This window comes from Panthera tigris, chromosome D4, assembly GCF_018350195.1.
Source record: "Panthera tigris isolate Pti1 chromosome D4, P.tigris_Pti1_mat1.1, whole genome shotgun sequence".
Taxonomy (NCBI): Eukaryota; Metazoa; Chordata; class Mammalia; order Carnivora; family Felidae; genus Panthera; species Panthera tigris.
The window spans coordinates 10,889,352-11,148,633 of NC_056672.1; the positions used below are offsets into that span (position 1 = coordinate 10,889,352).

At 44.6% G+C, this 259,282-nt stretch overlaps 2 protein-coding genes across 2 annotated transcripts; one reads left to right on the forward strand and one right to left on the reverse strand.

The window, feature by feature from the left end:
* The first annotated feature begins 24,347 nt into the window (after positions 1-24,347).
* PGM5 (phosphoglucomutase 5) lies at positions 24,348-207,453 on the forward strand. The gene is made up of 11 exons (XM_042964222.1): positions 24,348-24,675; positions 44,702-44,864; positions 51,080-51,226; positions 54,953-55,078; positions 58,868-59,058; positions 59,652-59,806; positions 135,363-135,478; positions 152,215-152,350; positions 156,347-156,530; positions 170,908-171,042; positions 205,970-207,453. Exons 1-11 carry the CDS (start codon positions 24,415-24,417, stop codon positions 206,057-206,059), a joined length of 1,704 nt encoding a protein of 567 aa, XP_042820156.1. The 5' UTR covers positions 24,348-24,414; the 3' UTR covers positions 206,060-207,453.
* A 4,966-nt stretch (positions 207,454-212,419) lies between these two features.
* On the reverse strand, positions 212,420-217,114 carry TMEM252 (transmembrane protein 252). The gene is made up of 2 exons (XM_007077521.3): positions 216,803-217,114; positions 212,420-213,025 (listed from the first exon to the last, which is right to left on the reverse strand). The coding sequence occupies exons 1-2, from the start codon at positions 217,078-217,080 to the stop codon at positions 212,800-212,802; spliced, it is 504 nt and encodes a 167-aa protein (XP_007077583.2). The 5' UTR covers positions 217,081-217,114; the 3' UTR covers positions 212,420-212,799.
* Between the last annotated feature and the right edge of the window lie 42,168 nt (positions 217,115-259,282).

Here is a 259,282-nt window from a genome sequence, read left to right on the forward strand (position 1 = left end):
GGACAGATCAAGGACAGATGCCTGAGGGGAGTGAGGCCACAGAGTTCAGGATCCAGATACCATAAGCACATCGAGCACCTCAGCGACTACTGTGCGTGGCCAGCAGGTATGGAGTGAGTTCAAGGCTCAAAGCCAGGCCACACTGGTTTTAAGTCTTGAGGCTGGTGTGTATGTGAGTGGAGTCCAAGCTTCAGGGAGATGGGGTTTGAGGGGAACCACCACACCCAGCTTACTCTAAGGATCAACTCTAGCAGCCTTTGGAGGACTCTGAAAAAGCTCTCAGTGGATTCGTTTTTGGTGAAAACTGTTTGGTAGAATTAAAGCAGGTTGGCTAGTTGGCTGCCTCTGCCCCAGAAGCCCTGTGCTAGGTAGCGAGCTGGTCTCCTTGACTCCCAGCAGTATGATTTTCTGGGGCATCCGACTGGTTGATTTGCAGTGACGTGTATCTCCATGTGGCCAAAGGGCCTCGCTTAGGTTTGAATCAAAAGATGTTAAAGCTGAAAGAAATCTAAAAAAATCTTCTAGTTGAGGGCTGGCTAACTGGATTCATTGTGAAGGTCGTCTCTGACAGTTGGTAGGGGCTGCTGAGAGCACGGGGTGGGGTAAGACCCTTGAGCCTCACCTAGATGAGAAAAGAACCATGGTCTAATTACTGGCGAATTAGATGCAAGAAACACGGCTTTGCCAGGAATGGAAGGAAGTTACGCTAAGGGTGTGGGGGGAAAAAAGATCAGACTGTCATAGACGTGGCAGGATGCAGGTGTCCCAGCAAAGTTGGTAGGAGAAGTGAACAAATAGGCAGATCTAGAAAAAGGATCCATAGCAATGTAAAATACCATAGCTTTCATCTGAGGGACCTATTTCCTGTTAGGTCTCCCCCCCCCCCCCGCCCCGCCCATGACCCTGCTCTCAGCTGGTCAACTCTCAACACAAAATCACCTGCTCGCTGGGGTTTGTGCTTGCCTCCTGCCTTAGTCGGTTTGAGCCACTGAAACAAATACAGTAGGTGGTGTAGCTTATCAGACGTGTATTTCTCACAGTTCTGGTGGCTGGGAATTCCAAGATCAAGGTGGATTCAATGTCTGGTGAGTGTTCTCTTGCTGGTTCATAGACCATCCATCCTCTTCTCGCCGCTTCATATGGCGGAGGGAGCTCTCGGGGGTCTCCTATAAGAACACTAATCCCGTGCATGACGGCTCGGCCCTCATGAGCTCCCCAAAGCCCCACTTCCTAATGCCATTTCGTTGGGGGTTAGGTTCCAACAAATGACCCTCCTGACCTTATGATGCAGAGTGGCAGGAAGTGCCCAGGTTTTACTCCCTGGCTCGGGGAAAGGGTGGAGGCGGGCCTGAGGGACAAGAGGGCAGTTCTTTGGGACAACTGGTGTATAATCTGTTGGACCATCTGTGAAGTTCAAGGCCATGCGACTCTTACTATTTATTGAGCTTTGCCCTTGTTTGCCAACAATGGTACGGGGATTCAACTTCCTCTGATCTTCCTGAGCCCCCTCCCCCACCATCTCCCCTGGGTTCCACCTGCCGCATTTCCTGTTACTGAGTGTCAGTTTGTTTTTAAATCTCATGCAGATTCAGTTTCCACGACCTGCCCTGCCCCCACCACACTGAGGGCCCTGAAGTTAATTTTCAGATAGACAATCTGGAACTACCTTTGCATTCATTCAAAAAGAGGACCAGGTCGGCTTCCAGTCCTTTGTAGAACTGTCACATTACTCCTTGTTTTCAGCCAGGTTGCTGTGCTGCAAGGATAGAAAAATAAATCCGGTAATAGAAATAGCAGTCTTTTTTAAAAAAATGTTTTTTATCTATTTTTGAGAGGGAGTGGGGGAGGAGCAGACAGAGGATCGTAAGCAGGCTCGGTGCTGACATGGGGCTTGAACTCACAAACCACGAGATCCTGACCTGAGCTGAAATCAAGAGTCGGATGCTGAACCGACTGAGCCACCCAGGCGCCCCTAAAAATAACAGTCTTAATAACTCACCCTTATTTATCATGTATCAGCTACTATCTAAACTTTTAAATATAATTTAAACATAACTTTCACTAAGATATATAATGTATATACTTGCATATATCATTTCATTCAATCTTTACGATAACCCTTTGGGGCCAGGACTATTGTTAACTCTAATCTACTGAGCCTTGGGCCCATTAAGTAGCCAAAGGTTGCATAGTTTGTAAGCAGTGGGGTTCAAAGTGGAGCCCTGTTCTAAGAATGTGCACGTTGGGGACGGTATGGTGAAGTCAGTGTGACCACAGGAGAAATGAGGAGAATTGACAGGAAGAAGCTTATACTTACAGGTCTTGGGGGGGGGGGGTCACTGCATGCCGCACAGAATCATGGGACAACCAGCAGGGTCATCTGGGGGCAGAAGACAGGAGCAAGGGGAGAATGTAGGGCATATCTTTTTTGTTTTTAATGTTTGTTTATTTGTGCAAAGGAGAGAGAGAGAGAGAGAGAGAATCCCAACCAAGCAGCGTATTGTCAAGTGCAGAGCCTCACATGGGGCTCGAACCCATAAACCATGATCATGACCTGAGCCGAAATCAAGAGTCGGACGCTTAACCGACTGAGCCACCCAGGTGCCACTAGGGCCCAGCCTTTACTGGGATTTCTGGTGGACGGGCAAGGCAGGGCATAGTAAGCAGTTTGGGCCTGGCTAATTTGAATAATTTGGGGGGGGTGTTGGGCTCTAGACTGGTCCCCAGGTGTCTGGTACCTGTCCCTGGGACGATTAAGGCAGAGGAATATTGTTTCCTGGGGTGTAAGAGCCACTTCAAGGAAGGACGGCTCTGGGCTGGTTAGTTTGCAGTCCAAAGGTTGGGCCCTTTGCTATCACTAAGAATTGATAGGACCTAGGACAGGCCCAGGCGCTCTCCTTAGTTAGTATGGCTTTTGATGAGGTCAAAACATCATAATATTCAGGAAGCAGAAAGTACACACGATACAGACCTCAGTTGTCTGGCTGCAGGTCTGGAGACTAATTTGCCTTCGGTGCGTCCCAGGAGGGTGGCCTGGGTGTGCACACGCTCATGGGGCGGGGGCCTGCTGCCCTATAGACCGTCACAAGCGCCCCGATGGGGCGCTCAGTTGCAGAACGAGGGGAAAGCTTTCTAACCGGGACTGAAGATTTTTGGAGCCGACCCGGAGCTCCAGCAGGCAGATGCTGGCAGGTAAAGGAAAGGCATTCTGGGCAGACTAGTGCCTCCGGGTCTGGGTCAGGCAAGGGCTGAGAGGCCTGGAGAGTGTTACAGGGGGTGAGGAGGCAGAGAGAAGCCTGTGGGCTGGGGTAGGGGTAGGGGGTAGGGGACTGTCACTGAATGCCAGGTTAAAGAGTTTTAGTTTGTTCTGCCTGTCAGGAGGAATAATGCAAGAATGGCACACCCGGAAGGGGCACGAGCGAGAAACCTGGTTCATGCTTCTGGTTTCATACAGGAGGAAACCGAGGCCCAGGGTCACACGGGTGACAAATGGCCACCGTTGCGAATCCGTGTACAGGACGGAGTTTGAGGACCAGGCGGGCCCCTGTGATGACCACTAGTGGGCAGGAACTGGGGACCCATGGGGGATCCAGACTGGGGCCAGGAGGCTCATGGGACACCATTTGGAACTAAGGAAAGAAACTGAGGCAGGAGCTGTGTCGTACCTGGTTGTATGAGGACAGCGAAGGCAAGGGCCCTGGCGGCGCAGCCGGGGAAGACGAGACAAGAGACGGAAGACACTGAGAGCATGTGGCCCCAGAGAAGCCAAGATTTAAAGGAAGGCTCGAGGAATTTCAGAGTTTGAGCTGGTGGCTCTCATTGCTGCAGAACACCTGACTGCCGGGGGTTGAGGGGAGGAGGGAGGAGACCACACAGGGTGGGGGGGCACAGAGATCTCCGGGTGTTGGCGAGAGCCCGAGAGGAGAGGGAGACCCTGGAGGGAGAGGCAAGTCCAGGACTGTATCTTCAGGAGGGAGAAGTGAGTCTTGTTCGGTTTGGGGGAATGAGCTCATCTTGCATAATGGGCTTAAAGTTTTCTTTTGCCTTCATCCCTGATTCTTCCTGTCTTTTATCTTTGAAACAGGGATCAGAAAGAATTTGTCGTAGGTTTATGAGGATTAATGGGAAAATGCACTGGGTAATGCTGAGTACGGTGCCTGAAACATTAGAAACACGTTAGTTAACACAGGGTAGTCATTTTTAATATTTTATTGCTACACATTCATGAAGGGCTCACTCCAGAATCTTGAGAAAAACACTGCTTACCTTTTAAATCCTGGTATCTTACGTTTATCACTTTACGGGGGTACGGTTGATAAATAAATAGGATTTCACATGTTTTGAAAGATTGGGCTGGAAAGAGGCCCCAAGAAGCATCCTTTTTATCGCTCCTGTACATGTGGAAATTATACATTTTAATAATTAAGTGCTATTGTATGAGCCAAATTCCCTCCTCATTGGTGTTGGTGGGAGTTTCCCTCTTGGGAGAGAGAATTTGGTTTTGGACTTAGTACTCACATCTGCAAAAGGAGTTGAGAGGAGCTGGGACAGGACATTTTCTGATAAGCAATTTGTTTTTGTTTCTGTTTTTTTTGTTTGTTTGTTTGTTTTGATCTGTAATCTGTAATCCAAGATTAGGGTAACTTTTATTTATTAAAAAAAAAAAAAAAAACTTGTCCATAGGCTGGAATGATCTTGTTCAAGCAAGGATAAATCAGAGATAACTGACTTTTCTATTGGAGTCGCCCTTCTCTGTGCTTTTTGGTGCAAACTCCATGTAAAAGGGCTGAAAAAAGGGGGTAGGAGTGAGGTATGGTCAGGAAACCAAAGGACAAACTCTTTTTCTTTTTAAGGAAGACACCTGTGATGCCAGCTAGTGAGCTCGGCCACATGGGGCGGAAAGGAATTAGTTACAGTCCTAAAAGAGGGATAAATGCATCTGGTGTCAGATTAACTCCAACAAACAGTCTTGCTTCGTCCCAAATGCTCTGACTTAAAAGCATGCTGATTTCAGCGCGAGAAACAGATGCGTGAAGACGACGTCTCCATAAGCAAAGTGTGGTCGTGCATCTTAGGTGAACATAAAGCAACATCAGTAGGGCTTAAAAACACGATGGGGAGTGCAAGGATAAGAAAAAAAAAGACTTATGATAGGGTGCTGTTATGTAATTTAAAGCCACACATGCACGTGCGATAGCCCTATTTTTTTTTTTTTAAGAAAAGGGATTACAAATTTTTTTTTTTAGTGTTTATTTTTGAGACAGAGAGAGACAGAGCATGAGCAGGGAAGGGGCAGACGCAGAATGTGAAGCAGGCTCCAAGCTCTGAGCTGTCAGCACAGAGCCCGATTCGGGGCTCGAACTCACGAACCGCGAGATCGTGACCTGAGCCGAAGTCAGACCCTTAACCAACTGAGCCACCCAGGCACCCCGCCCTACCTATTTCTACGGAGACACATCATTTAAGGACATCTGTGTAATGTGTGAGAGAGGTTGCCTACGAGGAAGGGGGGGAGGGGTGTGGGATCAGAAATAAAAGGAGAATAAAACAAGAGAGGGGCTTTGCACAGACCGATAATGATAACGTGCTGTGGATTCACTCTGGTTTTATTTTATTATTTTTTAAAACTGCGATTGTAAAAAAGACAACTCTTGTAGCCGGTGGTCTTCTCGTTGTGGCCGGAGAGTCAGTCTGATGCAAAGGCGAAGAAATTTCAAGCAGACGTGCTGTCCTAGTGGCAACGGGTTCCAGAGGTTCCTCAGAGCGCTTTGGGGCGGCTTCCAGAGGAGAAACGAAGGAACTTTGGTTTCGGCCAAACGTCAGAAGCAGGGCACCGCGTGCAGCGGAACTCCAGGGGGCGCTCGTCACAAAAGCTCCTGCTTTTTCGGGGGCTGTTCGGGAGATTTTTACCACTTCTGTTGAGACCTCGTTCTGGTGGAAAAGTTATTTTGTGAGGATGAAAACAAGCGAGGTGGGAACTACCTCATGGCGTTTTTTACATGGAGATATTTCACAGGTGAAACACCTTAAATATTTTGGAACTCAGTTTTTTTATTTTTCTATCCTTAAGATGCTGGCTTCAACCACAGCATGTATATTGGCCTAGGAAAGTTCTTCGAGTGAGTTTGAGCTTTGATCGCCTGTGGACCCTCTTGCTCCCAGGGATTCTCCACATGTGGTCCTTGGACCGGCAGTACCAATATGGAACTTGTTAGAAGTGCAAATTCTCAGGCCCCACAAGGACCTCTTGAACCACAAATTCTGGGGCAGCGGCCGGACCATCTGTGGTTTAGCAAGCCGTCCAACTGCTTCTGAGGCAGAGTTCTAGAACCACCGATCTAGACCCCTGTTTTATAAACTTGGCTGTACTGGCTTTCCTTGTTGTAACCCGCCAGCTTTCTTGTAAGCTGAGGAGTTTTTAAAAACTCCTGGGCCAGACCGTAGGCACTTACACCAGAATCTCTAGGAGGTAGGGTCCAGATAGCAGTATATTTTAAGTTTCCCCAGATGCTTCGAGTGTGCTGCCGAATCAGAGAACCATTGGTCTACACCTCTCAGGGCTTCTCAACCCTTAACGCTCACTTGGATCAGCTAAGATCGTGATAAAATGCAAGTTCTGATTGAGCAGGCCTGGGGTGGGGCCCAAGCTTGTGCATTTTTTACAAGCTTCCAGGGTATACGGGATGCTTCTGGATTGTCACCCAGGCTTGGAGAAACAAGGATCTAGGGAGCAGAGGAAAGGGCATTAACTGAGAGTTAGTAGATCCGGTGTTTGAAGGTGGAGGAGGGAGGACAGTCTTCCCACTGAGATGGCACTTTGAGACCAGAGGACAAAGCAGGCGACTCCATACGGCACACACGGGGTTTTGTTCCGGATAACTTACTCACAGGGGGGATGGGGCCGGTGACAACCCAGAGCTATACCACTGTTCTCCACAAAGACCGGACCTTGGTCCACAGATTTTGTAGGGCAAGGAGACCTGCAGAAGGGAGGGGTAGTGGGTGCACAGGGTTCACGTGCACCTAATTGTGAGCTGTGGCACCATCCCTGTGTCAGGAAGAGGCAAGACTGTGTTATTTTTCACAAATTTATGGAGGGCCAGAGGAAGACTCCCCCCATCCCGGCCTTGGTGGGTATTTCTAAGGTATGTACATTAATCCCCAGGCGGCCCAGAACAAATAGCCCCAAGAAAGGACATGACCAAGATGGAGGGCCAAAGATGGGGTTGGTATGGGGCGCCTGGGTGGCTCAGTCGGTTAAGCGTCTGACTCTTGATTTCGGCTCAGGTCGTGATCTCAGTTTGTGGGATCGAGTCTCACATCAGGCTCTGCTCTGGCAGCTAGGAGCCTGATTGGGATTCTCTGTAACCCTCTGTCTCTCTCTGCACCTCCTCCGCTCATGCTCATGAGTGTCTGCACTCTTTCCCTCTCTCTCTCTGAAAATAAATAAACTTAATAAAAAGATGGAGTTGATATTGTCAGCACTCCTGTACCTGGCTTCCCAGTCATGGTTCGCCTTTATCTGGCTGCCATCTTGCTTGGACTGCCACCTTGGTATTCTGGGTAGGTTCTTACCTACCTCAGAGGGATGTGGAGAACACTGAATGAGTAACGCAGAATTGTTTCCCAAAGTGAGTGCCTGTACCCTGTGAATTTAGAGAGACTGTGGATAAACCCTCAACATTTTAACTCGTTATTATGAGTACCTAGAGCACATGATCCTGGCCTTCGTTGTATAGTAGCAAGAAAGCTACCTTATAAAAGACACGTCTCTGCACTTAGAAATTGAGACCATTTAAGTAGATAATAGTAGGGGTCATTGACAGCAAAATTATTGAAGGTACGGAATGACTCAAGTTTGGGAAAATGCTGAGAAAGCAGATACAGAAAGAGCAAAGAAGGCTAAAAGAGAGAGAGAGAGAGAGCCCTTGATATTGATGGGTGAAATGAGATTACGTGTTAGATCATTTATGGGGTATGGATTCTGCAACACTCATGTTGCACTCGGGGGTGATAGGCTCAGTATTCAAAAAATATTTATTGAGTGTTTGCTCTGCACTGGATACTCTTGTGGTCACTGGGGAGAGAGACAGAAACTAATCATTCATGGTCCACAAGGAAACTATAGGAGGATAAGAGGTCATGAAATAAACCAATATGTACTTTTGAATTTAACATTTCATTATAAAATATGAAAAAAAAAAAAAGGTCTCGCTCACTAACAGCGAGGAAAGCTGTCCCAACACAATACTTCGTTCATGCACAAATCAGAATCAGGGAAAGTCAAAAGTCTCAATTCTGGCCACTTCTAGTGCATTGGCCACGTTTACCAGACATAGGGAGAGGAGCCAGGCTCCCATACGTGGGCTAATTTCTTGAACTCACTAAATGGTCTTTGTGTAGTTTAGTTATAAGGATGCTTTGTGACACTCCCTGAGGACAGATGCTCAATGAACCTGGAACAGAAAAGCACTGACTCTGACTCAAAACAAGAATTTCTAAGATTCCTAGAGGAAGAGGCAGGAATGGAGCGTAATTCAACCATACCTTATGGCCCTCGGCCTCTGCCCCTGAACATGGGTGGGAATTATTACGTGGCCATTTCCTGTTTTATTTATTTAAGACTTTGGGAACAAATGACTTAACTCCGTCTGGGCTTCAACGTCCTCACCCAGGAAATTAGAGGACCGGGCAGTCGCCAGATGCTCTTTAGATGTGACATCTTTGTATCTGTGATATTAAATTTTGGGGGGGGGGTTGTCTAATGGAGAATATAGGGGGTGGGAGGAAGGGCACACGGGGGGAAGAGCTTATTAAAAGTCTCGTTAGACACTGAATTCTAAGAATGGCATTTTGTAATAATATATGTGGGCAAAGTTTAGGATCTTACCTGACTATAACACCTGGTGGAATGGGTGTTTTAAAAATAAAAATGAGATCGGGGCGCCTGGGTGGCTCAGTCGGTTAAGCGTCCGACTTCGGCTCAGGTCACGATCTCACAGTTTGTGAGTTCGAGCCCCACACTGGGCTCTGTGCTGACAGCTCAGGCAGAGCCTAGAGCCTGCAGCCTGCTTCGGATTCTGTGTCTCCCTCTCTCTTTCTGCCCCTTCCCCACTCACGCTCTGTCTCTCTTTCTCTCTCAAAAAGAAATAAACATTAAAAAATTCTTTTAATTAAAAGAAATGAGACCAAACAAGACTTTATTTGAACTTATTCATGATGCCGATTCTTCTCTTCAATTTGAGCGTGTTAAAGCCGTTGAAAATGTGCCCTGAATTGGGTCTGTCTAGGCAAAGTGGAGGTGGAGGCCGTGTCTGATGAATTTAAATAATGTAGCTAATTCAAAGAGTGACTTCCTTCACCAATGCACATATAGGAATGGACAAAGACAAATTCTCCAATTTTACATCGCAGGGTTTGGGAAGTTGAAGTGCAGCCACATTTGCTTACACTTCTCCTCTCTGGCTTTGCTGTGATACAGAGGCATGGGGAGGACTTTTCCAGGCTAACCTCCCTCGCCAAGCCTCCCTCGCCTGTAGCCTGCCATCTGGAGACAGAGGTCTAAGATTTATCTTCCTTTAACCAAGAAGGAGCCAAAGGGAGGATGCAAGTCCGATGGCTTTGTTCCTCCACGTGGAAAAGAAGCAGACTGGGTGAATGTGTGCATGATCCCTGAGGGGAAAGTGATTTCTTTTTGACCTGGAAACCCTGCACGCTAGTCAGTTACAAGTTGGAAGAGGCAGTTCGTAAGGTCTGGATTTGTTTGGGTGTTGGGGAGAGCCTTGATTAGAAAGGAAGAAACACTTTAATTGTATACACCCGATGGAATGCAGGGTTCCCTGGTCTGTCTTTCCAGGCACCACGAGCCTCCGGATGAAAATCAGTTGTCTCAATTAGGAGTCATTCCTTGTTCCGCAAAACTTGATATTAACATTTCCTCCCCAGGATTTGCTGGCATCTGTGCGTTCCCTTCAAGTGATGACAGACTAATTGCACTGGCTTCCTGTCACTAGCACAGTCTTCCTGCAGAGACGGTGTGGTGGGTGGGGCTGGGGCTCCGGGAGGGGGAGGGGCGGGGAGGTCAGTCTTCCGGGTGAGCCAGGTTCCCAGCTGGCTTTTCTTTGCTGACAGGGACGGACTCCGCTGCACTTAACAGCTCTTTACTGTGAGTGGTGCTGTTGGACCATTTTCCTCGTGTGCCCTTGCAGTCGGTACCTTCCGAGGCTGATCTGGTATCGAAGGACTGTTCCTTTTCACTGCTCAAATAAACTGATTTCCTATGATACTCCCTTCCTCCTGAGACTACGTGGACGCAGCTCAGACTCCTTCTAGTTTGCAATCCGGGGTTTTCTCATAGATGTGATAAAAGGTGAAGGCAGTGTAGATGATGTATGTAGTGATGCCTTCTGCACATGCCTGTCTGTTTAAACCCGAGAGGGGAGCTGAGGGTCTTGAGGATTGCCCGGCGGCCGTGGCAGCCAGCGTGTAAATAGCTAGTATAGGAAAAATGGGGGAATTGCAGAAAGTGGATTATCATTTATATATAAAACAAGTAAAAACGAAAAAAAAAAAAGGCGGGGAGGGAGCCCAGAAAGGTGCAAGAGAAGGAGAAAAGAAGACTTGCCTTGATGATTAGCTGGAAAGATCATTATGGGCTGGTTAGCTGTGTAAAAGCCATACTTTAGAAAAATTTTTGTATGTATGTACATATTAAAAAAAATTTTTTTACGTTTATTCATTTTTTGATAGAGACAGAGCATGCGTGGGGGAGGGGCAGAGAGAGAGGGAGACACAGAATCCGAAGGAGGCTGCAAGCTCTGAACTGACAGCCCAGAGCCCGATGCGGGGCTCGAACCCACCGACCGTGAGATCATGACCCGAGCCGAGGTCGGGCGCTCCACCGACTGAGCCACCCAGGTGCCTCTGTATGTACATATTTTAGTACAGCTGCATGTAAGTGTGTATTACTTTTTTTTTAAGTTCATTTAAAAATTTTTTAAAAATATTTATTATTTATTTTTGAGAGAGACAGAGAGTGCAAGTGGGAGGAGGGGCAGAGAGAGAAGGAGATACAGAATCCAAAGCAGGCTTCCAGCTCTGAGCTGTCAGCACAGAGCCTGATGCGGGGCTCAAACTCACGAACCGTGAGATCATGACCTGAGCCGAAGCTTAACTGACTGAGCCACCCAGGCCCCCCAAAGTTTATTTATTTATTTTGAGAGAGAGAGAGAGAGCGAGTGAGTGCGCTCAAGAGCAGGGGAGGAGCAGAGAGAGAGGGAGAAAAAAAGTGAGAGAATCCCCAGCAGGCTCTGAGCAGAGCCTGACTCAGGGCTCAGACTCACAAACTGTGAGATCATGACCGGAGCCGAAACCAAGAATTGAACACTTAACCAACTGAGCCACCCAGGCGCCCCCTGTGTGAATTACTTTTATAATCAGCAAATAGATTTACTTCCTTTTCTCTCAGGGGCTCCTTCCCTAAGTTACTGACCCCTGGCAGTCCCATTTACCTTCTCCCTCTTCCCGGGAGGGACTGCAGGATAGACTGCTGAGGTTCATGATCTTCGTCCGGGAGGGTTATGCTGTGTAAACGTTGGATCTCTAAGTAGCTTTCTCTTAGAGAACGTGTGTCACATTTTTAAACTTTGTATTCTATAGTGCTTATTTCATAAGAATATGAAATAAAAACAAGACATCGGACTTGTTAGTATTGTTTCTTTTCTCTGGAGGAGTGAGCCTAGTGGTGGACGTAATGGATAAACTTGTTTTCCTCCAGAGCCATCAGTCAAGGTTCTGTGGCCTGAGTATCAGGATGGATGACCAGTGTGGACCAGCATCCCCTGCATAACATACCTGGATCATAAAATCCATACCTGGATTTATTATTTTTTTTTTTTTGCAACAGCTTTGGTCTGGCAGGAGAGGCCTGGCTACTCCGTTTCCTTCTGTCACACTTTCGGTGAAATGAATTAGACTTTTAAATCAGGAAATTCGGTGAGATGAGCTACATCTTTGCACAAGAGCAGTGGAGGATTGCCAGCCGGTTGGGGGTATGCTATGAAAATGTCTTGCTAAATCGGGGTCTGCTGGAACGTCGCTCTCCTGGCAGGCTCTGTTTCTTGCAGGCAGGCTGTGGGCTGCATACAGAATGAAGCGAGCACAGAGCTTAAGCGATGTCTTGCTTGTGGGAAAACCTGGGAATTCAGATGGTTTTCATTAGGAACTGGTTGTGGGCTTTTTCAAGTTAGACTAAAGCGGCATTTTTTTTTTCTTTTTCTTTTTTTTTTTAGTAGGAAAAACCTCCTCGTTCTGTGCCTTTTGTTTCTGGATACTCTTCATCAGGGAGGCAGGCTTTTAGCAGAAAGGGTTGTTAATGGTGGGCTTTGTGCAGCCAAAACCCTACATGGGAAAGGTGGTTCAGCCGTGGACTTTAGCACTTTTTACTTAGAAGCTGTTGGTTTTACAATAAGCGGCCAAGACAAAGGCCTTCACTCTGCCTGAAAATGTTGCCTTCCCTCCCAATTACGGATAATTCAGTGCTGAGACTCACACAGCAATATATATATACATATATATATATATATATGTATATGTATATACGTATATGTGTATATATATGTGTATATATATATGTATATATATATATGTATATATATATATATATATTTTTTTTTCCTAACTGATGACTGCTTTTCCTGGTTGTACAAACAATACCCAAATTATCAGGCAAATATTTATCTCAGAAGCAAATATTTTAGGCCATATTGAGACAATCACCTGCGCTCTCCACCCTAAGGCCTGACTTCTTTTTTCCCTCCGTTTGTAATTTCTGTTGGTTCCGTGGATTGGCCCTGATATAACCTGAATGAAGCTCTTAACAGCCTTTTTAGACAAAAAACACAATTTGGCTCATTGTTTCTGAGTTCACATATGGCTTTTCTTGCCTACGGATCCCAGGGACTTTCTTGGATGTGGCTGCGGTAAGAGCTTTGCCATATCAAGGGCTTGAGGCACGGGCAGGGGGGTGAGGCAGGACGGCCCGGGACTCAGGGTGCAGGCTGGCAGGGGTTAACACGGGTGATCCTGGTTAACTCGAACCCTTCAGATTCCCACGTGGGAGAATTAACTGCCCGGCGGTGACTGCTCTAGGATGAGAGCAGACCATACTGAGATCCTAAGTAAAAATCTGAAATGCTGGAATTTCGTATGACAAGGGGAGACAGTTTTGGGTAACAACTTTCCAAGCGAGCCTGAGGTGGGAATGCCTGCTTCCTCAGATCCTCAAATACGCCCTCAATTTAGTAGATTAATTCCTCTTCCACTTTTCCCAGTATTTGGGACAGTACACGTCGGGGTTAGAATTGCATCCGAGTTTCGCCATTTACCAGCTGTGTGACCTTGAGCGAGCCACGGAGTCTCTCTCCAAACCTCAATTTCATCCTGTGAAATACGAGTGATAATGGTATCTTTTCAAAGAGGCTTTGAAGGAGTTTCTGTGAGCTTCAAACGGGGCAACACACACACAATGTCTTTGTTCTCATGCATATAGCATATTTTTAGGGATATTAAAAAATCTGGAAACAGTTGTTTGCCTCTAGGGAGTTAAGCCGGGGCAGAGATGGAAAACTCCTCATCGCATACCTTTCTTGACTTTCGGCATTTTGAACCATGTGAATGTGCAAAATATTAAAACATCCCTAAATAAGTTACCAGGAAGTTGATTAAAATAAAGAAAAATGGCACCTTGCTGGTGGCTCTCTTACTTAGTGTAAGCCGCTGATGATCGCTTCCTAGAATTTAATGACTTAATCCTCACGGAGCACTGGGTGAGGAAGATGCCCTTGAGGGATTCATGGTTTGGTAGCTATCTTATGTAGATGGGAGTAACTTTAAAAGTGTTTTTGTTATACAGTACTTCAAACAAAAGGGAAAATAGAAGTCTTCTTCTATAATTATTTAAAATGTTCTCAAGTTGGGGGCACCTGGGTGGCTCAGCAGGTTGAGCGTCCGACTTCGGCTCAGGTCATGATCTCGAGGTTCGTGAGTTCGAGCCCCGCGTCGGGCTCTGTGCTGACAGCTCTGAGCCTGGAGCCTGCTTCGGTTTCTGTGTCTCCCTCTCTCTCTGTTCCAACCCCGCCCACGAGATCTCTGTCTCTCTCAAAAATAAATAAACATCAAAAAAAAAAAAAAATGTTCTTGAGGGGTGGCCATGGAACTTCGCATCCACACTGGGGTTGTTGTGAGAGAGAATTGAAGATCAGACCAGGGTAAACAAATGTAAACTCAATGGCCTCCGGCCAACTGGGTCTTGACTGTCCCTTGGAAATCAAGCTTTTCCATAGCTGCTCAAGTCCCCACCTGTGCCTCCTCTTGGCCCATGTTTCCCTGCCCCCCCACGGCAGCCATGATCTTGATGTAGATAAACATGCTGTTCAGGGTCTGTGCACGTACTACATAGGTGCATGTCATAAACTGTACAGACTATTCCTTTGTGTTTCGAAATCTACATAAATGGCATCCTGTGTTGTCTCTTTCTTTTTTAAACCAATAAGGCATCTTTCCTCCTGTTCCTGGAAAATGAAAGGAACTGGACCGGGGCATAATAATATATTAGCTAAGGGTCTTTTGATTCAAAACAACGGAAACTAGTTCTGGCTTGCTTAAACCATGGGAGGATTTATTTTTTTACTTTTATTTAAAAAAAAATTTTTTTTTTACGTTTATTTATTTTTGAGACAGAGAGAGACAGAGCATGAACGGGGGAGGGTCAGAGAGAGAGGGAGACACAGAATCTGAAACAGGCTGCAGGCTCTGAGCACAGAGCCCAATGCGGGGCTCGAACTCACGGACTGCGAGATCATGACCTGAGCCGAAGTCGGATGCCCAACCGACTGAGCCACCCAGGGGCCCCATCCATGGGAGGATTTAATGAAGGATATTGATGCATCTTAAGTATCTATCCTGCGACTAGAAAAGGGGAGGTTTAGGCCAGCTCCTGGGACACGAGGGACGGGTAGCTATGAGTGTAATCCCACCCTTGCACGTTATCAACATGGCCAAGCCACAGTGACCCCCAGTCTCTCTATGTCTGGATTCCAATATTCAAATTCCAGAGACAGAGAATCCAGCTGGGCCAGACATCCTTTCCTGGGCCAAGAATGCAGAATTCTGTAGTAAGTTCGTAACCACTGAGAGCCCATTTCACAGTCCTGGGGCTATTCCCAGAGGAGGGGAAATTTTGAGCTGGGCCCCTGAACCATCAGCGAGCAGGGGAAATGTGGAGATGAGAAGGAGAGCTCTGTGTTTATTGATCATTGCTTCTGAAAGGAACAAAGGGAAAGGGTTCCCATGTGGGAATTCCCATCTGGCGTTTCCTGGGCATTTATATGGACTCCCAAATTCTGGATTCTGAGAAAAATCAGCTGAGAAATCAGGAAAATTGGGAGAAGTGTTATGATTCTCCCGTGAGAATTAAAGCTCAGTGTCCATGTAGAGACCTTACTGGTTTGAAGAAATCCACCGATTCAAGTTGAAAGCAAGAGCAGGACGATGCATTGACGCATGGAGTCGAGGGTCCAGGTTGACGTTTCTGGGACCCAGGACGGGAGCCATGGGGCTTTTTGTATTTGCTGCTGTAAGTGGGCATTCAGGGCCCTGTTGATACGAGTCAGTCTTGCTAAGAAGCGTTAAAAAGTTTATAGGCACAATACTTTTTTTAAAGCTTATTTATTTATTTTGAGAGAGAGAGAGAGGGAGAGAGAGAATCCCAGGCAGGCTCTATGCCGTCAGCGCGGAACCCAGCGTGGGGCTCAATCTCATGAACTGTGAGATCGTGACCTGAGCAGAAACCAAGAGTCAGATGCTTAACCGACTGAGCCACCCAGGCCCTCCTAGTCACAATACTTTTTACATGTATGGTATTCTAAGAAATGTCAGCTTTTGGAAGCAAAATATGTCCTCAAATCACCCATTCTAACATTTGCCTCTCTGTCATACTCTTAACCTTGCCAGGAGATCCGAGTATTATATTATTGGAATTCTATAGGAGAGAACAGATGATGCTTTGTGGGGCTAAAATTTTCATTTAAAGAAACGTACCATTGCACTATTTTGGTACGATCTTCTATTTTTTTAATGATTTTTATTTACCATTTATTTTGTGTGTTTTTTTAAAAATGTTTACTTTTGAGACAGAGAGAGAGAGACACACACAGTGCGAGTGGGGGAGAGGCAGAGAGAGAGGGAGACACAGAATCCAAAGCAGGCTCCAGGCTCTGAGCTGTCAGCGCAGAACCTGACGCAGGGCTCGAACTCACGATCTGTGAGATCATGACCTGAGCCGAAGTCGGATGCTTAACTGACTGAGCCACCCAGGTGCCCCAACATTTATTTTGTATTAATGTTCATTTCTTTTGAATGTTTTCTATTACCCTGCACTTGTATTAGGTAGAGATCATTTTTATGTTACTGGGTTTTATAATCTTGCCACGATGTATTGGCTCATAGTAATAATAAGCATGTACTTGTCATTATATGTTTTTTAAAAAGGAAGACCATAGAAGCCTTTCATATAATCCTGTTCTAGAAACATCCTGCTATGGAAATAACAGATTCTCTGCTTATTATTATGGCTACTTATTTTTCAAAAGCATCTAAGAAACGTGTTATGAAACTTACGGAATAACAAGGATTCTGGAATCCCCAAGGGTTCCTAGAACTTCCGTTTCCTCATTCTTGAATCCCAATAATTAACATCTGTCAAAAGTTTGGATGCAGTGGAGGTGCGTAGCATCCTGTGTTGGACGCCTGGTGGGGTGAATGGTAGGAGGTTATCGTTTAGCTCTGAGCGACTCTCTCTAATGATGTCCCCACGTACGTCAGCATCTCACGGAGCAGCGTCTCAGATACACGCAGACAACTGCTGGTGAGTAAGTACCTTCTGGTTCGTTTCAGCTCCTGCTAAAAACTGGACACATCAATTCCATGAGAAATGAGAAGTGGCCATTTTCTGGCTTCCAAAGAAACATCAGAAACAAGGGAGGAAAAAAATGCCCAAACAATGACGGTGCCCGTGGACTTCCCTTTGAAGCTGACAGTCCTGTTTTAATCCATGAGACCCCGATCCTCGGCCTCTCTCTCTGGGGGGTTAAAACATCGCGTCCAGAAAACCCCAGGTTAGAATGCAATTGTTGTGTGCACTATTTCTCTGCTTGAGTTACTTTTCAGATTAGTGTGCCCTCAGTAGGTGCGCCGCGAGGGAATGAACAAAAGATCGGAAGAATCTCATGGAGAAAACAGATCTCCGTGGCCACGGCACATAGAATTGTTGGGTCAGTGGTTGCTGACCCATGGGGGAGTGAAACCTGAGCTGGGCCTGGGCTGGCCTACAAGGGCCTGAGAATGGCATCTGCTCACAACCCCAAAACGGACTGGTCCTCATGACACCCTGTTTCTTTTAATTGACATGTAATTGACCAATATCGTGATTCAACAATTCTGCACATTCCTCAGCATTGTTTTCATTCCCTTTATCTATTTCATCCATCCCTCACTCAACTCCCCTCTGGGGACCATCAGTTTGTTCTCCGTGTTTAAGAGTCTGATTTTGGTTTGTTTTTTGTCTTTTTTTTTTTTTCTTCCACAGATGGGAGAATTAATATGGTATTTGTCTTTCTCTGACTTAGTTCACTTAGCATTATAGCTTCTAGATGCATCCATGTTGTTACAAATGGCAAGATCTTTCTTTCTATATCTATCTATCTATCTATATCTGTATCTATATCTATATCTATATCTATATCTATCTATCTATATCTATATCTATCTATATCTATATAGATATATAGATATATCTATATCTATAGATATAGATATAGATAGATAGATATGCCACATCTTCTTTATCCATTCATCCATTGATGGACACTTGGGTTGTTTCCATAGTTTGGCTATTGTAATACAGTATTTCACTATTAGTTGTGCAAATTCACCCAGACTACCTGGCTAAAAAATCCATTCATAAGACAGGACTACTGGCTTACATGACTTACTTGATATTTAGCCCTATGATGTATATGGATAAAATAGCTTAAAAAAACACTTTACATAAGAATGCTAAATATTTATTCAGAGATTGGCCATACATTGGTGGTGGGGGGTGGGGTCTCCTATAACCCAAAACATAAAAAGCACCCAAGAAAAATTCCATGTAGGCTATGACTGCAAATAACCATTAGAATGTAATTTTAGTGAAATATGGAACATACATTTCCTTTATAATAAAGACCTAAATTGTGTTTCTTTTTGAAGCCTTAACAACAAAATCCAGCCATTGAAAAAGGACAGAGATAGCTTTAGAAAACTTTTTGCTTTTTATAAAGTAAAGGACTTTGATAAGATTTTTTTTTAAGTTTATTTATTTATTTATTTTGAGAGACAGAGTATGAGTGGGGGAGGGGTTGAGAGAGAAAATCCCAAGCAGGCTCCATGCTGTCAGTGCAGAGCCCAAGGTGGGGTTGGAACTCATGAACTGGGAGATCATGACCTGAGCTGAAATCAGGAGTCGGCCACTTAACTGACTGAGCCACCCAGGCGCCCCAGGACGTTAATAAGATTATTTACAAACTTGTTGATCATCTGTTACCGTATATGATTAATACTTCTAGATACTGTGGGAGGGATCCCTGCAAATGGAATATTCATTTTTGGCAGATCAGTGGCCTATTAGTTTTAGATAAAACTGAATTAAAATGAAACCTTTTGCTTCCCAAACCCACAATTTTTACAAGTTGGTCAATTAACATTAAATGCTTTTCAGAGTTGGGGCCAGACCTCTCTCGAATCAGGAAACCACACCTGCGTGAGTTTTCGGTCAACTTCTTGTGCTGGCCTCAGATTTATAACCTCACTTAAGTATTCCTAGGTGGCCTGTGACTACCTTTAAAAACAAACTCCAGAGGAACTGGAGTTTGCATGCATTAGGCTGATCGCCCTGCTTGCACAGGTAGTTACAAATCATTTAAGGGTCAGTAAAAATAATTCTTTTTAGTTTTTAAAAAGTTTTAATGTTTAGTTATTTTTGAAGGAGATAGAAAGAGAGAGAGAGAGAGAGAGAGAGAGCAGGGGAGGGAAGGGGCAGAGAGAGAGAGAGACACAGAATCCGAAGCAGGCTCCAGGCTCAGAGCTGTCAGCACAGAGCCCGAGGCGGGGCTCGAACTCACGAACGGTGAGATTAGGACCTGAACCAAAGTCGGACACTTACCCGCCTGAGCCACCCAGGCACCCCAATAAATTCTTTCATCCTTAATACTAGTTCGCTAATTTGCATGTGATGTCGTGTTGGATGTTGTGCTGAAAAGGTTAATTAGACATCTGTTCCTGCCTTCAGAGACAGCACTGTCTGAAACAAGATTAAGAATCAGTATTATAGTAGTTATGATAATATTATTTTACTAATTATTATGATAGCAATAACTGTTTTAGTGATAGAAATAATAATCACCTAATAATGCCAATAAGCTCTTAAGTTCCAGGCACCGTGCTAACCAATTTGCACACATTAGCTCTTTGAATATGATCATCATCCGCGGGAGGTAGGTAGCCTTATGTCCATTTTACAGATGCAGAAACTGAGCTTTAGAGAGGGTAAGCAACTTGTGCAAGGCCACACAGGCTGTCGCCTTGTTGAAGGTGGGAAACTGAGTTTTGAAGCTTGAGATGTAAGAAGAGAGAGATAAGATACACCTGAGTAAAAAAGACACGTCCCTTTCTGTCACTTTGACATCCCACTTGATGGCCTTCTAGTGAAGGCAGTAGAGAAGAAGGTTCTGTGGGAATTATTCTGTGTTATTTCATTTGTTGGGGAGCAGAAAGCTTAGTGGAAGGTCGTGCATCTCAGGAGAAATCTATAATTGGCTTTCCCCGTGGCCAGAAGCTGTTTGGGCAGATTCACGAGGGAACTGGTGCTTCCTTGGACGTCCACCCATGATGTTTTCTACCTGCTTTTCAGCCTCTTCTCCTGTAGTTTTTGTACTTTTTTCTGCTCTTAGAGTCAGTGAGTCCAGAGCATGTTTTTCATACTCCCTGTGTACACAGAAGTGAACCCCGGCTAAACAGGAATGTGCAACCATCACGGGCCAAATATGGGTGCCAATCTTTCCTGTTAGCAGGGGGTCGGGGTGGGGGCTGGGGTGTATGGAAGAGTAGAACGTATAAAATAAAATTATATATAAATATATATAATTCATTTTAAGTCTCAAGATCACTCAAGGGTATTTTCTTTTAATTGGGCAATTTTACCTGTTCCCTTTTGCACGTTCTGATAAGGTCAAATGGAAGAGACTGATAGAAATTAATCTTTTAAGGCCTCACAAGTAAAAGGAAATTATAGAATGATGTAGCTGGAAGGGACCCCAGAGATCTAAAGTGTTTCATGGAATATTCATGTCCTTGATCCGTTAATAGGTGTTTTTCAGAAGGGCCCCAGGGTCAAGTGAAATTTGGAAATGCTAGGTTAAAGTTAAATAGGTTTCTTTCTTGTGGAACTTCACAGTCTTTTTTATTTAAAAACTTTTTTTGTTTCATGTTTATTTTATTTTTGAAAGAGAGAGAGGGGGAGGAGGGGCAGAGAGCGAGGGAGACACAGAATCCAAAGCAGGCTCCAGGCTTTGAGCTGTCAGTACAGAGCCTGACGAGGGGCTCGAACTCGTGATACCGCATGAGATCATGACCTGAGCTGAAGTCAGACGCTTAACCCACTGAGCCACAGAGGTGCCCCCTGGAACTTCACAGTCTTTAATATGCTAATGTGCTTTGTGAATCTACAAGATAAAGTGTAAAGTGTTTCAACACTTGCTGGACTTGCAAATTCTTTTTTGGGGGGGGGGGCGGAGGGGGGCGGGGGGGGGCAAAGGCAAAGGCGGGTCTAGCTGAGGCAGCTTGGGTAGTTGCTATATGAAGATGGCAGCTGACACCTTTTTGAGAGCAAGGTAGTCCCAAGGGGAAGGAAGGAGAGATCAGTTGTTCCTGTTACATGCCTGGGATTCTCAGGGACATGCCTTTCCCCGGAGGCTCAGAGAAGTCTGAAAGGCGCCTCTAGGCAAATAGGGCTCCCCTTCCTACAAAGCAGAGAAGCTCTGAACTCAGCCCAGCGTGGTGACAAGCCCCTTAAAATCAGGGAAGTGTCTTTATCCCTGACCTAGCCCACTGGGGACAGAGGAAGGGGATGTGGGGGCTGTCACCAGGCAATGGTCACAAAGCTAGTCTGAGCCTCTCCCCAGACAAACTGGGCCTGGGAGCTTAGGTCAAGAAGCACCCGCCGAAAAGCTCTCAGAGGTTTTAATGTGAAAATGTGCCTTGTGACGCTGCAAGAATGAGGCCGAGCGTGCAGGAGTCTTAGGTAGCCTGACCATGCAGCTCTGCGTGGCATGCCGGAGGCCCTGGTGTTCGGAGGAAAGCCCTTTGGGAAGCGCTGATCTTATCCACACTGTAACACATTTATTGGAACCAACTTGCCCGACTCTGAGGACACCTTTGAAGAGATTTCTTTAGTTCCTAGACCCTTTGTGTAGGTTTCAAGGGCAAATTACTCTCTGTATCTTGTATTTCCACTGTCAAAAACCACAGGACAATTCAACCAACACGTATAGAGTATCGCCTATGTCCCAAGACCCTTTACGTTCTGTGGTGGTCTACGAAGAAATACACTAGCTCTTGCTCTACGGGACGTGAATAATAATAGGCAATGGGATGCTGATGGCGATACTGGGAACATCTGACATGGATCGAATGCCTTTCTGTTTGTCAGGCGCTGTACTAAGTACTTTAATCTTCCCAACAGTTAGTGAGGTGAGGATTATAATAGTTCTTGTTTCACAGTGAGGCCAGGGAGGCCAGGAGAGGTTAAGGAATTATTCTAAGGTCGCGTACGGCTGAAGGAGAGAAGGCGTCCACGAGAAAGGTGTAGCAGCACATGAAACAAACATTCCTTATAAGTGATGCCAAGAGTCGTATGCATTCAGTGAAAAGAAAAACAAGTTTTCAATGACTTAATCAGTGAAAGTGTCCGTTTTGTGGTGGACAGTTATGGTTGGTCACCCGTCTCTTGTCCCTCTGGGGAAAAACACCCCCTTACTTTGGAGGCACTGTTTTCATTTTCACTCGGGTCTGGTTATGTGGTTGTACACGTTGCCTTGAGCTGGACCGGTCAGCGTCTTTGGGAACCTGGAGCTTAGAACCAAGGGAAGAGGGTTTCCTCTTGGCTGGTAAAACTGAGGCTTGTCGGAGATGCCCGTGCCTTGTCCTCAGCCCTTGGAAGGAGCTGGACTTTGGTAGAAGAAACAATGCTGACCATGGAGACAGGGAGCCTTGTAGATCTTCTGGTCGACTCTGAGGCTTGGAGGCTGAGTCCTTCTCTTCTGTACTGGGGCGAAGGACTTACTCCTCACTCTTCTTCTGGGAATGATACAACCCTGCTTGCAAAATAAGCTGTTATTAGACAGTGATTTAAAAAAAAAACCCACACCATAGACATATACATAGATCCTTAAAGGGTTGACGTTCTGTCTGGTGCTACAGCAGAATGGACTCTTGGGGACCCAAAGAAAAAGTAGAGGTGGAAAAAAAAAACCCTCAAAACAAAAAACCCCAAACAGCAACCCAACTTTGGTATGTAAGGGGACAGCGGTAAAGTCCCAACGGATTCAGTTGATGGCTTCAGTGGTTTCCCCGTCAGACTTTAATGATATTCATAAAAATGGGAGGAGCCATAGAAGGACTATTGCAGATGCCATCTCAGCCACTCCCTGGATCTCGCAGAAAGCCTCCCTTTTCTCATCTGTAAATTGGGAATCATATGAATGCCATTCATTCCTCCTTTTGTTCTGAGCCTCCAAAGATGCAAAGCCTTTTACCAACTGCAAAACAGCGTTAAGTGTGGGCTACTGTTCATAGTTTTCTCACTAGGATCAAACACTTTCTAACCCTGCAGCAAGTCAAGCTTAGCCCTGGCAAGTGGACAGTATTTGGGGGAGGACAAGACGCAAGCGATTTCAAGACAGTAGGTTTAGTGGGTGCAAAAGTGCTTGGAGGGTGAAAGGTGATAGAAGCAAAAATAACAATTGTTCTTCCCTCTTTGGGTTTTATCCTTTTTGTCCATTCTCCCTTCACTTCTATTTTCTATGGGGTGTTTCTTGGTTTTGGATTTCGGGTGGGCTTTACGGAGGCAAAGCAGACCATCCCTAGCCCCCACAGTATGAGAAGCATGGAAAGGACCCGGAACAGTTCCTGGTGCCACCTTCTGGTCCATTTGAGTCTATGCATTCATTCCTGTGGGATATTAAGGGCTTTCCCCTCCTCCTGTTGAAAGTGATGAATCAGGGTAGGAGCTCAGCTGTGTGGACAAATAGTGTGGGACAAGCCTGTTTCTAAGCAGGAGCGAGGCTCGGGAGGGTAAGAAGAGTAAGAAGAAAAAAGAAACACATGTCTGTGTTGCTGTCGTTGCAACCACCACAACAAACAAGAAAAAACCCAACACTTTCCACACTGCAGATTGTGCTGCCTCGAGAGAGCCCAGGGCAAACTGTGGATGGCTGGGTGGGTCCTGCCGGATTGAAGGGCCTGACAGTTTGTGATTCCCTGCAACAAATGGTAGTGGTGGGGTGTGCGCGCGCGCGCACACACACACACACACACACACACGCACACGCAAGCTCGCACGCAAGGCTCAGCCTCCAATTTCAGCGCTGGCAGAAGATAACAATTCTCAGTTCGCCTTTCCAGGGTTATTTTTGGCTGGGGCTGTTCGCTGGTGGCAAAAGGTTCAGCCCCCTCCCAGCTCCCTCCCTCGTCCTTGTTCAAAAGAGAAACTTGTGCTCCTAAACTGCCCACTTGCAGGGAGACCGGGAGACTGGGCTGCGGTGGGAGGGGAGAGAGGCTGGGGGGTCTCGGAGAGGTCCCCAAGTCCTGCTCAAGCTCTCACCGACCCCAGGCTGTTTTCTGGCGGAGGGTGTGATCCGGGGAGAAGCGATCGCCCTGGGGGCAGGCTTGGGCCGGGCGCGCGAGGAGGGTCGCCGGGGGCCGGGCTAGCCGGCCTCGGGAGCGGACTTGGGGACGCCCCGAAAGCGACTCCAGCTGGGGCACGACACTGCCAGCGCCTCCGGAGCTCCGGCCCAAGAGGGAGTGGGGCAGGAGCAAACTTTCTTGGGGGGGTGTGAGCCGGACTCTGCCGGGGCGGCGCGGGGAGGGACGGCTGTCGGTGTCGCCGGAGGGCGCAGGGCCGGCGGCGGAGGGGGGGCCGGGGCGCGAGGCGGAGCCCGGGCGCGCCGCCAGGCTGGTGGGGAGGGGGAGGGGGGGTCCGGCGGGCGGCAGATTCCCTCCGGCTCCCGGGAGCCGCGGCAGGACCGGCCAGGAGGCGCCATGGAGGGGAGCCCCATCCCGGTGCTGACGGTGCCCACGGTGCCCTACGAGGACCAGCGGCCGGCCGGCGGCGGGGGGCTGCGGCGGCCCACCGGCCTCTTCGAGGGCCAGCGCAACTACCTGCCCAACTTCATCCAGAGCGTGCTGTCGTCCATCGACCTGCGCGACCGCCAGGGCTGCACCATGGTGGTGGGCAGCGACGGCAGGTACTTCAGCAGGACGGCCACCGAGATCGTGGTGCAGATGGCCGCGGCCAACGGGGTGAGTGACCCGCCCCGGCCGAGCCTCGCTTCCCTCCCGCCGTCACCCCCCCCCCCCCCACACCCGCCCCCCATCCCGGGTCCTCTCCTCCAGCGGCCCGCCGCCGAGGCCCGCAGCCTCCCCACGTCCGGGACGCCCCACGGTGTCAGCGCCCACCGCCCCCAAGGCCTTCAGGGTTCCGCCTCCGGGGACCCCGCCGCGTCGCCCTGACCTCGCCAGGACTCGGCCCGCGTCCCGCACCTGCCCGCGGTCCGGTTGGGCCTTCTCCTCCCCAGCCCTTCACAACTATTTGTTCTGACCCGCGTCCACTGCCCTTCCAACCCGCGCTTCTTCCCTAGGCCAGGAACGCAGTGTTTCCCCCCTTTTTCCTTCTTTTTTTTTTTCCCCTCCCGTGTTCTATCTGCTGTCCCCTCCTTCCACCCTAAATTTTGGCTCCGCCAGAAATTGAACAGGAGTGTTGTCTCAAACACACCCGCGGGTACACACACACACACACACACACACACACACACACACACCAGCGTTGATCCCTGACGCATTTGGCAAGAGTGCACCCTAAAGGTTTTTTTTAATATAAGTGGTTTGTGAACCCAGGGGAATTACTTCACTGTTGATCTGATGAGGGTAGGGATGGGGTGGAGATCAGTTTGATGCTCTACAGCCTGGGCTCACAGTTGTGTCTGTCGGGGTAGCTCTGAATGATCGGAGATGAGGCTTACGATGCCTTCCTTGAAGCAATTCCTAACTCCTCTGCAAGATGCTCTTTGGCGTTTGACTGCGTTTTGTGTCTCTTCCCCCCATTCTGTTTCCCTCCTGATTTCCTCTCTGTTCTCCCACGACCTCTGCAGGCTTCTTTTGCCATCTGAGTTCTCAGACCTTAGGTTTTCCCTTCTTCTCCCTCCTCCCTTTCTGTCCTACAACTAGAAACACCTTCTGGCATCATCCCATACCCCAATTTCCTCCTTCTGCAACCAGGCAGGGCAGCTTTCCCACCATGTCTGCAAGAGGGACCCCTCACTGCAGGGGTCTCTGTGGGAAACATTGTCTAAAAGAGTAATTTCAGTCTTGGTAATACGGTTGGGTGCACGTACATAGCACATTTAAGTGAAATCTCTGCAGATGTGTATGGGAGTGTGAACATTAAAAAAAAGAAAGAAACTGAATGGGGTGCCTGGGTGGCTCAGTAGTTAAGTGTCTGACTTCAGCTCGGGTGATGATCTCGCGGTCTGTGAGTTCGAGCCCCACGTCATGCTCTGTGCTGACAGCTCAGAGCCTGGAGCCCGCTTCGGATTCTGTGTCTCCCTCTCTCTCCGCCCCTCCCCGCTTGTGCTCTCTCTCTCTCTCTCTCTCAAAAATAAACATTAAAAATTTTTTAAAAAAAGACACTAAATAATTATCTGGCATTTGGACTCCCTTTTGCCTTCCTGATCCCCTCTGTTTAGCTTTCTCACCTTCTTTCTTTTTTTAATCTTTAGGGCTGTCCATGCTTCATTTTGTCTACTGTAATTCCCCTCGCTCAGTGTTTTAGGGATGGCGGAAGTGGATTTTTTTTTTTAAGTAAAATAACCCAAAAGCAATTAGGAGAAAAGAGCCGAGGGGTGTGATGGGTGGTGGAGACGATGCTGCTGGAGATTCAAGACTTGTATTTCTCTCTGGTTCCGTACTTGGGATTGATGGAAGTTGGCTTGAATCGGGGAGTTGGAGACAGGTTGACGGACGGTCTTTTACTCTGTCGGACACAGCTGTTCCCGTGGAGTGACGGAGAATAATGGGCCTTGGGGGAGCTGTGGCAGCTTTCATATTCTTTCCCGGGCCACTTTTTCCGGGACATGAGAGAAATATCCGCTCATTTATCGCGGGTGAGATTTGAGAAGCTACAGTTGTTGATTTGCACGGGCAAATGATTATGAAGCTTTCTTATTTCTTGGCACGCTTGATGATCAGGACTCCACGACGTCTTCAACGGGTCTCCTCTGATAAATACATTTCATTTACGTTAAGGGTAGAGTTGATTGTAGGAGATAGTGTATGTTAATAAATGGTTAAGATAGAGTCACACTTACCCTGGTGGTTGTTCCGTGGGACAGAATGACAAGTTAAAATACACGTATAAGCACCATCTCTTAAAGTATCCGAAAGCATTATTTCTAAAATCGGTGGGTATGGGCGAAGGGAATGGTCCACATTTATCAGTGTTTCAGGCAGCCAGTTTTAGCCTATTTTTTTCCTCATTTTGTTCACCTTCTTGAGGGCTTTTGCTGAAGCGAATGAATGACCTGAAGGCTGGCTTCAGGAGAACGGGGGTTTACCAAAAGCCAGACTGGTCTTGAATGATGGGTAATTGATGAGAAGGTGCTTGCCCCCTGACTTGGCCTGCGGAGTTACACTCAGGAATGAGGAGTTTTGATTCTGAAAGCTTTTGATTCTTGCTTTTTTAAAAAGAGTTCGCGTTAGATATTCATAATAGGCTAGAAAGATTGTAGAAACATACAATGTATTCTCTTGGAACTGACTTGGATGTGACTGTGTGGGTTGCATTCTCTGTATCTGAAAAATCTTGGTTTTGATAGAAAAAGTTAATTTTACTATACAGTTTAATGTTAAAAAAACCCGGCAGTTGCTCTTTGATTATATAATTGCTGAAGGGGAACAGAAGTTTGGAATTTCCAAAATGGTGGATGGCACTACTTATGTTTTAATATACCATCGAGTTTGAAATAGCTTCTCAGACATATACCTATTCAATTTGGGATAAAATTTTTTTATTATAAAATTATGAAAATTTCAAACTTCTGGAAAAGTGGGGAGAATAGATAAATGACATCCGTATGCCCATACTCTAGATTGTTCACATTTTTTTTCTATATATGTTCCATCTTTTTTTGAGGGCTCATGTATTTTAAAGTATATTAAAGAAAATGACATTTTATCCCTAAATTCAGTGTGGATCTGTAAAAACTGAGAACCATTTTCTTGATAGTTACAATATCATTATCATCCCAAGTAAAATAAAACATGATTTCTTTATATCGTTTATTACCCAGTACACATTCAGATCTCCTCAATTATTCTGAAATGTCTTTCATAGCTATTTTTTCAGACTAGTTTCTTCTACTCAAGGAACACACAGTGGATTTGGTTATTTGTCTTAAGTCTCTTTTAATCTAGAAAATACCTCCCTCTTTATTTTTATTTCGTATTAATGAAACTGACTTGTTGAAGAGACTAGCTTGATTGGTTGTCCTGTAGAATGCTCCTCTCTGCCCCCGACCCTTACTTGAATTTTCTGATCTTTTTTTTTTATGGTGTCATTTAACTTTTCACTATATTTCCTGTGTGTGCGTGTGTGTGTGTGTGTGTGCGCGCACGCTAGAAATTAGTTCTAAAGGTTTCATTAGATTCAAGCTCAATATTTCTTTTCTTTTTCTTTTTTTCTTTTGCAAGACAATTTTATAGGCACTGATGTATATTCATGTTATATCTTGTTAGGAAACATTCTCTGGTTGACCCATTATTCATGATGCTGAGATGATTATAGGGCTATTGTGGTGATTGCCTCTATCTTCCAGTATTTTCCCCCTTGAAACTAGCCAGTAGCCTGCAGAGTGAACTTTGTACCATGTGAATATCCCTTTCCTATCAACTTTTATATGATGGTTTGAGCGTCTGTTAATGATCCTGGCTTGAGTGGTTTATTTCATTAGGGTTTGCAAAATGATTTTTGAATTCTCTAATTCCATCCACATGTGTTTAGCTGCATTTTCTTATGAACTGGGCATTTTCCTCACTATTGGGCTATTTGGTTATTCTGTAATACAGTTCCTTCTGGAACAGCAGAATACATGTTCATCTTTCTCTCTTTCAAAAATGTTTATTTTTGAGAGAGAGAGAGAGAGAGAGAGAGAGAATGGGGGAGGGCAGAGAGAGAGAGCGGGGGACAGAAGATCCAAAGTGGGCTCGCACTGACAGCAGGGAACCCTATGAGGGGCTCAAACTTGGCAACTGTGGGATCATCTGAGCTGAAGTCAGATGCTCAACCAACTGAGCCACCTCGGTGCCTCTCTTTCCCTTTTTAAATTACCACCTTTCAGAATAAGGATTTGGTGAAATAGCTACTTCTGCTGGTGACACGTGAATTTTGTTTTGCTCTTCCTCTTTTGAATATCACTATGGACTCTTGAATTTGTATACAATGAATTTGAATGGATTAGTAAATAAAGGAGAAGAGATTTTTTTAACCTGTTTTTGTAATTTTTATGTGGCTGTGTGAACTTATCTAAAAAGTCCCCAGAAGTATTTTAATTCTCTTTTAAAGATACAAACTGTGTCATACTATATAGAGCGAAAGAAAAATACTAAGTATGAAGAGTAAAGAGCATCATTTAAAAGAACTGGGAAACTTTATTGCTAATTTAAACTTAGTTTGTAACTGATCTTTTATCCTATTTCTTTTTCCATCTGCTTCAGGTACTCTGCAGGGGTTTAAATTCTCTAGGTGTCAATTTATTCTAATCTCATGAAGATTTCAAGAGCTAAATGCAAATAATGGCTACATTATGAATAAATGCCTTTGCCTTCCTCTGGGTGGATCCATGTGTGACTAAGGGCGTCTCTCTCTCTCTCCTCTTTGTTCTAATCTTTTTTTTTTTTTTTTTAAAGTCCTAAAATACCTTTAATACTGGACAGATGGCAGCGCTGTGTCTGCCTCAAGACATTTCTGACTTTAGAATTTCTAAAGTCTTCTGTCTCTGGAGATGACACTGTGTATCATTGCTGTCCGATAGAACTTTCTATGGTGGCGGAAAGGTTCTGTAATCTGTCCTAGGCACTAGTCACATGCGATTATCAAACACTTGAAATGCACCTGCTATGACTGAAGAACTGAATCTTACATGTGCCCTCCTCAGTGCCCATCACCCAGTTTCCCTCCCCGCCCCCCATCCCCAGCCCCACCATCTACCCTGTTTGTTCTCTGTATTTAAGAGTCTCTTACGGTTTGCCTCCCTCCCTATTTGTAACTATTTTTTCCCCTTCCCTTCCCCCATGGTCTTCTGTTCAGTTTCTCAAGATCCACATATGAGTGAAAATATATGATACCTATCCTTCTCTGACTGACTTATTTCACTCAGCGGAATACCTTCCAGTTCCATCCATGTTGCTGTAAATGGCAGGACTTCATTCTTTCTCGCTGCCATATAACTTAACATTTAAAATCTAGTATTTTTTTCAGCGGAGCCAGACCGTTACAACCAAAAGCAACTTGAAGTTAACTAAAGTAGGGCACCCAATGCTACCAAGGCATATTTGGCAAACCCAAACGAGATTTCGTCCTATGATAACCACACTCTCTTTTGGCTTTAGCCTGGGAGACAATGAGGTATGGTGGAAAAATCAGTGTGCCGGCAGCTGGAAGGCTCACTTTCTTTTCCTAGCTCTGTCGTACAAGTTGCAGACCAAATGCTTCAGCCCCTTGAAATACCTAGAAACCACTTGTTTCCTCATCTATAAATTGGGTATGACAGCATGGCTGAATTATCCTGGGAATCAAATGGAGAGCTGCCAGCAAAAGCATTTTGTAACATCCGTAGCTTTAAGAAGTGTCAGGGAATATTATTGCGGCCCGTGAATACATCTCATACAATAATGATTTGACTGCATGTATTGAACAGAACGGCATAGAGCTCTGTTGCACGTTTTAGCCGAGAGAAAATCCTTTTGTTGATCGGCCACACACCATACTGGCTATGGGATAATCACCAATGGTAATAGTAATGTTAGCACTACCGTTCAGCTTACAGAATTCAAGAACTCCTCGATGCCTTGTGAAGTCTTTTAGGGGTAGAAGTTGAAGGGCAGTGGTATGAAGAAGGCTGGGTCAGCAAGGGACTTGGGTGTGGCTTCGAGAAGGTTGCTTACACTGACTGTGTTTGATTCTAATGGGCCACGAAAAGGTGGTTGTTTCAAAGAATGGGAATGCACCTGCCTTGACATTTCTTAGAACTATCTGGGTTACGAATTTTGATGTGGCCCCAAAGAAAAAGGGAAATAGATTTGCAAGGGAGGCAGGGTGGGATGTGGCGGTGTGTGGGATGTCCAGAGGGAAGCAAGCCGGTGTCTCAACACCGAAACCTTCTTTCCTGGAATGGATCTGGAAACCTGGGCTGGGTCGGCTTCAGGTCTTGTCTCCAGAAGGGAAACAGAACCGGATGGTGACTGCTCTGCATTTTCCGGTGTTCACTACAGAATAGGTGAATGGAATGAGCTGCTGTGGCCCAGACATTAGGAAGAGCAGGTTTGGGATACACAAGAAAGCCCTCAAGAGACTGCTAGAACTTTATCTTGCTTCCCCTCCCAAATCCCCATCCCTGGGTTTTGGAAGTGGCAAGTCTATTATATGAGAAATAGCAAATTTTAGGGTGTCCTTGGCTCCATCCATCTTCCTGTTCAGTTAGTTCATCCTTGAATCTTTTAGCCTCAAGCCTTCATTCACTCTTTTTTTTAATGGGGAAGGAAAAGGAATGGGAGAGGTTTTGTGAACAGCTGGGCCCTCCCAGTTGCTGGGGTGGGTTATTTTAAGCTTTGTTGAATGTGTCCAGAGACCCAGATGACATTTTTAACTAAGCTACTTTATTAAATCTTGGGATAAAGCATAATGATGTTTATTGAACACACACACACACACACACACACACACACACACATACACACACACACACACACACACCAGCAACATTATGTGTGAAACTTGCCCTACGAATTTTCTATAAAACATCTGTTCTCTCTGAGCCCTTTGTGAACTATGCAAGTTTGATAGTTTCTGTTAAGACTTGAGGGACAGAAGTTGGAACCTAGTTTTGAGGAATCTAAGCATAGGTATTGGCTTCACTAACCTTAACCTCTATCTTTTGGGCCCTAGCCACTCTTGTGTTAGACAACAGTAAGGTAAGCGAATCCTGTAATAGGATTTGAACAGGATTATTTGAGAATAATAGGCAGGGGGATAAAAAGGTCTGGATTTCCCAGGGATTTTTAAATCGAAGGTAGAAAGCTCAGTGTCCTTTGTTAGCCTACAGCTTTGACAGTTAATTGCCAGCACTCATGATTTGGCCAATATGCCTTTAATGTTTACACTTGCATAGCCAAAGGAAAAGCTTTGGGTCCTTTTATCTGACTTGACTCTCACTGATTACGAATAAGAGGATATCTGGAATATATACAAGGCTTGTTAACATCCACATTTTCTTAAGCTTTAAATACCTTTCATCTCCTATATTTTTAGTGATGTCAAATTTTGGAGTGATGCTTGTATTCGTAGGAAGAGAAAATTTTCAGGAACGCTCAATCTCCAAAGAAATCCTTCCCTTGGCATAAAGTCACAGAAATTTTCTTTCCCTTTCCAAGTCTCTACCTATAGGTGTTTTGCATAAATATAATATTTAATTCTTGCCCTTCTATTATTTTCCTCTAAGAAGAGTCCTCTTTTGTGGCTAGGGGTATCTGGTTTTGTTTTTAGGGCTTTCTAATGGAAAGAGAAAAGTTGAAATCAGAAGACCAGAGTTTATTCTATTTGGCAAAAGATGCCACAGAATACTGGGAGGAGAGTTTTATAACAAATGGTTAATATACGTAGTGTATGAAAAGCTTTCCCAAGTTAGTAAAAAAAATTCAGAAAATTCAGAAGAACTATTGTCAACTACAACGACAAACACCTGAAAAGGACATCCTCATTAATAACTGAAGAAATAGAAACAAAAAAAAAAATCCATCAAGATGAAAAATTGAAAGCACTCAGGGTTGGCGTGAATGTTGGAAAATTGTCATGTTAAATCGACATGTTAAATTGTCATGTTAAATGGGAGTTAAATCGATAAACCTTTTGGCTGGGCATTTTGGCAGTGTGTGTCAAAAGTAATGGACTATTTATCCAATAATCCAAGAATCCCTTAATCTAAGAATCTATCCTGTAAATTTCCTGATACGAATGTGGAAGCGTCTACGTACAAGAATACTCACTGCCGCTTTTGCAAAAGAGAAACGTGTAAACATTTATATGTTTAACAGGAGAGAACAGGTACATAATTTATGGCACGGTCACACCATGGATGCATTAAAACGCATGAACAAAGGAGGTGGACCTATATGGACATGAAAAGGCTGTGAATGATCGTTTATATTCAGTGAAACAAAGCAATTAGTAGGGGATCATGGGTAGCATGATGCCACTGTTGGGTAGGCATAGAAAATAGGGTTGGAAGGACATACTCCAGCTAACAGGTAACAGTGAATACGTCTGGGGTATGTGGGTGCATAAGGCGGGGGAAGGAGAATCTTCTCCCTTACTACATCATATACTTCTCTTTACTAAATGATCATCCATGGATGTGCATTGCTTTGGTCATTCAACACATCAGTAAAGAATAACAAAGCAAAAAGGAGAAGCTCTGGGTTCGAATGATGACACTACCATTTGTAACTTATATGACCGTGGCGAAGTCACCTGGCCTTCTGGGATTTGCTTCCTCCTTTATCAAAATAGGGAAGGTAAAACCACTTTCTACACATCTTCCAGGGTGGATGGGACGATTGAAGACGGTAACGGATTATTAGGAGTAATTTATTCACGTAACACAATTATCACCAAACTCTTTCCCTCCGAATAGAATAAAAGGACATGTGCACGTGTGCATTTTCTTTTAGTCTCGGTAGCTTTACGGATCAGAAAATGCCCGTTGCTGTGGAGATCACAGTTCTTTGGTAAGGCTTCTACTGGACTTTTGGTACTCCTCCATGCTGCGGGCTAAGGCTTGGGCGGTGACTCCTGAAGTCACCATCCCGTCCCCGCTTCTCGTGTGTGCACACGCCACTCATGCCACACACACACACACACACACACACACACACACATGCACACACACACCCTGCTTCGGACATCGAGGTGGCAACAGCTGCTCTGGCATGGACTTGAACTCAAAGGATTGTTTTTCTTCGCAGGGTCTGTGCATTATTTCCTGTTACGAATTAGCCGAGTCCGGGCCAAGCTTTTCCACACCTTAAACCTTTCTGAGGCTCGCGCTGTGTTAAAGCAGAACACCCCTCTACCGAAGCCAGCTCTTAATCTGCTCGTTTCATGAGGATTTTCCAGCCTAATGGACTGGGCCACGTGAGAGATTACTGAGAGGAACAGACCAGGCAGAGGCTAAGAGACTCCACGCTAATCTGCCGAGGCGTCTGAAAATGCACAGCTGTGGGCACTAGAGATGCGTTCAAGTGTTCGGGCAGGATGTTTGTCAGGGGTGCCTGGTCCTGCAGCCTTGCTGAATGTTTGGTTAGGAGGCATAATCTTTTTTTGGATAGCATCTCCCAAACGTAAAGTGACAGATGCTAACGCAGAATATAATACAGAAGACCCAGCCCTGCTGTCATAAATAACAGTAAATTGTTGAATCTTGCTGAGTTGTAAATCTTTTATTGCCAGGGGTCTTTAGTTCACTGTAACAGAGTATAAGGAGTGGGGGCTCTTAGCAAATGGCCTGTGATTATTTCCCAACCAGACAGAAATGGGTCTGATGGAATTTATTTAACAAGCCACATAAATGCATTTTAATGGATTGTGACAACTTCTCTGAAAAAAAAAACCACATGGCTATAGAGACTGAGTTTTGAGGGGAACATATAGGCACATATACGTGTGTGTGTGTGTGTGTGTGTGTGTATCTTCATGTATATATGTGTGTGTGTGTATATATACATATATATAATTTTTTTCTGTCTACCTATAAATGTGCCAGATGGAAAGTATTCTTAAGCATTTAGAAAGTTTATCAAATAGCTGATGTGTGTGCACATGTGCACAGAACTCCCCCTCCTCCAAATATATGTCTTCTTCCCTGGATGTATTCAGGAGGAGAGTAGACCAGATTTCAGAAACATATGAAGCCTGCATAGACCCGAAGGAGGTGACTTAATGTTCCCAAATGATCTATGTTTCTATGATAATGAATAGAACTTGTGCTGGAGTCGGATGGGCTGAAAGTAAGAAATAAAAGTAATATAAATCATACTGTTCTAGGCAGGAATCTGTCTTGCAGGGACAGCTTTCTGCAGTGAGCTCAACACCACGGGTAAGTTAGGAGATCGGCATAGCACATAGCAGGAGACAGTACACGTCAGAGGCACAGACAGGGGCAAGGAAAGAAAAAGATGCAGGTCACGACAGGGGTACAGACATGGTCCTGTCACTCCTTACCACGGGCGTCAGCAGCTTCTCAGTCAGGAGGCCTGGTGGTCGAAGAAAAAAGACCTTGTACTTACATAGGCAGGTTACAACTAATTTGCTATTTCATTATTGGCAGGCTACATTCAGTTTACCTGATTTTGTAGCGTGGTTTTAGTCCTCAAACGCTTTTTAGTTTCACATCTAAAAACCTCGGGTGGAAGAACGCTTTTATATTAGTCTATGAAGGATGGTACATTTAAATAACGGAAGACTATATAGACGCTAAAATCGCGTTGTGGAAGAATAGTCAGTGACCTAGAGACACAGACAGCAGGGAAGGGCTGGGTATATTAAGTGAAAGATGTAGGTGACAGAAAATCCCTTCTGCAAAAATATGGAACTATGTAAATGAAAGAGACAGAGAGAGAAAGGGAAACGGAGATACCAAGATACAAACAGTACACACAGAAAGTTAACAGTGTTCATTTTTAGATTTACAGATCACTCTTATTTTCTTCTTGCTGATGTGTTCTTCCTAAATGTTCAAAAAAGGAATGTATATAATATATAAGTAATTATATATATTTACTGAATTATATATATTGCATATAATTATATACAATATATTATATATAGTATATAAGTATATATTATGTTGTATTATATTATATTATATTATATACAATATATATTATATATACTTACTTAATTATATATATTTACATAAATATATGTAATTATATATAAGTGTATATATAATATATATGTATATATATTATACACTTATATACACACATATAACACATATAACATATCTACACATATATGTTATATACAATGTATATTATATACATATAATATATACATGCACATGCACACATAACACACATAACATGTACACACATGTGTTATATATTACATATATACATGTTACATATGTATACATATACACACCTATGTAATATATAACATATGTTATGTGCATATGTATATGTATAATATGTATATATAATATACATTATATATAATGTATATATGTATATATATAGCATATGTGTTATATATATTTGTAATTAGAAAACCATTGTAGGTTAGCAAAACAACAAATTCATTCAATTGCTATGAATTACGGAATTCACACCTAAGAATTAAGAAATGGTACGAGGAAGAGGAAGGAAAGCAAGGGTAGGGCCCTGAGTATTTATTTGGTGCCAGACACTGAGCTGGAGCTTGCTTACATTACCTCCTCTCACCCTCCATCCGTTAGATAATAAAACCAAGAGACAGAATCACCTTGCCCGAAGCCACATAGCTAGCAGGTGGCGAGGCAGTTTGTATCTCCTTTCTTGTTGGATCCCTAAATCTCAGATCATCTCTGGGCACTCAACTCTGCCTTCTTGACCCAGGTAGATCCAGCGGTTCCTATCCTGGTCTTCGTTTGGATTGATCACTTCATAAAACAGCAGCAAATAGACCCTTTCTTATTTTATTTTTTAAACATTTATTTATTTTTAAGACAGAGAGAGACAGAGCATGAACGGGGGAGGGTCAGAGAGAGGGAGACACAGAATCCGAAACAGGCTCCAAGCTCCGAGCTGTCAGCACAGAGCCCGACGCGGGGCTCGAACTCACGGACCGCCAGATCATGACCTGAGCCGAAGTCGGCCACTTAACCGACTGAGCCACCCAGGCGCCCCGACCCTTTCTTATTTTAGTGAGCCAAGTTCTGTACCTTAACGTGAAGATTGCAGTATTTTCCAAGCACTGAATTACCTAAATACCAGAAGGGACAGAAGTTCTAATATCACCGCCCCCAGATTGCACCTGAGGAAGACTAGATGGCCTGATTCTCAATGACCTCTTGAGAAATAGGACTTGGGCCAAACTTCTGGATGCCTGCAACCTCTCCGCACCTGTCCGGAAGTTAGGGACTGAATGCGAAATCCATCTTGGTTCGATTCTAGTGGGCTCTCGTCTCCCCTTCCAGCCCCTAAGTGTGTGCATACAGACTTCCAGGGGGACGGGAAGCTGAGGATGGGCTGTTACTCCCATCTGGTCTCCATGTAACAAAGCCTGTAACTGCATAATTATCCATGTGCAAATGGAGAAGTCCCTTGATGTTTGGATAACCACATCCATGTCTTGAGTTTGTTATTTCTCAAAATTCCACTTAGCCGTCTCCTGCTTCCTCATGTACCGCACTGCACAAAGCCTGGCGGCCCTCCCTGGCAGCTGGGGCTGAAAGGCGGAAGGACGCCCTGCCATCATGGCAGCCTGGCTTTGGCCTTTCTTCATGGGTTTTGGTTTTTGTTTAGCCGAGAAGACAGGAAATATGTCTTTGTGTATCTGGCTTTCCATGCACTCTGGAGATGGCCGTGGCGGTGGCTGTGTGGTCCCGCACAGCACTCTCTCTGTGAACCATCAAGGAAGCTTCTGTTTATTGTTCTTTTTGTGCTCGGATTCACTTCGGGAATTGCAGGGCTGTGACACTGCGAGTGGAGAATATTGAGGAATGTCATGCTTACTTTTTCTTTTCTCGCTTTGGGACTCTTTTTAACAAATGACTTATTTAAGGCTAAAAGGAAATCATCCGGGGGGAGGCATAGTTAAGGGAGTTCGTTCACACATGAAAACAATCCCGTACTCATTAGTGTTCCGTGACCGGGGAAAACTCACGTGGCGTCAAAATTCTGCCCCTGCTCTGAGATCCTCGCCTGCGGCTTTCAGCTGCACAGCGCTGCTCTCTAGGACTTTGACTTAATTAGAAACTGTGAACTCGTGGCTAAATCTAATTTAGGAGAATCGTCGTCAGCGACGATGCTACGCCCATGCAGGGGTGCAGCAGTCCTGCCGCGGTCCAGGTGAGGTTTCAGAGCTGATGGGAGGTACTGACAGCAAGTTAGGAGAACGGACACAGCGAGATGGGTTAAGTACCCGCAGCCGGGAAATGTGGCTAATTGCATGCTGCCCCCTGCTCCGCCCGCTCTGTCCTAAGATTTTAGGAGTCCCGGCTCAGTAGGAACAAGCTCAGGCCGTGTCTGTCTGTGTCTCTGTGTGTCTGGAAAAGCGTGTGTCTCTCGTTTGCCCCTGTGACAGTGTTCACGTGGCTACCTGGGATCCGTACGTGTGTGCCACCTGTTGCGTGTGTACGTGACCGTGCACTCGGGTCCACTTTGCCCCTCTTTCCAAGCGGGAACAGAAGGACGTGTTCCTCGGTGGCAGGAAAGCCCACCCTGGTCCCCCCCTCCTCCAGCCAAAACCAGATCACGTGGAAACTGGAGAAAGCCCCATGAGGGGGGGGTCAGGAGGGAGCAGCAGAATGCCTTGACGTGGACCCCCCCCGGGCTGCGGTCTGGGTTTCACTCGGGAATACAAGTCAGATGCTGCCTCAATGCCGTAAACAAAGCCAACGCTACTTGTGTAAGTAGACTGACTCCTTGCACTGCAACGGTCTGCTACATTGGCCCGGGGGGGATGGGGAGCGTTCCTAGGGCTTCTGTTGGAAAGTGAAATGGTAGTTTAAGGGATAACCTGTTGTCTGGAAGTGAATTTGAAGTGTTGGAGGAGGGGGATGCAATTCGGGGGAGGCAGCAGCGTAATTTGTGTCACGGTTCGTTTCACGAAGGGTTTTTGTCTTTATGGAATCTCATCTCCAGTGAATTTTCACAACCCTGCCCCCTCTCGGCTTTGCAGACAAAAACATGGAGCATCAGAAAAGTGACGTGATTTTCCCTAGTCGGGGGTAGAGAGGCAGGACTCACATCTCCATCTTTTAACTTTGAAAGTGAGTGCTCTTTGCTTCAACAACAGGGCTTCCGAAGGCTCTATTTCTTTGATCAATTACTAGCTCTTGAAACCACATTTTCCCCAATGACGTTTGTCTTGGGATGACTGGTAGAGGCAGAGCTGACGGAAGACGAGGAAACAGCCACGCAGAGCAGAGGGTGAGGTGAAGAGGAAGGACAGAGATGGTGTGATGCGGCCACCAACCCGGGAATGCAGGGCGGCCACCAGAAGGTGGTAAAGGCCTGGATCAGATTCTCCCCTGAAGCCTTCAGAGGAAGGGGGCCCTGCTGGAGTTCAGACTTCTGGCCTCCAGAACTATGAGAGACTCACTCTGTCTGGTTTTTAAGCCACCACGTTTATGGCAATTTGCTACATCAGAGCCTCAGGAAATGAATATAGATTTTGCGTTTGTTTAGAGATTTTTGTTTTAGTTTCTCACGGCTGCTGTAACCAATTGCCATTAACACGGTGGCTTAAAACAACAGAAATTTCGTCTGTCACAGTTCTAGAGGCCAGAAGTCCGAAATCCAGCAGGGCCGTGCTGCCACTGGGGCCTCTAAGGGAGAATCATTCCGTGCCTCTTATGGCTTCCGGTGGCTCCCACATTCTTTGGCATTCCTTGGCTTGTGGCCACTTTCCTCTGATCTCTGCCTCTTCCTCTGGATGTTTCTTCTCTCCTGTGTCTCTCCTTCAGTGAGAACAAAGTTCCTTCCCCACCATTATGGAAGTGGTCCAAATGCAATCAACCTGCCACCAGCTGGTTAGCTGATCACCTCGGGAATGATGCCATATTGGGAACTCACTGTTGGTCTCTGCTCCTGGCAGATCACACACCCAGTGGTGGCCGTAGCCAGGTTGGCTTTGGCGAGAGGAAATCCATGTTGCTGAGCCCATGTATAACCTCCCTTCTTGCCACTGTGGCCGCTTTGTTCCTGAGCCCGTCGGTCAACGACGCGAGTGGCTGGGGTAAGAAGCTGACCGGTATTCACAGAATAGGTCATCCTACCCACTTGATTTGTAAAGTCACTCTCTGCTCAAGTCACTTTTTAGTGAGCATTCGCAGGGGATGCAAATATCGTCGTGATTTCCCGTGTCTTACCTTAGAAGAACTGTCACTTACTCTCATGTATCTTCTCCAGCCCTTATCATGCCTCAGATGCCCCCCAACTAGATTTATATTCAGCCTACAGCCCTACCCCATTTTTATGGTATCGGTGGTTTAATGAGCAGGGCTACCTGGGTAAAATTTCCAGATAATTCAAACTTAATCTTCTGCTAATCAGTGATAACCAGAATGTTAAAGGGTGAACTTTTATTCAAGTATTTTTTTTCTCACATTAACCTTCTTAAACAGAATATATAGTACCTTTTCAAAAAAGAAATCATTGAGATTCATTTCAGATATAAAGTTGGTCTATAATCTTGACTACTTAACAAATGAGTTGTACCTATTTATTTTTGTATTTCTTCCAAGTCCTGGTCACAAGGCATATAGAACTTTACATTGTGGTAATAGCGTAACACTTACTTTGTATTCGGCGTTTTTGATTTAGCATTAAAGCGTTGTCTGTGTTCCTTCTATACCATTTAAGAAAATGTCATTTGTTATAGCAAGTAAGCCTTTTTAACAGTAAACAACTTTTATTGCCTTTAAACACAGTGGAGAGTTATTTCTCACCCCTGTCAGAGGGTTTTGGCTGTTGAGCAAAGACTCTTGGCTTCCATCTTGTGGCTCTGTATCTCCTAGGGCCACAAGGGCCGCGTGTTCACCTGCACGGAGTCTGTGGAAGAGGAACTAGGCACACGAGGTACATCTGTTTCTCACCATCCTTAGCCCAGAAGGCACAGGCGTTACTTCTGTTCCGTTCTCTTGTTCACGTATCGTCTGCTGTGAGATTAGTCGTGTGGCCACACTAGATGCAAGGGTGGTCTGGGAAATGTAGCCCCTGGCTGGGGGCTGGAGGGGGGTGCTATTCAGTGACACGTCTGTCCTGTGGAAGCGGATCATAACGTTTTGTGGGCTGTGAACCAAGTCTACCGCAGCTGCACAACCTTGGTAATTATCCTTTAAAATGGCTGAGGAATATTCTATATGTTGGTGCATCACGCTTTACTTGATAGGTCCTTCATTATTTATTCTCTCTTATTTATAAAGATCGTTTTTAATTTTTCATTTCTAACGAATACCACTGTAAGAATTATCTACACACACATTCCTCTCCCCACCCCCCCTTAAAGATTGTTTCTTTACGAGCAATTCTAAAAGGTGGGAGAGACAGAAATTTGTGAACAAAGGTTACAGATGTTTTTCAGAGTCGTGAATCTACAGACTTATTCCTTGAGGGCGGTGACTAAACCGAATTCATTGCTTGTATCTGCAAGATCTTTGACGTCCCCTGTTTCATGGTAACACACAATAAAATGAGCTGAATGACTAAATAAATTTTAACGAGAGCATGTGGACCATAATTTATTATGACTCTGGATAACAGTATGGGTGTGATTATTGTCCCTGTGTCTTTCCCATCTTGATAAATGACACCATCACCGATTAAGTTATTGAAGGTAGAAATCTGGGAGTGGATTCTTTCCCTCACTGGCCCTTGTATTCGTTGTTCATTGCTGTGCAAGAAATTATGATGCAACTGATGGCCTAAAATGATCATGAATCTTTATTTGGCTCACTGCTAGATAGGTTGTTCTCACCTGGGGACTCTCATGAGGTCACAGTCACATACTCCTGGGGTCTTTGTCATATGAAGGTTTGACAGGGACCGGAGGATCCTTTGCAAGATGATCCACTCGCACAGCTGGCTAGTTGCCGCTGGCTGTCAGTTCCTCTCCCTATGGGTGCTTATGCAGGGCACCTTACGTGTCTTCATGACAGAATGGCTGGTCCCCTGTAGAGTGAGTCAACGATCCAAGAGAGCAAGACGGAAGCGACAGTGTCATGTATGGCCTCACCTTGGAAGCCACACACTCTCAGTTCTTCAGTGTTCTACTCACCACGCGGTTCTGCCCTGTTGGTGTGGGAGGGTCTGCACAAAGACCCCACTACCAGAAGACCAGGGTCATTGGGCGCCATCTTGAAGGCTGGCTACCAGAGTTCCAGTCTTCCGTACATGTTCTTTTCATTCTCCCTCTTCCAAAATCTCAAATAGAATCTCTTCATTTCATTTCTCCTGCCTCTTGCCTAGTCCAAGACTATCCATACTCAGCTCTGCTGTGATAGCCTTCCACCTGATCTTTCGGCTCATCATTCTAATGCATTCTTCACATAGCAGCCGTTCGTTTTTCCAGTGAATTAATTCAACATATTAGTTGTGTTCTTACTACATAATAGGTTTGTTCTAGATTGTCAGAATATAGCAGTGAAGAAAACAAAGACCTTAGAGCTTCTATAAAGCAGGGAAATAAATGAATAATAATGGGAAATATTAGGTGGTAATATACATACTACCGAAGATTAAAACAGGCTAAACGAAAGAGAGGGCACTAGGAAAATTAGGAATGTGTGGGTGCTGTATTATACAGGTCTGTCAAGGGTGCTGTCTCTGATTAGTTGACATTGGGAAAGAAACCCCAAAAGATAGCAGGCATGCAAATATCTGGGTAAGAGAATTCTAAGCAGAGGGAAGAGCAAAGACAAAGGCCCTGATCATGCTTGATGTGTCTGAGGAATGGGAAACCAGCCAGTATGGCTAGAGCAGAGGAAGGAGGACAGCGGAGGGCATCAAGTGTTGCAGGGCTTACAGAGGACGTTGACAACCTTGGCTTTACTTTGGGTTGATGCAAAAGTCATTGAAACGTTTTGCTGACATGATACGACTTGCTTTTTAAAAAGGTCGCTTGGACTGCTCATTCCGTGATCTCTTATTTATTTTTTAAAAAATGTTTATTTATTTGTTTTATCCCAAGCAGGCTCTGCATTCAGGCGTGGCGTCCATCGTGGGGCTCCATCTCGTGACTGTGAGATCATGACCTGAGCAAAATCAAGAGTCAGACGCTTAACCCACTGAGCCACCCTGGCGCCCCTCATCCTGTGACCTTTTAAAATGTAAATGATATCAGGTCACTTCCACTGCTTAAAGCCTTCTAGGAATTCCCATTGCGCGGCTATTATGATCGTCATGTTTATTGCTATTATTGAAATTGACACCCCACTATTCTCTATCACAGAACCCTGCTGATTTCCTTCCTAATACATATCTGACTAGCAAATATTATTATTAGGCTGTTTTGTTTATGGTCTGTCTCCTCCACTTGAAAATATGTACTCTGGGGATGTTGTGGGTCTTTCGATCCTAAATCGTCCCAGGACTCTGTTGTTCTTGGAGCTCTTGTGTTTGTTCTTTGCACATTTTTTTTCTGTATCTTCCCTCATTGTCATATTTGGTCGGTGACCTACTTCTAGCAATGCTAGAGTTTGTTCGCAGTTCTATCGAGCTCACAGGTGGTGCCCATGCTGCTGGTCCCTCGAGTAACAAGGGGGTTTGATCACCAGGCTCAACTGAACACTGAAATCACCTGTAGAGCTTTAAAGACTATGAAGCCTTGACCTACTCCTAGATAGGCCAGTATAATTAGTCTGAGATGCCGTCTGAATATTGGTAACTTGAAGGCTTCCTTAGGGATTCTGAATTGTAGTAACATTTGAGAACCACGGGATTAGATGACATTGGTCTCTATTTTAAGACAAAGCATACTGAGTAATACTCTGTAGGGCTATGTGGCTTTCTTTTTTAAAATTCAGCTTAGTAGCTACAGAAAGACTCTGGCCACACCCATGGATGACTTCCAGATCTCTGCCTAGCATGGCCAGATAGTTTCTCCAGTGTCCCAACACACACTGTCAGTGGCAGAAATAAAATTCTTGCCTTCATAAGAGTGGTTGTTCTGAGGGCATTCAAATACATCTGCTGACGACAAGGCTATAGGAAGCCAGGACTCTTCTGTATGAATTTGTGCTGAGGCAGAGAGAAGAAGGGGATGAAGCAGAGAAAACCTCCATTTCTTTTTTCTTGTAATTTCTAGCATGTTCATGTGCAGAGTTTCTAAGCCAGTAACAAACTAAAAACCTCTTGTGTAGAGGAAGCTTCAAGAAGGTTCTAAGGTTCTAAGAACCTTCATGCTAACCCTTTGGTCATCAGAACTGGAGGGGCACATGTACCCCAATGTTTATAGCAGCACTTTCAACAATAGCCAAATTATGGAAAGAGCCCAAATGTCCATCAAGTGATGAATGGATAAAGAGATGTGTGTGTGTGTGTGTGTGTGTGTATATATATATATATATATATATATATATATATATATATAGATATAGATATAGAATGGAATACTACTTGGCAATGAGAAAGAATGAAATTCTGCCATTTGCAACAATGTGAAGAAACTGGAAGGTATTATGCTAAGTGAAATAATTCAGAGAAAGGCAGATATCATGTTTTCACTCATATGTGGAACTTGAGAAGCTTAATGGAGGACCATGGGGGAAGAGAAGGGGAAAAAAACAGTTTCAAACAGAGAGGGAAGCAAACCATAAGAGACTCTTGAATGCAGAGAACAAACTAAGCACTGATGGTGAGGGCGGGAGAGGGGAAAATGGATGATGGGCACTGAGGAGGGCATTTGTTGGGATGAGCACTGGGTGTTGTATGTAAACGATGAACCATGGGAATCTACCCCCCCCCCCCAAACCAAGAGCACATTGTATACACTGTGTTAGCTGACTTGACAATAAATTGTATATAGATATAAAGTGGATGTTTCAAACTACTAAAAGTCAATGGGGCAGGTCCAATTTACAGCTTAATAGTTGGCTGCTACATGTGGGTGCCCCAACTGGTGTTGGAGATACTGGGCAGGAGGCAATGCCAGAGCTCTCCTTTACCCCTTAACCCAAAGCCCACTCTATGCCTTTTGCAAGTGATTTACTGTGTGTTAACAGAGCCTGGGGCACTTCCCATTGAAATGTCTTTGATCCCGTGTAACTGGATTGATTTTTTTCCTTGGCTGATCTAGATTGGACGACTGATTATTGGACAGAATGGCATCTTGTCGACACCTGCTGTTTCCTGCATTATCAGAAAGATCAAGGCCGCCGGTGGAATCATTTTAACAGCCAGCCACTGCCCTGGGGGACCAGCTGGAGAGTTTGGAGTGAAGTTCAATGTTGCCAATGGAGGTATGTAGTTTAGAGGATACCTTAATCTTCACGGTTTCTGTCCTCTTAGGTTATTGTAGTCTTACAATGACTCTGATGGTAGACGAGCAAGGTGGAGAGGAAGTGGCTCAGAAAGTTCCAGTGAGGGATCTGTCTTAGGGTTCTCCAGAGGAACAGAACCAGTAGGCTATAAAGAGATTTATTATAAGGAATTGGCTGGGTTTCCGTTCAACATGGCAACGTAGGAATATCTGGTACTCACCTTCTCCCATGGACACACCGAATCTACAGATACATGGAACGATTTCCTCTGAAAAACAAAAACCTAAAAACTAGCACAGCAACCCCTTTCCATAGGGCAAGTGAGAGGGAAACCACTTCAAAGTGGGTTGAAGAGGCTGGGACACAAACCCACCACCGGTGAAATGATCCACCCTCTGGAGAGAACAGAAAACCTAGAGAGTCTCCCCAAGAAAGGGAGGGTTCGTACTCTACATTGGGCACCCCACCTTTTAAGACTGGTACCTGAGAGATGCGCCCCTCCAAAACATCTGGCTTTGAAGACCAACTGGCTCGTGCCCTCAACCTGAAGTCTATGACAAACTGAGGGATGGCTCTTAAAGGGCCTACCCACAGCCACACCTGCCCCGGACCCAGCGAGGGAGTTAGCTCACATGATTATGGAGGCTGACAAGTCCAGAGACTGTAGACCCAGGAGAGCGATGGCAGAGTTCTAGTCTGAGTCCCAAGGCCTGAAAAACAGCACAACTGATGGTGGAAGTTCCAGTCCGAGACCAGGTTCAGGTTCAAAGGCAGGAGAGAACCACTGTCTCAGCTTGAAGCCAGACAGGGAGAGTGACTTCTCCCTTACTCAGCCTCTTGTTCTGTCCAGGCTCTCAGTGGGCTGGATGAGGCCACCGGTAGTGGGCACTTTACACAGTCTCCTGGATGCTAATCTCTTCCAGAAACCCCCTTACAGACACACCCGGGATAAGGTTTCACCAAATATCTGGGCACTGTGGGGCTCAGTCAGGTTGACATATAAAACTAACCTCACAACGCTTGAGGTGGCCTAATGAGATCTCGAACCTATTTGGTGTTTTGCACCTCTGCCCTTCTTAGCACAGTCAAATGGTTGAATAATTGATGCTTATCTGATGTGGAAGGGGTCTGGATTAAAAAAAGAATTTTTTTAATGTTTATTTATTTTTGAGAGAGACAGAGTGTGAGTGGGGGAGGGGAAGAGAGAAAGGGAGACAGAATCCGGAGCAGGCTCCAGGCTCTGAGCTGTCAGCACAGAGCCCAACGTGGGGCTCGAACCCAGAAGTCACGAGATCATGACCTGAGCCAAAGTCGGACGCTCAACCGACTGAGCCACCCACGTACCCCTAGAAGGGCTCTGGAGTTTAAAATAGGAACTTGCTCTAAGTCATTTAGACCATTCCTGTTATTTGGCAGATGAACAAATCAAATCCCCAAGAGGCTCTTGTTCAAGTTCACATGGCTGCTCAAAGCCAGACAAATGAGTTTTTAACATAACTCATAGACTTCCTCTTTCCTATAGCGTTGACTTTGTCTCACTGAAATGCTTATGATCATTCCACTTTTTTCTTATATTAACAGAAATTTATAGTTTGGAGGTCTTTGTGGGGTGGTTTATATATATAGGGGTGAATTAGAAGAACAATTTTAATTTTTTTGTAATGTTTATTTATTATTGAGAGACAGAGACACAGAGCATGATCAGGGGAGGGGCAGAGAGAGAGGGAGACACAGAATCCGAAGCAGGCTCCACGCTCCGAGCTGTCAGCACAGAGCCCGACGTGGGGCTCAAACCCGCGAACTGTGAGATCAGGACCTGAGCCAAAGTCGGTCGCCTAACCAACTGAGGCACCCAGGTGCCCCGAAACACAATTTTAAACACATATTAAGTTAAGGAGAATAATAAATGGGTAGCTTGTGTCCATTATTTGTTTTTCTATTTTGCGCTTTTTTTTCCCCTAAAAGATTTTAAGGTAAATTAGAGCATGAAGACATTTTACACCTAGATATTTCTGAATACATCTCTTCAAAAGAAAGACCTATTCCTACATAACTACATTATCAGGCCTAACAAAAATAACACTAATTCCCTAACATCCTCTAAAACCTAATCTATATTGAAAATTTTCCAGTTGCCTCCAAAATGTTATTTATAGCTGTTTCATCCCAGAACAGGATTCATCCCAGAACCATGCCTTTCATCTGCTCGTCAAGTCTCTAAATTTTAATCTTGAACCCTGAGTCTGCTTTTATAGGTGGGTAGGAGCTGATTTTTAACCAACAGCAGTTACTTTTATGAATCTGAAGGCAATATTTATTATTTCCCCCTCCTTACAGCCATTTGGGACATTATCCAAACAAAGGAATTTCACTCCCATCAAGTGTTAAAAAAAAAAAAAAAAAAAAAAAAAGACCCGCAAAACACCTTACAAAGTGTCCCGTGATGGGAGAAGCTCTCCTTCATTAAAAATCACACCTAGGACCACATCTAGTCTTGCAACAGGTACTGAGAATTTCAGGAAAAAACAGGCAGTATTCAGGTATTTTATATGCTGTTAACGCAAGAGATCGAATGGGCTCAGAAAATGGCAGTTTGCAGAGAAATATGATATGTAAGTTGACAAACTAAACAATGGATTTCAAGTAAGCATTTGGAATTTATGTTTGGTTTCATATCTTGTAAGAACAGCTCAGTCATCTCGATGACATCCTGTGCGGCATAAAGGGAGAAGATATTATTTAAATACCCATTTTGTAGACTGAATTACAGGAGGAAGTGAGACCTACTCAGCCATAGAGGGAGGGGATTGAGTTTATCATTTAGCCTTTGACTATATTGAAAGTCCCTCTCTTATGCTTAATTCTTCATGTTTCCATGCCTTGGCATCATTAACGAAGCTCACATTCCTGATGGCATAGAGAGATTCGGTTGGTTCTTCCCACTCAAAGTAGAATGAGTTTTACCATAAGTTCTTTTTCGGGAGAAGCATTCATCTCTTTTCATTGTGTGCCATATGGATACATTTTATGGAATTAGTAGGCACATTCAGGGAAATGGGACGCATCTGGAACTATGTTGTTTTTATTTTATTTTATTTTATTTTATTTTATTTTATTTTATTTTATTTTACTTTACTTTATTTTATTTTATCTTATTTTATCTTACTTTATTTTATCTTATTTTATCTTCTTATTTTATCTTATCTTATTTTGTGTTTATTTATTTATTTTGAGAGACAGAGCATAAGCAGCAGGAAGGGCGGAGAGAGAGAACCCCAAGGAGGCTCCATGCTCAGTGCAGAGCCCAACGCGGGGCTTGAACTCATGATGGGGAGGGAGATCATGACCTGAGCCGAAATCAAGAGTCTGACGCTTAACTAACTGAACCCCCCAGGCGTCCCTGGAACTATGTTGCTTTTAAAATGGATTTAGAGCACAGGACCATTGTGAGCATGTTTTTAAGTATAGGGGAAGGTGCTAGAGGGGAAATGGAATCAGTAATAAAAATACTGGATGTTTTTTGAATCTTACCATGTGCCGGGCACCATAGTCCGACCTTTACATGCATTGTCTCCCTTAATCCTCCTAACAGCCCGATGAAGTGACTGAGGAATAAAATGGTTTCAAAAACTTAACGGCATGTCACAGAATCAGTAAGCTGTGGCACTCAATCAGAGCCTAGATTCGGAGAAGAGGGCAGAACATTTGAATAAGAAGGCAAGGAAATGAGGAAGGAAGCAACTCTGAGGGGTGCAGAATGGAAGTCTGGGGAAATAGTTCCTAGATCTGTGCAAAAAGAAAGTAAGAAGAAAGGTTGCCTGCTCAGATCATGGGACAAGGATAAAGAAGGGACTTGGAACATATTTTGTAAAAGGTACTCTGGAAAATTTGTTGAGAATTCATAGGAAGTTGTGCAGTGAAGCAGCCTCATTCTTAGGGGCAAGCAGTCGGTGTTATTTTGTAACTGCCCCCAGCAATGTGTGGGAGTCTGGGAATGGCAGCAGTGGGGGAAGGTGATGGCAATGTCCCAGGGTTGGGGAATGGCAGCGTGGGCTTGGCACGGCCTCGGGGGGGGGCTTGTACTCATTACGGATGTCTGAGCTGCCATCGGACTATTAGGGTTCAAAATCCAGCCTCTGTTAATTACCAGTGATGGGACCTTGGTTAAGGGTCTCCCCCCTTCTTCAAATTTCAGTTTCCCCATTTGGAAAATGAGGATAATAAGAATTCTTCCTTCATCTGCTTTTTGTGAGTGCCCAATTCCATATAAAGTGTGAAATGCGGTGTATGTAAGTTTCAGTACAGGTTGGCTCATGTTATTATGCTAACAAAGGTATGGCTCAAATGGTGGACCAGAGGGTCTTGCCTGGGATAAGAGACCATGGAAACTAGAATGGACCACTGGCCTGTGATTAATCAGGTGATGACGAGCATTAGTATAGGAATGAGCAGGTTCAGCAGAGGTACAGAGTAGGGTGGTTGGCAGATAAGGAATTTATGGGCTGAGGACAACCCAATTTGATATTTTTGAAAGGATTTCAAGCGACAACAATACTTCAGGTATGACCCTGCCAGCCATTGGCTAAAAAGAGGAAAAGTCATCGGAGTAGATGACGTCAAGGAACTTGGAAGTTGTCAGCGGCTACAGAGGTTGCTGATGAACTGTGAGGGTAACAATGTGAGTGGCTGATAGGCATCATAGAAAACCAACATTCTAGAAGCTGTTTTCCTTTTGGAAACAGGTGTGCTTTGTCATTGAAATTCGGACTGTTTAAAAGTGAGGGACAGAGCTGGCTATTGTATTAGTGTAGCTCTAAGGATTAGGATAGAAAAGAAATTATTTCTAGATTTCTCGTCAGTTGAAAGTTACAATATAGTTGGGTAATTCATACACAACCCATCTATTGTCTATCGTTTATATTTTAGATCTCAGTGTACTCATTTGATTGAGTGTACTCATTTGATTTCCCAAACTTGTTGCAAAAAAATCTAAAGTGACTTGCATTAAGATGTAAAAATTAAAAAGAAAAGAAAAACAGAAAGAGGACGAATTGTTGATTTTCTATTCATTTAAAGTGTATCACAGCCTAATTGTCCTTTTGATCTTGTAAGGAAACGGATCAAATATTTTTTGTTTAAACCTCATTCCATTTATTTAAAAAAGTTTTTTTTTTAATTTTTTAAATGTTAAAAAAAATTTTTTTTAATGTTTTATTTATTTATTTATTTATTTATTTATTTATTTATTTTTGAAGGAGAGAGAGAGACAGAGCATGAGCAGGGGAGGGGCAGAGAGAGAGGGAGACACAGAATCCGAAGCAGGCTCCAGGCTCCGAGCTGTCAGCACAGAGCCCCGATGCGGGGCTCGAACCCACGAACTGTGAGATCATGACCTGAGCCGCAGTCGGACGCTTAACCGACTGAGCCACCCAGGCGCCCCTATTTAAAAAAGTTTTTAACTTTATTGATTTATTTTGAGAGAGGCAGAGTGAGTGGGGGAGGGGCAGAGAAAGAGGGAGACGGAGAATCCCAAGCACAGGCTGTGCTGCCAGTGCAGAGCCCGATTCGGGGCTCAAACCCACAAAACCATGAGATCGTGACCTGAGCCGAAACCAGGAGTCAGAAGCTTAACCGACTGAGCCACCCAGGCACCCGCTTTAACCTCCTTTTAAAAACTTGGAAGTCACTAGAGAGCACGAGTTGGGGGAAATAGTTGACCCTGGTAAGAGCTGCCTCAACAAGGCAGCAGACCTGGGAGTAGAAGCCATACTTTTTTTCTCTAGATGCACTTAGGAGGCTGCAGTTTAAATCTGGGATCCCTCACTTGTGTCAAGTGCATATCCCATTGATGTCTCATATCCTGAATAAAGCAGATTACATAACCGGGTCTCCCTAGCAGGTGTGAAACTATTTTTAGGCAAGATGTATCATTACTCAGAAGCGGATTCAGACAAACAAACGTGGGTTATTAGCCTACGTGGAACAGGTGAGGCTGACCAAATTTCGTCCATCATGGATGAATACAGCATAAGGAATACAGAGGCTAACCGAACTGTGAACTGTTTGTCCACTGTTTGGAGAACAAACGCACCTTTCTTTTGCTTGGCGGTGAAGGAGATGACATATCTCTGATCGAAACTGCAGACACCTTTTAAAAAATTTCTTTTGGGTGATGCGCTATTTTCACGTGTTAGGTCCTGCCCCAGATGTGGTCTCCGACAAAATCTATCAGATCAGCAAGACAATTGAGGAGTACGCCATATGTCCTGATCTTCGAATCGACCTATCTCGGCTTGGAAGACAAGAATTTGACCTGGAGAACAAATTCAAGCCATTCAGAGGTAATAGATTATATTTTGAAAAAGAATAGCTCCGTGAACGGGGGTGACTCTATCTTCTGCAGGGGAGGGCACACATTAAAGCGTTTGGATTGTCCATTTGGGGGTTGATGTTTGAGAAATAGATGTACCACGACTGTGGTGCACCGAGAAGTCAGAGCAGCCAAGATCTTCAGAACTGGCAACTTTCGAAAATGACTTTCTAAACCCAAGATCACTTTCAGTAGAGGAAAAATGTCATGGCTGACTCCGTTACAGCGTTCCAAGGATAGTCTGTCAATTGCCAAAACATGTCTTTGCTTTTCTAATCAATTAAGGCGAAGATGCTGGAATGCCTTAAACAGTTGAGGAGAGACTCAACAAGGTAGTGGGGTTCTTAAAATGGCCCATGGAAGGTAGGCATTTCTTTTCCAAGCCAGAACCATGCCATTCAACTTGATTCAATGCACAAGTAACCACCTATCCTATAGCAAGTACTGTGTGAGGAGATTTTACAAAGGAACTCAGTAAGTACTGAATGGAGTTAGGCAAAGAACAGAATGAAATTGCCCCAAATATCCTATACCGTAGAGTGACTAAAACTTCTGGAGCACTCAGATTATAACCTTTAAATTTGTGGGTTAATATTGAACCGTATAATACCATCAATATCATATATACGCATATTATTCCCCTCTCTTTTATCTTACTGCTTTTGCCTAGAAGGCATACAATTAGCGATAAAGCCAACTATTTACTCCTTTAGTGCCCTATAAGCTTGAATACAGTTTGTGTTAAGGTGTTGTCTTTAGTTGACTTAGCTAAAAGCATGAAATGCCTGGCTGACAGGCACATGGCATTTGTGGGACAGAGAAAACCTTGAAATGGACTGTTGCGGGGTCACACTGTTAAGCTAACACGACTGCCTTTTTTTTTAATTTTTTTAAATTTTTTAATTTTTTTAATTTTTTTAGCGTTTATTTATTTTTGAGAGAGAGAGAGACAGAGCATGAACGAGGGAGGGTCAGAGAGAGAGGGAGACACAGAATCTGAAACAGGCTCCAGGCTCTGAGCTGTCAGCACAGAGCCCAACGCGGGGCTCGAACTCATACCGCGAGATCGTGACCTGAGCCGAAGTCGGACGCTTAACCGACTGAGCCACCCAGGCGCCCCAGGACTGCCTTTTTCTTGAAGGATTTTGAGTCCACTGCTTGCTTAGCCAATCGGCAGACATTGACTGAAAGCCACGTGATACTGGAAGCCATGTGCCTCCTTTTGTAAATCTAGCTGGGAGCATGCACACGCACACACACGCGCACGCGATGTCTTGACAACTATCGACAAGAGATGGATTACGTGAAACAAAATGATTTAAACATGCTTGCGTACATACATTTGGGAAAACTGGACGAGGAAGTGACTGGGAAAAACCAGGCATTACCGTCAGGAAGAAGTTGTTATTGATTTATTGATTTTTGGTTCTTTCACGATTTTTATGGTTGTTCCAGAGACCCCCGTGTCTTTGGTGAGCTCAGAGTCAGGCAGTTGCTGCAGCCCCATTGCTAGTTTGCTGAGTTTTCTCCAATGCTCCGGATACCAGGAGGTGGGCAGAAGAATTCCTTGGCTTCCAAGAAGAATTTGGGGATGAGTGTTTGGGATGATCTATGTGCTGTGTTCTTGCTGCTTTAAATGTTGAGCAAGGCTTGAGTTAATTGGAAACACGTTCATTCCTTGGCATTTCCCCTTAAAGGGTCAAGAGCGTGAACTACTTGACGCGAACTTTCAGTTTTCACTGGATTCTACTTCCTTGTTTTTTACATTTCTGTTTACCATGTGTTATCTGCTATGAATACCAAGTATATCTGGGCAAGCGGTTCAAGAATTAAAGAACCAGAATGAAACTGCCAAAAATATTCTCATATCTTATAGAGTGAGTAAGACTTCTCACGTATTTAGGACATAACCTTTTGTTTTATAAATTATTTTTTTTTATTGTGGTAGAATATACATAACGTAAACTTTACCGTCTTAACCATTTTTAGGTCTACATTTCATATAAATCCTTGATTTATTGTACAAATTAATATCCCCCTCACGTCAAAAGATTAGTCGTTACTTAGTCATTATTGTACAGATTAATTAGTAATTACTTAGTCATTATTGTACAAATTAATATCCCCCTTATGTCAAAGGATTACTTAAAAAAATTTTTTTAATGTTTTTATTTATTTTTGAGACAGAGACAGAACATGAGCAGGGAGGGGCAGAGAGAGAGGGAGACACAGAATCCGAAGCAGGCTCCAGGCTCCGAGCTGTCAGCACAGAGCCTGACATGGGACTCGAACTCACGGAGCGTGAGATCATGACCTGAGCCGAAGTTGGATGCTTAACCTACTGAGCCACCCGGGCGCCCCAAAGGATTACTTTTTAGTGAACACAAACCATTTTGTGTTCATTAAAAACTAATTACAGTATATATGAAAGGGCACGCATACTACATTGATTTAACTGCAAGGAAAAATATTTTTAGATTTGTATTTGACGAGATGATGAGACAGTTTCATATAGAATATTAAAATTCCATCCATTAGGGGTGCCTGGGTGGCTCATTCAGTTGAGCATCTGACTTTGGCTCAGGCCACGATGTCACAGTTTGTGAGTTCGAGCCCCACGTTGGGCTTGCTGCTCTCAGCACAGAGCCCACTTCAGATCTTCTGTTCCCCTCTCTCTCTGTCCCTGCCCTGCACGCACTCTCTATCTCTCTCGAAAATAAATAAAACACTAAAAAATATTTTTAAATTCTATCCATTAAATGTTATGCCTGGATTTACTGAAAATTATTAAAGACGGATTGATAATATCTTACCAGGTTTAATATTTCAGAATTTGAAAAATTTGAAAGGCAACATCCATACATTTCAACATAAGTATGAGTTTAAAAGCAGGGCTTATGGACAAATTTTAGTGCCTAAAGAGTCAAATATTTACTATCCTAGGGAAAGTACTTTCTCAGTATTAATTACATGCTGATGGCCAAGTTTGAAAAATGTAATGTATTTTGGGTTTTGTGTATCTGCCAAATAACTGGAAAAGACTAGTTTTGGATTCCTGGTCATCGGGTGGTAACAGACATTGAGGAACATTCGTGTTTAACGAGAATTTCTAAGTATCTGGCATTCACCCCGAAATTGGGACTGGACTGGGCACACGAGAGACTTCACACAAACTCAAGAATATATCCTTCATCACCAATTCCAACCCTGGATTTGGTGGTCACAAAGGCATTTAGAAAATAGGGATCACTGAAGTCACTCCTTGATTTGTTCCAAGCCTGCTGAGTCATTGTTTGGCTAACCCCCACAGGAGAGGAACAGCGTGTGCCCAGGTGCCTCTTAGCATTGAGGTGTGTGCATTTTTGGGGGAGGAGGTGTTAGAAGGATGGTGGGATAAGAGGGCGTAGTTTTTATCCGAACGACTTTATTTTGTGGTTGATTTTTCATGTGCAAAGAAGGCCGTATAACTTGTACTATTTATACCCAATAATGGCCTGAAAAGTGTGTAGGATCTTGATTGTGCCTTAATTTGTGACTTAGCCTACAAATGGGCGCTTGGCTTCTCACATGATGTGTAGGGTTCTGATGGAACTGTGATCGGAACTTCATGCTTTTAGGGTAGAGATTCTTCTTTTCGTTCCCAGGTATACTTCATGGGTACGGTCATTGACGTTTCCTTTTGCTTTTCTATCCTTAGTGGAGATAGTGGACCCAGTAGATATCTATCTCAACCTCCTTCGGACCATCTTTGACTTTAATGCCATCAAGAGTTTGCTGACAGGGCCCGGCCAACTGAAGATCCGGGTTGATGCGATGCACGGAGGTAAGTTCGTGGTCTTCTCCCAATTGGTGGCCAAGAAATGTTGAAGAGGCCTTTACCCATGTTGGCTTTCTGAGATTATGAGGAAGATTGGGTTCAGGGATATTCACACAATGTGTGTGTGTTCAGATACACTAATTATATCATCATTTTGGTAAGATTGGCATCCAGTGTCTACACTATCATAACTCTTAATCCCCATACTCTCCCAGGATCTCTATCTTTTCACTTCATGTTCCTGGAGATCTCTGATGTGCTCCCCTCTGCACTGGTTGCTCTCTGAGTTGTTGTTGTCCTTATCATCATTCTAGTAATTCTCTTTACCCCTTTCTCGTGTTGACTCTCCTTATTTCCACTTCCTTTGTCTTCCATTTTTGTGATTTACCTCCTTGTTTTGGAGGAACAGATTCTTCAGGAGCTCGGAGAGAAACCTGATGGGAGCTGAATGTGTTGAGTCATTGCATATCTGAAAATACCTTTTTTTTCTTCTTGTTCTCACGGGATATTTATTTGTCTAGAAAAAGAAATTTAAGATGGATATTACTTTCCTTCAGAAGTTTGAGGGCATTGCTCCATTGCCTTATAGCCAATTGTATTGAATTTGAGAAATCTGATGCTATTCTGATTTTTAATCCAGGTATGAAATCTTTGCTTTTTCTTCTCTGGAGGCTTTTAGGGTCTTTGGCTCATCATTACTGTTCCTACCTTTTGTACTGATGAGTCTTAATGTGGGACTATTTTCTTCTATTGTGCTGGGTACTTGGGAGATCCTCTTAATCTGGAAACTTGTATCCTTTAATTCTGGAACATTTTCTTAAATTAATTCTTGAATGATTTCCTCTATTATTTTCTCTTTCCTTTCCTTCCAGAATGGTTATTGTTTAGGTATTAGACCTAAGGGACTGATTCTTTAGTTTTCCTAGTCTCTCCTCTACACCTCCCCCGCCACCCCTATTTTCCTTTTCTTTGTTTTGTGCTTTCTGGGAGATTTCCTCAACTTTTTTTCTAAGCCCTCCCATTAAGTTTTTCAGTTCCACTATCATATTTCTAATTTCCAAAAACTGTTTTTTCATTTCCAAATAATCTCTTTTAAAAAATAGTGGGCCTATTCATGTTTCATGAGTGCCATATTTTTTAAATGTCAGGTTTACTGATTTATACGTGGTAAAACTGACCTTTTAGGCATACAGTTTGATGAAGTTTGACAAAAATATATAGTCATGTGATGACTATGACAATCAAGATATAGAGAATTTCCCCCACTCTAGAAAATTACCTTGTGGTACTTTGTAATCATACCCCTTATCCTAACCCATAGCTCCTGGAAATCACTCATCTGCTTTTGCCCCTATAATTTTGCCTTTTACGGAAAGCCATGTAAACAGAAGCACAAAATATATACCCCTTTATTTTAGGCTTCTTTCACGCACGTAAAGTTTTGGAGACAGGTTCGTGGTGTTGTGTATATCAGGAGTGGTTCCTTGTTACCAATGAGTAGGATTCCATTGTATGGATGAACCACAGTTTGTTTATTTATTCACCAGTTGATATAGTTAGGGTTATTTCTAGGTTTTGGCTTCTACAAAGTTCCTATAAACATTTGTGAACACTTCTTTATGCGTTACTTGATTTCATTTGTCTTAGATCTGAGATTTCTGAGTCATAGGACAAGTGCATATTTTTCTTTATAAGAAACCGCCAAACTGTTACCCAAAGTGGCTGTGCCATTTGCACCACCATCAGTGTATGAGGGCTTCACTTTTTCCATGTCCTCACTTGGTATTCTCAGTCTTTTTAATTTTAGCCATTTTATCATATCTTATTAATCTCTGTTAAAATATTGCTGGTATATATTTAAAAATTTTTCTTCTCCTTATAGTTTCTGTTTCCTCCAGGTTGTTCTTTATGCTTTTTGTTTTGGTCTCATGTTAATTGCATTTTCCAAAAGTTTGGTGATCCTTGGCTGTCTGGCATGTTTAAGAATGAGGCACTAAAAATTTTATTGGGAGATCGGAGCTCATGTGTGGAGCTCGTCCTCCATGGGCTTTACTCTCAGGTCATTTGTGTGGGCTGTTTAGTTCTTTCTTATTGGGCCAATCATATTCCCCAGAAAAAGATCTTTCAGGTTCTTGCCCTAGCATTCATTATCTGGCCTAGAGGGAATACAGCTTCTCTTTCTAAATAGTTTGAATAATATAGCTGGTTTTGAGCCTCATTGCCTAGGTTGTACTATATGTCCATCTCTGAATCAATCACTGTGGATGGAGGGCATTGATTGGGCACATCTAGGTCACCTTCTCAGCCTTGGGGGAAATGGAATTTAGCCATGTCTGTATTATAAGAACTGAGATGGGAAAAGGATTGGTTCTCCAAAGGAAACCTAAAATGCAAAGTCAAAAGATGTTCACTATTTGACGTTTGCATCTTATCAGTGGAAAATAAATGGAAAGCAATGCTTTACATATATTTCAGCCAACAGGATTGCAGGCTGGTCCCCAGATGTGCTGTATGTGTGTGCTCTGGCTCTATTCCCTTGTTTATAATATTATTTCCATTTGGATGACATCCCCAGTCCCCATCTCTATATTCTTTCTTCAAGTCTTCTTGGAAATGCTACCTCCTTCTTGAAACCTTACCTGTGGTTGTTTCTTCTCCTAAGCCGTTAGATCTAATTATTTCATAAATATACATTGAATAGCATCAGTCTTACTATTGCATTCACTCGCCTGTCGATTTCACTCATCCCACCCCTGCTTTAAGAGCCCAGTAATGTAGGGACTGTGTGCTTTGCATCCCTTGAATATGTTGCCTTCCATTCTTTTTTTTTTTCTATTATAATTTTTTTTAAAGTTTCTTTATTTCTGAGAGAGAGAGAGAGAGAGAGAATGAGTGGGGGAGGAGCAGAGAGAGGGAGACACAGACTCCAAAGCAGGCTCCAGGCTCTGAGCTGTCAGCCCAGAGCCTGATGTGGGGCTCGAACTTGTGAACTGCGAGATCATGACCTGAGCCGAAGTCAGACGCTCAACCGACTGAGCCACCCAAGTGCCCCACTTTTTTTTTAAGTTTTTTTCATTTTTATTTTTGACAGAGGTACAGTGTGAGCATGAGTGGGGGAAGGGCAGAGAGAGAGGGAGACACAGAATCCAAACAGGCTCCAGGCTCCGAGCTGTCAGCACAGAGCCCGACGCGGGGCTCAAACTCATGAACCGTGAGATGATGAGATGGACTGAAGTCGGATGCTTAACTGACTGAGCCACCCAGGCGCCCCAATGATGCCTTCCTTTCTTAACATTGGGATTCCATGGTAGGCACTCCATAAATGTGTGTTGAACTGGAAAACACCATCCCTTAGCACTTTTTTGGTAAAATATGCTTCATTTTATATGCTACAGTGGTTTACAGTGTCTAATTATATACTTGACAGAGTCAAAGTGATTGCAGAGACAAAGAACATCGTTGGAGCCTTTTAGTGCTTTTGTATATATTTAGCTCAAGTTTTCAGTACATAAAAAGCTGCACACAATGGATCATTATTAAGCAGTTGATTTCTTTCTGGCAACATATTAGAAAAGTTTTGGAGAAAAATATTATGTAACTGCCCAGCATAGTCATTGGCACATATTAGGTGCTCAATGAATGTCAGCTGAAGTATTACTCTGTGTTGTGTCTTGAAAAAGCTTGGCGAATTTATTTATTCTGTGCTCTTAAATTGCCCTTCTTGTTTTACCCAGGATAGAAGACATTTGGGGGTTTCTTTAAAGCTTTCATATTGCTGCATGTATCTCTTTTCAGTTATGGGACCCTATGTGAGAAAAGTCCTGTGTGATGAGCTGGGAGCCCCAGCCAATTCTGCAATAAACTGTGTCCCCCTGGAAGATTTCGGGGGGCAGCATCCTGACCCAAACCTGACATACGCAACAACCCTTCTGGAAGCTATGAAAGGAGGAGAATATGGATTTGGAGCGGCATTTGATGCTGATGGGGTAAGTAGGAAAGTTCTCTGCCTGCTGACCCTTTTACCATGTAATAAGCCCGCCCCTGGAAGCCAGAGAATTCCTGGGGCCTGTTGACATATGGCGCATTTGAACCTTAACTGGGCTCTGCATCTATTCTTCTGTTTAACGCTCTTCCATATTGCAATTAAATAGCTTTTGCTTTTCTTAGTTCTAGGTTACCCTTATGCTGTGAAAAAAGGTTATGTCTTAAAAAAAAAATTCATGCAATAAATGTTTCTGTATGGTTGGTCTTGTTGAAAGCGCCGCATGAAGGCAACAGCTCTTTCAGCAATAACTCTCGTTCTCCATTGTGTTTTGGGGAAAGTGTACACGGGGGCTACGGAAGCTCAAGGTCGTCATCCACAGTTCACCAGGTTGAACACATTCCTAGCTGGCCAAGATCACGGGCCCTCCAGGACTCAGGAATTTAAAAGGTTTCTCATGCCCCCTGTAGCCTCATTCAAGTTGTTTGAGGTTGTTTAAATATAGGATGGCAGTAAAGAAGCTTGTGCTGCTGGTGGGAACGGGCTGCTAGCAGCAGATGGCTCTGTCTCATCGTTTTCACACATTCTTTCCGACAGGACCGTTATATGATCCTCGGCCAGAATGGCTTCTTTGTGAGCCCTTCTGACTCCCTGGCCATCATTGCTGCCAACCTCTCTTGCATTCCATATTTCCGGCAGATGGGGGTGCGAGGGTTTGGGAGGAGTATGCCCACCAGCACGGCCCTGGACAGGTAAGCAAGGATGTCACCGTGGAAAACGTTACGGTACGCTTCTGACGTCACTGTCCCCTTTGTGGGTAACTGTCCCTCATTCTCCCCTACTCCGGCGGGAACCGATGGAAGTGTGGGAACTTAGAGACGCGTGTAGTGTGCTTGATAGGGACGGGAAGCATCAGGTGGCCTGAACTGGATTCCCGGTTCTGCCGCTGCTTAGCTGCGGGAACTTGACGGATGTATCCGATCCCTGTGTCTCATTCTTTTTTGTCAGTCTCTTCTACTTTGGCAATTCCAGTGAGTGCAAAGTATCATTTCCTTTTTTTTTTTTTTTTTAATTGAAGTGTAATTAACATATAGTGGTATATTAGTTTCAGGTCCACAATGTGATTCAACAATTATATATGTTACTCAGTGCTCATCATAAATAAGTATACTCTCAATCCCCTTCACCCCTTTCACCCATCCCCCCACCTACCTGCCCTCTGGCAACCACCAGTTCGTTCTCTGTTTTTAAGAGTCTGGTTTTTTTTTGTTTGTTTGTCTCTCTTTCTCTCTCTCTTTTTTTTTTTTTTTTGTTTTGTTTCTTAAATTCCACCTATGAGTGAAATCCTACGGTATTTGTTTTTCTTCAATTGACTTATTTCACTTAGCATTATATCACATTGTATTTAACAGCTGAGGAATATTCCATTTACATATATGCCCTTTCTTCTTTATCCTTTCATCTCTGGAAGGACACTTGGGTTGTTTCTGTATCTTGGCTATCTATTATAAATAATGCTGCAGTAAATAAAGGGGTACAGATATCGTTTCAAGTTAGTGTTTTCATTTTCTATGAGTAAACACCCAGTAGTGGAATTACTGGATCATATGGTAATTGTATTTTTAATTTTTTGAGAGCCCTTCGTACCGTTTTCCACGGTATCTGTATTAATTGACCTTCCCACCAACAGTGTGCAAGGGTTCCTTTTTCTCCACATCCTCACCAACACTTATTTCATGTCTTTTTTATTCTAGCTATTCTCATAGATGTGAAGTGACATCTCATTGTGGTTTTGATTTACATTTCCACGATGATCCGTGATGTTGGGCATCTTTTCATGTGTCTGTGGCCATCTGTATGTCTTCTTTGGAAAAATGTCTGTTTAGGTCTTCTGCCCACTTTTGTTTTTTTTAATGTTTATTCATTTTTGAGAAGGAGAAACAGAGTTGAAGTCGGGGAGGGGCAGAGAGAGAGAAATAGACAGACAACAGACAGACAGAATCCCAAGCAGGCTCCAGGCTCTGAGCTGTCAGCCCAGAGCCCAATGTGGGGCTCGAACTCACCAACTGTGAGATCATGACCTGAGCCGAAGCCGGACACCTAACTGACTGAGCCACCGGGGTGCCCCTCCTGCCCACTTTTAATTAGATTATTTGTGGGTTTTTTTTGTGTGTTGAGTTGTGTAAGTTTTTTATATCTTTTGAATATTGACCCCTCATTGTATATATCGTTTGCAAATACCTTCTCCCATTCAGTCCATTGCCTTTTTATTCTGTTACCAGTTGCCTTTGCTGTGCAAGAGCTTTTCTTTGGATGTAGTCCCAACAGTGTAGTTTTGCTTTTGTTTCTCCTGCCTGAGCAGGTGTATGTAGGACACAGTTTAATCCCTATTTGGTTCAGTATCCTCTAGAGAAACCAGTCCTCTGTTGCTTCTATCCTAGGAATCTTTGTACCCTTTGACTCCAAGAGCAGTCCTTGTGTCAAGACCCTGGTTGAGTCAGCAGCTTGTTGAGAAGCAGATCTTTTAGCAGAGAGAAACCAAAAGCAAGATCTGCTGGGGTGGGGTGGACAGACATCTCTTGAACTGAAGTCACTCTGAGTCTCCAGTCTCCTTGAGTCTTTGCTGTCTGTTCCTACAAGTAGCTGGTTATTTGTGGTTTCATTCTGATGAAGGGTGAGGGGGAAAGCCCTTTGCACAGGCTTCAAGTCAGAAAGATACTGTAGTCCTTAAAACAAAAGCCCCCAATACACATTCATGTCCTGGGAGACTCCTGCCAAGGGGTCCTTCTGCGTTTTGAAATTTTCTCTTTTCTTTTGGTTTAGATTTGCATCATTGTAGTAACTAGTGATGTTGAGCTCATTTTCATATGCTAATTGTATCTGTTCATTTAAAAAATTAGGTTATCTTTTGTTATTGATTTATAGAAGTTCTTTATAGAGTCTGGATCATGTTTTTTTTTGTCAGATATATGTATTGCAAATATTTCCTCCCTGCCTGTTGCTTGGCTTTTCATATTTTAATGGTGCCTTTTGATGAGCTGAAGTTTTGATTTTTTTAAAGTTTATTTATTTAGATTCAAGTCAGTTAACATACAGTGTAGTATTTTTTTCCGGAGTAGGACCCAGAGATTTTTTGCTTACATACAACACCCAGGGCTCATCCCAACAGGGGCCCTTCTTAATGTCCATCCCCCATTTAGCTCAGAAGTTTTAAATGAAAAAAAAAATGTTTTTAATGTTTTTTTACTTTTGAGAAAGAGAGAGAGACAGAGTGCGAGCAGGGGAGGGTCAGAGAGAGGGAGACACAGAACCCGAAGCAGGTTTCAGGCTGTGAGCTGTCAGCACAGAGCCTGATTCGGGGCTTGAACTCACGAACCGTGAAATCATAACCTGGGCTGAAGTGGGATGCTTAACCAACTGAGCCACCCGGGCGCCCCTTAAATTTTGATGAAGTTTAGTTTATTAATACTTTCTTGTATAGTTAGTTTATACTTTTTGTCCTCTACAGGAAATATTTGCTTACCCGAAGGTCAGAAAGATGTCTTCCCTATGTCTTCTTCTAGAATCGTTGTAGTTTTAATCTTCACATTTCAGTCTACGATGATTTTGAATTAATTTTTGTGTGGGTTGAAGGCAGAGGTCAAGGCTAACTTCTCCCCTATGTCCTGTTGTGTCAGCCTTGCTCATTGAAAAACAATTTTCTTTCCCCTTGGTGCCTTGTTAAAAAAAAAAAGTTGACCATATCTGTTTGGGTCTGTTTCAGGATTCTCTATTTTGTCTCATTGATCTTTTTGCCTATTCTTATGCCAATATTACACTGTCTTGATTATTAAACTTTTAAAGTAGGTATTGAAATCAGGGGAATCCCCCCAGTATTTTTTCTTCTTGGCCAAGTTAGAAAGATGATATAGCCTTGGTCCTTTGCATTTCTGTACCCATTTTATTTTATTTATTTTTTTTAATGTTTTTATTTATTTTTGAGAAAGAGAGGGAGACAGAATATGAGTGGGGGAGGGGCAGAGAGAGAGGGAGGCACAGAATCTGAAGCAGGCTCCAGGCTCTGAGCCGTCAGCACAGAGCCTGACGTGGGGCTCAAACTCACGAACCGTGAGATCATGACCTGAGCTGAAGTCGGACGCTCAACTGACTGAGCCACCCAGGTGCCCCATCTATACTCATTTTAAAATCAGCTTGTCAATTTCTACCAAAGCCTCTTAGGGTTTGAGGAATGGGTAGAATCTATAGAATAATCTGAGAAGAATTGCATTTTACTAATATTGAAATTTCCAGTTCACAAATGTGGTTTATCTCTCTCTTTACTTAGTAGTCTTTAATTTCTCTTACATACTTTGTAGTTTAACTTCTGTTATGTATGTTTTATCCTTTACTGTAGAGGTCTCACACTATTTTTGTTAAATTCATTTCTGAGTAAAATTTTCTATGTTTTGATGCTATTATAAGTGGAAGAGGTTTGTAAGTTTAATTTTCCAGTTGTTTGCTGCTAGCAATTAGAAATACAACTGATTTTTTTGTCACTTGAGCTTGGATTCTTCCACCGGGAAGAGTCTCTTGGATGCCCCCCATTTTACTTCTCTCCCTCAGGGGATATTGATATCAAGCCCATGATGATAATCTCAACTCAGTGCCTAGCAGTACCAAAGAAGAGGGTGTATTATTCCACATTCTTTCCCATTTACCTTTGCTTATATCCTTCCTTAAAGGCGGGGGCGGGGGGGGGGAACAAAAGGATTCAATAAAACTGTAGAGAACAAGGCAAAATGGAGCCATCTTTAAACACTGAGGGCTCAGCGTGTAATTACAGGATCCTGATTGCTATGTAGGTTACTTAATACTATGGGAGTGTATTTGATAATATCACCTTGCACTTGTACATCATCTTATAATTTAGAAAGAACTTCCGTACATTTGATTTCACTTGATCTTTGCACAAATTTAGTGGGTAATTGGGTAGGCATTACTCTCGCCGTCTTAAAGATGGTGAACCAAGTATCAGAGAGGTGAAGTGACTTGTACACGGTTATACAGCTAATCAGAAAGCGACCCAGGATTTGAAACTAGGTCTTCTGGTTTGCGATTGCATCTGCCCAGTAACTACTCCTGGATCAAGATGGTCCCTGAGAAGCTAGTTCAGAATATTGCCCAACTCTCCTGGGGGATAGCCAGCAACTTCCCAAACCCTGGCCGGGAGAGGCAGGTTTTATTCTGGCAACAAAAACCATGTGTCCTCTTTTCTCCCGGATATTTCCCGGTGGTTCTTGATTTCACTTGCTCCCCTCCATCCCCATAAAACTCTGTTTCAGTCAGAAAGCAGAGGCCTTGCTTAGACATTTCACAAAGGGCCTGTTCTGATATGTAAGTGACCATTTAAAAGGATTATTCATGCTTGCTGGTTGGGATCCAGAATTCTGTGGGGCTCTGACGTGGTGATTTGTTTTGGGTATTTGATCTGCTGTGCAGTTCCCAGGTGGATTCTCATGATGGATACTTAATGAGCTCCTTTCTTCTTAGGTGAAATAAATACAGTTTCAAATTTTTGTCTTGGGCAAGGTTTGCCATATAGTTGTTTTTTTTTTTTAAATGAATAAAATCATTGGAATGTGCCCATAAGTGCCAGGACCAGGAAGAATGACAACTGAGTAGCTGAGACCTATTAAATGATGCACTTGCCTAAACTCTTGGCATTCCAGAATAAGGGGAAGGCCTGGACCCTCGAAACTGATGAATTATTCAGGCCAGATTTCATTGTTCACAGATAATTGTTGTTCCCTGAGGGAAGAGTTTCAATGTCTTTAATTTCTACTCTTCCAGTGTCACTAAAACAAGGATTCCATTGACCCCGGAATAATACGGTTTCAGCCTTGAAAATGGCATTCTTTTGGGGCGTTGTCATTCTGAATGTGTCTGATTTGTAGCCGCAGATGACTCTCTGTTGCTGAAATCGTTTTGGTTCCAATGATTCGAGAAGTAAAGCACATTCAAAGTATATTTGTGGCCCGAGACCTGTCTCCACCCTATGCAGAAGTATTAAATAAGCTTCAGTGTCATCATCCTTCACTAATATTTACGCAGAGCCCATCTGTGCTTGGGACGGTGCCGAATGCCGTGCAAAACAAGGCAAACACACGCAGACGTGAGCCCTTCTCATTAGAGATATTTACAGCCTCACACAAAGCCAGCATCCTTGAATACACTGCGAGGGATCCAGGACTGGAAAGTGTGTTTTGACTACAAGAGAGGCCATGTAGGGTCCACCACCCATAAATGTGGTGGTGCAGGGAATTCATCCTCCTCTACCTTCTGTTGGCTATTTGTGCCACCCTTGCTGTTCACCATTTACTCACTTAAACATTAATTGTTTTGAGAGAGAGAGAGAGAGAGAGGGAGAAAGTAGGGGAGGTACAGAGAGAGGGAGAGAAAATCTTAAGCAGGCTCCCAACTCAGTGCAGTGCCCGACGTGGGGCTTGATCTCACATCTGTGAGATCATGAGCTGAGCCAAAATCAAGAGTCAGACGCTTAACCGACTGAGCCACCCAGGCACCCCAAGAATTATTTATAAAGGGCCTTTTGTGTCCTAGACATGGTACCTTGCCGTGGGGGAGCTTCTAGCCTGACGGAGAAGACACGCCATAAGAAGTAAAGAAAAAATATAAATACAAATGGTAACACATGCTCATGGGAAACGCACTTGGCTCGGTAATAATTGGCGGGTAAGGAGAATGCCGTTTAGATGGGAGAGCCAGGCGAGAACTCTCCGAGGAGGTTATGGGTAGGGCCAAAATTAGAAACATGCAGCTTGACCCGGCTATGATGCTGGCATTAGAAATAGTCCATGATACACGTGAAAATGCTTATTTTTCAGAAGGTAGTCTACAGATATTTGTTGCCAGTCCCCGATCTGAAATATGTACTGTAGCTTTCTCTTGAACGTATTCAGCGGGTTGTTGCAATCCAGACAGTGTTAATCCTGTAAGTATGCAATTATCGCCTCATCTACAACGGTCTTGGTCTTTACTGCCTTCTTTAAATCTGTGCTCTTCTGTTTCTTAGATCAGTCATGATGCACCTCAGTAATGGGAGAGAGAGTGATCTGAGCTAATGCCTAATTATTCAGTCTTCCACACATTGTTTCTGATACGGAATGATGGGAATTATTTTGCTTCAGCAGATAAATATGTTCAAGTCTATCTTGTATTAAAATAAAAGAAAAAAAAAGGGGGGCGGAAATCCCTTTATCACAGGAGCTATTCCCCTGAAACTCTCGAAAACTGATTTCATCAGGGTCAAGGCAGAAAAGAGATGGCGTCCTTGAAAGGGGGATTACTAACGAGAATTTATTAATAGTAAGTTAATAACTTCATGCAGAAGTATGGACAAATTAAGAAAGCAAAAAAAAAAAAAAAAAAAAAACAAGAAGAGATGAGAGGCTCTCCATGATTCAGGATAGTAGAAAGTTGTTAGTTCTCCCAGGACTGAAGCATGAAAGGGAGGGATGAGGGTAACTATAGCCTCGTGAGGTCTGGGGTTATGCAAGGTGGGCTATCAGACAGGAACTGAACTTGTCAGAGGGGTAGAAATACCCCACCTTGTCTCTTTTTCCACCCTCCAGTCTCCTGCTAATGCCTTCTCTTGACCAAACTCACTGGAAGCAGGAGCACAATCTGTGGCGTTTAGCCTCCAAAGTAGGGCAGAGATGGCCATAGAATGAAATGGGTCCTCCATTGGACAAACGATGAAAAGATTGTTCAAGGATGAACATGATGAACCCCACCCTATGCCTGGGGTCCAAAAAGGAGGGAAGAGGATGAGCTGGGGAGTTAAGCAAGTAGAGATTACTACAAAGATTGGCCAGTTGGCTGGTTGTGCTGGTTACTCTTGCACCCAAAAGTCCAATTTCCCACTGCTATTTTCAGTTTTCACATCTCATATTACTAAGGGAGTTTGAGTGTTTCTTCATATGCTTCAGAGATTTGAGGATTTTCTTTTTATTAATTGCCTGTTCCTGCCCTTTGCTCATTTTTAGAATTTGAGTTCCTCTTTTTTATGGATTTATAGGGGGTCATTACATATTTTAGGTAGTAGATCCTTGTCAGTTTGAAACACTTCTAATTTTCACTTTTTTCTTCACACAAAATTTTACCGCTGAGTTCCATATCCAGTTTCTGTCAATAGATAGCTGTATTATAGGCAGCTCAAATTTAATGAGCATAAATAGCGGCTTTCCTGATTTTCCCTAAAAATTGTTCTTTTTTTTTTTTGTTTGTTTACTCTCTGTGTGAATCACCTATCACCCAAATTATAAATCTTGAAATAATTCTAGACTTATACTTCTTCCTTATTCCCAAAATACCATTAATCATTGAGTTCTGTCAGAAAAGCCACTTAAATGTTTGCTGAACCATTCTTCTCTGTCCCTACTTCTACCTTGCTAGTTCAGGGTTCTCATAATCTTCTGCTTGAACTATTGCAAAATCCAATGAACTGTTTTCCCCGCCTCCAGGCTTCCTTTCCTTCATTCACATTCTGGACCACCCCAATCACAAAGCCATGCGTCTCCTTCCCTGGCTTAAAATCTGTTGGTAGCCCCAAATGACTGCACAATGAGATCTCATCTCTGGATTCTAAAGCGTGCGTAATTTCCGGATTATGAACATCTCACTCCTGCCTATATTTTTTTTACCCCACCCCCTAGATGTGTTATGCTGCTTATAGTTCCCCAAATTCGATGACCTCTCACACTGCTATGCCTTTGCACATGCTGCTGTCTTTCCTTGAGATGTGTTCCCTTTGCTCCACCCCATCCCACTTGGTCCTTCCTTCCTTTTCAAGACTTGAGTCAGGTAACAGCTTAGTAAGTCCACCTTTGGTACTGTGTTCTCTCTACCCCAAAGCAGGGTATAGAACTTGTTCTTCACAGATGACTTTGTCACAGTTGTCACAGGCATTGAAAACCCATACTTGTCTGTTTTCTGATATCCAGTGAGCCTGCTGAAGGGCAAAAATGTTATCCAGTGCCTGGCACAGAATAGTTCTCAATAAACGCTTCTTAAATGAATGAGGTTCTTTTCCTTTTGGATCCCTTTTATTTGAGAGAAAAAAATAACAGAACTCCACAGATCTAATCACCCAGTTCTCAAAGTTAAGTACTGGAAACTGCCAACACACTTCTGACTTTCGTACAAGATAAATTCGTTGATGCTATCACCGGGTGGCACAGGGAAGTGTATCTGAACGATAAGAAGAAAATAAACGAAGTATAATTACACAGCCTTCTTCGGGTGCAATAGAACTGTGCCTGATTTATGGTTTTCATTTACATTTAGGTAAATTTGCAGTGAGCCAGATTTTTAGCAATGATATAAGGGTATCGATTACAACTTCATCAAGGTGAGATCGAAGGAAGCCACCACCTAGCAGTTATTTCCTACTCACTAATTAAAAACTCACCACAGCCTGAAATTAAGCTCAGGATTATTTATTTCTTGCCCGAGCAAGTAGGACGAGCAGTGAATTTTTTCCTAGGACGTTTAGAGGATGCCTCCTGTTACCTTCCTCTCTGCTTTCTGTGTTCACTTACCGGAAAGGAGGCTGACAATGATGGAAACCTGTTTTTCGGTGTTTCTATGAGTTGATGTCTGGTAAGCACATGATAAGCATGTCTACATTTAGTAGAGGGCGTTTATGAATTGGTTGGCTGAAGGGAGAGGAATACGTTGTTAATAGGTTAAGACCGGAAGCTGCCAGAGCTTCGGGGATGCCGGATAAACCATGTTTTGTTCAGTAGTTCAGAGCCATCTCTGGTTTCTGCTGTTTGAGTTGGTGAGAAAAACAATTTTAAACCCGAGTTCCAAAATACACGGTCCTCATCACCCTCCCCGGTGAACTCAAAGACAAGCTACTTTTAGGAGTCAGCTCTCTCTTGCTGTCCTTGCAAGGACTCTTGGCCATTCTTTGGCTTCATCTCTAGAAAGGCACAGTCATTGCCAAGGGTAGCCTGTGTTGCATCTTCAGCCCTTCCACCGGCTCGGTTCCCTGTGGCCTTTGGCAGGTCACTTTGACTACTGGTGGACTCAGCAAGTGTTGAAAGAAGCCCCCGTTAACCCCTGGCTCGGTGATTGGAGGCTTTAGTTAAAGATCACTTTAAGCAGGGATTTCACTGCCGTCTTGTCTGGACCATACAGCTAAATGCCATGCAGTTGCATTGCAAGGGGATTATGGAGTTCATGGCCTGCCTTCATCCATACTCTCGATTTTGGTTTTTGGAAGGTGTGTGTGGCCAAATAACCTCATTCCCTTTTTTCCCCCGTGGCTTAAAATATCGATACAATTTTAAAATCAGTCCCATGTATTTCTACAAAGAGGCATGAAGCAACTATATATCTTCATTACGGTAGTATATATACATCATTATACAGCTATATAAATACGTCAAGGCTCTCGGGACTTATAAATTAAAATCGATGAGTTTTATTTTATGTGAATTATACCTTGATAAAACTGATTAAAAAAATACTCAAGCCCTATTTATTTCAAAATGAAACAAAGCACTGCCCTTGGATCTTCCTTTACAATTGGGGTCAGAAGTCAACTGTACTTCGCGACATCGAAGCCCTTATTTGCCCTCCTGGCCGGGTTCACGTGACTCAGTGGCCTCGGGAATCTCTGTCCACTGCTTTTCTCTCTGTGGTGAGCCAGAATATCAATATGCTACCCGCAGTTCTTGTCTTCTTTGGAAAAGACTTAACTCACGTTTAGAGTTGGATGGAGGCTCTAAGATTTCCAGGTCATCGTTCAAATTTATTGGCATAAAATATATATAAGGAAGATGGGATAGCCCAGCATCATTCCGTGCCAAATGCTTTGCCAAAGCTGCCAAAGAAGCCTGACAGTCGGCAACGACTTTAAATGAACGGGGATAATGATACATCATCCTAGGCCTGAAGATTCTTGTGGAGTTCATGCGCACGTACTTTTTGTACGGGCTTTATATTTTGGAATGGATTTTGTAACGCTAACCAGAAAACGCAGCAAGTTTTAAAATGGGTTTTTAAACCTCAATCTCACAGGATAGCATTAAGCCTGGCCTGTCAGAATACTACTTAAGTGATGGTGAAATATCATCAGTTTTACTGTACCCGTCAGGCCAAAGGAACAATAGGATCCAAGAAAGCTGCCCAAAAGTTTTGTCAGCTCAGCAAAGGGTAAGGGGATAAATGCATTTTTATTCCCAGGGAAATCTATGATAGTATTTTATTCAGTTTTCACCAGACCCTCAGAAGTATTTCTCAGGCGCCATTATTGACATTTTACTTATAGGAAAAATAACATGTTGGGAGGTTAAGCTACTTGCCTAACGTCACCTATCAAGAAAGAAGCAGTGAAGACTGCTACCAGATTGTCTGGTTTCACATCTCATAATTTCTTTACTGATCCTTACTGTTGACAGCAAGAAGGTATTCTGATTGTATCTTGAGTGAAAGCCATTTGTGCGGGTTAGGGGGTGTGTTTGGGGGGGGGGTACCGACGTTGCCCAAAAAGTAGTAGGCGACATTGACAAGCATGATCAATTTCAACCCCCAACTGTCTTGTGATTTTGACCTTGAACATCCCTACCATTCAGTAAAGTTCTGGAAGAAGCAATCCCTGGCTTTAACTTAAGACTTCCAGGAAAATGTTGACAGGAGTTCAAGGTAAGGTTTGAATTTTATACTCTTGCCTCAGGATCTGCTGGAAGTAGTCAGATCAGCAGTGGCCACGCAAAAAAAACTTTTATCAGGTTTCAGCAGCTTTTCTCTGTTACATTCTCTACAAAGTGGGTTAAGTAGATACAGTTCCTTCTGCCTTTGAGTTTTTATCTCACACAGACAACACTGATGACCAGAAACATAAAATATACCCACTAGGGATACTGGGCTCTTTTAGTAAATAATGTGTCAGGAGTTGGGTGTAAGATGTCCGTGCTTAGAAAAAAAACAAGAAAAAAAATCTTGTTAGCCCCTATGTGCCCTATACAGGTGGGGGTGGAATCCAGATCTGCGTATCCATTGATCTCGCTTCTGATCAGGTTTCTGCCTGAGGTTTAGATTCGTCATTGGGAATTCTGAATTCTTTTAGAGTCCTCAATGGCGTCAGGGGTTTATATTCTAGCATGCAGGAAAACTCTTTGATGAGTTGGTGCTTGGATTTAAGAATGCAAGATCTCTACCCAGGACTCACAGAGAGATTGTTATCAGTCAGGATCTTTGTGCTGCAAATGAGAGAAAACTAGCCGAAATGGGGCCTAAATAAGACAGGGGATGTGTTGACCCACATAGCGAAATTAGAGGTGGCCGCAGGTGAACCTCGCTTCAGCAGCTCAAACGATACAACCACTTGACCTGGATATTGCTGTCAGCTCTGCCTGAGAAGGTATCACTCTCATCCCCGGGCTCCCTGCCTCTGGCTCACCAGGCTTTCCCTTTGGGGGAGCAAATATTTGCAGGATTGCCGGCCTCATGAACCTGACACACCTTGTCTATGAGGATGAAGGTTGTTTACTTCCTGTCTCTGAGACAAAGCTTTTCCGGAAAGAAACAACCGAAAACCTCCTCTTGAATCTTGACTTTGTCTGGGGTTTGTACCACCTCTGACCCTTTGACTCACCAAGGCCACGAGGGGTGGGATAGGATGAGAGTCTTAAAACCTGTCCCCTTGATGAGGTGGAGCCGGGAGGACCATCGTGCCTTCCCAAACCAAATGACCAAGAATGGACGCAGTTGTTCTCCAAAGCAAAATGTTTCTCTTCTTCCAGAAGGGAGTAGTAACTGCAGCAACTTGGGATCCGGTAGATGCAGAGAGGTGGAGAGTAGTGAGGGCATTGGAGTGTGGTTTTGGAAGAACTCAGTGCCTGGCCAAGAACTCAAGGTGCCCCTCTCGTTACCCCCTCGTACCCTGTCAATCCTTGGCTACTTACCAATAACTGACAATGGCTTTGGAACTGGAATGGCGGTGCTTGCCTATGATCCTTGCATAATATGCTCATAGATTCATGTGTCATTCTTTCTCATCCTCTCCTCTCCTCTCCCTTCCCTCCCTTCCTCCCCCTCCCTTCCCTTCCTTTCACTTCCCTCCCTCCTACCTTTCTCCTTCCTTCCTTCCTTCCTTCTCCTCTTCTTTCTCCCTCTCTCCCTCCCTCTCTCCCTCCCTCTCTCCATCTCTCTTTACCTCTCCCTCTTTCCTTCTTTTCTGACTTCATCTCTCAGTCCTTATTTTTTCTCCCTCCATCCCCTCCCTCTCTCTTTAAAAAAATTTTTTTTTCATGTTTATTTTTGAGAGAGAGAGAGAGAGACAGAGCATGAACGGGGGAGGGTCAGAGAGGGAGAGGGAGACACAGAATCCGAAGCAGGCTCCAGGCTCTGAGCTGTCAGCACAGAGCCTGACGCGGGGCTTGAATTCACGAACCGCGAGATCATGACCTGAGCCGAAGTCGGCCGCTCAACTGACTGAGCCACCCAGGCGCCCCATACCTCCCTCTCTCTTTACCTACCATTTACTCTGCCATTTTTCAAACTTTTTTTTTTTTTTTTAGTACCTGCCGCATGCCAGGCACCCTGCTGGGTTCTGGATATCACTGATAGAGTTCATCTTCTCTTTTACCTCCTTTCTTTCTCTGTCAAACTTCATTGTCAACAAAATTTGGAAATATTCTCTGTGTAAAGTGTTCTCCTGATTTTAAAGAAATTCATGGCTTTAATCTGATGTTAATGATAGATTTGGAGAGTTTTCAAATCATTGACGACGACATATCCTACAGATTGTCTTACACAGATTCTACTACCTATATTTAGGAGTAGGAAGGAGAGAAAGAACATAAGTTAAGAAATGCAAACATGTATGCCTGCCACTGTTTTCAAACGAGCTTATGCACAAAATGGGACATCCTACTTTCTGACTTTCATTGGCCTCTACATTCAGACTTATCCAAGTTTGAATTTGACTCCCCTACTCTGGCTGTGATGGCTCAGTCCATTAAACGTCTGACTTCAGCTTAGGTCGTGTTCTCATAGGTCATGGGTTCAAGCCCCGTATTGGGCTCTGTGCAGACAGCTTGGAGCCTGGAACCTGCTTCAGATTCTGTGTGTGTGTGTGTCTCTCTCCCCTCCTCTGCTCACGCTCTGTGTCTATCAAAAATAAATAAATGTTAAAAAAAAAATGAACAGTGAAGTCTAATGACTAGCCTCTAGTTCTTCCACTAAGGAAGTAGGACTAAACCTTGATCAGTGGCTCCATTTAACTCCTACATTTCTCGTGTAGGTGATAGTAATTGGGTTGTGCTCCTTGCTGTGGGTGCCTCACATTTCACAGTACAACAAAGCTTTTAGAAAAATGCTGTATGAATCTCAAGTTTCTGTAGTTGGTCGTTTTTCAGATTACTCTGTAAGTAATGATTGTTAATTTTCTTTCTTTTTTTTTAAGAGTTTATTTTAAGTGATCTCTGCACCCAGCATGGGGCTTGAACTCACAACCCCAAGATCAAGAGTCACATGCTTCACTGATTGAGCCAGCCACGTGCCCCTGGTGATTGTTAATTTTCACTAGGTCTTTTTAACATGTATATGGAATCTTTCAATTAGGGATCCAGGATTAGACCCGTTGCTTTTTGATCATCTGCCTTTTCATTAGTATCCTTTATTTCCTCTTTGATTCTTCATTGACCCATTGGCTGTTCAGCAGCATGTTATCTAGCCTCCACATGTTTGTGTCTTTTCCAGTTTTTTTTTTACGGTGATTGATTTCTAGTTTCATATTGTGGTGGTCAGAAAAGATGCATGATATGATTTCATTTTTATTAAACTTATCGAGACTTGTTTTGTGGCCTATCATGTGATCTATCCTGGAGAATTTTCCATGTGCACTTGAAAAAAATACATATTCTGTTGTTTCTGGATGGCATGTTCGGTATATGTCTGCTAAGTCCTTCCGGTCTAATGTGTCAAAGACACTGTTTTCTTATTGATTTTTTGCGTAGACGATATACCCATTGAGTAAATAGGGTGTTAAATTCTCCTACTATTATATTACTCTCAGTTTCTTCCCATATGTCTGTTGATGTTTGCTTTATGTATTTAGGTGCTCCAATGTTGAGTGCATAGGTATTTACAATTGTTATATCCTCTTGTTGGATTGACACCTTTATCATTATTCATTGCCCTTCTTTGTCTCTTCTGACGGTCTTTGTTTTAAAGTCTGTTTTGTCCGATACAAGTATTGTAACCTTGGCTTTTTTCTGCTTCTCTTTGCACAGAACATCTTTTTCTCACCCTTTCGCTTTCATTGTGTGTGTCTTCACGTCTGGTACATATGAAGGTCTCTTTCAGGAGGTTTATTACCATCCTTCAAAGTTGTTATAAAGTGGAAGATCTTTGTTCACTCTATCCAGTGCTCCTTTGGAACACGTATTGGACCCCAGTAATCTTATTTCTTTGGGAAAATTGTCTTTCTTGGAAAACAGGGTTTCTTTGTCTTCTTTTCTTTTCTTTCTTTGTTTCTTTTTTTGCTTGTTTCTTTATATTTATTTATTCATTCAGGGGCACCTGGGTGGCTCAGTTGTTTGAGCACAACTGAGGTCACGATCTTGTGGTTTGTGAATTTGAGCCCCGTGTTGGGCTGTGTACTGTCAGCTCAGAGCGTGGAGCCTGCTTCAGATTCTGTGTCTCCCTTTCTCTCTCTGCCCTTCCCCTGCTCATGCTCTGTCTCTCTCTCTCTCTCTCAAATAAATAAATAAATAAATAAATATCTTATTTATTTATTTATTTTTAAAGGTTATTTGTTTTGACAGAAAGACAGAGAACCAGTGGGAGGGGAGGTGGGGGGCAGGGAAGAGAGAGGGGAGGAGAGGACCTGAAGTGGGCTCCACGCTGACATTGGAGAACCTGGTATGGGGTCAAAATCCTAAACTGTGAGATCATGACCTGAACCGAAGTTGGATGCTTAACTGACTTAGCCACCCAGCACCCTATTTATTTTTAAGTAGGCTCCGTGCCCAAGCGTGGAGCCCAATGCAGAGCTTGAACTCATGACCCTGAAATTAAGGCCTGAGCTGAAATCAAGAGTCTGAAGCTTAACCCGCTAAGCCATCCAGGTGCCCCTCTTTCTCTTCGTTTAAAACGCACCTGTGTCTGTCTGTATCTTGGCCAAAACCATTAAACCCCCCTGCACGGCTCGAACTCTTTTCTTTATGTCTAATTCTGATGATAGCATTTTGACTTTGCATTGTATACACATCCCATTAAAACATGCAGTGTGATTTGTGTGCATATTGTAAGTGCTTGTCCATTTTATAATCTGTTCAGTAATTCAGTCGAAGGCTAAAAAGTTAAAATAAAAGAGACATCATGACCAAGCAAATTGCCCTATGATATACCCATGCATGGGGATGGGAGGGTAGAGGAGAGGTTCACAAAAATGGCTTTCTTTTTTTTTTATTAATGGAACACCAGTGATTTCCATTAAAAAATTTTTTTTAATGTTTATTTTTGGGAGAGAGAGCGAATGTGAGTGGGGGAAGGGCAGAGAAAGAGGGAGACATAGAATCTGAAGCAGGCTCCAGGCTCTGAGCTGTCAGCACAGAGCCTGATGTGGGGCTCAAACTCACAAACTGGGAGATCATGACCTGAGCTAAAGTCAGATGGCCAGCCAACTGAGCCACCCAGGTGCCCCCCCTCCCCCAGTGATTTCCTTTTTAAACAGCATTCAATCCCAATTTATATTTGTAATGGTCATTTCCTGCTTTTAGAGTGACTTTTTAAGTCACTGCTATTCTGTAGTCCTTTTATCTGCAAAGCCACTAACCTAATTCCTCTGGTGTGCCAGGGAGAGAGACTTGGGAGGTGAAAAGGCAGATGTTCGTCCCCAAATGGGGTTTGTTTACATGAATCTTACCAGAGCAGTAGGTGCCAGGAGAGATTTGAGAATGAGGGCTGATTTGGACAAGGCCATCGGATTTGTAGAGGAGACTTCCATCTGAGGGCCACCTTCAGAGACCAGAGGCTGGGTTGTGGTTCTGAGTGAGTACAACATTCAGTCAGGGTGGAGCTGACTAGAGAGAGAGAGAGAGAGAGAGCTCAGGGAGGCGTGGTAGAAAAAAACCAAGCAAAACAAAAACAGAAAAGGAGATGTCAGTATGTGAGCATCAGGTGCTACTCACTTTACCACTGATTCTCGTCACTCCTCAAAGCCTGGCTCTCCCCATCTAGAAAGGAAGTGGTCAGGACTGGTATAGACGCTCTTCCCCATAGAGCTTCCAGCTCATTGCTCTGCCTCCCTTGGGGGTAGCCCTTGCTCTCATGTTTTAGGGTAGTAGGGGCTCTGACCACCATGTTTGCAGGTTAGGCAGCTCCTGGAGCGAAGGATAAAGAAGACAGGTGACGGGAAGCGCAAAGATAGATACACTATCTGTCTTTCAAAGAGGTTCACAGAAGTGGGCGCTTGATACTTTTGCTTGTATCCTACTGGCCAGTACTTCAATTCTATGCCCGCCCCTACCTGCAAGGGAAGCTGGGAAATGGAGTCTTGATTCTGAATGGCCAAGGTGTGCGGCACACAATCAAGAGTTTTCTTATTAAGAAAGAGGAGAATGGTTGTTGAGGGACAACCGGCGGTCTCTGCCATAGGTTTAGATGATGTTTTAAACATTCTGTGTGGAATATTTGAGTCTGTGCAGATATAAAATATTTTCTCTAATCCTCGACCTGCTAAAGAATGCAGAAGATGACATAAGCTCTGGCGATGATCTTCATGATGAGGAGGAAGAAGAGGAGGATGAGCCACCAGAGAAAAGATAGAAGATCTGGCAACTCAGAGCCTAGTGTGAAAAGTATTATTTCCCCCATTTTATAACCAAGCAAATTGTTACTCGTAGTCAGAGAAACCCACTGACATAACACCAGTCTTTACCTATGGAGTTAGGAGCTGGCCACAAAGATTGGGATTGACGCAAGGTGACCTTTAGTTGCAAGTAACAGAAAACTATCCTCCCGATGGCATAAATCATGAGGGAAAAATGTATCTCACAGACATCTCTAGACATCTAGAAAGGGGTAATGCCAAGGTGGTCTGATTCATTGCCTGCACAGCATCAGCAAGGAACCAGGTCCTGTCCTCCTCAGAGCGTAGTCTTTATCCTTTTTTTTTTTTTTTTTTAATTTTTTTCTTTTTTACGTTTATTTATTTTTGAGACAGAGAGAGACAGAGCATGAACGGGGGAGGGGCAGAGAGAGAGGGAGACACAGAATCGGAAGCAGGCTCCGGGCTCCGAGCCATCAGCCCAGAGCCCGACGCGGGGCTCGAACTCACGGACCGTGAGATCGTGACCTGAGCCGAAGTCGGACGCTCAACCGACTGAGCCACCCAGGCGCCCCGCGTGGTCTTTATCCTAATGAGCTTTCCTCATGGAAAGACTCCAGGAATTCTAGCTATTTGCCTGACCTATGACCTAGTCTGATGGGAGAAGAGGGGCTGCGTTTTGTTTATGTGTCTTTTTAAAGTCAAAAAAAATCTTTTCCGTGAGGCTGTCCAGTCCAGTGTTGATTGTGTTCTACAGTAACTTCATCTTCACTGAGAATAAATGATAAGATTGTGGTTCTATTAAGGAGGAGATCAGTGTGAATGACTGGGTGGGCAATGTCAGTGCCTGCTAATTCATTTAAATTATTTGCCCCCCATTAAAGAACATTCTAGAATTATGGGTGTTTCCCTGAAGATGCCACTGACATCAAAGATGTCAGTTGCTTATTATAGTTTTTTTTTTTTACTTACTCATCAATAAGCATTTATGGAATACCTTTCCTGGGTCACTTATAGGTGAATATAATTCATGCCTACTCTCAGAAAATTTTATGATTTAGTGAGAAAGACTAAATATCCCAAGTAACACTTACAGTACAGTGTGAGGAATGACTTACTGTGGGCCCTGAGAATACTGAAAGGAAAACATTGACCTTGGTCTGGATTGGGATCAGTACTTGGGGCTGTAATAGAATTTTTATTGTCTTAGGTTCTAAGTGTTGCTCATCGGAAGCCCTTGCATGAGTTCGTTGAGAACAGAGACAGATTTTATTCTTTACCTCTGTTTTCCAACCTGAGTATAATCCTTTGACCACAGTAGTGCAGTGTAGTGAGCAGGCATGAGTCAGATCAGGAAAAGAGAAAACATTCTGGAGTAAACAATCCGCTGAGAGCAGACAGATGCTACAGCGCGGTGGGAAAGAGCATGAGGATTCACAGAGACCTGAGTTCAAGTGCGAGATCTGCCGCTACTTAGCTGTACAGACGTACGACAGTTATCTGACCTCTCTGTGCCTTTTTTCTCATCTGTTAAATGAAAACTGGATTACTTTAACTCATCAGGGCGTCATGCGAGTGAAATGGGAAAACACACGTCGAGCCGTCAGCCCAGAGTAAGCTTTCAATAAGCATTAGCTATTTTATTACGTAACAACCTAGTCTACCTAATTTTTCCCTCTCTCCTCTAAATCTTCAATTTCATGGAGTTGTTTGGTGAAGAAAATGCCTTCTCTGAATCACAAAGTCTCTGGCCACTGGAAGCGAACCTCACACAAACTGTGTGGCGTCTTGGTTGAGAGTCTTACAGCTAACAGACGTTTATAGTCTGATTCTGACTCTCTGAATACCACATACTAAGTGTTTCCTACATTCTGTTTACTGTGTTCTCTACTTCCTAAAATAGGAAAGGGTGCACTGTTGAAGCATTGCCAAACTTTCTTCGCAAGTGGCCGGCTGGGTTTTCCTTAATTGATGAGTCACCCTTTGTTGACGGGACCCAGTTCCATGGGAATTTCTGGATCTTCTCAGGGCTCACGTTCAGGGGTCTCCCCTCCGCAAGTGATGTCGGGTATACTTAAGCCAGGAGTGTCAGCTGGTCATGGCAGGCACATGTCAGAGCTTCTGTCTCCTCTAACTGGCCTCGGGGACCATTTTCTTAAGAGTTTCTTCCTTTTATAAAACTATGTGCCGCGTTCCATTTATGAGAAGAACACAATATCCCAGAGCACATCAAGTTACTTAGGGATAACTGACCTAACAAACGAAACAAAGAAGTCAGGGAGAAATCTAGTTGCGCAGAGGCCCCTGGTCTTGTGTGTGGCTTGAAGAGATTGAGGATGCTGATGTGTTGTTCTTTGGGGAGAGAGTCACAGTTTGACAGGAAACATCTGCTTTAATCTGCTCCAACATCAACACGATCGATGTGGTAGGAAGCCTGTTGTTACCGTGCGGGTTCCATTTCTCCAGCCAGGGCTGGGCCTGGGATCAGGGCCGTTTAGACAGGCAGCACGATATGGTCCCATTTGTCAAAAGACGGACACAACAGGCAGCTTTATTTGAGCGTATCCTGGGGCTCTTTCTCTAGTTAGACGGAAGTATTTTCCTTCCAAACCTGTTTGGTTCTCTTTTCATCTCTCTTTCTCTCTCTTCCTTTATGTCTTCTCTCTCTTGGCCCATTTCCATTCTGGGCTTCAATTTCGAGTGAACACTTTTCTGCCTTTATCCTACCACCACGATCTCGTCCACGAGTGAGATTGGCTTCCTGTGGAGGATGAGTCTCCTCGTGGGTATCAAAATATTCGGGAAGGAAGTGTACAAACATGTAACCTCTCGCACACTCACGCTCACAAAACCTTAGCAATTGTCATCCACCCCTCAAGGTATACCCTCTTCCTCGCCTCACCTGCAGAATCAGTACCTAGAATTAATGAAAGGTTCTGTTACATTAGCATGGGAGAATTGGTTTGTGGGGAAAACGGCCTCACTTTTCATTATTTGAAAGACTAAAGTTGGTATCTGACACTTAAAATTTGCTTCTGGAGAATTGAGGGAATTCAAAGTACACTTATTATATCAATGCATCTGTGATACTAATCACTCAAAAAATTATTACACTGCTAATAAAATGTGAACTGTAGATTCATAGTATTGAGCCCATGTTTTCTTCACAATCATTTAAAAAATTCTAGTGTCCATAATATCCTGGGCATTGCGAACAGCAAAGGGACACAGGTACTGATAATCTCGACCACAACCACAACCACAACAACAACAAAACCACAGTCACATCCAGATAAAATCAAGGTCCTTTTATACCCATTCTGGTGTTGATCAACCAAAAGATATTGAAGAAGCCATGTATTCTGTCACTGGCATCCACTCAGACCACCAGCTGAGATAAATCCAGGAGCTTCCAAGGTTTTTTTGTTGTTGCTGTTGACTATGGCAGTGGGCCCAGATGAGAGTCAACGAAAAGATCTGCAGTTGGTTACTTTCTCCCCTCTTCCTCCTATTTCCCACCTAACGACCTGAATGTATTTGTGTTCCAGATGTTGGCCCCGTCCCATGTGGACAAACTCATTTCCTTTCTCTTTCCCACGTCTTCTTCCCTGGTTCGGCTGGTGTCTGCCCTGCTCTGTTCCAGGTACTGCGTACAGAATGGAGGGGAGGTCCACAAGGAAACGATGAGATACATTCTCTGCCTCCAAGATTCTCAAAGCCTAATGGGAGGTACAGATGAGTCAACTAATGATTACAGACATACTTGGTACAAGGCACATTGGTGACACGAGTGAGGAATCAACTTCGCTTACGATTGGAGGATGCTGGACAGACAAGACTTCAGAGAGGAGGAGGCGTTTGGAGAGTGTGTTAAAGGTTGAATAGAAGGTTCAGAGAAAAGGAGCTTGTCTGGGGGACAGGAAGGAGAATTGGAAGGATATACAGGGCAGGGCACAGCAATCGGTAAAGGGTGTGAGGCATAAGTTGTCAAGACACATGCGAAAACTAGTAAGCTTGATGTTTCTGGAGCATTTGTTGTGGGACTCAGGAAGGTACACGGAAATAAACCAGTGGTAAGGAATGATGTTAGAAATGTAGCCAAATGCCGGGGTAAAGAAAGGCTACCGTATTATGTGCTGGGACCTCATCCTGTAATGAGGAGACAGTTGTCTGGACCTTTGCACATTCCCTGTGAAGTCTTTCTGGCTTCATGGCCACTTATGTGCTGCTCATTCAAGTCCTAGCACTGTCTAGTGTCCAATGGCTCCTTGCATGAAAAACCTAGGCCACGGATGGAAAACCCCGGGCCAAATCAAAGTCTGAAGGCCCAGGGACCCAGGCTGAGCTCTGAGCAGCGTGGGATGTGCTGACGGCCCCTCAGAGAGAGGAGCCAAGGTGTTTTGTTCCAAGAGGTAGTGTTCAGTGAGACCCCGAACCCAAAGACTGGCAGGTGGGTAGCTAACTGGGCAAAGACCTGCAAAGAATTCAGGTGGTTGAGGTAAGAGCTTTAGGATTGGAACTGAGCTCACTTGACTACAGTTGGGGGCATTCAGAGCATGGTCAAGAACCTGGAGGAATCCCCTGGGCCACAGGAATGTGGACAGCTAAAGCCATGGCCTTGACCACAGGCAGAGAGGTCACCGTTAGGCACAGGAACCAACTTGGCTTACAATTCGGATTCATTTTCCCACTAAGTTTCCTTCATTTCTATCCAGTTGGAATTAATTGCTCCCTCCTTGGTGGCATAGGGCATTCTATTTATGCTTTTAAGTGACGTTACCGTGCCTTGTTTCATAGAATTTCTATACATTTCTGTGTTGGCTCTTGATTATAAATTTCTTAACACACTTTTTTCAACTTTCTCTTTATTGTGCTTTAAATAATATTTTAGGCAGAGAATACATAAATACATAGATATGTTTCTATTGGATTAAACTTCATTGAATCAATCCCATCCTCTTTTAGAATAGAAATTGTGTTTTCTGGGACCTAGAAACTATTAACGGAAGAAGTCAGATTGTTGCTAAGATTTTCAAATAACTGGCTGCCTTAGTCCGTTCAGGCTGCTATAATAAAATACCACAGACATGGTGGTTTATGAACAACAGGCAGTTACTTCTCACAGTTCTGGAGGCCAGAAGTCCGAGATCAGGGCACCAGGAAGGTCAGGTGTGAGCCGTCCTCCCATGTGGAGACTTCTCACCCTGTCCTCATATAGTGAAAGGGGCTCCAGAGTTCACTGGGGTCTCTTTTATAAGAGCACTAATCCCATTTGTGAATAGACACAACACCCAAAGCCTCCACTTACTAATACCATCACTTTGGGCATGGAAATTTCAACATCTGAATTTGGAGCAGACACAAGCACTCAGACCATAGTATTGGCCAGTTGAGATGTGGGCTGGTGTGAACTGAGTATTGTCTAAATCCGAAGTGATTGGACCTGCTATCAGATCTGAAATGAATTGTCCATGCTTATTAGGAGATGGGGGAAGGAAGGAAGGAATTCCTTCCACGACCGCTCTGCCTGTTGATCGCTGGGTAGCCAATGGCGTCCTGCCGTCCCACATACAAAAGGACTGAAATAGGAAGGGAAAATTAAATATTAGGTGAAATGCTTAGAGTCCAGAGGAGTTAGGGTTGGCTCTGTTGGGATTCCCGCATGAGTGTTTGATGAGAGGTGGTGATGAGAGTTGGTGTATAAATACAACAGCTCCCTTGCCCCTCGGTGGAAGCCTGAGGCACGTGTTTTCACAGGCTCCCAGTGACTGTGCAGGATTAAGCTTCAGTCACCTCCAGTGGTAACTGGCTTGAGAGCTCGGCCTTTGTTAGCTTTCTTCCCTTCCTCGTCTTACCTCCCTCCTCCCTTACCTGGCCCCCTTCCACTTCCTCCCTCTCCGCACGGACCCAGCAGGTGTGCCCTTGACTCCTTGGTTCAGGATTCAGTCTGCTTCTGGGGAACCCAAACGAAGACATTAGGTACGTTTATTCTCTTTCTTCTCATTTGGCGAGGATGTATTTCAAGGCCCCAGCAGTTTCCGCTTGACACACAGATCCAATCATTTGTGCCTGGCTTATGTAAAGTAGGTAATAAGAAAACGAAGGCGCGCAGAGAAACTTTACGTGTGTGTCCAAAAATGTGTCCAGCTTCAGGGCGTTATCTCGGGCCCCTCTAGGCAGGAAATCTGAAAGGAGGTGTTTCTAGCTTTCATGATGATGTGCGATTTTGTTATTTTATGAAATCTACAACCTGTGCAACCCTGTTGAGGCGAGACACTTGATAAGGCTAAGTAAACATCTGCCACAAAGGGAATTTTATCTCAAAAATGCTATTTCCTTCTCAGCTCCGAATGCTGACAGATTCTTTCTGTCCTCATGGGGCTCGGCAGGTTGGCTGGAAAGCCGGGATCAAATACCAGCGAGAGGTGTAAAGACCAGGCGAGCTCAGGTCCGATGAGTGCACCATTCTTTGGCTGTTTTTCTTCTTGATAAGACAAGAATGGATACAGGTCTTCTGGGTATCTTTAGGCTGTGCATAGCAAAACTAGATGAAAAAAGTACAGCCTTAAATTAGGTTTAGCAGAAGGTCCCATCAGTAGGGTCTCCTTGGCAAGAATTAAAAAAAAAAACACAATAAAAAAAGGGATAAATAGTGACAAGTCTATTTGGAGGTCCCTTGATGGAAAGCGGGTTGTGCTTTTAGCTTTCAGACTAATCGTACTGAGAAGCACATGTGGTAAATCCCCATGAAGCTCCTCTTGCTCCCCTAGATCCCTGCCAAACCCAAGGGACCTTGGGAAAGCAGTGAGGAGAGTCAGAGAACAAGGGAGCCCCGGGGAAGGAGTGAAATGCTTGTGCTGTGTCTCCACTTGGGAAAAAATTGGATCTGGGTGATCCTTTTCGTGGAATGCTGAGTGACACATCCTCTCATCCGTCACTCATGGCCACACCCAAAATATATGCTAGATATCTTTGACCACGAAGTTGTATAAGGAAGAGATATTAATGTTGGGAAAAAAGTACATTTAATGCCTAATCAAGCAGGAAGAGGCCAGAAAGCATATAAATGCTGCTAAATTCTTTTTTTTCTTAAGTTTATTTATTTATTTTTGAGAGAGAGAGAGAGAGAGAGAGAGCAGGGGAGGGGCAGAGAGAGAGGGAAACAGAGAATCCCAAGCAGGCTCCACGCTGTCAGCACAGGGCCCAACATAGGGCTTGAACCCAACATGGGGCTTGAACCCACGAACCATGAGATCATGGCCTAAGTCAAAATCAAGAGTCGGATGCTTGACCCACTGAGCCACCCAGGCCCCATAAATTCTGCTAAATTCTGGGTCAACATCTCTTTTCAAACCCTATTTACCTCATCCTCTTTACTTAAGGCCGTATTCCTTTTTCTGGCCATCGGGAAAGGCTTTTTTTTTTTTTTTTTTAATTTATTTTTGGGACAGAGAGAGACAGAGCATGAACGGGGGCGGGGCAGAGAGAGAGGGAGACACAGAATCGGAAACAGGCTCCAGGCTCCGAGCCATCAGCCCAGAGCCCGACGCGGGGCTCGAACTCACGGACCGCGAGATCGTGACCTGGCTGAAGTCGGACGCTTAACCGACTGCGCCACCCAGGCGCCCCGGGAAAGGCTTTTTTACTGTGTGGCTGCCCACATCTTCCATGACCTGGGGGCATGTACCAGACCTTGGAGGAAGCGAAGAAAAGCCTCTTAGCTCTGCCTCAGTTGGACCACATCTCTTCCCTGTCACTACTTGGCTTCTTGGGTTCATTGAATTTCACTTTCGCTGTTATGGAAACCTCTGGCAGTAACTGTTCACTGTCTGGCTCACACTTGACTTGAGGCACACAGTTGCCAAAGCCTGTCTGATACCACCAGGGAGCAGGGAATTTAATTGTGCTGCCTTCGATCTCTCCATCTTGCTGTGTTTCTGTCCTGATAAGAGCCAGAGCCGTTCTTGGGGTCCCTGAGTGCCTTTCTGTCCACCTTGTCCTTCTGTCCCTCACATCCCTATATTACAGTCTTCTTACACTCACCTGCTTGCAGGATCCCGTGTTTTGTCTGCTGGGTTTGACCAAAGGCACCTCAAGCTCACGTGAACTACAGAGGTCATATCAGCCTGCCAACCCCAAGTGCCCCATTTCACTGGGCGAAAGGAACGGGGATGCTTTTTTATTTACCTCTGTGAACTCGGAGGAAGAAGTCCCCTGAGAATTTGCCTTATGGGGTCTCCGTCACCTCCCAGTCTGGCTTGGTCTCAGGTCGGGCACCCTGGGCTCTGCCCCTGTGCTCAGCTTTCCAGACAAGTGCTGTTATTTTTAGCTCACAGACCTTTTCGTTAACATGGCCCAGCTTTGAGGGTGTGAGAGAGAAGCTCTTTGGAAATCAGACCCTGTCACTGATAGCTTGTCCTAGACCGAAAGGTTGATAGGAGAAAGGATGCTTTGTATTCACTTTGTATTCAGGAAAGAAGAAAACCTCGGCCCCTGGGTTACCCACCCCCCCCCCCCACCACCAAGTAGCCTTCTGTTTTCCCACCTGCCTGCTGCTCTGTCCCAATGACTCCCTGCTCTTAATTCACCTGCTCTGGGAGCTGCTGTGCCCTGGATGCCTCCTCGCTAATCCTGGCTGGGCTCTGGGCGTCAGTTTGAGCCTCAGGCAGTGGTGGGAGGGGACAGGCACCCTCTGCGGGTCCTCCACTCCTCCCTCAGCACCCTCCCCCCATTCTATCACTCCCCCCCACCCCTCCTAAGGCCCCACAGCCTCCGGGCTTAGGTGTCAGTGTTGAAGGGAGGAAGGAGGTGTTGGGAGACAAAGTTCAGAGGGGGAACCGATACCATGGGAGGAACCAGGCTATGGGAGCTTTAGGGACCATTGAAAAATGAGAATGTGGTAAGGGGCAGGTGGACTGTTTTACTGTGGTTGTAACTTTCACTTTTAACACTTACGGGGTGCCCCCTTCCCAGTGCATATGTAGAAATAAACTTGTCCTGGGGGAGCCTGGGTGGCTCAGTCAGTTAAGCGTCCAAATCTTGATTTCGGCTTCAAGGGTTCGTGAGTTCAGGTTCTGTGTTGGGCTCTGCACTGAGAGCGGGGAGCCTGCTTGGGATTCTGTGTCTCCCTCTCTCTCTGCCCCTCCCCCCCAATAAATAAATAAACATTAAAAAAAAAAGAAACTGTGCTTTGATTTTGCCATAAAAATCAGCTGAAACATCCTTATGAAATCAATTTGATTTACTACAATGCAATCGATCTCAATTCCATAGCTTTTTATTATATTTGAATTAAGAGGGTGATATAGACACTATGGCATGTATGTTCAGTTGTCGGAGGGAGAAGAAGGTGAACAGAAGATAATATGTTTTGAGTTGCGTGTGTGTGTGTGTGTGTGTGTGTGTGTGTGTGTGTCTGTGTTTTAAGTTTTAAAGTTCTGTGGCTGCCAGTGGTTTCCAGTAAATATATGGAGTACCCATCGTCACACATTTTCTAGGCTAAACAGCAAAATACAGATAGGTGTAAAGATGACCAAGATCCGGTTTTGCTCCTTTTTCTCCCTTTCCACCAGCAGCCAGGTGTCTAGAAGAAAGGCGTCCTGGTTGGGAGGAGCTGGTGGGGGTAGAGATGATTCTGGGGGGGGCATGGCCATGGCCCGAGCGGGTGTCACTGCAGCCACAGCTGGGCGTTTTGCAGCTGAATTGAAAGAAGCAGCGTTTGACCGGGGCGGGTCCCCTGAGTTCTTCTGCACATCCTCCTCTCGGATACTTGGCTGTGTCTGGAAGCATTTCATGGGAACTAGTATGTATCGCTTTTCTAAATTACCATTTAAATGCTCCCAGTCTAGAAAGGTCTGTCACCCACGTGGAACCTTGCCCTCTGCATACTCTCAGAGCCAAAACAGAGCATTTTCATGGTAGAAATGAGAGAAGTCTTAGGGTCACTTCTAAGGGCGGGTTTTATGTCTCTTTGGAGATGGCCCTTTCCCCTCATGTGAGAATTCTGTGAACGCCTGGCATTGTTGAGCAATCGTGTTCATTCTGCTGAGGGCTAGTGTTGCTGGAAGACAGCTCCAGTAAAATTCCAGTTAGGCTGTGATGCTCCATGCTGACTGGTGTGGCTGCCTTTGATCTGGAGTCCCGCTTAAAGACACTTGCCAAACGCATGGAAAGTGCCTTGACCCCAGTATTTGGAGCTGTCACTGGTAACAGACCCAAAGAGTCACCATCAAGCTCTTTATGCAAATATACCCCCAGAGGAATCCCAGCCATTTAATAGGAATTGGCGGTTCCCGCTCTCCTGGGGGTAGGCATTGCTCAGCCCTGACACAGGGACTCTCGACACCCTGGAGATGTGTTACTCTCAGTGGCCAGCCTCTGAATTGTGGTGTGTTCCAAATACAGAATCAGAGCTACTTCGTGGTCTGTGGTTTTGTGATCGGGCAAATAGAAATAGGTCACATCTGAAGAGGAGTCCTCTAACTGTGATTGATCTTGGGGCGCCTGGGTGGCTCAGTCAGTTAAGCGGCCGACTTTGGCTCAGGTGGTGATCTCGTGGTCCGTAAGTTCGAGCCCCATGTCGGGCTCTGTGCTGACAGCTTGGAGCCTGGAGCCTGCTTCGGATTCTGTGTCTCCCTCTCTCTCTGCCCCTCCCCTGTTCATGCTCTGTCTCTGTCTGTCTCAAAAATAAACATTAAAAAAAAAAACCCAATGTAATTGTGATTGATCTTCAGCACAAATGAGGGAAATGGACTCCTTTGAAGTCACGTGGCAGGCCGCCGGGTCCATTTTATCTACGAGGAATAAAACAAGGGGCCCGGCTGACCTTGAACTTACGGTGCAGGCAGGTTAGATACATGGGAGTTATTATGATGTATTTCAGGAATATTATTAGATCAAATGGGGAAATAGGGAGGCACTTTGTAAGCTGTCATGCACTGCACACATTATTGCCGTGATGAATTTCTTTTTAAATGGGTAGCTTGAAGCCATAAAGTTGGTTGAGAGAGGCTGGCTATTGCCTGTGATTAATTTAGTATTGCCTCGTTTGTCAGTCTGTGGCCAGATGTAGTGACCGAAAGCCTAGAGATATTACTTTGCACACCTGTGACCTTCAGGCCTTCGCCAGTAGGCAGAACATAAAGCGTGTTGTCTTGATGCCTGAAGAGTCCCAGACTTTGAACCTGACTCTTTGACGCATCCGGTGGGTGCCTTAATCTTTCTGAATTTCCTCATTCGTTACATGGGAACGTTAATGCACGGATTCCCTCACGTGGTGGTTGGGAACACTGCCATAAAAATGCATGGCTGATTTTGAATGGGCCGTGAAACAGTTAAGTGTGATAAAAGTGTCAGGTCTTCCGAGGATCTTAGAAGTTCTGCAAGAAGTAAGAGGAACTTGGGATCCATGCTTTGGCCATGCATAGCTTCTTCTCTGGAAGGCAAGGCTAAGGAAGGGTAGATGAATGAACAATGTGATATGATATGTGTGTGTGTGTGTGTGTGTGTGTGTGTGTGTGTGCACGCGCACACACAGGTGGGAACACCTGCGTCCGTGTTGGGGTGCATAGTCTCACACGTATGATGTTAGATGTGTTACCGTCTTTTTCTTTTGCATTTAGACCTTCTCTGCCCTACCCTTGCTCTCCCCTATGTCTCAGAGAGCATCACTTCCTATGGCCCTGTCTACTTCCTCTCTTACCCTAGAGATTAGGAGCTAGTTCTTGTGAGACGGCAACAGAATCTGGGCTTCTCTTGTTCTTGTAGCCCTGGAGGTTCTGGCCATTTCTTGGTACTGCGTATCTCTGGGTGGTCTCATCTTTTCTGTCTGGCTGCTTACTCTTCAGTCTCCTGGGTAACTGATTCTCTCTATTAAATTTCTTCTGTTTGAAACACCTACAGTTGATCCTGCTTTCTTCACTGGACCCTGACTGGTACAAGATGTTTACCTCATAGATAGGTATTAGGTGCAGACATGCCTACCAGAAATTTGTAGAGAAGAAAGATGGTAGAAAGTTTTAAATGAATGTTGAGCGAACTTATAATTCTGTAAATTTGGTTACTTAACTTTATTTGACTTTTGAAAAAATTTTTAAATGTTTATTTATATTTGAGACAGAGAGAGAGAGACAGAGTGCGCAGGGGAGGGGCAGGGAGAGAGGGAGACAGAATCTGAAGCAGGCTCCAGCCTCAGAGCTGCAGCACAGAGCCTGACACGGGGCTCGAACTCACGGACCACGAGATCATGACCTGAGCCGAAGTTGGACGCTTAACTGACTGGGCCACCCAGAAGCCCCTGGTTACTTAATTTTAAAACAGAGAAACTGTATTTTGAGGATACCCTGAATCTCCTTGAGGTCTTAGAATAAGCAGTTCAACAAAGTGTGGGATCTAATATTCTGGAGGAAATTTTTTTTAAGTTGGCTTAACAAAAGTTTTTTTCTCCTTAAAATCCTTTTTTAAAACTTACAGTAACCAACCAGATGTTTTCTAGTGTCTGAGTCTGCCAGGTTCTGGCATATAAAGTGGGCTAAGATCATTATCATCATGCAATAAACATGAATGGAAGAAACTCAAGCTTGCTTTTACAGAAAGCACGTTGAGAGAGAATAGAATCTAAATCTGGGTTCGTTTATATTACCTGTCCATACAATTAATTCTGAGTTCTACTGCATGTGTTATTTGAACCATCGCTTGAATATAGCTTGATAAAATTAAGAGTAAGGTATAATTTCCTAAATTCTCACTCATGGAAGGTCGGGATGATTTTAAATGACTGCATTGTTCAGGCAGTTAAAGGGCTTTCTAGTTCCAAAAGGCGGTTGTAAATGTCTGTTAAGGATTCCTTGGATCTGAGGAAGGTAGTTAAAGGATTGGAGATGTCAGAAGTTCCACATTTGCCTTTCTGTCCCTCAGACCTTAACATTTCAGCTACATCTGTGGAAAGACTTAAAAACATCTGTACTCAGGTTCAGAACGAGTATGAGAGTGAGGTGGTGAGTTTTGACTTAGTTTACGACAATCTATATTGAGAATGGAAGTGAATAAAACACTGTTGATTAAATGATCAGAACACCAACCTTAAAATACTAGTGTCTAAGTAAAATTATTCTTAGCCTTGTATGAAGCCCTGCACTCTGATTATAACCCTTTTGAAGTTTAAAGCAGGTTGCCCAGTACCTACACATGCTCACTACTCAACAAATATGTGTCGAATGCATGGACCATAAATAGAATTAAGAATGGGATGTATTCGTGGCAAATCACTGAAGAAAACTAAAGCAATAAAACTGAGACTCTGTAGCAGTAGACAGAATTAGCAATGAAGTAGAAGGTACAGAGAAAGATGACAGGAGAAACCCTGATTTGTGTCCATGTATAATAAATAAACATAAATGAATTAAGATACCTTGGTAAAATCAAAAGTTCTCAGAACGGAGTTTAAATTTTTTTTAATGTTTATTTATTTTTGAGACAGAGAGAGACAGAGCATGAACGGGGGAGGGGCAGAGAGAGAGAGAGGGAGACAGAGAATCTAAAGCAGGCTCCAGGCTCTGAGCCATCAGCACAGAGCCCGAAGCAGGGCTCGAACCCACAGACCGTGAGATCATGATCTGAGCTGAAGTCAAACGCCCAACCGACTGAGCCACCCAGTTGCCCCCAGAATGGAGTTTAAGTGGTTAAAAGTAGAAAGTCAGGCAAAGATATATAAAAAATGATGAACAAAAATAAAAAAAGTACCAATCAGGGTAAGAAAATGTTAAAGAAAGCAGTGAAGATACTTGTTATTGATTTTTGTAAGTCACGAATATTTATGTATCACATAATAGCACCAAAATATATGAGAGAATAATTCTTAAATGTACATTTTTTGTTGAGAATCTCTATGGTAGTGAAGGAACTTAATGCAATTCTCCTGACTTTTGGCGGAACAAGTACTAGGAAAAATCTCCCACAACAATAAAATAATGATTTGATGATTTGACAAGCTATTTCGTACCATTCATTGACTCCAAAATGTCTACGTTGGGAGGTTTTCGGCATCGTAATCTTTTTGGAGGTGGTTTAGAGGAGTTGTCTTGAAACTCCATTTGACCAGCAAGGACTCAGTTTCTGTTCATGTTTGGCTAAGTTGTGGGGAGGGAGTGGAGCAGATTGTGGAGAAGGGCTAAAGCCCCTCACCTCCTCCCTCTTGGTGGCTTCACTGATTCACAGATCCTCTCGGTGCCCTGGTGCTCCCTCTTCTCCATTTAGGAGAGTTAAAAAACAAAACAAAACAAAACAAAAACGGAAACATGTAGATGAGATCATTAAAGGAGATAAAATAAATTGGCACACGCATAGGAAAATAAGGAATAGAATAAGAACATTCTGCAAAGGCAAGCATCTAAAAGACACACAGTAATCTGAATCATAAAGAGTGAAAGTTCGAGGCTGGCAGAGCCCCTCTGAAGGGGGGAGGCTGCAAGGAAGAGGACTGGGGGGCTCTGGATGGTACCAGTCTGTAGCAGGGGCACCAGGGGAGGTGACAGCGGTTTCAGGTCAAGCATTTCTCTCGCGCTCTCCTCTTTGGGGGGCTGAGGTCCTTACAGAGCCCTGAGCGTTCCACGAATAATAAGAGACAGCCTGTAGTACCACCTCGCAGTTTTGAGTGGGGAAAGGGCAAGTTCACATACATAACTCCTCCTCCTTCTCTTTCGTCTGTCGTACGTACATGGGTGGGACAGGGTCTGGCCAGGGAAACAGGACAGCCGTAGGGACACAGAGTCAGCCTAGCTGGGGAAGCCTGGCTGGATTTCAGGAGGCTGAGTTTTCCTTTCAGACCCATGCAGCTGTCATGTCCCTGGAGAAAATCAGAAGCAGACACAGTCTGTGGCCGTTTCTCTCCTAACCTCACTTGAGAACCCTTCTTCCGGCCGCTGCCCTCCCTTACTCTCACGTCAGGCACTCCTGATCTCGTGGTGAACAGGAATGGTGAAGTGCCTGGAAAGTTTTCCTCCGCAGAGCTGTTGACAAGAGCTGAGAGATTTAGAATAGAAAAGACTCGGCTGTGCCTGCCTCACAGGGTGTTTCTCAGGACAGCACTCATGAGAAATGTTAATGGTGTTCCAAAACACCGCAGAGGGGTTCCACAGACAAAATAAGTTTGAAGAGGCATGAAATAAAGGTAGCTCTCCTTTAAAACTTTTCACAGCCTCTAACTGGCTGCTGTGATTCTCCAAGAGAGGGCTACAGAATTCAGTCTTTCCCAAAACTTGTTTGAACAAAGAACCCCCGATCCAGTGTACCTGTTAACATCTCTTAGAGCACTAGGGTTCCTTGGGAACCAACTCTTAATCTGAGCCACCAAACAGAAAACAACGGGTTTATTCTGTATTTAATCAAAGGGAGGGTGTTGGTAGAAGTTTTAGAGGGAGGGAGGGAGGGAGGGAGAGAGAGAGAGAGAGAGAGAGAGAGAGAATTCAATTCCATGTAAGAGAAACTTTATTCATGCTTTTCTGCAAAGTAATTAAATGGACATCCTTGAAAAGGAAACTCAGAAACCTAGAGAAGCCAGCTGATTTCATTGGCATAGATTTTACAGAAGGGATTTTATATTAGGAGGGAGGTTGAGCTATTTGATTTTAAAGATCCCTTCCAAATCTGATACTATTTCAAGTTACCATCCCTGCTCAGACCTGTCTTCTGATGTTCAAAATTGACTTTCTTCCATCTTTACCCGAAACTAATGTAATTATGTGATGAAACACATTGCTAGCAAGGCAAATTTGCCGTCAGTCTCTAGCTATTCATTTGCTGTTCATTAAAAAAAAAATGGAAGTTTCTTATTCCGAATAAATAATTAATTCGAGACTTATAATGGATCTTTGCTGAGGATTTTTCTGTATGCTTTTTCCAGTCTAGGTAACCTCGTCCTTGTTTTCTGTCCTTTGGCAGGCAAAAGGGCAAGTTTAGTGACAAGCAGTGAGAAAAAAAGGAGAACAAGAGGAATGACATGGTAGAAACAGCCAAGTAGTAGAATTGTTTTCTTTCTTTCTTTTTTTTTTTTTAGAATTGTTTTCAAAAGATGGCCGGCAAGGCTGGTGGTGAAGGGGTCCCCTCTGGTTGGTCCAGTCCACCCTGAAAGGGGGAGAGAGAGAGGTGAAGTTGAGAGAAATGGAGATTTCCAAGTGTTACTGCTGATAATGGAGAGTTGAGGGGGGTTTCAGTGGTTTATCTTGGGGAAAGTCGACTTGGAATTTCGCAAATATACATTTGCTGTTGTATTTCTTAATATGCCTAGTGGAGAGAAAAAAATCAAGAGAGAACTCTCAGAGAATGTTGGGGTTGGATCAAGTACTCTCCTGAGCATGGTCCTATTTTGGAGTTAAGATACCTACATTTTAGCAAAACCTTTCATCCAGAATAGCTCAGTGCTGGCCGTTCAGATTAAGTGTTTATCTGTCTGGCACGTGGAAGGAAGACCATCTTGAAGCAATTGTGTTCAAACGTCCAAGAATAGGATAACACTTTATCAATTTTTATTTATTTATTTTTTAAATTTTGTTGAAGTTTATTCATTTTTGAGAGAGAGAGAGAGAGACAGAGTGTGAGTGGGGGAGGGGCAGAGAGAGAGAGCGAGAGCGAGAGCGAGAGAGAGAGAATGGGAGGCACAGAATCCGAAGCAGGCTCCAGGCTCTGAGCCCATCAGCACAGAGCCCGATGCAGGGCTCAAACTCATGAACTGTGAGCTCATGACCTGAGCCTAAGTTGGACGCCCAAGCATTGAGCCACCCAGGCGCCCCATCAATTTTTATTGATTAATAAAGGAAAACAAAGGTTTAACTTCCATTGCCAGTAAACTCAGGACACAAAAAGTGACAAGGAATGTCTCAAGCGGCTTTCTATAACAGGGATCAAAATGAATTTGTATTGAAAACAGACTAGGACTCCCATTTTCTTGATTTTCTGTTTTGGATAAACAACCAACCAAACAAAGCAAACAAAAGAACACCTGTTTTGCAGCAAAGATTATTGTAGTTTGCTGTGCTGTGTGTAACCCCTCTATCCTGCCTTAGCTATATTTTAAAAATTAGATTTGCTGCCAAAAGCATTTTAAATTATTTAAGGAAGTATATTGATGATTAAAAACTAGGAAAAGTTTCACCTGCACTAGCCCAAAACTCTTTTCATTCTTCTGAAGCAGAGTAGTATAATGGAAAGAAAGAATTTGAAATTAAATGTCTTTCTCGTGTTTGCATTTTGTACTCTGTCCTTGGACAAGTCACTTCCTTCTCCTGAATTTCCATTCTTCATGTGTAATAAACAAACAGGCCTTCATTGTCATGCTTATTTCCCAGGGTTGTTGTGAGTATCCAGTAAAAAAATATGTGAAAGAAACTTGTAACCTGCAGATTCCTTATACATACATACAATTATTTTTAGCTCCTTTCTGATCTCTGTTCATATATATATGTATGTACATATACATATACATACATATATATATAACATTATGGTTGTACTATAATTCACTAGCTTTCTCCCTGTTGATGGACATTTAAATGGTTTGCAGTTGGTCTCCATTATAATCATACATTGAAAAACGTCTTTGTACATGTAGGCTTTTTTTTTTTGGACCAATTTCTCTGGGACTAGTTCCAAAGGAGAGATTATGCAGTCAAAGTGAATGAGCATTTTTTTATCTGTCCTGTTTTTTTGAGCTTTCCCCCTTATCCCCAAACCCCTCCCTTTGCTATCTTTCCTAGAACGTCAGAGAATGCTTAAATGCCTTCTTGAAGGCATCCAGCAAGATTCAGAATCTGCATTTGGGGGCCATATTTCATGCTTCATGCTCTTATCAAGACCACTCAACTATGAGGCCTCCCCCTAGACTGCAGAGACCTCTGGGGGCAGGATCACACTAATCATCTTTGCATCCTAATGTGGCCTGGCCTGTCATAAGATCTCAGTGAGTGGTTGTTCAGTGCAAATAAACTGAGCGGATGGCTAGGGAAGGATAGGCTCCTTACAGTCACCTGACTTGCCAAAACCTTCATTCGTCAAAGAGTTATTAAAAATGACGGGCACTGGTCCTAGAAACTGGAGATCAAGAGGCACAGGCAGCATAGGTGGTCTCATCCCCCTAAGAGCCGAGTCCCCAGTGCGAGTGGAGACTTTGGTCTTCAATTTAGTCTTCAATCCAGAGTTAAAAGGTGGAACTGGCTTGACCCGTGTCATGTGATTTCAGGGAGGGCCCTCGCTCTGATCAAATATTTTAACCATCTACCCTGTCATATCTGTCATCCTGTAACGGGGATCACGTAACAGAGGCTGGTATGACGGAAGGGGCCTCTGCTATGTTGTTGGATAACCATCTCCTGTGTCAAAGAACTCCAGACTGTGCTGTAGGAGCCAGGATGTGAAAACAGAGTTCCTTGACACAGCAGGGCTAGGGAGGGTTTCCAAATCCCCTCTGGAGCAGAAAATCCCTGTTTGATCATATTGCGTATCATGAGGCCACCTGCTGTGGGCATGGATGCTGGGGGCCTCTGGCCAATTCAGGCAAGATCAGGGTTCTGAGGTTTTGACTTGTGTATGAATGAACCCATGTCGAGACCTTGGACGTATCCCCCCGGCCCCCTGCTGCACAACTTTGATAAGGAGAGCAGAAATTGAGCAAATAGTTCTGAAAAGTTTTCCTTGGCCTCACACTCTGGGTTGTTGTCCAGCTGATTCCTTGGGAGTCTATGTAATTTATTGAAGGCTGACTGAAGGCCAGTCTTGGGTCTACTATGAAATCTCTTGTAGTGTTGGCTTAGCTTGAAGTCTGAGGGCAGACGCTGTCAAAGAGGGCAGCTCCGACCCCAAATTCTAATTACCGTGGTTTTCTGTGGAGACAAGGTTTTCAGACTCCGGATTGTTTTCTCTTGGTCATTGTGCTAATTGAGCAATTACTTGGAGGTCACTTTCTGAGTTAGAACGCCGTGGCTTTCCTTTTATAATGCTTTGTTAAAGGGCTCCCCAAACTTGGCTAAGAAATCGTACACTCTTACGTGTGCATTGTCTGTACAGTTGAGTAAAAATAAATGCTCTTGAGCTTACAAACAGGTGAAACTCAATTTGTTAACATTTATTAATTGTTCTTATTTGATCACAACGATATTATCTGCTAGGGGTGCCTGGGTGGCTCAGTCGTTGAGTGCCTGGCTTTTGATTTCAGCTCAGGTCATCATCTTGTGGTTCGTGAGGTCAAGCCCCACATCGGGCTCTCTGCTGATGGTGCCGAGCCTGCTTGGGATTCTCTCGCGCGCGTGCTCTCTCTCTCTGCCCCTCCCATGCGTGTCTCACTCTCAAAAGAAATAAATATTTTAAAAATGTTAAATATTGTCTGCTCGAGATTGCCACTTAACCAGTGATCATCTCTGGGTCTAAGGAGTTTTCCCATGTTGCAGAGAGTGTCAATGATCTGCAAACTTTAAATGTCAACCGGGAGATGAATCTCACAGTTGTGTTACACGGGTTATTGGTTTCAATTTCATGTGCGCACATATAGTTAGAATTTTGGTAAGTGTTTGATTTATTTTTGGCCACCCATACGTGGTTTCATTATCCCATATTTATACTGATGAGCGCATTCTTTCAAACTTTTCCATTTCAGCTCCTCTTTAAAAAGTGCCTGTGTATAATTTTTTTCTTTGCCTCTATTGACCGGCTGTCAGGCAGGCATCCTAATTCCCAGTTTCCCCGAGCCAAGAGCATGTCTTCTGTTTCAGCTGCAAACTAATAACCTGTCAGGAGTATGGAAATGTATCTCTGGAGTTTGTGATTCTGCACAGAATTGGGATTTCCAAGGCGAGGAGACTCTGTTCTGTGCTTCTCGTTTTTTGATGTTGGCTCTTAATGTTAATTCAAGTCAACTGCAGGAGACCCTCTGAGAGTCGCTAGTCTGTCTCTTTCCCGTTCTTGAGCCTCACATGCACATACATCCAGTGAAACTGAGGGACTTCCTAGGAGTATTTGTGTTTCGGAGGGAGCTCTCCCTAAAGTCATTACCTCCTTTCTTGGGGAGGTGGCGTCCACGGAGCAGCGCTGGGTTTGAGTGCCACCTCTGTTCCGTACTGGTTGGGTGATCTTGGTCAAATCTAACCTTTCTGTCTTTTGCTTTCCTCATCTGCAAAACAAAGATGAAAATCGTCTTGGTTTCTGTCCTTTCAATGATCCAAAGGAGGGAATATTTCAGGGTCTGCTCCAGGAATTGTACGGTCATGAGGATTATGCCAGCCTTGTTATGTTTTATGTGAAGCAATACTTTAAAGCATTTAGAACATTCCTTGCCTGTCGTAAGCTTTCAAGATGCATCAATCCATTATGTCATTAAGGATCTCAAGAAAATATTAATTCTCCACCTCTGATACGAGACAGAGTTCTAAATAAACTAAATGCATACCCACTGTGTGAAGTTTAATTTTTCTTCATTTGTAGAGCAGTAAATACAAATTTTTTTTTTTTAAAGCCAACCAATCAACCAATCAGAATATCAATTCAGATTCTGTAGTGGTAGCGGGACACTTAATGGTACTTCTCACTAACACAAAATTCATAAAACACAAACTTGTATCAGGGAGTTAATCCAAATTTCCAGTTAATACTCTCCCTTCAGGAAATATCTGTCGCACTTATGTCCCACAAAAGACAAAACTCACTGCCTGACAGTGGTCTTTGTCAGTGTTTTTGAAAGTTAAAACAAGCAAGTGTATTTTAGAATGAATAGTATACCATGTGGTGAAAGGTGTCCCCCAGGCACAATTTTTCTTTAGCTCCTAAGAGTTACAGGGTCTTGGATTAAAGAGCACTCATGCCGTTGTTCCTACATCTGGAGAACAGGCGACAATGTTTCTCAAGCCTTCGTCCGAGAGTGTGATAGCCATCAGTGTTTGAAATCTTTCTTAGAGATAATCTGTGTTGTTGCAATTTAAGACAGTTTCTTTTTATCCCCTTTTCTACGCTCATCCTTTGAACAAGAGAGCCCAGTATGGGCGCGAACCTCATGATCCTGTTATGCAGAGAAGAACACGGGTGATCTAGCCCACCACTCAGTGTTTGTGTTTCTGGGAGGGGGAACAGTATCTGTGTTGGCTACTGTTGGCTTTATTCTCTTAACACCTTTGGGCTTTATTTGAAAGGCAAAATCCAGTTGAAAAACTTCTGGTGTTTTCTTGAGATACATCATTTGAAACACAGAAACACCCTGAAAAATAAGCATACGTTATTAAAATGACGCAAAAATTGATGCTTTTCTGGGGCACCTGGTGTCTCAGTCAGTTAAGCATCCGACTTCGGTTCAGGTCATGATCTCACGGTCCGTGGGTTCGAGCCCCGCGTCGGGCTTTGTGCTGAGAGCTCAGAGCCTGGAGCCTTCTTCAGTTTCTGTTTCTCTCTCTCTCTCTCTCTGCCCCTCCCCTGCTCACGTGCTCTCTCTCTCTCAAAAATAAATAAAAACATTAAAAAAATTGATACTTTTAGAAATATACAATTCACTTTGATCCTGTCTACAATTTCGAATTTTAACCATGAGATATTCATCTTCATTCTACAGATTGAATTTACATCTTAGTCTAGCATGGTTCTTTTATAACGTGATTCTTTGGGTTTTATATCCCAATTCTTATACCTCCTGTGGGGCCTGCACAGCTCCCTGTCTCGTGAATAACCAAATGAATGCATTTCATACTTCTCCTTTCCAGAGTGCTTAATCTATTAAAATAAACTCTACAGATGTTGTCATTGTTTGTAATCCATTCTAATATATCACTGATGTAAAATGTAAATGATTTAGGGCAAAACTAGGAGAGCATTTATGTAAAGCTTTGTACTTTTCTCCTTGACCTTCAAATATCCTTATTTCCTCAGTTAGTGCTGATTTCCTTGAAGCCCAAAGACATGAAATTCATCCACCAACTAACTTTTCTAGAATCAAATTTCCCTGGATGTTATTTTTAATTCGGAGACATATAGCCATTGTTTCCGATATAAAAATGACTTCAACTTTCTCATTTTTAGGGAAATCTCAGATTTCCTTTCCCATACCTAGACACTTGGTTTCCCGCTATCTTGTTACTTTTATGATCAGAAACAAAGATAGCCAGAAAGTGTGAAAACTTTTAGGTGATTGTTCTTTTCTCATCAGAAGATTACTTTCTCACTTAATTTTTTCTCTGAATTTAAGTTCTCTGCCTTTTGAGATTAATCAGCCATAATTTGCATGTATGCGTCAAATAGTTAAATTTTCTCAATATATAGTTTCTGGCAATCAATTTGACACTATGGCTCTTCTCTTCCCCTTCCAGTTTTATAGAGATCTAATTGACATGTCATATTGTATAAGCTTAAGGTATACACTGTGATCATTTGGTACCCATATATATTGAGAAATGATTACCACGACAAGGTTAAAACATCCATCACCTCACATTACTTTTTGTGAATGTGGTGAGAACTTTTAAGATCTGTTCACTTAGTAACTTTCAAGTATACAGTATAGTATCTTTAACTCTAATCACCATGCTGTACTATTATATCCTCAGAACTTACGTATCTTATAACTGGATGCTTGTACCCTTTGAGCACCTTTACACACTTGCCGGCGATCCCCAACCTATCTCTGTTTCTGTGAGTTCGGTATTTTTAGATTCCACATATAAGTGAGGTCATACAATTTTTTCTTTCTCTGACCTACTTCACTCAGCATGACACCCTCAAGGTTCATCCATTTTGTTGCAACTGGCAGGGCTTCCTACTTTTTAATGATTGAGTAGTATTCCAGTGCGTGTGTGTGTGTGTGTGTGTGTGTGTGTGTTAATTTTCTGATCCATTCATCTGTCATTAGACACTTAGATTGTTCCCATGTCTTGGCTATTATAAATAATACTGCAGTGATCGTAGAGTACAGATATCTCTTCAAGAGAGTGATTTTATTTCCTTCGAATTAATACCCAGAAGTGGATTTGCTGGATCATAATGACATTTCTGTCTTTAATTTTTTTGAGGGTACCCCATACTGTTTTCCAGAGTAGCTGTACCAGTTTACATTCCCACCAACAGTGTACAAATGTTCCCTTTTGTCCACGTCTGTTATCTCTTGTCTTTTCGATAACAGCAATTCCAGCCAGCGTGAGGTAATGTCTCACTGTGGTTTTGGTGTGTATTTTCCTGACGATTAGTGGTATTTACCAAGCACCTTTTCATGTACCTGTTGGCCTTTGTATATCTTCTCCAGAAAAATGTCTATTCAGGACCTTTACCCATTTTTTAGTGGGGCTCTTTGTTCTTTTGCTATTGAATTGTACGGGTTCCCTGTATATTTTGGATAGTAACACATTATCAGATACATAGTTTGCAAGCATTTTCTTTCATTCCTTACATTCCGTTTCCATTTTGTTAATTGGTTTTGTAGGGTTTTTTTGTTTTTTTTTTTTTTGCGGGGGGGCTTTTGTTTTGTTTTGTTTTGCTATGCAGAAGGGTTATAGTTTGCTATATTCTCATGTGTTGATTTTTGCTTGTTCCTTATGCTCTTGGTGTCATTGCCAAAAAAAAAAAAAATCATTGCTAAGACCAATGTAAAGGAACATTTTCCCTCTGTTTTCGTCTAGGAGTTCTATGGTTTTCAGTCTTCCATTTCAAGTGAATTTTTGCGAGTGGTTTAAGATAGGGATCTAGTTTTGTTCTTTTGCATGTAAATATCCAGTTTCCCCAACACCGTTTATTGAAAGACTGTCTTTTCCCCATTGAGTATTTTTGGCTCCCTTGTCAAGTATTAGTTGATCATAATGCGTGTGTTTATTTCTGGGCTCTCGCTTGTGTTCCTTTGGTCCATGCATCTGTTTTATGCCTGTACCATTATTTTTTTTATTACTATAGCTTTGTAATATAGTTTGAAATCAGGAAGTGTGATGCCTCCATCCCCCCCTCCCACCTCCCCTGCAAGATTATTTGGCTTTTCAGGGTATTTTTTGTGTTTCTATAAGAATGTTGTGATAGTTTTTTTTTTCTATTTCTTTGAAAAATTCTATTGGAATTTTGATAGGAGTTTCATTGAAGCAACAGATGGCTTTGAGTTGTATGGGTATTTTTACAGGGTTAATTCTTCAGATTTATGAGCATGGAATATCTTTCTGTTCATTTGTGTTTTCTTCAGTTTTTGCGTCGGTATCTTGTAGTTTTCAGTACTATCTTAGAGTTTTTACTTGCTTGGTTAAATTTGGTTCTAAAGATTTTATTCTTCTTGATGTTATTGTAAATGGAATTGTTTTCTTTATTTTTCAGATAGTTTGTTGTTAGTGTATAGTAACACAACTGATTTTTGCATGTTAATCTTATAGCCTGCAGTTTTACTTAATTCATTGATTAGTTCTAATAGTTTTTTGGGTTGATAGTTTTTTGTTTTTTGTTTTTTGGTGGTTTTTTTGGTTTTTTTTTTTTGAGTCTTTAGGGTTTCCTGTATATAAGGTCATATTCCCTATAGAGACAATTTTAATTCTTCCTTCTTTATTTGGGTGCCTTTTATTTCTTTTTCTTGTCTGATTTCTCTGGCTGGGACTTCGGATACTCTGTTGAAGCAGAGTGGTGAGAGCAGGCCTCCTTATCTTGTACTCCTTATCTTGAGTACGACGGCAGCTGTGGGCTTTTCATATATGACCTTTATTATGTTGAACTATATTTCTTCTATACCCAAATTGTTAAGAGTTTTATCATGAAAGGATGTTGAATTTGGCCAAATGCTTTTTCTTCATCTATCGAGAAAGCCATATTATTTTTATTTTTCATTATATTAGTGTGATGTATTATATTGATTGACTGACATATATTGAACTGTCTTTGGATCCTAAGGATGAATCCTACTTGATCAAGGTGTATGATCCTTTTAATGTGCTGTTGAATTTGGGTTCCTAACATTTTGTTGAGGATTTTTGCATCTTATTAATTGGGGATATTGGTCTATAGTTTTCTTTTCTTGTCCTTATCTGGCTTTGGCGTCAGGGTACTGTTGGCCTCATAAAATGAGTGTTTGGACATGTTCCCTTCTCTTTAATTGTTTGAAAGGGTTTGAGAAGGATTGGTATTAATTCTTCTTTAAATGTTTGGCAGAATTCACCAGTGAAACCATCTGACCCTGGGCTTTCTTTGTTGGAAGGCTTTTGATCACTGAGTCAATCTCCTTACGTGTTGCGTGTTCGCATTTTTAAAATATCTTCATGATTCAGTCTCAGTAGGTTGTATGTTTCTGGGCATTTATCCATTTCTTCTAAGTTGTCCGATTTGCTGGCATAAAGTTAGTCATAGTAGTCTCTTATGATCCTTTGTATTTCTGCAGTATCATTTTTAATGTCTCTTCTCGCAGTTTTGATTTTATTTATTGACTCCTCTCTCTTGTCTTCTTGGTGAGTCTCGCTAAAAGTTTGTCAATTTTCTTTATTTTTTCAAAAAAACAGCTCTTAGTTTTGTTCATATGTTCTCTTGTTTTCCTATTCTCTATTTCAGTTATTGCTGCTTTAATCTTTATTATTTCCCTCCTTCTGCTAATGTTGGGTTTCATTTTCTCTTCCTTTTCTAGTTCCTTGAGGCATAATGTTGTTTATTTGAGAGCTTTCTCCTTTCTTTGTGCATTTATAACTAAAAACTTTATGCTTAGAAGTGTTCTGTTTGCCTCCTGTAAGTTTTGTTATGCCTTGTTTCTATATTCGTTTGTCTCAAGACATTTTTAAATTTTTCTTTGGATCTCTTCTTTGATCTAGTGGTTGTTCAAAAGTGTGTTAATGTTCACGTATTTGTTAATGTTCTAGCTTTCCTTCTTTTATTCACTCATAATTCCATACCACTGTGGAAAATATACTTGATATAATTTCTACCTTCTTAAGTTTGTTTGGACTTGTTTTGTGTCCTCACATATGATCTGTCCTGGAAAATGTGCTTTGTGTGCTTGAGAAGAATGTGTTCTCTACTGCTGTTGGATTGAATGTTCTGTATATATCTGTTAGGTCCATTTGGACCTGTAGTGTTGTTCAAATATGCTGTTTTCATATTGATCCTCACCTTGGCTCTTTAAAATTTTTTTTAGTGTTTATTTATTTTTGAGAGAGACAGAGAGCGGGCATGAGCAGGGGAGGGGCAGAGAGAGAGAGGGAGGCAGCGAATCCAAAGCAGGTTCCAGACTCTGAGCTGTCAGCACAGAGCCTCATGCGGGGCTCAAACTCATGAGCTGTGAGATCATGCCCTGAGCCAAAGTCAGATGCTTAATCAACTGAGCCACACAGGCGCCCCTCACCTTGACTCTCTTAAAGACAGTTTTATGAGGATCATACCTGCCTGTTCTCCTGGAATGTACTAGAGCCTGAATAAATTCCGTCCTTATGTGACCAATGTCAGGGCCAGGTGATATTGAAAGAAACAACCAAAAGCAAATGAAAAGTGGTTCTAAATTTTGCTTGCAGTTCTCAGAGCACCTCAAAGTGGATCAGTGTAGAGTCCTGGCCATCTTGCCTAAGATTCTTACTCCCCTCCTGCACCCTCACTGCCAGAGCCCAGCTAGAGTTTTACTTCTCCACTTTCTCTCTTCCACTACTTCCCAGGGCTCTCCACTCTTTTTATACCTGTTGAGTTTGGTCCTTGTAGTCCTACCACTTTCTTCTTCTTCTCCTGATTCTTTATCGCAGCAACCCAGCAATTAAGCTACCGAGAGAAAAAAAAAAAAAAATCCCTTCAGAGGGTGAACAAAGAGGAGACACTAAGCAGGTAGGGACAAAATTATCTTTGCTGGGGAGCAGAGGCCTCCAGTGTTTATAGGGAGACCAGGAATGCTCAAATAATACTAAATTTGGTCCATGTCTCCGAAGCATTTTTTAAAAAAGAACACAAGGATTTGATGCAGCTGGTAAAGTTCTTGCTTTGCTTAGCTTGGGATAAGCTTTCCAAAAGAGGCAACCTGTCCACAGTTCTCGAGCCCGTGGCATTGGAATGTGAGCTTGGAGAAACCCCAGATCATACATTGATAATATTCTTCTAGAGTTATAACAGATATAAGGGGGGAAATGTGCTATGAAGAGCCTGAATATATTCCGTCTCATAAGGCGTGTGGATTTTCCAGGACTCTGCTGTGGTTTTCCAGAATTTCCCTCTAGGAATAGCTAAAGGTGGGAGCTGGTTGGAAAGGAAGTGCTTAGGGAGAGTGAAAATTGGGTTGGAACTTTATGTAAGATGGAGAGAATATCATTTTCTACATCCAAAAGTGTAGAGGTGATGATGGCTGCTGGAGAGCAGTGTGATACCAAAGCCTCCCTATCCGGTGCACCCCCGGGAGTTCCCACTGGTCATGTGTGAGCTGTTCGTAGGCCAGGAGCCTTTTTTGCGTGCATTTTTCCTCAGATTACTGGCCTATTGCATGGGTTATTGTATTATTCTTGTGGGGATCTTTTTCTTGGGATGCTTTTGTTTTTAAAAATCACTTTCTCTATACATAACCACTATTCATAGTAGTCTGTGGCCTTATAAACATTACGCACACAGAGAGGTTTAGTTTGTGTTTTTTAATTTTAATTTTAATTTAAAAATTTTTCATGTTTCTTTATTTTTGACGGGGGTGGGGAGAGGGAGAGAGAGAGGGAGGCACAGAAGCCGAAACAGGCTCCAGGCTCCGAGCTGTCAGCGCAGAGCCCGACGCGGGGCTCGAACCCACAGACCGTGAGATCATGACCTCAACCGAAGTCGGACACTTAACAGGCTGAGCCACCCAGGTGCCCCTAATTTGTGTTTTTAAACAAAAAATAAGGTCACACTGACTCTTTGATTTGAAATTTTCTTTTTTTTTTTTTCACTTTATAGTTCATGAATATCCATGTCCGAACATTTAAGTATACTGTGTTCTTTTTGACAACTATTTATTTCATTGCACGATAATAGAATCTTGTACTCAATAATTCCCCTATCGTTGGATGTGTAGGTTACTTCCAACTCTTCACTCTACAAATGATGGTGCAGTGAATATCCTGTGAAATAAGGGAAGCAGAGCGATGCAGATCTCTGAGTTCCGATGGACCATGAGTCTTACATTCACAAGTTGCTGTTGCCCAGTTTCAGATAATTATTTAGGGCTGTTCCAAACCAATATAAAAATCTTCTCTTCAAAACACTGCCAGCAGCAAACTAATTTAAGTTCTCCTGATTTACCTGTGATTAATAAAAAAAAAAAATCCATTAACTCCCCATGGAAGATTCTTATAAGACATTTAACCTGTAAATTTTTCTTTCGGAGCTTTTTGGAAGCTGAGAGACAGTACTGAACAAGCTTCCATTTTGGCCAGATTTTGCTTATTTGGCCAGTTCAAATCAGTTCGATGGCTGTGTGTTGATGTGTGCCCTTAGACATTCCCCAGTACTTGCCTAGGGCCAGTGACCTGTTGGCCAGTGAACAGATTTGGCTTAATCAAGTTCCAAGTTAGATATAGCACTCATGTGATAGTGATCTTTCATTTAAAGTCTACATTTTCCTCACTGAACCTTGGAAAAATCAAATACATAAATAAAATGAAGAGGTCGGGAAAGATGTTGGTTTGGTTTGTTTCAACCTTCTGCTTGCTGAAGGCTCAGAGCCAAAAGAAGGGGGAACAGAGCAATGGAGGCTTTACTGTTTACTTGGTAAGCTGGACAAGTCTATAGATGTCTGGAACCGTCTCTGTAAAGTATAGTATTTACCAGCTCTGAAGCGTCTCTTAAGGAAACAGTCCCGGTTCAACATAGTAAATATCCAAGTGTAAATCTGAAATCTATTCAAACCAAGACAGGTATGGTTTAGAATTTGCATTGGTGGCACACTTTTGGGCCTACTGTACAAAAGATTATATAAATAATCTGTGTGCTACCTAGCCAAGGTACAAAACCTGGTGTTAAAATTTTGATCCCTCTGTGGTGTTGGATCCTAAACAAGGTGAGTATGTATCACAAATACGTTATTACTACTTCTATGCCAAAGAGTGGTATAAGTTTGATTTTTATAAATGAACTTGAGCTCTACTAGATTAGGCCAAGGATGGACAACCAGCTCATTGTGGCCAAGCCACAGACTGGTCACTATCCTTTGAAATAGAGCAAAAAGTCCTTCACCAACTGGGAATTAGCAACACTGTCAGGTCCTTTTGAATAATCTTGAGTTTAGTCATTTCAGTTTGTAGGAACCAGGTAAAAGTCTGCCTTGATCAGGAGCAGAAGCTTGTAGGTCCCGAGGTAGAAGGAATATGGTGGGGTCATGATGGTCATGAGTGAGTGGAAGTTACAGGTAAGCCAGCGTAGTGAGAAAATAGAACCCACAAGATAACATTTAAATGTGCTTATACAATGGAAGATGAGGAAACCAGTGAGAAGGAGTGGCTGGGTCAGGGTGGTGATGAGCCACATGACAAGTCATATACCCTCTTTGGATTCTGAACAACATCTCTTTCTGAAGCCTGGTTGTTCAGTGTTTCCCTGGATTCCTTTTAGGCCTTGGCCTCATGGTTGAAATTTCTGTTCTCATTCTCAAGTGTATTCTTACAGACTATTTCATCCTGCAAACTCCTGCCCTGTTACTTGAGATAGCTTGAGTTGAGACTTGTTCCTTGCAACTGGAAAAGCTAACTTAAAAACTTTCATTATTAAGTGTGAAGAAACCAAGGCTTAAAGTCATAGTCTAGTAACTTAAGGGGCTGGACTTCAGGTATGTGTTTATCTGACTCCAAGGCCCAAACTTTTAAATATTTTTGTTTAATGTTTATTCACCTTTTTGAGAGACAGAGATGGAGTGTGAGCAGGGCAGGGGCAGAGAGAGAGGGAGACACAGAATCTGAAACAGGCTCCAGGCTCTGAGCTGTCAGCACAGAGCCTGATGTGGGGCTTGAACTCATGAACCGTGAGATCATGACCTGCGCCGAAGTCGGACGCTCAACCGACTGAGCCACCCAGGCGCCCCTCCAAGGCCCAAACTTTTAAACTCTGTGCTGTGCATGATGCATTTCCTGACACATTCAGGTATTTGACTTCAGTTTTGACAGCAATGTGCTCTCACTAGGTAAGTGAACCAGCTTGGAACTAAGTATAAATTAAATTAAGCTTCCTCTGTATCAGTGACTTTCTTCACTTAAAATATGGTATCATATTTATGCATTACTAACTTCTGATTTTCTATTATTGATAATGATTAAGAACTGGTTGGCATATGAAAATGATTGTAGGACACATTTCACTTCGTTGTCACTGTCAGGTCACATCACTTGGAAATTAAAGTCAAATGAGACATGTCACATACTCTTCGGTGACTTGCACATTAAAGACTCTTTGCAACAGACATGAATCATAACTTTTGAGGTTTTTCTCTCTTTTACTAATTTCCTCCCCTTGTTTCATTTCCTCTGGTTCTTGTTGAAAGAAGAGGCTTTGATAAAGGATACTATATGTGGGGAAAAGGAAGCTTCGCAAGTTCCACGAAATGACGTGCCTTAAAAAAGAAGGGAGATTTTAGTAATACTTCTGGAAGCCCGGTTCGTGGGCAACAGTCTATAAGTCGGTGAATATTTATTTCCAAAGGGAATACATGTTGCTACACACAAGGTTTCTAAATAAGGAATAGTTTTGTGACCTGCAGGAGATCTCTAGGTATCTCAAGGATAGAGACCGCCATTGTCCAAGGGATATGTAAATGAATCTGCACCTGCACGTACGTGCGTCTACTGTATATGCACAACGAAATTGTAGAAATGCTGCCAGGTTTTCTCTAGACCGGACATTGACTGATGCCCTGCAGGTTGACTTTTGAATTATTTTGCTGACATTTAAAAAGTGGGAGATTTTATATAAAAAGCCAGATCGTTGTTGTTTTATTCAAAACCTGCCATCTGGCACTACTGGGCCTGCATTCTCCCATAGGAGTAGTTGTTTGGGGCTTAGTGGAGGCCGCCTCCAACAAACATGGACCGTCCTGCTCATTCCCTCGTGTCGCAGGTCGCACTGGCTGCTTCACGTACGTGTTACTTCTGTGGCCAGGGGAGGCAGTTGAGCTTGCGATCTCTGATTAAGAACCCAGGGTTCCGAAGTGTTGGCCATTATCAGAGTGATCTAGGGTAGAGTCTGAGCAGCTGCGGACGATCTTCAGAAATGCCTCTAACTGCAGGTGTGCACCTAACGTCTCCTGTGGTGCTGCCCCCAAGGCTACGTTTTGGCCCCCGCTCCCCAGCTCCCCATGGGGAGTAGATCCAGGAGGTAGGGTATGGAGCCAGGGAATCTGATTGTGTAGAAAACACCCCCCACCCCCACCTTGGTTCTAATTTTGAGTAAGATGGAGTAAACACACCTTATCTACCGTCTTCTGCTGCATGAAGCCGTACGGCCTGGGCAGGGTGCGCGGAACAGCCGTTTGAGGACTTTGAAAAGCAAATCGGAGCAGAAAGATTGGGGAAGAGGACCAGGACTTGAAGTACCACCAAACTAGTGGTGACTTTCCCTTTTATGTGTGCCTGCTCCCTTCCCCCTTGACCTCAGTGCCGTCTGAAACCTCGAAGTCGAGACCAGGCTGGATAGAACTCCAGGAGAAGTTGTCTAGTTCAGAGTGCGCGTGAGGAAATTTCTCTTTTTTTCCCCTTTTCTTTTCTCCATCTGTTGTGCCACAGCTCCCAAGCGGTCCTGGGATAGCGGTGGCAGTAGCGGTAAGATGGCTGGCGGGGGCCCCTCACCTGAAGTGGTTCTGAGAGAGTAGGGAAAAACATCATTGCTTTTTTCTCCCCTCTGCCTTCCCACTGCTTGGCTCTCCTTTCCCACAGAAACAGGGGCAGGCATGGGAAGTATATGACAGAATAGATAAATAAAGCCCCAACTTTCTTGTCAGAGTACCAAAAAGAACCCCAGGGAAGCTGGAAAGTATCAGGAAGATCAAAGAGAGGGTAATTAAGGGGGAACTATTAAAGTTGTAGATGATCTACTGGGCTCACTCCTCAGCCGAGCATGCATGGATCTGATCCTAAACAGTGTCTGTAATGGACATTGAGAACTCAGCTGCACCGCAAAGTCTTTGAAAGCCAAAATTATGTTGGGTCAATTTACTAAAAAGACATAATAATCATAATTTTATATGCTTCTAATAACAGAGCTTCAAAGTACTTGAAGCAACAACAGGCAGAATAAGAAAGAGAAATAGAGCAATCTAGAATTATAGTTGGAGACATCAGTGATGTTTTCGCAGAAACTTATAGAACAGACAAAAACAGATTAGACAGAAAATCAGCAAGGGTGTGGAAATACTGAATATTATCTATCAACTGGATCTAATTGATATTTATAGAATACTGTAATCATCAGCGGAATATGTATTCTTTTCAAGTGCACAGATCATTTACCAAGGTAAATCATATCCTGGGTCATTAAAACAAACAAAAATAACAAAATGCAAAAGAATTGAAACCATGCAAAGTCTGTTCCCTGACTGTAAAGGAATTAGACTAAAGATTGATAACAGGAAAGTCTCTAGACACTTGGAAATTAAACAGCATGCTTATAAATAATCTGTGGCTCAAAAAGAAACTTCTGGGAGCATCTGGGTGGCTCAGTCATTTGAGTGTCCAACTTCTGATTTCAGCTTAGGTCATGATTTCACGGTTCGTGGGATGGAGCCCATGTTGGGCTTTGTGCTCACAGTGGAGAGCTTGCTTTGGGGTTCTCTCTCCCTCTTTCTCTATCCCTCCCCCCTCGTTCCCTCTCTCTCTCTCTCTCTTTCTCTCTCTTTCTCCCAAAATAAAGAAATAAACTTTAAAAAAAAAGAAACTTTCAAGGAAAATTAGAAAACATTTTGAACTGAGAGTGAAAATACAACTCATAAAAATTTGTGGAATGCAGGTAAAACAGTACTGAGAGGGGGAATTATAACATCAAATGCTTATATTAAAAAAGAAGACAATTTTGAATTAATAACCTATGCTTCCACCTTAAGAAACTAGAAAAAGGGCAGCAAAATAAATACAAAGCAAAGTGAAAAAAAAAAGATAACAGCAGAAATCAATGGTATTGCAACAGCAAAACAATAAGAAAATCAATAAACCAAAAGCTAATTCTTTGTAAAGATGAATAAAATTGATAATCTAGCAAGACTGACAAAGGAAAAAAGAGAAGACACAAATTATGAATATTAGGAAGGAAAGTATCACCACAGAGCTTTTAGACATTAAAAGAATAAAAAGGGTGCACTACAGACTGCTCTTTGGGAATAAATTCAGCCACTTAGATGAAATGGTTGATTCCTCAAAAAACACAAATTCTCAACACTCACCCAAAATGAAATAGACAATTTGAACATTTTGTGGCTATTAAAGAAATTGAACCTGCAGTTTAACCGCCCCCCCCCAAATAAACCTCTAAGTACAGACAGATACACTGATGAATTATTCCAAATATTAAAATGAACTCTACACAATCTCTTCCAGAAAACAGAAGAGGATGAAACACTTCCAAACTCATTAAAAAAAATTTTTTTAATGTTCATTTATTTTTGAGAGAGACAGAGACAGAATGCGAGTGGGTTAGGGGCAGAGAGAGAGGGAGACACAGAATCCAAAGCAGGCTCCAGGCTCTGAGCTGTCAGCACAGAGCCTGACGTGGGGCTCGAACTCACAAGCTATGAGATCATGACCTTAGACAAAGTCGGACGCTCAACCAACTGAGCCACCCAGGCGCCCCTTATTAAAAAAAAATTTTTAATCCAAACTCATTTTATGAGGCCAGCATTATTCTGATGCTAAAACCAGACAAATAATGGTGTAAGAAGAGAAAAACGTAGATCAATATCATTCACAAACATATACGTAAAAATCCTTAACAAACTATTAACAGAATAAATTCAGCAATATATAAAAAGAAAAATCTGGGGTTCCTGAGAATGTGAGGCGGGTTTAATACTCATGCATCAATCAAGGCAATCTACTATATTAGCAGTTTAAAGAAGAAAAACCATACGCTCATATCAACTGAGACAGAAAATCATTTGACAGAAAGTCAACATCCATTTAAATTAGGAATAGGAGAGAATTTCTTCAATCTAATGAAGGACATCTACAAAAAACCTACAGCTAAAATTATGTTTAATGGTGAAAAACTGAATGCTTTCCCGTTATGATAAAGAACAAGAGAAGTTTTTCCACTCTCACCACTTACTATTCAGCATTATACTGGAAGTAGTAGCCAATATGATAAGACATTAAAAGAAATTAAAAGACATTGAGTGGAAAGGAAGAGTTTTTATTCACAGATGATATGATTGTACATAGAAAATCCCAAGGAATCCACAAAAAGTCCTAAAACTAATAAAGGAAAATCAGAGGATACAAAGTCAACACTCAAAACCCAATTGTATTTATTTCCTTTTTTTTTTAAATGTATATTCATTTTTTGAGAGACAGAGAGAGACAGAGCATGAGTAGGGGAGGGGCAGAGAGAGAGAGGGAGACACAGAATTTGAAGCACGTTCCAGGCTCTGAGCCATCAGCACAGAGCCCAATGCGGGACTCAAATGCATGAACTGTGAGATCATGACCTGAGCCAAAGTTGGACGCTTAACTGACTGAGCCACCCAGGTGCCCTTAATTGTATTTCTATATGCTACCAAAGTTTAGTTGAAAACTGAAATGAGAAAAAAAACAATATTATTTACTGTTGCTCAAAAAAAAAAAGTGAAACACTTGGCTGTAAACTTAACAAAACATATAGGATCTATATATACTGAAAACTACAAAACGTTGTTTAAGAAATACCTAAATGAAGGAATATACCATGTTTACGGGTTAGAAGACTCAATGTAGCAAAGGTATCGGTTATCTTCTGATTATGATTGATCTGTAGATTTCATACAATTCCAATAAACATTCCCACAAGACTTTGGGAGATATAGATAGATTGACTCTAAAATTTATATGGAAAGGCAAAGGAACTAGAATGATTAAAACAGTTCTGAATAAGAGGATAAAGCTAGAGGAACCACATTTTCTGATTAGCCAAAAGCAGTAGGCACTGGCAAAGGGATAAACATATAGATCAATGAAACACAAAACAGAGTTCAGAAATAGACCTAAATAAATATGGCCACCAAAGTGCTAAAGTCATTCCTAGGAGAGACAATAATATTTTCAACATATTGAAAGAGTTGGAACGGTCAGTACCATTAAAAATGGGCAAAAGACTTGATCCAAAGAGGATATGTGGATGTCAAATGAGCACATGAAAAGATATTCAACATTATCAGGCTTTAGGAGATTCAAACTGAAACCAAGGTGAGATACAACAACGTTAACAATTAGAATGGCTAAAATAAAAAAAAAATGCTGCTAATACTAAGTGCTGGTGAAGATGTATATTATCTGGAGCTCTCATATACTACGAGTGGGAATGCAAAATGGGACGAACGGCCACTCTGGAAAACAGTTTGTCAGTTGCTTGTTAAATAGATTATTGGCACATGGTTCTGTAATTTCACTCCTATATATTTACACTAGAGAATAAAACCTTATGTTAACACAAAAACCTGGACAGAGATATTTAGAGCGGCTCTATTCATCGTATCACCCAAACGGGAAACACCCCAAAGTCCTTCAACAGGTGAATGGATAAACACACTGAGATATACCCATACAATGAAATACTACTTGGCAATAAAATGGAACCGCTGATCAGCACAACACCTTGGATGAATCTCAAGTGATTGTTCCGAGTGAAGGGCGCCTGAGTCGAAAATGTCATATACTGTGTGAGTCTATTTCTCTGGTACAAGACAAAACCATAGAGGTGAAGCGAGAGCCGTGGTTACCAGGGGCTGGAAGTACGGGACCAGTGTGAGTTTGCGAGAATTTCTTGAGACTGATGGAAAATGCTTTGTCTCCTGATTGCGAAACTAGTTACATAAACTCATACATATGTGAGAATCAATAGGACAGAACACACCAAAAAGCCTCGTTTTACTGTAGGTTAAAAACAAGTCAAAATACACGTTTAAAGTTTCACTCTTAAGGTGAAGGTGCTGCCTGGGTCGTATAGCACTTCTCTAGAGCAGCTACCCGACGGCGAGCCTCCGAAGCAGCAGCGTTTTAGAACTTCCCTCCAAGAAGTTAGAACTTATTTTGGAGAATCACAACAAATGACAAATAACCTGCAGCAGGAGACAGGCAATCGTTTCAGAGCAAGAACAGTAGAGAATCTGAAAATTTGCATTGCTGCCAAGTTAAACAGAAAACACAAACATTTGTATAGCTTTGTAACAAAAGAGCCATATGTTTTGGCAGAAAGACCTCTTAATGGCACTTGTGGCTTTAAAATAACTGAGCCTCGCTCCCATTACGTGGAAATTGCACACAGATGTACCGCACGTCAGGGACCGTAGTGCTGCCCTGGGGAGAGGACATTAAAGATAAAACCCAGACTGACAAGGAAGAGAATCTGTCTACCAGTGCAGATGTGGTGAGCCCAATAACTTCTTGGCACTGGATCTTGAGATTGCGTGTACCACTTAAAAGAGATGTTTGGATTATTTTGCCGTTGTGGGTTCATGACTATTTGCGTTTTCAACGGCACAGATAGTATCTTAAGACTTTTAGTCTGGGGATGGGGTGTTCGACGATCAAAAGCAAAATACTTGGCTTTTTGGAATGAGCGGGGTGGTGGGTATTGATGGAGACTGGGTTTCCAGGACCACACCCCCACCCATCCAACTGCAAGTTCACCGAAACTCTCTGTTTTCAAAAAGGAGATATTTAACCCCAACTTCTCTTTCTAGCAAATAGAATCAAATGCTTATATACTTGCGGTTTGGGGTTAAGGAAGGAGAGGTCAAGTAGGGTTTCTGACATATAAGTAACAAGACCAATTTTAGGTTACTGAGAAAGAATGTACTAGAAGGATCAGGGGTAAGTCTCAGAATGAAAGGAAAAGTTAGTCTCAAAACTAACAGGAACATGGATGGCAGGGACTATGGGCAATCTCCTCAGAGAAGAGGAAGAGCAAGGAAGAAACTCCATACATTGTCCCCATTTTCACTTTACTCATGACTCAGCGTGTGCTCGGTCTGCGTTGGGTCACATGCTCGCTCTTTGGCCACAGAAGAGGGGGTCACCTGGAGTGACATGCAGTGGGGAAGGGGGTAGTTCTGCAGAAGTAAAGTGCTGTTTCCTTGAGAAGGGGCTGGATATTGGACAGGCAGAAAAACCAGTTTCCAGATCACCCCCGGAGAATGTGTGGATGGGTGTGAGTGTGGTGCAGGGAGGGGTAGGGAAGGTGTTCAGTGTGATGGCAGAAAAAACAATAGTCTGGGGACAGACCTTGGACCAGAACTCCGAGAGGGCTCTGCCATAAACTGGCAGTGAGACCCCGGGCCAACTCAGCCACTCTGCCAGGAGCTCCGCTTTATTTCAGAGGTTGGGCTGACTGTTCCCTGAGATCCCTTTCCCTAAAATCTTAGGAGAAGTATACTTTGGGATTGTATTTTTTAGTTGGATAGAAGAAAGTGTTTAATTCAATAGGATTTTTTTTTTTTTGAGTGCTTACAGTAGTGTTTTTCCAATGTTAGAATGTACGTAAGAATCTTAGGGGTTTGGGTGGGTGGAGATATTCTTGTTAAATTGCAGATTCTAAGGCCCCATCCCCAGAGATTTGGATTCACTTAGGCTAAATGGAGCCCAAGAATCTGCCTTTTAAACAAAATGGCCAGGTGATTCTGACGCAGGTAGTCAAGCCTACAGATTTGCTCACCTGCTCTTTGGTTCTCAGTCTTTGAAAGGGAACTTTCTCAGTTGATGCTGAAGATATTTAAAAATGTGTAAAGTCAGGCAATGGATGTGCTCCCGAAAGCCCCTGTCCTCAGCCCCATAGACAGTGTGACGATGTTGGGGAGACGGTGGGCCCCCGGGTAGGGTAGCCAGGAGCTCCCTTCCCCATGTATTGAGACATAACAACCCAGGGCCCGTGCGTTTTCTCCTCACCCCTGCTCACTCCTTCTGCCTCACATGCAGCCGTGAGACAGAGCTGTGGGGTAGAGATACTGCCACGCGCACTCTGACTGTTTTCGTATTGTCTGAACTGTGCGAACTGTTCTATAAATAGAACCTTTTCAGGTGAGGACGCGTATTCAGTATCAGCAGGGCCTGATTTCTAAGTTTCCGGTTTTAAGAAGTTGAACCTTCGGGCTACACTTTTACATTAAATGCATCTCATTTGGGGAGTTACGTTGAAGGAAGCATAGTCTTCTTTGTGTTTTTTTTTTTGTTTTGTGTTTGTTTTTTTGAGTGTTGTCGTTTGTACTGAACTTTCTGTCTGGGGATCTCCAAGAGCTTTTTAAAATCATTTGGTTTCATGCATGGTGGTCCATGTTCACATGGAGTTTACAAATGGTCAAGGTATATGGGCTTATGTGATAAAAGCCTGAATCTTTTTCTACTAACTTGTACAACATGTCATTAAAAGCTATGGGGGATGCTCAATGGAAGAATTTCTGGCTGGATAGAAGAATTCGGTCATTTGGACCTGCATACACTCCAAATAGATTCAGGGTCCTGAGCAAACGGTAGTGAATTACAGCAAGGGTGAAAATAGCTTAAATAGTGGCATAACGTATATTTGGATACACCCAAGAAACACACTTGTGTATTAAATAAAAATAATAAATAGTAACTTGAAAAACAACAATTCTAGGGGGCATTACCTTAGTGTTGAACTTGGACGTCATATGATTTATGATGCACACACAGAGCACTTTCCTTAAAGTTCTAATCCGATACACTTTCTTGTCTTTGTTGGTTCCAGCCTCAGGACAGAGATTGGATTGGAAAACTTGGTCCGGGGCTTCTAACAACATGGCTAAGGCCTTTTGTAGATAGGAGATGGGTGCTCGTTGGGGCTGACTGGTCCTCTGTTCTATTTCTGTGTTATGTTTCAAATGAAATTGTCCTTTCTTTTAGGTGCTTGATTGGTTGTATATATGCAGTGTGTGTGTGTGTGTGTGTGTGTGTGTGTGTTGTGTAGTGGGGAAACAAAGGCTAGGCTAGGAGTGGGCAAACATATGAAGGATCAATTCTACAGGTTTTTATTCTTGCTTTATTTTCCTCTTTCTCTGATACTCAGTTGGCGGGGGTTCTGCATATTCTTTTGGCTTCAAGACGTGTTGATATTTGAGAGAGGAACAAAAGTGTTTATTCTTCAGAGTTTCAAACACACACACACACACACACACACACACACACACACACACACACACCTCAGTAAGTATGCATTCTGTTCCACTTGGTCTTGTAAGTCCTTAGGCAGTGAGATGAGCCTTGCACTTTCTCCCCGGCGAAACATCCCCACGTCTCCTGGTGGACATTCCTCCGTTCGTGTGCTTCATAAATTAGCAGGGAGGGTGCCATTGTAATACTTGACCATATAAGGGGAAGAGAGGCCCCGCCGTTCTGTGGCTTTGCCCTCATGTCAGAACCGTATATACACTCGAGGCCTTTTAAGGGAACGTGGTGCGTGCGGGGAAAACATCCCCGGGGCAGCCCATCCATTTTCCTCGCTACTGCGGACTTGGTGCCTGCAAACTGTGTGTTACTTGGGAGCATAAATCACAGGGGGCTGCTGGCGCCGAGCGTGAGGGAGGAAGCCTCAGGGGACCCCGCCTGCTGCCCAGAGCCGTTGGCATCTTAGTTTTCACCAAACGCCCATCTCACAACTCGGCCTTCCGGCCTGCGGTGAGAACTTCACCAGTAGCTCACCCTGGTGTGCACTTGCCCAGCCCGCTCCGGGTTATGCAGCGTTATGATGGCGGCAGCGAGCTAACCACGGCCTCCGGAAGGTCCCAGAGGAGTCTCGTCTGGCTGTAGCGTTTGGCTTGGTATGGTGGGAGGTCTCGAGTTCAGGGAGAGCTGGCTTTGGACCACAGAACTTCCTCTTCCTAGCTCTGAGATCTTGGACTAGTTACACAACCTCTCTGGGCCCCCGTGTCTTCGTCCGAAAATGGGAAACGTAAGCGGGATGAAATTCACTCAGAAGTGTTTAGCACGGTACTTGGCACGTAGTAAATGCTTACTGATCATTAGCTGTTGTGGTTGTTAGATTATTACTATTACTGCCAGAAGAGAGCTCTAGTTTGGATTCTCGCTGCTCAGATCCAGCAGACTTTATAAACAGATTTCCTTTATAGGCAAAGCACATCCAGAAGTGCTCTTAGGGGCCCTGAAGAATGTCTTGGCACCATTCATTGGGTGGAGAATGGCTCCTGGAATCAGGCAGGTCAGGGCCCGAATCCCTGCCAGGCCACTTCCCAGTTGACCGCATTGGATGAACTGCCTCGCCTCTCGGTACCTCGGTTTTGTAGTCTGTGATGATAATGGCTGTTTAAAACCAGGCCCTTCGGTTTCGAGGGGTGGAAATGAATCACGTTAGAGCAAAGACAAGGAAAGGGTTTGTTGCAAACCTATAGCGATTCCACGGAAATGACCTGTGGTACTAAGGGCTCCTCAGTGCCACCCGTGAGTGACATAGTGACCCTCGGCTCAGTCTCCCCAGTGGACACCCCAGTCTAGCCTCCAGGCCACCCCTGTAGCAGAGCCTCTGGGCTGGGGTACTTTCTCGGGATGCACAACAAGAATTAGAGCTCCTGGGGGCGGGGGGTTATAATAAAGCTGACCTCGGGGAGCTGCCTGATGGTATCCGTGCGCCACTGTGGGGACATACCCAGCACAGGGTCTGGTCCTCGGTAGATTCTCACCAAATGTGACTCATGCTCCAATCTTGTCCCTTCCTCAGGAGTAAATACCCCACCCCTACAGCGGTGGCACCAAAGAGGGAGAGAGAGAAGAGGGCACTGGTGTCCATTCCGGGTTAAAATACAACAGGAAAGAAATGGCTGAGTTGGGGGAGACGGAAAAGAAGGAGGGGCTTTGCAGGGTGAAGGGGCTTCTACCCATAGGTGAGGAGGTTGTCTCCTCTGGTGACAACTAACTCTACACTCACTCCCTTCTTTGAATTCCACCTTCTTGAGCTTTATTTCCCAGTAAAGAAAACAGAAGTCCTGCAGGACAGGTCAAAAGGACAGTGCATGTCCCTTCTGTTCTGGCAGGTTCAGCAGCAGCCACACGTTAGCGGAATCATCCAGGTCAAGGGGACTTGGGCGAGACACTTAGGGAGGCCTGTGTGTGACCTTCCTCAAGGCCCCTGCACCGTCAGGCAGAGCCCTGGTCCCACCCACAGGTTTCTACCCAGCACCCAGGAGTCCCATGCTGATTTCCTTAACAAACCTGCATTTGTTGGGACCTCCCTTCTTTGCTCGGAAAGGTCAGGGGTTCTCAAGCTGTCTTTCTGTTCATAGGAGGAGCTCCTGTTTCTGCCTATGGTGATTTTCAAAGCAGGTGGGGTTCTGCATGTTAGAACCTCCCCGCCCCCCCTCCGCCATTGAGTTTCTGACAATCCTGCCTGGCCATGTGCTGGGCGTTGTCATTCAGAGAAGGACACAGCCCTCTCTGCGGAGGAGGCGGGCAAGGACCTCGGGTGGAAAGGCTGTGGCTGAGGGGTGCCTGGCACTGTAGGAGAGCAGAGGATTTCTTCCGGGGAGCACGGACTGTCCCTCACTGCCAAGTTCAGCTATGAGCGCTCCCTGCCGGGGCTCCCAAGATCATAGCACTTGCGGCTCGCATGCAGCCCCTTCCCAGGAGACCATCTGGGCAGTCCACGCGGCTGGCGAGGAGTGTGGTGGTGGCAGGTCTTGGTCCCGCACAGCCGTCCCTCAGATGCAGACCCTTCAGTCAGCCCCCGTTTCCCTGCAGGCTGTCGCCAAAGGGTGGTTGTTTTCCTGGGAAATCCTCAAAAGCCCCCGCTCGCCCTACCCAGGGTGACGATTGCCACCGTTTAGTTTGCACTGTGTTCCTGGAGTGCTCACTGGATGCCGTGGCCACCCCATCTCTACCTGGGAGGACACCGAAGCTCGCAGAAGTGCGGTGACTTAGCCGAGCCACAGAGTTAGTGAAAGCTGGAGGCAGGCTTTGAACCCAGCTTGTCCGCCCAAGAAGCTCACCCCTGTTCCAGGCACAGCCTCTCGAGCGCTTCCCATGAAGCCAGCAAAGCAAGGCCAACTGGTCCAGTAGCGGGTCGTATCAGTAGCCGCCCACGTCCTGAGATGTGGACACCCAAGATAAGAGAGGAAAAGCACTGGCCTGTGAGGGTCACAGAATCGAAAGGGTAAGAGCTGTGCTTTGAACCCAGGCTTGTCTGAATTCAAAGCCAGCGGGATATGTAACAGGTTTGGGGGGCCAGCTGTTCTGCTCACATTTGCAAGGAACGTTGCCATGGTGACGCACAAGCTGCCTCTCGGCCTGCCAGGGTTCGAGTGCCTGCATCCCTGTTCCTACACGATAGACTCGCATCTGTGTTAACCCTGATGTCCAGTGTCAATGTGCGTCCGGACCCCAATCAGGTAATAGCCCGTGAGGACTTCTTAAGCAATATGTGCATCAAAATTCAGTTATTAACATCAACATCCGGCGTGTAGATGCGTATGTAGGTTAATTGATCACTTTCATTTGCATATTGTTTGTCCTTTTTCTTTTTTATATACATTCTCTTAGAAATAAGAGGCTCCTGCAAACAAGAAACATTACTTGCTATGAGTAAAGACACTTGGGCCCTAAGCGAGACCTCTAATTCAAGATATTCTAGCAGAGGGACCTGAAAATTTGTATCTTTCATAAGTACTCTGGGTGATCGCTATTATTAAGAAAATGTGGGAAGCACCCGCCTCTTTAGAGAGGCTGAATAGTTAAGCCCTAGCAGCTAGGCAAAAGTGGAAGGAAACTTGTCCAAGCTTGTATACTGGCTTAGGCCCTTGGGGACATTATCTGGGCCCCCTGTAGATGTCATCTTACTGCAAGTTTATAAACGTTTCCGTCATATGGGAGTCATTTCGCTGCTTATATTTGGACTGCAAATGCACGTTTGGTTTCATGAGGATAAAAAACATCCCACAACTGTCCTATTTCATCCGGCTAGAAAACCACTTAAAGTGAATGATCATTTCTTTCTTCTGACCCTTGGAACGTTGCCTTGAGATTTTCAGAGAAGCTCAGTTGATCGCCTAGTGCTAGGCGAGTGTGTGGGGAGTGCATGTACCCATACCTGGTTTTCCAGATGGGCCTAATTAATGGCATTGGGTATTGGCAGAGAAGACGTGAGCTAGCTGAGAGAATTTGGGGAGGAATGTGCAGAGATAAATTGGTAGGACCTTCTGGAAGTAAGTATGGTATATGCAGAATGTTGTGGGGATAGAGTGCACGAGAAGATGAAGTGTTGCCCCTGGAACCTTCTTGAGTAGGAAACTACCCATGGGTCTGATGAGTCTCACCACCGTCCCTTATCCCCAACGCACACACACACCCACGTGCGTGTACACGCACTGATACACACACTCCACACGCATACATACGTGTACATGTGTATATACACCGGCCCACCCAGACATGCTCACACTGACATACAAGCACACACATGCCCACGTGCCCCAGGGCATTGGCATTAGCATTCTCACCCCCTAGCCTCGGGCCTTCAGTACTCATGGTCTTAAAATTACAGACCTGAAAACATTATTAGCTTCAAAAATCAAGAAAACAGCAACCCTGACATGACTAACTGCCTAGTTTAGTGTGTATGACATGCAACATATTGACCCTTCGTCATCAAATTCAGTCTCCAAGAAATCATCCTCACCCTGGAAAATCATTTGTGGAGTGTATCTTTTCATTTTGAAAGGACCCCCCGAGTACACATGATCAATGAGAAATGGTTGCCAGTGGTTCCTTGAGTAACTTGTTGCCTCGTCATTTCAAAAACAGAATTATAAAAATCCTTTCAAGATTCTTTTGGAGTGAAGTGTAGATTTTTATATGATATGTGGATGTGTTTTAGTATGTTGGGTATGATATGAGTGAGGTCTCACATACATGCACACTTCCCAAGTTCTCCTCCACCAGTGCTAATGGGCAGGCCATATGGATGGAGAAAAATAAAATGTTTCATTCAAATCCTTGTCTTCAACTGTTGCAAGACTGTCGTGGGCTTTCAGGTCCACTCTCAGTCCTATGACCATCGAGGAGCGTATGATCTACCCCTTGGTACACCAGAAATGTGATTAAGAGACTTAACAGGTACACCAGGAATGTGATCAGGGGACTTAACAGCAGTAGCTTCTACTTTGCCCAAGTTCAGGGGAGGCTGATGGACAGCTGCTGCATACGGTTGCACAGGATGTACACTGTGTAAGGATACCACAATCCAAGGGAACAGTGTTCCTATTGAGGATACCTACGTTTGAATATTTATTACGACAGCGTTTCAGCAGCTGGCATTAAAGTGCTCTTTTCTAAGAAAAGCAGTGTGAGGCAACACTTTGGACAGTTGGAAATGACTGGATCTTGAAGAAGGTGTGACTTTAGCACAAGGGTGACGCTTGGGCTGTAGCTCTGGACTGACGTACCCAGTGGTGCTCCTACTGCTCCGTTTATCTCTGTCATCCCTTCACCGTAGGACGTGGGACCTTGACCTAAAGAGAATTGCTCCTTTCGCACGAGACTGTACCCCCTGGTTCTCAGTGTCCAGAAGCCATCCTGTCTTCTCTTGACTCCACCCTCCCTCTGTGTTGAAGTTTCTCCAAAGTCCCCACTTAGGCCCAGCAGCGGCCGTCGTACGGAATGGATCCACACACATAAACAATAAATATTCCCGTGCCTCGAACTCTGAGAAGGGAGACAGGCAGCTGAGTGGCCTCATTTCCCTGGGGAGTCTCTGCTTTTCCAATTAATTTCAGGAACTGTGTGTTCTTGCCAACCTATTTTGGTCTCCGTCCCCCCAGAGACGACTAGGAAGAGGCCCTCTGAGGGGGAGTTCATCTCAGCTACAGCCGGCACTGCTCAGGTCGCTCTGCCTGCGAGCCCCTGATTTTCCTTCCTCCCTCCTCTTTCCCCACTGGCTCCCTGGGGGCCGAACCCCAGAACCCGACCGCTCAGGCGAAGAGGGCTTGACTTGCTCAGACACCACAGAGCCCTGCTGTCACCCCCACCCACTCGCCATGCCCCTGGGCTGCCCGCCCTCCCTGCTGAGCTCCCAGCTTCTTGCGATCCAGGACCTGGAGGAGTGTCTCTGCTCCCCCGGCTGCCCTTCCACCTCCTCATCTCTCAGGCCTCTTTGGGAAGGCATCTTGCTGTGAATCCTTGACGTGGCTTGAGATTATTCGACACGTTCCTTCTCTCTTGCTCTTCAAAAGTGGTCAATGGGGGGCGCCTGGGTGGTTCAGTCAGTTAAGTGTCTGACTTTGGCTCAGGTGGTGATCGCATGGTTCATGAGTTCAAGCCCCACATCAGGCTCTGTGCTGACAGCTCGGAGCCTGGAGCCTGCTTCGGATTCTGTGTCTCCTTCTCTCTCTGCTTCTCCCCCGCTCACACTCTATCTCTCAAAAATAAATAAACCTTGAAAAAAAATTTCTTTAAAAAGTGTTCAATGAGAGTAAATATCTTTGGAGGACACCCCTGCCACAGTCTTGTAAGGAATATAGTTCTCGGTCCATCTCACCTGGTGTTTTCCAATAGATGTTAAAAGAAACATCAAGCCCATAAGGTGCTCCTTGTAATCATGAGAAGTGTGTACCTTACTCTGTCTTTGAAGTTTTATTGTGAAATAAGCGTTTCAATTCTAAGAAATCCCACAAAAGGAAAGAGGGGCCAGTTTTACCATAATCTCCTACCTGCTCATAATAAACTCATAGCATTGGACTTGGTCAGCTGACATACACTTAATTAGAAGTAAGATAATCCGCCCTTTCAGTCAGCCCTTTGTATGCAATTCCTCCCTGGAAATCCATCCACCGCAACTTAATCTTATCCTGAACTTTCAACGGTCTCATGTACTTGCTTCCACTGGTATTTGAGGGATTTAGGTTTGGAATGTAAATTACATTTTATATACGTGTCAGAGGAGTCCGTGCACTGGCAACGCGCCTCTTCTGAAGGTCATGGCTCCTGCCAGGCTGCCCCGTGCACCCAGCTCTGTCTGCAGATTCCAGGAATGAATCTGAGGGTGGGGTGATGTTACTCGCCCTGGGGCCGTGTAGTGTTCCTTATGTTCCCCCTCTCGGCTGCCCACACCTGTGTCAACAGTCCCTGTTTTCAACTCTCCTCGAATTACTCAGTTTGAGTGGATCATCTATTCCTGTTGGGGCTCTGAATGACACAAAGAGTATCCGCACCCAAGTGAACTATGTGTACAAGGGTCTGAAGCCGCATGGTGCTTTGAGGAGGTTCTAGAAGAATACCGGCTTGGTACGGCGGGAGGCTGAGGGGGGCAGGAAGCAGCAGCTGTAGAGGCAACGACGCTGATGGCTGTTGCTGATGTCCATGACCTGCTCTGGGTGCTTGGGGCTTCCCAAGCATCACCCCATTTAGCCCTCCCATTGTTATTCCATTTCACAGGGGAAAGAGCTGGGCTTATTGAGTTTCAGTAAGTTGGCCACAGTCTCAGAGCCAAGAAGGGCGGAGCTAGACAGAGACTCAGGCACTCGTGATCCACTGCCCATCCTCCTGTGAAGGTGCTTGGACTTGATCCCTCAGGCGGCCACGTTTGCCTACCTTTCCTGTCTACTCAGCTTTACCTTGGGTCGTGAAACTCATTTCCCACAAAAGGACGTCACCTTTTTTTTCAACAGCTTCTTTCCTCATAACCGTGCGTCGTTAAAGCCAAAAGAAGGTTGAAGACACAGTGATGTTAGAGCAGAATTTAATGTGGCATGGAGTTTCCTTACACTTAGGGGCAAGATTAAACCCGGTCCTGAGTGACTGGTGGAAATCCTGGAAGGGTAGGTGCATTTTTGAATATGGGGTTCCTGTTAGGTGGGTGACTTCTTATGTGTCCCTTGATGAATGTTAATTTTATCAGAGCCCATTTAGAGAGAGCTGCCCGATGGCTTGTGCTGACTTTCCCAGAAACGGCAACTTGGGTCATCAATTCGGCCACATGTCAGAGTTCCCCATGAGATAAAACACCAGGAGAATGACTTGTGGGGTCTATTCCAAACCCAGCACGCTGCTCACATTCCCAGAGGGAACCCCACCAAATCTAAAGGCCTTTGTATCTCTGTGCAGACATCTCCTCCTGGAATTTTGAGTGCTTTGTGTCCAGAAGGTTCTTTGTCTTCCTTCTGTCAAGGAACCAAGAACTAACTCCCTAAAGTGAGCTGAAAATGACAATCTCTGTTAAGAACCATATGCACAACTAGTGAATTCTTCTCTGTGGTGTTGATGGACAGGTTAGCGAGAGAAAAGGGAGGGGGAAATGCTTATACTACACAGAATCTAAGCACCCTCTCTTAATTAGGAAGGAAGGAAGGAAGGAAGGAAGGAAGGAAGGAAGGAAGGGAAGTTGGTTTTGAGCTCTATGCATACAAGTGGAAAGACCTGACTAAGAATCTTGGGAAATTCCCAGGCCAATTAATTATGGCAAGCTAAGGGACACGGACTTGCTTCCTGCCTTTAGAGGCATAGCTATTGGGACAAGGAAGATCTTCCTAGTTCCTCTGTGCTCTGGTGGCACAGGCAGGTTCTGGATAGTTCTCTGAACCAGGTATCAGGTGTCTTCATTTAGTCATTTAGTCCCATTACTTCTTCAGAGTTGCAAATGCCTGAAATCTTTTATTAGAAGTAGGAATGATATCCCACTAGGTTTTCAATTTGTTCTAGTGAGGGAGAAATAGTAATTGGAATACCAGCGATCTAAGATAATATCGCAAGACAAAAATACACATTTAATTTCTCCTTTGTGTGTGTGTGTGTGTGTGTGCACACGTGCGTGTGTGTGTGTTTTGCAATCTATGTATTGGGGCCCTTGAATCACAGCTGTTTATTTGATGCTGTATAAACAAATCAGTTTGTCAGTTCCCCTACTGATGGACAGTTGGGTTGCTTATGGTTTTGTTCTTTTTCTCTCTCACCAGCAGTGCCGTAAGAGACATCCTTGATCCATGCCTCCTTGTGCACACACGTACCAGTTTCTCTAAGATAGATACCAAGAGGCTGGCTTGCTGGGTCATAGAGTATTATTAACTCCCCTAGGAATTCTCGAATTGCCCTATGAAGTGAGTGTACTAATTTACAATTCTGCCATCAATGTTTGGGTTTCCATTTTCCTCTGACATTCCCACCGACACTTGGTATTATTAGATTTTTGTCTTCTGTTTTTGTTTTTTTTTTACATGGTAAGTGTGACATTTTGACAATGTCTGTCTGTTTTTAAATTTTCATTTCTTTGATTTACTGTATATTTTCTTGTTGGCCAATTAATCTTCCTTCTCTGTGAATGGCATGGGTCAACTGAACTTATCATAGTGGTTGTCAGGGCTTCTTTATTTAAGTTGGCTACTAATCCTTCAGTTTCATGGATTGCAAACACCTTAGTCTATGGCTTACCTCCCTATTTTTGGTGTCTTTGACAGATAGAAATTTTTACACATTTTAACTAATTAAATTTATCAATCTTTTCCTTGTATTTAGACCCAGCATGTGGAATATTCTGCTCATGCTTCTCTTCTTTCCCCCTTTCATATTGCTCTGGGGATAGATTGCCAAAACTCTTCTGTCAAATTTAGACTGAAAATGTTCACATGAACCATTTCAGGGTCAAAATTAGGCTCATAGAACACTGGGGACAAACCATGAGGTCCCTGTGGCACTGCTGAAACTGAATCCAATGTGAAATACCAGAGCAAGGAACAGATGTTTGCTTTAGGAAAACTGATAATGCCATCCTATTTCAGTGTTTACCTCTGCTTGTGGTATTAGCCATGGATGGTGATGTAGCATTATACAAATACTAGTTTACCCTGGGCTTTGTTCTTCTTTTGGAATGAGTATCCATTTACAGTGTATATTTATTTAATGTCCAAAGCCCAGATGTTCCTTCTCTCCTGTTTTACAACATAGGATCAGTAAGATTTCTATAATATCCTCCAGGAAACGATGCTAATTGAATCCAGAAGAGAAAAGAAAGAAAAGGTTTTAAGAAAGAGAAGTTTTGTTTACAGAGACACATTATCTCCTGGGTTCAAGTTGTCACATGATTTCTGACTACTTTCGGCCTGTAGGAGTGAATGCATTGATTCTAAATCTTCCAACTGTATTACATAGGCAGTTTAAAACAGCTTCAGTAAGGTGTCTACGTAACCAGGAATTCAAAGCAAAACAAAAATACAAGAAGGCAATTCACTTTTTGCTGCCCGGGAAGCAATCTCATAGGAATCTGGAAGACTGCTGATGATTGTCTCTCCATGCCTCAGCTTAGCTGGAACTCTTGGGGCTTCAAACTCACCGGCCCTAGCCTTTCAACAATTTTTATTCCTTGAAAATAATTAGAACCAGAACCAGTTTACATCAAAGTGCTCAAGCATCAAGATTGTAAACAGACACTTGTTAATTCCCAGATAGAGGATTCCAGATTATTTACTAGCTTGGGAGTGCAAACCTGTGATTGTTTCCATTTTACATATTTTTCTCTAGGCTCTTTGGTCAATTTCCCAAAGCCATTTTTTTTCCTTTTAAACAAAGTCAAGATCCTCAGAAATATGCCTGCCTTATGTTTCCTAACAAAATGTATAATCTAATTGAGAAGGATCCTATTTTTCCCCCATAACACTTATCTGAAATGCAAGTGCAGAAGTTTCTAGATAAAGCAGCAGAGGCCCTTGGGTTAGGGGTCCACCTTTGTTTTACAATTGGCCAAAAACTAGATGTTTAAAGGGAACATAAGATATGCAGTTATCGCTTGTTTTTTTTTTCTTGTAAATATTCTTTAAATGAAATGTCCATTTCCCTTTGAATTAAGTGAAAGATCCAAAGCAAAAAACAGTGATCAGGCGTTTACTCTGTAGGGCATTTTGTGGTTCTTAGAGCCCTTTCATTTCATTATTTACCATCTCGTTTGATCTTTACAACCTCTCTGATAGGGATGGGCAGGGAAGGTGTGATTTAATATGTGAGTTTTGAGGTCTAGACCAGGCTGAGCTATTACAGGCCTCAGGAACAGGCAGCTCTCTGCTCAAGTTTATATACGCGGTTGAAAAACTTTTGTGGTCATCTTATTATGACAGCCTCCCATTTTATTTTACCTGGAAGTGTGACTCGTTCCACCCAAAAGGTGAGTGTAAGAGTGGACTTAAATGCCTGTGAGTTTAAGCCCTTCTCCCCCAGGGGCCTTTCGCCAATAGCTCAAAGTGAGGGTTTGAAAGACCAACAAGCTTGTCACAGATCAGGACAATTTGGAGGCAAGGCTTACAGTCCAGAGTCCCAGGGAAACGTCTGGCTGAAGCTACTCTTTGCACAGCCATGCCTGAGATCACAGTATTGCTTGGTTTCCTCCCCTTCTCCGTCCTAGTCTTCTAGCCCTTACACATCTCTCCATGATAAATTCCTTTTTTTAAAAAAATTCTTTTTTTAAAATCTTTATTTATTTTTGAGAGAGATACAGACAGACAGAGTGTGAGCAGGGGAGGAACAGAGAGAGAGGGAGACACAGAACCTGAAGCAGGCTCCAGGCTCTGAGCTATTCGCGCAGAGCCCGATGCGGGGCTTGAACTTACAAACTGTGAGATCGTGACCTGAGCCAAAGTCAGATGCTTAACCACCTGAGCCACCCAGGCACTCCTCTCCATGATGAATTTCTAGTAGAGGAATCTGTGTCTCAGGGCCTGCCTTTAGGGAACCCCATCTGAGACACCTAGATGGCTAACACTCATTCTCTAGATCTCAGGTCAAATGTCACTTCTTAGGAATTCCTAACTAAAGTTCTCCTCCCACCCCAACTGATGAGCATCCCTCCATGATAGCACATCCTAATAAAATTTTTATATGTGCTGGTTAGTCTTTGACCCTAAGACACATAAGGCAGGAGCCACGTGTGTTTGATTTAACATTGTGTCCCCCGTGCTTAGTATAGTAGCTCAGGAACAATCAATAAAGATTTATTAAATGGGGGAAAAAAAGAGGACACTTTACGATGGCTATTGGAAAGTAAGGCCTAACTGAATTCTGCCTGATTCATATTTGGAAGGTGAGTAGGCTGCCTTAGAAATGCTTTTAAAGTGCAGACTCACATTAGCCCTTCTTTACCTTCGACAGTGCCAGACATCAAAGAAGGGATCTGGGAGTGAACTCATCGACGTGAAAATACCGACGGGCTCATTCTCGGGCAGTTCTGCTAGATGTCAATGTCGGCTAGACATTAACCAGAATATCCAGAATGCTATTAAACTCCATTTGTAGTAGTTTATTTCTTGAGATTATGTAAACATGACCAATTCAAACATGGCCTTAGTCATAAATACTGCAGGGGGCTTTTTCTTTTAAGTAAATGTTTATTGAAGTCTAACGTATGTAAAGAGAAGGACAACTCCTGCGTCGCTCAAGGACTTTTCACAAAGGAATATTCCCATGCAACTACCATCTCGAACAAGCAACAAAGCAGGGACCCTGAAGATCCCTTGTTCCCCATTTCAATGAACTACTTCCTTCCTCCTCCCTGGAGATAAGGGCTATCCCGACTTCTATCACCAGTGACTGTCACCAATGTAACTAGGGTCAAGTTAATTAACACATTCATCACTGCACATAGTTACTTCTTTTTCGGTGAGAATGCTACTCTCAGAAAATTTCAAGTGTACCGTATGTGTTATGAACTAGAGTCCCCATGCTGTACATTAGACCCTCAGGACTTACTCATCTTGACTTGGATGTTTGTGCCCTTTGACCAGTGTCTTCCCAGTTTCCCCACCCCCTAGGGCCTGGCAACCACCAATATATTCTCTGTTTCTGGGAGTCTGACTTTTTTCAGACGCCATGTACGTGGGATACCATGTACTATTTGTCTTTCTGTCTCCGTCTTATTTCACGTAGCAGAACGCCCTCCAGGTTCATCCATGTTGTCACATATGGCAGGATTTCCTTCTTCTTTTACGGCAGGACAGTATTCATTGTATATCCATATCACATCTTCTTTATCCATTCATCTGTTGACAGACATGTAGGTTGTTTCCACATCTTGACTACTGTAAACAATCATGCAATGAACATGAACGTGCAGATATCTTTTGGGGATCCTGTTTTCATTTCCTTTGGGTATATACTCAAAAAGTCAGATTGCTGGATCATGTGGTAGTTATTTTTAATTTTTTGAGGAACTGTCCTACTATTTTCCATAGTGACTGTACCGATTTGCATTCCCATCAACAGTGCACAAGGGGTCCCTTCTCTCCACATCCTTGCCAGCTCGTATCTATTGTCTTTTGAATAATAGCCATTCTAACAGATGTGAGGTGATATCTCATTGTGGTTTTGATTTTGCATTTCCCTGATGATTAGTAATGTTGAGCATCTTTTTATATATCCGTTGGTCATTTGTATGTCTTCTTCAGAAAAATGTCTACTCAGATCCTTTGCCTGTTTTTTTTTTTTTTTTTATTGGATTGTTCGTTTTGTTTTTGAGTTGTAAGACTTCCTTACGTATTCCGGATGTTAAATCCTTATTGGATATAAGGTTTGCAAATATTTTCTCCTGTTCCATAGGTTGTCTTTTCAATTTGCTGGTAGTTGCCTTTGCTGTGCAGTAACTTTTTGGTTTATGTTGTCCTCCTTGTTTATTTTCGCTTTTGTTGCCTGTGCCTTTCATGTCTTATCCCAAAGACAACTGCCTAGACCAATGGCAATGATTAGTTTTGTCTATTTTGAACTATGTGTAAATTGAATCATATAGCTTATATTCCTCCATGCTGATTTCTTTAATTCAATGTTATATTGTGTGATGCATTCATGTTTTTCGATGTAGTGGTAGTTTGTTCATTTTCTCTGTTCTGTGCTATTCCTTTATGTGAATATGTCACGTAAACAAATATACCACAGTCAGTACTGATTTGCATTCCTTTAGCAATACGTGAATTCCCAATCTTCACCAGGACTAGGCAATACCACCTTCTCAGCTAGTCTTGTGGGTGTGTCGTATTATCTCATTGTGGTTTTATTTTATTATTGTTATTGTTATTATTATTTTTCGGGAGAGAGAGGGCAAGCAAGGGAGAGGGCAGAGGGGGAGAGAGAATCTTCAGCAGGGTCCATGCTCAGCTTGGACCCTGATATGGGACTTGATCTCACAACCCTGGGATCATGACCTGAGCCAAAATCAAGGGTCATTCAACTGGCTGAGCCACCCAGGTCGCCCCTTCACTGTAGTTTTAATTTGCAGTTATCTGATCTCTACTGACGGTGAGCGTCTTTTCATATGTTAATTGGTCAATTTAATATCCTCTTTTGTAAAGTGACTGTTCAAGACTTTTGCCCAAGGCTTTTAAAAATGGTTATGTGCCTTTTTTTTTTTATTATTATTGTATCAGTCTTTTAAATGTAAACTGCATATAAGTCTTTTGTTGGATATATGTGATGAAAATATCTTCTACTCTCTGCTATTGGGGGCTTTTAAAAAGGGGGCTGGGAGTTCGTTGTGTAGAAATAAGAATCATGAGCCCTCCTTGGCTCTCAAGAAAGTGGACATTTGAAGATAAAGGAAGAGGAACCCAGATCTTGCGCTCTTTAAGTCTATTGCAACTTTCTCGAAGTAGCATTCCAAGAGCAGCTGGGTATGCTTCGTGTACTTGATATAATTAATCATTGTATATTTGCCTATTCTCTCACATGCTACAAGAGTGTCATTAGCCATTGATATTCCAGCAGAGTATATCACACATAATAATGTAGTACTGTATAATTAGGTTAATAGATACTTGAATAACTACTGTGGTCGTGCACTACACTGAAGGCACAAAAATCGTATGTCAGCATGCCTTCACCTGGTGAGATTTTAGAGCCCTGTTGGGATACTTTTGTATCTGTTACCTTGTTTGATCGCATGAAGGTAGGGTGATGACCAGACTGGTAAAATAGAAAAATATATTCTCCTGCTCCTCAAACCTTTGTTTTCAGTTAGTCATTGCCCTAATTCTACAAGATCTTTATTTCCAGGAAATGCCTTGGTCTCATTGTGGTAGCCTGACTCATTAATAACTGATGAAATTCTCTTTCTCAAAATGACTAATTTAAATAAAACATGCACAAATGACTTAGCTATATTTTTAGGAAACTACAAGGAAAAAAAGTCCAGAAAATAGGGATACTTTGTTCCCTGCCATCCACCCACACTGCTTAAATAATAGATATTAGTCAACTGAAATCATACAGAATTTATGAAGGGCAAATCTGACAAGGTGCTCTATTATCCTAAACATCGGAGAGCCGTAAAAGGGTATACGATGTAGTTCCTACCTCGGAGAGCTTTTAACACATTGGTGGTGATGGTGGTGTGCGTCTGTGTGGGGAAGAAAAGTTCAAGAAGGTGACAACGTCGACAATGACAACACGAACAAGGCCCCCGCCAAGTGAGAGGAAACAGAGTCACAGGAAGCATTACTTTGGATTTATTTATTTTTTTTTAATTTTTTTTTTAACGTTTATTTATTTTTGGGACAGAGAGAGACAGAGCATGAATGGGGGAGGGGCAGAGAGAGAGGGAGGCACAGAATCGGAAGCAGGCTCCAGGCTCTGAGCCATCAGCCCAGAGCCTAACGCGGGGCTCGAACTCACAGACCGCGAGATCGTGACCTGAGCTGAAGTCGGACGCTTAACCGACTGAGCCACCCAGGCGCCCCTGGATTTATTATAATGAAGAGGAATGGTTGTATTCATTAGGATAATGGAGCCTGTGACTACAACGCTAGTCTCAAAACGTGTAATCCCTCAAACGCAGCACAAGGTTCTCAGTCATCAAAAGTTAAAGACAGGTGTTCCTGACTGGTGGTTGATTCCGCTCCAAATGGCAATTTAGAGACCTAGGTCCTTTCGTATTGTGGGCCCACCGTGTTCAATGTATAGCTTCCAGGTTTGCTAGGCTTGTCCCCATGAAGCTGGCAGAAGGAGAAAGAACATGGAAGATGGGACGTTTGAATAGCCCAATCTGAACGTCACTTCCACTCAAGTTCCATTGGCTGGAACTTCACCATGTGGCCCACAGCTCACTGCGAGGGGGGGGGGGGTCGGGAAGTGTAATCCCGCTGTGTGTCTGGGAGAAGAGATGGGTTTGTTGGTCACCTAGCAGCGTCTGCCACAGGCTTCATGGTGGCAGGGCACTTAAGATCGGTCTTGAAGCAACGTGGAGTATTCTGACAGAGATTCGAAAGCATTAATCCGGGTAAAACGCAAAGCATGAAAAAGGACGCAGGAGTAGTTAGTTGACAACATCAAAAATGAGAGCGCATCCTCGGAAAATGAGAAATGGTCCGGTTATGAAGAGCTTGGCATGAGCTGCGTGAGAGAAACCGATGGAACGATAGGTGGGGGCTGTTTCCAAACTGAAGCCACATTTTTAGAGGTTTGCAACTCATCCCCAGAAGCTTACACCCACCAGGGGCCTTTTGGTTTTGTTTTGTTTTGTTTTGTTTTGTTTTGTTTTGTTTTGTTTTGTTTTGTTTAACTACCAGAAGTCAACTCCCACTTGCAGGACAGTTGGGGTTGAGATTGATTTTCTTGCTTTTGCTTCCTACTCTGGTCTTTCCTAGAAAGTGAGTTCTTCTGTTTGTCTCCACCACGTGGTGGCAGCGGCCAAGAGGGGGTGAAGACCCTCAGTGTGAGCGGCTTCATTCTGAGCTGTCAGAAATCTCCAGGGGGGTCTCCTGTGGAAACACCAGTCTAGAGCATGGTATTTGCTGAATGCTGTGTTTGGGATGGATCCCAAGTTCAGTAGAGGGAGGAGGGCGGTGGGGGGTGGGGGCAGGGAATTCCTTTCTTACTCTAGGACACCATCAGCTCATGCTCAGGATCCCGGGATTGAATTACCCATATTGTTTTCTTAGCTTGCATAGCTGCGTCTGGGGCTCCTAGTTATAGAAGTATCTGGTCCTCTAAAACTCCAGCCTCAGCCCTCAGCCTTATGACCTCCTGACAGTGATTAATTGGGAAGGGTGGGAGCTAGGGAAATCCTTTCCCCTCCCTTTAGATCTGCCAACTTGGCTTTGAACCTGCAAGAGTGTGTGAGCCAGGAAATGTATGTCCCCACACTCTCCACCCCTTTTCTTACCCTTATGTCTGTTTCATGCTGCACTTTCTATTTGGCAATCATATACAGTCATATTTGCTAAATGAATTTTGACCTAGGCTTTACTCTGTGCTGACACTGGGAAGCTTCTGTGTGACTTATTCCACCTCCTTCCTTCAGCTTCTGACTATGAAATTAATGGCTGTGAAAATTTACCTTTGATCTACAGTTTGGGGAGGATTTCTTTCATTGTTCCTACCAGGATATAAGTGTGATCTGTATATCTTTCTTAGGCCACTAAAAAAAATACACAACAGAACCTTTGATATAACCCTGGGACATCTAAAAAGTGCTTCTTTTCAAAGCAAACTTGAAAGAGATTTAGCACAAAATTTTTCCAGATCTTGAACACATCAACTATATTTGGTATTATGGAAAGGAAGGTGTTTGCTTTCCTGTGGCAAGGGTTTCTAGATATTCTGTTTTCTCCAGCTGGCCACAAAGTAAAACCTAAAGAAAACAAAAAAACCTAATGAAATCATGATTGCATTGTGTCCTCTGTCCTTTACGCATCTTTCTTCCTCTTCTTCACCAAGACACCCGTCCTGGTTCCCGTTCCTGGCCACCTTCTGTGCTTATACCCTTTGAAAAACTAGATCTTGTTAGCGGCAGGCATTTGGTGTTTTTTTGCTTTTTGTTGCTTGCTTGTGGGAAAGATGAAATTCGTTAGGTCATTGGCACAGAACTGGATCATTCCCCAACATACTCTCTGAGATCTGTATGTCTCTTAAAACATTTGGGGCGACAACAAGGTATCGTGGACTGGAACGTGAGCAGAAATTAAGCAGAATGTGGGTCCAAATTCTAGCTCTGCCTCTTACCTCTGTGGAATCTTAAACAAAACACGTGACCTCTCTACTCTGCTGAGCCTGAATTGTGACAGCATTGATTAGTTTTAGCTGTCCTTGAAGTGGATGTCAATGGGACGCTACAGTGTGTATTTTCTTGTTCCCCGTTTCTTTTACGTGATATGATGTGTGTGAGATTCATCATGGGGTTGCATGTAGCGGTGGTAGGCTCAGCGAAATTTAAAGTAGCGCCTTCTATATCACAGAGCCTCTGTCTGTTCAACTCAGTGGACATCCGGGTGGTTTCGGTTCTTCCGAATCGTGATTCTGTGATCATTTTGTGTAAAATCTTGTGTTCTTATTCTGTTGCGCACTGTCCTACACTGGGCTCCCCAGGAAGCAGCTCGGAGAGAGATTTGCTTGCGGGAAATTTATTCCTTTCTGCCCATCCAGATCAAACGTGTCTTCAAAACCAGCACCTGCTGGGGGGAGTGAGGAAGGGGATTGGACAGAAAGAGAGAGGTTGGACTGCAGTGCAGTCACAACAAAGACCTCAGCCAACCTACGCGGATCTCTAGAGCTGAAATGGCCCTACAGAGTTAGGCCAAATAGGGGCAAGGAGGCTAGACCTTTAAATATCCCACATTGACCAGTCATTGGATGTGGACTGACCCAGGAAAGGGAGCATGATATTTTTAAAGTTTGTTTATTTATTTTGAGGGAGACAGAGACGGTGCGAGCAGGGGAGGGTCAGAGGGAGAGGGAGAGAGAGAATCCCAAGCAGGTTCCATGCTGCCAGCTGCAGAGCCTGAGGCGGGCTTGAACCTGCAAATCGTGAGAGCATGACCTAAGCTGAAACCAAGAGTCAGACGCTTAACCGACTGAGCCACCCCAAAGTGGTGCCCCACTTTGGTGCCCCAAAGGGAGCATGATTTTGAGTGAGGTATCTCTCTTTAACAGAGAGTAGGAGACATATCTGTGAGCTGTTAGCTATCAACATTTCTAACAGCTGGTAGAGTAAGTCTTTCAATCCTAAAAGTCCTACGTGTGTGTGTGTGTGTGTGTGTGTGTGTGTGTGTGTGTGTGTGTCTGTAGATATTGTCCAACAATATTCCAAAGTGTTTGTAACCAGCCTCCCTCTTAATTTAGATTCTGAACTCCCCAAGTGGGATCTTACCATAAAGATAAAGGAACATTTATAGAAGGGAAACATAAATGAGAATATTCTATACGTTAACTTAATATTTTCTGTGTTATGGGGAAAGCAAAACTGAGAAACATCAGAATAGGCTATTTGTCATTTTCTACCTTAGGGCTTAACATCCTGAAAAATGTCAACACTGACCAGAATGTTCTGAAGTCTAGTTATGGAGTTAATAAATTCTAAAGACTTCCTTCTGTGCTGAGAAAAGAAAGGAAAAGAGATATGAATTGACTGTTGCCTTGAATTTAATTTTTCAGAGTGGCCAAATCGATGAAGGTTCCTGTGTATGAGACCCCAGCTGGATGGAGATTCTTCTCAAATCTGATGGACTCAGGACGGTGCTCTCTGTGTGGAGAAGAGAGCTTTGGCACTGGTAGGTTTTTGCTGACGTAATGTTACTGGAGAGGGTGGCTATAGCCCTCTGTGACCCCAGTTTGGAGACCTGTGACCCCACTGTGAATCAAATGCTAGAGGAAGAGATAATTAGAGGGAAAAAAATCAGAGAAACCTGGGGGGATATGTGCTATGATACCCTCGTCTCTTCTGTCCATTTTTTTTTTGTTTGTTTTTATTTGGGTCATATGTAATTCTACTTTTAATTTTTTGAGGGACCTCCATTTTGTTTCCCATGGTGGCCGTACCAGTTTCTATTCCCACCAACAACGCATGAGGGTTCCCCTTTTACCGCATCCTCACCAACGCCTGTTGTTTCTTGTGTGGTTGATTTTAGCCATTATGACAAGTATAAGGTGACATCTCATTGTGGTTTTGATTTACATTTCCCTGATGATTAGTGATGTTGAACATCTTTTCATATGTCTGTTGACCATCTGTGTGTCTTCTTTGGAAAAATCTCCCTTCAGGTCATCTGCCCATATTTTAATCAGATTGTTTGGGTTTTTTTTTTTTGGGGGGGGGGGTGTTGAGCTTCCTAAGTTCTTTATATATTTTGGGTACTTACCCCTTATCAGATATATTACTTGCAAATATCTTCTCCCATTCAGTAGGTTGCCTTTTTGTTTTGTTGATAGTTCCCTTTGCTGTGCAGAAACTTTTATTCTGATGTAGTCTCAATAGTTTATTTTTGCTTTTGTTTCCCTTGCCTCAGGAGACATATCTGGAAAAATGTTGCTATGGCCCATGTCAGAGAAACTGTCTGTTTTCTAGGATTTTTTATGGTTTCATGTCTCACACTTAGGTCTTTAATCCATTTGGAGTTTATTTTTGTGTATGATGTATATTTACCCCAAGGAAACGAAAACACTAATTTGGAAAGATATATGCACCTCTATTTTCATTGTGGCAGTATTTCAAATAGCCAAGATATGGAAGCAACCCAAGTGTCCATTGACAGATGAATGGATAAGGAAGATGTGGTGTAGTGTGGTGTGTGTGTGTGTGTGTGTGCGTGTGTGTATGTATGTATGTATGTATACATACATACATACATACATACAGTGGAATATTACTCAGCCATAAGAAGAATGTGACCTTGCCTTTTGCAACAACATGGATGGACCCAGAGGGCACTGAGTGAAATTGGTCCATCAGAGAAAAGCACGTACTGTATGATTTCACTCCAATGTAGAATTTGAGAAACAAAACAAATGAATGAAGGAACAAAGATACAAGCCAGAAAACCCTCTAGACTCCTTTTTAAAAAAAATTTCTTTATTCTTGAGAGAGAGAGAGAGAGAGCAAGTCGGGGAGGGACAGAGAGAGAGAGGGAGACAGGACTCAGGACCTCTGCTTAGTACTGATGTAAGATTCTGGGCCCAGAAAGGTTTCCTACCCTTTCTCCAAAGGGAGAAGGTTTTTGCTTCAAACCCTATTCCCATAGCAATGGATTTTTGCATGGGCTTTCAGGATGAGAAAGTTTGCAACTTGTGCCTCCAAAAGTTTAAGCCTTTTGTTTCCTGTGAAAGAAAGGTTTGGGGAACTCAAAGGGCTTCATGCTTATGTCTCAGAAGCTGCTCCTTACCTGCATGCCTGCACCACCATATCTCTCTCTCTCTCTGTTTCCAGTCTTTTCTGTGATCACCCAGTGAGTTGGAAGTGTGTCCCTTGTTTCTGGGGATTCCAAGCAATTTTAAACTAACATGACTAACATGACTATACTTGGCCTTTAAGAATTTTTGAGCCTCTTATGTGACTTCTTAATTTTTACTTATATGGAAGCATCCTCTTTTTCCTATGCTCTCCCAAAGGGGTGACAGTTTTGTGTCTTGTTTCTCCTTGAAGGGGGTTGTCAGTTTTTGGAATTCACTTTATTTGCCTTGTGATCTCAGGTTTCTGATGGGTTCAAGAAAAGTTATGATTTGGTAGGTTTCTGGCCTTTTCTTATTACTGGGATAGGAGTAACATTCTCTTGGAGATTTCTACATCCTAAACAGAAATGCAGAAGTGGAACTCCAAAAGTAATTTTTAAATAATTTCTCTCCTATTCTCACCCCTTCCTTAATAGTTTTTTTCCAGTTGGGATCCAAAGATCTTTAATTTTAATTTTTTTTAACGTTTTATTTATTTTTGAGACAGGGAGAGACAGAGCATAAACAGGGGAGGGTCAGAGAGAGGGAGACACAGAATCTGAAACAGGCTCCAGGTCTGAGCTGTCAGCACAGAGCCCGACGTGGGGCTTGAACTCATGGACCGTGAGATCATGACCTGAGCTGAAGTCGGCTGCTTAACTGACTGAGCCACCCTGGTGCCCCGGTATCCAAAGATCTTAATATTATAACTGATTGATATCTCTTAAGTATCTTTTATCTTTTAGTTTTTTATGCTTATTTATTTATTTTGAGAGGGAGATTGAGTGAGCAAGGGAGAGGGAGAGGGGGAGAGAATCCCAGGTAGGCTCCATGCTGTCGGTGCAGAGCCTAACGTGGGGCTCGAACCCACACACTGAGATCATGACCTAAGCTAAAACGAAGAGTTGGGTGCTCAATCACTGAGCCACCCAGGTGTCCCCTCTCTTAAGTATCTTTTAATCTGCATATCATCCTTTCACGTGTTCTCTAATTTATTAATTGAAGAAACTGGGCCATATGTCCTACAGAGCTTTTAACAGCTTTGATCTTAATGTTGATATCCTCGTTTTTCTTTCTAATTTCTTTGGTGCATATTCATATAAGGAGAAGCTATTGATTAATATGCCTTGTCTCTGAGGTGAAACCACCTTAGGACATTCTATTATTAATAGATATTTTCTTTTCTAGCATTTTCTTTTCTAAAAACTCTACAGTCTCTTGTGACTTTTTTTAAGGTATGCAGTCATATAATCTATGACTAAAAGATTTTTTATGTTTCGTTTTTTAATATTTATACCTCTTATGTCATATTCTTATTGCATTAGGTATAATCTTCAAAATTGTATTTAAAAATAATGGTGATAACTCATGACTTTAATGGAAATGGATTGACTCTTTTACTATCCGTTGTGGTGATTGCTTTTTGATGGGGGTAAAATCTTGATCAGGTTTATATATAATTTTTCCCATTCTCATTTTAGCTAGAATCTTATTAGAAACTGCTGTTGGATTTATCAGGTGCCCTTTCAGGACCTAGTGATACACTAATACTTTCTTTTCTATTTTATTATGCACGTTATGAAATATCATGATCGAGGTGCGGATGTCAAACCATCCTTGAATTCCTGAGACTAAAGTCCTGTTTGGTCAGGCTTAAACAGATTGCTGTAAAACCACGTTAACTGGTCATAATGACAGCACTTCAGGCTATGTTGGGGTTCTGAAGAAATTTCATCCTGGGCAGTTTTCTTCTCTTACCCAAACTGGTTAGACCCTGAACTAGAAGGTATTTAGAATACAAGTGCTTAAGATCACACCTTAAGAAACTCAGGTCTTTGGTTACATAATTAGAAAGATGCACAGATGATATTCTACAATGCACAAACTTTAAGTGTCCATGATAGAGGAATAGCAAAAATGCTGTGGGAGATGCGAAAATGCTTTGGGACTGGAGGTTCAAAGGAGACTCCAGGAAAGATCTGGAAGCTGGGCTAGTTCTTAAAGAATGGGAAGGATTTGTACACACAGAGATGAAAGGACCGGCCCTTGCCAGATGGAGGGATCGATGCCAAGAAAGAAAAAAGAGGTTGGAGAGCAGGGGATATGTGTTACCAGTAGCCAGTTGTTTGGTTTGTCCGAAGACATGTTTTCCAAATACGAATCAAGACTCATTTGGGGTCATGAGATTAGTGAAATGTCATGAGCAGCTTGTGAAAAGCAACTGAGTAGGCTAGAAACCTGTTGGAATGCATCGTGTTTAGTAAAGGTAAACGTTTATTCTGAGAAGTGTGTATATATAAACATGCCCACAAGTATCTATGTGTATGCTTGGTCTCCTTGTAACGTGTGCTTATTGTGGGTCGTGGCCAAAAATTTCTGGAAAAGACGGGCCTGTAGCGGAGGTCAGCAAACGTTTCTGTAAAGGGGTTGGAGAGTAAACACTGAGGATTTTGCAGACTACTGCCTTTTTCGCGGTTCCTCAGCACTGCCTCTGTAGCACAGACGCAGCCATAGACAATACATAAATGGACAAGGAAGGCTGTGCTTCGGTAAAAACTTACGTAGAAAAATAGGCAAACCTCTGATTTGTAGGATAGGTTAGAGGAGGGATTATCAAGAAGCAGTACCAGGAGGAGAGGTGAGGAGGGGTCAGTTTGTGAAGCCCTTCACCTGCCTAGCTTAGACGCTGGGGCATGATTCGACCGGAACTGGGAAACCGTGTTCTGCACTGGAGGGACTTCTGCTCGAAGACACCTTTCAGAGCCCGACGCGGGGCTCGAACCCACGAACCAGGAGATCATGACCTGAGCCAAAACCAAGAGTCAGATGCTTAACCCACTGAGCCACCCACGTGCCCCTACTTACAGGCACCTCTCGGCAAACTTTGCTCTTGGACAGTTACGCAGACTGCAACTTGTAGGCTGGCCGAGAAGGGGATTTTAAAAGTCTCTCGCAGTCGGGCTTAGTTACCAGTTTTTCCTTTTAAGGAGCATGAGGCATTGCCTCCTCCACCATTCTTCAGGTTCAGGTGACTTTAGCCTCATTAGCCTGATTTGACAGATAAAGCTCCTGAGCCCCAGAAGTAGTGAAGTGACTCACGCAGGGCCGCCTGGCTTGGAAAATGTCCCTGCTTGAATTACGTGACCATTGACCCGAAAGACTGGTTTCCTGCCCTACACTGTGCCATTTTCCACCATGTCGATCAGTCTTTCTGATGAAAGCATTGACGAATTTTATTTTTCAAGCACTCAGCAGCAAAGGACTATTAGGTGGCCTCAGTAGCTGGACCACTCAGTCTTGCAAGGAGAAAATAGCTTCATTCTGCTCTTATTCTGGGCTTTATTAATGCCAATTTTTGAGAAGCACTGAGCTGGTGTGTCAGAATCACCTGGGAAACTTGCTAAAAATACGTATTTTCTATCCTACCCTTACTTGGAATATCAGGGAGGGCGGAGCCTGAGAATCTGCATTTTAAATGAGTATAGTTGTGTGGTTTTTTTACAGTTTGGTTATTTTTGACAGAGAGAGTATGTGTGTGTCTGCATGAGCATGGGTGTGTGTGCACAGGTGTGGGGGAGGGGCAGAGAGAGAGAGAGAAAGAGAGAGAGAGAAAGAGAATCCTCAGCAGGCTGTGCACTGTCACTGCAGAGCCCTATACAGGGCTTGAACTCATGAACCATGAGATCGTGACCTGAGCCGAAATCAAGAGTCAAACACTCAACTGACTTAGCCACCCAGGCGCCCCTGTGATTTTGATGTGCAGTCAAGAGTAGAAACCATGGCTCTAGTGAAAACCAGTATTTTTGGTTTCTTCAGGAATGGTAGAAAGAGTATCCTTGATGTGCCACGGGGTGTGGTCCAGGAAGTCTAGAGGCCCCAAAATGTGAGGCTTATGAGTATGTTCAAGACCCTTACCTGTCAGTCACAAACAAGCCGCATGGCCTCTATGACCCTCAGGTCCAGTCTGTAAAAGTCAGCTGATCACGGGAGTTCCCTGCCTTCCTTGAGACGTGATTTTCAGAAACAAGTGAGCTACCTAAGGGAGGAGAAAGTGACAGATGGAAAGTTTTAGACCTGAGACTGCAGAGGTGCTTCTAAAAGTATCCAAGCTTTCTGGAGTGGAGGCCTTTTTCTGTGTCCCCGGGGCATGGATCTGTGTACCAACTAGGAATGCATATTTCAGTGCCAAGAGAACTTGAAAATATGGATCTGACTCAGGCACAAGAATGTGAAGCTTTTTTTTCCAAGATGAGCAAGATGTATTCTGAGTGGAAGTTTCCCTTGCCAGCTTCTTGAGCTCCTAGAACTTTCCAAAGTGACAAGCTGGTCATAGGATCGGAGTTCAAGCTTCTCTCCTATGGAAAGGTCCACATCCTGGACAATAAGAAACCCGTATTTATGACTCTGTCAGAGAACCAAAGTCACTTAAGAAGCCAGACCATCTTTTGTGCTAGGACTGGTACTCACCTACTTCCTGGGGAGAGCCTTGGAAAACTACTTTATAGAGAGAAGGGGTGCTTTATAAATTCTCAGATCTAAAGAGAAGAAAACTATTCATCTAAATGGCATTCTGGCTACTTTTTTAAAGTTCTGAATTTGAAGGAATCTGGACTTGTTCTCATACACAAAAGGGGACAAATGAAACAATTAAAACTAAGGTCAATAAAACCAAAATTTTGGAAGATTTTTTTTTTGGCATTTGTTGATGAGGTTCTACTGGTTTCCATCATTGACATCAACTTTCTAAGAAGTGATACCATTTTGAGAATGTATGAATTGTTACAGCCCGAAGCATTTTCCCTTACGGGCAACACAGAAGAATCACTATGTTCACGAAAGCCTGGGTGAGCTCCAAGCTTGAACACCATCTTGAAAATTACTATTACTTTTATTATATATTTTTAAAAAGCTAATGTCAACAGTCATACAAATTTGTCAAATCAAGGAATACAACAATGTTTATTATTGCCAAGGAAGCGCTCTCTGTTGGGTTTCTCACAATAATAATAATCTCTTTGAATGAGGAGTGAGTATGTACTAGGGCATTGCTATGCCTTTTGTTTGCATCCATTCTTGAAGATTTGGAATTGAATCCAGGTCTCCTGGCACCAATATGACTTGTCCATCATTGTCACACCAGCTTTTTCCACTGTGAACTTTGGAGTACAGCCTGGTGCTCTTGAAGTTGGCTATTTTTACATCTGCTCAGCCTCTTGCAAAAAAAGGGAGAGACCCAGAGTATGTGTGTATTCCACATCACAAGAAATTTCAAATTTTTGAGATGGGTTCAATCCCTCTGCATGCCATGCAGAAATTCTAAATGCTGAGAGGACAGGGGCCATGACTATTTTGTTCAACTCTATTTCTTTGATATCTGGCAGGCCTTGAGTGTTTGCAGATTAGATGGAAGGATAGAAAGAGGGATGGAATAGTGGAAGGAAGTTAAGGTAGGAAGAAGAAATAAAGGATAGAAGGAAGCCTGGAAAGATGGATGGAAAGTGGGTGAATTGAAAGACAGAAAGAAAGAAATAAGGAGGAAACAAAGAATGTCCGTTTTGGTATTTCTTCTTTGCATTGTTAGTACTTAACATTTTTGGCATTTTTGAGTGGATATATTTCTGGAGATCTGGGCATTTCTATCCCAAGATTTGGGAGGGTTCATAAAAACAAATGTAGACCAGTTGAAAGGGAGTGGGGGAGGGGTTTTATGAAGTACAGTAAAATCAGAGTTACATAACATTTAAAAATAAGGTTTTGGTAATTTCAGTCATCGTGTAATGATTAGCACAAATTATTAGCTAACACAGGGCAGAATTCTAGGAAGACTCCTTCCCCAAACCTGTGTTAATGAATGGATTTAAAATTTTAAATAGTATTAAGTATTTGTAATCTGCTTGCTTTACTTACTTATTTACTGTGTGTGTGTGTGTGTGTGTGTGTGTGGTTGTTGACAGTAAATAGCTGCAAATAGCCACATGTTCAACAGTGGGCTACGTTCTAGCTTTAGTGAGCTTTTGTAAGTGTTAAATTCTTATAGCCTTCAACCTAGACATTCTCTGCTCTATTGTCTTATGGTTTATAGTATTGACTTCTTTTCCAGTTGCTTTATGAAAGGAAATTTTCTTTCCCCTAATAGTGGTATAGTTTATAACACCTCCGGGGCCATGCCTTTCCTTTTGTTTACATTTCACACAAGACCTATGTACATCCCAACTCGAGACTGGGTTCACAGTATTGCTGTTGAACAAATATTGAATAGGTTCAACTGTCTCTTATTAGACAATGATGTTACTTAACATTGTACACTTTCCAAAAGGTAAAATCAGGGCAAATTTTAGTCCATTCCCTATCTAGATGATCACAAACTGTACAATGGGCTGTTTCCACTTCGGTTCAGTCTCTAGGACAGAAAAAGAGGCCCTGTAGACATATGAATTTCAGATTATTGAGGTTCTGCCACATTTCTTTCTCCTATTCGTGGCCAGTTGTGTCAATTTGGCTGGGTAATAGATGTGATGTCAGAAGGCTGTGGTGACAGCATTATCAGTGCTGGGAGAGCAGTTTCTCCACTGGACTAATTGGGACAGGCTGTGTGCGCATGCACAACTCAATCTAGGCTAGACCACAGTGCAGAGGGGCTCTGGTTGACATCCCCAAGGGCCTCCTCATAAAGTCTGAAAACTGAAACTCCCTTCTTGCCCATCCACAAACTATCTACGCCTGTGCTGGGAAACAGATCTCCACCTGGAAGGGGAAGAATGTCTCTATCACATAAAATCCTTTTCTTGGGATCTCCCCATTTCCCGTTGCATTGACCTTTCAATTCATCTTCTAAGCTGATGACAAGTAGCAAGAGAGGGTGTGGGATGCCTACGTGTGAAGCAGAAGCAAAGGGGTGGACCTTGGAGGCTGTGTCCACACTTCCCAGTGCATTCTGGGACTGAGAAATCACTGTCTGCAGCCACAGATCGAAGGAGTCTAGATAGACCATGGGTTTCTTTTCATAGTGACTACTAAGAGACTTCTAATGAGGGGGCCCATCCCTTGGTATTTAAGATGCTGTTCCTAAAATTGTTCTTGGAGGCTTCCCCATCTGCTCTCTAGCAGTTGCTAGGTGGCTCCACTGAGAACAAAGTATAGTGACTATGGTGGTTATGCCCTGTGGTTGCAGACTTTAAACCCTCTGGAGAAATTTCTGGTTCAGCTTGTGACCTGTCAAAGAGTAGTTCCCGGGGAGTTGTGTTGTTTTCATGAGCACTGGTGACAAAGGAAGAGGGTGGGATGTATGAGTTAGCAGATCCCACTGTGCCTTACCTTCCTGTGCTTCTGTGCTCACTTGAGGGAATTGTGTCAGCTGACCAGCCACCATATTGTTAATGCTTTCGCCTCCTCTGGGATGGATGGCTTGACTGCCTCGGGGCACATGTTAATAAAATAGTGCTTGCTAATACCTATTATTTCTTGAGCACCTCCTAAGTGACAGATGCCATGCTTAGGACCTCCTATACATTATTTCACTGAGATTTCTCAACAATGAAGTGGAGACCATACAGTAATTGAGGTTTAGGGAAGAAGATCAAGCCAAAAGCCAATGGCCAAGATAACCCTGACAGAGTCAGCATTCAAACCCAAACTCACTGGCTCCATAGGACCCCGCTGTCCCTGTTTAAGGAAATGCAGAGGGGTCATTTACTCCCATGTGGTTATTCTTTTAGATGGGGATGGCATGAATGTCAGGGGACTTGGGAGAACGGTGTCATGGGAACAGCACAGCACCACGAATTAACAGACCTGGCTTCAGTCTCGACTCCCCCTCTGTGTGGTGGAACTGCCTTACACAGATGGCTTAGCTTCTCTGGGCCTCAGTTTTTCAATGGGATGATCTGTGACATTTTTTTCCAATGTAGCACTCCGGTTGCTTCTAGCTAGCTAGCTCCTTTTAGTGAGGAGTGAATCCGATGAATTAGATCAAGCTACATACTAGCTTGATCTACACTCGGTCATTCATTTATTCGTTCAGTGAATATTTACTGCATACCTTCTGGGCTCAGAGAGTGATGCGTAATTTCAGACACAGTCCCTTCCCTCAAGGAGCCTACTGGGTATTGCCATGATCAGGATATTAGTCAAATGCCCTGCAGTATATTTGTATCAAACACTGTCGTTGTCGTCTCGTCGTCATCATCATCATTGTCATCATCAAATATATTGCTATATAACATTATTGGTTGGGATCCGTGTTGGCCGCAGCTCATTCTACATCTGCCAGTTACTGCCATCCCACCTTTCTGAGCTGACAGCTGGCTCTTGTATACTGCGGATATATATCCTGACCCGCTTATACACGGAATAGTTGTGCTGTTCTCCAATTGGTGGAAATTTTAGAGCATTTGCTTTTAAAAAGCATCCATTTTTAATCATGGAAAAGTGATGATTTTTCCATGAGCCTCTCTTTTTGGCAAGATGTGAAAAGCTGAATGTAAGTGGTTTGAAACAAGGCAGGGGGGGTGGGGACAAACAACACCAGCCCCCCAAAACCAACCTGTCCCAGTTCTATGGCATGTTTTCAAATCTCCCATTCACCTGCAAAGGGTGTCTCCCCGTTTTTCCTCATAATACCCTCTTTAGAAAAGACAAACCCTTGTCTTTGGTGGATAAAAAGAGGATGGGAAGAATTTCACTGCAAATGAGTGAAAACTGCATCCGTAAATGGAAAGGCTGAATTGATATGAGGAGAAAAGCAAAGGGAAATTGGCAACTTTCCCTGACTCTCTAATGTGAGAAGGAAGAGGTGCGTGTTTGTGTCCCTTATCTTCAGAGGGTCTGCCTCTGCCTCAGCCGTGTGGGGCATTTCCCCTGCTGCGTTGCAGCCCCCAAGGACCGCTGTCATTCCTGGGCTTTCTGGTTGTAGTGAAACCCATCAGCGGGAGAGCCAAACTGCCCAGGTCTGAGTCTTGTTTTCACCCCTTAGTTACCGTGTGACCTCGTACAAATGGCCTACCCGTCATCTCTTATTTGTAAAAAGAGCAACTCAGTCGTGGAAATCAGCTCATCGGTGTGTGAAGGAAGGTACGGAGTATGGTGCTTGGTGCTCTGCTGTTCTCTTCCAAGAATGGAATGGAATCCGCTTTGCAATCCTCCTTCAAAAGCCAGTGCACATACCTCCCGTCGTCGTTTCTGGTTCCACAAACTGCGTGTGCTATGGCAGGTGCTGAACCTGCACCGATCCCCAAAACCACCAGGGATCTCTTTGAGCAAGTGGCCTTTCTTATTAGGTGACCAACCATCCCGGTGCGCCTGGGACTCAGAGGTTTTTTGGGATGTGGGACATTTACTCTTGTAATCGGTAGAGTCCCAGGCAAATGGGGATGCGTTGGTGACCCCAAAGTCGGCAAAACCCTCATAAGTTTTTCAGACAAAAAGGGCAGAGAGGAGGCATAATACTGAAGCTGAGTCCAGCAAAAGCCACCTGCTTGAGCAAGGCCAGTGGCATCCCCTGAACTATAGACCGGTGGCCGCTTTCTTCGTTACCATAGTTGAACAAAAAGAGGGAGAGGCTTCACTACCCCTAAGCAATATGTCCCTCATATAGAACTATTCTGACCACTCTTCTTCTAGAGCAGAGGCTCTCAACCCTGGCTGCCCGTGAGAATCACCCGAGGAACTTGAAAAAAAAATCCTGATGCCTAGATCCCATTGCTAGAAATGCTAACTTTAATGGTCTGGAATGAGGCCTGAGCACTGCTATTTTCCAGAAGTTCTTTAGGTGATTCCAATGTGCAGCCGGGATGCAGAATCACTAACCCCTGTTCCAGCTTGGGGCCTGCAACAGGTGCAAAATGATTTATGTTTTCCTAATTGACAAATTCAGACTTTCCTGATCTGAGTCTCAGCTGAAATGACTTGATCTGTTGGCAACATGTGTGATGTTTTATTGAGTTGATTTGCCCGGGCTGGGATTTCCATTTGAAAAAAATTCCTTTGAGATGATTGAGTACTCTCTTTGTTTTCCCCTTTCCTCTTGTGAGGCCACTGTACTTACCCGTGTACTGCCTGGCTCAAAGTAATTACAGTTTTAAAGCTGAGAAAATGCAAAGTTGAATTTGGGTGGTGGGGGATAGGGAGATTTCTGATGAGAAAAAAACAAACATCTTTTTTTGTACCAGCTTTTGCTGGAGGCCTGGTGGGAAAGAGCTGAGCGCCCTCCTTCTGGTATCCAGGTGGGGATGGCTGCTTCTCTGGGCTTTGGGCTGGGCTGGCCTGGATGGATGAAGGCTAGGCGAGTGGTACCTAGGGCTTTGGGAATATGGCTAAAAGCTCCTGGTAAGGTCCTCAACCAGGTGGCCAGGATTCTAGAGGAAGCAGGTTTCAAAAATTGTACTGTTATTATTCAGTGCTAAAAAGAAATGAGCTGTCAAGCTATGAACATTCTTGGAGGAACCTTAAATGCATATTTTTAAAATGTTTATTTATTTTTGAGAGAGAGAAAGAGAGAAAGCAAGTGGTGGGGGCGGGGGGTGGGGGGAGGGCAGAGAGAGAGAGGGAGACACAGAATCCGAAGCAGGCTCCAGGCTCTGAGCTGTCAGCACAGAGCCCGATGTGGGGCTTGAACTTACTAACCATGAGATGATGACCTGAGCCAAAGTCAGACACTTAACTGACTGAGCCACGTGGGCACCCCCATTAAATGCATATGATTAAGTGAAAGAAGCCAGACTCCAGAGGCCCCATTCTGTGTGAGCCCAACTGTGTGATAATCTGGAAAATGCAAAACTATGAAGATGGCAGAAAGATTAGTAGTTTGCCATGTTTTTCAGAATCATTGAATGTTCACCAAGAGCGAACCGTAGCATTAACTATGGACTTCAGGTGATAGTAACGAATGAGTGCATGTTCAACAGTTATAACAAATGTCCCACCGGAATGGGATTGGTGACAGTGGGGAATGTTGTGTTTGTGTGGGAACTCCCTGTACTTTTCATTCCCTTTTGCTGTGAGGTTGAAGGTAGGCTCAAAACTAAGCTTCTGCAGCTTCCCCCAAGGCCAAGGTGGACAGTTCAGCTTCACACCCCCTTGCCCGTCCCTACTTTCTGTTAGTTACTAAAACCTTACAGGACACTCCTGATTCGAGTCCTGTGAGACCCCCATGGAGGATGGTCGTAGTCAGTCTCTGTGTTCTAAAAAGCTATTACTCGGGGCGCGTGGGTGGCTCAGTCGGTTAAGCGTCTGACTTTGGCTCGGGTTGTGATCTCACAGTCTGTGAGTTCGAGCCCCATGTTGGGCTCTGTGCTGAGAGCTCAGAGCCTGGAGCCTGCCTCAGAGTCTCTGCCTCCTCTCTCTCTGCCCCTCCCCCACTCACGCTTTGTCTCTCAAAAATAAATAAGCATTGCAAAATTAAAAAAGTAAATAAAACGCTAGTACTCACTCGAAGAAATGGGATGATTGATAGGTTCAAAGCTCATCACCTCTTCATAAGGGGTAGCAATCCCTTTAATATCCCAACTAGCTCTTTCATAAACGGAAGTGAACGGCTTCAAATGTGCATTTCTACATACCACCAAAAACTGAAAAAGTTTATTTTTTTCTTATAATGAAAAAATACATGTTTATTGTGGAAATAGGACAGAAGAAGAAAACACCTGCGATTCTACCACTTGGAAGATAACCACTGTCAGTGGTTTGGTGGTCATATTCTCCTTTACCTGTGCACGTACCCATAGACATATCTACAAACATTTTTCTACAAAAATATACCGAATATTCCTTCTGGGTAAACCGATTTTTTCCATTTATGAGAATTGGATGAGCATCCTTCTCTTTCTTCTTCACTTCTTTGCACAATAAACTTTTGGATGGATTTTCCACCATTACCCTGGTGTTTAACAATTAGCATTTATTTTTCCAATTTTCCTCTCTTAGCTGCTTTAGCAAATGTCCTTGTGACTGAAGGGTAAAAAAAAAAAATAGAATAGCTGGGTCCAAAGTTGGGTGATACTTTAAGACTCTTGATTATTATTGCCAAATTATTCTTAATCTTTATTTATTTTTGAGAGAGTGAGAGAGAGACAGAGTGAGAGCAGGGGAGGAGCAGAGAGAGAGGGAGACACAGAATCCGAAGCAGGCTCCAGGCTCCGAGCTGTCAGCACAGAGCTCGACGCGGGGCTCGAACCCATGGACCTTGAGATCATGACCTGAGCCGAAGTCGGACGCTTAACCAACTGGGCCCCCCAGGCACCCCTATTGCCAACTTATTCTTTCCAACTGTACACATTTACACGGTTTCTTTGCTGTTATTCCCCTTCCCCTGGTCTTTGCTCATTTGACAGTCCCTGAACATTATCCCATTTTGTGGATTTTGACTCCAGCGAGACTGACCGTTTGTTCAGATGTTAACTGTCAGTATTTTTCTCTTAAAAATGGCTCATTTCTGCCCTTCCACACGGTTGCCTGTTGGGATTTCTCTTTTTCTCATTGACTCATAAAATATTTTCAAATATGAAATACACTAGCGTACTTATAAGTAAGTAGTGGGAACATTTCTCCCCTCTGTTTTTACCCTGTTTATGGTGGGGTTTCAGAAAACCGTTTGATACCTGTGTGTTGTCTGTATTTCTTGTTTAATTTACCTGTCACTGATATGGCATTATAGTTCATTTGCTTTAAGGAATTATCAAAAGGAGGGTTGTATCCCCCAAACCCTCTCCAAAGCATACCATGAGCACCCAGCGGAAACACGTATAATTGCAACATCATCAGTGTCTGTCTCCCCACCTCAAAGAGCTACAAAGAGCACAGTTCGTTTTGCTAGATCGTTGGCCCTGATGAATTTTGGCGAATGTTTAACTTGCAGGCAAGGCTATCCAAGCCAACTCACCATCTAGGATGAAGTTGGCTACAAATGGTTGAGGTAGGTTTTTTGTTTCTTTTTTCTTTTCCAATCCTGCTAGAAGAACTTTATGTCTCTTCTCATGAATTATGACATCTTATCTTAGTGAGTTAATAGTATCTAATGGTTCCATCTCCAGGTAACGTAATCCAGCTGGAAATGCAAGGTATGCAGAGCCCATGTTTGAAAACAAAAGAGTATTTTTCTCCAGCCAGTAAATAAAAGTGATTTTTCAGCTATAAAAGGACAAAAGGTTTTGAAATGATCCCACTGGGCAGGGTTTCCTCGACTTGTTTTTTTTGGCACTGAGCCATGGAGCTAACCCAGCATCTTCCAGACTTCTTCCATTTTTGTAGCAGCGTGAAGAGTTTGCTAGATAAGACTAGAGTACCCCCCTCCGCCCCCCGCTCGCTACGGCGTGATGATTCATGCCTCAGCTCCTCTCACCCTAGAAGCAGCTGCAACCTAAAAGTGTCATCAGCAGATCATTGATCAGCATGTAGGAAGAACCGAACAATGATCGTTTTTCCCTTTAAATATCTTCACTGCCCTCTCAAGGTTGTATGTTTTTCTTCTCAAGGAAACGCATTTAACATTTACCACTGCAAACGTAACGAGACGAGTACACGGCTCATAGCTCCGTTGAGAAGTTGTCACGAGTGTCTAACTCAACGGACATATTATCTCATTCTCTTTCCAAGGTTTAAATAGCTCTGGCACATCGGGTCTTCCTTTTTGATTTTCTGTATGTGTTTTCATGGCCCTGAAACCTAAGAGTGCTGTTGTCCATTCTCATCACTCTACTGTAGGAAGAGATGGCCCTCCCCCTGGTCCCAGTCCCCTTTCTTACGATATTGCTGTTGATAGTGTCAGAGGATGAAATTATATGAATAGTTGAGAGCAGTCTGCCTCCAGGTACGTATTAAGGAATCAGAGCTTCGAGCTGGCCAATAGACAAGTGCTTCAGTGGACCTCTCGCACATTCACCTGGTTCTTTTTGCACAGAAAGCTACCTGTTTAGCTGGCGCTTCTCTTTCTTGTGAATGCCGCAGTACAGACTGCCTCTCTTTCTGTAGCGTAGCCGGTAGGATCAAGCTTCCCAGTTTATTCCTGCATCAGGGACTTTGCGGTTGCTGTCGCTTGGCTTGAAACGCTTTGTCCCCACCTCTCAGCATGGCTGACTCCTTCTCAAGTGTCCGCCCAGATGTCATCACCTCAGCGGAGCTGACCAAGACCATCTGTGTTCATTTCCTAAGGCTGCCGTCGCGAATTCTCATAGACGGGGTGGCTTAGCACAACAGAAATTTCCTCTCTCACTGGAGGCTAGAAGTCCAAAATCAAGATGTTGGCAGGGTCATCCTTCCTTTGAAGGCCCTAGGGGAGAATCCTTCCTTGCTTCTTTCTGATGGCTGCGTACGTTCCCTGGCTTAGGGTAGCATAATTCCAATCTCTGCCTCTGTCTTTATGTGACCCGCTCCTTTGAATTTCTCCTGTCTGTGTCTTCTCTTCTTCTAGGAACACTTTTCATTGGATTTAAGTTCCACCTGGATAATCCAGGATCATCTCATCTCAAGATCCTTAATTACATCTGCAAGACCGTTTCCCCAGATAAGGTCACATTCACAGGTTCTGGGTGAACACATCGTCTGGGGACGCCACTGTTAGCCCTACTATAGATAAGCTACTACTCTAGATCAAGCAATTCTTGCTGCTGTCGTAGATGTGACGCTCAGTTTATTTTTCTCATCGCCCTTGTCCTTATTTAATGCATCTGTTCCCTTGTCTATGTCTCTGTTGCCTGTCTCTACCCACATGAGTTCAAGCTTTGCAAGTAAAGAGCTATCTTACTCACTGCTCTGTCCCTAACACCTAGACTAATGGTTGGTGTATTGTAAGGGCCACCAAATATCTACTGAGTGAGCGATCCCATTGGGCAAACATAATCTCAGCTTGACTCTTAGGTACTTTTAACAACGTCCAGGAATTTAGTTTATTTTCTGATGTTATTTTATGTTATTTGAATTTCTGTTGGCTGTTTTTGGAAATGCAAGGGTATCATGGGACGTATATTTATCACGATGGATAAATCTGCCCAGCCATTTCAACATTCCATTGCTAACTGGTCTTGATAGTTCATTGAGATTTTACTTTTCCCCCAGGAACAAATCCTCAGCAACATATTTCTTTCTCCCTTAGGCTCTGATCACCTCCGGGAAAAAGATGGCCTCTGGGCGGTCTTGGTCTGGCTTTCCATTCTGGCTGCCCGGAAGCAGAGTGTGGAGGAAATTGTCCGAGATCACTGGGCCAAATTCGGCCGCCACTATTATTGCAGGTGAGAAGGGGGGAGGGGGACTTCTCACTCGGGGAACTATTGTTAAGGAACACTGGTGGGCTAGAACCATAAGAAGGAGGCATCTTTCAGGACAATCTGAGGAACATGGGGGCTGGAGCCCCTGATAGGTGCTTGGGGGTCATGTCAAGGACACCCAAACTGGAAGGCACAAATTTCCCCTCCCTTAGTGACCTTCCTCTGTAATCTTTTCATCAGTGTCTATAAAGTGGGCAGCCATCCCAAGAGGGAATCTGAACTGCAGAGCCTTAAAAGTCCTTTGGTGCCCAAGAGAGTTGTATAATCCAATCAGGGACTTTCCTTGTTGGTTCTCCACCCATAATTATCAAGGCAGGGAGGCAGAGATCAAAGCTGTGAAGGTTAGCATGCTTCTGTGATCCTCTCCTTTCCTCTGCCTTGTTTTCCCACTAATGGTCCCAACAACGTCTAAGGTGCCTGAGCTGGTTCCCTCTGAAGAGGCCACATGGTCCAGGAGCCCCAGATTTTGCTAAAAGTTTGTCCCTGTGGAAAGAGATAACAGAAAACGGAAGTGCAACCCTGGGAGGGAGGAAGGGAGAAGGTCAACGGCTGAGCGCTCAGGGTTGGGAGCCTATATCGCTTTCCTGTTTTTGAAGTAGGTGAGGGGTCACAGTCTTCTGGCTGCAAGGTTGCCTGCTAGATATGTGTCCCTAGACGTGCTAGGTTTGTGTACCTAGTGCCAAGCTGTGGATTTGGGGAAGCAGTGGTAGAAACGGCTGTTAACTATGGAGAACCTGGGAATGGGGCAAGGGAATCCTTGAGTATTCTCAGAGACGATGTACTGAAAACAGAAATTGTGGCTCATTTGCTTTGTTTATGAATAGTTAACTACTTGGGATGTTTGGTTACGTTTCAAGAGCTTAAGGAACAGAAAGAAAGCTCTAGACTTCCCTTATAAGGTGATTGTTTCTTGTCTTAAGAAGTCATTTAGCTAGATAAATATCAGAGAATAAGAAAGCCTGTGATAGGATTCCTCACAATCTAAAGGATCTTGGTGCTCTGGGAAAAGTTGACAGTGTTATAACAGTCTTTGTTCGTGTCCAGTTAAGAAGGCAGAGGTTGTAATCGCCTGAAAACCACCTCAAATTATTCCTTGTACTATAAAACAAAGACTCTCAAGGCAGGTGGGAATTTGTTTTACTTACCAGTGTTTCTAACAAGTGCCAAAAAATCCTGATTGTTGTGGGCCTTTTTGGCATACCAAGGAACTAATTGGCACAGCAAGGCTTTCTATTGCATGAAGCCGTTCCAAAAAAGCCCAACCTGATAAACTATGTTATGATTGCCAGCCTCTGGCTTAGTGAGATCACTCTGAGTTAGGGATGTGTGCCTCATAATTCGTGCAATGATTATCTAGCTCTCTGCCAGGGTTTTGAAGACATGGTGTTATGATAAGTGTATTTATAATACGGTTCATTTTTGTGTGTGCGTGTGTGGCCAAGAGCTTACATGATAATTACTTTTTTCATAACAAATACCATATTAGAGAATATAATGCGATGGAGATTTAAATTCTTGTAGGACATTGAGTTATGTTTCAGATTTCTGTCCAAAAAGATCACAGAGATAAAGGAAAAGGGAGGAGAGAATAGGTAGGATGAAAAGTAAACACTTTTTTTTTTTTTCAGGGTCTAGCAAATGCAGGTTGTGAAACAGAATGACTTCTAGCTGTTTTGTTTTTTGTTTGTTGTGTTGTGTTTTTTGGTGGGGAGGAGAAAATAAAAACAATTTTGGCTTAACTATTTCTGAGCCTGAAGTTGTGAGAACCCCGACGGATTTGCCTCATACGAGTGGACCCCAGAAGGAATTCTCCGTTGAAAGATTTCCTCCCTTGAAGCTGTGTTCCTCTGGTGGTCAGAGGGGGTTGTCGGCCGTAGGGCAGGTGTGGGTGCTGGAGTCTGCTTGCCTATGAACGTTTGGGCAGGCGGGCAGGCTGGTCTGATGACCTCAGCCATAGACTTGAACGTGATCTGTCACAGTAGTGGATTTCCTCAACTTCGGAATCTCTTCCAGTGCCTCTCTTGTATCCTAATAAACCCTCTTATCCCATCCGCATGCCTCTCTCTGCTTGGCTCGGTCTTCATCTTCCCCCCAAAAGACTATCTTCAAAGAGAATTTAGGCTCAGTACACATACACTGCTGAGAATGTTCTGAGAGAGTTCCTGGCTGTTTTGTGTCTGAGGGCGGGGAGGACACAGCTGTATAGGAGGGAGAGAATAAAAGAAAGAGCTATAGGGACAGAGGACTCATTGCTAGAAATGGCATCATTCCATGTTTTCCATTTTGGCTAATACCCTGCTGTTTCCTTAAAGCCTTGAAAGATCTTGGGTGAAGGAAAAACAGTAACGATGATTCGTGTTCCTTCTTTCAGCTCACCGAGAACTCCCACCCTGTCCCTGTGTTACACAGAACCCCATCGGAGATCCCACCATAGCCAATTGTGCAAAGTTGCACCTCTGAGGGCTTCTTTCTTAAACAGATCCCCCTGGATGTGCCGTTAGGTCTTGGTCAAGACTGTCCACCATTGGGCAAGACCCTTTGTGATAGTTACTAAGAATAAAATCAATTAATAGTTTTAAGCAAATGATGTCTGGCACTGGACCACCTACTTGATGTGCATTATGGTATTTAAACACCACAAAAACAAATGAGATAGGTGTTATTTTAGTCTTTTTTTTTTTTTTTTTTCTAATCACTTTCCAGCCCCATTGTTACATTTGATGTTCTTGGCTGGGAGGATTTTTTTTTTGTTTTTGATGGAACAATTGTGCTATCTCTTCCAAGTTTCCAAGAGAGTTTTGTGGTATGCGGGGCTCCCTTCCTCCTTCTTTCTTCACCTCCCTGGATTCTTCTCCCTCCTTCCTTCTTCCCTTCCCTTCCTCGAATTTTTCATCCCACTACTTAGAAAACACTTACTACTGGGGCGCCTGGGTGGCTCAGTCGGTCGAGCGTCCAACTCTTGATTTCAGCTCAGGTCATGATCTCATGGTTGGTGGGTTCAAGCCCTGCATCAGGCTCTGCGCTGACAACGTGGAACCTTCTTGCATTCTCTCTCTCCCTCTCTCTCTGCCCCTTCCCTGCTCTCTCTTTCTCTCTCTCAAAAAATAAATGAAAGAAAGAAAGAAAGAAAGAAAGAAAGAAAGAAAGAAAGAAAAAGGAAGGAAGAAAAAGAAAGAAAACACTTACTACTTATTAGAAGCAGTGGAGAACAAAACAGATAAGGTCTCTGCTCTCCTGGAGCTTGTGGCTCTCGTGGGCAAAGGCAGATAAGAAGTAAACAAACATTTCAAACACAGTAAATGCAGATTGGGATCGCTACCAAAAGAAAATATAAAGAGCAACGAGAGAGAGGGAGACATGGAAGGCAGCATCTTAGACGGATGGTCGGAGAAGGTCACTTTCTGGAGGTGACGCTAAGTTTGAAAAGCGATGGACGAGAATGTGCTAGGTGTTCAAGGGGAAGAATATACCAGGTCGAAGGAACAAAGAACAAGAGCAAAGGCCCAAAGGCAGGAAAGGACAAAGTGTCTCAGAGGCCTGGAGGGGGAGGCCCATGTGGCCGTAGCATAGTGAACGAGTGTGAGAGGGGGACAGATTCCAGGGGGTGGGTGAGTCGGATCCCCCAGTGCCTTGTGGTCTGTGGTTAGAGTCTTGGTCTCAGTGTGATGGGCACTGGGGAAGGATTGAAAAGAAAGGACGTGACTTGACTTTATTTTTGCAAGATCACTCTGGCTACTGTATAGGGCCTGGATTCTGTGGGCCAGGGAGCAGGTAGGGGGTGGAACCAGGCTTGGATTGTAAAAGCCAGGTAGAAAGACGTGGGGACAGGTCTGGGGTGCTTTTCTGTGCGGCTCTTCCATGAAAACAAAACCAATGATGAGATGACCTCGAGATGTCCACCGAGTTTCTGGTCTTCCGATTAGGGTTGTGTTCACCCTGTGTCCTGCCTTCCCTCACCAGGTTTGACTATGAGGGGCTAGAGCCCAAGGCGACATATTACATCATGAGGGACCTGGAGGCCCTGGTCACAGACAAGTCCTTCATCGGCCAGCAGTTTGCCGTGGGGAACCACGTCTACAGCGTGGCAAAGACAGACTGCTTTGAATACGTGGACCCCGTGGATGGCACCGTGACCAAGAAACAGGTACTTGGCAGCAAATTACCAGAACAGGCAAAGCCAGGAGCCAAAGTGTCCTCTAGCTGGAGAGGTCTTTGGGAATCATCTACTCTGAGTGCTTTTTGATACACACGAGAGCCCTGCAGCCTTGGTGAAGGTTACCTACCTGGTCAGTGGCAGAGGGCACAGTAGCGCATAGGGCCTTGACTGTCCAGGGCTCGTTGTACTCGTAACTGACAGACCAATACCACACATAGATACAGACCCAATATTTCCTTCGGAAATGCTTGCAGCCCGCCGGCTGTCCGTCTGGTGGCCATCAGAGATTCAGAAACGTTTCCAAGAGCAAAATATCCCTTTTCCCTGGGGCTCCCAAGTGCAGGGATGTTTCACCTTTTATTACCGTATGCCATTAAGAGCAGTAGGAGCTTAGCCCGATGGGTTCCTAGGGGAAGAAACAGTTGGAAAATATGCCCCACAGAGTCCAAAAGGAAGATTTGTGGTGGAGAATTACTACAAAAGATAAACTGACAAAATCAACAGCTTCTATTCCGGTCTCATCTTTGTGGATTGTGTAAGAGAAGGTGACCGCTCTGACAATCATTTTTTCTCCTAGGCTTTGTTTATTTCTCGGCTAGGGCAAAAACTGACCACTCTGGGTGCACATTTTAACATGTACAGCTCAGAGAAGACACCGAGCGATGTTAAGAAAAGTTCCGCTCTAAAATCCCAAATTCTTATCTTCTTCATTCTTCTTCATTGTTATTCTTCAGTAAGTACAGACAACAAAATAAACCAGCAGCTATAGGGTTTGGGGGACTGGATATACTGGTAGTTACTGATATTTTTATTTTGACGAATAGTTCGCACATCGTCCTTGTCCTGAGGTCCCCGACTTGCCGATGTTCCAAAGCCTGATGCTCCCCTGTTACTTTCTTGGTATTCTCCCTCTGGTCTGCTGAGTTTCATGGTGATCTTTCGTCTCTATTAAAATGTGATCAGTTTTCTATTCTAGAAGGCCTTCTGAGGCTGGACAAATTGTTTGCAGTTTTACTTTGGAAAGGTCTAGGGTAGTGAAGATAGGAGTGGTCAAGAAGTTGGAAGACCCAGAATCAAATCCTATCGCTATAGGATACAGGACTTCTGGAAAGTTCCTTGATTTCTTTGAGCCACAGTCTCCTCCTCATCTGTAAAATATCTGTCTCACAGAGCTGTTTTAGAAACGTGTTGGAAGTGGAGTGCCTGGGTGGCTCAGTCGGTTAAGCATCTGACTCTCAGTCGCGGCTCAGGTCATGATCTCACGTTCTGTGAGTTCGAGCCCACATCGGGCTCCGTGCTGATGGTGCAGAGCCTGCTTGGGATTCTGTCTCTCCTTCTCTCTGCCTCTCACCTGCTTGTGCACGCTTGCCCTCTCTCTCAAAATAAATAAATAAACGTAAAAAAAATGCGATGCAATAAAATACACAAAAGCTCCTAGCTATCCTTTCTACAAGAAGTATACGCTACATTTTTTGTAGTTGTGTTGTGTTTCACACGAGGATGCTTTCTGGTGGACGGGATTGCATCATCTCCAAAATAACATTAATGAATCTCCGGAGATGTGAGGTCAGGAGCCCAGCACATGGGTGGGACCTTGGAGCCTCTAGGTCTCAGATAAATCTTTTCCAGTTTTGTACCATATTTCCTACTTCCATTTTTCAAAGGAACCTCAGAACAAACTTTTCACAAATCCAAGGCTCATGTAGAATTCCAGAGTCGTAAAATATGTGCGTTCTAAATTATTCTTGGGAGGATTTTGTTCCCTGACGAGGAAGGTTTGAAAACTGTTCCCTGAAAGGATTATCTAGGCAACACTAGGTTCTGGACTTAATCTGCTCAGGAGAAGCTTGTCTGTTGAGCTAATTTGTTTTGCTGTTAAATTCACTAACACTCTACCTTGCTCCTTCGTCCGTGCACATTTGTATCCTTTCCTTCTTGACCCTTTTAACAGTTCCTATCAGGATAATTCCTCAGCTAGATCTCACGTGTAGATCTCTCTTTATTCCTTGTGCCCTCCCCTGCAACCCTGAACGCTGGTTTCCATTTTTACTCTGGAACTTTTTTTTTTTTTCCTTTCCATGTTCTTTCATATTAGCTCAAATGTGGCCGTAAATAGTAAATGCTACCAGGAGCTGCTCTGGGGAGTTTTTCTAGAAACAAAGGAAGGTCGTTGTTCATCTTCCCAGTTTCCAGGACCCCAGTGACTGTTTATCAGTTGGTGGCCCTAAGTCACCCTGGAGTTTCTCCGTCGGTCTGCGTTTGGCTCCCTGAGGGTTTTGGGAGACAGTTAACACTCAGCAGCATGACCATTGTCAGTGAGTCACAGATGGTTTTTTTTGCACCGCAGTTTGGTCCTATTGGAGCAGAGGAGGAATTCCTGTGTCCTGGGACTGTTGGGAAACTTCCAGCACTGAGGCACACATCTCCGCACTCCTGGAAGTCCGTAGTCCTCTGAGCGTTTGATTCCAGGGATGGTTAAGTCTGGGGCACGAGTCATATGACGTTGGTGCAGAATGGCAGTGTCTACTCCTAAAAGATATACTTGAATTTAAATGAACATGTATTATTTTCAAATAGCCGTAATGCACGTGGGGGCATTCAGTCAGCAGATATTTCTTGAGAGCCTACCAAGTGCATAATAATTGTTTTTTTCTTTTTTCACGGAACAGTTTTCGAATATAAATGTAGAACAGCTTTATTGAGATGTAATTTACATCCCAGACAATTCACCCACTTAAAGTACAATTCAGTGGTTCGTAGCAGATTTATAACGTTGTGCGATCATTACGACGGTCCATCTTAGAACATTGTCGTCACCCCCAAAAGAGACTTGTACTCTTTAGCCGTGATCTCCATTTCCAACCCTGGCAATCCCCAGCCTCCTTCCTGGGTCTATGGATTTGCCTATTCTGGACATTTTACACAAATGAAATCATACAACACGTAGTCTTTTGTGACTAGCTCCTTTCTCTAAGCAGAACAGACCGTGTGTCAGTATTTCACTCTTACTGACGAATAACGTCCCATTATGGGGCGAGACCACATTTTGTTTATCCACTCGTCAGCTTGCGGCTATTTGGGTCGTTTCCACTTTTTTGACTGTCATGAATAATGCTGCTGTGAACATTCACGTAAAGTTTTCGTGCAAAGGCTCTCCGTTAACCTGGGCGAAGAGCTAGGAGTGGCATCGCTAGGTCAAATGGTGACTGTAGTTTCACCTTCGAAGAAACAGCCATATGGTCTTCAAAGCAAATTACACTGTTTTACATTCCTGCCAGCCGTGTATGCGGGTTCCAACTTCTGCACACTTTGGCCAACTTCTGTTACTATCTTTCTGATTAGAGAACGCTGCAAATTAATCTATCAAATGATGTGCTATTTTAAAATTAAGAGAGAAGAGATTGGATCTCCATACGGACAAACAAATGTTTGCTGTGGGAGGCAGAGGACTGTGGTCTCTCCGGTGTTGGGTCCTGTTGGAGGCAAACAGACATAGACTTGAAGGCTGTCTTTGTCGTTGCCTACATTTGTGACTTTGGGCATATTGCTTAACTTCGCTTAACTTGTTGGGGCAGGTGGGTGGCATGCTGGTGATAAATATCATATAGGGTCACAGAGAAGGTTGGAGGAGAAAGTCCTGTAAAGCCCCAGGCACAGCGGCTGGTATCCGTTTGATATTCAAGAAATATCCGTTGCTTCCCCCTTTCCAGAATCCTCAACTTTGGAGGAAAGGGTGTGAGTGGTGTTCAAGGGTACAGGCTCGAGATCAGAAAGTCTCGGGCGTGAATCAGCTCTGCCACGTCCTTGCTGGGTGATTTTGGGAAGTTTCTCAACCTCCCTGTGCCTTTCCTTGTCTGTGAAAATAGGAATCATAACTGTGGCTCCCTCATCCAGCCATGGGGAGAATTAGATCATACACGTAAGGCCCTGACACACAGTAACTACTAATAAACGGTTAACTAAAATAAGTTATGTTCAAAGAGCGTCCTTGGGAAAGAACGACTTTGACATCTCACGAGCCATGTTTGATGAGAAAAGCGGGGAAAAGCACACCGAACAGCGTACGAATTTGCAGGGTGTTGTGTGAAGACATGGGAAGGTCTCTTCAGTTTCTGAGTCATCTGTGAATTGATTCAGTCGCGTTTCTCTGCCTTCCCCAAGTCTCCCCCTCCCCCATCTCTCCCATCCCACTCGGTTTCAGAAAAGAGAAAGTGTTTTACAAACAGCTCTGTCTCCTTTTGGTCCTTGATTTGGGGTCAAAGTCAGGAAACAGACTGTGGGGGGAAAAGAAAAGCCCATTTCACATATATCTCTAGAGATGAAGAAAACATGCTCCTCCGTCCAAAATGAAATTAAAATCCTGTTCTGGTGATAAGCCCTGCCCCCCTATCTGCTTCACTGCTGTGGAAAATGTTCAGGAAAGTCTGTCCTGCCTGTGAGACCGTGCGGAGGCCATTTAAGGAGCAAGAAGGACACCCCCGAAGTATTTAACCCCTGACATGAATTCCCAGGGACCTCACTGGCCTTCCTGTCGCCTGTCAGGTCTCGTGGAATTTACTATGGCTGCCTCCAAGCAGCTGATGTTTTCATGATGTTGGGCACCAAGAGGAAAGTTGATGTGTGTCTTCCATTAAACAGGACCCAAGAGGAACTCTGATTTAGAAATAGCAATTTAACGAGGCATGGTTCAACAACTGTAGTTCATTCTCTCCTGTCCCATGAGGATGTGTCTCTGTTTATTATCAGGTAAAATTGAGTCACATGAATGAGTAATAATGCCTTCTTCAAATATGAGTGGGAAAAACAAGCCAGTAGCTCCTATGAGAGTAGGGGGTTCAATCCAGTGGCCGACTAACTGAAGAGGCTCCCACTGTATTTAAGAGGCATATAGTTGGGAGAAGGGAAGAGTTGAGGGAAGGGCAGGTACCTCCCTAAGGCTTGACAGGTGGCCCACTCTTTCCTCAGGGATGAGTTCATTGGACAAACGTCAAGATTTTCCATGGTGCTAGGCACTCTCTCTTTTCCTCACCTATTGCCATCCCAAGCAACATCGTTAGTACCCAGGTTACCTCTTACCTTTATCCTCCCCCACATCTGCCTTCTAGCCAAAATCTCCTGGAGTCACCACTCAGTGCCCCCATCATTACAACACTCTCCCAGCTGTGATAGAAGGAATACCCCCGATCCTGGTAGCGTCAAAGGACAACATGACAGAGGGTACCAGCACTGAGTGACAGCATATTGCCACTGGGGTGGACATCAGTTCAGAACCACGCCCTGTATTGTGAAAATTAACTTTGAAGAGAGAAACCTCGACACCAGGAGCGGAATTTGAGGAACCAAGTCTCTCTTTGTCACCCATCCCACGCCTGTATTTCCATTTAACCAGATCAAAACTCATGAAATTCCACCAGTACTGAAGTCATTTAGAAGTCACAGTTCAGCTGATATTTAAAAACCTGATGTAAATCAAAGCATACCGGTTAGCTGATGTGGAAAACCAAATCCAATCTGATTATGTCAGGCTAACGCCGAGCTTATTAATCCCCCTTCGAGTTGTGCAGGCTGAGTGGAAGCATTTTGATGTTGTCCTCAACCTGGGAAAAAAAAAAAAGAACCATTTGAAATTAGTTCAGAGAAAAAGTACACTTTGAAGCTTGCTTGCAGAGTCAACTTGCTTTTAGAGGTGTTATCTTAATGTGCAGGAAGGTGTCTTCACTTTATCCTCTCAGTATTTAGAAATAATGAAGGAAGTAAATTGGCAGTCTTGAAATCACATTTTAATCGGGCATTTAGTACTTTAATATATACTGTGGTGCTAAGAACCCCTGGCCAACAGGTAGAGAGAAGTTTACCAAGCGCATATTTCTGGAGGCATCCTATGAAGGGAACTGAAAAGTGCCATCTGGAGAATCTGGGGGCCAGGACTGAGTTCTCTATTTAAAAAAAATTTTTGTTTAACGTTTATTCATTTTTGAGAGACAGAGAGACAGAGCATGAGCGGGGAAGGGGCAGAGAGAGAGGGAGACACAGAATCCGAAACAGGCTCCAGGCTCTGAGCTGTCGGCACAGAGCCCGACGCGGGGCTCGAACTCATCAACTGTGAGATCCTGACCTGAGCCGAAGTCGGACGCTCAACCGACTGAGCCACCCAGGCGCCCCTGAGTTCTCTATTTAGAGTTAACTGGTCAACCTTCAACTTTCATCCCATCCTCATCAATGAACCAACTGAGAGGCTGTCGTGAACAGCTTATCTCTATCCTATGCCACTTGCTAGAGTGAGGTTCGTGCATCCAGAAGTAGAATTTAAGAAATCATTTCAGCCATGCTGGTTACCCCACCTATAGGATTTAGTTGAATCTGAAAGTTAGTACTTACAAATAGTCCTTCTCTGTTGAGCAACAGAAATATTTAGGAAGTGAGGTGTTGTCATTACATGTATCCTGTGATTACATCTGGGTTAAAAAATCCTTTTTTCGTTGCCAGTTGTGATTTTGGAAAAAAAAATCTGCATAATAAATATCCATCCCTTTCCTGCTTTAGTACGATACAGTGAAGATTGTTGAAGTGTGATTCATTCGTGTCTTCATCTATTCATTGAATGTTTACCAAACACCTGCTACATGCCAGGCAGCTTGCTGGGGCATTAAAGATCCACCAGCCTGGGTGGCTCGGTCATGATCTTGCGGTCCGTGAGTTCGAGCCCCGCGTCGGGCGCTGTGCTGACAGCTCGGAGCCTGGAGCCTGTTTCGGATTCTGTGTCTCCCTCTCTCTGACCCTTCCCCCGTTCATGCTCTGTCTCTCTCTGTCTCAAAAATAAATAAACATTAAAGATCCACCAGCATACCGGACAGTCTAGCAGGAGAGACAAACTGACATGCGCTTTGTAATCACTATAGAGTTTATTGAAAGGTATTACAGGGAAAGTGCTTACTTGGGAGCGCATCGTAGGCGGTACTCAAGTAGGGGCTCTGGGGAGGTGATAGTTAAGTTTTGCCCTGAAGAATGAGTGGGAGCTGGCCCACGGAAGACCATCTTGACAGACTAAATGCCTTTCTTTAAACTAATGTCGTTATACCATTGTTTGGCTTTCCAGATAAAGAACTGGGATTTCCTATAGGTCATAGCATTCTCAACGGGGTGGCACAATATTTTTATTCTCAGTGTCCGTGCCCATTCTACAACGCTGCAGTTTTGTTAAATAAAGACACTTGGGCCTTCTGGTAGGACACCTTGAGAACCATGGGTTAAAAATATTTTTTAAGTGTTTATTTATTTGAGAGAGAGAGAGAGGTGAGCAGGGGAAGGACAGAGTGAGAGGAAAGGGAGGGAGAGGATCCCAAGCAGGCTCTGCACTGTGCACACAGAGCCTATTTGGAGGCTCAAACTCACAAACCATGAAATCATGACCTAAGCTGAAATCAGGAGTTGGGTGCTTAACTGACTGAGCCACCCAGGTGCCCTCCCCATTTTTTAAAATTATTTTTTTAGCTACTTTTCCTGTGATTTTGCCTATTTGTCTTCCAAAGACCTAACACATATTCATTACTTTATAAGGACTTGTTGGCTGGTTTGAAAATAGGAAGAGGGAGACACTTTCTGGCTCATTCTAAAGTTCTTACTGCTTTGCTTCTGATTCATTGGAGTTTTATTATAATGAAGTACCTTCTCCTGACAGAAGCTGATTGCTTTAGGACTATCTTCTAAAATGCTGATAGAATCCCACTAAGATGTATGATAAGAATCCAAGCATTCTGGAATGAATAACATCACAGTTACTTCCTACTGAAATACCAATGTCTGTCTGTAGTCACGAGGGTGACTGTCACCGGGAAACATAATTATTAAAGGAAAAAACTGCAGACTGTCACAGGAACTCAGGGAGCAAGCGACCCCTGTTGTCTGGGTAAAGTATGTCTGATTCCAAAATATCCCAGAACTGGGGCTGGTGTTGAGTGAACAGGGATCAGCAGCCGTTTTGGCCAAAGACACGGGAAAATGGGATATGTGTGACCTAGTTCCATTGTTCCAAATTTGATGGTTGGAATCTGGATAACTTTTAAGTCCTCACTCTCCAAGAAGCCCTCTCATCACCTAATGTGTTTTTTTCCGGATGTGTGTTTTAAAAGCGCACCTACAAAGTCGTTTGACCTTGATTTCCCCCAAAATAGTTATTTGCAATGATTGGTCTCAACGCGTGCTGGTTGGTTGTGAAAAGGCTAGGTGAGAATTCCTCCAAAAGTAGGGCAGGTGGGTACGGCTGTGCAGTCAGTGCACTGCACAAAGGCACTCAGCCTAATGGGGGAGGAGAAGCCAAAGTCTAGGCCAGCCAAGAAGAAAGATGCTTTTCTATAAATTGTCTTCCTGTTTGCAATTTATATAAGGGCGCGGTGTGGACCAGCTGCTGCCCTGCTCAACCACTTTTGAACTCACGCTTGCAGCTAACTCTATGACTTAAACAAAGAAAAATGGGTCATTCTAGTTAATTTTTTTCACGGAGAGCTATGTCTGTCCCATCCAAATCTTCTGCTTTATAAGCTGCCTGCTTTCTTCTACAAAATGTGGTTCAGATGTTTCACAGGAGTATTTTCACCTTGAAGCCTTCCAGAGAAGTCCCTGGGATTTCCTGTGGGAGGTAACATCTGAGTGAGGCTCCGAGTCTCACTCTTCCACGCCTGTCTTGTCTTGGGGTTCACAGGCCTGGTGTGGCCAACTGACTGTGTATATGTGACGTTGTATTAGATTGCAGGGCCATATGCTGTTTCCCCCTGGAATTCATCCTAAGGCACTACTCGACTTCCAAATCACTGGTGGTAATGGACAGTTCCTCCTTCCCCGCCTGGCTGCAACATGTCTTAGATTCTCCAAGCACACATCTGGCGGCTCTGCGTGTGTTTAGCAACTCGCAGATTTCCCTGCGTTGATTTACACGAGGGCTTCAAAACAAAAAACAAACCCAACATGTACGCAGCCAACATGTATCGGATACCTGCTCTGCTTAAGGCTCTGTGCTCATCTGGGGGACCGTACAAAACACATGAGACAGGGTTCAAATAGTTCATGCGAAGCAATGTGGTTCACCCTAGAGTGACAGGCCTGGGGTCAAAAGACCTCATGTTCTGGCTCCTCGATTGGCTCGCTGTTACCTGAAGCAGTCTTGAACTTCCCCTTTCTTTCCAGTGAAGGGAGGAAGTGGCCTAGATGACTCTGAGGTCCTTCCTTCAGGACCATGATGGTCTCAATTGACCGACTTAGGAGGGGCATTTAGTTGTCGGAGAAGCCAGGCCAGTGGGAGTTCTGGAGAAAATAAATGGTAACAGATCCGTGAGCTTAGCAGTGATTGCAGAGAACATGGCACAGTTCTTAAAATAAAATTAATCTTAATTCTGCCTAATTTAAAAATAAATGTGCCATAAACTCTTCCCATTTAGGCTTTATTTGGCAATCTTCTGCAAAATCTGGAAGGTTGGATGGCTTCGAGCACAGTACCATTTTCATTAAAAGCTTAACATAAGAATAGTATTTATAGACTGATTTCTAATTTTCAAAGCACGTTTCGCATATAGTCTCTGATCTGTTGCTCACAACAACCCAGTAGGCCTGGCTGTATTGTTTTTCAACCCTTTTTAGGAAACTGAGACTTACAGAGCGTAAAGTGACTTACTCAAGGGGGGCCTGGATGGCTCAGTCCCTTAAGCGTCTGACTCTTGATTTTGGCTCAGGTCATGATCTCATGGTTTGTGGGTTGGAGCCCCGTGTCAGGCTCTGCCCTGACAGTGTGGAGCCTGCTTGGGATTCTCTGTCTCTCCATCTCTGCCCCTTCCCCATTCATGTGCGCCCTCTCTCTCTCTCTCTCTCTTTCTCTCTCTCTCTCTCAAAATAAATAAACTATAAGAAAAAGTGACTTGCTTAAGACCACCAGCTGAAAAGCCCAGCCAGAATTCCAGCCCTGTTGTTCTCCAGTTGTTATGCCTTTATCATTTCCAAACTGACTTTCTACAAGCGACAAACCAAAGAGGGGCAAATGCGGGGAGAAATTGAAAAGCTCTAGTGATAAATGGAAGCAAATTGGAGGATGTGGGGGTGGAAATACCTGCAAGGGAATGTAGCTCTTTAACCATCTTCCACTGGGACAAAGCTGAGATGGGCAAAGCCTCGTTCTTGTCACCGAGGCTACACCAACAGGCACTCGGTGGGAAGGAAAATGCTAAGCTGGAGGTAAACGTGCCCGTTTGGTACCCCGCTCCGTGATTGAGATTGTCTTAGGCCTCGCTGATTCCAATGCGCAGCAAATTTTGCAGTTAATGGACTTAGGATTTGTCTCGTGCCACACAAGTGGGGACAGGAACCCACCATGATTCAACTCCATTGTTTTTAGCCAAAACTGAACTTTGCCTTAAAAATGAAGGATGAGTAGATCCAGCATCATTCACAACGGCCCTTCAAGGTAAACATGTTAACCCCGGTTCTCTGATGGAGAATATAAGTGTGTTTTCATTGGGTCTGTGAGTCCTCCTTAAATGTGGGAGGGGGCATCCCAGGGGTGCTCACTCCAGTTGTCAAACACGCAGTGACATTCATTCGGGTGTTTGCAGAGAGCCTGCTGCGTGCCAGGCATTGTCCTGGGCTATGGGGATAAATGGTGTGAACAAGGACCATAAGGCTTTGGCCTTCCAGAGCTCACCAGCTGACGAAGGACCCAAAGACATGTTTCAGCAGTTCCAACACTGTAGGGTTAAGGCTAGAAGTGAGAGGAACTCCTTTTATTCATTTGTGCCGGGCCCTGTTTCTTCAGGAGGATTTGTGGCAGCAAAAACGTACATAATGAAGTTGTTAGGACATAAATAAGAAACAGAAATCAAGACTAGGGAAAATATAAATAAGAGTAGAGAGTCAAGAACAGAAGAAGAGAAATTCATAGTTATGCAAGTCATAAGGATCCACTTGGGCTGAACCTCAAATTTGGCATTAAGTGTTCTGGCAGCCATATTGAAAAGGGAACTATGGTTAGTTATTATTGACAGAAGACAAAAAATACCAGTTCCTCAGGGAAGGAAAGGCTTTCCTAACACTTGGCTCTTGAGGAAATGTCTCATGTGGAATTTGATACAATTTCCAAAAATATCCCGGAAGTGACTATAAAAGTGGGTTTTATAAGGGGGATACCTTGTAGACCCAGCAATGAAAGTGAGGATATGAAACTGAAATGCATTTTTTTTTAATTTGAGAGAGAGAGAGAGAGCGCACATGCGTGCGAATGGGATAAAAGGACAGAGGGAGAGAGAGAGAATCTTAAGCCGACTCCATGCTCCGTGTAGACTCTGATGCGGGGCTTGATCCCAAAATCCTGGGATCGTGACCTGAGCCTAAATCGAGAGTCAAATGATCAACTGACTGAGCCACCTACCCCTAAAATGCAATCTAATAAGTCAATTTTTGTCGTGAGTAGTCTGTCGGAAATACATCGATTTGGGTAACATGTATGTCCAGATGAATCTGTGGCTAGGTGCTAGAATAACTGGGGAAAATGCATGGATTAGACACTCTTATTTATACAAGTCTTCATAATTTTTCTCTATTGGGATTTTCTTTTCTCTTCTTTTTTAATAGGAAATTAATTGTCAAATTGGTTTCCATACAACACCCAGTACTCATCCCAACAGGTGCCCTCCTCAATGCCCATCACCCACTTTCCCCTCCCTCCTACCCACCATCAACCCTCAGTTTATTCTCAATTTTTAAGAGTCTCTATTGGGATTTTCATAAGCGCATAGATCAAATATCTTCTGGGAAAGGGTTGAAGGATAAGTATTTCGTGTTGCGGATCACATAACGGTTTATACCAGGAGTTAGCAAACATTTTTCTGTAAAAGATAGTAAATATTTTTGCCCTCGTGGGCCAGTTTCTGTCATAACTGTTCAGCTCTGCAGTTTTAACACAAAAGCAGCGTAGATAATACGCCGAATGGGGACAGCTGTGTCCCAATAAAACCCGATTTATAAAAATAGGTGGCAGGTCAAATTGGGCTGACAAACTATATTGCCAACCCCTGATGTAACCTACAAATTAAAAAAAGAAAAATTTATGACTGGTATCCTTTTTTTGGAATTACAGAACATTTAGGAACTTGGCAAGTCTTGGTCAGTGGCGACTTTGGCCTCATAATTTAATTGAGAGTAGGCGATGCATGCGGGAGAGAACATAGCTCACGTTCAGGGTGCACGTTCATTAGGTTCACTGGAGGAGCATGCAGCGCTAAAGCAATCCCATACAACTTCACGCATCAAAGTGACACTCAACAGACACGAAACCAGAGTTATCGCAGCACAGAACTGGGCTGGGTCTGAAATTTTTTTCCACCCATGCAGAGGAAGAGAATTGTGGTGCTCCTCACTTGGAGGTCTCACACAACACCATGGGTTCTCGTAAGATCCCACGGCTGGTTCCGTAGGAAGGAGAGACATTGGGCTAGCCTTTATCATCTTTTCAAGCGCCCAGTCAATTCCAGGATACCCGATGTAGATGCTAACCGAAATTCTATGAATACGGCCAAAGCTATGGTTACCCACAAGGAGAAAAATCATAACATGATTTCACTGTAAAAAAAAGAAAGAAAAAAAAAAAAGCTTAGTTGTGAGCTGATAACACATTTTGATGGTCTGCTATGGCCCGAGTTCTTAAATACCTCCCATTGGCCATATACCAATTGTGTAATGAATGGGAGCTACAATAAAGAGTTGAGTTTAGTGGTCATCGGAAGAGGTGGCCTTGAGTGGTTTGGAATCTACAACAGGTGGTTAGGGCTTCAGCCTTAATATTACTTTAACCGACGTCTGCATAAGTCCTAGTCCTGAGCAACCGGTCACCTACTCATGTGTCCCATATATGGTGGCAAAGGGAGTGCAGGCTTAAAAAGAAATAACAGCTTCAAAAGAGTATGTAAAACCATGACCGTGGATGCAGTTATGGAACCTTTGGGGCCTTATTGTCAGTTTGGGCATAATTTGGTATGTAACACCGATTGGTAGGGGATTGCTTCCTTTACTCTATTTAGAATGTCATAACTATTCACTTCTCTGGCAGCACAAGATGGGTAAGGAAACGGTTACTGCTCGTTGTAATGTGGTCACAATGTGGTCCAGGCTTACAGAGACCAAGTACTGTGTCTTTGTCTTCATATACCCAGGGCTTGGCCCAGGACTCAATCCCCAGGGACGATAAAATGTTTGCCCATTGAATGAATCCTGGTTAGCACCATCCTGTTTGCAGAGCTAGTATCATAGAGAGAGACAGGTTGCCAGGAAGGGAGGGGGCTCCTTTTTGTTACGCAAATCATGGCAGACAATGAATCGCTCCAAAAGAGGCTAAGGCTTTTTTGGGACTGGACAAGAAATGCCTGCAAAATTTAAAAAACAGAAAGCCATTCAGATGGAATCATAGTGCTCCCGCCCCACCGCAGCATTTGGGGGGTGGGGGTGGGTAAGGCATTAGCAGTCAGATTTATATGGGAGGTATATTTTTAATAATGGCTTATTCTTAGCAACCAAGATTTAAGGCCAGACAAGTTTCAAGGGCAAATGTCTCAGGGCAAATATCTGATGTCAAAGTCGCCCGAGACTTCTCCTTTTTCAGACATAACAACTGACCAGACTTATTATTTTGTTTCCTCTTCTTCTTTCCTCTGCCCCCTCCCAATATGCTTGTTTATAACAAGGGCTTTATCAGTTGTCTTAAGAAAACAAATTTCCTTCAACAAACATTACAGTATGATCTTACGGTCGTATTTTTCAAATATCCCTGCCACTAATGAAAACAGATGCACAGAGAACGGAGACAGTCTGAGCCAAAAGCACATTAATGCTGCCACAGCTCTGCCCCCACACCGTCCTGGTGGCCAGGGTGTAGAGTAAGAAGGAAGGACAGAGCCAAGAGGATGAGGTTGTATGCAGGAACCCCAGAATCCAGCTGAGGCTCCAAGCCCGAACGTTTCATTATAGGCCTTACTTGCTACCAGGGAATGTGAGTGCGAGGAAAGAATCAAAATAGATGAACTTAAAGCAAAGGGCGGGGGGGAGGGGGGATGGGTAACCTTAACACAGGTAATTTGCTTGACTGTCATAAAGAAATTGCCTACTTCCACTGCATCCAGGGACAAACTTTGACCCCAGGGACATTTATTAAATATCATCCCCTCCTTTTCCCTCCACCTCTTTCTGGTTCCCACATCTCCCGACCAAGGGAACATGAGCGTCTGTTCAGTTTTGCCCCTAAGTCTCCCCCAGCAATAACCACGAGTAGGTATTAATTGTTACTACCTGCGTATTCTTTGGCTCACTGACCCGTTCTGGGTGTTCTTGGTCTCAGGGCCTAAGGATCATTTTCTCAGACGCCTCACGGCTCATCTTTCGGCTTAGTTCCTCCAGTGGTATGCGGGCCACCATCAGACTGTATGCGGAGAGCTACGAGAGGGACCCCGGCGGTCATGACCAGGAGCCTCAGGTACGAAAGCAGAGCTGTGTCCTCAGCAATATGTCTCGTCACTCCTGGAAAATTTAGGGAGCTCTCGTGGGCCTTTAGTGGGGGTTATCTGTCTTTCTGGAAAGTAAATTCCATATCGATGGATCCAGCTAGAGGACAGGCTTAGAGTAACTCTAAGCAGATTTCCTTCCTTCCTTCCTTCCTTCCTTCCTTCCTTCCTTCCTTCCTTCCTTCCCTCCCTCCCTCCCTCCCTCCCTCCCTCCCTCCCTCCTTCCTTCCTTCCTTCCTTCCTTCCTTCCTTCCTCCCTTCCTCCCTTCCTTCTTTCCTTCTTTCCTCGCAATGCTTGAAACAGAAAATTGGGCTCCAGCCTCTATGATGGGTTTAGACCAGCACCTCCCAAATGACTTCCCTTTCTTGACTATACTGCAGCTTGTTAATTGGGGGTGATATCAAGAGACAGCACTTGTATGGATGAAGGAATGTTTAGTTAGAGTCAAGCTGGTCACAGTCCTCAGAGCCTTAACTCTGCACATGTAAATAAAGAATCTCCAGGTGTTTGGCAAACTCTGGGCTGGATCCTGACCTTGAGGTGCACAGGTGCTACTCTGGGCCTCCTCTCTGAGACTGCTGCAGAGCCCAGATTCTCTTGAGAAGAAGGTCTGCATTTAAAGTTAGGGAGGCTAAGCTAGGCCAGCCAAGGCTGGGCCACCCTGTGTTTGGCAGAGTCCTTTCCTGTTGTCAACAATAGAGCCGATTAAGAACTCAGAAAGTACGTATCCCCACTGCCACATCCATCAATGCTGCAGGCGACATTAAAACCAGAAAGGACCCACCAGAACATTGGGTACCTCCAGCTACAGTGCTGGCCGCCCCTTGCCGCCTTGGTCTTTACTCCACCCTGGGTTCTGAAGCAGAGTCCTTGATAAGGTGGTTCCTTGAGATGAAGACAGTGGTTCCGTGCTTCTGTTGTGGAGAAGTAGAGAAGCAAAGAGAAACCCACTGCTTCTCATTTTCGAGTGACTCAGAATTTCCAGTGAGAATTTGCCGTAGTTGGGCCCTAGAATGATCTCAGAGAGGGTCTTCTTTCACTGTCAGCGGTTTAACGCGTTTTCCTTAAAATGGTACCTCTCTCAGGAGAGTCTCGAAGAACCAGATCAATATGGAGCCGTAGATCGTTACACGCGGCCCTGTAGCCAGAAGATCTGTTTGGAGGCAAATCATCCCAGATGGGGCAGTAGAGACCCTGGAGGCTGACAGCTAGTGTGAGGGTCACCCAGCGCATGAAGCAGCAGAGCAGGAAGCCAGTATAAGGTCCTTGGCCCTTCCCGGTCGGAATCACAGGCTTTCCATTCAAGGATGGGCCATGCTCTGCCAACATAATTGGTCAGTGAGTACATTTCACCCAAGATAGTACCAAATCGTGCAAGAATTGGAGGCTTACCGTCTCTTTCCATATAAAACCCTTCTCCTCTCATGTTGGGAAATGAGATTAAATCAAGGGCCTAGAAGTCCAGAGCTACAGACAGGGGGAGGAATGATATTCCTGGCCTCAGCCACTCTGACTCACTCTGACTCGAGGCTAGTTTTTCTCAGCATTCTTTTCCCTATTTGCACCGGGTAAGTGGTTATGATATCTGCTGATTTTTATTTACCTCCCACACGGACCGCAGGAATATGACATCCAGGCCTTTAGACACGTGTGAAAACAGTCCTGTGCACAAGTGAGTTTCTCGCTGAGGTGTTACACACAAGCCAAGTGGTGCTCCCCCTCGCCTTTTCTTCCCCCAAAGCTTCCTTTGAAGCTGGAAACCTCCATAGGCCTGGGTTGTGTGTTAAGTATATGCTTCAGTCTGTGGGTAAAGAAAACATAAGTAATGCTCGTTTCCACGTAGTTTCCGTTCTGTAGGTTTAAAGAGTTCACCATCGGTTGGGGATTCCTTTCATTGATCGTGTTCTTCTGATCAGTCATCTAGATGCCCTCTCTTTTCCGTCATGAGTGAGGGTCTTCCCAGATGTGGCTCGGTGGGCCTCACCATATTTAGGTCACGATCCAGCTAAAAATTTTACATTAAAATCGAACTCCTTATTAAAATATCTTGTGTCATTGACTCACCAACTTAAGCCCTGTCGCATAATACATTCAAGTCGAGATGTAATTTAGAATAAGATTTTGAAAGACATCTGATCCCCTAAGGAAGGGGAAGGAGACACCAGCAGGCTCACCCATCACAGTACTGCTGAACCACACCTAGGCGCTTGACGACTTCACTATACCTCCTCATTGCATTGCTTTCCCAGAAGCCCAGCTTCTGCCTTCCAAGAGCTCTGGGAGGAAGAGCCATTGGTCAAGTGTTAACAGAGACCAAAGATAAGCCATGCTCCTCGAGTTATTACTGCTCCCGGGCCTGATGGGCAAAGACCAGCTGTGTTGCTTCCTCAGCTGCAGAGACCTCTTCACCCCCCCCCCCTTTTAGCTTGTTCCCATTGGCAGCCCAGAAAACAGAACAAATACCCCTTCTCCCCTCACCCACCCCCCACACTTAGACACCAATAAAGTATCTCTCGAATGTCTAGAGATCCCATTGATAAACGTATCCAATTCAACAGGTGTTAATGTCTCACCTGCCCTGACTCAAAACCCACCTACCTTCCAGTTAATCACCAGAGGACTAGAGAATTCTCTTCACCTGACTTCTTGGCATCTGGCTATTTTACTTGGCACGTGGAGAGTTCCTGGTCCGGACATCTCTAAAAAGTTTTTATTGAAGTTCTAGTTAGTTAACGTGCAGCGTTGCATTCGTCTCAGGTCATACAATGTAGTGTCCATCCATCAGCCGGTGTGCATCACAACAGGGGCACTCCTTAATCCCCATCACCTACTTCACCCGTCCCCCCCCCCCCACCTCTGGTAACCTCAGTTTGTTCTCCACAGTTACGAGTCCGTTTCTTGGTTTTCCTCTCCTTTTGCGCCCCTTTGCTGGTTTCTTTTGCTTCTTTAGTTCCACATATGAGTGAAATCATATGGTATTTGTCTTTGTATAATAATTTCTTAACTACATCAAAAAATATTATTTGTAAATGAGAGAGAGAGAGAGAGAGAGAGAGAGAGAGAGAGAGAGAGAGAGAAAGAGAATCCCAAGAAGGCCCTGTGCTGCCTGCACAGAGCCTGACGTGGGGCTCGATCTGACGAACTCATGAGATCATGACCCGAGCAGAAACCGAGTCAGACGCTGAACCGACTGAGCTACCCAGGTGCCCCATCACACACACAAATTTTTTTTTTTTTAATTTTATCCATCTGTGCCTGGGAACAGGTGGTGAGGGGAGGAGGAGAGGTGAGGGGAGGTGAGAGGTCTCTCACCCCTGGTGAGAGGAGATGCTCACTCTGTGTCCTGGGTAAATCAGGCAAGCCTCCGAGGCCTGTTTCTGGAAGATCACATCGTTTTGAAAATAGAAGATTCCTTTAATTTTACTGGCCATCAGTAGGCCTCCAATAAGCCCTCAAACCAGCTGGTAATAATTTGGAAAAAGGGATGAGCCAAAGGATCTCAGTTCACAGGTGACCGGAAACAGTCCAAGTGTTTCCATTTTCGTTCCCACCAAGTTTATTAGCAGAACTGCTAAATTAAATGTTTATTTACCTTCTTTCCTTTTCCCTTTGAACCTGAGGGTGGAGTGGCTAACGAACAATAAAAGATCCAAAAGGAAAAGGAAGGAGAAGTTTTGCTAAGGGCTGGATAATCACAGCCTGATAATCAGCTCTGGCTAATCAACACTTGGCTTTAACACTTGGTACTTTAATTGCAGAATAAAACCACACCCTATCCCACCCCAGGTTTTGGAAGGGGCCCAGTTCTCCCCAACCCTCCTTATAATCAACGGACTTTATGAATTTCTGATAAGCTGTAGATAGAATAAGGACCAATATCTAAGCACCAGGAGTCAAATTGGAATTCATCTGTCCAACCAAGGGCTGGTTGCCATTTTACTCTTCTTGTTCTTATGACTTTATAATCTAGAAATGTTAAGTCCAGAGCCATTTTGTGTTTTATATTGGGAGAACATAGAACTTCTCATCTAAACCAGGATATTTTTGAGAATGAAATGGGGCACTGATAGTAATTATGTTGAGAATGTCCCCGGTAAACCAGGATATAAGGTTACTCTAGTGACGTGCCTTTGTGCTATCCTAGATCTGCACATCTCTTTAGAGGTGGGTTCCCGAGGGCACTAGCAACATAAACCTAGTAGTACAAAGGGAACGAACCAGTTGGATCCATGGTTCTAACAAAGCAGGACCACTTGGCTGGCTGGCTGGTTGTGGGGGGCGGGGGGGTTGCTGGTGTTGATAAAGATATCTGTGCCCGGTCCTCCCTCTGAGAGATTCAACTTTAATTGTTCTGGGGGAGGGACTGCGTTTTTGAACAGCCTCCCAGATAAGTCTAGTTAGATGATGCTCTCAAACTTCAGTGTTTATTTCAATCACCTGGGGATCTTGTTAAAAATGCAGATTCTGACTCAGTCTGAGGAAGGCCAGGGAGTCTGCCTTTCTAACAAACTCTGAGGTCATGCTGTGTTGCCGGTCCAGGAGCCACACTTTGAATAGCAGAGTTGGATGAACCGCTAAGCCTTAAAGACAGGTCATTGAATTCTTGACAATTGTAGGAAAAGCAATACCTTTATTGTTTTAAAAGTTTTTAAGTTCATTTATTTAATTTGAGAGAGAGAAAGAGTGTGAGCAGGGGGAGGGGCAGAGAGAGAGAGAGGGAAAGGGAAAAAATCCCAAGCAGGCTCCCTCCTGTCAGTGCAGAGCCCAACATGGGGCTCAAACCCATGAACCCCGTGATCATGACCTGAGCTGAAACCAAGAGCCAGATGCTCAACCAACTGAGCCGCCCAGGTGCTTGAGCAATTCCTGTTTTTACTGTGCTCGCATGCACGGGGCTCTAGATTTCTCTCTCCAGTAGCCCACTGGAATGAACTGGAATGTCTTCCAGGCACCTCCAACTTGACTTACTGCAGAAGCAGCCTCCTGCCAGCTTCCCTCATCCCTCCTTGCTCCAGAAGACCCCTCCTTCTTTACCTGAGGGAGTCTTCATCTCTCTCGGTCAATGGCAGTTCCGTCCTTCCCAGAGGGTTCAGCCAAAATCCTAGGAATCATCCTTGACTCTTTTGTTCTTCCTCCCATACTTCACATCCAACAGCAAACCCTATCGATGACCTTCAAAGCACAACCGGAGTCTGACCCCACCTTACCACCTCTACCATTTCTCCCCAGGACCAAGCTCCTGTCCTGGCCTCTCGATGACTGGCATTAGCTTCCTACCCGGTCTCTCTCCTTTTCTCCTCTTGCCCACTCCACCCCCGCATACCGAAAGTCTTAGCACAGCAACCAGGATGACTTTTTTTTTTTAAGTTAGATCCCCTAATCGCTCTGGTACAATCCTCCAGTGGCTCCCTATCTCACTCGGGGAAGAGGGAAGAGCCAAAACCCGTACCAGGGGAACCAGCCCCCTGCTGGAAATGATCCCCTTCTCCCTCTGACCTCGTCTCCTACCTCTTGTCCTGTGTCTTTCTGCCCTCCAGCCGTTGTTCTGTGCACATACCAAAGACACTCTGCCTCCTGCCGCTTAAAAGTGGCTGCTTCCTCTGCCTGGGGTGCTTTTCCCTCCAATATCTCTGTGGCTTGACCTCTTGTTTCCTACTTGAGGACTCCCCTGGCCGCCCTATGTAAAATAACCCTCACATTTGCATACCGTTTATCTTTCTCACCCTGCTTTACTTTCCTCCATGGCACTTACCCCATCTCACACATATATTCACTTGCTTTACTGTCTGTCTCTACCAGTAGAATGTAAACACCGGGAAAAAAGTGTGTAAACACTTTGTCAGTGTTCTTCGCTGTTTCCCCAAGCGCACAGAATACTATCTGGCAGAAGGTAAATGCCCGATAGAATTTTGCCAAACAAATGAAATATTCAGTGTTAATTACTTCCGAACATCTCAGACGCATTATATCACCTGGGAAACTGAAGTATTCTGTACTCAGTATGAACCTTGGTGCTACCATCAGGTTTTCTCTTACACTTGAAAGTTTGAAGCAAATTGTTGTCATTTTTAAGGTCCCTGCCAAGTGCCAGGAACCATTCTAGATACGTTAGATATGCCCATTATTTTGTTCATCGTTCCAGTGCCCACCGCCCCCCCCCCCAGAGTAGAATTATCATCCTTCTTTTTCAAGTTGGTAAACTGAGTCAGGGAGCCATTAATAGGGAGCAGGCAGTTTCTGGATTGGAGAGGCAAACTAGCTCTTCATGAAACCCAGGTTGTCCATGCTAACCCTGAGGTCCAAGGAGAGAGGATTTCCTCCTACCTCTATGCTTGAACCCAAGGCTGCATCTGGAGCCTTAGTTCAGTATTTACTTACTGAGATACTGTTTTTTCCCTCACACCAACCAATCCCCTGTTTCTTAGACATCGGTGGGTGCCCAGCAGGTAAATTCAGTTCTGACACTAACTACCCGGAGTTAGCCCAGACCCCACAGATTAAGGGCGCAGTCCCACAAGACTGCCCCCACTTAAGAAAGGGGTGCCCAGGCTCCCCACATTTCTGTTCATTAGAATACACATTCAGGAGTTCCCATGATCCCCTCCTCAGCTTTGGTAATTTGCTAGAATGACTCACAGAACCCAGGAAAGCACTTTGCTTACTACTGGTGGTTTATTATAAAAGATACAACTCAAGAATGGCCAAACGGAAGAGATTCATAGTGCAAGGTAGGGGGGGAAGGGTGCTCAGAGCTCCCATGGCTCCTCCTGGCACACCACCCTCCCAGGACCTTGAGGTGGTCACCAACGTAGAGGCTCTCTGAACCCTGTTTAGGAGTTTTTACAGAGGTTTCGTTACATAGATATGATTGATTAAATCACTGGGCATTGGTGATTGAACTTCACCTCCAGCCCTTCTCCCTTCCTGGGAGGCTGGGATTTCCAACCCTCTAATCACCTGATGGTTTCCTCAGGCTGCAGCCCTCATTCTGAAGCCATCTGGGGTCTGTAAGAGTCACGGCGTCCGCATAAACTCAGGTGTGGTCGAAAGGGACTTACTATGATTAACAAATCCACTCATGTCACTCAGGTAGTGCAAAGGATTTGGGGAGCTCTGTGCCAGGAGCCAGGGACAAAGACCAAATATGTGGTTTTTTATACCACACTTATAAATGTGGGTAAATGTAAGTGCTCTGAAAACAACCAGTTCTCCCTCCCTTAATTTGAGTTAGCAAGGAACAGGTTTTAAAAAAATCATCTAAAACATAATGTTCTAGATACATCCTCGTTGGGTTTTATACGCAACGGGGCATCTAAAGTGAGGGGTTAAAAACTAGGGGAATAAAATTAGAAATGATATGTGTGATGGGGAAGAATTGGAAACAATGGCGTTCAGAAGTGAAAAACATAAATGGATACCCACTTAGGTATTCAGTTTTCATGACAACATGAAAATGTATATACGTGTATGTTTGTGTTTGTACATGCTTATGTGTGTATGTATGTGCGTGTGGTTTGTATACATATATACATATACACACAGAGTTTTGGATTCATAGTTAAATATATGTGAAAAACATCATGTTGTTACTTAGAAAATCTGCGCAGGGATGTATTAATAGCCTTACATGAAGAAAAAGATGAGAAGGCAGTTCATTTTCTTTTTCTCCTCAGAGTTTAGTCTGGATTGCTATAATTTGAAAATATGGAGGAGGGTGGAGTGATGTAGAGAGAGTTTAGAAAAGAAACACGTGGTTAAAGGGTTGGGGTGTCAACTCTCTGGCCAAGTTAAAGAGCGGGCTCATTTTGCCTGTCAGGGAGGCATGACCTGGAGGCCTTCAGGAATTAAAAGAATAATACGATGCAGAGAAAGATGACCAGCTGTTCTCCATAACTAATGAATATGTAATGTGATGAAATAAACTCAAGCTGAACTGGAAGGGATTCAGACTGACTGTTAGAACAATTTCTCAACTGTGAGGGCGTCTGCCCAAGTAAGATGGCCGGTTTGTGCTTTTCTCGGAGTCTCTATGACCACACAGATTTAAATAATTTTTAAATAGAGGCAGGCGTGGAAAGGATGGAACAAGGTAATGTGTCAGCGTTTTCTAGAACTTTAAAATTGGAGTTCTGTGACTATTATTTAAAAAAAAAAAGGAAACAAACAGGGTCTGGTCAGGTGGGTTAGATTCCCCTCTAGTGGCATAGAAATGAAATTAGGACAGCTGTGTTTTCACAAAGCCGAGTCACTTGGAGCCGAATGAAACTTGAGAGAACAACAAAGATGTGTGAGTTTTCTTTATTTCTACTCACTCAGGTGAATAGCCTCCTAAAGAGAGTGAGCGGAGCAGTCCTTTCTCTCCCTAGATACTGCAGTCTGCACTCGCGCTTTGCTATTCCTCTGGGTTGTTTTCCTTGGATCGAAGAACTGGGATCATCACCTGTGGGTGTGTGAAAAACTCCCTTGGGCCTTTCCCTGCCTCTGCTGGGATCAGAACCCTCTTCAAGGTACTGAATGGGCACTCAATCCTTTGTGGGCAAGCGTGTGCCCTGACGAGAGCTGACTGCGGCTGTAAACCACTCATGGTGAGCCCACAGACAAAGCCTAGCTCAATTCCCCCCTTTTGGCAATAAGCACAAAAGAGACCCTTCTTCCAAATCTTCTAAGGCTGTCTGGCATTGCCATTTTACCCCCCAAGAACCTGGTGGCCTTAAGAAGCAGAAGAACTAAAAGGCGTGCCTTGATCCTGGCTTTGGGTCAATTGTAAATTAAGGTTTAGAGACCCAAAGCCCGGAAAAAATTGTATTTCCCCTCCCTACTTCCCCCTATGGAATTCAAAATAAAAACAAAGTTAGCTTCAAAAACAAATGTCAGGAAATCCAACAAAACTTTTGGTTTTTCCTTCTGAGGCTGTTTATTTCCGTGTCTCTGCTTTGCTGTGCCCAAAGCGCATGCCTCCCCAGCCATTGGTGAACCTGGCACAGTTTGTGTCCACAAATCGCAGAGTCTTGCTGGGTCTTGTTTACTCAGCCTGAAAAGGGAGCATGAATGAATTTGCCTTGGTTACACAAGTACAGAGGGTCACTGGCCATAACTCCTCTCACCAGATGAATGGGTTTGACAACTGTGGCGAGCACAATCTGTCTTTCCCGGCATCCTCTTTGTTCCAGCCCAGATACACCGCACAAGCAAGTTTCCCTTCAGCACAAAGCTACCCGAATCTCATCAGCTGGCAGTGATTCAGGCTTTCTTTGAAGCAGTGCTCTTCTTTGGTGGATAGTAAATCATTTCCTTTGCTCATAAACAAAAGTGTTTCTTGGTCAATGAATACTGGCGGTGAAAGTGGAGGTTGCCTGGGACCTTCAGGAGAAGGCCCTGGACTAGACTATGCCCTCAAGCAGTATCAGGAGGAGACATTGCCTGGGCTCGCCACCGCGGTCGTGCATTTTTCTTGGGGAACATACGTTCTGGGTGGTTAAGGGGAGGAATGTGGCTGTTTTAGCTCTCCTGTCTGCTCTTGGATGATTTCAAGTTTGACATCCTCATCCCAGAAAGAGAAACCCCGTTCCGGGTGAAGTGAGGGAGTTCTCCGTCCTTTGTTTTTGCCTCCCAGGAAAGCTGAGAGGTATGACAAACTCTGGAAGGGCAGCATTTCAGTCCCAGAATGCTTAGGTCTTAGGAGAGAAAACAGCGAAAGGTTTATGAAATTCTTGCTTTGTGGGTTGTGTATGCTTGGTTTTTGTTTTTGTTTTTGTTTTTTTTTAATACTTATTTATTTTTGAGACAGAGAGAGACAGAGCATGAACAGGGAAGGGCCAGAGAGAGAGGGAGACACAGAATCCGAAACAGGCTCCAGGCTCTGAGCGGTCAGCACAGAGCCCGACGCGGGGCTCGAACTCACGGACCGTGAGATCATGACCTGAGCCGAAGTCGGACGCTTAACCGACTGAGCCACCCAGGCGCCCTAATGCTTGTTTATTTTATTTTGCTTTGGGTTTTATTTCCAAGCATTTCTGTTTGTAGAAATCATCATGGAAGGTGCTGTTTGGTAACTTGGGGCCTGTGTATTCCAAAGTTAATGATGGGCAGATGGGAGGTAATGAGGCCATGAGAGTGTTTTAATATGTAGGTTTTATTATTTAGGTATGGCGAGGCCAACAGATTAGGAGACAATCGCCACTGAAAAGATGGCCGGTTACTCCTTGTTCCCAGGAGGACCGGGCATGCCGCTCCATTCAGGGACACAGGGGGAATCACCAATTATGAGGCAGAAAGAGTCGGGGGGAAATGTGGGCAAGAGCTTTTATTACCAGACTTAGCAGACTGAGGAGACTTAGGATTGGCTAGTTTGAATAATTTTGGCAGGCTCTGAGGCGGAGGGGCTGTTCCTGGTTGTCTGATACCTGGCCCTTGGGTGATTAGGGCTGGTGGACCGTGGCCCAGAATGTGAAAGTCCCCTAAAGGAGATATTTGGGGATGGGACTTGGGATTGATTGGTCTGCATATGAAAGGTGTGTTGATAGGGCACCTATTTGCTACCTCTAGAAATTAGCTAACCCTGGGAGGAGCAAACCCTCCCACTATTAACAAGGCCACAAGATGTCAAAGCACCACAATAAAAGCCATGTGTCATATGGAGAGGAAAAGACAGAAACACAGTCACTTTTCCAGGTGTTTGGGGGCACCAGGATTTTGGCCCAATGTCCCATTGTCCCACCATTGGGCTTTGGAATCAGACACCCTTGGCCTTGAGCCCTTGGCAACTTAATCTGTAAGCTTCAGTTACTTTTCAGTCATATGGGGATAGAAATACTTTTTATTTCGTAGGATTGTTGCGATAATTAAATGAAATCATTCGTACAGAGTGTTTTGGACAATGGCACACGCAAAGTGCTCAATAAATGTCAGCTGTTACTAATATTGTTCTTGCCATTATTTTTATTAATAGCAGTGGAGACCAATTTTCTGATCACACGAAGATCAAAGAGTCTCAGACTAATTAGTAATTTGTTTTGTTGGGGTTGTCCAATAGTCCTATTCTATCCAAGACAGGGTGCAATTGGTTGGTTGTTCCCAACTCATTTGCCAGAGAGAAAGGATTTGAAGACAAGAGCAGGTGTGAGACAAAGGGTGGGCTCATTGGAGAGAAGATTATGAAATCTCTGTTGCTGGTTGTAAGATAAGTGCTTGATGGCTTCAGAGTATTAAATGCAAAAACTTAGCCCTACGGAAGAGGTGTTAACAACTTTTCTCTACAAAGGGCCAAATAGCAAATACTTTTAAGATCTGCTAGCTGTGTTAGTTTGCTGGGGCTGACGTCATAAAGTACCGGAGGCCAGGTGGCTTAAACGATAGAAATTTATTATCTCCCAGTTTTGGAGGCTGGAAATTCAAATTCAAGGCATTGACAGGGTTGGTTTTCATCTAGGGGCTGTGAGGAAAGATCTGTTCTTGACCTCCCTTCTTGGTTTGTGGATGGCCACCTTCTCCCTCCACTTCTTCACATCATCTTCTCTCTGTGGATGTCTGTGTCCAGATTTTTCCTTCTTATAAGGATACCAGTCACATTGGATCAGGGCCCACCCCAATGACCTCACTCTAACTTGATTGCCTCTGCAAAGACCCTGTCTCCAAAGAAGATCGCTTTCTGAGGGACTGGGGGAGGGTCAGGACTCCGACATGAATTTCGAGGAGGTCACATTAGTCCTATGGAACTGTGTTACCAGTTGTCAACTGCCATTGTAGCACAAAAGCAGCCACAGACAATGCATAAATCAATTAGTACATTTACTTATGGACAACAGAATTTGGACTTTGTGTACCTTTCGCATGTCACAAAATATTCGTCTTCTGATTGTTTTTAACTGCTTAAAAATGTAAAACCCATTCTTGTTCCTAGGCTGTATAAAAACCAGGTGGTGGGCCAGACAAGGACTACAGTTTGCTGACCCTGCCTTATAGGTTTTTAAACTCAGCACACTATTTCTTGTTACATTCAGTGAAGCATACATCAAAATGAGTTTGGCTACACAATACAGTTTATAAAAGGTAAATGGACATTTGTATTTGTGTGTGTGTATGTGTGTGTGTGTGTGTGTGCGCGTGTGTGTTTATACATGAATTTTCCAGTTTTAAAACAAAGTATCAAATATCTCCGGAAACCCCCAAACTTGACGTTCTGAGATTGAACTCCCTGGCTTTTGGTCGCAATGAAGCCTGAAAGGAAAATGTCTTAGAGCATGTTTGTATTCGTGAAATCAAGTTCCTTTTTTGGGCTTCAGATTTCGTGAAGCAAGTTTCCTTCTTTTTCCTATCCAAAGCAGTTGCTGACAAATGATTTTCAGATGAGCAGCACTATATTTAGGAAGAGAAAGGAGAACTAAGGAAGAATTCGTGGATACATGGGATGAAAAAAGGAAAGCATGAGAGAGAGCCCTGGTGAATACTTGGAATGTATGGGAAACATGTCCATAGGTGCACAAAGCCAGGAGAACCTTGACATTGTATTTTGGGGCAGAACGGGGCTTCCAGGAATTGGCAACAGGCACTCTTGCACTTCAGATGCTTTATCGGTCATCCTCAAACCCACTCCCCAAAGAAGCCCCACATCCAATAGGAAGCAACAAGTCTATGACTGCTTTTTGTTCCTTGTTTGCTTCTAGTGACAGCCTCAGAAGTTACAGTTAGGATGGCCGGTGTGGTGTTCAACAAAACCTAAGACACTTTCGTGATGATTTACTAAGATTTTCCAGCTGTACTTTTTATACTGCGTGTTTTCTATTGGGTTTAGCTACGTGGGTATTTCTATAGTGGTGAATCAAGACTCTGGCCTTGACTTACACCCACATAGTATATCTCATTTCGATACTGCTCAGAAGTTGCAGGCATCATCCTTTTAATGGATAAGATTCTATAAAAAGTTTAAAAGCGGCTGCAATTTAGCGTGTTTCTATCTGCGTTCTAAGCTCTTGCTACCCAAAGGACAAGTAGCATCAGCATCATCTGGTTGCTTCCTAAAGTGCAAAGTCTCAGGCCCCATCCCAGACCTGCTGAATCCGACTCTGCATTTTAACGAGCTGCCCCGGTAATCCGTGTGCACACTCAAGTTTGAGGCGTCCTACTGCGACGACCATCGGGATCCTTATTTGCCCCTTGACCAGAGCAGAAAAATCCCTCTAAACTACTAGGAAGCCAGGTGATTGGCCTCTGCTGTTCCCTCCTCCTTCCAGAAAATCACAAAAAAGCGTAGAACACAACTCAGACAAGTGCCGCAAGACCTTTGAAGACCTGTTTCTGCTTCTCAGGATAATTAACAAAAAGAGAAGCAAGAAAGTCAGTTTCACTTTGCGTCTCCATAGAAACCCTGCCTCGCTTCAACTCCACAGTGTTAGACTGTGTTTTCTTCACACAGTTAATATCATTCGAACGGAGAGATTCAAAATAACCCAGGGAGGAGGTAAAGAAAGTTCTAAGGTGATTTTACCAAGATAGGGAGCCTTCCTAAAACTGTGGGTAGACAGTCTAGCACTACTATCACTAGGTAAAGGTCAATCATATATATATATATTTTTTTTTGGTGTTTTTATTTATTTTTGAGAGAGAGAGAGAGAGAGACAGAGCGTGAGCAGGAGAGGGGCAGAGAGAGAAGGAGACACAGAATCCGAAGCAGGCTCCAGGCTCCCAGCTGTCAGCAGAGCCCGATGCGGGGCTTGAACTCGTGAGCCACAAGATCTTGACCTGAGCCAAAAATCGGACGCTCAACTGACTTAGCACCCAGGTGCCCTAAGTATTTTAAAATACTTGAGGGTTATATGGCAGCTATGTCTTTTTTTTTTTTTTTAATTCAAGTTAGCTAACATACAGTGTAGTCTTGGCTTCAGGGGTAGAACCCAGTGATCCATCACTGACATATGACACCCAGTGCTCATCCAACAAGTGCCCTCCTTAATGCCCATCACCCATTTAACCCATCTCCCACCCACCTCCCCACCAGCAACCCTCAGTTTGTTCTCTGAATTGAAGAGTCTTATGGTTTGCCTCCCTCTCTGTTTTTATCTTCTTTTTCCTTCCCTTCCCTTATGTTCATTTGTTGGGCTTCTCATATTCCACATATGAGTGAAATCTTATGGTATCTGTCTTTCTCTGACTGACCTATTTCACTTAGCATAATACACTCTCGTTCCATCCATGTTGTTGCCAACGTCAAGATTTCATTGTTTTGGATCACCATGCAGTATTCCATTGTATATGTAACCACATCTTCTTTATGCATTCATCAGTCGATGGGCATTTGGGCTCTTTCCATAATTTGGCTATTGTTGAAAGTGCTGCTGTAAACATTGGGGTGCATTCAAATCAGCATTTTTGTATCCTTTGGATAAACACCTAGTAGTGCAATTGCTGGGTCCTAGGGTAGTTCTATTTTTAATCTTTTGAGGAACCTCCATACTGTTTTCCAGAGCGGCTGCCCCAGTTTGCATTCCCACCAGTCGAGCAAAAGGGTTCCCCTTTCTCCGTATCCTCACCAACATCTGTTGTTGCCTGAGTTGTTGATTGTAGTATATGGCAGGTGTGTCTTAAAGGCAAAGTTCAAAAGAACATGTTCTTTTGTCAAACGTGGAAGAAATGTTCAGCCACCGCACTCATAAAACGTGTATTAACCGTCCCTGAAGTCCACCGACAGTCTTTGTATCACGGAGAAGAATCTCTTCGAGTGGAGGGTCATTTCTATTTGTCAGTGCCTGGTGTTAACGACTTTTCAACTGTACTGCCTCCACCGTGTGACTCAGGCAGCCCACTAGACATTTTCTTTACCCTTTGCTTCTACTCTTCATGCTTAGTTTGGTAGTTCTTGCTAACTAGCTGCTTTGGAAACCGCTACGCCCTTCAGGCGTGTGTTCCAAGTGCAGTGACGTCTGTTCTTTCGGCTTTCAGCATTGTCCTGTCCATCTGCTATCTGATTCCATTCCCTCTGGCTGGAGAGCTGGGGCTGCAGGGCACACAGACACAAGGGGAGGAGAGCATTCCTGGGGCTGAGGCCATCTCCTGTTGCAGAGAGATGTTACTTCTTTTTTTTTTTTTTTTTTGAACATTTAAAATTTTTTTTTCATTTTGGAGAGAGAGAGGGTACGAGCTGGGGAGAGGGGCAGAGAGAGAGAATCGTAAGCAGGCTCCACACTCATCACGGAGCCCATTACAGGGCTCAATCCCATGACCCGGGGATCATGACCTGAGCCCAAAGAGTTGAATGCTCAACCAACTGAGCCAGCCAGGTGCCCATCGAAGTTAACGTTTTTGAAAGAAGCCAAATATCGTTCGCAGATTCTTTAAAAGAAATCCTAATAGTCATAGTCTGGAAAATATTATAGTGAGTATTAATGGAAGAGAGATGTTACTTCTGATTGCAATGACTTTGGGTGCCTTTCAGTCAAGGAGCTGAGAACACTTCTGGTATTCTTAATCTTTTTAAACAAATCAGATCTTCCGTGAGAAAAGATAGTATGAGTTTCATGTTACGGACAAGGAAGCAGAAGCCAGAGAAGTTGTTGTCTGCCTACCAAAGGTCAACCTGTTGGGGTTAGATGCTTGGACACACACTTCCACCCCACTCTTCTAGCAAGCCAGGCTTCCTGCTTAAAAAATAATAATAATTGGGGCGCCTGGGTGGCGCAGTCGGTTAGGCGTCCGACTTCAGTCAGGTCACGATCTCGCGGTCCGTGAGTTCGAGCCCCGCGTCAGGCTCTGGGCTGATGGCTCGGAGCCTGGAGCCTGTTTCCGATTCTGTGTCTCCCTCTCTCTCTGCCCCTCCCCCGTTCATGCTCTGTCTTTCTCTGTCCCAAAAATAAATAAAAAATGTTGAAAAAAAAATTTTTTAAAAAGAATAATAATAATAATAATAATAATAATAATAATGTTGATTCCTGTACATGGGCTAGATAGAAAGCTGTGTGTTTTGTGTTCTTTGGTTTCTTATTCTCATCACAGTCCAATAGGGTAGGTACTTAGCCATCCATGTTTTGTAAGTGAGAAAACTTTGGCCCTGAGAGTTTAAATGACCTACTATATCTAAGCAGTGTGGCTGGTATTTGAACCTAGACTCTGCCCCCCAGAGACCCGGGTCTTAACTAGGGTGCTATACCCTGTGCTGTCAAAAACTTTGGGGATGTGCACCCCAAATAAATTCGAGTCACCGGGGTGCCCATCCTTCGTCTGGCCTACCGTCGGTGCCCCCCAACCCATCCTCTGAGAATGTTCTCAGATGCAATCCTTGAGCCTCACAGTTCCTGAGTAGTGGGAAGTCTAGTCTAGCCTAGATTTGCTCCTTGTGCAAATCCGCCGGCCTTCCCTCAACGTCTTCAAGCTCCGCCTCGTGAGAACGTCTATTTCAGAAAAAAGAGGAAGATTTTAGTTAGAATGTCCTAGATTTCCTGGATAAGGTAACCAGGTAAAATGTCTACTCATGAATATCAAAATCATTTCACTGCTTCTGCTCCGTGACTGCTTGTTCCGTGGCAGCAAATTCAGACGCCAGCGAATCCTAGATTAGGGAGTTGAAGACAGTAGGGCACAGCAGGGATGCCAGTGACACCCAGCTCTCTCCAGGTTTTGCCTTATTAACAGATGAGCCCAGCATTGCCATATTTTCTGGATTTTTAGAGACCTGGATTTTTGTATAAAATGTGGTTTTTAAATACTGGCAGGAAAATGATCACAAAACAAAACCAAACCCCGTGTGAAGGACTTCTAGTAATTGTGGGCTAGGTGATTCAATCTAACCCTCCCTCTGGACCAAAGAGGCTGAAAGAAACACATAAAAGCATTTTTGGAAAAACATCGGTGACCAATGATCTGATAAAAGAGTAACAGAACTAGGGAAGGAGTTGGGGCTCAGGGAAGTGAGCCAGAACACTTTCTATGCTAAGGCATTTGCCCGTTTAGGGGAGGTGCTAGGAACAGCCGCTTGTGGAAAATTACATACGTGAAGGTCACGGGCCTCAGGTCTAGGTGGAAAACCTGGTCTGTTACCACCTGCCTCTGTTGCCCGGAGGACTAACCAGAGGGTCAGATAAGAGGCACCCCCGAGTGACAGATTGATGTGTGGCTGAAGGAAAACTGGTTAGAGTTAAGAACTCACCAAAAGCAGAGATCCTGGCACAACAATGCCCGTTCTAGATTGTAAACTCAAAGGGAATCATTCCAAAAATAACAGAGTACAGATTGCAGTCCCGGGGGTGATAAATCCATGACTCTGAACTGCTAGCTCCCTCAGAAGATGAAGGAAGCTATTCTTAAGTCGCAAGTTACTTCTCTGAGTAATTTCTCAAACAAAATGGCCAGCCGACTATGAAGGATGAAAGGCACTTGAAGAGACAAAGCGATGTGCACAGGAATCGATACACATACAAGATAGAGGGTAAGCAACATGAAAGATACAGTGAGGTCTACCAGAATTTAACTGGAATCTCAAAAGGAGAGGAGAGACTGGGGTACTGGTAAACCTGGAAGGGATAATAGCTGAAGGTTTTCCAGAACCAACGAAGGAAATCAACCCACTGGTTCTAGAAACCCAAGCAGGATAAATAAAGATAAATTCACTTTGAGACACATCAGACTAAGACTGCAGAATATCAAAGACGGACCACAAGGGGAAAAAAAAAATCAAAATCAAAGACACAGTTGTTTGATTGACAACTAATTTTTCAAAAGCGACATTGAAAATCAGAAGATGGAAATAACTGACAGTCTAGAAATGATGTTTCTAAAATGAGAGCAAAATGAAGACACTTAGACAAACAAACGCTGAGAGAATGGGCCACCAGCAGACGGACCCAAAACAAGGTCTCAAGGACATCCTTCAGTTAGGAGGAAAATTACCCTCCATGAAGCCTCAAGCCTGCTGCAAAGGAAGAAAAAGCAAAGAAAGGCTGAAAAGAAGGTTGATTTATGTAAACATTGACTGTATAAAACATTAATAATAATGCCTTTGGTACTGAAAATATTTATCATGTTCTTGTATAACTCAGAGGAAAGTAAAGTTGTAGATCGTTATTAGATTTTGATAAGTCAAGGATTCATCCTGTGATTTCTAGGGAACCATCACAAAATATAAAAGGAAAGGGTTTCATTTACAATCTAAGAGAGGAAAACACAGAAAACACAACTTAAAAATCATCCAAGAGAAGAAGGAAAAACAGGTGGGTCAAAAAGCATTTAGGGTGGTAGATTTTTAAATACAAATATATTCATTATTTCTTTAAATGTAGTTGAAATAAAAGCCCCAGGGAAAAGCCAGAGTGTGGATTTTTTAAAAAAAGACAGAAACTCATTAAAAGAGACAGATCTTTAAAAAAATTTTTTTGATGTTTATTCACTTTTCTGAGAGACAGAGAAAGAGAGGGCACGAGCCGGGGAGGGGTAGAGAGAGAGCGAGACACAGAATCTGAAGCAGGCTCCAGGCTCTGAGCTGTCAGCACAGAGCCTGACGTGGGGCTCGGAACTGTGAGCTCATGACCTGAGCCAAAGTCGGACGCTTAACCAACTGAGCCACCCAGGCGCCCCTAAAAGAGACATATCTTAAACAAAAAAAATAGAAAATCTGAAAGTTCAAAAAAAGTTAAAAGCTATACAAAATAATAACCAAAAATCTAGCTCTGTTTATTTCAGACAAAGGTCTAAAGTCTTGCTAAAGGTAAAGAGGGAGTCATCAAAACGATCAAGGGTTTAATTCCCCCAGTTAGACCTAACAGTCCTACAATTATAAAGAAGAAAATGGACGAAACTGTTAAGAAGAAATAGATGTCCAGTCACCCTGGAATATTTTAACACCCCTCTCAGGAATTATTGGAACAAGTAGAAAACAAAAATTAGTAAAACTCTCGAATATTTGGACAATATAGTTAACATGCCTGACTTAATGGGCATGCATAGATACTCCCCCAAACAGTATCACCATATAAAGGCCTTGCATGTCACAGGAACACATCTAAAAATTATATGCTGGGGAATGAAATGATACAGAGTACTGTCACAAGGGCAATTAAGTGAGAAAATACTAACAAAATGGATACAGGAAGCATTTGGTGGCATGCATTTTTAAATCATCTATTTGCGATAAAAAAAAACTTTCCGGGTAGGAATCAAAGGAGAGTCCTTTAAGCTCCTAAAACGTATTACTACATCTTGGAGGCGGGCTCTCTGTGCTGACTGTATTTCTTGCTAACTAGGGAGGACCATTTGATGAATTCGTTTCGAACTCAAATAGGCTGGGGCTTCAGAAATACGACCACCAGCTTTACCTAGAATTCGTGTGTGTAACTTTCGTGGGCTTCCCCTGTGATGGCTGTGTTTCACCATTCTTTTTTTGGTTTCTTTGTTGGCTTGTTTGTTTCACAATTCTTAACAAGGCACTTCTCAAATAGTGTGCCTGGAACAGAGAAACCTTTAAAGCCATAAAGACAAATAGATTTCAAACATTTTTGGAAGATGGAAAGGTCCGTCTAGGGTCGTGAGATACAGCACAGCTTTGTAGTTAGAATCAAGGCGCGGACTGGGTTCAGAGCTCAGCTCTGCCGCTTGCTAGCTGAGCTGTGGGACTTTGAGCAAGCTATGTAAACGCCTCTGAGCCTCAGTTTCCTCATCTGTAAAATGGGGTTAATACCACCTACCTCATAGGCCTTTATGAAGATGAACTCAATACACGAATTAGAGTCGTAGCTGGCACACAGTGGGTACTCGGTGTCAGCTGTACAAAAATCACTAAAGAAGAATCAAAACGTCAGAACCCAAGGCACAATCTATAGATGAGGGCAAAAGGAGGGATTTCCTCCTCCCAAGATTTTGGCAAAGCCGGTAAATGATTTCTCCATCTTGCCGCGGAGGCAGTCCTGTTGCCTGTGACCTAAGCCCAGCCGGGAAACAACATTTTCTGGCTTCTGAGCCCGCGGAGGCACGAGCAGGCGTGGATTTGACGTTCGTAGGTGCAAGCTGCAGGTTTAGCCGGCGAGGCCTCCTGACGGCCTTCAGTGACAGAGCCCAGCATGCAGGGCCGGGGACGCTGCCGGCAACCACAGGGTCTCTCATTTCATGTTTACAACAACGCTGTGAATCAGGAACTCTTCTTGGCATCCCAATTTCAGAAATGAGGCACAGAGAGACTGAGAACCTTGTCTGGTAAGTGCTGAGGCTGGAATTAATCCCAAGCCCGACTGATTCATGCATTCACCCGACGTAGTGTGTGCTCTCCTACTTCGCTTACGCCTGGGCTGCTTTCCTCCCCTAACGAAGAGTCAAGCGATAGAGCAGCCTAAAGCGCTGTCTAGACTTCTTACCTTTTGCTCTGGTCAGCTACTGTTGCTTAACAAATGACGGACAGCAATGATTTCAGCATGCTCACGGTCCAGAATTTGGACACGGCCCAGTAGGACGGCTTACCCCCTGCTCCAGGATGTCTGGCGTCTTCCACGGGAAGACGAGAAGGATTGAGAGGGACCCGCGCGGCTGGGATCCGGAATCTTCTGGAGGCCTCTTCACCGTTTGGCCAGACTTGTACACGCAGGTCTTGGGCCAACGTGGTGAAGCGACAGGGCCTTCTGTGACCCAGCCCTAAAAGTCACGTAGCAACACTTGTGTAAACTCTATTGTTCGAGCGAGCTTGCCAAGTTTCAAGGGAAGAGGGACTAGACCCCACCTCTTTTTTTTTTGTAAGTGTTTATTTTTGAGAGAGAGAGAGAGAGAGAGAGTGCACATGAATGGGGGATGAGCAGAGAGAGAGGGAGTCAGAGAATCACAAGCAGGCTCCACTCTTGTCAACACAGAGCCCACCACAGGGCTCGATCTCATGAAGCGTGAGATCATGACCCGAGCCAAAGTCAAGAGTCAGACACTTAATTGAGCCACCCGCGTACCCCTAGACCCCCACCTCCTAATGGAAAGAATTTTAAAGGATTATGCAACTGTGTTTTAAAACTAACTACCCTATTCTTATCCTTCTAATCGGCTTCAGAGTATCAGGTGTAATAAAGATGGCCCCACATCTAAAAGCCAAAGGTGGTTCAGCAGCATAGAATTTCCAAGGCATATTCTTGCTTCCTACCACCTGATTTGGAAGTTGTTTTCGAAATGCATTTCCCACTTCATATCAGCGACTAGTGTTTTTATCGTGAAAATGGACTAGATAATGTCATGGTGACCAACAACTCAAAACTCTCAGTGGCTGAAAACCACCAGAGAAAACGAAGTTTCTTATTCACGTTATATATTTTCCACAGCTTGACTGGGGGCTCTCCTCCACGTTGTTTGTCCTCTAGGGTCCAGGCGTCTGGAACATGGCTGGTTGCTATAATCAGAGAAGCTTTGGCCAAAAGCGAACATGTCTCCCCACTTAAAAAAAAAAAAATTTAATGTTTATTTATTTTTGAGAGAGACAGAGATGGAATGAGAGTGGATTAGGGGCAGAGAGAGAGGGAGACACAGAATCCAAAGCAGGTTCCAGGCTCTGAGCGGTCAGCACAGAGCCCGACGTGGGGCTCGAACTCACGAACCGTGAGATCATGACCTGAGCCGAAGGTGGTCGCTCAACCAACTGAGCCATCCAGGCACCCCACGTCTCCTCCACTTTTAACCCAATGGCTGGGAATTGTCAAAAGGCCCCACCTGGCCATAGAAGGACCTGGAAGCTCAGCCTTCTGTATCAGGGAGCAGAGGAATGCTGGTATTAAGGTGTGACGTCAGTGGCTACCAAAGTGACCGACTACTGGGAGGTTACACTTATCATTTTGAATAATCTTTCTGAGCCTAGACCTATGTGGGCTTTGGAACCAAGTATTTGTTAACTAATCTTTTCAAAACATATAAATGTGAGCTAGCTTGGATGAACGTGAACCAGTATGTGAATACGTTCAGTTCTGTTACACAAACCGATTTTAAAAGTCCAATGAATACGTCACATCTGAGGAGACGTGGGAGGCCAGGTGGGGTTCCCAGCTGGCTGGGGTTTCATGATCCTGAAGTGCACCTTGAAGAAAAACCCATGACTACCCATATCGAAGAACCACTGGTCTTCAGAAATACCCCATAGTCCTGGTATAAGTTCCATATTGGGCCCTGCCCGGTGTAGCCCTAAAACCCACACCCTCTTGCAGGCTGGAGAGGGTATAAGATCTGGCTTGAGGACACCTTGCAGTACAGTTGGGAGCTTTCTGGTAATATATCCATAGGTCTCTTCTTCTCCATGTGAAGACACAGGGACAAAAGCCATGCTCAGAAGCAGCCCTGTGGGGGTGTCTCACTCTCACACCTACCACCCAGCACGTCACTTGGAGCAGCCAGCTTCCTGTGACAAGGCACGGGTGACTGCAGGGCCGGAACCCCGTGGCGAACCCTGGGGTCAGAAATTCAAATGACAACCCACCGAGGTGAGTACGACAGCCAGGCATGAAACAGAGGGAAGTTGTCTGTTGGAACTGGCATGCCATCTAAAGGCATTCAATTCTTATTTTATATATTCAATAAAACCTTGGATTGCAAGTACCTTGCTCTGCGAGTGTTGCGCAAGAGGAGCAAACATTTCTAATAAATTTTAACTCGATAAACGAGCGATGGCTTGCAACACAAGTCGGACGTGACGCCGAACATCACACGATCGCAACTGAGCCGGTGGTTCTTGAAATTCGCCTTGATATACACGTGCTTTGCATTACGTGCATGTTTGTGGAACTAATTATGCTCTCAAACCAAGGTTTCACTGGACATATATTAAACAGTATTTTTAAAATGTCTATATAAATTTTGTGCCAGCAAAAATAAGAGGTAACAGAGTAGATTGGGTGGCCGTGGACCTCCACTTTGCGTGCCCCCATGTAGCCTCGGGGGTGGCTTTGAAGGTGTTCGGGTGTTAGTTCCGTTCAGTTACTGGTTTGTAGGATGACAGCAGTGCTTACACAGCCCCCCCCCCCCACTGGGTGCCATGCTTGTTCTGAGTGTTTCCTGTTCATTAGCTCATTTCCTCCTCACAGCTGCTCTATGAGGTCCAGGGCCCCCTATTCTGTGTAAGGAGCATTAAGGCTCATGGAGGTTACCCAAGCTCACACAACTCACAAGGGGGAGGGCCAGGCACTTTGGCTTCAGAGTCCCTGCTTGTAACTACTCTTCTGGACCACTCCTTATAGACTAAGTAGCACGACACTCTGTTAAGTGTGGTTTTCAGACCTGGGGATGTATCAGAATCACTCAGGGAGCTTGTGAGGACTACACACTCCTTGATTGGTCGGTCCCCAGCTTCACCAAAATGGCGTCGCCATGACAGGAGCCCATAACGGCATCCCCAGTGATTTCTTCCCTCATCCTCAGGTAACAGTCTTCTGACCAACCTTTGGGAGATTTCTTTGGAAACTTTTAATGGATCCATAAGGATCCAGGCTTCCCGGGATCTATATGCAGAAAGCCAAGCTGAATCCCATTATTGTTCCAACCCTGGGAACCATGTTTTTAAAGACTGATTGATTACCTGGACGTTGGCTTTCAGAAGTGGTTGGAACTGAAGTAAAAATAGGAGGCGAATGCTTACAAGGAGAGTCCTTTGAGCAACACCAATGGGACAGTGCTGCTTTTTTTTAACCCCTGCTTTCCATCGTGTGGTCGGATTTCTGCTAGCTGTTCCGTGAGTGGTGATAGCCGGGTGGGCAACTGTAGTTTCCCTCTATGCGGGCAAGCGTGTTCCACATCAAGGAGGCCATGGAAGTCTGTCGTGAATATACCCAACGAAGAGAACTGTGGAAGACACAGTAGGGACACTTGAGGAGGGTGGGCAGAAATCATGGTGATGTGAATGAACCAACTAGTCATTCCTTTCACATCCTCCCACGATGTTTTCGGTAACAGAAAGGAGGCTAGAAAGGGAGGGGAGAGGGAAGGAGTGACGGGTGGGGGGCAGTTCTACAAAACGTGAGCTGTCACATCTTGCAGGTTGGTTTGTGTTTGCACCGCAGGACAATGACGGGGCAACGGGACTCTGCCTGATGCCTGGCAGCGATGTCCACAAATGCTGGTCAGTGGTGTTGCTTTCTCCTCCCCGCACCCCCACCCCCCAATCTCCATGGGATTCTTCCAAGTATGGAGCCAAATGGAGCTCACATTTGAACAAATAAGAAAACCGTCTTTGTGACTCTTCTGTTTTACTTAGGATCTGTAGCCTAGGGACGCCCTTTCACCTCCTCAAGTCCCAAATCAACGGTGAGAGTGGAGGGGTTGGAGGAGGAGGCTGGGCCTGCCTGGCCACGGTGGTTTCTAACCAGGCTTGTCACTGCGGTCCCAAAGTGCTGGTTTAGTTCTTGCTTCCAGTGAACTTCTTTGGGAGTGTTTCGTCAGCGTCTGTCTTGGGGTGGCTCTCTCTCTCCCTCAGAAGAGAGATTCTGCGGAGGCCTGGCCCGTGATGTTGACAAGATAGATGGTTCCCTCGGTGTGGGGCTCAAAATTCAGATTTATGTAGTCATTTTCCATAGTCTCCATTTTGGCTAATTTTAGTTCTGTTGTGGATCAAGACAGGTAGATGTGTCAGACGAAAGAGGAATTAAAGTCAGGGCCCTCGTACGGATTATAATAAAGAGCAGAATGTTGGCAGCGTTTGGCATTTTTGCTTAATTTTTATTAGCCAAAGCGTATTTGATTTTATCTTCAGTAATAATTCCTCTTCTCGATGCCCCTCCCAAATGGGTTTAAAGTAGCCCGTCATCCTTCTTACCTAAAATCTGGGCTATTGTAACCCAGGTGGTGTCTTAGAGGGCACCCTCGTATAAACTGGAAAAACCATTTGTGAGAGTGGGTAGGGTGAAGAGGCTTTCTCCTCCCCGCCTGGCATGGATAGCATCTTTGTGGGAAGACAGGCGCGCCCCTTTCCCTGGGAAGATGTGGGCTTGCCGTCTCCTGAGATGGGCTTGGGACAGATTTCCCTCCCTGCTCACCCCTTTGGGCAGGAGCCCTTACAAACGGCCTTGAGGGTTACAGATCCCTGTCCTTGGCTCTCTCTCTGTTACCTTGTGTGTATTCTAGATACATATTTTTTTGATGTTTATATATTTATTTTGAGAGAGAGAGTACATACATAAGCAGGGGAGGGGCGGAGAGCGAGAGGGGGAGAGAGAGAATCCCAACCAGGCTCTGTGCTGTGAGCGCCGAAGGCAGGAACCATGAGATCATGACCTGAGTTGAAATCAAGCGTCGGACCCTTAAGCGACTGAGCCCCGCACAGGCGCCCCGTGAGTGTTCAGTATTTAAAGGGCAGTAGAATCAGAAACTTTTCCAACGCTGGGATGTTTTGGAAACAAAGTCAGAGGATGACTCCAAGTTTATAATCCTCACAGGTATGGCTGGCTGCACAACTCCTGAGATACAAGGAATGTCACATTGTCCTTGTATTGCACGGAACAGATGATCTCCAACTTGGTCAGCCCTCTCTGAGTTGGCAGGAAACTCAGTAGCTTCACAGAGTAGAGCATGAGTCCCGTATACTCAAATGGCCATTTGAGGCTCCCTCCCTTTTCCGAAGCATCTAAGACCATGCAGAAGGGACGGAGGCACGGAGAGGGTGCACGCTTTCCCGGGGAGAGTGCAGGCTTCTGTGATCGGCGGAGCTCTCAGCTCTCTGTGGGTTGTCCCCACTCTCTGTCTGAGGCACTGCTCTGGGCAAGGGCACAGGCTCTTTTCCCCAGTGGCTCTTGCCACTGCCCACTGCCCTCCTCAGTGTTGTTGCATCCAACAGGGCTCACACCATCACCATTTCCAGAATGCAGAGTCCTTTCCCTTTACTGTCTTCCCGGACTGGACAGCTTTCTTTTGAAGCCTTCACCCCAGCCCTAGCATCATCTTGGTACTTGGTGCTAATTAGAATCCCTCAAGAGCCTATTAACTCTTCCCAAGCAAAGAGGGGTTCCTGGCTTAAGAAATACGAAGCCTGGGGGCGCCTGGGTGGCTCAGTCGGTTAAGCGTTGGACTTCGGCTCAGGTCACGATCTCACGGTTTGTGGGTTTGAGCCCCGCGTCAGGCTGTGTGCTGACAGCTCAGAGCCTGGAGCCTGCTTGGGACTCTGTGTCTCCCCTCTCTCTCTGCCCCTCCCCTGCTCTCTCTCTCTCTCAAAAATAAATAAACATTAAAAGAATTAAAAAAGAAAGAAAGAAACATGAAGGCCGGACTCTCCTTTGGGTTGAGGAGGAGGCTATGGGGGAATGGATGGACAGTTTTGTCTCTTCCTAGTGAAGCTTCCTGATGAAGAGGCTGCCACACACAAGGTTTCTCAGATCATCCACACAATAAATGCTGGAAAGCTCACCTCATCACATCATTTCCCAAACCCGCCATTTGTTTTTTTGTTTGTTTTTTGGTTTTTTTTTTTTTTTTTTTTTTTTTTAGCATCTCTAATGGGCAAGACACATACCATGAGGGAAACAGACATATGTAAGAAAAGCTTTGCCTTCTAGTGGCTTAGAATTTACTTGAAGTGTGCAGAGGAAGAGAGAGGAGGGCAAACAACTCTACAAACTCCCATAAATCAAGGCAAAAAGGAATCAGCCGAGAAGCAAGGGAGCAGTCTGAAGAATGGAGGGAGCCTCTCTGGGCAGGGTAGGATTGTCAGAAGGTCTCGGCAGGGCGGCCTCGAGGGATGGGTGAGATTGCACCATGGTCAGCTCACCCCAGGCAGACATGGAGAAAGAAAGAGGGGTGGGTGGGCTGCCTCAGGCTGAGGGGTCACAGTTTCAGAGGTGCAAAGGTGTGAGACAAGGAGAGGCAGCCGATTGAGGAGGGCTCGCGAAAAGGAAGGGTGCAGTCATTTGCTGTGGCTGCTGTAACTCAGTCCCAGAGACTGGGTGGCTTCAAACAACGGAAATGGATCTCTCCTGGTTCAGGAGGCTGGCATTCTGTGATCAGGGCGTCGCACTCCCTCGGGAGGCTCCGGGAGAGAACCTTCCTTGCCCCCTCCATCTTTTGGCAGCTGGAACCACGTCTGCCTTGTGGCTGTATCCCCCCCACACTCGGGCTGCGACTTGTCTCAGCTTCTCTGTGTGCCTGTATGTGATCTCCATCTGCCTCCCTCTTCTGAGGACAGCAGCGATTGCATTTAGGGCCCAGCTGGACAATCTCCCCATCTCAAGATCTTGAGCTTACTCACATCTGGAAAGAACCTTCCCCCCACCCCACCACCCCACCTGAGGTCACATTGATAGACTCCAGGGATTAGGACTGACGTCTTGGGGGCTGTTAGTCTGCCCACCAGAGAGAGACCCAGCCACCCAGAGCCTAACAGCCATGCCAAGAGGGGCTGAGAATGGTCTTGGAGGGATCATCTGAGACTTGTACATCAGGGCGTCAGGTGAACGAGTCCGAGACCCTGAAGCTCGGTGTGGTGAGGCTGAGAACAGTCAGCAGGTTCCTGCAAGCCAGGGGTGGCAGAGGAGGGAGCGATGGGGTGAGTGGGGAGTGGGGGGTCGGGGAGCCACTGTGCAAATACGACCCGTGGGACTGGTAGCTGCTTGCACATGGGAGAGAGAGAGAAAGACCCACCGAAGAGCACTTCTGGCCCAGCCTTGGGAGAGATTTGGTGGGAGAGGCTGGTGCAGCCATGAGCTGATCTGGTGAGGAAATTAATTTTGGTTGGCCAGAAGTGTTGTTTTCTAAGGGGGAAAAAAAAAAAGCTTTTTTTCTCGCTGGTGGTAGAAAGCTGGGCAATGCTGGTCCCTCAAAATGACCCAAGAGAAACAAGTTGGGTGAGTTTATTTGATCAAAGTGATTTTGTTTTCGTTTGTTTTAAAAGTTTAATTTATTTTAGAGCCCCCAGAGACCAAGGGTTAGCTCAAGAAATCCAAGGGTGAGTCCTGTCACAGGGCCAGGTCCTGGAGGCCAGACCTTGAACAAAGTAATAGATCCAGGCCCCCTGGTGGGAGTTAATGGATCTTTCCTTTAGAGATTACTGGGATTCACACCGTTTTTTTTTTGTTTTTTTTTTTTTGCCAACTCTTTATTATTTTCCTCTGTTGTCTTTAATCTTTATTTTTCCTGGTTTCTTTCTTTTAATTCTTTGTCATCTTTCCCAGAGTCCCTGCCTTGGCATAACCCCTGGATTACCGTGGCGCCTTATACCCTCATGGCTAATTAATTCTAACCTTGGGGTTAATTTAGCTCCCACTGGTAACTGCCTCATTCTTTCATTACCTATCAGTTTAATCCCCGAGGGAAAGAATCTGATCAGCTGGGTTTTGTCCCCTGTTATCTGGAAGGTTGCTGACCAGCCTTTGATGGCCGACTGTGAGTCAGGGACCCGCTCCTGGTCTGGTCAGCTGTGGCAGAAAGTGGAATTGTGTGATGTGAACCAAAACACCAAACTTTGAGGGGCGCCTGGGAGGCTCAGTTGGCTGAAAGTCTGACTCTTGATTTCAGCTTAAGTCATGATCCACGTTGAGCGTGGAGCCTGCTTGAGATTCTCTGTCTCTCTTCCTCAGCCCCTCTCCCCTGCTTCTGCTATCTCTCTAAAATAAAAGAATTTTAAAGACATTTAAAAAAAAAAAAGAAAAGAAAAGAAAACCAAGCTGGAGCAAAGAATTCGGCAGGCCCAGTAATCAGCACCTTGAAGCAGCGGTTGGCAAAGTGTGGGCCCTGAATCCCGAGCAGCAGCATTACCTGCAACTTGTTAGAAATGCACATTCTTGGGCCCTACCTCAGACCGCCTGGCTCAGGAGCTCGGGGAGGGGACCAGCAGTCTACACATTCACAGGCCCTCCCCGGTGATTCTGATGCACGCTCAGGTTTGAGAACCACTGCCTTAAACCAAGCCCACAGCATGTGGACTAAAACGAAATGTTGGCATGAAGTCAGGGGTGGGGGGCAGGCACATCAGCAGGAGCGGGGATGCCAGTGGCCTCTAAGAATCAGGAGCAGGTGGCATTTGTTACCAGTTCCTATCTTATTGACTCTAGAGGGTCCGTATCTTCTGTTGGTCAGGGAGCTGCATTCTCCTGGGTTGTAGTACCTGCTCCCAACCAGGAACTTGAAAAAGTGCTGTTATCCCCTCCCTCCACCCCCCCCCCACATCCTCCCCATACCCACACCTCCCTGATCACGAAAATCATGTTCCTCCTTCAAGACTGGTCCAGCGCAAGGTTCCCTCCACAAATTCTGACCAATCTGACTTCATAGGTGATGTGGTATTTTTTTTCTCCAAAATAAAAAAAAATCAGTTAACTATTTACTTTGAGTCTTGTGACATCTGGATCATTTACACCTCTCTTGTCTATTGGTTAGGGGTTTGTTTTTGTGGCCCTAATTTACACGCATATGGATCAAAACCACCACCACAGCAACATAAAGGAGGAGGAGATGGGAGAAAAGGTGAAAGGAAAAACCCACTCTGTCCCTCCAGGGAGCACGAACAGGTTACAGCCTAATACAGGACAGGGCTTAGGGTGAGGTTAGCTAGATGCACAATTTAAAAAGGCACCCAAAACTCAGCAATCAAAATAAATACTGCAATGCAATATTTTTAAAAATCAACATCAGTGCTGGGGTGCCTTAGCGGCTCCATTGGTTAAGCAGCCAACTCTTGATTGTGGGTTTTTGATCTCACAGGTTGGTGAGATCAGGCCCTGAGTCAGGCTCTGCGCTGACAGCCTGGAGCCTACTTGGGATTCTTTCTCTCCCTCTCCCTCCCCCTCTATCTCTCTCTCTCTCTCTCTTTCTCTCCCCCCCGCCCACTCATGCACACGTGTTCTTTCTCTCTCTCAAAATAAATAAACTCAAAAAAATCAAAACGTAATGAAAACCCACGATAAACAAAGCATCCGAATTTTAAGTAGGGACAGACTCCAATTCCCTCTTCAGCCCGGTAGGCTTATTAACTAAACATGGTAGCAGATATCTCTCCCAACCGTCCAAGATGGAGGAAGACATTGGAGCCACACTGAGAGTGCTGTTGGATGGATACATTGCCATCCATTTGCAGCAAGAGAAGTACTCCTTCTTGCTCTTGAGTGTAGAAAAACTATGTCAAGCACCTCTGAGAAAAAACAAAGATGTTATATTTCTCATCGATTAAAGGCTGTATTAGCTTAGTCCCTTTATTCATGAAGAGTCACCTCAGACCTTCTAACACATTCACTTAACCAGAAACACTCTTCTTCTTACTGTCCCTCCTGCTCTTGGTCAGTGCAGATGGCCGGTCCGTCCCGTCTGACCGCTCGACTGAGCTGGGTCTTGTGTGGCGCAGTGGGTGACGACCCCACTGTTCCGTCATCCCTCCCACTTGGCCCCTTTCATTCAGTCTGTTTTCCTGGTCATTCCTCGTGTTCAGGATTGTGGGATGGAAAGAGCCGTCAAGGAGGCATCACTATGTTCTTTGCTCAGCCACAAAACAGACGTATGACCCTGGGCCCAACCTGGCTACTCTCTGTGTTTCCTCATCTGTGACAAGAAGATCTCAAAACTCATTGTGCTACCTCGGAAATCTCACATGCATAGGCTTCTAATTTTTAACTCCTTGGCTCACTATTCATTCTCAGGGCCTTTCCCATTGTCTCAGGAAAATTAATCTCCCTTCACTCTTTTTCTTTTTCTTTTTTTTTTTTAATGTTTATTTTTGACAGAGAGACAGCATGAGCCGGGGAGGGGCAGAGAGAGAGAGGGAGACACAGAATCGGAAGCAGGCTCCAGGCTCCGAGCTGTCAGCACAGAGCCCGATGTGGGGCTCAAACTCACAGACTGTGAGATCATGACCTGAGCCGAAGTCGGACGCTCAACCGACTGAGCCACCCAGACACCCCTCCCCTCTTTTTCATGATGCATGGGGGATGATAGAAGCGTTTGGGGTTCACATGTATAAAAGCTGTGATTTCTGAAGAAAACCATGACAGCAAACGTCCAGTGACCCTTCCACTTGCCCAGGGCACCCTGCACGATGGTCACAGAAGGTCTCTGTCTGCCTCATCATCTTCTTTTTACCAAGCTGATATAGCCGCTGATATCCATTGAATACCTCCTAAGTAGCAAGCACTCTTCTGAAAAGCCCTGAGTTAAACAAAACTCCTGCCTGCATGGCATGACCAATTATTCTAGAACATATATATTTACTTTTTACACTCAGGCAAGAAAAAAAGACATTGCTCTATGATCCTTAATTTATAACTTGAAGCAACCATTCCACATTTTAATCTTGGGCATTTTTAGGGACCTGTCCCAGAACTCTGTAGGGTCATACAAACATCTGAAGACTTTCTGGGTTGCTGGAAAATGGGTGAAAAGACCTCAGTAGTGTTCAGTCCATGGTGATCGTCACTAATGTCCTTCTTCCCAAACCCTCATAGTCCCTTGAGGGTAGATAACTTCACAGCTTCTGTGCTGTGTTGGCCTGGAGCTCTCTGCTCCAGTTGGGGGCCCCCATGTTCAAGGTCTTCCTCATATGGAGTCTCCAAAATTGTATTTCTTTCCTTTCCTTATGCATAAGTACCACTGAAGCCTTTTTCTCTGACATGATCAAAGCGAGGGACAAGTGCTTGATTCATGAGTCTAGAAAGAGTTAAAAGAAGTAACTAAGCGCATATCTTGACCATTGTATTTTTAGCCCAAAACACCAAAGTATATATTTATTGTTCAATATTTTAATTTTTTTTTTGACATTTATTTATTTTTTTTTAGAGACAGAGAGAGACAGAGCATGAGCAGGGGAGGGGCAGAGAGAGAGAGGGAGACACAGAATCCGAAGCAGGCTCCAGGCTCTGAGGCCATCAGCACAGAGCCCGACGCGGGGCTCGAACTCACGAACCACGAGATCATGACCTGAGCCAAAGCCGGACGCTTAACCGACTGAGCCACCCAGGCGCCCCATGTTGTTCAATATTTTAATAGTGATCTCAGACCTTTTCTTTGAACATGAGCACACTGTGTGCTGGTGTGATTATCTTTCTTAAGAAGATTCCCACTCATTATTCATCAGTAATGTTTGCCTTTAATTTGTTTATAGCTAGCGGGAATTTAAACACACTTGGGGAGCAATCTGAAGAAAGTGTTTTGTACATTTTTTAAAATTTAAATTCAAGTTAATTAACATCCAGTGTAATCTTGGCTTCAGGAGAGTAGAACCCAATGATTCACCTTGCACATATGACACCCAGTCCTCATTCCCAAAAGTGCCTTCCTGAATTCCCATCACCCATTTAACCCATCCCTCCATTCACCTCCCCTCCAGCAGCCCTGTTTGTTCTCTGAATTAAAGCGTCTCTTATGGTTTGCCTCCCTCTTTTTTTTTTAATTTTATTTTTCCTTCCCTTCCCCTATGTTATCTGTTGTGTTTCTCAAATTCCACACGTGAGTGAAATCATTTTCCTCTTAGCATAAGACCCTGTCTTACCATTCTGCACACTTTCTATTCTTCCCTAGTGTTTCGCTGTATCTCCCTCACATTAATTTCGCAGGATTAGCTCATTGCCATTACCGAACTCTTTCCAAAACATTCAACTTAATTTTCATAGAAAGAACTCTTCCTGTGTATACTCACACCTCACTGGCTTACATACAGTTTAATAATTGTATATTCTGAACAACAAGCATAACAGGTATTAACTTATTTAGGAACAAACTTAACTGATTCCTGATAAGCACATAATCCACTCGTTAGAGGCTCAAGTAGGTGAGCTGATTAGAAAGTGATGTACTAGTCACAGCTCCTGTGCTGGTGACCTCATTCAGGATGTTTTACAGACAGAAAGCTTAGGTTTGTTTGTCTCCCAGTTGGGTGGAAATCAGTTAAGAGAATGTGGCAGTGTTTATAGCATTGGTTAAAACTGTGCTTCCCTATCACCTTGCCAGTAGATGCCATCACTTAAAGATGTGGAGTTCAAAGTTTTTGATCTCGACCCTCGCAACGATGTGAAGTCAAGTACGTCTTACTTTTTTAGTTCTTGAAGTGTCAAGTTCAATTTCACTGCGTTTTCTTAAATAGACGGGATGTTGGCCCTAATCCTAGCCCTAGATCTGAGGGAGAAAAAAAAGATATGGCATATGTACACAAGAGAATATTACTCAGCATAGAAAAGAATGAAATCTTGCCATTTCCAACAACACGGATGGAACTGGAGAGTATTACACTAAGCGAAATAAGTCAGAGAAAGACTGTATGGTTTCACTTATATGTGGAATTTAAGAAACAAAGGAGAAAGCAGATTTAAAAAAGAGAGAGAGAGAGAGACACACAAACCAAGAAACAGACTCTTAACTAGAGAACAAAGTGATGATCCAGAGGGGAGGTGGGTAGGGGGTGGGTGAAATGGGCAGTGGGGATTAAGGAGTGTGCTTATGACGGGGCGCCTGGGTGGCACAGTCGGTTAAGCATCTGTGTCCGACTTCAGCTCAGGTCATGATCTCACAGTCTGTGAGTTCGAGCCCCGCGTCGGGCTCTGTGCTGACAGCTCAGAGCCCGGAGCCTGCTTCGGATTCTGTGTCTCCCTCTCTCTTTGCCCCTCCCCTGCTTGTGCTCTGTCTCTCTCAAAAATAAAACATTAAAAACATTAAAAAAAAATCAAGTCTTATTCACTTGTCACTCAGGACTACCCTGTGTCTACACTCCACTGAGGACACACTGGGCTATTGTGCTTGTTCTCAGGCCCTGGGCATTTGCTTGTGCTCTTGTTGTCCAGTTAGGACACATATGCTCCCTTCATCCCTGTCTCTGTCAGGAAGAGGTGAGGGTTGCAAGTAACAGAATTCTCCTCTCCCCTCTGAAAATGACAGGCTTTATTCTCCTCAACATGGTATCTTTGTTTCTTCCCTTATGCCAGTATTTCCCAAATGTATCTTTTATTGGTATCCCTGTAGTGGTATTTGTCCTGAAATGGTCTTACTTTTCTTTCACTTCAGTACTTATTTATTATAGAAAGCTTTCATCTACATGAAAAAAAAAAAACAGTATCCCTTGATAAATAAAAGCTCAGCACAAAAATGAATCCAATAAAACCTGCAATGATACTGCCTTCCAGCTAGGTAATGCTTGTCTGAGGCACGCTCTGTTTTGGTTAATGTATTAAAGAGTTTCTCCTTGATGCATTAGGAGGATTGAAGAAGAATGGAAAACAGAGTAACTTTCTCACATTTTGTAGGTAACGCCATGTCCGTGAACCATCTAAAATAACTTCCCGTGTCATCTATGTGTGTGTGTACGTGTCCCACACTCTGGGAAACGATACCTTACTCCTGTGACCTGATAAGTAGCTAGAGGGCAAGAAGTGATTCTCTTCTCCGTGTCCTTTGCCTTTCTGGGGACCTATTGCTTAGGTCTCTAAACCACCCTCCTTCTGGGGGACCTTAAGGAGCCTTGTGAGCCACCGTGTTATTTGATGGGAAGAAATGAACAGTTCTTTCTGCGACACTGGCCGATGGGTCGGTCTTCTTTTGGAACATCAAGATAGTAGGCTTTTCAGGCCTGGGGTCACAGGCTGGAGAATGAATGTTTTTCCTCGAGTTCTGGTGCACGTACGTGTTTTGGGGGTGTACATGGTGTCAGGGGCGGGGAGTGTAGCAGAGGAAGACTGTGGCGTTTTCTGAACTTCCTTAATTCACAGAGTTCTGTTCATGAAATGCCCCAATGCTCTGGGACCTGGGCTGGTAGGTTCGCGTCTGAGATCAGCATTTTGGGGGGGCCGGGACAAGACTCTGGAGACCGTCTCCTCCCCAGGGTCCCCGCCCTACTCCCTCCACTCTCCTTTTATGGAAGAGGAACTAGGGTCTGGCAAACAGGTGTCGTGCCAGCTATTGACTCTGCCTATAAGCTGCAAATCATACTTGAATCCAGACGCTTGCGACAGAAACCAATCACAGCAGCCCTCCTGTGACTGATGTGAGTTGTTCACAGACTGTTTCTCCTCCTTTTCCAGGCAGTGCTGAGCCCTCTCATAGCCATTGCGCTGAAAATCTCCCAGATTCATGAGAGAACCGGCCGGAGGGGCCCCACAGTCATCACCTGAGTGGAGGAAAGATCAGTGACGAGGGCCAAAAGAGAGCGCTTGGCGGGACATACTTCACCCACGCCTTCTTGCTACCTGTTTGTGCCTTTTACGACTTTGGGGAAAAAAAAAAAAAGATAATATGTTTATGGGGGGAGGGGCGGTGGGGAGGAGAAAAAAATCTGTTTTGTTTGGGTTTGGCTCAGTTCCTCCAAATGCAACAGGGGCTTCCGTTGTCTGTTAAAGCTGCACTATCATTTGGTATCCATATTTTAGCATGCAAAGGAACCTCACCTTTTGAGAAAAGAGTTAGCGGGCTGGGAAGGTGTCCATCCTGGCATCTGTGCGCCGTTGCTGTCCGGTGTGGAAAGGTGCTGAAATCATGGTCAGAGCGCAGTGCCAGAACTAAACTGACCCGAAGGCACAGGTGCCCCTGGGCGGAGCTCAGAAGACTCTCCTCGGCGTGGTGGAGGGCTTGGCTCTTCATCCTGGGTCAGGTCTCCCGTGAGGGGAAGGTTGGGCCCCTCATAGCGCACCTCATGCCCACAAGCCGCCGTATGGCCCCTTCGCCCACCCTCCCATCCCCCCAGAGTCCCCAAGCCGAGTTCTCTCACGCCTTCCAGAGCATTCTGCAGATCACAATGGCACACTTCCAGCGAAGCATATCAAAAGGGTGTTTTCCTCTCTTATTTTGTAAATATTATTTTCGCTATTAAGCTGGCTGCGTTCTTTCCAACTCAGCCAATCCTCGTGCAGGTGGAGAGCGGTTTCTTGGCAGGACTCTGCAAATGAGTGCCTACGGTCCCACCAGCGCTCCCTTGACGCCGTCATGTACGGTGACACGGGGGTTTACATGAATTCCTCCTGGGAAGACAGAATACCACCATGTCCGCTGTCTCTCTGACTTTCTCTCTCTCTCTGTTATCTTATAAGAGTCTATTTTAATGCAATCGTTTGGACATAGTTCACATCTTACAGCGGCTATAGAAGGAGACAATGTGATGGTGTAAAAGTAGGGAATAGAGTACTTACTGGGTGGTGGTTATGGGCCTGATGAGGGGTGGGGGGCCCCTGATGGAAACCAGAAGGTCACAACTGGCTTTCTTTGCCCAGGAGCAGGATATTGCGGCCCTAGCAGCCTCCGTCTGTACTCAGCCAGGACACTCGGTGTGGTGCGTGGGACCTGTTTGCATATGTTTTGCTTCCTTGGGAACAGCACTGTCACTTACCCCATCGTCAGCACAGATGACGTGATGAGCTTTGACTGTTAAGCAATGTGTTGTTGCTGTAGTCAAGACTCGTGCAAGCAGGGAGATGTTCCCAGTAAGGGATTTGTTTCCACTTTCTATCTCTGCTTCTGTCAGAAAGTCGCTAGGACACTTAGTAGCCAATAAAAAAGAAATTCCTTATTTCAACCTTTTGCACGGATTGTGGATTTTTGCTTGTTTGTTTCACCATATTGGTCACACTTTGCTAAGTCTGTCTTTCAGAACACTCCCAAGGGCTGGCTTTCATTAAATTACATAGATGGAACCAGAAAGGGCAAATTGCTCAAAACTGCCCTCGGGAGTCAGCAGAAAAATAAATTGGCAACTGGCATTTCATCGTTAAGTATCTTCATTCTGTAATAACGGAGGGTGGCTTGGAGCAGAGATTCTAAAGTTACGATATTTGTCAGCGACGAGCGCAATTTGCCTTAAAGCTTCGCTTCTCACTGGCTTTAAGCGGATGCCTGTGTCGGCCATGTATTCACTGCGCGGCTCTGTGTGGGTCAACACACCTTGGATGCCTTATTAGGCTTACCTCCTAGGTCAGAAAATAGGTAATTTTTCTCAAGTTGCTGAATTTTTGACCATCTCTAACTTCGAGGTTCAAATGTAAATCCTCATTTACAAATTCTGGGTTTTTTTTTTTATTTCTAGCATATGTGTCTGGCACAGCCCAGGTATTCATTCATTCATTCATTCATTCATTCAGCAAACACTGATTGAACAACTACTTTATACAGAGTCCTGTTTTTGGTGCAGCGAGATGTACAAAACATGATTCCCGCTCCCGGGAGTTTGTAACTTGGGAACAGGAGGATGTGAATGTTAGGGTAGAGGTACAAGCAACACGCTTTGGGAAACGTGCAAGGTGGACTCTGAGATGACAAGACCCGCGGCACTTGAGGGGTTTCCCAAAGAGTGGGGCTTCCCGGGACTTATAACCATGTATGTAATTTCACCAGGGGTCGGTGTAGCGGAACAAAGACTAAGAGTGGAGAGGTAGGGTGGCTGGAGGGGAGGCTGGCCTTGGGTCCGGTGGGAGGATGGCATGGACGAGTGAGGTCGAGGGAGACACCGCGTTATAAATACCAGGCGGGGCATGGGTCTGGGCCCAGCTATGGAAAGAAGCAACTGCACGGCCACCTGTTTTTACAGAGCTTTTTCTCAGCTAGGTTGCCAAGGAGGAGGTCGTGTAGTGACCCTAGGACACAGCCTTTCCCTCTGGAAACCTGCTCAGTTTCACATTGCCGGGATGTTCTTTCCACTCTGCATAGAATCCAAGCTTCTCTTGCAGAGCTATATATGCATCTGCTCTTGCCTTACCCTTAGGAGACGTTAAAGACAGGAAATCCCTGGTCTCTCTGTCTTAAAGGTGAATCTCCAGCCACCAGTCTTTCGGAAGAATGAATGACTGGAGAGGTCCAAGACTTTTGTGGGGACCCCAGGAGGCAGTCATAGAAGATGCTGTGGATGGAGTGTGGCAACTATGAGGGCCCCCTCTTCTACTCGGCTAATATTGAGGGGCTTAGTCGCTACACCATGTGCCTCCAGAACAATGATGAGCAACAGTGTGGATGATCCAGTGGTTCCCAACCAGGGCATTGCCGCTACTTACCCAGGGGGTGTTTGGAAATGTGTGTGGATACACGCCAAGGAGGCATTTACAGGGAGGAGACCACGATTCTAAATATCCTGCCAGGTGTCAGCCAGTCCCTTAGAACAAAAAAATTGTTTTGCCTCATTCGTGATTCTTGGGTTTATTAGCTGACCTTGAGAATGGCAGGCAGCCATTATTAAAATGAGATCATGTATGAAATCTTACTGATCCAAGGTACAGCCTATATCCAAAGTACTCACGGAACAGATCGTTTTGTGTGACGTTTCAGACTGAAGGCCTTGGACATGACCTGAAGGCTTTCTACACGGGAAGTCTCAGATTGATGGTTGGCCCCATGGTGGCACATTGGGCTGACAGTTGGCTGTTCTGAGCCAGCGGTCTCCGCAGATAATACAGGCAATGGCGGGGCCAATGGTGTGCTGACTTCTGATTGGCCAACTGTGGGTCAGTGTAAGGCATGGGATTTACTTTGACAGCCATATCCATCCGCCATGGCAGGTGCGTGGAATCTGAGAAGCACCTGGGGGATCTGGTAGCGACAAAACAGGTGACTCCGTTTTATTATTTGATCGTGCACTGGGTGCTCTTGGAGCACACAGACACTGACATCTCAGACACCTGCCTGGAGGACATTTCCTTTCCCGAGTGGAGAAGGGCCTGAGAAAATCGTGCACCTTTCGAAATGACGTAACTGCCCGTAAATCAGTTCCTGGCCCTTCAGCAGTTACAAACAGGAAGAGATTGCCAGAGGCAGCAGAGCTTAGCAGATGCCTTTTCCGCCTCAACTGGCCACAGTCTTTATCGGCGGACGTGGCTCATGCAGTTGACAGCCCATCTGGTATGTGAATCAGCCTAACCTGTCATGGAAAATTACAGAACATGGTGTATGCATTATATACCCACATCCTTATCGTCTTTTCATGTCTTTTCATGCCTAGGACGTGCCCTGCAATATAGGGAAGCTGGGGAGATACCTCACCAAAGACCGTGTGTTTATGTAGAATACTTAAGGTATGGGTAGACTTACCAGTAAAAGGAGTTTTGGAGTGGAGAGTTCAAATATACACCTGCTGCATCTTAGATATGTATAAGATGCAGCATAGTGACTATAACCGACCTCGTGATGCACATCTTCTGGGGGGGGGGGGATGGGGGAGTACTTAAAGTTGCTACTCAAGAGGGATGTTACAAGATTAAAATACTGGAGAGCCAGCACCTCTGAGGATTCCCCTTCCTCGACGGGTGAGTCTACCCTTCCCATTTGGGAGGAGGGAAGGAGGGAAGACTGTAGTGGGAGTTTGCCTCTTCCCCACACTCTTATAGCCTACAGGTCTCCCTCGCCATCCAGGGAATCGTGGTTCTCCACCCATCACCATTCATTTCACCACATACTTAAGGAAGAAGAGGGGATGCAGTGTATGCCTCCTTGAGTAAATCTCCCAGGGGTGCCCGGTGAATCTTACGAAGCACCACGGAACACTTTTGTTCTGAGTTGCAGTGGGGCTTAATTGTTGGGCCTCTCAAAGGTGGGATTTGTTTGGGGTAATCCCCATGTCCTTGAGGCAAGCTTGCTTCAGAGGACATATGTTTTTAAGAAAGCAATGAATGTCTATTAGTGGTCCTTATTTAAGTACAAAATTTATTGCAGTAAAGAGATCAAAACGATTCTCTTAGGTAAACCCGAGTGAGTGTGTTTCATGTGACTATCAGAAGTGGGAATAACCATCCGCTACAAATGCAAACTCTGGAAGAAAGCCCAATGACAGAGTTTGTTCAGGTCAGTGGATGCGCTCAGACCCCAGAGAATATTCCAGGAGAACAATCTCAGTAGAGCAATGGAAAGACATGACAAGAGAGAAATAATAAATTGCGTTGCAGATAAACAATCACCTTCCTGTTGGACAACCATGACTGGCCTTCATATCCAGGTATGCCCTTGATGTCAAGGATTCAAATCACGGATGCCCAAATTCATGTTTCATGTAAAGGGACCAGGATTTCCTTTCATGTGGCTTCCTGTGTATTTGTCAGGACACGCATAATCTGTGCACTCAGCAAAAAAGGAGAAGAGGAGGCCATGGAGGCCCCATTCCATCTCTACAACTCTCTTCCTCCTTGAAAGATCTTCACCCTTCCCACCACTGTCCAAACCATCTTTCGTCATCAACGGAATGAGCAGAGGCAAGGAAACTGCACCATGAGGTGAGGGCCAAGCTCCTGGGCAGAAAACGTGGGGGGCTTATTTACATTTTAAAAGTGAACCCTGTTATATGTCAATGACAATGAAAAAATTTTAAATCTTTTTTAAATTAAAAAAAAAAAAAAGCAAACGCTAAAGCAAGCTTGGCTGCTTCCCCAAGGGCTTTAAGGTAGTGCACCTGCCCTGGGGCTCCGCTCCTATTAGGACCCACTTTCCGAAGCAGGACTAAGTCCAGACTGCTCCATGGGAGGAGGAAAGTAAGACAGGGTTAACCCAGCACAAATGTTTGAAGCGAAAAATCCTCTCACGCCCCTCTGTGGACCCTGCTTCACCCTCCCGGAAACAACTGTAGGTTATCTGGAAAGTTGCTTAATGGCTCGAAGTCTCAGTTTATGTGTCTGTAAAAGGGGAATAGCCACTGCGCCTGTTACCGAAGGGTATATTGAGGGCTAAATCCAAAGCACACAAAGTTCATGGTGCAGAGCCCATCCTATAAAAGACACTCTGTAATTGTTAGATATTGATCCCAGCATAAATTCCTCACTTGATGGAGGAAGAAACTGAGGCCCGGAGAGAAGAAGATTCTTGTCCAAGCGCTAAGACATTAAGCTGCATCTCTCCCCTCCACCCTGCCACCCGACTTGTCCTCTTATATTAAAACATATAATAAAATATAATAAAGCTGAGGAGGAATCAGGGGGTTTTAAAAGAAATGTCCCGAGTCAAAAATGCATGGATCCATATCTTGAGACACAAAGAACTTTCTGTTAAGGATCAAAGCATTCCACCATAGTCTCCTTTCTTTCAAAGTCTAGAGATTCACAGGGCGATTTGTTGAAATATACATGTATATTTTAATGCTTTTCAAGATTTACATCAAAATCTAGATTCATACAACCTATGGCTAATACAGTTTCTTCCCCTAAATTCTGTGCCTTATGAATTTTTAAGTCTGTTCCACTTGAGTGTCTGAGAAATCTTGTCCTCTCTGCTTGTACAACCATCCCGTTTTTAAGATCTTCCTTCAAAATTCTGTGTTCCAGCCATTTTGAAAGCAAATATTACAGTTGCTGTCCACATAGAAACCACACACACACACACAATTAAAAGAAAGTCATACAAAGTAACATTCGTGGCTTCCAAGAGGAAACCTCCCGTAAGGTGAATTACGATGCTGTCACTCTAGTTAATAGGGTAAACGGGGGGAGCTGCAAAGCCAGCCACCAAAACCTGCAAATTAAACAGGATGATGACCCTTCGTCTCCAGCACACTTTCTTCTTGCAGTTGTTGGGTAATGTACCTGAAAGCCCATGGCTGTCCATGAGCAGCACCTGTTCTCCCCATTGGGGGCTGGGGTGCTGGAGGGGGTTGAGTGAGAGCTAAAAGCCTCTTGGGGCACAGCTCCAAACGGCTGTCCAAAAGCCCAACTGGGCTTAGTGTGGATCCTTTGAAATGTGGCTTGCTGTCCACCACACCCTTCCGGGACCCCACGCTGCCCTTGCAGACCAAAGCACGTCCAGGAAACCGTAATGCTGTCGTTTCCCGCATCTCCTCGGCGTGCGCTCGTGAGGGTCCCCGAAGACCCTTTCCCTCCCGTCGTCCAGTGCCCACGTTTACTACCAGCAGCCGTATCCCTTGAGGGTGCATCCCAAGCACTAGAGAGTATCTCCTGCTTCAGCATCCTGAGCATCCTTCAAATGGTGTGGCTGTCGCCACCCCGCCTGCCACGGACTCCTCATAGGAAGGTGGGGCCTCTGGGCGGGCGTCAGGTGCATCCTCGAATCCAAGGCCCATCTCTGTGTACACAGGTGGAGGGACATCCGAGGCCTCTCCCTCTGCCGGACAGGGTTGCTTCTCCACATCAGGACTCTCTTCATACGCAGGGGGGTAGAAATCTGGCCTGGGGATCAAAATGCCACACACGTACACATGTTATTTAAGTGGTTAACGCCAAAGAGGCATATGCCTGACTCTCTCAAATCACACTGTGTGAAGCGAAACTGTTAAGAAACATTGATTTTGAAACAGATGTACTTCTTCCCTGGCATCACCAGTTTTCTAAAAAATGTGTTTTTTTTTTCCAGCAAAACCCTCCTCATCAGCCATGGGATGTGTGACTCTACAGTCATATTTTTCCCAGTGGGTTATTCCAAGTTATTCCCTCTCTCTTGCTCACGGGAACCAGGGGCTTTCAGCTGGGGGTTCTTCTAGAGGGCAGGAGGAGGGGGCCTCAATGCTGGAGCTGCCTTCCACCCAGGTATTTAACTCATCATATCCTTGTCCTCATGCATACACTTCTCCTTCTCTATGTGGTTGCACTCACTGTCTCAGATCCTCAGAGCCCACAAACTAATGGATGAAAACCCACGTATAAACTGGTCAGATCGCTATGTTATACCCCTGAAACTAATGTAACGTTGTGTGTCAACTACACTCACATAAAACATTAACACAGCAAAACACAAAAAACCCCAGCTCGGTGCAGTCTCCTCAACTCTGACAGATGCTCCCCTCTTTCTTCTCCCTTTTTCAAGTCTCAGCAAGCACGTTTCCAAAAAACATACGCGTTTCTCAAACTATCTCCACTGACAACTTCATGTAGATTTCACTTGCAGCCCTTTCTATGCCAATAGGCCAATGGCGAAAGGAGCCATTCCCGCCAAAGGCGATGTATTCATTGGTAATCTTGCCCAACGTTGCTAATCGCTGAATCCTTCTGGCTTCTCCATCATGAATGGGACGGGGTGGGGGTTGGTGCGAGGAAGAGAGAGGGTGAGCTTGATGGGTTTATTTATAGCGCGAATCCCTCGGTGCCTACGGGGAGTGTTTGTGGTATGTAACCACAACAGAACAGAGACTGCCATTTGTGGCCACAGCTCCATTCCAAATATCACCAGGCCCAAAGCCAGATGGCTAAAGACGCTGTCTACTGTATGGCATAAATCTCAGCCTTCACTCAGAAGTGTCACAGGGCACACGCATAAAGACACTGAAGACAGAGAGGTGAGCTTTTGCCTGGAGTGATTTGAGAAGCTTCCGGATCACTGCCACCCGCCCCCAAATCCCATCCACCTCTCCCAAACCCGTCCACCCACACCAGTTCACATTCTCGGAGCCCCACATTCCACCACTGCAGACTCATCTGCTCTGATGCCTCGGTGTGGGTTCCCATTTTGAATGCAAATGCTTCTCAGCAATGCAACGTTTCCTTAACTGACTTACTGGCCGCTCTGAGTAGGCTGGGTACCTATTAGGTGCCGTGGGAAGAGGCAGGTCAATGTGGTGTCATGATAGCCGCATCATAGATCACTAAAATAATTCAGCACGCTGGGATGTTATGCGTGTGTTAGTAAATTCGAGCTGCCTCCTATAGGCAATCAGTTACTCTTATCAGGGATTCACACTCTCGAGGCAATCATCTAACATTTATACAAGAAAAAAAAATCATCCCTCGAGAAGCATCATCTATGATCATTTCAGTTATCTTAATCTTTTATCAAACCCAGAGACCTTGCTAGTTAGCATAATAAACATTGGAAAGGGGGGTTGGTTATTATAATTAGTATCTTATTAATTAGCATAATGCCAAAAATCAACCATCATGGGTAAAATTGCTTATAATCAAGATACATATGGGGCACCTGGGCGGCTCAGTCCGTGAAGCGTCCGAGTTCAGCTCAGGTCACGATCTCACGGTTGGTGAGTTCGAGCCCCATGTTGGGCTCTGTGCCGACAGCTCGGAGACTGGAACCTGCTTTGGATTCTTTGTCTCCCTCTCTCTCTGCCCCTCCCCTGCTGGTGCTCTGTCTCTGTCTCTGTCTCTCTCTCTCTCAAATATAAACAAACATTTAGGGGGAAAAAAGGATACATGCAGTAGCTAAGATATTTTATTTTTTTTCAATGGTTTATACTATTTATTTATTTATTTATTTATTTTCAATATATGAAGTTTATTGTCAAGTTGGTTTCCATACAACACCCAGTGCTCATCCCAAAAGGTGCCCTCCTCAATACCCATCACCCACCATCCCTTCCCTCCCACCCCCCATCAACCCTCAGTTTGTTCTCAGTTTTTAAGAGTCTCTTATGCTTTGGCTCTCTCCCACTCTAACCTCTTTTTTTTTTTGCTTCCCCTCCCCCATGGGTTTCTGTTAAGTTTCTCAGGATCCACATAAGAGTGAAACCATATGGTATCTGTCTTTCTCTGTATGGCTTATTTCACTTAGCATCACACTCTCCAGTTCCATCCATGTTGAGTAGCTAAGATACTTTAGATCAAGAAGGCAAAAGAATTTTTTTAAGGAGTCTTGCAGCCTGTGTCTTAAGGATGATGCTTGAGGTTTTATCCCTGAATGGTCCTGTGTTGGGTGGGCCAAGAGTGAGGAGGGTTTTGGTTGTCTGATACCAACCCTCAGGTGAACTGCATTTGGCTATACTGTGGCAACATATATATAACCTGAAATTTACCACTTATCCATTTTAAGTGTACCGACGAGCGGCATTCAGTACAGCCACACCGTTACGCAGGCATCTCCAGAACTTTTCCATCGTCCCAAGCTGAAACTCTGTACTCAGTAAATGGTAAGTCCCTCCTCCCCCACCGCCAGCCCTGGTCACCCCTGTTTTACTTTCTGTGAATTTCGCTGCATCTCATATAAGTGGAATCATACAGCATTTGTCTGTTTGCGTCTGGTTTTTTTTACTTAGCATAATGTCTTCAAGGTTCGTCGACACTGTAGCATATGTCAGAATTTCCTTCTCTTTATGGCTGAATAATATTCTGCTGTGGGTGTAGACCACACTTTTTTGTTCCTTCATCCACTGGTGGACATATGGGCTGTTTCCACCTTTTTGCTCTTGTGAATAAGGCTGCTGGGAACAGTGGTCTACAAATATCGCTTCAGGTTCCTGCTTTTAATTCTTTTGTCTGTATACCCAGAAGTGGAATTTCTGGATCAAGCGGTAATTCTATATTTAAGCTCTGTACTATTCTTCATAAAATGATTGCACCATTTCACATTCCCACCTGCAGTGTATAAGGTTTTGGATTGCTAACACTTGTTTTCCGTGTGTGTGTGTGTGTGTGTGTTTTAAACAATAGCCATCATAATGGGTGTGAGGTGGTAAGATTAACTGAACTACCTCTGGAATGTTATTATCTGGCCTTGAATCAATCTTTCATGCAAGGTGTGATCAGAACACCCAAAAGGTCCATAAGCTGGGACCACACGGAGTTCATGAAGAGGTGGCAGGACTAATTCTATGCCTGTCTGTTCATTTGTTGTGTGGCAGAATTGGGCCTGGAACTTGCTTTCATTATAACCCGGTAGCCAGGCTGTGGGGGTAACTTAACCACCCCCTGCCCCTAAGGACAGCTCCCATGATACAACAAAAGAACCTAAGAGTTGGGCCTCTTAAGTTGGCTGACGTAGCTCTTCAACGGGGGAGAGGTGGTTTCTCTGATATAAGTTCCCTCTACTTGAAGGATTTCCCCAGAAGCAGCCCCATTCTTCCTAAGGATTAACCCCAAGTAATTTCCCAACAAGAAAGCTCCATTTCTAGACATACAGCCTGGCAGGACGTGGATATTATCCCACTGTGGGATTAGGGTCATTCCATTTTCCAGAACTCAGCCCCATTGCAGCTCCCCTCTGTCCCCTGGCTTTTCAGCACGTACCTGTCGACTGTGGCCAGAGGCAGTGCCCCGTGAGCAAGGTGTTGTCTGAGCACGTGCGTGAACACCCCTTTGCTTTCCCTGGCCTGGCGGTAGGTACTCCAGAAAATTCCACTCAGAAGGATCACAAACCCCAGGGGCAGAAGCATATAGGCCAGGATCAGGTTCCCTCGACAGTTGAACATCGATCCTGAGGAAATGAGGAAGGCTCCCAGGCAGATCATCAGGAAGCCCGTCAGGAGGACAAGGGCACAGAGCACTAGACCGGTTCTGTTCCGCATCCCTGCCCCTCCGTAGCCCTTCCTCTCCCCTGCTTCCCTTGCTCCTCGAGAATGCTTTCATTAGCCAGCTCGAAGCTTTATATGCTCTGGGACCAAGTGGCCTTTGGACAATTAAGTGAAGTAGGCACTTAGAAGCTATTCATTAACCATTGAAAGTAACCGTAATATCCTTGGAGGATTAAGCTAAAAACAGCATTGTGTAATGCAGGAAGGCGTGGCTTCTCACTGCTGTGTTGCTCTTCTGAGCTGGACCCTCGGCCAACCCCAGTTGTTTGAGGGAAGGTCTCCTTTGATTAAAAGGGCACGGATCTCTTTTTCCCCCTGGTGGGTAATTCTCCACCAATGCTCGAGAAATTAGCATTCCTTGATGAACTATCTTCTTTGTGGTTTGGCAGGGGATCCTTCCCTGATTTCTTCTCTCTCTGTACTTGAAAGACATTTTTAAAGCTCTTAACAAGTATGTCTTGCCTCTCTCAATGGAACTCCCTTTATTGCCTTCGTCCTATGTTACTGGGAAAAATTCCAAGAGAAAATCCCGTGGGGATGAACTCCCTGATTCCTTCTCTGTGGATAAGAAAATGAGCATCCACAGGGGGAGGAAAGGGAAGTCTGGAGAGAAGGGTTGTAATTGGCGGAGCTTTGGGAGTTTGGGGGGGAATTTCCGGGGATGGTTGGAAAAGGTGATGATCTGGTGACTTCTCTGATTCTGCTTTTGTATCTTTCCCACTGTCGGACCCAAACGTTGAGATCGTGGGGTCACTGCTGGTTAACACACAGGTGTTTGAGAAAAAATGTTTGCTTTTGCTCAACTGTTGGCAACCATGCTTGGCTTAACTTTCCTGCTCTTGCAAGAGGCCACAGGTATTGAATAAAAGAGTATGCCCTAAAATGTGTAGCATGTCTCCGCCACCACACCAAACAGACAGACACGTGTGAGAAGCGGTGTCTGTTCAATCCATACCCTCCCTCACGTACACCTTAGGGTGTCACAAAGCATAGTAAAGCCTCTGAAAAGTCCTGCAGTCTTTCTTCCCCTCTGAAGACACATATGAAATGAAATTTGTTTTGGTAGCTGCCGTGCAAAAAATGTTCCCCGTCCTCTCCCCTCTACCTTGCTCTAGGTAGCTTCGCCTCAAAAAAGGTTTACGGAACCAGCCTTCTGTTTTCTGTCTGGGGCTCGCTTCTTCCGTCTTGACCGTCTTTGGTCACGGACACCCTGTTCTAGATCTGGCGCATGCTCCGATTCCTTCCAATTTTATTTGATGGTTTGGCATGTCCCTGCCGAGAGTCTCCTGTCCACAGGGACTCTGGGTCACATTTGTGCAGAGGGATTGTCTTCAGTCCCTCCCCGCTGCTCCTCTACCCTGCTCCTCCGTTACGATTATTTTCCATTTACTTTCCCAACGGGAAAAGGAATTCTTTGTGCTGTGCCCCAGTAGTTCCATGCACATCCTTTCGCCGTATACCCATCATCTCATGTTACGGGCTAAAAGAGAGAAAGACACGGGATCAAAAATGATATAAGACGCTTCCCTATTCCGCCTCCTAACCTCTACCCTTATTAGCTTTAATATTTGCCCCAATCTACTTTCTTCTTCTAGTGTTGCTGTTATCCTTACAGTCTGAAAACAACCCTTTTGTTCTCCCTTCTTCCCCAATTGGTCTTGAGGTTTTCAGATTTCCAGGATGGCCCCTGCTGATCCCCGCCTTCTGTTATCTGTGTCCCTTTGAGTGTGGGCTGGACATATTGAGGGTAGGCTGGACACAGTGACTTGATTCTAACCAGTAGAATATGGTTGGGGCGCCTGGGTGGCTCAGTCGGTTAAGCACCCGACTTCGGCTCAGATCACGATCTCGCGGTTCCTGGGTTCGAACCCCACGTCAGGCTCTGTGCTGCCAGCTCAGAGCCTGCAGTCTGCGTCAGATTCTGTGTCCCCCCCTCTCTCTGCCTCTCCCCTGATGGCGCTCTGTCTCTTTCTCTCAAAAATAAATAAAGGCATTAAAATTGTTTTAAAAAATAGAACATGGCTGGCTGTCACTTCTGAAATTAGGTTGTAAAATTAGGGGTTTTTTTTAATGTTTATTTATTTCTGAGACAGAGGGAGACAGAGCAGGAGCAGGGGAGGGGCAGAGAGAGAGGGAGACACAGAATCTGAAGCAGGCTCAGGGCTCTGAGCTGTCAGCAGAGGGCCTGATGTGGGGCTCAAACTCACGAGCCGTGAGATCATGACCTGAGCTGAAGTCAGTCACCCAACCGACTGAGCCACCAAGGCTCCCCACTAGCTTTGTCTTTCTAGCAGACTTTCTATTGTCCTCATGGCTTATACCCTTTGAAGAAGGGCATGGCTCTATTGGAGAGGCCCGTATGACAAGGAACTGAGGGCAGCTTGTGGCCAACAGTCAGGGAGAAACTGCATCCTGCCGACGATCATGGGAACTTGAAATCAAATCCTTGCCCAGCTGAGCCTTGAGATGACTATATCCTAAGTAACACCTAGTTTGAGAGACCGCAAAGCTAAGGACCCAGCTTTGTCACACCCAGCTTCCTGCCCCACAGAAACTGTGAGATGATAAGCGTGTGTTGTTTTAAGTTGCTGAGTTTTGTGGCAATTTGTTAGGCAGCAATATATAACTAAGACAGCTCTTTGGGGACAGCCCTTTGTCTCAAAGGGGACAAGCGGGGTTAAGTGTTTACATGGTGTCTGCACACAGAACCCACCCCGTGAAGGTAGGCTGTGATCACGCTCACCGTTTTTGTTAACATCATCAATACTGTAATTATTGGTGGTGAAATTGGGTAGGAAGGGGCAAGATTCAGGAGACAGCAGGAGGAGGAAAGGAGTCACTTACTTGATCGAAAATAAAGGGCACGATCTTGGGCTCAGAAGAGTTGAGGAGTTTCTCTGTGGGGAGGTGGGGCATCAAGAAGAAAGACCAGGAGTATCTGTAGTTTGTGAAGAAAGTAGAGAGAAAGAGAAAAAAGTCAATATGGAAACATGAAGCATGGCTGGGAACCATGTGTCTCCCTCACGACGGTTGAGACGTCCTCCCGTAAGCTTTAGGTGGAAGTTATTTTTGTCTCTTTGTGTTTACTATTATTAAAGATATAAATTATTAAATTATATATATATATATAGAATCACAGTAATATATATATTTATATATATATATATATATATATAAACTGTGATTCTGCTTCAGTTCTGAACCACATGCATGACTGCTCTCTGAGCATTATTCTCCTTTAATGCCTCAAAAATGGTGACGGTGAAATAGCACAGACATTGAGAGAAAGCACCCTGGTCTCCGTCAGTCTGGAAGACGCAGAACCTCAAGCAGAAGGGAGGTTGTGATGACGGAAGAGAAAACACAGGCCGAATCCTCAGGGCTGGAGAGAATTTTTAAAAATCCAATAAAGAGCCCAATACCAAAACATCACCTGAAAGATTCAGTTTCAGGAGCTCTCTGAGCCTCTGGCTGGCTTCCTTATGCTCTGTCCTGTCTCCTAGGTCTGCTTTGACCTCCCAGGCCAATGTTCCTGATCTTGTCCACCTCGCCAATCACCCAGCACTAAGTGTGAGAAGGAGGGGCCAAAAATATCGACTCCATTTAAAGGGAGAGAGACTGAGACACAGATTTCTGAGTCACCCGAGTGGATACAGACGGCTTGGGACTGATGGGAAGAAGAATACACCAGAGGAATATGGGTAGAAGCCCATCTCTGTTAGAGAGATGTTCTGGGACCCAGTAGAAGCCAAGCCATAGTCCTCCTGTCCCGAGTCCCCTTCAAGAGATCCATCCAGGGAGCGCCTGGGTGGCTCAGCCAGTTACGCGTCTGACTCTTGATTTCGGCTCAGGTCATGATCTCACGGTTGTGGGATCGAGCCCTGTGTCAGGCTCCACGCTGAGCATAGAGGCTGCTTAAGATTCTCTCTCCCTCTCTCTCTCTCTATCTCTCTCTCTCAAAAAGGAGATCCATCTAGAAAATGTCTTGCTTTTAAACCAGTTTATTTATTCATTATTATAATTCTTAAAAATTCACTCGGCAGCAAAAGCTCCTGACTTGGCAATAGACAGTAAGATGTTATTTGGCCCCCAGCCAAACCATCTTAAAACATAATCACTCTTTCAACACTGTTCCTTTGAGCATGACTGACCCATGAGCACTTCTGAACATTGAGTGCAGCTGACGTCCAAGCGCTGTTTTGCCTCCCGTGTCAGAGCCCCCTGAACCCTCACCCTTCTTTCGGACTCTCCTGTGTAATATGTAGATTTTGTGCAGCTTCTAACAGCTCTCTGCACTCCGGCCTTTGTTTATCGTGCACATGGGCCAGCGCCCTTCTCTCAAAAACGGGAAAATTGTATTGTTTTGGATGAGAGGCTAATGGGGACTTTGGAAGGAAGCTAGCTAATGGTGTGTAGGAGCCGTTGCACAGGAGGGGTCAAGAGCTGGGGGAGAGTGGCCAGATTTCAGAAGGTCACTTTGGTTTAGGAAGTGAAGCTTTGTGGGAGGGGGGAAAGGTGAGCATATGCGTAGCCAGCCATGTCAGCCCGGTCCGATTTCATGGTGGTGATTACTGAGTGATTTCTGGATTAGCCTTTCACACGTGCAGGTTCATTGAGCACTGGCCACTTCCTTCTCCTTGTTTTCTTTGCTTTTGAAACTTTTGCCCCACCTCTCTTTTTCCCCTCACTCACTCAGGAAGATTTACATGCAGACATTTTTAGGTTGGCAGGGAACGACAGCTTCTCAGAAAATGTGTGGCACCGTGCGGTAAGGTGATATTAGACCAAGGCACAAGGCTCGCATTCACCTTGGGATGGACCTAGTGAGCACGAAGGACAGAGAATGCCCAGCAAGGCCAGGACCGGTGAGACCTGTGAGTTATTCGTTTAGGGTACAAAACTTCTGGGGTGCCAAAACACTTAGGAATCAAGATAAATCATATTCTTGAACAGTATTTTAAAAACTCAAATTGACAAACTGTGACCTATGAGCTGGCCACCTGTTTCTCTGAGTGAAGTTTTGGTGAGGAAACTGAGTGATGTCTATGGACCAAGGAAGAAGACAAATTCTGTTCTAGAAAGAGCTCAGCTTCCAACTTAATCCAGAAATAAGCCAGAAAAGATTTATTTTCTTTGTGGATCTGTGGAAAACTGAAAAGAGACCCTACTTCTGTGACCATTTTGAATCAGAGCAGAAGGCGAAGGCAGGGCAGAATTGGACGGCCTGCTTTTACACCAGTTGGCATGATGGTCAATTACTTGTAAATATAACGTGGGTTCTGTGTCCCACCTTACAAAATTCTCTTTCATGTTGATCGTCTCTTGAAAATTTTTTAATGTCTATTTATTTTGAGAGAGAGAGAGAGAGAGAGAAGAGACTGAGTGTGAGCAGGGGAGGGGCAGAGAGAGAGGGAGACACAGAATCCGGAGCAGGCTCCAGGCTCTGAGCTGTCAGCACAGAGCCCCGTGCGGGGCTCAAACTCACGAACCGTGAGATCACGACCTGAGCCGAAGTCGGATGCTTAACCGACTGAGCCACCCAGATGCCCCGTGATCTTCTTTTGCAAACAGTGACAACCCAGCAGCCATGAGCATCCACGGTACTCTGATTATTGTCTCTATGTACCATCCCACCAAATAACCCAACTATCTTGGGAGAAGTGGCTGATTCTGGGGCTCAGGCAGAAGCTCCAGGAGATGTAATGTTAAAGTGGAAAGCAAGGAAGTGAACGAACACTCCAAGAGTTATGCCTAATGGGTATGGGAGCCCCCCTGAAGAGGTCTCCGCTAGCTCAGGGTTTCTTATCCTCAGCACTATTTACATTTGGAGCCAAAAAATCCCCTGCAACAGGGACTCTTCTGTGCATCGTGCAGTGTTTAGTGGTAACCCTATCCACTAGATACCCAGTCACGGAAATCAGCAATATCTACAGACACTGCTAAATGTCCCCTGGGGATCAAAACTGCCCCTGGCTGAGAACGATTGCACTAGCCCAAGATGGGACGATCTGAGCACCAAAATTTCAGAAACGGAAGTAAATAGAAACACAATACATAAAAATCCACAAGTTTATAATATCTCTTCAGTACTAAACAACAATCATCTCTGATTTTTGTTATGTCGTCCTATCTATTCTCTTTGTTCCTTCCCTTACAAACTCTTTAGATAGATGTGGGAGCTTCTGGAAATTTCTTTATCCCTGCCTTGTGTTCTGGAAGCGTCCCTTAGCCAAATGTTCCAGCTCATTAATTTAATATTCATCTGTGCCCATTTAGATACTCAGCTCAATTTTTAAGGAATGGTGATTATATTTTTAATAATCCAGAAGTCTGATTATCTCTTTCACATGGCTGCTTTTCTGTTTTATGGCTGCAATAATCATCCCAGCGAATAAAGTGCTGATGATCGGGGCCAGCTTTTAGGGTGTGCCGGTAGATGATCTTGGTGTGGGAGGTTCTTCTCTACAGCATATGAGATCTGGAAACCTCTCATATCAGAAGCATCTGGTGCTTTCCTCTTCTTGTCACCTCTTCCCACCCTGTTCCTATTGTTGTATATGTAGATTTATCAAGTTCTACTCTAATTCTATGTCCAGAGTCAGCCCTTCTGATAGGCTAGCCCCCAGGTTCTCTTCCTTCCTTCCTTTCCTTCCTTTTCTTCCTTTCCTTTCTTTAAAAAAATTTTTTTTCTATTTATTTATTTTTTGAGAGACATAGAGAGACAGAGCACAAGTTGGGGAGGGGCACGGAGAGAAGGAGACACAGAATCCGAAGCAGGCTCCAGGCTCCGAGCTGTCAACACAGAGCCCGGCGTGGGGCTCGAACTCACAAACCGTGAGGTCATGACCTGAACCGAAGTCGGACGCTTAACTGACTGAGCCACCCAGGTGCCCCGTTTCCTTACTTTTTTAGAGAGAGAATGCACAGGCAGGGGAGAAGGGCAGAGGGAGAGAGAGAGAGAGAGAATGAGAGAGAGAGAGAGAATGAGAGAGAGAGAGAGAGAGAGAGAGAGAGAGAGAGAGAGAATCCCAAGCAGGCTCCACACTCAGCTTGAAACCTAACATGGAGCTTGACCCCATGATCCTGGGATGGTGAACTGAGCTAAAATCGAGAGTCACTCAACCAACTGAACCACCCAGGCACCCCCAGGCTCACTGTCTAAAACAGTTACAAGGCTTTAACGTGGAAGCAAACACCCCTGTTGTCAGAACGTCAGCATATGAAGGACATGGGCAGATCATGACCGGCTCCTGAGTTCATAATGCAATCTTTTAATTTACTGACCAGATTATGATTGACAAGGACTCGCCCTACATGCTACAGGTTAACCTTGATCTTGAAGTTCCTCCAGTTAGTGTACAAATAGCTCTTACCTTTGCAGTATCCTTTGACTGGCTTTTTAAAAAGTTTTTATTACTCTGTCAATCCAATTTTCTTCATTTCATTTTCTAGGAAATCCTCACATTTTCTGATCTTCCATTCTAACTTTTCTTGTGTGACGTTTCAGTAGAATTTGGGGAGGGACAAAAAGCATACAGATGTTCTCAGCCTGCCAATCTGCCCCTAACGTTTTTTGGAGTATACGATGACACGAGTGGGCATTATTTACACAATTAGGATAAAACCATATATGTGATTTTGTATTTCACTGTCTTCACTAGAACAACATGTGCTTTTTGAAAACATTATTTTTATGATTGCACACTCAAGGATGAGCCTTTACAGACCATCCAGTTGGAGTATAATTACTAATTTTCTTTTATTTCTTCAGCACTGAATAATAAGGTCCTTGAGGACAGAGAAATATGTTATCCTGAAGACTAAAATGTGTGCCATGTGGCAGCTTGATAAGTTCTCTTGACTCACTCTGATTTTGTTTTTTTCAGCTGAGTAATCAGAATCAAGGCAAAGACTTGGGATAGGAGATGGAGGGGCACGCAGGAAAGAAGGTTCATTTGGGAGCAGAGAAGACCAATATAGGCATTCCTGTCTTCTGACTTGATTTCCCCTCTTCTACTTTTTGGTGCTATTGCAGAAGTGGATCCTTAGTCGGGCTGGGAAATACGGATGTTCAGATTTTCCTTCCTCTTATTAAAGCCCTAGAAATAGGAAGGTGCCCTTGGCACACCATGTTTCTTTCGGCACACATCAAAATACATATAAAGTATTTCAGAGGGGATGTGTTTCTACATTACAGGTGTATGAAAAAGTCTAAAGATGGTGTTCATCTACCCAGGTTGCTATTTACTGCCTCAGAAGGATGAGTCATTCTCTGTTTACACTGAGGGACTGAAGTTATGTTTGTTTGCAGCGAGCAGTGTAACCAAGTCGTGAAGATGCCATGATAGTAACTGTAAGCTCTCCTGGGATTGTGACATGCACAGTGTTAGAAACCTTTATTTCAGTGTATTGGGATGAATAGTTCAGGACGCTTGACCAAGTGTTGGAAATCAAGATTAAAAAGCAAAAGGCAACAATTACTCTAGGTTCATCATCAAACCCAGGATGATTTTTCAAATTTTATAAATATAACTGAGATTCTTAAAAGCAGATGACTCCCATTTCCTATCCACACGCACATACACACACACACACACACACACACACACAACCTGGAAAACAAATCCAGGGTCTTATTTTTTTTCCTCTTTCTTTTTGTCAGTGCCTCTGTTTCTTTAAAATGAGTCACTGGTGGGTAGCACAGGGGAAAAATGAATAATTCCTTAAAAATAGTCCTATTTTCCAATGAGAAGCTGAGATTTAGACATAAATTACTATCTCAAAACATAGAGTAGTCTCACAGGCTTTTAAAAACAGTCAATAAGGGCCCAAATTTGTTCATATTTTGAAAGATGTATGGAAGAAGGATGGAAGGGACATTTTGCCACTGACCTGCAGGACGGGAATAATTCAGTTGAAATTGATATCTGTATGATTTCTCACATTTCTCGCTTTTCACATGGCCTGACTTGAAAAACTTATCTAAAAAAACTGTCATTATCACGTATTGAGTTCCGTGTGCCAGGTACCATTGGTTTGCTTTCTTTAATTCTCACAACACTGCGAGATAAATATAAGCTCCAACTGGGACTGGAGGATGCTGAGTTCTAGGAGGACCAGCGACCGAGGTCACTTACAGCCAGTCGGCAAACCGACGGCTAACTATCCAGTCTTCATCTGACCTCGCGGTGCCTCCCTTGACAGCTGACCTTAAGGCTGGCAATTTTACTTGATTAGCTTACAACAGATAAAATTACCAATTGCTGTTTCCAGTGGATGTAAGAAAATTATAGGCTTGCAGTATTTCTTGATCACCTACTGTTTACAAATATCTCACTCGGGACGGGCTAGGCTTTGCTTCAGAGCAACCAACCCTAGATGTCAGTGAGTTTAAATAACAAAAGTGCATTTCTTCGTTCATTCAACACATCCATCATGGGTCAGCTGGGGCTCTAAGTTAACATTACCCCAGCCAAGGGAGGAGCTATTGTCCAGAACATTAATAGTCACAATGGCCAAGAGAAAAGACCACACTGATTGTGATTAGAATTTCGGCCCAGAAGCGTCACGTACCATTTTATGTACGATTCATTGGTGGTGATTGGCTACATGTCCTTAATCAACCACAGGGGTCCAAGAAGTGCAAACCGGTCAGGCCCAGAAGATTCTAATCGGCAGAAATATTTGGTGAGCAACACTAACTGTGTCTCACCGGGCACACAGCTAGGTGCTGGGGGGAACACAAAACATAAGATGTGGTCTTTGTTCTTAGAGAACTTACCGTTGAGGCATGGGGGGGGGGGGCCGGGGGTGGGGGAAGGAACCGTAATGCAGAGAAGCATAAGGGCCAGAGTAGTTGGATCATTATGTTAGAGGAATACAGAGGAAAGAGTTCATTTTTCATCGATTTAATTTCACCGTTAATTTTAAATGGCAAGAGCCCAGAAGCCTTTGTAGAGAAGAATACAGATGAGTTTCATAATTTGAAGGATTGCAGGATTTTAGGGAGAAAACTACCGCCACCAAGGGAACCTCGGGAAAGGGGTGGGCGTGTTCAAGCAAAGATGGGTATACTGGCGGGAAAGCGAGGCCGGTGGGTAAGACAAGCGATGAAATCAAAGAAAGGAAAAGCCATTTGGAGGCAGATCTCGGAAGTGTCCGTGCCATGTAAGGAAAGAGTGCCTTTGCATTGAAGCTGCTGTATCTTATCAGAACTCTGTCGAGGACATTTCGGACGAATCCATGTTGTCTCACATGCATTACTATCGTGACACAGTCACCATTCTTAGAAGGGTACGTTCTCGTACCCGTTTCAGTCAAATCACAAGATCATCAGAGCAGAGCCCCTGGTACGTAACAGGTGCCCAATAACTGGACGGATGAATGAGTAGGAAGAAACCTGAGAAAGACATTCTGCGTGCATCCTTTGAGAGCTGGTCAACTACTGAGTGTCCGCACTTAATTTTGTTTTTTTTTTTTAAAGAAAGAACAAAAATTCCTGAATAGAGCCACTTGCGTGAAGCCTCCGTAAGATGTCCTCCATTTCTGCACGTTTAATGCGTTCCCTGTCTTCCTTTCTTCAGCCGCAGGTTATGTTAATTCTTAACGTTACCTTTTAGGTTCGATCCTCCAATTCTGTAACCAAATTTGTCTTTTCTCCGAAATTTTTCTAGGCTCTCTGGGCATCTCAGAATCTCAGAGCCTCCAACTCTGGATGCAACTTGCTACACGAGACGCTGCCCCCTGTAGACTGGGCGAAAGGAGCTCTAAGAAATTAACCAAATCTAAAAAACAAACAACCCCCGCCAACCCTGCCTAGGGCTGTTAAAGAATACAGAACGTTCCAGCAGCCAAGTGGCATTGTCAGCGGTGGGCTAGGATTTTACACCTCGTAGGAACAGAATGGGGATGGGGGGGGGGGGGAGGAGAGGTGCGGGGATCTGAGGGAATAATATTAATGGCTTGAGTTGGTCCCAGATGGAAGCTCGCTGTGTTTATACCAAAACGCTGCTCTGCTCCCTTATGCGGAAGATAGAGGCTCTGTTGAGTCGTTTAAGCAAAACCTTGCAAAGCACGCGTGGCCGTCTGGGATTTGCGGCAGAAGAACAAGCCAGTGGGAGAAGGAAGGGAGACAGAACCAGGCCACGGGATGCAATGTGGTAGGCACTATGAGCGTCTCCGGGTGTCTCAGCGCTTCCCAAACTGCTGGTCCGGGCAAGCCACCTGAATTCTCCAGAACGTGCACGTTCTGATAAGGCAGGTCTGGGGCGGGGCTTGCAATTCTTCATCTCTAACAAGCTCCCAGGTGACCCCAATGTTGCTGGCCCCTGAACCACACTTTAAGTAGCAAGGAGCCAGGGTGACTGCTTCACCTATCCTCTTCCTTGGTCGAGCCCTAAAGGTCAGGTGCTTACCTGCACGGGCTTCAGGGAGAGTAACTCCCGCTAGGTCCCACAGGGAGAGCATGTTAATCAGCCCAAGCCCATCATGGTAATTCTACTCCCTTTGCCAGTGATTGGCTTGGGACGGGCCACGTGACCCATCTTGGTCAAGGAGATAAAAGGAAAACCGTCGGGGGCGGGGAGAAAGACATGTTTTGAAAGGCCTTTTTTTTTTTCTTTCTTTTCTTTTCTTCTCTTTTCTTCTCTTCCCTCCTCTTCCCTCCCCTCCCCTCCCCTCCCCTCCCCTTCCCAATAAAGCTTCCCAGGATGGCGGTTTGCCACTTCCTGGTTTTGGAGCTTCCCCGGTGAGGATGGGATTCTTGGAGTTTCTGTGCTTAGTCTACAAGTTTAAGGAGAGATCTCCCTGGCCCCTTCCCCCTACCTCTCCGTTAGATCCTGTCTTTGTCCGCACCTACCCTCGTTGAGTCTTCAACAATAGAATCCCATGGGGAGCTATTTTGGACCCCTTTTCATCTCTCATTCTCCGCGTTAGAGTTTTCAAACTGTGGGTAGCAACTCACCGGCAGGTCATGAAATCACCCACAGCAGGTTGTGCCCAGCACCGGGAGAAAGAACAGAGGATCCCTGAACGTTCCCCGTGGTAGAGGTAAGATTTGGTCAGGTTCATTGTCGTTGGTGACGTATGCGGGATAGAAAACGTATTTCTTCTTCTAGGGCCTCCTCGAACTTTGAGAACTACAGGTTTTTGCACTCTCGTTCATTGCTAGGATTCTCAAGCCTCTATCTCTACTTCCGTTTCTACCTGCATGTCTTTCTCGGTTCCAAACCTCTGTCTTTACCCACCCGTTCACCATGTGCACTCGGAAAGCTCAGCAATCCACATCGCGAGCTCAGCTCAGCATTATCCCTTTCAGGCCTGCACCGTGCTCCCTCACCACCCACTCCACCCCTCCTCCTCGCTGCTCGTGTGTTAGGAAAGGGCACTGCCATCACCCCCGCCTCGTCCAACTGAATCCTGGGAGTCCTTCTTGGCCCTTCACACCCAACATACTCCCTTTACGAACTTGGTTTATTTCACTCCCGTGCCTCTTTCAACAAGGTCTCTTTCAGATACCTTTCGCCTCTCCCCATGAGTGCCACCCTTCTGATCCCAAGCACTGTCTTCTTGCTTCCTAACTCAACCTCTCCACGTCTTCTCTCACCCCTTGGCAATCCGTTCTCATGCTGCGGCCAGAGGGACCAACTAACCGTGGCACCTCCCTATGAAATCGAAGGGTGAAGCCACCAATCAATAAACTGGCTGGGAAGGAAGTCCATAACTGGTTTCTCACCATCTCCTCTGTCTGGTCCTCACACGTGCCATCTGGGGCTCTCGCAGCCTTTCGAATGTTCTGTATTGCCTCACGTTTGGACCCCTGGAGGTTCTCTTCCTCCCAGGAGCTCTCTTTTGCCATCACCTCTTAATGCATCAAACCTTCCTTGCTTGTTGAAATCTCAGATGGCTATAAACTCTTCAGGAAAGCCTTCCTTGTCTCCTGAATAAGATTGGGTCATTTCAGCATAAAGCACAGCATAATTGGAATTATTTACTCATCGTGAAGTCTTTTTCCCTATAAGACTATATACACTTGATCCAGGCAAGGACCGCATCTGCTCTGTCTCTGCCCTGGAACCATAGCACAAAGCCCAGGGGCTGATACATGGTAGTGGTTCTTTCCTTTTTAAATAGATAAAAGTGTTTAAGACCTTTCTTGGATTAATTATGACGACCAGTTGTGAATCATTTTTACAGAGCAGCCAATGGCCTGAAAGTGGTATGTGGCCAGTTGAAACATCCTGGGAGGTTTACACTTGTTTTTTTTGTGTTTTTAGTTTATCTTGAGAGAGAGCAAGAACATGAGCAGGGGAAGGGCAGAGAGACAGGGAGAGAGAAAATCCTAAGCAGGCTCTGTACTGTCAGCACATAGCCCAATGCAGGGCTCCAACCATGAGATGATGACCTGAGCCGAAATCAAGAGTCGGACACTTAACCGACCGAGCCACCCAGGCGCCTCTATTTAATATTCCAAATAAGGGCATTTATGCCAGCTCAAGGTCAGGTGTGTAACAGAAGCCTATATAGTCACTGCGAGTGTGATTTTTTGCTGCTTGCCAGACGGGAAGATCCTGGTTAACCCGATATCTATGATGGCTGGCTCCCACGTTGACCTGTCTGTATTAATCAGAACTCCCATGCAAAGATGTGACTTAGTGACACCTAAAGGAGTGTGATTCTCTCTCGCTTACACTGCCACGGGTCATTTTTCTGTCCCTTGCACCCTCCTGTCAATGCCAGGCCTACAGACAAGTCAGGCCCCTGACTTCTGATCAGCCTCAACTATTTTTCATGCCGTTCAATACATTCTGCCTCCACATGTCCCCAGGGGATACTCCAGTAATCACCTTGGCCTTGCTTTGAAGTTGAAAATTAAAACGCGTTTTCTCCGGTTGCTTTTAAGTAATATAGTTAAATATTACAGTGTGGTTGACCCCTGCCTCCCCACAACTCCCTTTGACGTGATTCCAACTTGTGCTGACCGGCCTGCTGACCAGAAAAACATGGTTGAGCTGAAGAAGGAGCTGGCGGGGGGAAAAGGGACCTGTTACACTTTAATAAAAAAGCAATGTCATGTTCCCAGAAGACTGGGGACGGGCCCTGGAGGTTCACGTACCGCGTCTTGCGGAAACTACAAAGGCCAAAGCTCCCACGGGCCCATCTTGTTTTCAGCAACCAATGCAGCAGTCAGAGGAAGTGGGGACCCTGCCCCGTGCAGGTGCAGAGTTAGGGTGTCAGGGAGGGGTCAAGTCTGGCATCCCCTCACTCCCCCCACCAGGAGCTCAGACTGCGGCCGCATCTCCAGCACTGGACGCCCCAGTCGTGCTCGAGAAGAGGGAGCACGGGGCCATCTGGCTGCCATTCTGTGCTGCCAGCCTGAGGGGGATGTGAAACCGGCCCTCATTCCTGCGTAAGCCATGGGGAGGTCTCGGCTGGTGGAGAAGTTCAAGTTGTTTGCAAATCGAGGCCTTAGCAGTGTGGTCCGTGCTCCGTCCATGTCAGCTTTGGGGAGACAGCAAAGGCTGAGGTGGCTGCTGCGTCATTTTGGCTTTGGCGAACGATCCTGCCTACGGTTTGTGACGAAACTCCAGGAGGGTCCTTTGACTCTTAATGACCATTTGGTTTCAGGGGACTACGTAATTGACCTCCACTTAATATTTCACATAGTCTCTTACTGCCCCTGTCTTTGTCCTTGATCCCTGACTCTCTTTCCTTCCAGTTGTGTATTTCTTGGTGAGAGGAATGGTTTCCATTATTTCCGCAGGCTTCCTGTAGGAGTGCTGTGCTCTATATGTCAGACTAAAGCAGCCTTGACTTACTTAGGTCCGGGTCCCTAGGGCCAGACGTTGAGACAGCTGCACGCAGCAGGTTTCTGGAAAGTACCCTGGAAGGGAACGCAGAAGGCAGCGTTCGGCAGGGGAGAAGCTGACCCACAGCAGGAGGGGAGGGAGGGTGTGAAGAGGGGGGGGTACGCAGGGCTGCAACCCAGAGGCTTTAGCCAAGCTCCTAGGGAGCCCTGGAGCTGAACAGCCTTTTGGAGGTGCCTACATGGGAGCCAGAAGCCAGGTTGGGAAGGGGACTATTCGTGCCCCAGGATGTTGCCTTCATTGGAGACGGGGCTTCTGGGGCACAGGTGCCATGGGGAACTGCCCATCGGTGACCTTGGTGCCTGCCTGCTATAAGGCTCAATCTGGCCTTCTGACACGTGTGTTGGTTTTTTTCCCCCACAAAAAACTTGGGAGAAGAAGTAAATTTCACAGAGGAGTCCAGACCCTCGGCTTCTCTTGAAAAATGAGAATAACGAGTGGACCAGTCAGAATCCAGTCAGGAAAAGAAAATCCACACTGTGTGTTGCAACAGCGATTTAATAGGAGGACGATCAAGGGAGGACAAGGGGACCCTGAGATGACCCATATGCATTGACTGCAAGAAGGAGCCTCCGCTCCTGGAGTTGGGGGAATGAGGGGCATAATGAGGGGGTATAAACCCAGGGGTTCAAAGTAGGAGGTCTGGCAGCTGTCGGTACCTGGCAGGGGCAGGGTGGGGGGGGCAGCCAGGCTGGGTCTGCAGTGGGAAGGAGAGCTGGCTTCTGACACCCACTGCTGCTGGGGTGAAGGCCACTGTTGGGGTGAGACAGGTGTTCCAAGGAGCCAGCAGGAGGCTGAGAGAGCCTGGTGCCCACCTCCTGCCGCCTGGCTCCCTCTGGTGCCCCCTACTGGCAGCATCTAACAGGAAGGCGGTTGACAATGGAGCTCGGCCCCCAGCACCATTCAGCACGATGCAGAAGAATAGGTAATAAGTTCCTAACCACCACATCTGGCAATTGGGCATCCCCGGTCCAGCGCGGTACCAACCGAGGAGGTGCACCTGCATCCCCTTCTTAAAAAGGGACGGGTACCTCCATTCCCACTGGCCAGGGTGTTGCTCACTGGCCTTCCCAGGCAGGTCCCGGTGGGCATCTGTTAGCCATCCTTGTATGAGAAAACTGTTACCCCAGCTCTGAAAGATCCAAAGCCTTTTTTGAGGAGGGATCCAGGAAGGAGCGTGAGATTGAATGCTGAAAGCTTTAACCGCCTCCTGTACCCCTTGATGGTGTTGTTGGTCCTGGGACCAGATTTCTCCTCTGTCTCCCCGCCCAGCCCCCAGGCACCCTCACCCAGCCCCTCTTGATGGGAGAGGGGTGTGGGCTTCCCGGTCCTGGTTTTTCTGGAACCCATTGCATCACTTAGTCCTTTGAACCTGTCACTCCTGCTCCTGGTTCGTTCTCAGTGTCTTTTTCCTTTGGGGAGGGGGCTGTAAAGGCCAGGCCGTCTTCTACCTCCGGAATCGAGGGAATTGTGATTCCCTGGGGACCAAAGGCTCCGCTGCAACTATTTGCCCTTGGTGTGGATTTATTTTGGTGAGAAATGATGTAATCAGGGCTTGGCAAAAAAAAAAAAAAAAAAAAAAGGCTACAACTTTCCTAGCAAATTCGTACATAGCTCTGAAGCCAATACTTGATTTGCAAATGAAGGTCCTGGAGCCCAGAGCCTGGGAATAAGGGTTGTAGGTTTTCAGCGCCTGGCAACTTGAAGAGCCTGGAATGGCTGGTTCCCCCAGTGGGGCTGGAGGGACCCTCGTCGGGCTGCCTGTCGCTGCTCACGGGCCATGGAGGCTCAGAGTCTTGACCTGTGTGACCCGAGCGGGAGTGGATTCCGTGGTCCCTTATTTGCCTCCAGTTTTCAGATACTCACCTGTGAAGTTTCCTTTGCACCTTCACACCTACTTAGGACTCCCACTGGCTGAGCACGTTCCTCCTGGCAGCCCTCCACGTGTCCTTACTTTGTCACTGCCGAATGGGAATTGTCACCCCACCCCCAGCCTGCCTCAGTTCAGCTGAAGCAAGAACACAAGAGACCCTCTCTGTGCGTGCTTTGTATCAAGCACAGGCCTAAGGTCTGTTAGGACCTGACTTTTTCTGCTTCCCAAGAAGTGACCATTGACCCTCATGATGGGAGCGCCTACTATGTGCCAGATTTCACGTACGTTATGTCTACATCTCTGAGGTTGTTCCTATTTTCAGATACAAAACTGAGGCTCAGGGTGGTCGGGTGACCCAGGTCAAGGAAGGGACCAGACTCCAGTCTGGAGTCGGACTCGAGAGCACATAATAAAGTTACATTTCAAGGTCTTTCATTCGTGAGGATTACATTGAAGAGAATGTCTCACTCTGGCCCCACTCCATGTTTGAAGTTTGATTTTTTTTGTTTTGTTTTGTCGTGATGTTTTGGTTTTGACCTATTTTTTAACACCTGTCACACCTGCTGCTTTTCTCTCCCCACTTCCTCTTCCCAAAGAGCAAAGCTTTGACGTTGGCAGGCAAGAGAATTAGGCTGGAAGCTCATGACGTTGTCTTCCAATTGTCTATATTTTCATAGTTACTTCCTATTTATGGTAAGTGACGCTGATCTTCCACTTACGTTAGAGACCTGGTTTCCTTTCCGAATAGACGTAAGTTAAAATAAAAAAAATCTGCCTTCAGTTTAAAAAATGATTCAGTACCTGATGACTGAGGTGGTACTTGGTTGTAGCAAGTGTCACGAGGGCATGACCTTGGACCTTTCTGAACGTCTCAGGGCCTCTGTTCTCCCAGAATGAGAACGGGACCCGGTTGCCAAGGCAGCTGTGAGGATTCACAACCCACGTCGAGGGCTTAAGGCAGTACCTGGGCCACAGTGGGCACGACTGAAGAGCTACACGTGCCCGACGTGTAGAGAAGATGGCCATTTGCTACTTGTGTGGCTCCTGGCGCAAAGCACACCGGGAAAGGCATGACCGGCAGGGGCGCCTCACTTCCAAATAGATATTTACTGATAAAAGCTGTGCCCCGTTTCCCACCGTTCTGTAAACTTGCGGAGTTGGGGGGAAATTTTCCTGGCACTTATGGTTATTAGCATGCTATTTTTCTTCTCTAATATTCAAATTTTGTGTTTATTACTATCAGGAGCCTACAGCTTTTGAAGTATTTTATTTTTAACACCCATCCCAGGCTGCTGCGGTCTCCATACACCCACAGGACATCGAGAACAGTAGTCAAATGTTGGAGACGGCTTCAGTAATCATTTACCAAGTACAAAGCTCATTAAGAAAAGTCCAGGGACTTGGAGAGCACTATTTTACTCACAGGGGGCATGATAATGATGAGGGAAGACCTGAGTGTGTTCTAGAACACCCAAATGTCTGGAAATACAAAGTAAAATCTATGGGGAGAGGTGAACCTTTTAAAAGAGCGTCTGGGACGTATTTTAGTGCTAAGGAGTTTCAACAGGAGTTAACTTTCAACAGCCCGCCGTGCCATTTTGGAGATGAAAGGCTGGTGTGGTGCGTGGGTCACAGGAGATTGAAACAAAGCTTATCTGGGCTCTCAGGTGTGAACCTTTGGTAGTCAAAGCAACAGTTAAGTCCTCAGCTAGCAAGTAAAGGAGCATCTTGCATGATATTTCACAGACAGGCATTCCATAAAGACAAGCGTACAGAGACCTCATAGTATTTCTATTAGGTAATGATTGGAGACGGTAGAGTTACTTCGGACAGCATGGTCTCCTGACCAGTATAGGCAGCTTTACCCGGGAAGAGAGTCGGGCCCCACCCCAGAACTACTGAATCAGGAACGCTGGGAAAGGTCCCGGAGATTTGTGTTTTAACAAGCCTTCAGGTGGTTCTGATGCATACTTCAATGGAGAAACACCAGTTCAGAGGAAAGGCAGTTTGTATTTAACGCACTACACCTGTCTTGAAATAGTTGTGCCATAGGCCGGTCATAGACGTACGTAAACACAGACTGGGCATTAGCTCCTTTATATTTCTTGGCTTTGCGTCCCGAGGAAAATAAATACAGTCATCTTCTAGATTAAAGGAGGACAGCTTTGCCACAGTGACTCAATTCTCTAGGGCAGCCACAGTGTTTTGGAGCCCAGGGCTCGACTCACAGACAGCAAAGACTAAGAATATTCTGATGGTTATTTTAGTACCTCACGATGTAGGATCTGACACAGAAGAGGATTGCCTCTAAATATGATGGTCCCTGATGCTCTCCTAGACACCCCACAGCGGAGGCCCTGGGATGTGAAACAGAGGGCACGCTGGAAGGCAAGCAGAGCGTATATGGTGGTGGTGATGAGGGGTGGGGACCAGCAGGGGGTTGGGTGGAGGGGTCCCTTGCTTTGGCAGGGGTGTTGCAAAGAGACTAGGGCTGGGCGCCTACTCCGTTGAGCCATGGTTTTTGCCCTTGATGGCCCTTTTCACTTGTTAAAAAAGTGAAAAGTGGGGCAGAAATTTTTCCCTTAGCCGTGCAGGAAGGAACCAGAGGCTGATACTCCCTGTAGAAGGTATTGGTCAATCCAAGAAATCAGAGTAAGTGTAAAAGTTGGCAGTCAGGGGTCAGGAGTTGGGCAGAACTGAACTTGAATGGGATTAAGAGAAGAAAATGAGGTGAGGATAGTCCTGGGGTCCACTCATCGAGTTACGAGTACATCAGGTTGGCTTAAAGTTCCGTTAACTCCTACTCAACAAGTATTAAGTCCCAGTGATGTGCCAGGCACTCTTCCAACAGACACTTGGGGTTTTGTAGTAATCAAAACAGACAAAAATCCCTATAATCACGAAGCATGTAGGTAGCAACTGGCGTCACAGGGAATATTAATAATTAATAAGTCATTAATGATTCAATACCATTAATGATTGCTTACCACTTGCCAGGTAGTGTCACCATTAGCTCACTTCGACACACTGCCAGCTGGCGAGGACGTAGTTGGTATGCTTCTATTGTTACGCCAGCTCTCGCTTTTCCCAGGGTCATTGGTTAGACCATGACTTTGGGGGGCACAAGCCTTAGGAGTACATACCATCAGAACAAGTGGTCTGGGATACTGTATTTCAACATGGCTGCTGATACGCTGGTGAATCACTTCTTTACTGAGCACTGCTTATCGGAAACTGAACAATGCGGCTGCACGTAATGGAATAATAGGTTTGGGTGCTGTGTTGGTATAACTAATAGGTTTAAAAAAATGGTTTTAAAAGGATGAACATCACATGTTTTTATTTCGTGATGTGTCAACAGGAGAACATGAACAGTGAAGTATGCTATAAATTCTCTCAATAAAACTTTATGAAAAATAACACTGCCTTGGGGTGCCGGGCTGGCTCAGTAGGTTAATCGTCTGACTTCGGCTCAGGTCATGATCTTGGGGTTTGTAAGTTCGAGCCCCGCTTTGGGCTCTGTGCTGCCAGCTCAGAGCCTGGAGCCTGCTTCGGATTCTGTGTCTCCCCCTCTCTGCCCTGCGCCTGCTTGCACTCTATCAATAATAAATAAATGTTTAAAAAAAATTTTTTTTTTTTTTTAAATAATACTGCCCAACTGACAGGGGTTTGGTTGAAAATTCCAGCCAGGGGCGCCTGGGTGGCGCAGTCGGTTAAGCGTCCGACTTCAGCCAGGTCACGATCTCGCGGTCCGTGAGTTCGAGCCCCGCGTCGGGCTCTGGGCTGATGGCTCGGAGCCTGGAGCCTGTTTCCGATTCTGTGTCTCCCTCTCTCTCTCTGCCCCTCCCCCGTTCATGCTCTGTCTCTCTCTGTCCCAAAAATAAATTAAAAACGTTGAAAAAAAAATTAATAAAAAAAAAAAAGAAAATTCCAGCCAGGTGGTGATTACTAAACACAAACCAGCAACAAAAACCCTTATAGTTAAACATACGTACACTTTCTTGTGTAAAAATTTCCATAAAGAAATGTATACACATAGATAGGCCAGCCTCAAGTGCGTATGTGACAACAGTATTCCTAAATACCAAGTTTTTCAGAAATTTTCAACTTGTATCAAGTTGATACAAGTTGAACTTGTATCAACAATTTTCAACTTGTTCTTACTGTTTTCATACCCCTACACCTAGAGTTGGCTATGCTAAACTCAATTTATTCATTCGCCTGGCAAATGATAATGAAGTATCTACACTGCCCTTGGTGCTGGGGACGGAGCAGGAAACGGGACAAGGCCACTACCGTCCAGTGGAAAGACAGAACCCCGACAAGTATACCTCACGCATTCAGCGTTACAGGAAGGAAACCCACGATACTATCACAGACTTGAGTCAGGAGAGTCAGGCGTGGCTCTCGGAGGAAGGGGGCTTTTGTCCTGGATGGTGCCAAGTCCACCAGACAGGCAGTCAGCATGTGGCTGGGAGAAAATTAGCCTACTGAGGGGGCATTTTTGAGTTCATGGGGAGTCAAAGACGTCCTCAATGCGCAGACTCTTCCCGTTGCTTCTTTGTTTCCCTTACGAGACTCAGAACCTCTTGAAGGCAGGGACCCAATCTTGTTTCCTTATCTCTGGCATCCATTATAGCATCTGATGCATCTGTGCTAAAGGGATAAATAGTTGGGGATGTGAGCAAGGTGTTTGGCCTGTCTGTCCTCACGTGAGAACAGAAAGCCACTTGGACTCCCCATTGTCCCAGCCCCTATTCTGCTTCCTAACAGGGGATCTGGCTTCTTGCCACATTCACGTTTCCCTGTCTTTCCAGGGCTACGCCTGGCGAACGCTTCTGTGCAAGAGAGAATAAAGCATGGGGGTGAAGGGTTCAGGCTTTGTGGCCAAGCTGCTTGGGTTCAATTTCTGGCCCTGTCACTTACTAGCTGTCGACTATTGAGCAAGTTACTTAACTTGAGCATGTCTCACTTTCCCTGTCGGTAAAATGGGGTAGTAATAATAGTTTGTCATAGGCCGATGAGGTTTGAATGTATTAATGAGGTGCTTAGCATAGTCTCTGATGCATAGCAGGTGTTCCATAGGAGACCGATGGTGCGCTCTCCTGCACATTAACCGCAGGCTGTCCTTGGCCCCCTCAGCAAGCTCTAGACTGCCTTCCCTGCTCAAGGCCTGCATCTTCGATCCCCGATCGTCTTCCTTCACGTGGCTGCTGGCACCTCTTCCCCCCGGTTGCCCCCCTGTGATTCCCCGCAGCCCAGGAGAGCCAGGTCCTGTCCTTACACTTGGAGGCCTAGACAAGAGAGAGAATGCAGAGGGTACCTTCCCCCTCTGGCGTAGGTAGGCGCCCATCTTAGGGTTGACTTCTGAGTAGGCTCCTGGCTCGGTCCTGGCCTTTTCCATGTGACCAGAGACAGCTGTGCCCAACCACCCTCTCCAGGTGTCCCCACATCTCAGAATCCGGCTCCAGAAAATAAGACCACGCTTTTCTCTCCCCCTAGGCTAAGGTCCACCTGGAGTGTTCAAGTCCTGCCTCTGGATTGACCCCTCCCTGGGGTGGATGAGAGTTGAAGCATCCCTTCCATTGGAAAAGATAAGCCCCCGGGGTGCCTGTGTGACTCAGTTGGTTGAGCGTCTGACTCTCGATTCTGGCTCAGGTCATGATCCCAGGGTTGTGGGATTGAGCCCGACATCAGGCTCCACACTGAGCATGGAGTCTGCTTGAGATTTTCTCTCTCTTCTCTTGGTCTCAAAAAAAAAAAAAAAAAATCCCAAAAAGGCAAGCCCCACTTCAACTACAGGGATGTGGGATATCCGTAAGGTCTGACGAGACGTTAATGTGTCTGATGTGGAGACTGTCATGGGAAGCGCAGTCCTAATTGCACACCGGTTCCCACCGGGGACACCACCCCCCTTCAGCTTCTACTCTGCCATCTTTCTCCCCAAATTTTACAAAAACCTTAGGGTCCAGTCTCATCTGGGGTCCCCTTAAGCCAGGAGAGGTTGGGGTCCAAGAGGCCCAGGTGCTTTTCGAGGATTCAGAATTCCTTGTTCTCTCTAGGACTATTTTAGCTACACCGCACTTGAAGAAGACGCGGAGCCTTCTTCTGGGAATTTAACTCTATTTATAACATCGTTTCTATGGGAGGGAAAGAAAGAGTGTTCCAAGTGACAATCCGTTTAAAACAGAATTCTTAGATCACAGCCTTTTCATTGCTGGAGGCTTGCTGGTAACTGTTCACGTGTAGAGATTACATTGACGTTTTTAAAAATTGCATCTAGAATAAACAGAACGAGGAAAAGGCAGGTGTGGCTTCATGCATTTTTTTTAAGAAACAATGTTGATTTCAAAAGGTCACATCGTTTACTGTTTACAGGCCACCGAATTAAAGTCTCTGTGTGTAGCATTTTACTCAATCTTGACAATAATTCTTTGAGATGTATCCATAACAATCTAAGCCCATTTTTGATGCTTAGGGGCTGGTCGCTTTCAAACCCCACCGGGTTCCTTACCCTTCTGCCCCACATCCTGACAAGCTTGTAAAACAGCCCTGGTGTTCCCTCCTTTGGGGCTGACCAGAAGGTTAAATCATGCAAACTCAATTTGCAAGGGGAAATCCTCCCCAACCCTAATCCTCAGCAAACGCTAGTTGCAAAGGGGCATCCTCCCCCCTCCCCAAACTCCAAAGCCAGCGTCCTTTCCCTGCTCCCCTAAATCATTCCTGTACCTGCTTGACTACCCACCTTACTCTCCCCAGAAAGCCCTAGAAATCCTGTGATTCAGGAACCTTTTCAGAGCCTCATGGTGTCTGTGGAGCATCATCAGTCTGAACATCGAAACCAGATTTTGAGTGAGGGGTCCCTCTCATCTCTGACAGGTGACCGCAACAGGCAGATACAACATTCTCTGTCTTGCAGATGAAGAAACTGAGCCTCCAAGATGAAATTCCTCACCAAAGGTTATAGAACCAGATAATAGTGTCTTAACCAGTCCGTTCTTTTCCCCCTTCAGGTCAGGTGGGTCTTATCTTTGGAGAATTAGTCGACAAAGTTTCACCGAGGGCTCGGACCTCTTGCTAATATTTAACACCTACCTGTCTCCAGCCCTTTCTGCGCATTAACTCACAGTGTCTTCTCCCAGCCTCTGTGAGGTTGTGACCATCGTTACTCGCGTTTTTATGGATGAGGAAGCCGTGGACCCGCACACTTCACTAAGTCACGCAAAATGAACTGAGATGGCTGTGCTTGGACTTGAACGCCAGCTGGCTGGCTCAGAAAAGGTACTCTCACGGGGCTGTCATGCTTCTTCTACGTGTACAAGTAAAAAAGCTGATGATTAACCCAGCGCCCAGGGTTGTATTCTTGCCGCTGCTTAAGCAGGCAGCATTTGTTGAAAGGAAACCCTATCTTCAAGACCCAGGCAGTGGCTTTATTAGAGCTCTTCGATTATCCACACATATTCACCCAATACTGTCAACTTCTGGAAGGGAAAGCTAATACTTTGTTGTCTAAGACATCCCTCTCCCCTGTCCCCAGTAACTAGGAGATGGCTTTTTAGACAGTGGGGGTCAACAAATGCCATTTAAATAGCTTACACTCAGTGGATGTTGCAGACTGAATTCTTGCAATGTCCCCTTCCCCCTAAATACTGCCCTACACCTCATTAGAAATGGGCCCAGACTCTTCACCAATTGCCATGGAAACTCTCTGGGACTCGTGTTCTCTGTCGTGTGCCATCTTTTGACTAAATGTAAAGGAAGGAAAATAATCTGTAATTTCTCATAGGAAAGAGCCCCAAATTCACCAGGAAAAGTGTATATATTTTTAAACCATCTGCTTTCCTTCTGGGCTTTCCAGCAACTTCTCTGCAGCTAATAAATCGTATGAAATTTTTCATGGCTGATTCACCCTATGTGGCTAGTGGCTCTAGAAACCCAGTTATTTGGAATAGCAGGAAAAACTATGAATCCAGGGAAATCAGCATGGATCACAGCACTGAGAGTTGGCACGGATGTTAAAATTATTTCAGTCTGCGTATCGGAGGCGAGGTTTGCTGCTTTTAAATCTTGGCCCTGACTTCCTCTCCCTCAAAAGCCTTGGCCCAAGAACTGTGAAATTTGCCCAAGAACAAAGCTAGCTAATAATGCAGAACTGTCAGAAGATAAAGGAGCCTGTGAAGGATTGTTCGGGAATGAAACTTCACGTGATTGTCAAATATGCTCGTTCCTCTGAGGAAATAGAGCAAAGCCGGAGGCTGAAGTGTTTGACTAGGCTTCATACTTCATTCAGTTGGGTGGTTCTCATTCTGTGCTCTGAGGGAACCCTGAGTTCCCTCCGATTTCCCTCTGGAGTTGCCAGAGGAAAGAGGTGAGCGCATTTATCCCTAGACTCACCTGCCCAACTTTCCCAGAACACCTCTGCATTTGTTTGGTTTCCACCCGAGGATTCTCATAAAACGGATTTTAGCAAATAGTCTGAGAAACCTTGATGTCGTCCAGCTCCTTCTTTTTAGACTTGAGGCCACAGAAAGCCAGAAAGGTAAGTGATCTGCTAAGACCCCAGAGATCCTCAGCTATAGCTGAGACCAGAACAGTGGTTGGAGTCCCAGATCGGATCCTCTCTTGCTGGTCATTCTGGCTGGAACTATGACCTCAGCACACACCTGCCAGTCAGAGATCGAGTTCTGAACCATTGTTCTCAATCCCCTTTCTGGAATTCATTCTCTCCATCTACTAACTTTTTGCTTCTCTGATGTATTTTCAACTGGCCAGTTGTCCTCACTGCCTAGTATAGATTTCTCAAACAGTATCCTATTGGCTCTTCAGGTAGATAAGTAAGTAGGTGTTGATTTCCTGAGAATTGCCGGTGCACTGTGCCCTGGGAGAAATAAAGCCTGCCGAGGCATATCCGCAAAGTTCTGGGCTTTAATATCTCCAAGAAATATGTGACCCACTTCAAAGAAAACACTGTTTTTATTCATGGGGTGGGAAAAATCATAAACTTCTCTCTTTGACAGAAGTTAAATCGCTGGGGGGCGCCTGGGTGGCTCAGTCAGTTGAGCATCCGACTTCAGGTCGGGTCATAATCTCGCGGTCTGTGAGTTCGAGCCCCACGTCGGGCTCTGGACTGACAGCTCGGAGCCTGGAGCCTGCTTCAGATGCAGCAACTCCCTCTCTCTCTCTCCGGCCCTCCCCTGCTATGCTCTGTCTCTCTCTCTCTCTCTCCCGAAAATAAATAAACGTTAAAAAAAAAAAAAGTAGCTACATTCATCATGTCTCCCAGGAGAAAAAGATAATAAAGGAGAAAAGCCTATCATGTCTTTGTTAAGTGCAACAGGCTCCAGGTGATAGCATTGGTATTGGAAGAGACCATGGAGGTCGTTTCTCCTTCAGGGAATCTGTGGTTTCCACTCTCAGTCCTCATCTTCATCACTGCTGCCATTCTTTGAACACTTACTGTGGCAACCGTGCTAAGCTCTTGACCAGCACTGCCATTTAATCTCTGTAATCACTCTGGATATCCTGATTGTCCCCATTCTTCAGGTATGGAAACTGAGATTCACCGTGGTGGAATCAGTGCCACAGTGCTGCACAACTACAGGGGACTGATTCACTTTGTTTTCTATGGATGGTGACTCCCAGCCTCACAGAGCTGGTAAATGGCAGATTCAGGAATCACACCAGGATCCTAAGCCCATCTTCTAGCCGCTTCTACAAGCATCTGCTTCAGAAATCCTACGTGTCCTCAGACCCTGAGTCCTGCAATTGACAATTATTGCTGTTGATAATTTGATAATTATGAGTCAAGAAGGAAGGAAGCTGGCTATTAAATAGTGGGTGTGACCCAAGACAAATTCTCAAGGAAATTTTATTCATTCTGGTTTTTTTTTTTACCCCCAATATCAAATAGTTTGTTTCATGATAAAATTTTTTAATTTTTATTTTGGTATAATTTCAAACTTAGAAGTTGCATGACGAGTAAAGAATTCCCAAATAATTCTTTAATTCAGATTCAATAATTATCCACATTTTGTCACATATGCTTCTCTGGCATCCTCTGTGTATATGCGTATAATATCACACATATATCATATATAATTATATACATATACATTTTAGTTGTCCTTAGAGTGTGGTCTCTGGGAATCCAAATCACCTGAGTATTGGTTACAAATAAAAATTCCTGGATGCCTGGGTGGCTCAGTTGGTTAAGCGTCCAACTCTTGATTTTGGCTCAGGTCATAAACTCACTCAGGTTATGATCTCCGTTCATAAGATCAAGTCCCATGTCTGGCTCGCATTGACCCCAAGGAGGCTGCTTGGGATTATCTCTCTCTCTCTCTGCCCCACCCTCCTGAACTCATTTGCTCTCTCTCTTTAAAAATAAATAAACGTACAAGAGAAAGAAAGAAGAGAAAGAAATACAAATTCCTGGATGTTACCCCAGAAAGGCTACACCAGAAATCCTGGGGGTGGCAACCTTAATAGCCCTCCAGGGGATTCTGAAGTTCACCCAAGTTCAAGAACCACTGTCCTATGGAAGAACACTTAGTGGAGGATTGTTCCCAAGTACTTGCTCTTTTTCTCATAAAAGGAGAGAAGTTGGGAAAAGTTGGGAGGCAGACCGTAGTTTTTTGAGGTTGATGATGACATTTAAAAAAAGGTTGAATTATTCTCCAGCCCACTGTCTTGATTCACATAAAGGGGATTCTATACGCTGAGGTTAATTCTAGACTTCCTGTTCTAATAAAGATTCAAATAGAACTTTACAAATTATTGCCTGGAATGGGTTCATTTCTGTGTACTTAATCTCTCTGAAACTGTTCTAATTTTGCTGCTCATACTTCTACCAAAAAAAAATCTTAAATACAAATATGTTTACCAAAGTGGTTTATTATAATTTTTAGAATATCCTCTTTCTAGAGAGCAGTTAAATAAGGCTGTCGAACTTTGAACTGACAATGAAATCAACCACGGAAAAGTCACATTTCTCTCTAAATGATTGAGGGTTTACAACCTGCAAAGCAGATATTTCCAGCTTCAAAGTGTGTGTATTTTCAGGCAGAGCTTGAGTTTTAGAATTGGTTAGTATGATTACCAACAATTATTTATTTCTGTAGTCAGGGTCAGTTACCGGTCATCAGAAAACAGGCTGATGGTGACTATGTATATAGAGTAAGGGATAAATTTCCATAGAAGGAACCCTAGGAAACCTATCTTTGGGCTATTAAAGTTTGTATAGATCTCTGTGAAGTAGTCCTTTTTAGGAAGGTTTCTTCTTTGTTAATGTGACATGAACTGAAATGATAATAAATAGCTTAAATTTCAAAGTCCAGATGAGGATCCATTTCAGTAAAGAAGCAGAGCCGGGGGGAGGATGGGGGGAAGAGGGAGGAGAAGGCAGAATTGGGGGCAGTTTCTCAGATGGGTTTAAAATGAAATCTGACCTTGCGTTTAGAATTTGTAGGGAGGGGGAAGGGAGTTTAATATTCATTTCCTGGGACTTACAAGCTATGGTATTTTGACGATGTTTATGTTTATTCTGAAAACTTCAAAGAGCTCTGTCTCAACAACATTTCAGGCACCAAAGATGAGACAACAAATGAGCAAAGGACACGATGTATTTTGGGATTTTTACTCCTCCCTGACCCACAAGGTAACCTTTTTGGAAACTGACAAATCTCAAAAATCTTATAATTTTGATACTATGTCTCCTCTCAAGAGTCCTAGCCATCAGTCATGGTTGAATTCTTGCAACCTCCCCTCCTACTACCGCCTGAAGCTCTCACGCCTTTAACATTTGGCAAAGACTTTCTCCCTAACTTCAGGCCTCAAATCCAACATAGGAAGTCCTGCAGCTCATCGTATCACATTTCTGATAAGTGATCCATGAGAATTTATCAATATAGCTTTTATGGCAACGTAATCACAAGGGCTTTGAACTTGGGATCTAGAAATCTGAATTTGAGTTTGGGTTTGGCTACTCATTAGTTTGTAACCTTTGGGTCGGTGCTAAAGCTCATTATCCACACCTGTAAAATGCGGTGATTGGAGTAGGTGACCTAGAAATATCCTTGACTACTTCTATGATCTCTTTCTTCTCCTGGTTTATTGAGATTGTAATTGACATCTAACTGTGTAAATCTAAGGTGGATGTATAATGACTTCCCTGTGTTGTGAAGTGATTGCTACAATAAGTTTTGTTAACCTCTATCATCTCCTATAGATAAAAAAAATTTTTTTTCCTCGTGGAAGTACTTTGAGGACCTACTCTTTCAACAATTTCCAAATAAATGATACAGCAGAGTCAGCTGTAAGTGGTCATGTTGTACATTACATCCCTAGGACTTAGTTATCTTCTAACTGGAAGTTGGTACCTTTTGACCACCTTCTTCCAATTCCCTTTCTCGTCCCCTCTGCCTCCTGCAACCACAAGTTTAATCTCCTTTCCTGTGAGTTTGTTTTCTTCCTTTTTTCTTTTTCTTAAGATTCTACATGTAAACGCGATCAGACAGTATTGGTCTTTCCCTGACACCTTTCACTTCCCATAATGCCCTCAAGGGCATTCATTCATGTTGTCACAAATAGCGGGACTTCTTCTTTTTTATGGCTGAATAATATTCCATTGTGTATGTCTGCCATACCTTCTCTATCCATTCAGGTTATTTTTTTGACTTGGTGAGGGAAGATCATGCTTCTTAGAACATAAGGGTGCATAAATCTCTTTGATACAGTGTTTTCATTTCCTTTGGATATATTCCCAGAAATGGGATTGTTGGACCACCTAACAGTTTTATTTTAAATGTTTTTGAAGAACCTCCATACTCTTTTCCAAGTGGTTCTCTGAGTTTACATTCCTGCCAACAGTGTGCAAGGATTTGCTTATCTCTACATCCTCACCAGCATTTGTTACTTTTTGTCTTTTTGATGGGGGCCATTCTAACAGGCATAAGGTGGTATCTCCTTGTGGTTTTGATTTGCACTTCCCTAATTAGAGCAACTTTTCATGTGTCTCTTGGCCATTCATATATCTTCTTTGGAGAAATGTCTATTTAGGTCCCTTTGCCCATTTTTAAAACTGGATTATTTATTTCTTTTGTTATTGAGTTATGTGAGTTCTTTATATTTTGTGTATTAACCTTTATGACATAGAGGGTTAGCAAATGTTTTTTCCCATTCCATAGGTTGGTTTCCACTTTGTTGATCATTCCTTTTGCTCTGCAGAAGCTTTTTAATTTGATCTGGTCCCATTTATTTTTTATTCTGTTGCTCTATTTTAGATGTCATATCCAAAAAATCATGCCCAAGACCATATCAGGGACCTTTCTTCCTTTGTTTTCTTCTGGGAATTTCATGGTTTATGGTCTTGCATTTAAACCTTTAATCCATTTCAAGTTAATTTTTGCAAGTGGTGTTAAGACATGGGGCTAGTTTCATTCTTTTTCATGTGAATATCCCATTTTCCCCAGCACCATTTATTGAAGAGACTGTGCTTTCCCTGTTGAGTATTCTTGGCTCCCTTTCAAGTCTTAGTTGAATGTCTATGTGCGGGTTACTTCTGGGCTCTTGATTCTGTCCTGTTGGTCTGTGTGTCTATTTTTATTCCTGTACCCTTCTGTTTGGATTATGATAGCTGTGTAATATAGCTTGAAGTCAGCAAGTATGATGCCTCCAGCTTTCTTCTTCTTTTTCATGATTGCTTTAGCCATTTGGGGTTTTTTGTAATTCCATATAAATTATAGGATTTTTTTTTTTTTTTACTTCTGTAATAAATGAAACTGGAACTTTGATAGGGATTGCATTGAAGCTATAGATTGCTTTGGGTAATATGGACATTTTAACAATATGAATTCTTCAAACACATTAACATGGGATACCTTTCCATTTCTTTTTAAAAAAATTTTTTATCGTTTATTTTTGAGAGACTGAGAGAGACACAGTGTGAGCATGGGAGGGGCAGAGAGAGAGGGAGACACAGAATCCAAAGCAGGCTCCAGGCTCCGAGCTGTCAGCACGGAGCCCAACGCAGGGCTTGAACCCACATACTGTGAGATCATGATCTCAGCCAAAGTTGGGTGCTTAACCAACTGAGCTACCCAGGCGCCCCCCTTTCCGTTTCTTTGTCTTAGATTTCTTTGATCGATGTCTTGTAGTTTTTAGTGTAGAGATCTTTTACCTCCTTAGTTAGATTTATTCCTGAGTATTGTTGTTTTTAATGGCATTGTAAGTGGGATCATTTTCTTCATTTGTCAGATAGTTCACTGTGCATGTGTAGAAGTGGTACTGATTTTTGTATGTTCATTTTGTATTCTGCAACGTTGCTGAATTGTTAATTAGATCTAACAGGCGTTTTGTAGAGTCTTTAGGTTTTTCTACATGTATAATGATGTCATCTGCTAATAAAGACAATTTTACTTCTTTTTAAATCCTGATGGCCTTTATTTCTTGCCTCATTGTTTCTAGAACTTCTAGTACTATATCGAATAGGAGTGGTGTCAGGGAGCACCTCTGTCTTGTTTTTGATATTAGGGGAAAAGCTTTCAACCTTTGACCACTGAGAATGATGTTAGCTGTGGGCTTATCATAGATGGGCTTTATTATATTGAGGTACATTTCTTCTGCACCCAATCTGTTAAGAATTTTGATCATGAACAGTTGCTGAATTTTGCCAAATACATTCTCTGCATCTGTGGAGACTGTCATATAATTATTTTCCTTCACGTTATTAATGGGATGTAGCAGATATTTTTGGGTGTGTTCAACCAACCTCATGTCCTAGGGATAAATCCCACTAGATCAGGGTAAACGATCCTTGTATTGTGCTGCTGTATTTGGTTTGCTAGTATTTTATTGAGAATTTTTAATCTACATCATGAGGGATATTGACCTATAGTTGTCTTGTAGTGTCCTTTCCTGACTTTGGTAACAGGATAATGCTGGCCTTACAAAACGAGTTTGAGCGTGTTTCCTTCTCTTCTTTGCGAAGAATCTGATAAGTATTTGATATTAATTCTTCTTTACATGTTTTGCAAAATTCACCTGTGAAACCATCTTCCCCAGACCTCTTCTCTGCTGGGAGATTTTTGGCAACAGATTCAACCTCTGTACTAGTAATCGCTCTATTTAAATTTCCTACGCCTTCCTGATTCAGTCTTGGTAAGGTGTATGTTTCTACGATAGCCTTGTCACATTATGTCCCAGGAGCTGCAAATGTCAGTTTAAAAACTAACAAGTAGGACTTGAAAGGGAAATCAACATTTTAAAACCCAGTGTACCAGAAAGTGTGCTGAGTCTATTTCCTGTGGATCATCTAATGTAATCTTTACAACAAATGTGCAACATGTTTTGGTTGTATTTCCATTTTATAGAAGGAAAAGGGAATTCCAGAGGGGGTAAATCATTTCTTACTATTTCATGGGTTTAAAGTGACAAATCTATCATTTAAAGTACTTGGGTTTTGGGGCGCCTGGGTGGCTCAGTCAGTTGAGCGTCTGACTTCAGCTCAGGTCATGATCTCACAGTCTGTGAGTTCGAGCCCCGCATCGGGCTCTGTGCTGACAGCTCAGGGTCTGGAGCCTGCTTCGGATTCTGTCTCCCTCTCTCTCTGCCCCTCCCCTGCTCACACTCTGTCTCTGTCTCTGTCTCTCTTAAAAATAAATAAACATAAAAAAAAATTAAAGTACTTGGGTTTTAGATCAAAGAGGTTTGAGTCTATATATTTGTAATTAACAGAAGACGACTTTGAGTGGTTAGCATATGTGAGTTTGTGAATATATATTTCTATACATATATTACTTAGAGATAGTTGAGAAAGTAGGGCCAGGTTCTACAACCATTTTAGACAGTGAGAAAATTGACACGGAAGAGATACGTAACTTGCTTAAGGGATAAATGGTCTCGTAGTGGAATCGAAAGGGGAGAGATTTTTCTTCAGCTTTAAAAAAAAATTTTTTTAATGTTTAATTTTGAGAGAGAGAGACAGCAGGAGTGGAGGGGGTAGGGGGCAGAGAGTGAGGGGGACACAGAATCCAAAAGCAGACTCCAGGCTCTGAGTTGTCAGCCCATAGCCCGATGCAGGGCTCAAACCCTTGAACTGAGGGATCATGACCTGAGCCCAAGTCAGCCGCTTAACCAGCTGAGCCCCCCAGGCATCCCAGGGAAGAAATTTTTCATAAGGCTCTTCTGGAGTTTGAGAAGAAGCCAAAGGTTCCACAGCGGGAAAGGTAGAAGTTACCCATAAGCAGTCTTTTAGACAGAACGAGAAAAATGTACACTCTGTATTAAGCCTTTAAAAACCTGCAGTCATTTAAGAAGTTGGAAATGAGCCTCGAGGACTGTGCAGATGACCTCACCTTCCTGAGAGTCCTAACAGCCATGTGTAAGCTCCATGGTTCAGGACGTTGACTGCATAAGCATCAAAAAGCAAGGCTGACTTGTTCCTTTATGAAAACATACCATTCATTTAAAGAAAGTTAAAATCTTCTGCAAATTGTGCCTGACAACAGGCGTCACCAAAAAAAAAAAAAAAAAAAAAGACAGTGTCGGAGTAAATGCTTCCAATTGAAGTATCCTGGCCAATGAAACTTACCTGCCCATTGCCCCAGACCCCTGATCTTTGCCAAGAGATGGGGGTTCGTTTTGATTAATCAAGTCAACAACCCCACACTATTGAGTTCACCAGTCAGTGTTCTATGTCTGTAAGTGAGAACCGTCCTGGGTAAAATGCCCAAACCTAATGACTCCTGGGAATTTAATATGCGATTGTTGAATTATCACCGTTTTCCAAAATTTCAATAATGGCTGCTAATGCCAACAGCTTTAGGGCTCTGTAACAAACCAGCAGAGGAGATATTTGGGGGCCTTTTGGACTTTCTTTTACCACTGTTCTCCTGAGGGGCAAGTCTACGTTAATTCTACCTCCAACAGCGAAATGCTGTCTAAAACCAATGTTAACTTTAGGTTCACTGGGTTCTTGTTTGGGGCTTAAGAGGCAAGGTGAAACCAACCCTTGAAAAATTGTGCTTTGAAATGTTTCTTTTCTAATTGTGCTTTTATGCACACAGTTGGACAAAACGTCTAGTTCTCTTAGGGAAAGAACCATCCACATAAACCAAGATAGTAACGCTGCTTTTTTTTTTTTTTTTTTCATTTTTGCTTTTATTTCCTTCTTTCATCCATCTGTGGAATGAGTCAGCACACCATTTGCTGGATGCTGGATGGCACAGAAACATAGTATCTGTCCACAGGAAGTACATATTTGGCTGGGTAATACAGATGGAAAAATAATTAAAGTATGTGATAAATTTATCTGGCGGGGGGGGGGGGGGATGGTTTTGAGACAATGAGGCATTGACCCACGGGAGGGAGACCAGAGAGGTGAGGAAATAATCATGGCAGTGGGGTTGTGTGGGTCAGTCAAGTAAAGGCTGGGAAGAGGAGGAAGGAGCAGAGACTATTCTCCTGGGGACTGAGATCCTATCTAGAGCCCTTAGGGGTTCTCTTCACGTGGACCAGAGAGAATCTACAGAACACCTGCCAAAAGTGGCCAGGGTGGTGTCCACGCGTGAGAGAGGGGGAGAGGGAGAGAAGAGAAGCTTATGGTGGAGGGCGAAACCACTAGCTGGGTAATAAACAGGTTAGGGATGGGAACTGAGCGTCCGGAAATGCGAAGAGGAAATTAAAATGTCTTCTACTTTAAAAAAAATTTTTTTTAACTTTATTTTTGAAAGAGAGAGAGAGAGAACGCACACACACAAGCAGGGGAGGGGCAGAGAGAGAGAAAGAGACCCAGTATCCGAAGCAGGCTCCAGATTCTGAGCTGTCAGCTCAGAGCCCGACAAGGGGCTCGAACCCACAAACCGTGAGATCCCGACCTGAGCCAAAGTCGCTTCACCGACTGAGCCACACAGGTGCCCCAAAGCGTCTTCTACCTTTTTATCTCGATTGTTAACGGTAAGCTGTGATAAGAATGGATTTTTATCTTTTACGCACAGCAATCGGCGGATAGAGCGTTCATTTATGGATCCTTTGTTTTTGTTGTAGTTGTTGTTGTTGTTAAGCCAAAGTCAATTAAGTGATTATTTGGCTACATTTGAAAGTTTGGATGATTGAAATTTGCCATTTGCTTCCAGATATGTAGTGTCTATACTCCCTCTCCCAAGGGGGCCACTCTGAGTCACCCCCAGAGTGTAAGACACCAGTGACAGAAATGCACTCTGCCTATGCAAATATGGGGGATAGTGAAATATATCTGTAAGGCCTACCCTTGCCTATCATCAGACCCCTAGAAGAGAGATGAAAACAGGTTTTAAGCACTAACTCTGGCCTCTCGACTAGTGGGCCTCAGAGAAGTCTTCTAAGGCTGTATCCAGACTTAACACAGATGCCTGCCTTGATTGATAAGCAGTGCGCGTTCATTGGGGACCCTGTTACCCCTTCTAGCTTTGCCACAAGATGGCTATGTGATCTTCAACAAGTCCTTTCGTTTTCCAGGATCTCAATGTCTTCACAACTAAAAAAATAAAATACAAATGGAGGGGTGCCTGGGTGGCTCCGTCGATTGGGCGTCCGACTTCAGCTCAGGTCATGATCTCGCAGTTCATGAGTTCGAGCCCCGTGTCGGGCTCTGAGCTGCCAGCTCAGAGCCTGGAGCCTGCTTCCGATTCTGTGTCTCCCTCTCTCTCTGTCCCTCCCCCAACTCGCACTCTGTCTCTCTCTCTCTCAAAAATAAACAAACATTAAAAAAAAAAAAAAAAAGTGGAGGCTGGGTTATTTCTTTCAGCCTGCCTTAAAAATTTTTACAATGCAGAGAGTACTTTTTCTAGGACGAATTCATTTCTAAGTAACATCTTGTACGGTCCAGTAGAAAAGGACCCTGGATATTCCATTTTAAGAAGAAGCAAGTCACGTTAAGCCTTAGTCTGATAGTACATTCTATTTTGATAAAGTGGCATTAATAATTTGACAGTCAGAGGCAGTTCATTGTGACCATGTTTGGGCACAAATACGTGGGATGTTTATGGCCTGAGTGGAGGTTGTGGATGGGCTAGGGCCTTCCCCGCTGCCACTTGGCCAAGCTTCTCATCTGTCTACTCTTTCCTTATATGTCCTTCCCTCTGGCTCTGTTCCTTTGTTTGCTCTACTTAACCGCCTTCATTTTCACCTCGTCCCCTGGAGTCAGGAGGGGGCTGGAGTCCTGCCTTGCTGGAGGTCAAGGTCTAATTCTTATCATTTGGGTTTTGTGGTAGATACAACTGTTGGAAGGTGGGTGGTTAGATGAGGCAAAAGGTTACAGAGAAAGAAAGGTCTAGATAGAGTTCTCAAGGCAGTGGCTAGCATTGGCTCCAGCCTGGTCCCGGGGAATGAGGAAGGTTCAGAGGAGTCTGAAGGAACTGCGATGCCTATGGATGTGTATTCTCCAAATTGGGCCTCCCGCAAAGCGTATTTGGGGGGCACATCCTATAGGCTCATTCCTCAGGGCTTCTTCGGGTTTGGGAAGCAGCAGGGAGGCGGCCTGAAGGTGGTCGTCCTCAACCCTGCTGCACAATAGACTCTTTAGGGAAGCTTTTGAGGAATACTGATGCCCAGTCCCTACACCCCAGAGATTCTGGATTCATCGGTCAGGGGGTAGGAAATGGAGAATTCATTGATGGGTATATTTTTGAAGCTCCCCCAGGTGATTCAAATGCACAAGATTGAGAATCACCCCTCTAGGACCTTAACACCACATTACCTAGTTTAAAAGCTGTCCGGGAAAAGCTGGTCTACGTCCCGGGGTAGACACCGGTGGCCTGGGGTTAGAACTGGGACTGCTGATGTGTTTTGTTTGGCCAGCCCAGGGTTAAAACAAAAAGCACGCGAGCAAATGAAATTCCTGAATTCGGATGCCTTTTCAGGCGGCCTGACATTCATTCAGCGGGCTTCTTAGAATTGTTGTTCTTTGTGTGACTTTTGCAGGCATTTGCTTCTGCAGCTGCTCGGCTGCTGAGACCAATATACATACAGCCAGTTGTTTGCCTCTGATAGCGAAGAGTGATACTGGCCCTGGGGGTGCTGGTGGCAGGGTGGGGGAGTGGAGGGGTGAAGGAGAGGAAGAGGAGGAGGGTGATAAGAGGGTAATCAGAAACCTGCAATCTACCCCAAATGATGACTCCCCCTTCCCTCCAGTTCCTACCATCCAGGCACACCCCAACTCCACGACAGGCTACCCCCAAGGAGGAGGAGTTCTCATGGGATGGATCAATTTTAAGGACATTAATTGAACCAGATCCGACACCGAGTCGGATCTGAGCAAGGCCTTCCAAAAGGTCATTGCTACAGGCTTCCTTGAGCGGCTTTGGTTAGCAGTGAGAACTATCCCCCAAGGTCAGGTGCAGGGACCTCGCTTTGTTGCAGAAAATCAGAAAGCATGGGTGGACTCAAAATGCTTGAGGATTTCCTACCCGCTGCGGCGTTTGTGACTATGTCGAAAGTCTCTCTCTGGAAAACGGCTAACACCTTTTGTCACAACCTTTCAACACAGGGCACCAATCCATTTCTAGCCCCAGTTTTCTGCTGCAGATGCTTGCTTTGATTTTCCCGGGAACAGAGAGGTTCTATCATGCAGCCCCCCCCCCCCCCAAAGAGCACTCTTCCAGGTGCAGAGCAGTGATGCCTGGGGGGGGGGGACAATGAGTGGTTGATGGTTGATGGGCCTGGGGGGGGGGGGAGACAATGAGTGGTTGATGGGCCTGGCTCATTTGCAGTTCTATTCTTCTTCGCACTTACGGGCGGGGCCAGGAAATCTCAAAATTCCCTTGGCGTTAGCACATTTCTACTAGTGGTTAAAGCTCAGGAGGAAGAATAGTGTGGACTGGTTGTACATTTTCTTTTTCTTTTTTTTTTAATGTTTATTTATTTTTGAGACAGAGAGAGACAGAGCATGAACGGTGGCGGGGGGGGGGGGGTCAGAGAGAGGGAGACACAGAATCTGAAACAGGCTCCAGGCTGTCAGCACAAAGCCCGATGCGGGGCTCGAACTCACGGACCGTGAGATCATGACCTGAGCCGAAGTCGGACGCTTAACCGACTGAGCCACCCAGGCGCCCCTGGTTGTACATTTTCAAACTGCGAAAACCAGCCCAAGTGCACGATCAGCGCTGCTATTTCTGCTTCCTTTAAAATGCTGTTACAAGGATCCGATCAGTTGTCTTTTTTTTTTAAGTTTATTTCTTTATTTTGAGGGAGAAAGAGCATGTGCATGAGCGGGGAGGCGCGAAGAGAGAAGCCCAAGCAGGCTCTGTGCTGTCAGTCCAGAGCCCGACGAGGGGCTCGATCCGGTGACCCTGGCATCACGAGCTGAGCCGAAATCAAGAGGATGCTCAACCGACGGAGCCACCCAGGCACCCCTCAGTTTTTGTCCTAATCCTGTAAATCAGCGTGCCCCTGTCCACAGTGAAAGAGCACATGAAACACCTCGTAATTCAAATATGGCGGAGAGGGAATGGCCTCGGTTTCTTGCTGGAGCTTCAGGCACTGTAGTACCTCAAGCTTCCGGAGCCACTCACCCCGTGCCCTCAAGTACTGGAGACTGGGCAGAGAATGAGGAGGCGCTATCTCGCGTCTCCTTGTTTGTTTTAAAGGGTCTAAAACAAATAAGACCAGAGTCCCAAGAATCTCATGTGGGTGATGATATCTACAGCAATTTATGCCCAGCGTTCTGGACTGGACAACACGGGGGTGATACGTGCCCATCCCTCCGAGGCACGCATTCCCACCACAGCACCGTCCGTGCTGGGGGGTCCTTTAACAGAGAAGAAAGAAGTATATCTTGATTTGGACGTAACTGCCTGACTGTAGGCAAACATGAAATTTCTCCTAAATAACTTTATACATTTCACCTAAAATAAAGATCATGAATGGGGAATCATGCTGGCTTTCACCTTTACTCTTTCCTCTGGCATCGCAAGGAATGACGTCTTTCCCTGTTCCTGAGCAGCGAGGACAGGTCCACTATCTTATTTGAGTTTGGGGGTTTTCCTCCGTCCCTGTGCTCTCTCCATCGTCATGCAAATGTTTGATTGCCATACAAATTCATAAAATTATTGCCATAAAGATTATTTTTATGACTGCTGCTGACATGCCTACTTCTCCCCACAGGATGTTTATAGTGATCATTTCTCTCTCTCCCCTCCCCCCCTCCCCCTCCCCCTCCATGCTGTACTGACATCACCTTCTCATGCCGCCCTTTGTATGGACTTCAAGGGTCCCATCGCCTCTTTGGTCATCTCCTTGTTAGCGATATGCTTGGTTCCAGGTTAGATCCCATACTGTCCACGTTTATGCGAGGTTCGTGACCTCATTGGTCACACCTTTTTCTCAGGCCACACTTGTCATGCACTGACGACTCCAGCTCTTTGGACGGCTGATGCTGGCAGTGACTCAGCCCTGCTGTCTCAGCCACGAGAAAGTTTGTTGCCCTAACCCCCCTTGTCCTGGATCAAGAAAATTAGCTCTCTCTTTGAGCATTGTTTCTTTACCATAATCTAATCCGCAGAACATGAGGTAATTGAAATGTGAATATATATAATAAGAAAAATGATGCTCTGTGTCTATACTCAGGGACTTTGGGGGGCCTTTACTCTTTCATCGATGGACTTGTCACATACTTAACGAGAACTCTAGGGGACACCCCGGATGCCCTCCCCTGATCCCCACACATCCTTGGCTCTGTGTGCCATACCCAGCTTTTGTGAGCTTCCCTTCCCGTTCCAGCTTTGCCTTTCCCCTGAGCTTTGGCCGTGACTGCTGACGTTACCTTGCCCATTTAGAGCGTTGAAGCGCCTGGGAGTTTATGACCCACGGTCCCCTCCCTGATCTCCGCCACTCAGTGACTGACTGTGCTGTGGGAGGGAACATTGAAAACACCAACTTCCGTGCCTCAAGAAGAAACAAACTCTGCGGTACGGTTTGGGCTCTCAGGCTCCCCGAGGGACCCAGCGAAGACTGGGACTTTTCCACTTGACATGGCCTCTTCCTCTGTTCTCTGGGGCCTCCCCGCTCTCTTAGCAGTTTCTGCTGGGAACTGGTCCTTAATAAATTACGGGCATTTGCATTTTTGCTTCAGGGTCCGCTTCTAAGAAAACCCCATCTAAGACCAGCATTTTTGTGTGTGTTCCAGACACTGTGATTTCTAGTGGAAGGCGCTGCCATGAAGAAATTATAAGCTAAACAGGTTTTTGAATCTTACCGGACATCCTGGATCTCTAACAGAATAAATGACGCGCCAGTCAGGGGTCTGAAAGGAAAGAGATGGCCTACCCAATTTGGGTAATTTAATGACAGTTGTGTTGAAGGACTAAGTGTGGGCAGGATGTAGGGCTATCACAAGGAACAGGACACCGTCCCAGAGCAGATAACAATAGGCTAGCATTACTCCCTCCTACGAGAAAAGTCTGCCTGACCCGAGTTGTGGCCTTTGGTCAAGGGACAGAACCAGACCACGGGACCATATCAGGAGTCCAGAGTGGGGACTCAGGATGGGTTAATAAGCTTTTCAGTGCTCATGGTGTGTAATTGTCAAAAACTACTTAAATATAGGAAACCACTTTTAGGGACCATCTGATGACAGCTCATGGAACTCCTGGTGGCTTGTGGGATGCATTTGGGAGATACTATAGGAGAGCGCTGTTGGAAAATAACACCTTAAGAGTCACAGCATCTTTTTGTCTGTGGAATTTCCCTGTTTCAGATATATCCCCTTCCCACCGCCTCCGTCCAAGTTATCTAGGTCTTTTGCAGAGAGGGGAACAGGTCAGGTCTTTGGAATCTCTTCAATTTCTTGCATAAAGGTGAATTCTAACAAGCTATGGTATCTCGTTGCTGATTCCACAGCAGATGAGAAAGAAGGTGGGCGTGCCATGGTATTAGGGACGGGCGGCGTAATAGGCAGCCGACAGGTGAAATGGGGTAGAAAGAACTCTGGAAGGGGTGCAGGCTGCAGGCAGATTGCGTCCGGACCACCTGCTCCGCAGCGGAGAAAAGTAGAACCGTACTCAGACCTCAGCCACTCTGCAGCACTCGGTTGCTCTTACGGGCACAGAGATGATTTTTAGGGGGAAAAATCTGAGACCCAGAGAAAATGGTTAATGTAGGCCGCTGTACCCTGTTTAAGAAGGCAGCGAAGGGGGGCCCCTGAGTGGCTCAGTCGGCTGGGCGTCTGACTCCGGCTCAGGTCACGATCTCATGGTTTGTGGGTTCGAGCCCCGCGTGGGGCTCTGTGCTGACAGCTCAGAGCCTGGAGCCTGCTTCGGGTTCTGCGTCTCCCTCTCTCTCTCTGCCCCTCCCCTGCTTGTGCTCTCTCAAAAGTTAATAAACATTAAATAAAAAAAAAAAAAGGCGGCAGTGAAGAGTGTATTGAACCTTTAAAAACTGTTTATCTTCCTGGTTAAATAGTACTCATTAACGTTTGCTAATACTGTGAGCTCAGGATTATGCTAATTATTCTCCTTTAATTGTGAAAATGACTCTGCAAAGTCGGAATGCCGATCATCCAAATGTTACAGGAGGGAAAGTGAGGTTTTGAGAAGGTAAGCCCGGTGTCTACATAGCATGTGGCACAACCATTCCGGAAGCAGGTCTGTCTGATCACAGCCCGCACCTTTAATCTCTTTTTTTCCATCCGGGAAACCTCACGAGCGGTTTAGTGGCCCAAGGCTTACCTTGTGAGCTCCCTGGGGCGTTCCCTCTCACCACACACCACGTCTGAAAAGTGGGGCAGCGTTGTGTTCGTTAAGCTGGCTAATTTCAAGAGGATGTTCCTAGGTAACAGGATAAATAGAACAACAACAGAAGGTATTTCATCAAAAAACACGTAAAAATCAATCAGCCCCAAGGAATGCAAAGTGATTCGGTTGTGCGTTGAAGCAATCTCTGAAGGGGGTAAAAGCCACAAACTCCAGCGGAGGAGACTCTGTCTTTGTCAGTCTTCTAGATTCTTCCGTACAGCCTCAGTCTCTGCCTCCTGCCCTCCACCAGAGAGCGCTGGGTTTCCCGGCACCGGTCCCAACAAGAGCCCAGAGACACGATGAGGCAGGACATGACCACTAGAGGGAAGCAGTGAGGCCCTTATGCTTCATTTTTCTGAGGGATTCAACTTTGTGGGTGTTGATAATGTCCTCGTTTTAAAGACCGTTTCATCCAAGACACATACTTTCTCGTGTGTGATTGGCGTCAAAGAAAAATGTGCTCTGCACACCGTCGGGGTTCACCATGTGCATCTCAACAGGCTCGGTCTGATCTCGGCAGGTAACTTCGAGGACCACCCCAGGTCCAGCCTACTTGGTAGAAAAGGCATTTTCTTCTACCCGAGTTTTGCAGGATATATTCAATCCATTAACGTTAGCCCCAGTTCATGTTGATTACAACATGTCTGATTCTTGTCATTTCTTTGTTGAGGGAGTTGTGGTTAACCCAGAATAGA

Coding starts and splice junctions, on each gene's coding strand:
- PGM5 (XM_042964222.1), top strand. CDS start 24,415: ATGGAGGGGAGCCCCATCCCGGTGCTGACGGTGCCCACGGTGCCCTAC. Junction 24,676..44,701: donor AGATGGCCGCGGCCAACGGG/GTGAGTGACCCG, acceptor TGGCTGATCTAG/ATTGGACGACTGATTATTGG. Junction 156,531..170,907: donor GCACCGTGACCAAGAAACAG/GTACTTGGCAGC, acceptor TCTTGGTCTCAG/GGCCTAAGGATCATTTTCTC.
- TMEM252 (XM_007077521.3), bottom strand. CDS start 217,080: ATGCGGAACAGAACCGGTCTAGTGCTCTGTGCCCTTGTCCTCCTGACG. Junction 213,026..216,802: donor CCTCTGGCCACAGTCGACAG/GTACGTGCTGAA, acceptor TTTGATCCCCAG/GCCAGATTTCTACCCCCCTG.